General features: G+C 37.5%; 3 protein-coding genes and 1 long non-coding RNA gene across 24 annotated transcripts; 1 reads left to right on the forward strand and 3 right to left on the reverse strand.

Annotated features, from left to right (window-relative positions):
• Positions 1-5,404: 5,404 nt before the first annotated feature.
• AKTIP (AKT interacting protein) lies at positions 5,405-29,321 on the forward strand. Of its 6 annotated transcripts, none has more exons than XR_007506801.1 (13): positions 5,452-5,495; positions 9,651-9,806; positions 10,214-10,329; positions 11,673-11,878; positions 13,924-13,988; positions 14,073-14,173; positions 15,509-15,597; positions 15,671-15,769; positions 15,991-16,098; positions 16,809-16,869; positions 22,872-26,821; positions 27,160-27,203; positions 29,278-29,321. XR_007506801.1 is itself a non-coding variant. In XM_049806752.1 (10 exons), exons 2-10 carry the CDS (start codon positions 10,288-10,290, stop codon positions 19,815-19,817), a joined length of 879 nt encoding a protein of 292 aa, XP_049662709.1. In that variant the 5' UTR covers positions 9,367-9,806; positions 10,214-10,287; the 3' UTR covers positions 19,818-22,856. The 6 variants fall into 6 exon arrangements, 2 of the variants coding, with proteins under 2 accessions (XP_049662709.1, XP_049662708.1); XR_007506802.1 differs by lacking the exon at positions 5,452-5,495 and having other exon boundaries at positions 9,362-9,806; positions 22,872-25,450; positions 25,784-26,821; XR_007506803.1 differs by lacking the exon at positions 5,452-5,495 and having other exon boundaries at positions 9,362-9,806; positions 22,872-23,590; positions 25,784-26,821.
• On the reverse strand, positions 27,048-53,189 carry RBL2 (RB transcriptional corepressor like 2). 3 transcript variants are annotated; one of them, XM_049806742.1, is made up of 23 exons: positions 52,961-52,997; positions 51,904-52,057; positions 51,134-51,264; positions 49,705-49,905; positions 47,009-47,073; positions 42,666-42,794; positions 41,590-41,750; positions 41,420-41,484; positions 40,498-40,684; positions 38,403-38,569; positions 37,630-37,739; positions 36,654-36,757; positions 36,158-36,295; positions 35,492-35,656; positions 34,901-35,012; positions 33,965-34,237; positions 33,187-33,461; positions 32,442-32,618; positions 32,211-32,282; positions 31,687-31,804; positions 30,371-30,573; positions 29,767-29,931; positions 27,048-29,008 (listed from the first exon to the last, which is right to left on the reverse strand). In XM_049806742.1, the coding sequence occupies exons 4-23, from the start codon at positions 49,881-49,883 to the stop codon at positions 28,838-28,840; spliced, it is 3,036 nt and encodes a 1,011-aa protein (XP_049662699.1). In that variant the 5' UTR covers positions 49,884-49,905; positions 51,134-51,264; positions 51,904-52,057; positions 52,961-52,997; the 3' UTR covers positions 27,048-28,837. The 3 variants fall into 3 exon arrangements, with proteins under 3 accessions (XP_049662699.1, XP_049662698.1, XP_049662700.1); XM_049806741.1 differs by lacking the exon at positions 51,904-52,057 and having other exon boundaries at positions 52,961-53,189; XM_049806743.1 differs by lacking the exons at positions 51,134-51,264; positions 51,904-52,057 and having other exon boundaries at positions 52,961-53,038.
• Positions 53,190-53,781: 592 nt separating this feature from the next.
• LOC126040308 (uncharacterized) lies at positions 53,782-57,308 on the reverse strand. The gene is made up of 3 exons (XR_007506619.1): positions 57,265-57,308; positions 56,518-56,667; positions 53,782-56,135 (listed from the first exon to the last, which is right to left on the reverse strand). It is a non-coding gene; the product is annotated as an uncharacterized LOC126040308 (long non-coding RNA).
• Positions 57,309-58,819: 1,511 nt separating this feature from the next.
• CHD9 (chromodomain helicase DNA binding protein 9) lies at positions 58,820-160,804 on the reverse strand. Of its 14 annotated transcripts, none has more exons than XM_049804424.1 (42): positions 160,565-160,804; positions 152,354-152,429; positions 150,505-150,593; positions 142,949-143,051; positions 140,692-142,294; positions 116,581-116,918; positions 106,594-106,705; positions 103,107-103,253; positions 101,831-101,899; positions 101,687-101,742; positions 100,118-100,235; positions 99,500-99,586; positions 97,969-98,106; positions 95,642-95,763; positions 92,761-93,004; positions 91,454-91,630; positions 90,434-90,577; positions 89,671-89,926; positions 88,606-88,816; positions 86,287-86,482; positions 85,343-85,510; positions 84,583-84,762; positions 82,899-83,009; positions 82,018-82,214; positions 81,006-81,205; positions 80,347-80,506; positions 79,312-79,401; positions 78,188-78,291; positions 77,949-78,066; positions 77,210-77,267; positions 76,845-76,887; positions 76,463-76,682; positions 76,130-76,332; positions 74,974-75,882; positions 72,619-72,779; positions 70,505-70,777; positions 69,516-69,684; positions 68,282-68,421; positions 67,547-67,768; positions 66,629-66,757; positions 64,490-64,594; positions 58,820-62,398 (listed from the first exon to the last, which is right to left on the reverse strand). In XM_049804424.1, exons 5-42 carry the CDS (start codon positions 142,126-142,128, stop codon positions 61,535-61,537), a joined length of 8,676 nt encoding a protein of 2,891 aa, XP_049660381.1. In that variant the 5' UTR covers positions 142,129-142,294; positions 142,949-143,051; positions 150,505-150,593; positions 152,354-152,429; positions 160,565-160,804; the 3' UTR covers positions 58,820-61,534. The 14 variants fall into 14 exon arrangements, with proteins under 14 accessions (XP_049660381.1, XP_049660382.1, XP_049660375.1 ...); XM_049804425.1 differs by having other exon boundaries at positions 69,516-69,657; positions 72,619-72,782; XM_049804418.1 differs by having other exon boundaries at positions 72,619-72,782.
• Between the last annotated feature and the right edge of the window lie 127,554 nt (positions 160,805-288,358).

The raw sequence follows: 288,358 nt of genomic DNA on the forward strand, positions 1-288,358 counted from the left end.
AGAATCAAAATTCATCTTAGAACTGTAATTCTCACCATTCAAATAAGAGCTACTAGGTAAGCAAATAAAAAAGGAATAAAAGAAGTACTGTAAGTCAGTTCTAGAAGTTTCATGGTCCTGAATTCTGCACAGTTGGACTCAAAATAACTAAACCTTCTAGCTCATAAATTAAGGAATCTGAAATACATTCAGATTTAAATGTTTAATGTAGTTTTTCTACAGCATGAGACATATTGAAGAAAGCAGAGTTGGAAGGCTATGACATGATCTTTAATTAGTCACTGATAGCTTCTGCTATTCAGGAACCATTAATACAGCCAGTCTCTCATGTTGTTAAATACATTGACAGCTATGCAAATATAAAAGTGTCTGAATATTACGTATGTATTCCTTTTTATATGAAGTGAGTCTAGATAGATAGGACGTTTGCTATGGGGAATAAATAAATCTAGTCTTTCTGCCCCTCTGTTATAATAGTGAGTTTGCTGCTGACTGAGCAGATACCAACAGTAGATCCTGCAATTCTACCCTAAGAACTAAATAACAAGTTTTGATGATGCAGTTGGCGCTGTTTCGTCTTAACTCTTCCCCAGGGAAAGTAAATATGCAGTCAAAAGGATTTTTATGTTGGTGCATCTATAGCTACATCCATTCTAGCAATTTCATTGTAATAAAAACATTAGGAAAAATAAGTACAACATCTTTAACTGACAGTACTATGAGAAAAAGTTTCCAGCTTATGCTTAGTTTTAAGAAACTAGAGAAATATCACTCTGTTAAGTGTAAGCTAGAAGAGGGTTTTGTATTTGATCTGCTGTTTGTTTCCAATCTCGTTCCTAAAAAACCTGAACTTCTAATTAATCTTTACTAATTTTGATTCTTTTCTTTCTTATACTTTGTTAACAGGCTTGTCTTGTGCTAAGGTAAATCTGGGTGAAACTGAGAAAAACAGTACTTACTTTCAAATCCAAATGGAGTGGTGTGCCAAAGCAGCTCAAGAGACCCATACCGCAGCATGCACTACGGGAACCATGGATCTGGACAGCATTTTATGTCAAGCTATGAAGGCCTGTATGGAAACTAGCAGTTCGGGTACTAAGTTTCAGGGAGGCCTTCCGAAATCAAATACCTTTCTGGCATATACATGGCATTACTTAGCAAGAAGGGCTGAAGACATTCAATAGCTCTAGCCTTACCAAAAAATACCCATTTCAAACAGTTTACTCAGCTGTTGCTTGTACTACTGTCCTTCAGGCTGATGAGAGGACTGTGACATGATGTATTCCTCCTTATGGACAACTTTTGTTGTTGTGCACTGTGAAATAACCTTGTTCCGTTCACTGATTCCTAGATGTATGTAAAATGAAAACCCCCATTTTAAAATATTCTTGTATGCTTATCAACATATTTTAGGGAGCCGGTAATTTATCTCTCTTGGTTTACTGAAAGGATGTGCTGTTATCAGCAATTCCACATTCACCATTCAGTAACTATGCAAATAGAGACCAGCATGGAGAAATTTAAAATAATCCCTGCATCAGAGAGTACACCATTTTCACAAAGGTAAAAAAAAAAAAAAAAGAAAATCGAAATTGACTACTTGACTACTTTTATTTTTACTTAGATTGTTCTATAAAGTGTTGATAGTATGTTCTTCTAGTCTACAAATCACAAAGGAATTGCACTTGAAAGTACAAAAAAGATGTTCAGGGGTTCAGGTTTTTAACCATGTTTGTAATTCTGCTTTTTAGCTTTGAAAAGGAGAAACTACTATCTTTCGCTTTTGCATTTTTAGAGAGAAAAAGTCATGTTACTATCGGTAGTTATCAAGTAAGGGAATGTTTTTTGCAGTTACATAGGTTATTTTTCAAAATTTTTTTATTAGTCTCCCTATAGAACTACCGGGGACTTCAGTGGGAGATAAGCATACATGCTTGTTTGCAGCTAGGAGCACTAGGCCTGATCATTTCTTTTTGTCATACAGCACATGAAGTGTTTTTGTCATTTCTCTGCTTATAGGTTCCGACAGGCAAGGCGAACAGCTGCCGCACACCACCTAGTGGTGCCCAGCATTCCCTCCCACTCATTAAACACAGGGTTTAACTTTCCTCCCATCTCTTCAGTTCAGATTACTTCTCAAAACTGCTGCCACAACAAAGTCAAGTTCCGGCCCGGATGAAGTCAGTCAGAACTACCCAGCGTTTTTGCATGCTGAACAGTTAAACATAATATTGAATATGCCTTGAACGATACAGCCATCACACTCTTCCTTCTTCCACAGAGACACAGGTAGGTGCTTGGCAATTTTAGGTTTGGATTATGAGTATATATGGTTTTGGCATACGAACATACATATTGTAAAAAATCTTGGCCAACATTTTTTCCTATGCTAACCTAAAAACGTTGTTTTACATTAAATTCCTTACTGTATTTATACTTCGGGGTGAAACAGATACAAAGTATCTAAAGGTAGGGGGGAAAAAAAAAAAAAGTATATAAAGCTTGTTTAGACTTGTATGAATCCCATAATACTTTCTACAGGTACCAAGCCATAGGGAAAGAAACCTGTCATAAGGTAAGCAATATACAAAGGGCATTCTAGGCTAGATTATTCTCTTATATCGGTCAAAATACAAAAGCTTTTGTTAAGGAGAATTCATTCTAGACCAGGCATTACTAAGAAGGGAATTTAGTCTACCATGTAATTTTTTTGAGCTTCTGTATTTTAGTTCAGCTTGCAGGTCAACTTCTGCATTCCTCTACAAAGTCATTAAGTTTAGCTATTCTGGTGTTACTATTTACCAGCGGGTCAATTACGTATTCATTTAACTTTCCTGATGTGTAAAGCCCACCTGAGGACATCTATTTAGATGGGCTTTGGTTTTCAGAAGCAAAAGAGGAAATAAATTTTATAACATTGCAGTGGTACAATCAGTACTGCTAACTGAGGTTTATGCATACACTGCAAGATTTACTATTGCGTTTTATCAAAAGCTGTGTTTTCAGATTTCCTCACTTGATCATACACAGGACAAAACAATGCAACAAATCCAGGGACCTAAACAAGAGTGCTTTGATGTTTTAGGAAAACGTTTAGCATCATTTGAGCACAGAGACACTATTTTAAGTGACGACCTTGCATCCAGATTGCAAACAGGTCCTGTTGCTGGATTCCCACAAATGATGGTGGTGTAGGTCTGTACATTAATTACAGGTGGTTCTAGTAAAAAATGACAGAAAAGGTGTTTTTCTTATCAGTGGTCCAGAAAAAAGCATTTATGACAATGTATTAGACAAAAACTAGTTTCTTTCTTGTCAAAGTTTTATTTCTGTAGTTGGCAAAATAGGAAGCTTTGGACGGTCGTGATTAACAGTGATGTGTTCAATGGCTTGGTAAAGTATTCCTCTCAATCCCTGGTATTAAAGTTGAAATATTATTCACATTACGATTGTGATATAGTTTTGCAACATCCTGAACACGTACACCCAATTAACACTAAAATGTTGTTCAAGCCACAGAATTTTGCAATATAAGACCTACGACATCTGCATAACGTTTAATGATCATCTTGCATTCCTTAGCAAGATCAGGACCCAATACAGGCAAGACACTTTGAGGAATGGTTAGGTCTGAAAAGCCCACTGGTGAAGGTAACCATGTAAAAAAGATTTCTGGAAACGCAACCTTTAAAGGAGAGATGGTGGGACAAGATTTAGAGCAGAAAAAAGAAGATATACGTAGCAGGAAAGAGATTGAGAAAGAAAATGAGGCTACAGGTGACTGCTACTGCATGTAGCAGTGGAAGCTACATAATTTAGGATATGAACCTAAATGGAAGTTGTGCAGCACTTCAGAGGTGTGGGCAAAGAGCTTGCATTTGAAACACTGAAGAAAAGGAAACTGCAAAGGGTTTTAGAGACTGAGACAGTGGTTTGGCCAGAATAACAGCGTTGTTATCTGACTATTATTGTTATCTGACTATTTGAGGACAGGAAGATAGGAGAAGCTTACAATAACTGAGACAAAGTGATATTTTTGCTCATAGCTTAGGAACAAGAAAAATCCACCCTGTATTCACTGGTTTTTAATTTTCTCTGTAATTTTTATACTCGAGACAGCATGGATTGTGTTGTCATCTTCCAAACCTTGACAAGTTACTTTGGTTTTGGTATAGCATTTTTGCAATTGTTCTACAGGGCTCAGAAAAAGCCCAATTACGAAAAAAGGCGAACTCCTGACTTTTGTTCTTATTTTGCTCCTTCAGCAGCTTTTTGGAGCTAATTTTTGTACGTATACACACGTATACGTAACTGTGACTTGACACCGCGTGCGCCTGCATGTGCGTGTAGGTTTCCGACAGCGGAAGCTGGTATGCATTCTTAGCTCAAAAAAGGAAAAAAATCTGGCTCCAGCGTGTTCTGTAGAGTGCCAGTTTTCCGAAGCCTGCTCCCAGCAGTGGCGAAGTCCGTGACCCATGAAGTCTTCACCAGGCGGCGGCCGGAGCTCTGGGCCTGTGCTCGGCCCGCCGCGTCGGGGAGGAAGGGGCGGCAGCCGGACGCCCCGCGTGGGTGGGCAGGCCGCCGTGCGTGGAACGCCTGGCGGCCACGGCTCGGGTCTCCTCGTCCGGCGGGGCGGGCGCGGGCTCTCTCCTGTACCGTAGGCCGCCTCCGGAGGGCTCCTTCGGCCCCTGTCAATTGCACCTTTCGCCCTGCTCTGCCTTTTTTCAACTCGCTTTTGGACCGCGTGGCGGCAGGCCGCCGGGCTCGCCTCTCCCTCCGCGCCATGCCGCCGCGGCCCAGCCGACGCCGGCGCCAGTTTCACTCGGACGGACAGAGGCGGCCGCGGCCCGCGCCCTGAGGGTGACGGCCGAGCCCGCGAGGCTCGGGCGCCGTCGTGCAGCAGCAGCGCCGCCCCCGCCCGGGCCCCGCCTCCAAGCGGCCGTTCGGGCCCCGCCGGGCCCCTGCCGGCCGCGGCCGCTAACGGCCGCCCCCGTCGCCTCCTGGCGGCCCCGGCCCGCCCGCCAATGGCGCGCCCCCTCGCTCCCCACCGCCGGCCAATGAGGGAGATTCTTTTCTCTAAGCTCCCGCCCCAGCCCTTTCTTCCTCTCGAGAGAGCGACAGGTGCGACCCCACCGCCCCGTTGGTCCGCCCGCCGCGAGACGGACAGGCAGGCGGACCACTCCCCGTCCCGGGGGCGGAACCCTCAGGGCCGCCCGCCCTGCGCCGTGACAGGCGAGGAGTCGGCCCGACTGCCTCACGGAGAGGGCGGTGGCGGTGGTTGGCTGGCTTCGTCCCCGCCGCCCCGAGTCGCAGAGCCGTCCCGGAAGAACAGGACGGCGATTGGTCGAGAGGAAGGCCGGGTCCGGATGTGCGATGCTGAGGGGCGGGCTTTAAATGGGGCAGTGGAGGGGGTAGGGGGGGAGCGGCGGCGGCGGCGGCTGGCGGGGCCTGGGCCGCGCGTGCAGCGGAGCGGGGCGGCGGGAGCCTTGGCGCGGGTGAGCGAGCGCGGCGGTGCGGCAGCGCCCGGCCCGGCTCGGCTCCGCCTTCCCGGGCGCGGCGCCAGCGGGGAGCTAGTCCCCGCCGGCACGGGAGGGCGCTGGGCAGCTCCGGTCGCGCCGAGGGGCGGCCGCTGCGGCGGGTCGTCTGCCTGCGCCCCGCGGGGCCGTCACCTGTCGCCGGGAGGGGTCGGGCCGGCGCGGGCGGCGCTCGCCCGTTCGCCCCGTGAGGAGCGTCTGCCGGCCCGGACAGCCCTGTCCCTCGCGGGGGGAGCCGGCCCGGCCCAGCGCCGCCCGCCGCGCGAGGCCCCCCGCGGCCCCCTTCGTCCAGGGACCCCGCGGCGGGGGCGAGCAGCGGGGCTCGGGGCGGCCGCTGGGGGCCCTGGGGCGGCTGCCGGCGGGGCTGGGGCCGGGGCCGGGGCCGGGGCCCGGGCCCGGCCGGCCTCTCCGCGCCTTTTGAAACGGCGTCGCCGGGCGCGGCCGCGGCCCCGCTGTGGAGTGCTGGCGGGGGCTGCCGGGGGAGGCTGCGCCCCGCTCGGGTCTCGGGACTTCGCCCAACTTAGGAGGGTTTGGGGGTGGGTTTTCTCGGTTGTTTTCTTTCCCTCCTGCGACCCACCCGTCCTCCAGCTGACAGCCCCCTCGGGAAACCCCGCTGTCCTGTGGAAGTCGGCAGGGTCGTCCCCTTGTGCCTTTTAAACTGTGACCTGCTCGCTGTAAAAGGGCTGGTTTCGCTGGCGGAGGTTATGACTCGCTTGAGAAGCGCGTTAGGGGCTGGAAGTCGCGGCAGCAGGTGTCGGTAGGGGAGGTGTGATCCGCCCGTGGAGGAAGAGTTGGCAAACAGGCTTGACTGGTCAGCGTTCCTGTTCGCTGCCAGCCTTTCCTTCGGCGACTCCCTTGTCCAGTAGGTTAAGGTGTGGGCTGGCGAAATCCTTGGAGAAACTCCTTGACGATCAGGAGTAGGTGTGCTGGGAAGTAAGTTCGGGTGTAAACGGACAGCTGCAGTTGCTGGACAAACGTGTAGTAGCGTCGTGATGATCATGTGCTGTTCTCTAGTGCCCTGCCTAATCACCTCTGTTCATCCTCAAGTGTAGGAGTGGCTCCCTTCCCTTTTAGGTAGGGAATCAAATGCATAAAAACATATATATATATATATATATCTCTCTAAGAATTCATATTATATATGTGTTCGTCTACACATTCTTTTTTTTTATTTTCTTCTTGAGGAATTGTTTATGTTTCCAAAAAATACTTGGAAAAGTGCTCTGTTCCAGGCAGATGAAGTTCTTGTCAGATTGGTTTAGTAGTGTTTTATTTAATCTAATGTCTCTACTGATGACAGGAGAGAAATATGACACGTGGTATGACAGTAGGTATAAATAATAGAAGTGATCTTTAATGAGAGTACCTAGTGTAGAGAAGGAGAATGTGCAAAAGTGAAGTACTTAAAATTTTGCTGTTCTTTAGTGATAACTTTTTGAAGTGTTTTAGAGTGATGATGAAGTACTGCATGAGTTTACACTTGCTCTGACTGCTCTCCTGTATTGCGTACCTCGGTGGTGGTGACTGTCAACATAAGGTTACGCTTGGTGGCAGGTGGCTTTCTTGGTCCAGGTGTGATAGGACATTAGCAATGCAGTGCTGTATGGAAGACAGAAGGCCTTTCCAAGAAGCAGCATTTGAAATGTTGTTTCTTAACAAATTTGTGTTGTGTCTTTTTTTAATTGCTGTTGTACTGGAAGAAAAACACTAGAGAAAAAGATATCTGTAAAAAGCCCATGGGAGGAGGTCTGCTTAGGAAGGTTGCTGTTACTTTCTATTCTTGAAGTAGGGGAAATTAGTAGAACGTATTACTGAGCGGCACGCTATTAAGTTTCTCCTTGGATCAGGCACTGTGAATCATGATAGTGGGAAGGGAGACAGGGTGATGATTTTGAACGTATTTATTACTTTTTCATAGAACAAGGAGAGTGTATTGGGTTCTTGTGGGAAGCTGATGGTTTCGCTAGATAGAGCAACATAAGGTATCATAACAGTACGTTCCTTGTAGTAGGCACTGTAGACCTGTGCAAGATTGAATGGCTAAACTACCTAGAAATTCCGCTTAATGATATTGGGACTTGGCTCTCTGTCGGCTGCAGACCTTCACTATAGTGAGAAGTAGGATAAACAGTTTAACTTAAATATGCTGTTACTTGGTTGTGTTTTTTGTTGTTTTGTTTTTTAATTATTCTTTGGGTTAATGTGGGGTAGTAAATTGTGAGGTAAAGGCGCTACAGAGCATAAGCAATTGTAAGTTCCCTATACTGATGTCATTCTCCACTGCCACATCGCACAGCTAGGAGTGAGCGTGATCAGAAGTAGACAAACTCTAGAACACCTTGAAAGGCTTTTTAAATGATCCTCCTCTGGGAAGCTGGTACTCTGAGGTTATTAGTTCTCCATCATAAATAGTGTTTTAACAGGTGAATGAGACTGGAGGCAGTTAAACAATAAGTTTAGGACAATACCATGTGTGACTTATTACTGGCAAGCAACAGGATAAAAAATGTCTGTGCAGGAGAATCTCTGGAAGTTATTCTGCAGTTTAGAGCTAAAATAATGTTGTATTTGGAGGTATAAACTGCTGTTAATAGCCTGGTAATGGGCATCTCTATAATGAAAAGCTTTTCAACAAAGCTGGAAGTGTACTGAGATGCATAGCTGCTTTCTGAAAGGTGGAGTCAGTGACTGAATTCCATGTAGCTCCACTTACCAAGCTTCCAGATCTGTTCCCTGTTTCACTGTTCATAGGTTAGGCTGTTTTTTACATACATAAGTAATTTTTTTGTCCTACTCAGCTCCTGTATCTCATATCTCTGGTTCTGGAATAATGCAATTTATATTACCTAGTATTAAAAAAACACCAGTCCAAAACAAACAAACGAAGAAAAAAAAATCCCACCCCAAACCTGTAATCACTCCAGATTCCAGCTAATTGTCTTCCAACCTGTACCTCAGCTTCCAGCACTTACTTTCATGTCCAAGCCGTAGCACTCAGGTGCTTTCTTTGTGTATCAGTTCTTCCACCCTCTGGTTACACTGAAGTTTACCGAGGAAATGTCTTGTACCTTCCTAGCCTAGTATCTTGCTGTCTTACTTTGTCTGCCTGGGTTTCATGGAAGAGAAAAGGCCCACGGCATAGCCCTCTGGCGTGTCTGTGCTTTTCAGACAGGAGATGGGGAAAAGTGAAAACATCTTCTCCCTGTTCTCACAGGGCATGCACCGGTGTGGTAGCTGTGCTTTGACTTTCTGTTTTCAGTGGCTCAGAGTGATGTGAGACTGGCTGCTGAAGAGGAAAAATATCTGGAGGAATCATGTGTACTGGAATGTTTTGAGGAGATTTTGTGGTGGAGAAATTAGTTAATTTTCATCACTTTTCTAAATGGTGCTTGCATTTTTGAATGCTTGGCTGCTGTATAGTCTAGAAGGATACCTATGATTTGATATCAATGTTTCTTTTAGAAATTTACCATTGCTAGACTTTCTTTGGATAAATTGTCTGGCGCTTTTTTTTTTTTTCTTTTAACAAAATTGGCATTTATTTTCCTTTTAGGTAGATTTTTGAACAGAATGTTACCTTTTTCTCTATAAACTAGTCAAAACAATGGCTGAACAGGTGGTGCCTTGCTTACTATAGAAAAAGTTATTGTTGACCACAATAGAAGCCTGTGCCATTTTCTCTGTTTCTCTCACATCCTATGAATTGCCTTGGTCAATCTTGTACAACTTCCTATTAAAGAAACTGAGTAAAGTGTCTCAAAACCTTAGTTAACGTAGCCTGAAATGGGGGGGCAGGAAGGGGAGTGGTGACTAGGAGAATTGGGGGGGGGAAGAGTGGAGGAAATAGGCTGTGCCAGACAAGAGTTGCTGTAGATGAGAGTTCTTGCACAAACAATAGCAAGACTTTTTTTCAAAAAACCCCCAACAAACAACAAACTAGAGAGAGGGAAAAACGAGGACATCTACAGTAGATGACACTGAAACTCTAAATACTGCTGAAGTCCTTGTTACTGAACTGCTGATCTAAAGAGCACTAAGCCTTAGTGCTCATAATGAAACCATTAAATAAGTTAGAGAAAAACTTCTGTGTTCTGTGGCTTTGTCTATTCCTGGTAGTGTTCCAATGCAGATGAAAACAAAATGACACATACATGATGCAAACTCAATGGGAGGATCACCAGGAATGGCAGAGATTTTTTCAAACTGGAGCGCTTCAGAAACATGCGAAGTCAGCAGTGCATGTGAGAGACAACACTTAACTGTGCTACGAGAGTAAGCCATTGTAGTACTCTCTGGTGCTGGACTGAAATGGTGAAGTGATAACTTTTTAATATTTGCATGTGTAGAGGATCTTTCTTGACTGTGCTGAGCCAATAGATGGGGTTTTTTTTCCAGCTGGCAAGACAAAACATGGAATGCAGAATCTAGAGTATCTTTCTAGCAGAAAGGCGGCAGGGATTCACGTGCGAAAATTACTTTATAGACAACTGTAGTATTGTCTTGGAGTCTAATATATAATAGAGTTTTGGCAATTTTAACTATTGTCAGTCTTAACTACAAGAAGTTTGCCTCTGAAGTTACAGAAATATAAACCTGGCTGCAGTATTAGACCTGAATCCTATTTATATATTGAGTGCTGTTTATCTGTTAGAATGCATATTTGTTCTATGTATTTTTAGGGTATAAACCAGAGAGGCCTGAGGACGCTCTGAAGATACTGAAAAGTTCCAGTCATTAATTTGGAATACACGTTATGAACCCTTTCTGGAGTATGTCTACAAGTTCTGTGCGCAAGGTATTTAATGAATGGGTGCCATAAAGTGTTAACGTGCCTTGAGGGGTGGTAGCAGTTCTGGAAGAGACCATCAGATGATGCACAAATACCGTTTGAGTGTGTGTTTTATTCCAAGGATTGCGATCCTCTTCAATAAAAGTGTAAGCTAGCTTTGAGCTGTATTAACTGGATGGAGTTGCCTGTGGATGGAGTCTACTCCGGAATTTGTTGACTTTTGTTATCTGAAGCATCTTTAAGTAGGAAAGATGAAACAAACTTGTTCAAACGGTTGAAACACTTGTTTCTTAGCACATTTGTTTACTGTCTTTCATAGAGCTTAGCCAGGTATTGCATGTGTGGTGAGCGTTGACAAAACTCTGCCTCCATAATACTATTACTATTTCAGATTGTAGCAATGATAAAAGCATGGTAGTTCTAGGGTTAATAACTTCTCAAGTGAGTTATATAATTTTGCTAGGACAAATTATATAACTTTGTTGATAATGCTTATGACATAGGTATTGTTACTAGTCCAAGTCTCAAGCACTTCAAAACGCTATAGCCCAAATCATGCCTGTAGTCACTGCAACTAGCCTAATCACAAATCTGTAGCCTGCAGGTTTGTCTTGGCAATCTATAGAATGATTTTGAGGTCTGTATGTAGTAAAACGTTCGCTAGCAGTGTAGCAGTGACCAGTTAAGTAGAAAAGGTTTTTTGTTTGTTTGTTTTTTCTTTTTTTAATAAAAGACAGCATAGGTTTAAAAGGGTTGCTATAGTAAAACTATTTAAAATTGAAATTACTGTCAAATGGTGATTGTCTTACAGTGGGAGTGGGCTATGTGATCAGTTCCAAGTGGGATGTTGGTGTCTGAAGCACAGGCAGGAAGTGATACGCATGAAATTTTCTGTAAAAAGTTCTTATTTCATCCCAGCTTTACTACACTACTTTTAAAGTCTCTTTGACGTCTAGAACACGAGGATGCTTGTCAGTAGAAATGATTTATTTTGATGCACTGTGTGCTAGAAATAGATTGACTACTAAGCTGATGTTATATACTATCTGGTTCCAGTTTCTAAATAAATGTAAGCCTCCTTAAGTATTTGTCCTAATCTGCAGATTTCCTATCCAGCATTGACTACTCTTGTACTTGTAGGCTAGGTTTGACTGAATAAAAGTCTATTTAAAAACAAACCCCAGAGAGACACCACCCCCAAGCAATAGAACACCAAAACCCAAGATATGTTTCATTGGCCAAAGTTGTAATTAACAAAGTTGGGTTTAAACCTGTGTTAAAATATGTTCATGTGTTAAATGTTTATGAAATACAGCCTGTAGTCTCGTGGTTCTCTTTCAATCTAACAGAGACCCGATGCTGAAGAGAAAACTTTGAGTGGAGAGCTGCGAACCAGTCCTCTACGAGCCTCTACAAAGAAACAGTTGCCTTCTATTCCAAAGAATGCTGTGCCAATAACCAAGCCTGCTTCACCTGCCATGTCATCCCAGTCGACAAATGGAACACATGCTTCTTATGGGCCTTTTTATTTGGAGTATTCCCTCCTTGCAGAGTTGTAGGTTTTCACTTTTTGTGTCTTTTTTAGGTCCCTGGGCTTATGCTTCAGTGGTAAAAAAACTATGCAGGGATCTAGTTCTTACATGGTGTCTCTCCCATAGTCCTTGAAGAAGGCAGTAAAATTAAGTTCCACAAAATTCTTTTTCTGGAGCAGCAGTCTCAATCTCTTGAGCTAGAAGGGGAGAGGAAAATGAGATGAGATTTAAAGGGATGTGTTTAGATGTGATTCTCTGAATTAATATATTTCTCAGTCTTGAAGTAAACACATTTTGGGTCTAGGCATCCTGACAAGTTATCCTAACAGCGTTTTGGTCAGAAATACCGAATTTTTCAAACAAGTATTAAAATAGAAGCAAGCAGATGTTCAGTGGGAAGATGGTTATGAATATATGGCACTGTCTAATGGAGTTAGGATGTGGGAGCTTCCTTCAGTTGTTACATGGAACACTTGAACGCTGTCTGATATGGCTTATTAAATGGATATTAGGAAGACTATATTCTTTCCTGTCTTTCAGTGATATTTAATGTGAAACTTATGAGGGAGGAGTTAGTGTAATTTAAATAACTGTCTTCAGATCAGTTGCATTTGATCCAATCTAGTGATTTGTAGACTGCTGTGTGAGCATAGAAATCTCTATTTGTCTGCAAAACTTTCTAGTTACATAAACTGTTGTGTGCTACAAAGCTGAAGGGACTTCCTCTGTAACAGACATACTGGATTCTCAAGTATGTAGTGCCTTTTGGAATGAAATCCCTGGAGTCCTTATGCAATGCTAAGTCTCAGTTCTTGCATTTAACCATTAAATTGAAAGTGAGAACTCTCAAAACAGTAATTGTTGTTTTTTTTCAGGGCACTGACCTGACTACTTAATTCAAGAAAGATGTTTTTCTTCTGCAGCATGCAAAAATATATTTGTATCATGATGTAAACTCCTCTAGTTTAACAAATTTATTATTAGGGAAATAATAATGAATTTTATAAAAATCGTAAGCAGAGGACGGTGTTAATATTCTGCTTTAAGATTATTGTTTATTTGTACAAGCATGCAGAGTTCAATTTAATGGACCTATATGCCAAGTAACTGGAAAACCTATGAAGTGAATAATTTGGTTTATCATTTATAGTGTTCAGTAGAATCTGCATACCATACAACTACAGTTGGTTAAACTTACTAGCAACTACTTGTGCTCCTTGATTTGAAAACTAGTAAAAATAGCACATTTTTCCCCCTGTAGTAATGTTGATTATCAAATGGACTTTCCTAAAAAGCAAAAGGAGATCTAGAAACTCTTTTCATAATGCACTGGTCATTGGTAACTGAAGATCGTGACTGGATTATTATCTCAAGAAGTGAAATAGCAAATAAGTGCAAGTTTGGGAAAATTACTTAGTCCATCCCATTAATGAGATGCCTGGAATCACTCGATCCAGATCTCTAATATACCCTGCTTCTTGACTGTCCTTTTTATTTTCTGTTACTTTTTGTCAGTTGCCAGTGTAATTCCTGTTTGACCTGCAGCATAGTCTCATCTAAAACTGAAAACCTACTTGTGACCAAACTTTAACTTCAATTTTAAACATTTCAGAATTTACTACAATTGACTGCAAATCTGCATGCAAAATTACTTAATTGCATTTCTTTTTTTCTTCCTTACTTTGAAACTGGGGATTCAGTACAAAAAATGGAAATTTCAGTAATGACATGCATTAAATGCATCTACTGGGGGAAGAATTTATTTCTACTTCTCTACTTACAGTTTTATCAGGAGGAATAGTTAGTAAGTCTTTCCTGTTAGTAAGTCTTCAAGTGCAGGGGTAGGAAAAACAAGAGTGAAAAAATAGGGTTTCACTAGTTTTCTGCCACCTCCTTCTGTGAGCAGTCTGACCTTGGGAATTGCGTGTAAGTTTGTGGAAGAAGTTGTAAGCTTGAGGAGGAAGTCCCCTGTTAAGCTGTTGGTAGTACGTTCTGGGTTTACTGTTGCCAGCTTGCTGTAGACTTAGTGTGGTTGTGGAGCTATCCTAAATGCTGATTCTCATTGCAGTACCTTGGTTGTAAAGCAGAAACTGCCAGGTGTCTACGTGCAGCCATCTTACCGATCAGCATTAAGTAAGTTTAAACCTAACTTTTAAAGTTTTTTTACATATATATATTTTTAAATTCTTTCACTCAAGCAAACTTTTTCACTTGCAGTGTGGTTTGGTGTAATATTCATAAGACATGGGCTCTACCAGGATGGTGTGTTTAAATTTACTGTCTATATTCCTGATAATTACCCAGATGGAGACTGCCCGGTAAGTGGTTGTATGTATCTTGGGTTTTTCTTGCTTTCTGGTGTTTTAAGTATGACTTTTTATTAAAGCTAATATACCAGTTAGCTTCTCGTTTCCATGAACTAGTTTTGTTCAGTTGGCTGGGCTCATTTGCAATGTCTTGTACATATTTCCTAACATCTGTGGAGGAATTAAGTTACTCTGATTACTAAGGCTGGTGTACAGTGAACTTTCTGAGGTTAGATGCATTAGAGTATGAAGTAATCAAGCAGTTCTTTACCTCAACTCTTGATCTGCTACTTCCTCAGCAAGGAAGTCAACACTGAAACACTTAAAGTAGTATGCAAATTCTGAGTAGTGATATAATGGAACATAAATTCCAGGCACTTGTGCTGTGCTTGCTTGTAGTACTGCAGGATTTCTTGCCTGTCTCTCTTCTAAATTACATTGAAACAAAGAACAACAAGAAGCTGAGGAGAATGTTGTTGAAAAAAAGGCAGTAGGAGATGGGTAGTACAGTGTTACTTTCCATCTCTGCTTTCTCTTTTTCTCTTTAGGGAAAACTATCCAAGTTATTACATCAATTAAAATAGAAAAATAAAATAAAAAAAATCTTGTGGCAGTCTGACTCTCCAGAGCAGAGCAGCTGGTCCTCTTGGCCAAATTTCTGTAAGAGGAAGACTCGGGGACAGGTGTATGTAACTGCTGTAGCTGAGAACAAGTTGCTATGTCAGGAAGCTGTCTTCATGGTGTCAAATTTGTGCAAAGCCATCATCTTTAAAAGGACAGAGCTAGTAGGAGACAGTTTCTTTCACAGATTAGACTTCAGTATCTCTTATAGAGCCATCATTCTATTGCTAGCGTAGGGCTTTAAAACCTTCCTTTTGAAACTAAGTTTTCTTTTGGAAGAATGCACGAATACCAGAGGAAGCTAGCTGTACAGAACTGAAGACACAGTGGTGTCACTGCACTGTTTACTTAAAAATATGTAGCATAAAAGAAGTATTGATTGTAGCTCAAGTATGTAAAAAGCTTTCAGTCACAAATAGCTAAACCAGAAAAACTCCTTTAATCTGATCTTATCTGATATTACCTGTGTTGGCACTAGTGCCTGTGTGGTTAGCTGGATTAGTTTCCTGATTTGGTGATAAGCATGTGAGAGAGGACAGGACCCTGCATGTAACACGGGTGTGTCGGGTTACAGTTTCACAGTTGGTATAAAGCACTTCAGGTTGCTTTCTTTTAATACAGTAACAATTAATTAGTATTTGGAAGCAACATCTTGAGTGACCTTCACCCAGTGGTTTTAGCATTAGTATTGAAGTTGTCATAACGAATTTCTCTTTTCTAATGCAGCGCTTGGTTTTTGATCTGCCTGTCTTCCATCCGCTAGTAGATCCTTTATCTGGTGAACTGGATGTGAAAAGAGCATTTGCAAAGTGGAGGTTAGTGGTAACGTATTGATGTATAATTTGAAAGAACTTTGTTCCTTTCTTCATTATGTTTTGTTCTTCTTAGGCGAAATCATAATCACATATGGCAAGTATTAATGTATGCTCGCAGAGTCTTCTACAAGATTGATACAACTACTCCTCTGAATCCCGAGGCTGCAGTGCTGTAAGTATCTTCCATGCGTATAGATATGGTCTCTTAAGACATTTTTGCATAGACTTGCAGAAACAAGAGGTTTGTAAAATTGTTTATCGGTTCACAGTCTCTACTGCCAGAGTTGATTGCACTAGGAACTAAAGCTCAGGCTTTGCCAAGTTTGTCCATGGTTCTAAAGCAAACCTGTGCCTCCTTGCAATTACTTAACATTACTTACTTCTCTCTTGCAGGTATGAAAAAGATATTCAGCTGTTCAAAAGTAAAGTGGTGGACAGTGTCAAACTATGCAGCAGTCATTTATTTGATCAGCCCAAAATAGAGGATCCCTATGCAATCATGTAAGTACCATGAGCAAATTCACCACGTCCTAATGTTTCAAGTACAAGTTTTGGTATAGTTGTTGATTTGAAGCCTTTCTCTGCCAAGATGACTGACTTTTTTTTTTTTTTTTTTTTTTTTTTCTTCTTAGATTTATAGCATTACTTTGTATATTCCTACCTTCATTTCCTTCTGTTTAGTATTGAGTGAATCCTAAATATAATCAGACACTTGTGTTTACTGTTTGTTCACTAAGCAACCAAGACTTAAAAAAATCTCAACAAAACCTCAAACAAACCCCAAAACAAATAAACAAAAGCTCCAAAACACTTCATGTCCCTCAAGTAGAGATACCCATGGAGTAAATACTGCTTTTGGACTTTCCTGAACATAGTTTGCATGATTACAGCTTTGGTCATACTTTTAAAATGCTTTTAAGCTTGACTGCGTAGGGAATGGAGCAGTCAGCATCATAGGGAATATGAGTATTGTTTCATGTAACACCTGCTGAATTGCCAGTTCTCATTGAAAACAGAACCCTAACTACTTTTTGTTGAAAAGATCCATGACAATGTGAATTCAGTTCTTAACTGTATGTTTTAACTACAAGTCTGAGTTTTCAATGTTTACTTGAAATTCAACAAATTAAACCAAGGAAAATTGCTGCTTTCTGCTCTAAGCTGTAGTTTGCAAAAATGTGAAGTAAGAGGTAACTATACTTTCTCCATAGTTTTTCTCCATGGAATCCAGCTATACATGATGAAGCTAGAGAGAAGATGTTGACTCAGAAGGTATGTGCAAAGTCCAGATTCTCACTGTAGTGTGGGTTTATTGCCTGATAAGGGAAGAAAGGTTCTCTGTCTCTGTGATGAATGTGTGCTAGACAAACCTTATTGCACCCCTCTCTTGGATCAGCAGTCGTGCTGAAACTGATTTCATCTCCTAACTAAGCAGTTATGTCACAGTTCTAACTTCAGTGGGTTAAGCAATTAATCATTTAGCCAGCTAGAAACCTTTGTCAGTACAACTGCTGGCACACTTGGTGGATTTTTTTGTTTAGGGATAGAAGGGAAGGAAGGAGGGGAAAGAAGAGATTTGCTGACTGCCTCTTAGCTTGTCCTGTACTTGTCATGGCTGTTACCACTTCTGCATAACCTGACAGTCCCCAACTTCTTTGTTCTCTTCTGTTGAGAGATCTTTCATTATTGAATCAAAGCTTCAGGGCTTTCTTCTCATTCCAGACTGTTTGAAGCAGCACAGGCAGAGTACCTTGCTCACATCTCTAACACTACTGAGTTCTAATAAGACAATATCAGCTAATTGAAGAGTGCATGGAGTTACTTCTGTCACAAAGCACTCTTACTGATATAGCAAGAATGTTTTGGTTCATACAGCTTTCACCTGAGCAACACATTTGGTTTTGGGGAACGGCGGGGGGGGTGTTGTTTTTTGGTTTTGGTTGGCGTTTTTTGTTGGTTTGGTTTTTTTTATTTATTATTTCTTTGCACTTGAAAAGAGCTGGCACACAGCAATTCTGAGTCTGCACTGAGTGGCATGACAAGTAAATCTGCTTGCAGTGCCTAGGGATTCTGAAATGGTGGCTGGTATTTTTGCTGGACTGTCAAGGAAAAACAGTCTGAATGTTTTAGTTACTGACTTGGGCTCCTTGCACTAGAGCTGTGGTGGTGCTTGCTGCTTTTTTTGTAATTTAAAAAATTTTTTTTTTTTGGTCAGTCCAAACTTCAGTCTTCCTTGCTGCAAGCTTTAACTCATGTTCTTCCTGTCTTCTGCCATGAATGAGATTTTTACATTGATCTTAATACAATATGCTGTCTGTAAGCTCAGTGTAGCAATGTTCCTAACAGCCAGAGTCACAGCAGGGCTTGAGGTGAGGTGGCTTTTCTCCAGCCTTAGAACACACAGGAAAATATTTTGATCAGATTCTGACTTCTTGATGTTCTTATAAAAACTTGAGAAATACTTTTGACTCTTCCCCTGCCCTTCATTCTCTACTTCCTTCTTTCTTACCCTTTAAATCAAAGACCTAAGAAAGAACAGGTTGAGGTGCTTGAAATGGAAAGGGTACGATGCTGTCTCAGAGACTTTTAGCAAACAAGGCTTTTTCTTTTGTCCTTTTTCTTTAGGGATGCATGCTAATTTCTTTTTAAGTGAAAACTGACATCTTCAGTAACTATTGCATGTGTGGTACTTTAGTCGCTTGAGTACTTTGTTGATAGCAGGTATGGCCCGACTTCTGTGCCTTAGAAGATTTGTTCCAAAATATCAGTGTAGCTGAGAACATTCTCTTCCTTCCCAGTAAAAGGAAGTTCCTTAATCCTGTATCCTGTCTTTCCCTTTTGCTGCAACCCTGGGTCCTTGTTTATTACCTGTGTAATTCCTGTGCCTTGGGAAACAACCTGGCTATTCTAGAACTGTAGCCTAGGAAAGGCTGTGATGTCCCAGTTCCCTGCTGAGCACACGGCTTTTGCTAGATGATGTCCTGTGTGTGGCATGCGATAGGCAGGTGCCAGCTACTCTGCCAGACTCAAGCTTAACTGATCCCTCGTTTGCCGTTGTCTGATGCGTTACGGCAATTCTGTCACATAGTGTCACCTTTAACACAAAACATGGGGAGGGACAGAAGAAGTGCAGGTTCTGTTTTCTTGCTGACTTAATTTACTTTGTCAGGCAGAAGGGCTTCCTGTAGTATGACAAAGTCTACTTACATAATTATTACTTTCTGGAACTTGATGCGTCATTCCAGGTTTGATGTAGTTGGCATACAGATGATCTGATGAGCCTATAGCAGTGTGGAGGCAGGGCTAGTTCCTGGTATGCAAAAAAAAAAAAACCCCTGCAAGCTATTCTGTTTCTTTGACCTGCTAGAGTAGGTATCTAATTTACTAATCATCTTAAACTACTTTAAATCTAGAGATGCTTGAAATTGCATCTTTCTCCTTCAACTCGAAGCTTTTGTTTTTATTTTTTTTTTGTCTTCTAAATTGCAATAGTCAGTCTCAAATGTTCATCGCATTGTGTTTGGTAGAAATAGTTATTGTTCAAGCATTTAACCGTGATAAATGCTCAGGGAAGGGAGGGACCATCTTTGGAAAGCATTAAGAAGCTCCGTGGTATAGCAAAGGTATCAGCTGCTACTTTGCCATGTTAATTTGCGTTCAGAAGCCTTCAGTGGGTTGGAGTACTCTTACACAGTATGCCCAGCGTTGCAAGGTAGTAGGCTACCATTACAACGTCAGGTTAATGACAACTGTTTTGACTTGGATTGACACTTCTTTCTGTAGAACCAAGAAATGTGGCGAATAGCAGTGCAGTGGTGTTGGGCCACGGCCTTCAAGCAAAAGGCACTGTTCAAAGACTATCTCTTAATCTCTGTAGTGTGATAGGGTAGCAGTACATGAACGAAGTCATTTAAACTCTCCTGTAACGTCGGGGTAGTTCTGCAGATGCCACACACATTCACAGGGGTTAAACCAATAGGCACGTTCCTCTTTGAGGAGAGGAAATGATGCTAGCCTCTTCTATGCTTGTGGTTGCCAAAGGTAAAGCGGATGGGGAGGGACTTAAGAGGGTTTGGGGTGTCTAATAATTCTGACTTTCTTCTACCTAGAAGAAGCCAGAAGATCAGCACTGCAAAAGTATGCATGTTTCTGGCCTGTCATGGGTAAAGCCTGGCTCAGTTCAGCCTTTCAGCAAAGAAGAGAAGATGATGCCTACTTAGCTCTTCTGGACGATGGTGCACGAAACACTTTCTGTGGGTGGAGGGAATGTAATGGAGGGAGAAACAGCAAAGCAGCAGTTTCCTTCTTGACTATGGATTAGTAAAAACTGAATGGTAGCAGTGACTCCAGTAAACCTGTTCAGTGGATTACTGACTCTTAATGTTTTACATATGCATTAGGTTTTAAAGGCTTGCCTGGAGTTTGGAAGTCTCTCTTGAACACTGCAGTACTTTTACCTGAAGACTGTCTAGGGTGGGTAATTCCTCAGGGCTCTGAAATGCCTGGAGGTTTTGGGTTGGTTTTTAAGCTTTTATTTTTTTCCCTCCAGGAATAGCAATTTTTTAAAAAACCTTAAATTACTGGCAGAAATGTTAGCGTTGGAGATACGATGCCAGAGATAAGCTGTGTTCATGTAAACTAATATAGCAGAGTTAAACTCTATATTTAATGGTTTTAAATACTTTTGGTTTCTATTGTAAATATATTAGGATTTGAAATTGTAAATAGATGGTTCACTGACTCCATTTAGCACTTTCCAGAGATAAAGCTGGGGATGATGTATGATGTATTATTGATTTGTAAATGGATATCGTCACTAAAGCGCACATTAGTCTGACAGGGTGAAAGCAGAGTGTCAGGCTTATTAGACTTTTATTACTTAAACACTAAAATCAAAGCTTTTAATGGTGGTCTCTTGATCTAATAAAATCTTAGAGGATTTTTAGATTCCCTAGGTGTCTAGGGGATTACGTAGGATAGCTTGACTAATGTGTGTTAATAGTGACATCTTAAAATAAAAAGAAACCATGATCTAGCTTTTGTCCCTCTGTCTGTCTATACTGTAGACATTTAGCAAAGACTGGAAGCATCTGACTACACATGTACTTGCCTGCATGCGTATTTAGGATGTTAACGGGATAACAGGATGTTACATACTAAAGAGACTGGTGAAATACAGTTTTGTTCCACATACAGAAAAACCTTTCTAAAGCATGCGTGAGCTCAGGACACAATCTTTTGCTTTTCACAAGAGTCTAGCAGAATGCCTTATTCTTGCCTAACAGGATTTTCCTATCAAAACCTGTAATGTTAACCCTTTACAGCTGGGCTGCTTTTTCTTTGGCCCCTCATACCTGTACTGATGGCATTAATGGAAAGCCTACTGTCTAGTAACAAGTAGCAGTGACTTCATATATGAACGTGATGTGGTATTTGGGGAGGGTGGGGAGTGGTGCCGGTGTGTGCTTTGGTTTTTTTGGAGGTTTTTTTGTCTTTTTGTTTTTATCTGACAAGCTAAATGCACCTGTTATATAACAACCTTTCCCTGTTCCCTTTGAGAACAACTTCTTAGCTCTTAAGGAAGTAGACAAAGACTTCACAAGTAATACGCTGTCATATACCAAATGATTAATTTAATGTACGGTTAAGGATAACTCGGGTCGTTTCTGTGCAGCACTTAACGTTGTTTAAATTGGGTACTTATTCTGGTTTAGCTAATGTTGAAATCTTACCGCATGATGTTGCTTTAGACCTTTTAAAGCTTCTGCCTTTGAGATGCAGGGTTTCCTGGGGCTGCCTGGAGTGTCTGTAGTACTGCTGGAATTCCTCTTTAGACAGAAGAATGCAGAGGATATGTGGAGAGCAAGGATCCTCTAAGGCAGAGGAGGAAGTGCATCCAAATGTGCATTTCTTGGGGCTACTCTTTCTTCTTTAATTGCCCTCATCTTATAATGTGCCTGTTACAGGACCTATGTTCTTGACTAAATGCTAAAATGTGCTTTCTAAACCTTAGTATATCCATTTATAGTCAGTGTAATAAGAGAAATACAATTGAGAGTGGCTCCTTCCTAAACAAATTTGAGGTTAAAGAAAGAAGAATTCTAAGCTTAAGTTGCTAAGCAGGCGCTTCTGAATAGCGTACTTGCAACTGAACTATTGCCTTCAGGTCTCTGAAAGCTCTTGCTAACTGTATATGTGAGGTATGGGCCTATGTAAACAGAAGGCTCTGGCAGGCCCTGGTCATGTGAATTAGTACAGCAGATTTAAACATATTTCATGGCTTTAAATGCACTGGGTTTTTCTGTGGTAAACTGTATCGATAGTGGTGGTTGAATACATATCTTCCTAAAGGACATTTTTGCCAAGATTGAGTCAGTCATGGGGTGAGATGTCTGTGACTTGGTATGACTTTGTAGGGCAGTTAGAGTAAACTCAGTTTCTACTATTTTCAACAAAAATCTTTTTCTAGCTCAGAGCTCAATCCAACTTTGTTTTGAGGCTGACAAGATGATGTGTTAAGGCAGTGGTATTGCAAAATGGATAGGGAAATCTAGAGCAAATCTGCAGTCTTTAGTGGCCCTCTGAAGGTGGCTGCTGATATGTTTTTAGACAATTGCAAAGTCATTACTAGAATAATTCTGTGTATTTCCACTTACAGTGGTATTGCCAATCTAGTGCTTTGATATATCAGTAACTAGAGTGAAGCCAACAGACTTGGTGTAGGATGTTTTGCTGTTTGAGTCTTGAAACAGTGGCTACCGAGCACTATATCTGTTTCTGCAGCGACACTAGAAACCAGCATCAACAAGATAACGTCAAATTAAATGTTGCTTTCTTGCTGGTAGCGATGGCTTGTTGGAGCAAAACATTCGACTCCAAACCTTGAAATAAACCTATGCAAATAATGGGATTTGAGATTTTGTGGTGGCTTCTCTTTTTCTCCCATTCTTACCCCATTTGGAAGGAAAGAGTGTGAGAAGGCTTAGGACTTGCAAGAACTTTGCTGTTACGTTTTTTTTGAAAAAACATGTTACATAAACTGTTATGTCCTGTCTTCAGATCAAGAAGTTTGAGGAGAGTTCAAAATTCTGAATTGGCACTTTGGTTTGTGTATTCTTTCCTGTAGTAGGAACATTCTACATCTTTATTTAAAAATGTTTTTTTCTAATTGTTTTTGCATTCTTTATCTTGCGTGCCGAAGTCAGTTATTTTGTGAGAACAGGACTTGGGTGGCAGATAGCTGTAACCCTTTTATAATTTTGTACATCTATCAGTATAGAAAAGAAGGAAAAACCTGTGGATCTTGGAAGAAAGCAAGCGATTCCCTCTGCTGTTCCTGTTGTCAGTTGTGTGATGACATGCGCAGAAAGACTTTCTGTCCTTCCCTCTCTTCTGTACCCACCATGGGAAAGCAAAAGGAAGCGCAAACCTTCTGGAGCAGTTGCTTAGTGCCACAGCTGTTTCTTGAAAAGCTAGTGAGTAACAGTGTTAGAGAGTGCGAGAGTGTGTGTGCATGTACATGCGTACATGTGGTTTTCCTCCTGTGCGAGCAAAAGGAACGAGTAACTGGGCAAATAACGCTTCTTTGCTCCAGTGCTGATTCGGTGATCTTTAGGAAACTACTGTCAGTGTAACATAGGGGGTTGAAACCTAATTTTTCAGTCTTTCAAAGCAAAGAATGTCATTCCTACTGTATATTGCCAGCCACAGAAGCTGTCTGGCCCACCCCCGTCAGTGAGAGGGAAATCCTGTGGGCCAGGGGGCTGCAAGTGCCCACTCTGGGATGCAGTGCGTTGCCTGAGATAGCATGGTTAAGTGTGTGCTGGCAGCACCTGTGGCACCTCCGGGGCCAGTGTGGCTGTGTGCAGCTCCATGAGCCCCACACAGCTCTCCAGAGAGCTCCTGGCTTCATCTCCCGGCATGGATGTGGTCGTTTCTCCCTGGGATCTTTGCGGAAGAGGTTGAAGACCATGTCCAGCCCCCATGGAAAAGGGTGAGTGATCTTGCTGCTGATCCCCTCCTTGGGGAGGGAGGGAGGGAGGGAGGGAGGGAGGAAGGTGGTAGTGGGGGAGTTGGTGTCTTGCTCAGCCTGCCTCCTCTTGTACCAGAAAGAAAGCTTGTAGCTAGTGCAGGACAGGGCTGTAACAGCGGCTACAGTGTGGAACTTCAGTTGTTTTCTGCCTCGACTACTTCTGAAATACTCGGTAGAAGCAAGGGCGGCTGAATGCCATCTTGTAGAAGCCAAGGCCTCGAGTGCTTGGGCACAAAGGCCAGGGTTGAAGGGAACTGTCCAAAGACGCTTTTGTTCTCAAGAGTGTGCTTAGGTTCTTGGGGATGTTTTGCCTTTTTTTTTTTTTTTTCATGCTTGCAGCTTCGCAGACCTGAAGGCAGTGCGTGTGGGGAATGGCCTTTCTCTGCGTAGCTTGGGCAGGAGTTCAGGTGTTTTCTCACTCTGGTTTAGACCCCTCCAATGCTTTTCGATATCTTTCTTAATATCTCTTATTTAATGCTGTGCCTTGTAATTTGTGTTGTTAGGAAGGGTATGTGCAGGAAGTAGCTCACATCCAGCTTGCACCTTCCCCAGCGCTTTTATGCCCATGGAAAAGGGGGTAGCTGTGTGGCACAACACATGGAGGAACGTTTGCAGCAGCCACAGCCAATGTCTCGTGCTTAAATCAAACTATTTCTGGGAGTGTGGGGTGGCTGACAACTGCTTGATAGCTAGCTTAATACTTGGAAGATGTTTCTTTTGTTGCTCTCTTACCTTTTTCTTGGTTCTTATGCAGCTGACTTGCTACTTAAAAAAAAAAATAAAAATCCTTTTTAGTGTTTCTGGCTGTTATTTGCATTCTAGGGAACAGATTTCTGATAATCCTAAATATGCATTTGTTCAATTTCATTCCATTCTCTATATCATGTGCCACTGGTTGTTAACCTTTCTAACGAATATATGGTTTTAGTCCAGCATGACCCTGCTGTTGAGCAGCCCTTTTCTGCTAAGGAAGTCGCTAGAATAGGGTACAGCATAGTTGAAGTGAGCTTTAACACAGTGTTGGACTTGTAAAAACTTGTGAGAAAAGCAGCCAGCTTCCTTCTAACCCGGTACAAAGGAAAAAGAGATGGCTCTGTGTCACTTACCTCAGTCAGCTTTCTCTTCTGTGTGGCATTATATGCCCCTGTTAGCCTGTGTATTTCAGGCATCTGGCAGGTTATGAGGAATTGCAAGTGCCTTGGAATTGTCAAATGCCTGTTTGAATTCATGATAGAAAACAGCAAGGGAGGACCTGAACTGAAAGCTGAGCTTGTATTGCCTGGAAAGTGGTGCCACGTTTTTTTCAAGGAAAGCATGTGGGAAAAGTTTTTGAAGGCTAGTGCTGGCCTAGTGTGCAGCTACTAAAATACTGTGAACATTAATTCTGTTGCCTCTGTTATTTCTCTCACACTTTTCTTGGGAAGGCTGAAATTGAAACGCTGCTTCAGATTTAGCATTAGAAAAGTTAAGTTAAAGGACTCTTAGTGCAACGCAGAAGATGGGCCATGCTGTACCAGCTGGGCAGGGAGGCAGAACTATGAGTGTTAAGCTGGAATGTGATAGTGCCTTTTTTTTTTTCTTTTAGATTACTCGGAAGCCTTTGTAATAAATCACTGACTTGCAAATTTCCTAAGCCACTTAGGTGAAGGACCTGCGTAGAAGTTTAATCCCTTCTAATTTGGGGATGCTCTCTCGTCTCAGCTGCAGCAGGGTAAATGCAGGACTTGATTCCTACTGCTGTACAAAGCCAAAAAGGGACCCTGTCCCCACACCTATTGATGACGCGGAGTGGGGGCAGAGTTCAATAGGGAGCAAATCCTGGTGAGTGTTACCTAATCTCAGTTCAGAGGTATGGCGGCTGCTGCTGTTGTTTTATTTGTCCGATTGTTGCTGGGGTTTAGAAAACACCACAGTTAGTAAAAACAATGACAAGGAAAAATGATAGAATGAAGTAGAAATGATGGTTATTTGAGTAAATTTTCTTTACCTTTGAGCTGTTACAGACCGCTGTAGGTGTGGTGAGTAGGGTGGATTGCTCTAAGCTAAATCCATGCTAATAGCAGTTTCCTGAAAAGAAAATACTTTTTTTTTATTTAAAGAATGTGGATTTTTGTTTAGTTTAGAATGGATAATCTGAAACTTTTTTTTTATTAGATTGAGAAAGGGGAGAAAACACGTAACTATATCTTTCTGTAATTGGATTTGCGTGTTAAAAGCAGCTGTTCCAGGAACAAGGTACGTGAATGAGTACTGAAACAATACCATTGAAATCAAATCCTTTTCTCCTGATTATAGTCATCTTTCCTAGTACAAGTATATCATTTAATGAAAAAGTAAATTTAAGTTGACTATCATCATTGCAATTCTCAACTCTGTAAAAAATATTTCTGAAAGAAAAATAGAAGTTATGCCAGCAGTCTTAAACAGTTAAGTTTGTAGTTCCTTTCCAAGCAAATTATTCTGTTCTAAGTCTTGAAATAAATATTCTGAAGCTACTTGAGAATTTTTTTTTTTTAAATAGTTTTTAGATACTAGGTTTTTTTGTTTGTTTGTTTTCTTTGGAACACCTCTGTTGAAGTAGCTTTTCTAGCACTTGTTTCAAAACATAAACTACAAATTGTACCTCTTATTATTTACAACTGAGGGTTCCTAAACAATTTGGTTTCAGAAAGGGATAGGAACAACAGAAGCTGTTGAAGCTTAGTGCCAGGGCCACTAGGTAAAAATACAGGGGAAAACCGGCACATACTTAGCTGTAAAAACACAGTAGTTGGCTGCCAGTGGCCAAAACAGTTCTTAACAACTTAACTAAGAATTCTTAGTTAGTTCCCTAACTTAGTTCAAACACGAGTACATAGCCTAGTATGTATGAAAATAATTCTGCTTTCATTGGATTAAAATGTGCAATCTTGTATTAAAGCTCCTGCAAGGCAGACAGACCAGCTTGCTTTTGTTCTAGGCTCCTCTGCTGCTGCACAGCCCTGCCAGCCTGCCGCCTCGGCGAGGAGGAGCCGCACCACGAGCCCCTGGCTGTGCTTGGAGAGACGCCCTAGCAAAGGCAGTCCTTGGCGCTGACCCTCTGCGGGCTCCGCGGTGCCACGTTCTGGCAGAGCAACAGGAGGAAACGCGTTTAGAACAAACACGATGACTAAACGGGGGCAAGAGTAAAGCCTTGCCCTTGTTGTGTGACTAGTAAGTGCGATTTTCTTTCTTTTTTTTTTTTTTTTTAAACAATTAATTGCAATGTTTGACTGCAGTTCTTGCAATCTCAAGTATATCATGTGCCTTGTGGACCTCAGCTCTGTGATCACTTTGGTACTTTCCTTTTGCACTAAGCAATCAAAGCTAGTGTTTGAGAGCCATAGACTATTCTTAGCTTTGCACATAAGATGCTTTTTTCACACAAGAACATAAAAACTGAGTTTATAAATTCTTTATTGAAAAATACACTTGCAATATTTTCATACAAAGTAACATAAATGGTACAGAGTAACAAGAATTGTCTGACAATTTCATAAATATTTTTACAGAAACATCTACACAATTTCTTGACTTCAGCCTTTTTGTTAGGCAGGTAAGAATGAAAGATGCTTTAATTTTAATTCCACTGTAAATTCAATTAAAGTAAGTCCTAAATTTTCCTATTATTCAGAGGAGCAGGAATGACTGAAAACATGAAGCTTTTAACTTCTGCTTCCTTATAAAAACCTTTACAATCTGAGTGCGCTACATTTTGCATTAACAACAACGCTGTCCCCAGTTATACAAAGGGTAAATTGGTATACTGTACCAGTTGTTAGTATGCTTAATGCTTTCCTAATAAGTCTGGTATTTTGGAACTATTTTAAATAAAAACAACTAGTAAGTCTAATATATGCACCATTTTCTTATCCTGTTAGTAGGGGAGAAATTTCTCCCAGGCAGCCTGATTTAGTCTGTTAAAAAAAACCCAAACAACAACCAACGCCCCCCCCCCCCCCCCCCCCCCCCCCCCCCCCCCCCCAAACCAAACAAAAAAGCAAAGTATATGTTTTAAGAGATGGACACCACTGTCCTTCTACTCAGTAAGCAAGGTGGCCAGTTCCTGACTCTCAGGAAAAGCAATCTGAAGAAACATGACAAGCATATAAAATTCCTTGGAAAAAAGCAAACATCCCTAGCTTCCTGCATTCATTTACTGCATATACATCAAGTTAAAATGAATTCTTAATGCCATTTGCTGAAGAGGGGAGCTACGGGATGTCAGCTTGAAAATAAATTACAAAAATCAAATTGCTTCAACACAGAAAGACATCTGAAGTTGGCCTTTGAAAAAAATATTCACATTTAGAAAGTGCCATTGCAAATATACAGCAAAACTACTCTTCCTTAAAAATGACGCTTCACAGCCCTATCAAAAGTGCCACCTTTTGAACATGAGTTCACTTTAAAACATTGCACAGCTAAAAACAATGCATAAACAAAATTATCTATCTTTGTACAACAAGGTGCCCAAACATTAAAGCAAAACAATGTGATGGTTTTCAAGGGCACAGGCAACATCCTGAATATGGAAAGAATCCATCCAGACAGCTTCCTTCAGGGCCGAAAAAGATTATTTCCAACTTCTCTTTCCAAGCAGAACTGGACTTTGCTAGAACAGTACTTGTAAGTCATTGGTTTTGTGGAGGTCATTACTGTACAAACCAAGACACTGTTGAATATGGTTATCTCAGTGCAGTGCTCCCATGTCTGATGCATGTATAACTTCCTAGTCCAAAGATGAAAATGGGGAGGCACTGATACAAACAGCATGAGTGGACAGGTTAGAGCAAACGGATTTAAATACCTGGTGCGCAGTAGAAAGCTGTGTTAGGGATGCATGCTCCAAGCAACAGAAAGCGCTTCAGCTGCTTGCCGAAGCCAAAGCCTGGAGATGGATCGCTTGCCTTATGGTTAGCTTAACTACGGGGTGAGGCTGGGTCGCAGGGTTGGCAGCGTCTCCTCGCTGCCGTGAGCGTTGTGGGAGACTCTCCTCCTGCCCCTTCCTGACAAGTACAAAGGCTCAGCGCAGTCTGGCAGGAGACAGGTCACGATCAGGGTGGCGAGGTGGGAAGAGGACAGCATGGCTGAAGACACTTGCAAAGTCTTGGTGACTCCATGTGATGGGCTAAGCAGCCTGGCCTGGCGGAGCAGCAGCGAGGGAAGATCTGTGCTGAAACACCGGACTCAGTGAGACCCTCTGTCATTTGCTACATCTTGTAGTCGTCTTAACAGAGCGGTGTGGTTCTCCTGACAGATTCGCTTAGCTGGTGCTTCAGTACCGTCTTCTAAGAGAATGCCTCTCTTCTTTGTTGGAGTTTCTCCAGTTCTAACCATGCTGTTAATTTCCTTTAGCCTCTGGAGGGGGGTGGGGGGAAAAAGTAGAATTATCTCTCATTATTGTGACTACCAAAATATAAAGTGAACTTTTGTTAATTGCATTACAATGGGGTTACGTGTGCTTTATTTGTGGAGATCTGTACTGTACCTTTTTAATCGCCATACTGGTCTTTCCATTACTAGAGTATGCTAGAGTCTTACTCAAACTCAAGCAAGCTGCTTGTTTCAATGCGTGTAGAGCTGAAAGCCCTTCCATCCATAGTTAGGACTCTTACCTTACACCATAGGTGCAACAATCCCTATCTAGAATGAAGATGCTTCTCAGGGAAGATTTCTACTTCATTCTTGGTGACCAGAGAGGACAGGATTCAGCCTGTTCACCTGGTAAGTCCTTTCATGTTAAGGCCATTTGGAGGATTTTTCCCCGCTAGGTAGAGAAGAGTTTGTGATTGTACTTAATGTTCTCTTTCAGCAGTGTCCGACCCATATAACCCATCTGTTCCCTGAAGCAAAGGGTACCATTGCCGCGCCTCCCGCGTCTGTCAGGCGTGTTGGTACAAAGAGTAACTTCTTTTAAAAGTACACAAGTAGCTTGGACACCTAATTGCTTTACAACTTCTTAGATACCTGAACAGACAGTTGGAAGAGCATTAGGTGAGAAGGTACATGTTATATGAACAGAAAGATGTGTTGCACAATCTCCTGTAATTTCACTACCAAAAAGAAAAGGTAGAATTAAGGATTTGTAAAAGCAAATTAAACCCTTTTTGACTCACCTTTGATGGGCTGCTGCTGAAATAATAGAATATTTTCTCTCGAGGAGAGAGAGTAGGCTCGTTTTTGTGTGGTGAGATGTACACTGGGTGATTCTGGGACAGCTGTATTCTGCGAGGGGAGCCAATCCTTACAAATGGGTAGGGCGAGAGGGGAGGAGAATCGGTCTGCTCAAAAGAAAATGAAAATAACCCAATAATTGGTACCTGATCTCAGGCGTTACTACAGTAAGGCTTTTGTGAGTTGGTCACCATAAACACAGTTTAGGGTTTTTTTAGTGGTACATTAGTGGTAATGTCACACTATATGTATTTAGAACAGATGCAAGTTTTGTCATGTTATTAGGCCAGATGAGTATTTTTTTATCTTACTTTTCTAAGGCTGGCAGATGACATTGCTCAGTGCTGTGTCTCTCATACTGGAGGAAACATCATACAGGCATTAAAAGTATTTAGTATTTTAGCTGCGAAGTATGTCCTTGAGGTGAAATTACTGTCATAAAAAACGTAATCCCTTGAATTTGCTTACAGTGAGGTTAGCTAAGAGTACTGCATATACAGTAAGAAAAAGATCTATTACTAATGAAGAGCACAGAATTTAACTTACTGCATTTGAAGTATACTTCAGGGCAAATTCTTTAATCTGCTCGATATACATGTTGTTGTAGAATTGTATAAGGTCCCCTCGCTCTTCCTCCTCAGTGTCACTGTTGGCACCCGTCAGTCGGGTTGGAGTAGGGGGAGCGCTGTTGGGATGTGGTACGGGCAGGGTGCTGCTGGATCGCATTACTGGACTGGAGTCTCTGCTAGCTGTAAAGACAAGAGCAATCTCTCCTTTATTCAGCCACAACCGTTTAATGCACTTCAAATACTTTAATCCCAGACGCTCAGCTGCATACAAAAACTGCGTTCCAGACTTTTAAATTGCAGTATAGTGACCATGAACCTGGTGTCAGTATCAGCGATGCTAATTTTGTTCCCTTGGCATCTTCCCTTACAAAAAAGCAGTGTGTTGTTAAAGACCAGCAAACTGCCAAGTATGTGCACAGAAACACATTTGATTTCCAACTTAATACTGGATAAACTGCAAGTGGCTTTTCTGTATAAGCTGAATTTCATCATAATGCAAGCAGAGCTTAAACTCCATTTTGCAGGCATTTGTGCTATGCTTTTAAGAGTAGCTCTTTCTTGTCGCCAGCTGGCACAATTTCAAATAAGGAACAGTAGTCTTTTTCAGCTAGTAGTAGAAATATTTGGCTTGGTAATACTTTTTGTTACATATACAAAAATTATTTTTTTTCTTCCCCTCCCTGCCACCTCTGTGACAGAAAACATTAATACCTACAGTTTATACCATCATCTATTAAATATCTTGAGAACTGGTGGTAGGAACATACAGCATCACTTATTTGCTTTCCTTTACAAAAGTTAATTCAAGGAAAATGTGTTAGTTCAAGTATCAAGAAAAGAATCTTCAGAGATGTCAGATATGCTAAGATAGATGTTGCGGGTGGCTTTCTTCCTATCTCTGAAGACAGCCAGCTACTGCAAAAGAACCTGCTGCAGCTCCATGATTGTGTTGAGAGTAGCTGTGAACACGGGCTACCACTGATTTCCTTCCATTCTGCAAAGACATGTTCTTTGGTGTACAAACTGAAGTCAAAGAGTTCAGGCTGGCCATTGTGCTAAACTCTTCAGGTAAGTGCACATGGTGATAGATTCAAAACTGTCAAAGTGGGTGTAATATTAAGCTTGAGTTATAGCAACTCTTAAATGTTAAAAATATATTTTTAATTGTGGCCAAGTTTACCAAAGAAAGAATTGTTTGTGGTGGGGTGGGTGACACAAAACCTAACTCTTCCTTTATGCACACTGTTTTGGAAATGGAACTAAACCCAAACAGCTCAAGTTGGAATCACTCACTTCTTTCTTTGTTTCTCTCTTTACTTCTGTCTGTAGGTGAGTTCTGCTGGCTACTGCTGTCACTGCTGCCAGAGCGTCGTCGTCTCCTCCTGCCTTTTATCAGGACACTGCGATATACCTGCAGGGAAAAAGAGAAGCATAACGAAGGAAGGATGATTAGACATGCAGTTACATCATCAGGAAACAATAGTCTGCATGAGGTATCTGCTTGTTAGAAAGTGCATTGTGGTATCAAACTGCTTCTTACAGGGGAAAATACAGCCTCCTAAGAGGAGTATTATCCCATAGGCACTGCCTTCTTACGTTTTAAGTAAAGATATTCTCTATTTTAGTTATAGTTTATCATAAAAAAGCTTTCAGTAGCGCAGGATTTTGGATGCGACTGCTGTCTTCTGAGGAGAAGGGCTCACAGACTCCACTCATTTAATAACTAAATGTTACTGTAAAAAGCAATCCATTCCTAAAATAGAGCTAAGGCATTTAATAAATGGAATACCACATTGTTTAATACTACCTCTACTTACATGACTCTTGGCTTGAGGTTGTGTCCGATAACAGCGCATAATATTCTGAAATGATCTATCTTCCTTAGTAACCTAAGAGGACATGAACAGAAAAGTCAAATGTGGGTTTTTTTGTTTGTTTGCGTGTTGGTTGGTTGGTTTTGTGGGGTTTTTTGAGGAATTGCAGTCTCTGGAATATTTAGTCTTAAAGAAGTGTTTTGTTTGTTTGCTTTTTCTTTATTCACACTGTACCTTAGCCATTACATAGATGGCACACATCAGCAGCTGATCCAAATGTCTATCCATCATGATTTCAGGGCAGTGCACCAAGGAATACTCAAAACATGTCCAGATCTTCTTCCGCAGTTCATCAGATATATCGAGTTTGACACAGAGATCTCTCAGACGAACACTAGCTAAATGATACACCTGTTGAAATGGAGACTGTGCTTAGGGCCACAGCAATACTGCTTGCCCACCCTGTAGAACTTGTGCAAATGATAAGCCAAAAGAAGAATAACTAAATTTAACTTTTTTCTTACAAGACAAAGAGATTCTCAGTACTGGTATTGTTGCTAAGACGACAGTTTTTTGAAGCTTAAATTCTGAGTTGTCCTGACCACAGGAAGGGTACTGCATAGCCTGACAAGAAACCACTGGATTGAATAAACCAGAATGTCTGAAAGGTGATTTCTTCCTTTTAAAGAAAGAGCCTTAAAGAAAATGGACACCTTTAAGTACCTGCTGGCCAAGTACATAATCTGCTTCACAACTTGTGATGTGATAGCTGTGGTGATAGTCTACTCCTTTGCTAGTGAAAAGTTGCCTGCGTAAGAAAACTACTCTTCAAGTATGTGTATGAACAGAGAAAGGATAGAGATTAACTTTGAAATTGAATATTTGCTTAGTAGTGGTAGTAATAAGTACCTATTTTAAAAATAACTGAAGACTTACCAAAATACAAACTAAGCAAAGCACAAATTAGACTGAAAAGTACCTTTCTAAAGAAGAGTGAAAGTGAGCCCATCTTCCGAGGCCTGATGGACATGGCAGTGGTAAATTGCTGGGCTTGTCTTTGCTCTCCAGGAGAGATCTGCTGAACAGTTAACTGGCCTGGTAACTGCAACGTTGCCCCAGTCATCTGAGTGTTCAGGGTACCAGCAAGAGTCTGGGCACTGAGAGGCTGAATGGGACCAGAGACAGCTTGAGGCTGGGTACCTACATTTACTTGGACTGGGAAGAAAGTTATTCCTCCATTTTCATTGGCAATACCTGTAATTTAAGAGAAAGACTCTGAAATAAGAGCAGCATGATGGAGGGGAGGTTGTGTTTTGGTTCTTTTTTTTTTAAAGAATTCAGTAATCATGTTAGTAGTCGCTTATAACTGTAACTATGTGTTTAGTATATATGATATTGTTTTATCAAAATACTTTTGGACTTTTCATCATATGGAGAGAAGAAGATAATGAAATTGAACTAAGTTTTTCATACTAATGCAACTTTCATCCCATGCCAGTTCAGGAAGGAAGGCTTACTGAAATAACTAAATTTTATAAAATAGATGTTGGCAGTCGGAACATCCTTGTGCTGTACATGTTCAGTTTCTAAATTCTGCTCATCTGTTCAAACATTTTTTCCCAGTTATGAATCCTTAAACATACTTTTTCTCCACCAGTGTACTGTTCCCCGCCCCCCCCCCCCCCCCGGCCCCTTACTGTGTACTAATACTCTGACAGGAACAAGCCTCAATAATTCTTTAGTGGCTTTTCTCTCACCTTGTACTGGTATTGTCACAGTTTGCCCGTTGTTGGCTGTTACGGTGGCAGTTGCCACTGTAACCAGTGTCTGGCCAGGCACTGGAGTTACTGACATTGCTTCAGGATTCATGTTCTGCACAGGCACTGTATTTACCACGGGCTGCTGGGAAACTCTTACTGGAGTTCCACTGTCAGAGGTATTATCGTTATCAACAAACAGTCTTCTCCTTGTAGGATTGGCTGTAGGAGAACTGTATCTGTCATACAGGGTAGTTGGAGAGGATGAAAGGCCTGTGAATTAAAAACACACACACACACATATATATATTTAACTCTTTTCTTTAATCCCTTGTAACATAAATATGTGACAGAAGTCTAATGAGAACCAAACAATGTCATGCAAAGCTCTTTGGGAAGCATTTTTAAAAATTCCTTATGTCTACATTTGTGGCTTACAGATTGTTTTTAGAGGTGACGGTCTCAAATAATGCTATGTTTAGCTTAGAAAAATATTAAGGTATTATGTTTTATTTTTCCAGAGAAAAGGTTGAGACTTGACTTAACTAAATATATAGTGGAGCTTCTATTCTGGTATAACAATAAAGCAAACTATTCAAGTGCTACCTATTAGAACATAAGTACTGCACATGTATAGATATTATTTAACATATACATATGTACACATACATCTATGCTGTTCATATACATAACTTCCTGAAAACACCCTATCAAAATAGTATTTTGTTCACACTGAAATGATGAATGCATCCTTCCCATACATCTGACTTAACTATGTGAGTTGCAATAGAAATACCATTTACAAATGTGTGTGTTTGCAGTTAACTAACTATACATTGACATTAAAGCAGCTTCCTTGTTGTACACCACTTAGATTTAAAAATTAAAGCCATGGTCTAAGAAGTGTAAGTATGTTATGCTTAAAAAAAGTCTCACCTTTTCCTAATCCTCCAGTTTCAGCGCGAACCTCATTTATTCGTCTTGGTGTCAATGGTGAACCTACAACACTGTTCCCAGCAGATCTCTCAAAATACTGAGGTGGCATTACCTAAAATATTTATACTTTTATTAGAGCGTCTGTATCGCAGATTAACTACATAATGAATTTTTAAAAGCCTAACTAAAGCTTTGTAGTGATTGTACTACTCTAGAACACACAGTACTGGAATAATCTTTCTATGACTACAATTAAAAGTCTGTACTTTCCGTACCTCTTGACTAGAAATCTTTTCAAGTGTGACTGCTCCAAACCTTCCCTGCTTGTCCATTTTGCTCATTGTTCTGCTACACTGTGCAAATACTAGGGGAGAATCATCTCGGCTGCATGTCTCCATTTTGGATGTCTCTCTAGAGCTGTCCATGAACAGAGCAGAGCACACCACATCTACTGTTTTCTCTGCCCTGAGTAGCTTATAGGGTGAAACTGAAATTTGGACACGCACAGCCTCTCCTTCAGGGTATAACATCCACTCTCTACCATCCTGTCTGTGTAGGAAACCTATGTAAAACATACCAACAAGTGCTCACCTCTTCGCAACTAGGAACTTTGTTTTCATTATCTCTGATTCTGTCCCACAATATGGATTCCTGTTTCCATGCCATACTTTCCAAGATCTGTTCTTCAATATGATTAAGGTGTTTTACTACTTCCCGACAAAGGCCGTCCTCTGCTCTAATGAAAACCTCAATTACCTGCAAGGCAGATAGTTATGATCAACATAATGTACTTGTTTCATATATTTATTTCTTCTCACAGAAACATACAATTAGAATTTCTGATTTTCAAGGAAGATGAGACTATTAGAAGTATTAATGCTGCATTACAATGAGTCAATCATATGTTGTCTTGCAGTTTTAACAGAAGACAAGATATTTGTATCTTTCTAAACAAACATGTCAAACACTGTTGCTGAATAGCTACAACAATAGGTCATGATAAAACGATAATCCATTAGTTACTGTATAGATACTTGGATACTGCTCCTGTGTTAAACTGCTAACAGTATTTTGATTTTTAAATGCCCAAGACACCCCAGAATGACAGGTACCTGGGTAATATTTTTTCAATACAAAAAGGGGCAAAGCCGAGAATGAAGGTTAATGTGTAAGTTAACATCTGGGTAAGGAGATTAAATTATAAGTCAACAGAGTACTCATGAACTGATAAGCACTTCTAGCTATCAAACACTTTACCTTATAAAAATGATAAACTGGAATGTCAAATATTTCAGTGATGAAGGGGAAGTTTCCAGGTGGCTTATATGTAAAGGTAATTATCTCAAGGCAACACGCCAGCAGAGATCTATGAAACACATCTTGTTCCAGTATTGCCTGCAAGAGAGTTGCAAATTTTAATGCTCATTTACAGTGTAACTATAGAACAATAAAATGCTTTCTATTCTGCCTCAACAGCGAGATTATCAAGCTTATAAAAAGAGATGTTATTTTGTAAGAGACAGAACAGAATCCAAAATGAGCCATCTTTACTCATTAAAGATTTCATATAGCCTTGTGTTTGCAAATGCAAATGATTTCTTGTACACTTTTTCTTCCATTCACGTGTATTTTCACGCTACTTTTTAGAGATTTAGCCTCATTTTAAATAGGTGTCTGTTCTGCTCTACAACTGGTTTCCTTTGTTGTAGGCCCAACTTTAAAAAAGAGGTATAATTTGATTAGTTTTCCTTACAGATAAGTCAGTGTCTCCCAGTCTCCTCCTCTCTTGCTCAATGACTGACTCCAAGACCTTGTAGTATAGCACCTCAGCACGACGAAAATGCTTACTAGCAACATCTGCAGGAATTTTAAATAGAAACAATATGGTGAAATGCGATAAAAGAATTATATTCTTAAGCTATGATTTAGTAGCTTGTGTGGATTTTAGTGCTGCTATGGCTACAATACTTTCAGGACTAAGCCAGTTAGTTATGTTAAAGTTAACTGAGGAAACCCTCTCCTGTGCTGCGCTGACTTGTGAATGCAAAGCAGGATAACTTATTACTGAACCCAGATTTTGATGAAAACACCATATATTAAGAACAATTCTTAACATTGCTATAATACAATATACATATTTCAAGTTCAGAAAATACATTGAAAAGTACACCTATATGGATCCAACCTGCACTGGGCAACAGAAAACACTGATGCAACTATGCTGACAATAACAGAGGAAGGCCTTGTTAAGAAACAGCATCTTCTGTTTTCAGTGTGTCTTCATGCATTTCACAATTCATGACAACTTTGTAAATAATAATTTATACTGGCAGTATTTTAGTATCTGTATTAACGTATCATTGTTTGTAAGCCAAAATTGCCAAAGTTTAAAGACTACAATTAGTCAGATTTTTCATTACTATCACAAAAATCTATGCCATTGCTATTACTCTTATATCTGAGAGAAAAAGTGGTACCCTTAACAGTGCTTTTCGTTTCACTTCTGTAGAACAGAAAGTATCATCAAATTCCAGTGATTTAAGCTAAGGCTGATTATAAAATTGTATGCAAGGTTGAAATTTGCCATGTCTTAAGAATACAGGAAAAGGCAAAAGTAACGTAAGAGACACTTGTGCTAAAGCGTAACATGCAAGTAAAACTAAGTTACAAGAGATTAATATTTTTACAGGCATTTTCATTCTTCTCTGTGTAAGCAAAATGTTTCCCACCTTTGGAAAAATTACTGAATTCTCCTTCAGACTGCATGCTCTGGCAGTATACTTCATACATTTCTCTCACCCTGTTTGCAATAGATTGAGAAGGATCTCGGGAACATGCCCTGAAAATAAAAACTAAACATTTTCAACATACTATTCCTACTAAGACAAAAAAAGAAAAAAATCTACAACTATTTTTTAATATGATAAAAGCATGAAACTGTAAATATATTGCATAGCAATACAAACACGCCCATACGTGCCTAACTATATATGTACTGTAAAATGTCCAAAGCATATTACTATTATTGTTATTCTATACACTGTAGTAAATATGCGCATCTTTTCATGATCAGGGATAAATATTGAAACAGCATTTTCCACGTGATATAAAAATTGTTTTAAAATACATTGTGCCTAAAGCAACAGTTTATCTACATGGAGATTAAATTTTTTTTTGCATCTCCTACAGTATGGAATGATTTGCTAAGTAGGAAGAAGAAAAGCCTTGAAAATTTTGTATTAGCAGTTTACTGTTAGAGAAGTTCAGAACTGTTGGATTTTAAACGTTGCATGTTCTTACAGCCACCAGTCTCTTAATGACAAATGTATCTACATAAAGAGAACAAAGTCTTTTGAAATTTAAGTGTCTTTCTGGGTCCTATTTTACTCCAGAACCTTTCAAGACTGACTCACATTTTAAAGTACACTGTTCAGCATTAACATGTCCTATTAAAACTATTTTAAAAAATAGAATTATTTGGTTAGCTAAACATCAAACTTACCTGAGTATTTGCTCCAGATTTTCACTGGGGGCATTTTTCAGTCCTGCCAGCATCGTATGAAGGCGGCTCAAACTGTATGTTGCTATGGAAACAGGTGTTACATATGGGTTGCTCTCTTTAATATACTTGCGGCCAGTAAGTGGGGTTGTAATCCTAAGTGATTTGGACTAAAAAGACCAAAAAAAAGAGCATATAACTGTACACTGTTATAAAACTTAGATACATGTCATAACCTAGAAGTGTCAATCTGTAGAATTCTTACCCTGTGTTACGATATATGCCTGGAAAAAATGGCTAGGAATCAAAGAGCCCAAACTAGTTCACGTCTTAGATAATAGGCAGCAATAAAAGCTTTATCTGTGTCACTTGGATGTTTGAATCAAACAGTACAGTATAAACATATAAACAGAGAGGATGTGACCTCACACTGAAATGCAGATACTGGGAGTGAAGTGTGAAACAACTAGGCCAATCTAGAAAAAAACCCCAAAACCCTAGCAGTGCCTTCCTATCCCTTGAGTACTAAAGGTAGCTGTAGCTTATAGGAAAAGCATACTGAGCCAGGGTTTCGTTTCAGCAGGTTTAATTCTTAACATGAAAAGTCCTGAATCTAACGATTAGCATTTTAATTCATTTGCATTAGATCAAGCCATCATCACATCAAAACAACATCAAGAATGTTCCTTCAATTAATATACAGCAAAAACAATGCATCTTCTAATTATCTAACCACGCAACAACCAAGAAATATTTCCCTATTTTAATGAATACACTACATTCTGCAGTCTTCTCACCATGAAGTCTACCTCCCAATACTCCTCCCATTTTCCCCACACACTCTTAAGTGTGTTTTATTTCTGTTTCCATACCCTACCAGGAAAGATGGTTCCCCCAGCCCTGCCTTGGACTCCCCAAGAGCATGCAACAGCACAAGCATTGCAGCTGCAAGCTGCTGTCATACAGGCTACACTGTTTCATCACTACAGAAACCTACAAGAGTTACACACCCAGAAATATGCCAGCAAAACTAAGTGGTTGATTATTTCTTTAAACAGATCAGAAGCGAAGAATTAACTATTTGCACTGATTTTGCAGATAAGGTTATTTTGATCTTTTCTCTCCAGAACGTTGAAAGCCATTAACCAACTCTCACTCTGGAAAAGATCACAGAACTATTTCAGTGATCTAGACTGTTTTACCCTTTTGATCTCTGTAATCTAATTGTGCTAATAGAGCTTATATCCTTCTTTATTTGCCTGTCTTGTATCCTTCCTCCTTTAAGATATCTTTTCCATCTTCAGGAACATTTTGATATTCTGTAATCATAGGTATACTTGTCTGCATTCAAAGTCAGTGCCTGTTTTTCAAATGCTACTCTAGTCACACAAAGGCCCTGATAATTTTTATAGGTCTCCACTTTATTGTTCTGAAACATGTGGTGTTCTTTATCCTCTCAAAGACCATATTCTATGCTATTTCATTAGTCATATATAGACATATGTATGTATCATGCTTTTAGGCAAGCAAGGTGAAAACCATTCCCTAGTGATTTAACTAAAATTGTAAAAAGATGTAATATTAACACCTGAAGCACATCTGTTAAAAGGAAACAAAAAGAATGCATAGGGCAAAGCGCAGAACAGCTTTGCATACGTTAAACAAAAAACTCTACATATGAGACAGAGATGTGAGGGAAGGGGAAGTTGGACAGACAAGTCCAGAGGGCCCGAACAGTTGCAGGGCAATTCAGCACCTGCCAAACAACCATGGGGAATTGCCCCTTCTTTTGTGCTTGAAAATCTTCACCTAAAGATTTACCTAAACACACCTTTTTGGATAATTACCTAAATATTCTCTATACTGGATTTAACCAAAGAAAACTCAAATGCATGGAGAAATTCTGTCCCCAAAAACCCCCAAGTAAACAATATATCTAATCATTTACAAAAACTAACTCGGCTATGCTGTGCACACTCCCAGATCACCTTGAACAATAAAGATAGTAATTTCTTGTAGCTGCTTCTCTTCATCAGACATAGACTAACTCAACTTATTCTCCATATAAAAACAGCAACACAGACCATGTCGCACTCACCCTGTCAAAGTGCTGCTGCAAATTATGCTTCACTTGTACTCTTTCAGCTGTTTCCATTCCTGAAGTTGTATTTAAGCACCTTGTAAGAGTTCCAATTTCTTCATCTGCATCCTCCCCAAGAAATATTCGCTCATCAAGATTTCCTACTGACAAAACATACTCCTCGTAGGCCTTGTTGATAGCTTTACTACAGCAAAAAGGAAAAGACATACAAAACCCCCTTTATTTAGACAGTGCTTTGTTCACCTGCTTACTGAATGAACACAGTTCTGGTCTCTTGGAAGTCTACTTCAGAACTTCTTTTAACCCTGACTGAAGCATTGGAGCTCGTTTAAAATCTACAATATCTGAAACACGACAGAGGCAAGGACATTATTTTTCTATTACATCTGATAGCTTGCCACTTAGTATATCTGCAGGAGGAACATAATAAAATACTGAGAACTCATATTTGGCTGCAAGCTACTCAAAACTTACACAGCATCACATAATCATAAACTACACTTAACTGTTTTCATACCATTTAAAAGAAAATAAGTCCTACTCATAAGCATCTCTAGGTTTATAAAGAAAAAAATACCACCAAATCCAACTTTTCCCTCCCACTTCCCACTCATTCAATGTGCTCCCACATCTTTTTCATACTAATACTCTGAGTTATATACAAAAAAATCAAAACATAGAAACATAAGAATAAAAGCAGACATCAAGTAACACTATCCTGAAGAATCATTCATCTTTCAAATATGCCTCAAGACTGTACCACCTCAAAGAAAGGAACTGAAATGCAATGTCATGTATAAACGTTAATAAATACACAAGTCAAATACCTAGTATGAGTTAAGACACAGATAATAGAGCAAGTGCAATTGTATTACAGAGGGATACTAACACAAACCAAACCATGAATACAGTGACTCACAAGCTATCTCCAAAGTTCCCAGGATCTAGAAATCCAGTCAGATTTTCATCTTTTCCTTTTAAAAGCTGCAAGACAGTTAAGAACAAAGGATGAACGTTTCAGTTCTTAAAAAGGTTTCATAGATAATGAGTAAGGAGAAATTTTTCTACATTACAAATTTATTGACCAACCTTTTTGTCAAAAAGTTTCCGAATATATGGCTTCCAAAAATGTTCCTTTATGCCTTTTGCTTCTAAAACTAATCCATAATGTAATGAACACAGTTTTTCAATGATGCAGGGAGGATCAGATGATACTTTATAATCCTTACTATGAAAGTCATCAGGTAGACCTACAATTAAGAATACTGTATTATTTAATTTGGCAAATCCATACCTTGTTTTCTTATTAAACTTAAATTCTATGCTGTGTAGTCTAGGTAGTGTGAAATTAAAATGGTAAACTAATTAGATCCCTTGAAAGAATTATTAATTATATAATGCTTACTCAATTTGATGTTATCAAAAGTCAATTTTGAGTCAGATATTTAAAAAATTAGACATTGTGCGATAAATATTAAAAATATCAGTTCTAATAGAAAAATCAATCAAACACTTGTGAACTATAATATTTATTCAAATAAATTTGAGATAATGGTCCCAGTTCACATCTGAACCACTACAAAGTAAATGTGAATACTGTACAGCATTGAAAATGAAATATAAGTCTGGAAAGAATTACATCAGAAATTCAATGGAAACTTCTCACCATTCATTTGTATTTGTGGTTATCAGGTCAACCTACATTTCCATTCTCTTCTGAAAGAGAACAGTAGCAATCCAGAAATGAGAAAGAAACAATCAAGTTGCCACTCTCATATTTGAGAATTGGATCTTTCCAAACTGCTGCCTCATGGGAACTCTCCAGTCCGATTGTGTCCAATGACAACTGTGTCATTGTGCACTCTTTCACTGACATTAAAATGTCATTAATAGACATTTTTACTTTGGAACTTCCTTGAATGGTATTTCCATAGTAAATTAAATTCTTGACTTACTATATTATTGACAAAATTCAGTAGTCTGTTATTACATACAACATTAATAGATATCTAACTGCGTAGCCAGATATAGAAAATATTAATTCCCACGTATTTCAAATCACTATTATTCAACTTATTCTCTGCAACATAGATTCATACTCATTTCAGTAGCCTTAGAAGTTCATGCAGACTTTGGATAAAGATAGATAGCTTTCTTCAACATACCTTTAAAATTAGGATTCAGAAGTTCTTTACGATTAGGACACTGGAGAGCATTTCCATACACTAGATCCAAAGCACATAACAAGAGATGGTAGGAATTGACCAAGTCATCACTGATCATAGGAAAATTACCTTCAATATTAGAAAGACATAAGACATTAATTAAAATCAGCATAGATTTTAAATTATTTTAATCAAGAAACTGTTGATATTTGTATTACAATAAAAAATGGAGTCTTGGAAACACAGACTTTGGTGATTAAATATCTGGATAGAAATGCAGGTAGTAAAACAGACACACACCTAATAAAATATAGCAAATACAATAGTAAAATATGCTTTCAGAAACAGCAGCAACTGTGTAGGAACTCAAATATATTATACTGTTTTGAAAACAAACCTTACCAAAATGTTGATAAACGTGATATTGCAGACTCAGTCATTCACAGTAATCTGATTAATCAGTGCATAAATAACTTGAAGCAGCACGAACTGTATAATGCAAACTACCTCAAGGAAGAAAAAATTTGTTACCATAACTCTACCGTAACTACCATAACTATAACGGCAATTCAGGCCCCACTGTCTGGCAGAGTTACGTCCTTCAACAGATTCTTACTCCATCTGCCTGAAGCAGAATCTTGTTCTGCTTATAACAGGTGGGTGTATAAGGGGGAAGAATGGGTTCCCACTGAGACTTTCCTTTTCCCCAATTTTGCATTGCTGAAAAGTGTTGCAAAGAACTTTAACTTTTTCTAGGCTAGACCCAAGTGTTCAGATGTCCTAGAAAAAGCAAGCACCACCCCCTCTTTCAATTCCCCCCCATTCTCCAGAATGAATCTGTTTTGCTGGGGGCATGCTCATTATAAACAGTAATAAATTTAACTTTATTTCTCTTGTGCTTTACAAAAGAGTTAAAATATGTCTCTCTGCTCTGGTTTACAATGTAGCTTTATTTCATATACCTCTAAAGTATTTTTTATTTATCATCTTCCTGTAGAAAAAAATCCTTGTAACCTCTTCACTCTTTTATCACCTTTCACAAAGATTATATTCAGATTCATTACTCTTTACTGAACTCGTTTAGGTTTATGATACTCCTTTAAAGGAATGGCCATAGCTAAAAACACTCTTGTAAAATAAACTATACCATTAATTAATACCATAAATCACAATTCCATGAATTTATATGCACAGCATGATTTTTCTGTCACTCTTTCAATACTAATAACTCCTTTAGTCCTTTTTTTTCATTTTCCCAGGTAAGCTCCAAACAACTTAGCTGAGCGCACTATGAAGAACAGGTTTAAATACTTGAAGAAATCTATCACATAGTAATAAACTCACTCAGAACACATCAAACTGTATGTGTGAATATTTCTAAATTATGCTCTTACTTTTCTACCAGTAATGTATCAGTTTGTTCAAATTTATATTTAATTTTCTGATTCCACATTTGTTAAAAGAAAAATAATTTTAATGCAAATAATTGGAACTATTTAAAATAATGAAGCCTACAGGAAATTTGAATTAAGTGTACACATTTATCGGTTATTTCCAAATAACCAAATAAGGTTCACAGCAAAGCAATGAAAGTTCTAAGTACAACAGCAAAATGTTAATCAATAAAAATCTTAAAGAAGTAACTCTCATAACGTAGGTCCACTTTCATAACCATGAAGTCTAGCACGACAATTGTTACTGTCAGCACAGTCAAAAATAAATCTAATTTTAAATTACCAGTAGTTTCATACAAATGATTACTGAATGACATTTCAAACAATAGCTTACTACTCCCTTTCACAACGTAGTACCAAATAATAATAATAATAATAATAATAATAATAATAAAAAATAGTTAGTGCTGCAGAGGTATTTTTTTCCCATTTCCATTTTAAAGAAAAAGGTCAAGATAGAGAGTTTAAAGATAAATTCTTAAAAATAGTATGCAAGAATTGCAGTATCACTAAACAAAGTCACTATCTTACTTTGCAGCATATACCAGAAGTATGAACAAGACCTGTACTTTCTCCATTTGTGAAACTGAACGCAATGATCTTCAGGCTTGCAGAAATATCACAGAGACAAGCCTGAACTTGCCACTGATGTGCGGTTGCCATGATAAGGATTACTGCCAACCCTCAAAACACAGTGAACAAAACTTAACATGAATATTTAATGCCTGAAATGGGCAACATTTAGTTTCCATTTCTGTGCTGCCACACTTTAATAAATTTACCACTAGACACTTACTAATTTTGGAGTTTATAATTACTGTAAATTTTCCTTTTCCTTGTAAAATATAATTGACTATGTTCTCAACATGGTATTCTCTACAAAGTTAATTTGTATGTCTGAAGCTGCTCGCTAATTAACAAGTAGTTAATTGATGATGTAGTTACTCAAACATATTAACCAATAATTTAGTAATAGGAAGACTCATTAAGTCCCTCTGTACCTTGTCAACTGTCTAATCTACCTATAGAAATAGGGATTTTATAAAAGGGAAAAGAAAAATCTGTGATTTTTCAGACCGACCGACTTACTCCCTCAGCTGCCTAACTGTGCTAAAGTCCTGAGTGACTGGTACAGTACTAACTCTCCTCTGGATTCAGTGGAATATTAATAGGTATTTCATACGACTTGAGAGAGCTATTCTGGAATGAAAAAAACATTTAAAAAGATGAAAATCATACTGTTGCAAGGGTTGCAAGCAACATACTTGTTTAGGAAAGATTTCTCTTTCCCAATAAAGTAGAATTTGCAACCTATTGGAAAAAGGCATCTTCTGCATAAGATAGTGTTCAGTACAGCACTTGTGCAATACCACAACCTTCTTGATCTTTGTACAAAGATGTGATGGTGAGGGTCCAGCAATATCGCCAGTAACTTCTCCAAAAGGGAGCTGCTGGCAGCCCTCCACAACATGGTACAGTGTAGAAAGAAAGGCTAATCTGTATTTAACAAAGTTAGTGCCAGATAATTCAATATTGTGACAGCCTACTCTGTCCTATCCTCAAAAGCTGCCAATTAAGGAAATCATGGCACACTGCAGGAATCTCAACACTGATTCACTTTTAAACTGGGAAAAAACCACCCCACCACACACCCCCAAACCAAAACAAAATTCCTTTTATCACTTTCCTTGTAGAAATTAAACTATTAGTTTTCTTCTACTAGAAGTTTTCTTATGAAAAAATATAAAAAGTCTCTGGAAATTATTAACGGGCCTGAATCTACAAAGACTTTCTTTCAATGAGAAATATAAATTTTGTCTTTATTTTCCTCAAAACACTATCTTACTTATACAGAATTCCCAGTAAACACACATCCAAGCAGTACTTGAATAAAGCTCTAGGTATGCAGAAACTCTTTAAGACACAGGTTTGATGAGGAAAGACTTTACACTATATGTGATATGACTGAACAACTTAAGCCTAAAATAAGGATTTAATCCTGTTCCCCCCTGTGACTTTCTCTCCCATCAGTCATTATCAAGAAAAACTGCTGAAATCCTCTGCTGTTCTTATTAGTTTTAAGGCTACTCTTACAATAAAGGTTATACATACATTGCAATATATTGTCTGTTCATTGCATTATTTCTGCAGAAGCATATTAACAGAGGATCCCCTTATGTGTTCCAAAGGTATCTGAGTCTTCAAGACAGTCAGCCATTTATATATACACTGCTATGTCCAAAGTGCAAGAGAAAAATCACCCTCGCAAGACAGGCATATGCAGACATATTTAGTAATGCATATGGTTATTTGATACAGTTGCTGTATGCTCATTTTTTAAAAAGGTAGGGTGGCAAAAAGGCTATCAAAAGAATTAGAATGCTATCTGTGACACTAGTGTGAAAGTATTCACACCTGCAATTTTATGATAAATTTTTACTAGGTTGTAGAAAAAAAAAATCATTAAATACTTTCAGTGTTGCTGAAAACTTAGGAGGAATTTAAATATTCTTTGTTCCTAGTAAACATACATATGCACCTTAAGTTAATTACAACAACATCTAAATATGAATTCACTAAAATTCTAAGCTACTTTTTTCCCTTTGAATTACAGCATAAGTCTCCACAATACTGGAAACTTCATAAAAATATTCCACATAAAAGCTACCAAACTATTTGCACATACAGCTCACCTTAAAAACGTGGTAAAACATACAGTGGGTAGATTAAGACAGAATACTTTCCTTCAGGCTGTTCTGAGAAGGCCCTTTCTGCAAAGGCATTTCTGAATTCAGAAATGCCTGCACCTGTTCAGTGTTTAAGGATTAATATAAGGTAACAACTAACAAAGCCAGGTTTGCTGTATTTAATCCCTTTCAAATCACTTACCTTTTGCATGAACAAATAGCACCCAACAAAACTGGAAAACTTCAGTCACAGTACATGGTTGTCGTCTTTTGGGGAAAAAATACAGGAAGAAGACACCCAATAAGCTCAATGAATTAAGACTGATAAAACATCATACAACATTCAAATATTCTAAAAGAAAATTAGGCATTACTATCATGTGGCCAAAATCTTAAACCCTTCCCACAAAAACCTGACTGAAGGTAATACAGAAAGCTGCACCCTGGTTTAGTGGACACAAGTGGAACCACAGTCTCAGTCTGCATGTAATGATTCAAATGTCACTACAGCAGACCAACCCAGCAAATTCCATTAAGGATAGGCCAAGACTTGAACAGAAAATCACTGTAAACTTAATGATAAACATGGCTGGCCTAAATGTTTTCTTTTAAGGTAAAATTGTGACCTTAGTTCTAAAGAACAGGTAAATAGCTGAGTTTAAAATATACAGAAAATGTTATTTCTGCTTTTCTATACAACAAATGGTACATATTGTCAGTTGAAATAATTTGAGAGCCAGAGCTGTAATTCCTTCTTCATAAGCATTCTGAGCAATATAAGCATGTATAGATGTTGTTGGAAGAACACGTTACACCGTGTGTTGATATTAATATACTCAGTACAGGCAAGACTTTCAGACCTGTGTGTTCACAAGAGTGTCATCTATGTACTAATATAAACCATTTCATATAGTATCTTATACAATTTACAGAATCTTAAAATATATTAAATGTTTAGCAGAACCAAGTTCCTCTGCTGGTCTTTGTTTAAAATGCTTTCAGATAAAATATAACTCATTCACGAGACCCCTTCTTACATCAAAAGCTTTGCAGCTACTGAGGATTTGTTATTTCTCAATACTGCCACGTATAGTATACTGGATGGTTTTCCTAAATATCTTGCCTACTTTCACAGTTCTGGCTACTAAGTTTGGGTTGTGTTCTTGGTAACATGAAAATCTTGACAAAATAATCAACTTATTGAAATGTTTTTACTCCCCCTCCCCAATCAGAAACTATGCTCAAGTATTTACTGTGTGGATTAAAAAAACAAAATAAACCAAAACAAACCCAAAACCAAAACCCCCAAAACAAAAAAAACCCTTCCCTAGCACCAATTTTTATAACTCTACAGCATCATTCCTTGTTTCCATATAACATATCATTGGAAGTACTATATAATATACTGCAGCTCATCCCCAAGACAGGAGAACATTAGAGCAGCAAAAAAGATGGCATAGAGGTATGTTTTGTCCAATATTATCACATTCCTTCCAGGTTTTTTAAAGTGTAGTTGTCTAATATGGATTGTAAAACAGGCATGTGAGCCTCAAAAACAAGCAGTACTTGCACAATGTAAATAGTCTTTATCAGGTTTTCTCTGTTTCTAGAGCGCATAGCTTGCTCTGTAAAACTGTATTTAATATTATTTATTTCATTCAGTATTATATAGTTAAGTTGGAAATTCTTCCATTCAGGCCAAATTAATTCATTGCGAGGCCATGTTCTTTTCCATTTCTCCAGTAGTTTGTTCAGCTTTAATCTTTTACTTTCTTATTTAGTTACTCCATCAGGTTACGTAAAGATTACATATGTTTCACACAAAAATTATTAAGTATCATCTTCCAACTTAATCTTCAAAATTACTTTACATTTTACCATTCAAGCTAACCAACTAGCAGGGCTTACTCTTCTAATAATGGAATTATATATGCAGTATATTTTCATTTCAACATCAAATATTCATCTCAATACATAACTCTATTCCATCTATAGTCCAATTCTAATTTACTCACCCTTTGCATTCTCCAACAAAATCCTGTCTTTTATTATAGACTCAGATACATTTGGTTACAAATACCACTAAGTGATGTCCACAAAAACATCAAGGGAATAAAAAAAAAAAAAAAAAAAAAAAAAAAGCCAAAAAACCCAACTAAGAAATAGCCTGTAAATATTAGAAAAAATGAAAAGAAAATAAAAAAACCAAACAACAAAACCAAACCCCAAACCCCCATAAAAGCAACCAAACAATAGCACTTCACAGTAGTAAAGATGAAAGAAATAATGAATGGGAATAAATCAATCTCTACTAACTACCAGGAGAAATCACAAGCCATGCTAAGTGCTGACACAAACAGATGAAATCTTGTTAAGATCAGAATAACAAGAAAAGAAGGCTAGCACTTAATTTTCACAGCACTCCTAATACAAAAAAGTAACAAAGAAACAAAGCTTCTACTACAAAGTAAAATATCCAGAAGATCTGCATCTATGAAGAAAACTAGGAGACTTACTAGGCAGTGAAACAGGGTGAGTTGTTCTATGTGCTACTGAGGCCATACAGATCGTACAATGATCAAATTCTTCCAGCCTTTCCAATCTTAGAAATACTAATATTTCTCTTGTCTACAGGCTGACTTTAATCTCTCCCCTTTCCCCTGCCTCCCAAATCATAAAAACTTAGCAGCTTTGGGATTTTCTGCATGCTGTCAGATCTGACAAACTGAAAAAAAGATTCAAAAATTACTGCGAGCAAGGACAGACAGACCAACTCCAATATTATAAAGAACTACTATGAAAATACAGTCAAAACCACACCTAAAACAACCAAGCAACTTCATTATATTTTTGTAAAAGTAATGCTCCAAAATCAGTCTGGAAATAACAGAAACGTACCTCTGTTTTCTTCCTCTCTGTTGACGAGGTTGATCTTCTTGAGGATATCTGAAAATGTCCTGAAAAATGGGCTCATACTTCTTAAAAATTACTGCAGAAACTGTAAAGTTTCTCTCTAATCTCTCAGTTCGTTCTCTGAATTGGGAGGGTAGATTTGCCATGTCTTCCCACTTTTTCATCTTGTTAAAAAACTCGATCAAGCTGAAAATACCGAACAGGTTAGATATGAAAGGGTGAGGGTTTTTTCAGAAATACACAATACATTTTCAAGAAAAGTGCAATTTCAACTTCCCAAATACTGACAAAATGTCAGTCCTGCAAACATGACAATGTACTCAGAGCCAGTCCTTTGCCCATAAACAAGGATAAGCTCAGACAGCTTGCAAAATATTTTTATATCCTCGGTTGAGGACCATGTTAAATATACATTCACAGTTCTGGCTTTTCCTCACAAAGACACAATCAGCTCCAACAGTCAGATTACTCTGTAATCAGATTTCCCTCATCTTTCTGAATAATTTATTAACAAACTCTTGAGTTCTGCAATACTAAGAAAATTCTACAAAGTGTGAAAGAACCCTAAGTTTCAATAAATTTCACTTCATAAATTTGGCTTTTGTTTATTTTTCATTCCTTTATCTACATCTACTTTTTCAGTGTTATTTGTCTTTGATAGCCCAGATAACAGAAAGAATGTATCCACATTCAATTCCCTAAATTTGTGCTTTGGAAGAAAAAAAAACCAAACCAAAAAACCCAACGTTTTTAAAAGAACACTTTTGTATTGTTTAAACCAATAGCAATGCTCCAACAGTAAAGGAAATGGGAAGAAAAAGTGCATAAGAACGGGTTTTTTTGGTTTTGCCGATTTACTAAATTGTTACAAAACAATCAGATTGCTAATAAAGAAAGTCGATTATTTCAGGAAGTTTTTCTTCGTTGCTTTGTGGACATAAACATTTCAAACAAATTTATCAGATTCTGACATCACTTTAGTTTCATAAAGCAGGAAATGTGAAAAGTGAAGTCTTCTTACCAAAAAAAAGGTTAAATTGCGTGAATATTTTCACAGCCAAGTAAAAATGGTTTCTCATGTGAGAAGGTCATACTTTGCACACTCTTCAAAAATAGACTGTTCTCCAGGGACTGGTTTGTTTCTCCTTTGAGAGAAGGAAGTCAATCTCTGATTTTGAAAACCAGTGTTTTTACAGCATAGTAATAACAAATAGAACTGTCCTACTTCTGTGGCCATGAGCTATAACACAAAGATTCCAGTGATATGAATTCTATCTTTAATATAAATTCTATCTTTAAAAGCGGAAAACAAGACAGACGTTTAGCTTTTGTTCTCAATTTCTAAATTTCACAAGCTGATAAGCAGTCTTTGAGATTTTGTAAGTGTTGAAAAATTAGCAAAAAGAAAAGTTACCTTTGTTCTGAACAGCGCAAAATTCTGGTTAAAGATACATAATTTCCCTCAGCTGTCCCTCTGCTCACAGTTGGAATTGCTTTCCTACAAGCCACATACAAGGCACACGCTAGCCAATGCAGATCGTTCCCCTGTGAATTAAAACATCAGGTGTCTAAAAGACTTCATTGAAAAGAAAACTGTACTCTTCAGCTACACGCCCATAGAACTGTTTCCCACATGAATGCAGTTCAACCAGTGAGAAAGTTGATTCGTTGTTTCAAAGTTCTGTTGAGCTATTTTGTGTTTTTAACTACAAGAAGAAACCGGTGCTAAACAGATACTTAACATCGAACTGTGTCAAAACTAGAATTACATAGTTACTAGGTAACCTTATAAATTTCACGCCTGAACGTAAGTTTAACTGTATTTTTAGCGTTGCTCTTCTGCCCTAATGACATGCCGTACTGCCTCGGTGTTAAAAAAAAAGTTAAAATATAAAAGCTACAGTTCCCTGCTATCAAAACATTCTTCTGCCCTGAACAGACAGTGGGAACAGAAAAAGATCGTTTCATTTTTCTCCGTATTACACAACAGAACGATTAGTCAATCTGGTACCTAAAGACAGAAATTAATTCAAACGAAAACCTTTCAAATTCTATTCTCTCTCCTGGATTAAAAATTAATGTTTTGATAGCAAAAGGACAGTAAAAATTGGTGCACAGAAGTCTGAATTCGATGCTGTGGGTTTCTTGGGCTACATAGTATCACGGGGCCAGATGAGCACACACCTTCGGGGAAAACTCAGGTTTTCTTTCGGAGCTTCCCAGCCCCGTTTCCGATGGTTACGAGCAGCGTGTGACAGGGGTGCTGCCAGACCAAAACACTTCCTTCCTCCGGCAGACGCACGCAGCTCCAGGCACGGCAGGACTAACCGCCTTCCACCTGCGCGAAACTGCCTTTAGCTCTGCGTTGAGAGCCACCTGGTTACGGAAAGGGAAGCCCTAAAGAATTCCGATTAACTCTAGACAGACGTGCTGTTATCGTAAGCGCCACCTTTATTTTTAAAAAGCCACCCGGTAAAAGGCATCTGCCGGGAGATGCCATCTCCCAAACGAAGCGGGTGCGCCGCTTTATGACACCGTCTTAAAGAACGATCTTAGGAAACCTGCACGCCTTCACCCATCCACGAAGTTTTGCGCCACGTTCACGCAAAACCCCGTTTATTGTAATTGCGCCGAGAGCATCTAGACGGGCAACTGAGCGGCTACCGCTAAACGTCCCCCGAGGTGACCGCGTTACGTTTGTCCGACAGTAAAAAGACTACAAGGGTACGATGGCTTTTACTTTTAACGCTTTTTCACCGCCGAGACACGGGAATATCATTTTTTCCCCCGATTTCGGAGCTGGAAAGCACCGCAGCGCGGCCGCCCTCTGTGCGGACGGCGGGCCGGGCCCCGCCCGGCTCCCCCGTGGTGGGGGGGGAGGTCGCGACGGCCGCGGTCGCGGCCCGTCCCTCGGCGGCGCCCCCCGCGGCTGAGGCGCGACCGACCCCCGAGCGGGTCGAGGGCCGACGGGCCGAGGCCGCGCCGCGCGCGTGGAACGTGCCCTCGGCCGGCTGCCAGCTAACGCCCGGGCGGCGCCTCCGCGCCGGGCGGTGTGAGGGAGAGGCCGTCGCGCCTCAAGGGCCGTCCCCTTCCCCTTCCCCTTCCCCCCCGCTTAACCCTCTCCCTCCCGCCGGGCTGTCCGCCCAGGGCCGGTCGCCTCGGCGCGGCCGGTCGCTTCGGCGCGGCCGCTTCCCCGCCCGCGCCGCCTCAGCGCGGCCCCCCGCGCCCCGTCGCCCCTCACCTCCAAGGTGTAGTTGCGCTTCATGCTCTGGTAGCTGAGCCAGGCCTCGGAGCGGGCGCGCTCGTCCATGTTGAGGCTGCTGCACAGCTCCTCGTAGCGCTGCCGGGTGTCCCCCTCCTCGGCCGGCGGCGAGGGGGAGGGGGCGGCGGCGCCCCCCCCGGCCCCCGACTCGGCCTCGTCCTCCTCCTCGCCCGGCATCCCGCACCCCGGCGCTAGGGGGCAGCGCCGCCCCGCCGCCCACTGCGCTTGCGCCGCCGCCCCTGGGCGGCGCGACGCGCGTTCGAATCCAAACACCCCGCCGCCGGGCCCCGCCCCCGCCCTCCGCCGCGCCCCCTCATTGGGCGGCGGGCGAAGGCCGGCCCCGTCCGCGCCCTCGCCCTGCGCAGGCGCAACGCGGCCTTGGCAACGCTACGGCCCCCCCCCCCCCCCCCAGCAGGCACTGCGGCCGCGCTCCTGCCCCTGCTCCCAGAATGCAGCGGGAAGGAGCAGAGCTCGCTGTCGTCAGCCCGTACACGTCACGGGCAACAGCGGCGGGGTTTTGGCGGGGCGGTGGCCCAGCCGCCCCGTTCAACGGCAGGAACCCGCGCGACAGGTTGATGTGGCGGAGGAGCGGCAGGAGGGAGGAGGGGGACTGTGCCACTGCCCCTTCTGTCACCTGCCTTGCTTCTGTGGGGATGAGGAGCAGGAGGGCCGGCGGGCCTCACGCGTAACAGATGAGCGCCAAGACCGAGGTTAGGGCAAAGTTATGGCACAAAGTGGTCACTCACAGAGGGTAAGGGTGTGAGATCTTCATGAGCAAAGCGAAAACACTGCTGGCTACATATCGTCAGGGACCGTTAAATAAAACCAAAGAGGATAAATGCGAGTTCTGTTAAAGGCAGCAGTGCAGAGCATTTATACAACGAAGTAGAAACAAAGACATTCAGTTCTTCAAATCCCTCTGAAGAGTTTTAGACCGTTATAAAGAAAAACACAATTTCAAAACAAGGCCACAAAATAACAAAGATTCACTTTTGATTTGAACCACTTTTGGTGGAGTCAAAATTTTTGAATGGCTGTCCCAATAACTGGAAGTGAATCGGGTGATTTCAAAGGGTGAACAGCAACATGGTGGAAGGGTAACGGCAAGAGCTGCTATTGTCAAGGCCCTACCAGGCGGAGAGGAGACTCCCACAGGAGTGGGAGAGCCTTAAGGAGAAATCAGTCCTAGAGCAGCTACATGTGAATTAAGAGATGAGTACTACAAACTGTACCTTTACTGACTGTGGCTGGCTGCTTTTGTACTACTAACATTTCAAAGCTAACAACAGTAAAAGCTTCAGGGGAAAAAAGAAATGTCAAGAAAAGATGACTAGGCTAACCTGAGATGTTTTCCAGGACATGAGTATGCATTTCTACCCAGCAGTGAGAGCACCAGATGGCGGCAGAAAGCCCGAGCTGGCACTGGGCAATGGCAACGGCAGGAGGGTCCTGCTGTGCCTGCAGCCCCCCAGCCTGCCAGGACAATGTGGGCATCATGCCCACTTCACTGTAACATTGAAAACTAATGGTTAGGCTGTACCTAAGGTCTGAAGTCTTTTTTTTTTAAACACAGAGGAGCTGTGAACTTTGCAGTGAGGCAGCAGCTGCTTTGAGGTATACAGGGCATTGATGGGATGCTCTCTAGGCACCCAGAAGTCTGCATATAATACTGTAGAGCTTCTCTGTTAAGCTAGAGTTACAGTATTTGTTAAAGCAGAAAGCAGCAATAACTTACTAGATGACAAACATTAATCTACTCTTTCAAAACCATTTGGATTAAAAAAGTAACAAACCCCCACAGTATTAAAAAATAAACAAAGCCGAAGTTAAAGGTTATGCTGTGATTACACCTGCATACTTCCCTAAGTTTTTGTGCATCCAGTCTTTGTAAATAAATGGTTTAACCTGACTGCTCTTGTGTAGAAGACTTAAAAAAAGGTAATTTTTTTATTTAATGGTCCACTGAAAACTTAGGCAAGAAACATTTAGGCACAACAGACACTGGAATTTTTTTCACTCCTGAGGACTTGAACTTCACTTGTTCCTCCACTTGTCACCTCTCTCCTCTTTTTTCCCCTTAGAAAGAGCCAGGCATTTTATTCAAGATAATAGCAATGTTCAACATGAACACTGCAAGAGGAAGAGAGCCTCATTTGGCATGTTAATGACTTGAATAATTTCCACTACTGGATTCTGTATTATATCTACCAATATTCCAAGAATAAATTACAGCCACTAGTGTCACCACCAATGCAAACCTTTAATGGGGATACCACACACATCCTTCTCAGTCTGGGCCCTTGACAGCTGCTAGGATATCCTACAATAAAGTATGTTTTTTACTGTTTTGAAATTTCAGAAACTTTGCTTATGAACATGCTATGAAACGGACTTCTGTATGAACTACAAATGGTACTTTGAGCATCAAAGGGCTTCAGGCATACATATTCCTTTGTTTTGTGCCTCCTGCCCCTGCTAACGTCACACTGGGGAATGCAGCTGTGGCAAGCTGACCTCTTCAGACAGGTAGCACTCCAGAGACACAGGTGGTGTTTGCAGCTCACAGAACCAGTGAACCTTCAAAACAGGGCTGCACAAAAATAAGGCAAATGGCCTCTAATTCTATCCTGGTGGCTTTGATAGTAAACTGTACTTTGCTTATAAAATACAAGGAACAGGTAGCAAATCTTGAAGCCAACCAAATACTGCAGAGTCATAGCACAGGCCCTGAATGCACTGGCCCCAGGTAGTGAAGACTGTGACAAGAAATTTTTGAAATGGTGGTTAGTGTTGTCTACCTGCAGGGAAATAAAGTGACCTCCCAGATAAGGCTAGATATATACCAGGGAAAGTCTCATCTCCTAGTAAGGAAAAGACCAAGATGACCAAATCTTGGAAGTATGTGTAGAAAAGAAACACACCCCAGAAAACTTTCTTTCAGTATTCTCTCTGGGACCTTCCCAACTCAGCCTGTTTCCTGATAATTGTAAAGCTGTTTTGTCAGCGTGCATGACTTCATCAGGAATCTTCCAACATTTGGTATTTTACCTTAAGCCTCAGTTGATGAAAACCAGTGTTTTCTTGAAGATTTCACCTGTCTTTTCAAAAGGAGAATGTTTCTTCATCTCATGACTCTTGAGAAACATTTGTAACGCTAAAAAGAAAAAAAAAAATCAGTTTATTTAGGTTAGAATTGCTGCTGCATTAAAAAAATGAAGCAGTGTGCGCTTATCTTATCTAGGGACTAGGAGTTAGAAACTCGGACTTAGAGGAGCAAAAAGCCAAGCTCCTGCCACCTGCTTTAAGCAGCTGAACAGAGATCAAACAGCGTGAAGCAGAGGAGCTGACACAGTAGTTCCCAAATCAAAAGCTGTTCTCTTCTCAGAAAACAGCTTAAGGACCTGCTATCAGTTTTGGTGAGCACTAGTGAAAGAGAGATGATACCATATCTGACATTAGTATCCCAAGAATTTCCCACACCAGCCTCCCTTATATGCAGAAGAGACCGTAGAATGGTTACACACAAGACGCCTTACCTGGAACACTCAATGAGAATTTTGCAGTCTTAGGTCTCATTCACAGTTGAAGTAGACAAAAGGCAGGGGAAAAAAGTCCTCATTTTGCAGAATAACTTTAGGGCAGGGTCTTAAAAATGGCACTTTCCTTCCTTCATTGGGTGAGAGAGCCTGAAAGGAAGCAGTGTTAAAAAAAAAAATCGTAGCCTTAATTGTCTAATATGACAATGTCCCTGGCTTCTTTTAAGTAGAGAAATGCTAGAGTTTGATTAATGCCAAGTAGTTTGGGATTTTTAAAAAGAAATCTGAACGTTAGCTAGCTAGAATATAAAATATTCTAAATTGAAGCTAAAATTTAAATTATGTAAGTCAAAGTGTTTCAGGGTTGTTGCTATTCTGAGTGGAGGTACTTACGTGTGTGTACTTCTCCATTTCAAGACTTCAGCCCACCCTTTTTTGTGGAAATTTTTCCTCAATTCTTTGTATTTATTTCTCAGCGAACAGTGTTGCTAAAATGCTGGGTTAAAAACTGAAATGTAAGAATCAAAATATTGTTTATCACTTCTGGCAGGCTGGAACTTTTGGCAGTAATGAACTACGTAATTTACTGACAGCACTAGAGTTACAACGCATTTCAACATTCTTCCTCTGTGCATATTGTCAATATTTTCAAAGACTTATCTCACATGTACTTGAATTACTGAAAGCTAGAAAATATTTTCTACTAAGAGAGTAGTCTTCCGCAGGGAAAAGTTAAATGAAACTTACCTTTGTCATCAGAGACACTTATCAATCAGAAGTCCTTGCTGCATCTTTTAACAGAAAAATTTCATGTTACAAATCATTAGGTAGAAACAAAGTGATCAAGATTTTCTTACTGTTTATTTATGGACAACTATTATCTTTATTTCCTTGTCCTCTAAATGTGACAAGTAAGTGACACGGCCTGTCTGTATAATGTTAGGGCTATTTAGATAAGCCAGGAGAGTTATTTTGTAAACTCCCGTAGCAACACTAGTATATTTAGTCTCCTCTGTAGACACCAGCATAAACCTGATGTCCCAACAATGTACAGATGTAAAATTTGAAGTGTTGGTTAACTACAGCAGTGTCAATCCCGCATTACACTGATACAGCTTGCTTATGTTGAGGATAATTATAGGTGTAATAGAACTAGATCAGACACTGTTTATACAACTAAATGATAATAACTTTCACATCACAATACCTTTATATAATGCTACACTGCAGATCCCTTTATAATAACCACGTACAGCAGGCACACTTCATCTCACTACAACTTAAATGCAGGCACTTAAGAAGTAAACATTCATTTTGATGGTGTATCAGTACTGTTGTACTGAGCAATAAATGAAAACTGTATTACTAAATAACGTAGCAGAAATTTTTCTCAGAGGCAAGATACAATAAATAGGACAGGAATTTGCCTGGGACACCTTATTAATAGTCTCATCTAATCATCATATCGATATGGTTTCAAAAAAGTTCCAAGGAGTGCAAGTAATTAAATGCCAATACTGTACCTATATCATCTGTTCCTTGGAAATAAGTTTCATTGAAAAAGAGATCTAGTTATATTTTAATTTACCAAGTACGAAGATTGGATTGTAAAATTACAAGACGGGATTTTTCTGCCCCCCCGTTAAAAATAAATTTAAAAAATACTATTAGGGATTCTTCAGGACTTCCAAGGAAAAAAGAAACACAAACACAAGAACATGAGAACAGAGCTCATACGCATATGTGCATTTTTACCACCTACGTACAGATTTGAGAAAGGAGAAGCTCAAAAAGGGTGATCATGATCTGAAGACAAAATTCCGACTGGAATAAATAAGGATACCACTGAATCATTCTAGTGCAATGACAGGTTAAAACAAGAAGGTACCTGACAACCAGGAGACAACTTGTGTTCAGGAGAAATGTCCGTGCCCTGTATGAAATATATGAAAAATAGCAACATTAAGTGTTGTGTAAATAATTAAAAGATTTAGTAAACATGTAGATAGTAATGCAGAGTTTTTTTTTTAAAAAAAAAAAAGATTCAAAGCTACTCCACTGCCAACATGCATACCCTGGAACATGAGACGCACTGTTAGTTCAAATTAAGTCAACTTTTGGACCAGAACCTAGACTGTATACTCCTTTCTAACCGTAACTACTGAAGGGCTGGAACAATAGCTTATTTTGTTTGTAAGAGAACAGAATTACAGGAAATTGATTCCCAGAAAAATTATACAACAGTAAAGCATGGTCTTGGGCAGGGGATGCAGCAAGGGACTTGGCTTTAATTTTATTTTTTTTTAATTTTTTTTAAGGTCTTCAGAATAATTTTGGTTTAAAGCTTAACACTTTTGCTGCTGAAAGATACATTTTTAATCCTTACACAGCATTATTTTCACATATTGAGACCGACATCATGGGTAGTCAAAGAATATGTTTAATAAAAAATAATTAAACTTCCATTTGCTCTATAGAACATCATAGAAAGTAATTCAATAAATTACAAATGACTTTTTAAGACGCTTGTTCAACTACAGAAAGCAAATTCAGACTACACAGAACACAACTGGCAAATATTGCAAATGTCCAAAAAAAAACCTGGACTAGGACTTGGATCATGAAGCCTGAAACAAGGGATAGAAATACAAGGCAATAACAGCTAAAGTTCTTTTAGTAACTACCAACACACACTTTATCATCACCTTGGATATCCTTTTAATTTTAACTTCAGTATTAGTGTAATTCTACTGAGGTTTCCTTATAACCCTTAACTTTATACAACCGTATTTGCATATAGTTTAGCTGATAGTGGGACATTTTTTCCCCTTCTGGTTCAAACTGATTAAAAATAAACCCAATATATTATGTTCAAGTCTACATCAACCTTCATTACTTGGAACTGTAATTGCCTTATTACATAAAGAATCACTAGAATGGTAACCAAACTCACTTGACCATAATTAGGAAAATACTTTATTTCATAAATCTGATATAAATTAGGTTTTAGCCACAAGATTTAGGATTTGTTTTGTGGGGTAAGGGTGGGAAGTGATGGTATTGTTGACATACTCCATCAGCAAACTAAGTTACTAACTGTTTGTAAAACTTTGGCTATTTCATAAATGCATCCTAGTTAAATAAAAGTGCTATATTACAAAGGGCAAAATATTAAATATGAAATACTTCTCTTTTTTTTTTTTTCATGATGAAGAATTGCTACCCCCTTCTCTTGGCAGTTTTTAATTTTCACTATTGCTAAGACACTGCATGAAGGGCCAAATATCAGAATACTATTTGGGAAAATACGTAACCAGCACAATCCAAATGGTACTTGTATAATTGTGTAATTACATGTAACACTGCTTCTAATCATGGGGCTAGTTATTTTGCACATAGAAACTTATATTTCATTGGTAAAGTTCTTGATAAAAAACAACACAGTTGTTTTACTGTACAAGCAAGCAACAGAACTATATCAAAATATACAGTTTTTGTTTTTTATTTTTAAATTTATCCCTTTGTAAAGCTTTTTCAATGACTTCTACTAGTACCTGTATCTTCTCTTAACACTTGCCTATTCTTGGACCGCAAACGATGTAACCAAGGTCAACTGAATTATCAGTCAGTTCAGAACTTCTGTAAATGTGAATCTGGGCCTCAACTGTGTCAGAGTAATAGCAGCTTAAGAAGAAGGAGGAATCATATCACACATCAAATATTAGACAGATTTTATATAGCAAAGGGTTCTAAGGATTTGGACTTAAACAGATGCCTTACGCCCTGTTACTGTGGTTTCTGGGAATAATTTGTCTTCCTTACTATTCAAAGTGCTTTTTCTTTAGTGGGTAACTCAGCATAATATATGAAGTGATATCCCAATAATGATTTTGGGTAATATTTAATATTTAGTCAGATTTAAATCTGCAGAGAAGTTTAAACTCAAAAGGAGTTCAAAACTATCTATACTTTATTTGCCATTATTAACTGGTAACTCCAGGAGGTTTTATGACATAAAACACAAATAGAAATCTACACAAACAAAGCAAACAAACAATTTTTACATGAAGTATGCAGTGTTGAAAGGTCTTTTCAGTGGCACTTTATGACAGTTTGCCTCTTCTGAGTCTTGGGGAAACTACTCCTCATTTTGGGACTTTTAATTCTGCAGAGGGAGCCCAAAACCTTGCAAGGTGTAAACTAAATAGATCTACATGGTGCCAAGTAGCATGAGATAAGACAGTTTTTGCTTTAATTTCCCCTTATTGCTGTCAAACAGAACAGTTGTAATAAGGGCAAAAAAAACGACCAACGGTCATATCTCAAATAACTCAGATGTTAACATGATATACAGGATGTCTTTAGAAAACAAAACAAAACCTGAAAACAAGTAATAGAAACCAATGTAAACTTCCTAAACTAACTCAGCTGAGGTAACAGGTAGCCAGTTTAATTGGCTGATTGGGAAAAATTTATCTTCTTTTCAACACACTTGTACCTGAATTGGAAACAGCAGTGCATCACAACACTAGAGCATTTTCATGTAATTAAAGCAATGGATGGTGATGTAGATTCTACAGCTTTCATGACATTCATTAGCTGCCCAAATTATTGCTGAGTTTTGATCTGTAAATTATAAGTGTCAAGGAGGCTGTAAAACTATATTCAAATTAAATCAATAATATGCATAAAGTATTCTGTGTTCACTGCAAATATATTAAATATACAGCTCTTACTTGAGCATTATTTTCATAAAATTAACCCCCCAACAAAATTATAATGCCTTTTGTTGTAATTTTACACCATTGTGTATTTGATAGTACATACAAGTTCAGAAACTTATGAACTTCAAGAAATATTACATGCAAAACGTCTCTGAAAGCAGTTTGCACTTCTAAACAAATACTGAAATGTTCGGTCAGTAAATCATTGATGCACTCAACACTGGGTTATTTACAATGAAATAATTAAAGAATAAATTCAAAATCAGTTTATAATTTAAGTGCAGAGTCTGGGGTCAGTCTTCATCGCTAGAATCTGAATCCTCAGATGAAGACGATGTACTATCAGATCCAGATGAAGCATCTGCTTTCTCTGAACCCTCATCTGTGCTGTTTTCATTGTGAGAGCTTGGCTCTGTTCCCCCTTTGTCTTCCTGATCTCTAACCCTAGAATTTTCCTCTTTTTCTTCTGTGGGCTTGGCTGAGCCTGTGTCATTGCTTTCACTGTTCTGTACATCAAAAATATTAGACTGAGACAAAGCTGGGATATGAAGATTAAGGCCTGGAGTGAGAAGCATCCCTGGGTAAAGTATGTTGGACAAAAGTAATGGGTTAAGAGAGAGAGGATTGGCAGCTGCAGCAGCAGAGGATGTTGAAGGAGAACTTGAAACAGAGTTTTCACCACCAGTATCCGTATTTTGGTCTTCTGTCCTTTCTTTCTTTTTATCTGCCTCCTTTAAATCGCTTCCCTTTTTTTCCTCTGAAATAGATTCTGTAGACTTTGTTAGAAGTCCTCCCATGCCCAGCAAGTTTGGTAATCCAGCCATCCCTGACAGCAGCATGGGGAACATGGCAGCCATGTTCTTTGCTTCTCCTCCAGTAGTTAAGCCAGCTGGCATTCCCATTAATCCTGCTGTTACTTGCAGCGACTGCAGGTTTTGCAGGTTTTGTTGTAAGGCCTGAAGACTAGGCAGATCCACTCCTGGAAGCAATCCATTAGCTAGCAGAGGGTTAACTGATACACTTGCAGCCGTGGCAGCTGCTGCAGCTGCTGTTGCCTTAGCAATCTCACTTTTGGGGCGCCTTCCCCTCCGGCTTACTTCTTCCCGCACAACAGGTCCAGTGAGAATACGGTCAAACATACCTTCTGGAAGAAATCCCTGCAAGAGACACATTGGGTATTTTTAGTATTTTGAGAGCTTAAGGATGGAAAAGTACAAGCAAACAGAAGCCCCAAGCATACAATAACAGTGTCAAAGATTATTCTGGCATGTTAGCACAGCAGCTTGATCTCCAGACAACTCACTGGAATTTGTGGTGACTTTGTGCTATCACGTCTCAAATGTCTGAAGGCCCATTTCCACAGCGAGGACTACACAGGTATCTTCTCAGACCTTCCGCTAACTCATCCCTAGGGGTTTGTTTGCAAATCAAGCCAAACATAGCTAATTATAAGAGCAATCTCAATTTAAGATCTAAACCAGCACTGCTTTGCAATATTACCACATTCCAATCATGACAGTTTAATTAAAAAAAAATTAGTTACTCAGTTTGAAGTTAAATACAAATGTGTGATTGCACACAAACCAACAATCTCCAAGCCCTTTTTATTATTGCCAGTGTCTGTTTAATGTCCTCACAGTTCACTTCATCCTTAAACCTAAGAATAAACAGTAAAGGCTCAAGTTCAAGTAAAATGAAATTCAGAGCACTTCTTTTTGGGGCTTGCACAGTATTACTTCACCTCTGTAAGCACTCCTACCTAGTGAGGAAGAAAGAATTGCAATGGACATTAATATTCTCTTTGAAATACATTGTCTTGAAATTCCTCTTAAAAAAAAGCAATCATTAAGATCCAACTATTACTCACCTCCACGTTACAATGGTCTTTTCTTCCCCAGCAAATATCTTTAATTTAAACTACTCTAATACAACTAGAGGCATTCAGAACTCATGCTCTGTTGTTCTGTCCTGTGGATAGCCACTACATTCTGAAAGTAATTCTGCTATTATTTATACCTTTACTCACTGCAGTCTAACCCTGTTCCTAGTTATCTATTTTCTATCAGAATGTCCCACAAGGGTACTGCAGAAACTGGCACTTAGAACTTCACAGAAAGATTACAAGTTCTGTTGACAATGAACTAGAAAAAAAAATTAAATTTGTAATTTCTTTGCCAGAGGCTGAAGATGTAGTATAAATAAAATACGCTTCTGACAAGTTATAGTAGGTGAGAAAATAGACTTCGCAAGAATATTGACAAAGCCATCCTCACTTCTGTAGACACAGGGAATGGAAGAGTAACTGGGTTACTCAGAGACCATTCTTTATTATACAACACAACTTTCTGAAGTTCAAAATGTGTCCTTATCTTCAAGGCAAACAGGGAATGAACTCAGGACCACACACCATACTTGAACCAATGACACTTAAAAGGAAAGAGATACCAGCTATATAGTAGTTCCTGTAATGAAAATGTATGCCTGGTGTCTTGTTGGAACTGTGGACAAATTGTTCTTTTAAATTTAGTGAAGTACAAACCTCAAACACACTGAATACATCTTGCTGCCAAGTAAGAAGCTGGCTCAGGACTACCAGGGAAATCTTATCACTAATTTTGTTGGTAATCCATACAGAAGGAATACATGAGGAACACTGAAGTCGTGCAGACCTACTCCAAAAAATACATTACTATATTTACCTTGTTCCCTCACTGGAATCTCAACGCTAGTTTTTAGCTAAAAACAAAACCTCTAAGAAATAAAAAATAGAAATTCTAAGTAGTAGAAAATAGCTATATTAATACTTGATTAAAAGTGTGATTGAGGATAGTATTTCTTAAAGGTACACACTGATGGTAAATTAATTAAAAAGTAAAAGAAATGTTTAAAATCATATTTCTCTTCCTAACTATAACTTAAAGAATAAGAAAGTATTCTGTGGGCTAAAACCTTTCAAAAAAACTTCAAGGCTACATTTATGAGAGAAAGAAGTCATAGTACTATATCACACCTTCAACCAAATCTCTAATTGGGGATTGCCAGCCACTGTCCCTCCCTTCCTCCTACTCACAGGTGTGCCAGCAAACCAAGTTACAGAACTGAGCTGGCAGAAGAAAAGCTAAAATTGACCCACAGTCCACATTTAATATAATACCAGAAATGAAAAGCATGCCTTTTTTCTCCTGTTTGCCTTGTTTGTTTTTATGATACATTTGATGTCATAGTTATCTTATTCTGCAAATACTCACAGACTGTTTTACAACTTCTCCCCATTCAGGAGCCACTCCATATTCTGGATTTTCTTTCAAGAACCTGCACAAATCCTTCAGAGGGGGAGCAAACGCACCCCCCACCTGAGAAGCAGAAGATAGAAGTCAGGAAATACTTCTCATTTGGTAAGAAAAAGGCAACATTCATACCTGACACTTTCATTTTTGCCTTTTATATAAAACAATACAAATAAAATCTCACTTTAAATTATCAAGGAGTATGACAGAGCTTTTGATTGATTCCTTGTGGCATATGTGAGATACTCTTGATTTGTTCTAAATCTACTGAACTCCAACTCATCTATTAAACTCATACTTTGCAACTTCAATATTTGACATTGCTACTGATGTTTAATATCAGAGTTTATTTAGACACACAATGAATGGAAGAGCAACCACATGAATAGAGAATAGCGGTCCACGCATTACCAAGAAGGTTGTAACTGCAATCTTGTTAAACTCTTCCTTTATCCACCAAATCAGTTTTATTCTATCACCTCAGTCAACTTCTAAAAATACTTCCATTAAGAGACTCTACTTCTCCTGTGAAATTTATTTCTTGTATTTTTTTCATGCAAAAAAGTACAAGATTGCTAGACAGCACGTCCTAATAAAATCATATAAGCAGGAAAGTAAGCTTTCAAATTAATCAGAAGTATTACTCAGATCCAGAAACAAAGACAAAAATGATATAAAGTAGAAAGAAAAAAAGAATTCCAGTTTCTGCTCAACTTTCTCTATAAACTGCAATTTAAACTCACATTTTCTAGGCTACTTTTGATCCCCTCACCCCCTGCTACTAAATGGATAACTGAACTGAAAAAGAAAATGAGACAAAATGAGTTTGGTGATGCAGAGAAGTCAGGGACAGGTTATAAATGGGAAAACTGAAGTTAATACAAGTCTCAACTATGGTGTGGAAATTTATTACAGAAAAAAAGCCATCATGAAAACACAGGCTTTTACAGCAAGCACAGATCAAATCTCTCACTCCTTGATCATCAACTTTGAAAAAATTCCTCAGGGCACAGTTTGCTATAGAGCAGCCAAGGGTCTGTTTTTCAAGAGACTAGCAACCATACAGGTTCCTCTTTAGAGCTGCTGTCTCAATGCACTGAAGAGATGAAAGACTCTCAGATTCTGCCTCACTCTTCTCTACAGATGCACAAAGCTTCTGACCTTAATATAGTAGCATAAAAAAATTTCCTGCTTTCCTTGCAACTGGTCTCTAACAAAAAGAAAAGCTAGCAGTATCACAAGAGAAAATGCTCCATACATTAACATAATACCTCAAAGACTCCCACTGGACTGCTGCTCTGGTACTACACTGACATTTAAAGACACCATCCCACATATCTGTCCAAATTTGTTCAATAAACGACAGTAATGTTCTGCATGCTTTTCTTGAATATTGCCTTTAGCCTTCCCCAAAGCTTATTCAAATGCATTATGCATTTCCCAAACTTTGATCACCTGTCCAAAAACTTGAATTCAACACCTGGTCTCCCATCTTCCAGTGCTGGGATTTTATAGAAGAATTCCCCTTCTACTTTTGTTCCCCTGTTACGCTACTGTTTAATCTAGCAATGTGATTTACAAGGGATATATACTGGTGAACCATAAAGGTCAACTGCCAGAGATAACTGAAAAAAAGAAAAAAAAGGCAAAATAATCCAGTACACAGGATGTAAGCAAATCCAATGGACAAGTTTCTATGCAGGATGCACTACCAATATAATTTTAATCATGTCAGAAGTAGTAATGAGATGTACACAAAATTTAGAACTTCTGAAATGTTGCTGCTTTGATCAGAACAACATGTATTTCAGTGGCCATGCCTCTGTATTAGTCAACAGCACAAATACTGAAACATATTGAGTGTTCAATTCTATATAAACATAAACCACAGGGCAAGTTTCTAGCCATATCTTACATATTTTCATAATTGCAAAACGGTTACTAGAAGATTGTCATTGACTTTCTTGCTCTGTGCCAAAATCTTAAAACAAAAATCTTTCATTCACACGCAGTATTTTAGCAAGTGTAGTGTATAGAGTTCTTCATTTCAGGTAACTATTAATTTGGGTAACATCAGAATGGGAACAGTATTATGAATACCTTTCTCGCATTTCTTCTATTTATGAGCTGAACACGTTCTTCGCCCGTCAAACTATTAACGTCCAGTTTATTAGGGTTTCGACAACGGTGTCTTTTTTGTTTGGGCCTCCCATCATGCAACTGCATCCTCTGTTATAAAGTAATTAAAAAGGCATTTAACTTTCCAATATAACTGTTTAAAAAATTGTAAGATATTTGTGCATTCTCTTGAGTCAGGCATTCATTTGAAGTCATCTTCAATTTCACAAGTATTTTAGTAACAATCCTAATTTACTAATCACAGTTATACAATAAGCAGACCAATAAACAGCACTAAATCCTCTTTCTGATGCCTCTACACAGTGCTTTAACTATCAGGAATGTTGCTACTGTTTTGTATTATAACATCTTTATGAAGAAATAAGGTTGTTATTCCAGATGTCATACATATGATTTTCTTACATCATGTTCAACATTAACAACTCTCAAAATCAGAGGTAACATAATGAGAACATCATACCCACAAACAAACATCGCTACCATAGCACTGTAATGTAGGTATGAGATGCATCTCACAGTAAAGTCTTTAATCCTCTCGCACATCACTAAATACACTGTTACACATTTTCAGCTCACATCATCAGTATCATGGTAATAAGAGTTTTCTTTTCTTAGATTTTTTTTTAATCTTAGGTGAAATTAGACAAAGAACAAATGTCTGTGCTTAGTATTGCTTTTCTTAGCAATTACGTTTGTGAGGGAAAAGGAAGGCTTGCGGAGTTAAAATTATGTAAACAGAAACAGACATTTTCCTTTTTCCTAAACAAAACATAAGAACAAAGAAGGAATAATTCCCTGTAAAATAGAATACAATTCCAAATATATTTCATAAGAAATGTTCTACTATTTAGCTTAAGCACAGCTGAAAGGAATACTCACAGGAATACAAGCTCCTGAATCTTCAACATATCCAGGATGTTCTTTAAGCCACCTTTCTAAATCTTTTCTTTTGGGGGCATCATCACCTGCAAGCCTTGTTCCATCTTTTAGGTTAATAACAGGAACTGGACTCTCTGCATCAAGCATGCCTTGGGACTGCGTGTAAGTGAGTGCTGGGTTTATTCCTGCAGCAACTTGACAGGAGTTAATACCTGGATTAACCTGGAGAAATTCAAAACATTTGATTAAGTTCTCCATAGAAAACAAACCATCACAATTATTTCATATATAATACAATGAAGGCCACAGTCCTGCAGATCCTTATGCACACACTCAAGGACTCAGTAAGACTACTCATGCCATAGATAACTCCCTTTAAGTCACTGTACCATCAGATCCTGTAACAGATGTTACAGTAAAAGGATGTCAGAAAGCACTGCCAGGTCAACTATCAAGTTTTTAATAATATGTTGTTAATTACAGTTCATCAAAACTAAAATTAAATTTATTTTTAATAATAGTTATCAATATTATATATATATCTAATATTTAGTAAAACTATAACAGTTCTCATTTGTGTAGTCATAAACTGTCAGTGAAATTTTTCACCAAAAACCCCCAAACCCAACAGTTTTGGGTAATGAAGTGTTGTATCTCAACAGACAGTTATGCTCAGTTAAGGGACTAACAGTAATTTGGGACCTTTTTTTGGATACAAAAATCAAGTTTACTTACATGATTAGGCTGTTTATTTCTATTTATGAAGAGGACATCAACTCCCTCCACATTCTTCCTCCTTCCTCTTCTCTTTTTGACTACAGGCTGACTGTCTATTATGACTCCATTGGCACTGGCTGTTAAGTGACTGGAAGTACCTAATTAATGATGCAATAAAATTAGTGTCAGATGCTTGAGCTGTTTATAACAAGAAACATGTCTGAATAAAAAAGGAAATAAAATTACTTGAAATAGTGCAAGTGCATGTAATTTCTACATGTAATATCTAACAGAAATTGCCTATTGTTTTATGACTGTTTAAAACACTATTAGTATCGGGCTCTGAAAAGCCACTCTACTATGAAAGCTTCCTATTACTGCCCCTTACCCCCTCCAAATAAATCTGTACAGGGAGGAGAGCTGTTAAGAACTGCTGACATCACACACACACACACACACACACACACACAGAGGCAGACATCCCTAAATAAACATTTATAACAAGACCATAATGGTGTGTTGCAAAGGAACAAGAAAGTACAAAATGCAAGTGAAGGCTAGTATTTTTTTTTTAAAGGGAATGTTCTCATCCACGTATGTATGCAATCTCAATGAATTGCAGTCATTTAATCAGATGCTGGTGAAGTCGAGCACCTAATTATAATAATCGCAAATATTTTAATCCAAATTTTAACTGCTTAATTTGGGCTTGTTTTTACTTGTCAGTGTACACCTACTGTGTTTTTTTTTATGAAAATAACTTTAATTTTTTGGCTGTAAGTCAAAAATTGGTTCTAGATTATTATCCTCCACTGTTTCTTTACATTAGACACAGGAAAGAATATGAAGCGTGCAAACTGACAGAGACAGAAATCTAGAACTCTTCATCTTTACTTAGAAACTAGCCACAAAAAGTTCTGAGTTAAACTGATTACTGTCAGTGAACAGTGATGGACACTGCAATTATTAAAATCTTCCTGTGGGGATGTTTCTAATACGAAATGGCATTCTTCTAATAAATGAATGTTACAGTAACTGATGTTTGAGAGAGTATTCATGTGGTCCAACCTCGTGCCTTAACTTTGGTGCCTGGTTTCCTTAACACACTGGAGAGAATTCCCCCAAGACTGCAGTTCAGAACAAGTAACACTGCAAAAATCTCTCTCCACTGCCTATACATGGAGACCAACAGAAGAACCCAGAAGGTAAGATTTAATACTAATCCCTTATGCCCTCTTAACATTTTATGTACCTGATTTGGGAAGTGATTTTGGGAAGTTGACAAGGCTGGTTTCTGAAGCATTCTGGAGTTCACGTAGCCGAGCCAGGTATTGCTGCTGTCCCAGTGCACCTTCCTCGCTTTCAAATGGCCTTTTCTGAGACAGTCCCTGCTTCTGAAAAGTCAATTTCAAACCACCTTCCTGTTAAATAAATGCTAGGGTTAGAAGAGCTCTTCTGAAGCAGAAACGACTACTTCATAATCAGGATTCTCAAATACAGTTACTCGAGAAGAATTGAGGAAGAATGAAAACATTGTGTTAGACCTTAAAACAAGTCTTGCTTCTTGTCCATGTAAAGAACAAATCTCAACAGAAATGTCATGGAATTGCTTATATGTATATAAATTTTGAATTATCTACTATCTTAACTGAAAAAATCCAGACACTGAACAGCTGTCTACCTTCCTAAAGGAACGTGAAACCCAATTACAAGAGGAATTTTTCATACATTTTTGTGTGCTACAAACATGTCTCCAACTACAGATAAGAAAAATGTTTGAAGCTTCTAGCCTGCATTCAAACTGGGAAATTTACCTATAACCTCTAAAAGGCCATGAATTAATAAAGTGCTTGCTGGATAGGACATGCTGAAACGTTTAAAACACCGAACAACAGAAATACCTTTTCTTACTAACCAGATTTCTTAGAAACAGCATAAAACAGGCTCTCTGAAGAAGCACCAGAATGGTAAAATTTAATTTCAGAGAGAGAAATAATGATTCCTTCCAGTGGCTTATGCAAATTAAAAAAGAAAAAACTAACCCACCCCCCACCCACCCCCACCCCCCCAAAAAACCCCAAACCCCAAACCCAAACACTCAATGCCCAGAAGCAGCAGACCCAAATACCCACAAACAAGTGTGTGAAGGAAGTGAGAGTGAGAGCAGGCAGCCACTTGCAGGTAAAGCATGCCTCACACCGCAATCGCAATCAGGTCCTAGGGCAATAAAAATAAACATACGTCATTGATTTTCACTGTAAACTCCTTTTCTCGTACATGCTTCTTCACCTTTGACATCTGTGGTGATTGATCATATTCTTCTTTAACACCTGCAAGAGGGGGTGTTGGTGCACTGGGCTCACTGTAATCTGCAGCTGCACCGGGGCTATCCAGAAGCTTGGTTGTATAGAAAGATGCCACCATATTGCTGTCATAGCTCCTTCTTGCTGAAGGCCATTTACCTTTCAACACTGTTTGACAAATACTGTCAAGTCGATTAATCATAACTCGATCCTAAAAAACAAGAGAAAATATTTTTCTAAGAGTAATGCTTACCAACACTGTACACATTACATTTATATATTGTCTTCTAATTCTAAAAGGAAGAGAAATGACAACTTTTTAATCACTGGACTTGGACTTAAAAGATTTCTAAGTTCCTGGACTTGCACCGATTCCCTGTAAAACTATGTGAAAGCCACCTCTGTACTTAATTGCAGCACCATAACATACCCATCAAACAGCATTTATAGAAGGAAATCTACAGACTTTTATTCACATCTCATTTTAGCTTTTGAAACCACATTATTACTCATTCACACTCTTTAGACGCCACACACAAATCCAACTTCACGCACCTGCATAATACATAAATCTCAAGTCCCAATACAATCAGCTAAGTACATGTAGACTCCAGAAACTACCAGGTTTTCTGATAATTTCAGAGAGCAGTTATTTGTCAAATAAAAAATGTAAATGCTAAAATTAACTGTTCTGGAAGCAAACATCTTTTTACCAAGTTTGAGACCGTCCCCTATTTTTAAAAAAAGTCTGATTTTGTACACTCCGAATATCTTATTTCACAACCTGCCAAGCACCTGTGATATGAAAGTTATACTCCCCTTCTCAAAATGAACATTCAAAAAATCTGAAAAGTAGTATTTATATTTAAAAACATCTTCTAGGAGCAAATGTAACAACAACTAAAAGCTCCTGAAGTTCAGATTCTACATCTCTTTTCCCCATTTCATCAACCTTTTTGTCTCCTGCATTGCTCTCCTTTTCAGACTTCCCCCAACTGCTTAACCTTGAAGCTTTTACTTCATTACAACCTTGTGATCTGGCTCCGAATTTTCAAGCTGATTTCCAACTTTGAAATTGTTTTTTTATTGGAACGCCAGTGTACTTGTTTTATATAGAGCATATGCCTAGCAACACACTAAATATGCTAAAACATGCTAAAATTTCTTTAGAACTATTGAAAAATATAAGCATCAAAAGAAGTCACAAAAGTTAACATATGGGGTTTTCTACACTTAAAAAAAAAAAAAGTCACGCACGAAAATCTCCAAGTGTAACACTGACTATAAAAGCAAGTAGATTTTTCAGACCCAGAAAATGTCCAAATCAGTCTCATTTTCCTTATACATCAGGACAGAAATCTATTCAAAAGTATGTCCCAGTCAAAGTTTATGTAGTGAGCTGGCATTCCAGCAATTCACAATTTTTGCTTCATCTTCTTAGTTAAGCTAGTAATTGAAAGCGTCAGAAACCGCTCTGTGGTCTTCCAAGCTGTGTCAGCCATAGAAATTCAGATATGACTAAAGAGCTTAAAAATATTCAGTATTTATTTCAAACAAGATGAATTTCCAGTCACTTGGTGTTAATATCTTTCCAAAGTATAGCTCAGAATATCATTAATTCACATATAGAATCATGTAGTTAAATTTTAACATAAAAGTTGTATTACCTCAGTGCTTCAGCCAGCCTATGCTTTAGCGCGACTTAGGATTTTGCAATGTAGCTGAAGGAGTCCTACTACCATTAAGAAATTGGTTGTAATACTTAGCTTGACCAATTTCTTGCTCTGTTTCATTTTTTACATTCTTTTGGACTACTCTAAACAATTCCTCTCATAGACTTAAGATGATCCAAATACCTGACAAATTATCTCATCTTGATCTTAAATATGCTTCCTTTAAAGTTGTTTCCCATGTGAACATTCTCTGATTCTGTTTTTTTCCAAGATCTCCCCACAACTCAGTGGTATGGTTTTAACATACTTAATTGAATACTATTGTCACAGCCCACCTTCCCCTACAACCCTGTTTTTCAAAGTGGTATTGAAAACTTGCCTTTGGCCAGTAGGAAGCAGCCAACATGTATCCACCTTGTAGGAGATAACTGGAATTTGGTGTCCCATTGTTCATCTGGAAACTGTCTTGCGTCTCATCTTGTGTTGTACTCAGAGAGGCTACACTCTCTTCATCATATGCTTTTATATGTGCGGTTCCTTCTGCTAAAGAAAACCACTAATATAATTTGATATCGTGAAGAAGTTAAACACTCATTGTAAGAAGTTCAGGTGAACAAAACACACAGAACAATGTTCAGAGAAAGTCCAAACAAAATTAAACTGAAGAATTAATCTGTTAGATTTTTCAGGATGACTGCTGATTCTTTTCTAGGCATGTAAATTCCACACATATTCCTGTTAATATTTCAAGAGCTTAACACGTTGAACATTTAACTATTTGAAAACAGACATGCTTCAGAGTATTCTGACAGACAGTCCTTACTTATTTTAACATATTTCCTTTGTAAGCCAACAATGCACTAAAATACAGAATTAAATTGCAATGAAAAGTGTCTATCACCAGAACGTGGCCAATCTGGGATACTACTTAAAAAAACCACCCCTTTTCATTTACTGGACGGAACGCTGGATGTTTCATGAATGTGTTCTTGCTTGAACACGTACGTCTGCATCATTTAATTTTTTTAAATTTTAATCACAGACTATTTTTTCCTAGTATCTTTCCACTGTGTCGTCTAACTTTCTTATACTTCTATCCTCATTATTATTTTACTTTTTCGTCCATCCAGACAACAAAGTAAGCTTCACTATGACATGGGGAAACAGTCTGAAACTTTAAAAAAAAAAAAAAAAAAAGAAAAAAAAAGAAAAGGTGCTGCCTGAAAAGGTAACAGCAGCACAAGAGCATTGAGGGACAATTCTACAGAACTCAAATTTGTCCTCAACAATAGCTATGTATCAAGTCATCTGATACAATTTAGCTCTCCCATAAAAGATGTTTCAAATGTGAAAAGTATGCCAAAGATCCGTGATCATTGTACAACGTATGAAATAAAACCTGAGCTTCATTTTAAAACACAGATGAAGTTAAGAAAACTTTCCAGCATTTAGCAGTCTCTTCAACACCAACTTGCAGCAAAACAGCCACAAAAAGAAAGGCTGACTGATTTATGAGATTTTGCAATCTGAGGATGGCACAATACTTGCCTGAACAGACTGAGCTGACAGAAATCAAGCCTAATATGTGGACTGTAGCACATGTTATAGTATCCACCATCTAGATATAAATATTTATGTCATATAAGCATTCCTTTTCTCTCACTGTTTTAATGTTTGCGTATAACTGTTTCCTCTGAAAATGTCCTTCCACTGCTATAGGCAGCAGCATCTTAATAATTTGGTTTAAGTGGCATTTTACTTGCCCAGTAATCATTTTCCCAGTAAATTAACCCTATGGTTTCCATCTATCATTTCCATAGACAAGACGATCCACCTGATTAACACAATGCTTTTTTCCTCGAGGTACTGGGAAAAAAAATAGCTCATTTACTTATGCTGTACTCCCACTGCCTAACTTCATCCTCTTCCTTTTTCTATTAGCATTTGTTATGACACAGTGGAGGAATCTTTTCACATTCTGAGTTTCAATAGAGCAAAAGTAGAGGACACTTCATAGTATCACAATAAGGAATGTATTAAATAAAGATTGGTTGGTTTATTAAAAAAAATTACATCACTTTACTGATCAGAGGTTTTTGCTTCTACTTTGAAGCTTTCAGAAGTGTGTCTGTTATTTGGGCCCATGCTCTATAATTGCCTCAGTCTTTTCTAAACAGGTACCCATTTTTAATTGTTTGAAAATTTTCAGCGCAAGTACACTGCTTGACCACCTCCAGTTTCTAAGTAAAAGCAGCTTATATTACTCTACAGCTTAGACAGAAGGAAGCTTGCAGATTTCATGAAAGCACAATGAGGAAGCCACAAAGACAGGTGAGCAAGGGTGGAAAAAACAAACAGGGAAACCAAAAGAACCTATATATTTAGGAAGAAAAAGAAAAAAGAAGAAGAAGTAGTAGGGAATACACATACACAGTATATTTCCAAAAAACATTAGCCTTTCCACTCTTCTCCCACACATGAACCACATGCACAGTAAGCTTGCTTAGGGAATCATTCCGTCAGCAAATCCTAAGTACCTCATCCCAGGCACCGATAGGAAGCGAAGAAAATGCTGCATCCCTGAAACTCTTCCAACTTACTTGATGAATCAAGCAAATATGTTTATTTAAGTTTACTTTTGTGGAATTTAATATCCCTTTTTAGACATTTTTCCATTAAGAATAAACTTGTTCCATTTAAGAATTATACTGGAGAAATAAGACTACACACATACCACGTTTTTGTGCTTCCTCTTCATCACTATCACTCTCTTCAGACGATGATGACGACGACGACGATGATGAAGAAGATGATGAGGATGAGGATGAAGATGCTGAAGAACAAGATGAAGACGATGAAGAGCTAGAGCCTGATCGAGAGTGTGAACAAGATGAGGAAGACGAAGAGGATGAAGATGATGACCTGGAAGAACAGGATGATCTATCTGAGTCAGAGTCTGAGTCAGAGCTAGAGTCAGATCCCCTTTTGCTGACTCTCTGTTTTTTGGAAGCTGGGTTTGGAGTTAGCGGCTCTGTCCTTGCTGCCACCATGCGCCTGTCTGTTTCAGTCTTGATGCTAGGTTTGTGGTCTGTACTTTGTATTGGTGTGCCATTTTTTGGACTCAAAGGTTCAGATTTCATTATTGTCTGTGTCTCCTCTGTAGACATAGATTCCTCTTCAGAAGACTGAGGATCCTCTTTCAGATTTTCATTTTTAGCTTTTGCATCCTCAAAAGCATTCACTTTAGCATCTGACAATCTTGACTGAGGTGTAAGAGGAGAAGCAGATAATGCCATCTGGTACTGATGCAAGAGTGGAGTAGAAGTCCTTGAGAGCGCCACTTTATTTTGATTATAGTTCCTCTGGGCAGACATAAATGAGAGTTCAGGATCACGAAGAATATGATAATCTGTCCTGCTAACTCCGTGTTTAGCAGCTCCGATAAGTAAATCCCTGTCATGAGTCCCACACTCCCACCAGACAGGTAAGTCTGGGTTTGGCTGGCATAGTTTTAGTCGTTCAAACAGCTGTGGGTGTCTAAGAGCCTGTTCTCGCACTTTCCTTAGGAGTTCAATGCGATACAAAGTCCGAGAAGCACGCTCCTCTGTAATTGGTTGGATAAAAATGCTTGGGTCTACAAGTTCTGTATTAAAACAAAAGAAAGATGAGAATCTGGCAAAAAAACCCCCACTGCAAATCAATACTAGAAGGAGATGGCTTTAATCAGTTAATACGTCTCCCCATTATAAGCTTTCAATTTTGCACTTCACATGTTTCCTTATTTCCTTCTGCCCCATTTTTGTTTTGGAACACATGAGAAAAAAACTCTTCAAGATAAGCACTGGCAACAGAAGTTAATGATAAAACAAAGTAAAAATATTTACACCCACCTTCTTTTGAGGGGAGACGACAGACTCTCCGGCACATTGACATAAAGGCATACAAGTACTTCTCTAAGCTATCATCAGTTTTCTTATGTAGCCTAGCCATTGCTCTAAATTTGGTCCAATCAAATCGTCCCCTTTCAGGATCAAACACCACTCCAAATGTGGACACAACTCTGTAAAAGTCAGCTTCTTCTCTTCTCGTCCATCTTCATCAGCAAGACAAAAAAAAGGAAATTCTGTCATTTTCCACTATTTCATGCAGCTAGCAATTATTATTTCTTCAATATTTTTAAAATAAGGATGCACTAAAAATGTGTATTTGCATGCTGCACGTACCTTTGCTGTCTTTCAATCTTAGCAGCCATCTTTGGATTTAGAGCAGCTTCTTCATATGGAGGCTGCATCATACTAGTTTGTATTGGGAATGCTGGCTGGATCTGCTGGGCCTGCCTGTTTTTACTTGTTCGTTGATAAGCTGTTATTAGGCGTCGAAGACGTGTTGTTAAGGCAGACTGAGTGGGCCAATAGATTTTGTCTCCTTCCATCATTTGTCCATCTATATTAAAACAAAGTCAAAGGAAAAATAAAGAAGTTAATCATTGCTGGTGCCTATGGTTCTACACTAGGCAATCTACATACATTTTATCTAAGAATTAGGGAGAATTAAACAATTCAAAAGAGATTGAATTGGCTCAGATTTTAAGTTTTATGTATTTACCTCCATCTGCTATTACTAGATCACCTGGGGATGAAACATCATCCTGTAGAAAAACAGAAGTGAAGCAAAATTTAAAATGTAGCCCTCTTCCGAGATTTAGGTTAAACTTATATCTTGCAGACAATTTGTGAACATGACAAAGAATAAAAGTAACATATATTTTGGACAAATGGCTAACAAGGCATACAACAGAATTATACAACAATTCCCTCCCATTTCCTCCCCCCCCAACTGCAGTAACACACGGCGTAAGTTCTATCAATTTAGAGAAATACAGAAAAAATGTAATAATCTGCTCAACAAAAAGATGGAAGTATTACATTATAAGTGTGTTAAAAGGAGCTATTAACAGGTGCCTACTATACCTCTATGTCATCTTTAAACATTGCTGGTGCTGGTTTATATTCTGGATCTTCTACATCCCTGTTAAAATTTTGACACAAAAGAACACATCTTAGTAACTTTTCAGAAGTCCTTACATTCTTTTCAATTAAGCAAAATTCATTTAAATTTAGTTAGATATACTGTATTTAGCTTTCTATTTGAAATGTGGAAAATATTTCATGGCAGCTTTGGCTTGAATCCTGCCCCCCACAATTCACTATCTCATTCAAAAATGTTCTTTGTGACCACAGCTGCTAACCTCACCAATGAAACAATGAATGAAAGCAGTTCTCCCTGTCAGCAGTTATCAGTGATACTCAGATTGATCTACTGGGGTCACTGGTTAGCTACACAAGACTAATACACCAAGCTGACTGACCTGAAATCAAGTTAAATAGGTCTGTAGTACTCCGCCTCTGAAGGCTGTTGCACTTCAGTGTCTAAGTAGTATTTCTGAAATAGCAACACAAGGTAGAGTCCTTGCTAACAAGTTGCTGCATTTTTCCCTTAACTGTGAAATCCCAAACTTCAGTGGTTCTGTTACCCTGCTCCTAACTCATTTCCACTCTGTGGGAGTAAAATCAAAGTAGTATTCTTCACAAAGATGACAGCAAACTAGTATAAAACCAGTTAAAAGGAGAATGAAGTACAGCACAAAAATTCAGTCTTGTTTTACTTTAAGGCCCCAAAACATTCATGCCCACTTTTAGGTGCTCATACCCATCAATATAATCATTTGCTCTCTGTTCAGCAGCAACTGCTTTTTCATCTGGCTTGCCAACCCTTTCTAAGAAGCACAGCGCTGGGTCTGCTCTGATAGTGTTGTATTTTTCATAACCTATAAGGGACAAAAAAAGTGGCACAAATTCAACTTTCAGAGTAAGCTATAAAAACATTTAGTGTAGGGTGTTTATATTGAGACATAGGGAAGTACGCATGTAGTCATCCGTATTACTCACCATGTTTAAAAACTCCAATTAGAAGGGATTTATCTGCTTCTGCATCCCACCACTCGGCAGGAACTTCAGAGTGATCTGGCTCAGGGACCCAAACATCAATTTCACTAAGGAGAATCACCAACAGCACACCAACATTAATAATATTCAGAGGAAGAAATAAATTTTTATTTTCTCTTTGTAAATTTCTACTTAATGTGGGATTTTTAAACTCCTCTCTTCAAGCACACACGTATAATATTTCATGTTCAGCAAACTAATACAAAGACTACTTTGAAAGTTGTAAAGAGTCCTAAGACTGAAATGTTGAATTTTTTAATGCACTTTGTTATTTAATAGCAAGTAACAGTTAAAAAGTGGATGGTTACACTACTAAGTTACACATCCCACACAATACAATATTAATTTATCATTACAAATATTTCTGATAACCTAAAGCAACTGAGGCATACAATTTTTCATCTCTGCATTTAATAGGACTCTAAAACCAGCAATACAGAACACCCAGACAACTTGGTATTTCGTACTTGACAGAGACCAGTAACAGGGAAAGAATATGAAAGCAGAACCAACATACAATATTCTTCCTCTCTCAGGAAACTCCATCAACTCCTAGCAGTTTGTGCTTGCAAAACTTAGCAAACCGAGGATTATCTGCTTTTGTGTTTAATAGCACGAAATGGACTGTTCTTCCACAAATGTTTTTAACAGCATTCTGAATCAAATTAAAACTTTTATCAGTGAGTTCAAGAATTTCCAAATGGCAATACTTTCATTAAAAATATAAATTAATTAATTAATGGAATGTGCAGCACATAACCAAAAGTGTGCATAAAGAGGCAGGAAAACCCCACCAATTAGAATGTAAAGTATATAATTCTATCTTTCACTCACTTTTTCAGTAAATAGTTTTACTGTATATAGCTAGACTCATAAATAGGAATCAGAACTTCCTCATGTCAAGTCCATAACAAAGTGTTTAGTAAACAGAAACATTTTTCTCACAGCCTAAGAATACAAATATTTGGTTTTAACTTCTCTTATTTACATCTAGGAAGACTTCTGAATTTTCATTTGATAGTTTACATTTAAAATAAACAAGAAAAAAACCCCTCTCTATAGTTCACCTGGCATCAATTCCATCAAACACCTTTTGGCATTCATTACCAATGACTTCTTGTTTTAAGTAATACAGCATTCTTACTCGAAGCAAGACCCTAAACAAAGAAAAAAAGAAATACAAATATTAGCACTCTAAAAGCTTTCTACAGTTGTGGGTCGTTCTTGTTTTGTCTTTTATAATATCACAAAGCTTTCAAGTCTTTTTCCTAAAATACACTTCCTTCAGTTCTAAGAGGAGATAACCCCCAATTCAGGTCATCTAACACTTTTTATTGCAATCACTTTTACAAATCATTTCATTACAACAATTCTTTCAAAACCTAGACAAAGACCAGGGCTAGCAGAACACACCTCACTTGCTTCATAAAACACTGCTAAGAAGAAACTGCTATTTTCCTTTTCCTACTTAGAAGATTCCTTTAGAATGAATCAAGCAGGCTGACAACGAACATCTTTCACATCACTTTCTCATTCCTTCTCACTTAGATTTTGGTGCATGACCCCAATGGCTTCTCCATGCTTTATCTCCAGTCTTGACTACAGCTGTGTGTAGTTTTCAAGCAGAGTATGACAAGTTTGCTACAGAAAAATGGTTTATCTAAAACAACTCATTCATGATTATGAATGAGCTTTCAACAAGCCAGTAGCTCAGATTCTCAGAAACCTAGAAAACGTGCCAGGTAAATAGCATATAAGATTGAGGAGCAACAGCTTTAGTGCTTTCAGTTTCTCTGCTAAGCACTCCCAAACTCTTTAGTCCTTCGGCTGCTGTAGGGCTCCCCCAAAATGCTAGATATCTCTCCCTTTCTCTCTGTACAGACATGAACACAAAGTTTCTATAAAAACTGTAACTATTATTTTGAATGTGAAATACTCAGTTCAGCTTCGAATACACTGCAACCTATTTATTCTAATCAAGCTAACACCATTAGAACTTCTTTCTTGACAGTGCCACAAGTATTTTAAAGTCTTCTAAGAAATGAGGAACTAGAAGAAAACAGAATCCTTACATAAACATTCACACTTCAGCTACTGCTTACTTGTTGCAATGGTGTTTTATGTGCTTTTTGTATCCTTCATCTTGCAATAGATGTTCTGGATTGTATTTTCGAAGCCATTCTGCTTTGTGTATATCAAAAGTGCTAGCCTGGGTCTTCACTTTTTTTCCTTTTCTTCCTCTAGGCACAGGGGCTGATAAGCCTATATAATTTAAAATATAATACAGTAACAGCAACATGTAGACACAGATCCCCATTACACTTACAGTTCCTGTATCCTATACCAGTATTGTGACCTGTGGTGCAGAAAAAGATACTAGCATCACAGACTTTGGATATGATTTTTTTTTCCTCTTTAGTCTCTTAGAGTATCTCTGGAGCACATTTCACCAGCTAAGCACAACGCAGGAGATGGGGAAAGAAAGGAGTGTGTTGTCACTTACTATGAAACAGAATAGGTTCTTATAAAATGAAATTAAAAGAAAGCTTACAGAGAGTATACCAATCCATTTGGGTAAGCCATCAAATACAAAGCAAAGCAGAAATGACACTTTTCCCATCAAGTGAATTGTGTATCTGGAATAAATTCCATTTATTTCAAGTAGGACACATTCAGAAAGAATTTTTAGCTGGTTTTATCCCAGTACCACTGGCATAAATATACGAAGCTACTGAACTGCAGAAACACGTTAAGTCCTTACCAAGGTGATTCTGTAACTCTCGTGTTTGCCCATCCTCTGTTGGGGTAATGAGATCCCATATAAAACTTTTTATTTTCTCATCCCCTCTGTAGTGAACAAGGCAATAAGCTAATAAAGCTCGGCAAATTATCTCCACATCCTGTTCATTCAGTTGTCTCTTGAAGCGACCATGTGACAAAATTTCTCTCCATCGACCCCACCTAGTCCAAAGTAAAACACAAATCAGCCCTTAGAAGCAAAACCCTTGGGTAGCCTGTAGATTTCTATTACAAAAGGGAATTTCTCTGTAAAATATTTAGCCTTCCACTTTCTTCCTTCAGCTTAAGTTACTGAGTGGAAAAATGAAAGTAACATTAACATTTGCAACAAAACTCCATCTGTTTAAAACAGACTTTTAAAAAACCAAACTTGCCTGTTTACAAAAAAAAATATGGATGAACATTTTAAGCTTCTATGACACAAAACTAATGGGAACTCATGCTGATAAACAAACCCAGTCATTTATTTCATAAGGTGGGTGAGAGAAGACCTGAGATTTTATTTCCAAATCAACATATATGATTTAAGTATACTTAAAATAACCGGGTAGATTTCCAGTTCCTATTTGCACCTGATGGAAGCGCAAGATGTTCTGCAATTAAGAACATCAAGTCATCTACCAAGACTTTATTTCAGATATTTATTCTTTTACAGAGTTTTGAGCCTGCCTACAGCGCTTACTGTAATGATTTTTTAGAGAGACTACTGTGGTGCCCATATTAAATGTCATAACCTCTTTTGAAGAAAGGTTTTCACCTCTCGTCTTTAATGTTTCTTCAACTACAAATGCTCAGAAAGATTTATACAGGGTGCATGATAAATTCACTTAAATTCATATTCTAAATAAATTCTCTACATACATACCAAGTTATTGCCAATATAGCTAAAAGTTATTCCATAAATACAATTTAGTATGTGGAAAAAGAGTATTTTTAAAAAAACTTCCTACAATGAAGAAAGATGTATACAGTACCCATAGACCAGCAAGTTTTTTTCCACCCGAAAGCACTCTGTTCTTCCGTATCCATTGGACCGGTCACAAGGCCTGCGGAGCTTTGGTTTATCATCACCCTCACTCTCCACTTCAGACAACTCGGCCAGCTCATCTTTTGTAGCGCTGAAGGGCCGTGTTTGTTTCCTAATTCTTGGGGTATCAATAACCAGGCTGTTCTGCAAAATTTCAAACAAACCTTATCAGAGAAACAGTTGGTAAGTTTTTCTTAAGTAGATGGTTTCAGTTCAGAAACAGCAGTTTCTAATGTCAATAATAGGTATTTTGTAAAGACATGACAGTAAACACCCATAAAGCAAGTAAAACATTTTGTATATTTAAGGCAACAAAAAAATGGGTTTCATATCACAATGCCAGTTCATTAGTTATAAACAATACCGAGTACCTCATCTGAGCTGAATACTTACACAGACTACACTGCAGTCTCTGAGTAAAAAGGCGCACTGAAACCTTTTTAGAACTGATAGCATGGGAATGCCTTCAAGTATAGGACACAACTTCCAGTATTCTAAAATTTATACAACTCTTAAGTCAGCTATTTTGCAGATTCCAGCCCAGGATTTACAGAGAAACAGGGCAAGCAGAACAATTACACAATTTTGAGCATTTCCAGATCTTCAACAAAAATCAAAGACCTCCAAACTCTTTTGGGACAGCAGTGAGCTAGGGAATACTAAAGCTATCACCATGTTGATTACCTATACACAAACTAACCAGCACAAAAAGTCAGATTTGTTGAAATATTAATTAAAAAGGCACCAGAAATCCTGCATGTCCTATTTCAGAATTCAACAGCAAGCACATAATTGAAAAAACATGCATTAAAAAAGAGAAGTACTTACTCTACCACTGATAGCATCTATATCTATTTCTGCTTTTTTGGCCCATTTCTGCCAGAAGTTGGGATCATCCAGTGAAATATCAGTCCTGTTTCCAGATGCAACAAAACTAGCCTGTAATAAATAAAACTAAATCTTACCAACGTCATACATCAAAAGTTTGTAGCATTTGAATGCATCAGTGCAGTGAAGACTACATAACCTTATTTCATCGAAAAATCTCCCAAGCAGCTGTTACGAGTTTAAAACTTGCTTACAGTGCAAAGCAACTCAAAAGTTCTCCTCCCCCTTAATTTTTTAAAACCAGATCCATAATCTATCAGAAAAACCTAATGAACTTTTATGCACCATCAGGAGAGAAGAACATTAAGCAGCAAGATTCTTCTGCTTCCAAGTCTGAATCTAAATTACTTGAATGGAAGAAAATAGAATCTTTTAAAGAGGCTTATCAGCATTTGGGGATTTCATCGCATGCACAAGTACTCGCTTGAGGGAAATTTCGAAGGAGTGTTTAAACTACCAACAATCAAAGCTTGAGAGCATGGAATAAGCTTAATTTCAGAAGGCATTTAAAAAACCCTGATACCCTACTTACAGGAAAAGAGTAAATACATACAAAAAACTTCTAACTCTTCTGACAAAAAGACAGTGTGATGACCTTTAGAAGTCTATTTCTTGTTTAAGCCACAAACAACAAGAGGTAAGAGAGCCTAAATAAATGTATAAGTAATATTTATAAATATTATTTTAAATATAGTAAATATACATTTATATTAAGCTTTCCTGTTTGTTGTTTTTTTTTTTATTGTCACAACTGCATTCATGAAGGACCCACGTTCCAAGCTCAGTTACAGTACCCGTGTTGTTTTTTTAAAAAAATATTTATTCATGTATTTTTAAATTTATCTGAACTTGTATTTGTTCTAATTGATATTTGCACATGTTTTGGAAATTAAGGAGTCCAAATTTACTTTTTGTTCTGTTCATCCAATTTTCCAGCATAGCTTTTTGGATGCTATGGTTATTACTGTTTTTCTCTTACCCACCAAAATTTAGAGTGCTTTGGTCTCATTTTATCCTAGACTACTACTGCTAAGACTTTACATTCTCAGCCCCCAATGTACATATATATACTTTCCACCCCCTGCTATTTTAGGAGCTTTCTTATTTTGCTTTTCAAACTCTTACAAAGAAACCAAAAACCAAAAAAACCACTGAAAAGGTCAAGGTTCAAATTATATCCTATGTGTAGGCATTTTTAGAATAAGCCTGACAATTTTTAATCTTATTAATTATTGCCTTATATATATTTTTTCTTACTCTTAATATATCTGAATACAAACAGATCTATAAACAAAACTGTTTTACTATTCTTGGTTAATGCAGTCCATTCTATCTCACACAAATCCTAGCCTTTTCAAAAGCAGCACACTCCTATTAGTCATCTTTGCTCAAGCATGCTCTTTGCATCTGGCATTTACCCAATCTGTATGCACAAATTTGATTTTGCTATGTGCACGTGTTAATATAAACACATAGATGCAAGAACCCCAAAAATGTACCTAACATACACACACATTAAACAAAAGTAAACGTAACTTTAAAAAGAAAAAAAAAGCACAAGTTTACAACATTCAATTACATTTACAGCTCTATACTGTTAAAGAACAACTTGCTGCTTCTGCACCTTGGCAAACGTGGAGCCCCTTCCTTCTGATTCAATTGTGATAGTTTTAGTACGACGCTGCAAAATTTGGTCAATGTCTTCCTCACAGAATTTAGAGCCTTCATCTTCTTCATCCATAATGGCACCATATGCACCTCTTCGAAGCAAGTCTTCTATTTCTTTTTTGGAGAGCTGTTGGATCTGAGCAAATAAAATAGGTTTTATGCAATCAAGAAAAAACACGCAACAGTCTTTCCTATTTCTCTTTCCCTTTCCAATGTTTCTGCAACCTAACTGTGCCTTATGATGTATAAACTTAAAATGTAGATTATTAAAAGCTAAGAGAAAAGTCCAGTTGACGAATTAATTTGTTATGTGGTTACAGCACACATTTTCACAAGAACATGTCTTTTTTGTTTTGGCTATTCTCAACACTGTGAGGAATGCAAGTTAAAAAAATCTCCTGTTAATATTAGATGTAAATCTCGTATTAAAGTAACACATTATATTAATATGAGAAGATACAAGGAAACAAAGGGAAACTTTTCTCCTTGTTTTAATTTGACGTTATTTATCTTGGACCTTAAGAGGCAAGAAATAGTGAAAGATTTATCAGAGTAACTGACTACATTTAAAATTATGTCAACTATATGGTTAGTCCACATCAGAAAACAGAACAGATTCAAACAACAGAAAAATGGTAGCTTCTATAATTTAAAATAGTTCCTACATGATTACAAAAGCAAAAGGAAAAGTTATTTCAAGAAATAAGTCTACATACACCACCAACACTGTTTTCTCTTCCACTCATACTCTGTAAGACAGCCTTATCGAGTCCCAGTTTCAGACTTGCTCTGTCAAACATTTCTCTTTCATAGGAGTTACGCGTTATCAGTCTGTAGACCTTCACTGCTTTGTTCTGACCAATCCTGTGACAACGGGCTTGAGCCTTTTGAAGGGAGAACAGCAATAAGATTTTAGACTTATCTAGGAATATCTAGGATTCTTCTAAGTATTTTTTCTGCTGTAGCACAAACTGAAAAGTGACAGTATGAACTCAAAAGGAGATCAATTCACATTCAATTAAGTAGAAGCTATCAGACATTTTCCACATTGTGAACAGTTTTCTAAAACCAGTGTAGTAAGTAAAATGTAGATGAATGATCTGTGCTGAATGGTACTGAACGGTATTTCTCTTGCAGTAACATTAGATGAAAAGACATGCTATCTCTTAAGTTATCTGATCTCCAGATACAAATGAGAAAGGAGTTGCAACTTGAGAATGGATTCAATTTCAGCATCCAATTCCTAGAGTTGATTAATTCACTGTTTCTTTATACATATTAATCCTTTTCTATATGTTATGTTTCAACAGTTCTATTTCCATAAACTGTATTAGTCAGTATATGCCAATGTAACCCCTGGCTTCACAGAGTCATCAAAATCTTAAGGGTTTTATCAACTCACTGACTTAGTTGACCTCTGTTGCGCTTTTAAAGAGTAATCAATTTGAAAGAAAAAGTTAGAACCCAGCCAAACCCAGATGATGTCTCCTATCCAAGTAGAAAGTATTCATTGAAAAACATTAAATACATGCCTTAAAAAAAACCCCTGAACATTTTAAAATGATGCATATTTAAAACAGAGACAATATTCAAAGTGACCAAATTTCTATCAACCAGGTTTGACTTTTTAGGCCTCACTGTTATGCTCAGAGGAATTTACCTGCAGATCATTTTGAGGATTCCAGTCAGAATCAAAAATTATACATGTATCTGCTGCTGTCAAATTAATGCCCAAACCACCAGCTCTGGTGCACAGAAGGAAGACAAAGCGATCGGAATCTGGTTTGCTGAACCGGTCAATTGCAGCTTGCCTGAGATTCCCTCGTACTCGCCCATCAATTCGTTCATATAAGTATCTGGAAATTGCCACAGACACACACACACACACACACACAAATAATTACAGAGCTTTTCATGATTTAAAGGGGGATTAGAACAGATCTCCTGCTTATCTATTTATTCTTTACAGGAAATAAAAGTGACAGAAACTAACTTTGATTATCAGTGGGTAACGTAACCAGGAATCACAACAGAAATCACATATCTGTAGTACTAATACACATCAGCAAGTCCAAACACTTATTTTAAGACAAGTTCTTCTGAACTTTGTCCATTAAAGCAAGTACATGATCATACATACCAGGAAACATGTATTACCATGGCACTTAGCTGCATTAAAACATACCATAACCTGAAGTCCCATGTGGACTTCCAGCTTTTTCACATGCTGTTATGCTTGGATCCCCACCCAAGGTCACAGAAGCAGGACAGTGTACTTCTGTATTATATAACAAACTGTCTGAACGTGTTAGGGGTAACCAAGTAATCAGCAGAAAGCAGTGCTCGGTGAGCTGTCATTGAACAAACTACATATTGATTCTGTCAAGATTAAGAGAAATGGAACAAAAAAGACACGACAGCACCTCTAACAGTCTTTATCAAGGCATCAGTGAATCTGGGGCTTCCTAAACTAAAACCAGCAAATTTAAAAGCCTGAAGTAACACTGTAATTTCTGTTACCTTTCATAATTACAAGGACTCCTATGAAACTTCTGAAATCAAGTTAAATGCTTAAAAAGGGAGCAAGTACTTCTGTACATTGTAAATGGAGTAAGACGCTGAATGTGTATCTACTAGCCAAAAAGCCTCACAACCGTCTTTCTTCTGATCGACTATAAAATGTCACAGCAGATAATCCACAGGACCACAGGCATTTTGGCAGGCAGCTATTTCCTACAGTCACAAATTCTGTTAAGTATTGAGTGAAATCATGTGTGTGCTCCAACATTTCTAATCAAATAGTAACACTGAGCAAGTTTCAGCTTCTGTGGATTTCAGAATATTCTACCTGTAGATACGATGCAGTAATCTAGATGTTACACTGTCACAGAAAAAGGAGTATTTTCCATACTGGATTTTAAGTGCTACTGTGAAGTTAAAATTAGTCTATTAAAATAAAACATACAAACTGTTGAGCTCTCATTTCAAATAGATAGCTTTATGAAACAAAAAATATAGAAACATAGCAGGTAAATAAAATTACCCAAAAAAGAAGTATTAATATAATTTACTAATGATTTTCAATATACATTCCAGTACCCATTGCAGGAAGGCTTGACATGTTTACTAGTTTTTGTTTTTTCATGTTAACTCTGTATTACCATGTAGTTCACTGACAGACACACTTCAAAGCAGTATGCACATTCCAACAAATGGACTATTAAAACAACCAAAACTATGCCTTTTTATAGTTCTTCAGGTTGATATAGCAACTACTGATTGTCACCAAGTTCAAAGTTATACTTTATGTGCTAAGGCTTCATGCATAGTACTTAGTCATGTGCTTAAATAAGCTCTCAGTTTCTGTGGAGTCAACAGTGTAATCAAAGGCTACTATTATACGCGACAGCAAAAGCAGATCTCAGGAGCTGCTTTATGCTGGCAGTTCAGTTCTGCTGCAAATTTCAAAGCAGTAATACTTTAGGAAAAATATGAAGCATGTTTTTATTTTTACATTAATAAAAGCCAAAACTCCAGTTGTTTACCATTTTGTACTTCTGTTCTGTTGGGAGTAAGGAGCTGCATTACCCCTGTCTGGTCCAAGTTCAACACAATATAAATAAAGAGCACGTTCTATGCTTCCTGGGGTTTGGATGAACAGTGCTGAGCTTGAACTTACTTGGTTTCTAACAGGCAATGTATAAACAGTACATACATACAAGAATGTTTAATAGAAAAAGCAACAAACTGAAGGCACATGGTTTACTCAACAACCTCTCTTTAGTTGCTCTCTGAAGTTTTTCATTTGTTGGTGAATAAATGATAAGCCATCACAGAACACAGCAAGTTACACAGTGATTAGCAAAAAGAAAAAAAAAAAATCCTATCTTTGGTATGCTGTAATCATTAATCCTGCACTAACATTCAAAGATATGCCCACCGAGAACAATAATAGGAGAGAGAATATGCAGTATCTTACCTTTTATGTATAAGGTAATCCTCCAAAATATCAAGGCAGCGCACCATTTGAGAGAAGATAAGGACCTTGTGGCCTCCTGCTTTCATTTTTGGAAGAAGTTTATCAATAAGAACCAATTTACCAGCTGACTGAATCATTGCTTGCAGATGGAAGTCAGGAGCACTTGGGCTATACGTTTCTTTAAACTCTCCAAGGATTTTCTCTTCAGCACCTATCAAAGAATACATTTTTGCATCTACAGGTGTATCTACACAAGTATCTCTGTATACATACAAGACCAAGTTACAAAAATCAGTGCTTGTACTCTAAATATCCCCCATTAGCCACTGCTGGAGACAGAACAAATTTCTGGATGGATCTGAAGTCTAGCAAGAAGATCTATTTCTATGCTCTTTGAAAACAAGTCTCAAGTTTTTTAAGCAGAACACCACAGGAAAAAAAACAAACAACTAGAATGAGGTGAACCCCTCCTCCAAATTGCCAAAACAAAAATACAACTTGTTCTCAAGTGTTGTGTAAAAGACCAACTAAAAAACCACAAGTCCTTTTGTCTCTGATATTTTAAATGGGACATAGAGTCTTAACCCCAGTATTTTGAATAACCTTTTCTCAAGTCCCTCTATGATTGAAATCCTAGCAAAACCTTGAAGCGCTTAAAGTGTATTTTCTTGCAAGCAAGAAAAACAAAGTTAGTTATAACTGTGAGAAAAAGCAATGAAGGCTGACACAGCCCATATCACTTGCAAGAAGCATTAATTTTAAAAGTTAGCTCTAGAAGTTCTTCTTCATACTGCTTTTAAAGAGATGTAACATTTCCATGAGATAATTGCTTTTAAATGTTCTGTGAAGTCCCACAAAACAACAAGTTCACATTTCAGCCCTCAAATAAGCAACTGCCTCACAACTTTGCCTTACATCTATCAAAAAAATGCTTCCACCTAATCCAATCCTTGGCAAGTCTGATGAAAAGATCAAGGAACACACCAAAAGTTCTTGGGTATTTTAAATAAGAGTACAAAAGTAGTTAAAACCCCCCCAAAGAATCAGTCTTTAGCATGTATTTACCTTTGATGAGATAAGGGTGATTACAACACTTTCTGAGTTCCATCATAGTGTTAACCAGATTGGGTACATTTGCTTGCCCTGCTCCTTTGGATAAGAAAGCAAAATTTTTCTCCAAAATTGCTCGATAGTATTTCTTCTGAATATTAGTTAGTTCTACTTCAATTATAGTTTCCTCCTTAGGAGCCAGCTTTTTTTCTACATCTTCCTTTAATCGTCTGAGCATCATGGGTTTCAGGATAGCTTGCAGTTTCTGAACCTGAATGAAACACAACAGTTTGTTAGAACATGGAAAAGTAGTTAAATAGCTTAATTAAAATTTTTTTAATTCCATGTCACTAATGTTTTCCCCGACTTATATAAAAGATTTGAGATGTGATATAGGCCTTTTTTTTAACCTCAAATTACTAAAGAATTTTTTTAAATGTACTCCAAAACCAAAACGAGTATCTTTTTAGCACTTGTCTGCAAAGACTAACTACAAAACCAGAAAACTTCAATTTTTATTATTTTATTTACTTGCCAAATTTACAAAACCAATCCAAAAAAGCAAAAATAACTCTTCAACATAAAATGCCATACTTGACTGATTTCTACTGCACAGTTTAGAGAAACTGCATGACAGAAGAACTCATAGGTGCTATGTGGGGAGAGAAGAGGAGGGTGGGAAGCAATAACGGTTACTATCCAAAACAAAAGTTTTTCCTTTCAAGGAAGTCACTCTTACACAATGAAGCTCAAAATGAACTTATTCAACATGCAATACCTGTTCCTCAGTTTTAAGGTCTCCAAATTCTTGCATGAATGTAGATTCAGCAGGAAAACGCAATGGTTCAAGAAAATGAAGGAGACTAAATAATTCTTCCACTGTGTTCTGCAGTGGGGTACCTGTTAACAGCACTTTATGCTCCTATAAAAGGAAACAAAGCACATGACCTTATATGCACACATTTGAAAAATTTTTTGCATTAAGTCTGAATATCATAACCTGAAAATACCAGTTCTGCATGTCACTAAGTACAGCAGTAATACAGATAAACAGATTTATAAAATAACAACGGTAAGTATCTTCTACTAGCTTTTCTTTAAATTGTCTTCCTACATTTGTAATGAAGAAATGACTGAACACTTCAACGTCTCCTGTAATATTCACACATGTATAATTCTCTCTATAGTGTGGAAAATATACACTAAGCATGTATCAGAAAGATGACTTCTGAGAACATGTACCAACAAGTCTATCGAAGTAATAATGAAGTCAAAAAAACAATGCAAAACTATTCATGGTGCATCTTGTAGTAATGCACCAAAAGCCTCAAGGTTCATGGTAGTATCTGCTTTATAAAATCTTGCGCTATTTCCAATAAAACCTTAACTACAGGACTACATAATAATTCTGTTAAATTCTACTACCTGCTTGCTTTTATCATTAAACAACTTGTTTAAAGTACTTTATAGGTTTTTAAACATGGATTACTGCACAAAAACTATTATTAGAAAGCAAATTTTAAATGAAATCTTCATCATAATCAAAACAAACTATGGAATAGTATCATCAGAAATAGATTCTGCTTACAGGTACAACTTGCCACATTTTATTTAGTCAAAAACATGCCAGCATCAGCTATCAAAAACCCCAAATATTTTAAGAGAATATCAGGAACAGGTATGTCCTGAGAAAGACTGCTTCGAAGGTCGTCTTTGGCAGATAAAGGAGATTTGTCATTTATCATCGTACTGTACTTAACTAGAATCAAACCCAAAAAGTGAAATAATAGTTACTCACGAGGTTCATTAATTTTAGTCCTTCCAAGAGTTTGCAGTTTTTGTTCTTCAGTCTGTGAGCTTCATCAATAATAACGCACCGCCATTCAATTGCATTTAACTCTGGACACCCACCAAGAATCATTTCAAAAGTTGTGATAATGGCTTGGAATCTGTAGGTACCTCGAACGATACGTCCCTAGAGATTCATCAACACACATAATTTGTTACATTACCTCGAATCTACTCAATTTAAAGATTTTGTTGCTGAAATTTTATCAAGAGCCAGACACCAGATTTTACATTATAAATTGTTTTGTCATCCCATACACAGTGTTTATATCTCTACAACTCTGTAATTAATACTAATGAGTAATTATCCACAGCCACAAATCCAATATTGTCTAACCAACAGTAAAATTTTAACCACTTTTCAATTACAGATATAACCATCTAATAAAACTGTTTCAAATGGTGCATGTAGGTAATATCACATTTTTAACCCTAGGAAAATTGGAAAGACTGACTGGCAAGAAAAACCCTCCCACCAATCAATCAAAATATATGACGGTAATACATTTATCACTCATAGAGTAAGTAATAAAAATATCACCTGAGAACTAAATGAACACTTTTTATCCAGCTTACTCTACTCCATTGGCCTGACAACGAGAATATGTAAGGCCTCCAATAAGGCAGTATACGATAACTCACTAAAGAAACCAGATGTCAGTTTAGTATTTAGCACTACTTTTAAGTTTTCAGCCTTATCAATTTTGTAGAAATACCATGATAGTTTAAAAAAATTGTTTATTTATGCAGAATATATAGAAAAGGCAAAAAAAACCCTTGAAAAATACTCAGATTTCAAAGTTTTTTCATGTCATTTAATTTGAAGTATTTCAGACAGAAAAGCAAATTGTAAACAAAGCTTGTTTATACTAGGAAAAGGAAATCAACAGCTACATGAAAGTAATATAGAGCTTAATTGGCTGTATTTCTGTTCTTACTGCTCTTCAAATTCAGGACCCAACTGCAACCATCTGTGCACACTTTAATCCCCACATGAGTATCAGCATCACTGCTATTCAACTGCAAAATTACTCAGCATACTGGAACAACATGCATCTTGCTGCAACCATTTTCACAAAATTTACTCAGTAAGCATATGTTAAAGATTGCAATATGTAAAAAGCTTGAGAACACATCATGGGATGGAAAATGACTTTCATTAAGACATACGTACAGATAATGGAAAGTATACTTTTCATCGCTACTACCCGAAACAGGTTTGGGGTAAGTTATTGCGTGCAAGTAACATTACAATACCTGGGAGTCCCTGAAGTACATTTCATACTGCTGAATCATCTGCCTGCTGATCATGCTTCCATGATACACCACAACATTAAGGTCAGTCCACGTGCGAAATTCTCTTTCCCAGTTTGTTATAGTGGAAAGCGGAGCAATGATCAGAAAAGGCCCTCTTATACCAGCCAGGAGGATTTCATAGAGGAATGTAATAGACTGTATGGTTTTGCCAAGACCCATTTCATCTGCTAAAATGCAATTTCGCCTGAAAGTAAAATGTATTTATTTGTTATTAACATCAAAGACAGTACAAACACTAAAGCTGTTACTCAAATGGACAATTTATAAAAACAAAGCTCATATTTACCAGTTTAAAGCAAGAATCAAAATTGAGGTACTCTAAAAGATGCTTGCAAACATTCCCTGGTTATGGTGAAAGAATGAACTCAGTACACAAAACCACAAGCTTTCAGTCATGTTTAGCACAGGCAAAACCTGAGAATGGAATGTTCTATGCAGTTCTACAAAAAATTCCAGAAGTATTCTTTTGGGACTACATCTGCCCTAATTAAAGGCATTCAAATTAATCAGATTTCCTACATGTACACTCACCTTGACAAAACTGCTAGAAAGTAATGAAGATTCCCTAAAAGTCACAGATGGAAAGCACCCCAGATACACTCACATAAAAGGAGTGCATTACAGCATCACTGACAAAATTCCCCTCGTTTCTAAAACTGAGACAAATGCATATTAACGGATTACTACATGAAATACCACTAGGTGCTTACCCTCAGCCATACATTCCAACCCTTCACTGTTTGCACAGACGCTCACACAGCTATGTAGTGCCTGACTGAGAATTAAAACAAAATTTTCTTTTGCAGATCATGAAACTGTACGGTAGAAATGGTATGCTCGCTGACGTACTTTCCATTTACAAGAAGGGTCGGAGGGAGGATCCAGGGAACTTTGGGTCTGTCAGCCTGACCTCGGTACCGGAGAAGATTATGGAATGGTTTGTCTTGAGAGCAGTCTCATGGCAAGTCCAGGACAAGCAGGGGATTGGGGCCGGTCAGCATGGGTTTACGAAAGGCAAGTCCTGCTTGACCAACCTGATCTCCTTCTGTGACCAGGTGACCCACCTAGTGGATGAGGGAAAGGCTGTGGATGTTATCTACCTTGACTTCAGCAAGGCCTTTGACACTGTCTCTCATGGCATACTCCTTGAGAAACTGGTGTCTCATGGCTTGGACAAGTGTACTCTTCACTGGGTGAAAAACTGGCTGGATGGACGAGCCGACAGGGTTGTGGTGAACGGGGTTAAATCCAGTTGGCGGTGGGTCACAAGTGATGTTCCCCAGGGCTCAGTGCTGGGCCCGGTTCCGTTTAATATCTTTATCAATGATTTGGATGAGGGGATTGAGTGCATCCTTAGCAAGTTTACAGATGACACCAAGTTGGGAGGCAGGGTCGATCTGCTTGAGGGTAGGGAGGCTCTACAGAGAGCTCTGGACAGGCTGGGTCAGTGGGCCGAGGCCAATTGTATGAAGTTCACAAGGCCAAGTGCTGGGTCCTGCACTTTGGTCACAGCAACCCCCCGTGCAGCGCTACAGGCTTGGGGAAGAGTGGCTGGAAAGCTGCCCGGCAGAGAAAGACCTGGGGGTGCTGGTTGACAGCTACCTGAATATGAGCCAGCAGTGTGGCCAGGAAGGCCAACGGCATCCTGGCCTGTATCAGAAATAGTGTGGCCAGCAGGAGCAGGGAGGTGATTGTTCCCCTGTACTCGCCACTGGTGAGGCCGCACCTCGAGTACTGTGCTCAGTTTTGGGCCCCTCACTACAGGAAAGACATTGAGGTGCTGGAGCGTGTCCAGAGAAGGGCAACCAAGCTGGTGAGGGGCCTGGAGCACAAGTCTTATGAGGAGCAGCTGAGGGAACTGGGGCTGTTGAGTCTGGAGAAGAGGAGGCTGAGGGGAGACCTTATCGCTCTCTACAACTACCTGAAGGGAGGCTGTAGGGAGGTGGGTGTTGGTCTCTTCTGTCAGGTGGCTGGAGATAGGATGAGAGGAAATGGCCTCAAGTTGAGGCAGGGGAGGTTTAGGTTGGATATTAGGAAAAATTTCTTTACTGAGAGGGCTGTCAGACACTGGAATAGGCTGCCCAGGAAAGTGGTTGAGTCACTATCCCTGGAGGTATTCAAAAAGCGTGTAGACAAGGTACTCCAGAATATGGTTCAGTGGGCATGGATGATGGTTGGACTTTATAATCTTGCAGGTCTTTTCCAACCCAAATGATTCTATGATTCTATAATCGCTATAAAGGACAAACAACTGATATATTGGAAATAAAGCGAGCAAGAAGACTCATGAATAGAAGTCCAACTTAAGATACAGAGAAAATACATCATTCTGGAAAAAATCTTGAAAGTGATTATATTCTCATTAATACAACACAGCATTAATGCTCAAAAGTTAATTTTAGCTTACAATATAGAAAACAATTATTTACTAGCCTTATTTTTGAAGAGAGGTAACTTTATCTGAAATACTTATTACTTCTAGCAATCATGTTAACAGATGCAACCGTTTCCCAGCTGTTCCAAAAATCCTGAAAGCTTGTTCTTTGGTGGGAGCTGCTTTTTGTTTGAGTTTACTCATAGGCGTTGAAAATCTATTTTCAGTTAGGTTAGTTTTATTCTTTTGAGATTTGCTTTCTGCTATACTTGTTGATGAAAACATACTTGTACACCCAAAGATAGATTTTTTTCCTCCAGTTACACCCTTTTAGCTATAAGCACAGAAGTTAAGATGAACTTAGTTAAAACAGTATTTATCCCCAGTAAGAGTGATTCACTCCACATGGTTTAAAATTTACATTAAAAAAACATTCCATGCATATACCTATTGTACCAGTTGAATAGGAGCCAGTTAAGTCCTTCCAGTTGATATTCCCTGAGCTGATTGCCATTTTTATATTCCCTGGACTGTTCTATCTTCTTCCAGGAGTTTGGAGGCGGTCGGTCCTTTGAGGGAAATATTAATACATGTGCAAGTTGGTACATGCTTTATTTTTCCAAAACATTTTAACCTATATCCCGAGTTTAACAATTCAGAATCAGAATGTAATTATTCAACCTTAAAACTGGGAAGGTGTCATGGTTAACATTACTTACTAATTACTAGTCTGCAGAAACCTGAAATTTGTAGTTGTTTGTCTATATAAATGAATACTTTTAAAATTAATTAAAAACTATATTATAATAATATCAAGTAACTGATTTCCAAAACTAAGCATACAAATAGCTTGGCACTGGTAATTTGAAGCAGTAATAAATTCATATGACAAATTTCAAGAACATACGAAGTTTCACTTTGGAAGCTCTAAGAACAGCTGTCCTACAACCAGAGCCAACTGAGTATTTGGGTCTACCAAAATCCCCAAAGTCTAAGTAACTCTGGATGCTGATGCTATCCTCCTGAAGCAGTCTGGGCAATCTGCATTGAGTTACTGTCATCTTGTCCATTCCTTTCAGCACTTCCCCTTGTCACTGCTCATCACTCGATCTCACAGTTACCCAATTCAGGAAGCCAACACCAGGAATAGAGAAAAAGTAGATTTTTGAGTGGTTAAGCTCCCCGAATCAATTCTTCCAAGGGATCAGACAAAAGACAATATCAGCATATGCAGGATCATGATTCAAAGGACATGACAAAACAGATGATAAGAGTATCAAGGTATACTGTCTTAATGTCCCTAGCAAGCTAAAGGAAAGCTGACAGGCTACATATAAATATATATACACACACACACACTAGTTCCCAAGCCTGTAGACTCAACAGGCTGGCCATTAGCTTAGCAGGCAACTTAGTAGAGAAAACATGAAGTTTTTTATATTAGGTAGGATTCCAGCAGAAAGCACTCTCTTCAGATAGCTTCTGCATCCCAAAATGAACAAAGTCACACAATCAAGCAAAATATTTTTAGCAAAAGCTTTTCTGATCAGTTGTACCGTGCGCCCCCCCCCCCCCCCCACTTTTCTCAGTATTTACAAAAGCTTGCATTCACTCTAGACTCATGTGGCCTTATCTGGCAGTTCTGAATTTTAAATTTGAATTTCATATCTCTTTATTGCCAATGTCAGCATCACCTGACACCAGGTCTCTGAGCAGCAGTAGCTGTCCTTCCCCAGCCGCTGTGCCCTCCTCCCCTCACTCACAAGCAACCATCTGTCCACTCCCCCACACCAGAAGCAGCCATGCTCCTGCTCCCAGGGCTGCAAGTCAGCACATACTTTCTTGTAGTTGCTGGAGTCTGGAACAAAAACCACTTGTTGCTGATGCTAAGATGACTGTCAGTTGTACAGTTGTGCTTTAATCACCATCTTCTCACACAGCCAAATACCGTAACAGAGGTATAAAAGCCCTTCTTCCCTCATGCCAAAATGGCAGGATTTTAAATAAATGCTAGAAAAATGACTAAATATAATATGAAGACGCTAATCGTGACTGTCATTATCCGTAGATGGAAAAACCACTAAAATAAAATCCAAAGCCTACAAATTCAAACACTATGCATATTCAGTTATGTAAAATACGTAAGTTAGAACAAGTGTTGTACTACACCACGCAGGACACATGCCTTACTCTGACAATGACATACAGGACTTTAAATAGAACTATTTTGTTTTCTCCTGCTCTATGAGACAGAAGATAGATAATTCAAAGATAAAACACATTTCCTTATTACACATGTTTTTCTTCCTTTCAGCAAGCCCTTTATGACAAGAAGAAAAATAAAAGCAGGAAGTAATTACAGAATCCGTTTGACAGATCTCGTTTGCCAATTTCCTTCAGTGTTGAAGCACAAGACTTAACTCTGTTCTCTACAGAAGGATGTTTATACTTTATTCTGCTTTCTCCTCATCTTAATGTTGTTTAGATTCTGTGATAGCCAGTTTCAATGTGTTGCTCCTCGCTCAGAAGCTCAGAAAGTTATACCGCTTCATATTTTTTCCTTAACAACTTTTTTTTTTTTTTAAACAGAGTAACAAATTAGAACAGAATATTTATCTATGCCTACCTGAAAATATTATTATTCCTAGGTAACAAGGCACACAGATCCTTTACACAGAATGTCAACAAGCCTTATGTTTTAACACAAAAATTTGGAGTTGGGAAAATCAAATCCAATTTGCCAAGACAGACAAGTAAATCAAGTATAATTTTACCAATCTCCTTGAGTCAGGCCTGGAAGCTTGCAATTGTTCAAATTCTTCTATTTTTGCTTGATCTACATCTTCTTTCAGCTCCCACGTACTGTCTTCATATGGCAACGAACACCACTTTACTAAATAGTAAATAACAGGCTGCAGAAGAAAATTCTGAATGTTACCAGCTTTTAATTTAGCATACAGACTGTTAATATGCCTTACTATTTGAGTGGCTAGCTTACATGACAGCTGGAAACAAAAGCACATTTCTGATACTTTTAAAAATGTTCGGTGCAGATTCTTGTTATCTACCTACTTATCCTTGGCTTCTCATACTCTGTCACTTGTTACAGAATTTTGGAGTACTTTTCAGTCCACTTACCCACAAGTAAATCTTAAATCTTAGGAAAGATAAATTACTACATTTGTGATGTTTGTGGAAATGGGGGCCAGGAGGAGTGGGGGAAGCAGAACTAACTACAGAGGTGCTACTGAGAACATCTCCTCCATTCTCCAAGACACACTACCTAAGCCTAAAACAAAGAGCTTGAGAAAGTTCCTCGAACAGAGGTCTTCTCAAGAAAATAGAAAGCTCTACAGGTCTGCTGGGTGACATACATAAAAATTTAGGAAAAGTCTCAAAAGATGGAACCAAAGCAGATTATTTTATTTAGACTTAGTAAATAAGTATTTAAAAACCAAATAAAAAGTCATCTTTCAAGAAGTTGGAGAAAAGTCTTATGACAACACATTCTTTCTACAAGTATAATAATGACAAATCTGCTGCACACATTGAAAAGTAATTTTAACCCTCAACCCTGCTTTAGGAAGATCAATGCAGAAATCACTGCATAGAAGTCTGCTCATTTTGCTATCGAGAAGAACAGAACAAGTATCATAGCTATTCCAGTAGCCTTAATCAACAACTTTATCAGTCTTTGCTCTCTGCTTGCCTCAGGCTCTTCCTGAATTTTGGCAATTTATTTGCTTGATTTGCTTTTCTGTTTTCTTTTTTTATTTTCTTATCTCATGTTTTATTCTGTAATAGCTTTCAAGAAGAGATACTTCAGTTAAAAAAAGTTTTGATAAATACAGATGGTCAGGTGCGCTGGTGGCTATCAAAACACCTCTCAATCACTGGTTGCCTGAAGCCTAGAGACAGTTAGAAAGGAAGAGGCAACCATCACTGTCCTGCCTTCTCAAGCTTTTTTCAGCAGTGACTCCCTGTCACTATCAGAGACAGGACAGTACATGGGATCAGCCTTCTGTTGGAACTCACAAGGAATTATCTATCAAACCTCACATTTATTATCAGTAACTACCTAAGATTTGTCTACTATGACCTATTAATACTAATAAAAGCCACTGAACTCTGATTTCTATTTCAAAATACATGGCTAGCATAGGAAATGACAAAATTGTCATGTCTCATTAAAAACATTATTGAAGCTTAAAATCATCAACGCGTTGCTCTGAAATCTGCTAAAATTATGATTATCAAACACTACTTGGAGGTGTATCTTCTTGACTTGCTTTAAGATATATTTACCTCACCAGTGTCCTTATCTTCACAAAGAGATACTTCTAATACCCGGTCTACTTCAACATAGTCAGGATTAAAAGGTTCTTCTTCCATCTGCAATGCAAGATTAATAAAATCAATAGAAAGGCAAAAAAAGTTGGTATACGCTAAGACCTGGTCTCATTGTACACCAAATGAATTTGGCAGTTGGAAACTACTGAGGCTTTTGCACACACCTTGAAATCCACCCCCACCCACCCCCTTTTTTTTTTTTTCTAACTAGCACTGAAGAAGGATCTGACATTAGAATAGAAAATACAGTTATTCAGGGATGAAGTGCTGTCTTGTGAAAGTCATATAGTAGAGAAACTATCCATACTAACATAATCTTTCCCTCGTCACCACTTTTAAGTAGGTACCCAAACAATCCCAATTTTAAACCATGCAGGTCAGGTTAATTCGGTGACTCTAGAAGACTTGCTCTTAAAATTACTTTAAACAAACAACCCCCTGCTGCAACCAAAAACCCAACCCTGATGGCTAGTTTTTACTTCTCAACATTCAGCTGCTCTATTTAAAAGCTAACTACTAATCACAAGTTTACAAGGAAAAAAAAGCTTATTTAATTGTATATTTCATACTCACATCTGCAAAAAAGTGAGCTCTTTGTGCTTGCCTTAGTTTGAATCGTTTTATTTTCTGCTGGATTCTTTTATCCTTTAAAAGCTGTTGTTCTGTGGCCCACTCACAGTGGAGATAAGAGCTAAAATTACGGAGATTAACATTAACATATTAGTGAAAGCAAAATCTTACTATCTATTTTTTATATGCAGTTAAAATAATGTATTTTATAAACCAGAATTTCACTCGAAAATGAACATTTTATCATTTAAGACATAATTCACTGTAAAGAACAAAGATACATTCCTCCAAATGATCATCTTACAGCATCTAGTTAAGGCAGTGTTTTTGGGCTAGGATCCATAGAACTCTATGGATTCATAAATTTCTTTCATGTGTCCCAAGAAGAGAAGGAAGCATACTTGAAGTGAGCTTAAATAAGTTTAAAAACTGACACCTCTATCAAAAAGTACCCAGAGATATAAAGGACTTAATATATTGGATGTAGCTTTCTCATGTACTTCGTGTGAACATCTCTTCACAGGTACTGCTGAGCTATATATCAGTGAGGAGCATCAGAGCCCATGGCAAAAAGGAACATCATCAGATTGGGCTGGGACAGAAGCAAGAAGCAATGGAGTCAAAGGAAGGAGGAAGCATCAACACCAGTACCTACACCATCTAACTGCAGTCCAAGTGAGCCATTCTGAAGTTAGATTGGTTTGACAGAAGTACATTTAATTCTTCCTCACACCCCCTTTTTAATATATTTTAATCACTTTTTAAGCTTTCTAAAGATTTGCTAGAAAAAAAGAGCTGTTGCTGGGTATTACTCATTCTGAGATGAAAAGACAGACTTTACCCTTTCAAAAACAAGAGCTAAATGGTCTCCAGAAACATATGAATCCAGAGTCTCAGAAAAATCACACTTATTAGCAAGAATCTAATGAAATTACTTACATATGTAAAATTAAAAATGTGCTTGCATTTTTAACATCAAGAACTGAGTAGTGACAGGAAGACAGGTATGAAATTTAAAATAAGAAAATATGGAAAAAGTTCTTTTTCTTCTTAATTCTTTTTTTATTTCCTCCTTCTGACGTAAAATCATTTCTATCGGTAGAAGTTTTTTGTTGGTTTTTTTTGTTTTGTTTTTTTGTTTTTTTTTTTTTTTTTTAAAAACAGTAAGGCTGACTCCTACATCAACCTGTCCTAAATGTATGACACTGTAAATCTAATCCAGGTTCACAAAACACCTCTGATTTCAATTCATGAAATTAAAATCAGCCTCAGGCATGTAGTCCCTACTGAATTTAATAAATATATCTTCTCTAAAAATTCTGTTCTTTTGGCAATAATGGCTGTCAGCTTATTGGTCAGTGCTGGTTTCACAATACTGATAATTTTAAATTTAATACTAACAACATAATGCAGATTCTTAGCAATTGTAAAATTAAATTTGTGAAGAAAAGTATCAAAAGATGACAAAATCTGGTTATAAATAATCTTCAAACAATACCAGACTTTAGTACATGAATATGGTACTTGTCATTTCAGTCAACACCTACAATGAAACGACTTTTTAATACTTACTAGTTCTTGTATTTTACAAAAAACTCTTCTGTTTCTACTGTCATCCCAGCAGATATCTAAGAAAGGAAATTCAGGAGAAATGTAAAACAATAGACACAAACCCCTTTTTCAAATAAGCAACTTTATCCCATGACAATCACTTACTTCTTTCTTTATTACCCTGGAAGATAAGATTTTGTCTACAATTGCTGCATCTTCTTCACTTGGATTTTCCTATAAATGCAGGAAAACAATGACATGAATTGCAGTAAATGCCCTCTCTTCAAACTGATCAGGCTTAAAACCTTCAAACAAGTGGCTTGTTATGAGACCAACAATAAAGGCAAATTTGACCTCTACTAGTAGCATTCTCTTTAACAGTCTGGGAGTAAAATTTAAAATCCAGAGGAAACACATGCAGAAGTACAGTAAGTCTGGCACTTCCAAAAGAGCATCAGATGCAATGCTCACCTGCCAAACACACTTATAGTGCAAGCAATGGTGATTCTGATGCTTTCCAGACACAGACTCACTATGAATGCCCTGTTGAGTTGATCTGATGCAGTGGACACACCCAGAATTCCATTACACAGATATGGAGAAATAAGAACTCTGGCAGACAGGTTAAAAAGAATATTAATAAAACAAAACCAGCATGTGTCAAACTCAATTTAATAGGTTTACTCTGAACATGGGTAACAAACATGCTGTGGAATCAGGCAGACAAGGTCATGCCTGAGAATTCCAGCAGGGCTTAGGTGTGACACAGATACAGGATTACTTAGCCCTGCCAAGACTGAAGCTGTGGTTCCAGAGATAAAGAGCCAGTCTTTAAAGGTTGCTTCCAATAAATAGTCACCTTCCCTCTTGTCTGATTTGTTCCCAATCATACTATCTTTCTCCTTCCATTACCACTTTGGCACTCCTTCAAACGTCTCATGAACACTTTTTTCCCTGTTTCTTTCCTGCCACTTCATTTACCTAGAAAGGCTCAACAGTTAAGTTTGAGTATCAGAAGTGGCAGAACTTAAACAGTGAACTGTAAAACTGAAAGGGGGGGGGGGGGGGGGGGGGGAAGGGAAGAGTATCTTTTTTAAAAATATTGGTAAGCAGAGATCCCCACAGGCTCAATTAGTTTTATACTTCTGAAAGTCATGTTACCACATATCTTTTTCATATGCCTACACAGCATAACACATTGAGATATACTATCCTTAGTTTTATCCTTAACTTCAGTTCAGTCAATGAATGTTTATAACGGAAACAAAAAAATAGTAATAAGCTACTTCTTCCAGTTGTCAAAATCTTAGCAAGATGTCACACGAAATAAACTACGGCTTAGTAATAATCATGTATTCCTTCCAAGTTATGAGCTTTATTTGCTGAACTACTTGAGACAAATGGAAAGTTCCCACTACAGACCAAGCCAATTTTTACCTACCACAAATAATTGTAAAGGCTGTTCAGCAGGTAAAGGGGCAGAATTCTTTTTGATTTTTACAGCAACTTTAGCTTCTTCTTCTGATTGTTTTCCTTCTCCTTCTTCAGCATATTTTTTCCTTTTAACTTGACGATTTGATCTTCTCTTCTGCATGCAGGAGAATAAAAATAGAGATTTTACCAAAAACCTCCTCTAACATCAATTGAAAGTTTTGAGACACTCTAAGCAGTACTTTAGCTGTATCTAAAACCAAAGGCCAACATTTCAGAGAAAACATCAAGCATGTGAATCACAGAGGGACAGAAGCAGCCATATACTATTTTCTATAAATCAATTTTTTTTTCTGTTTCATATAAACATTTGATACTTTTACCTTTAGAGTTCAAAAGCAAACATGGAACAGTATTTTCAGCCTATGAGAACAAAGCTGATATTTAACAGATCTCTCATCGTCAACATCATCATCATTATTTCAACAGCAATTTCATAATGCAGTGTAACAGCAGTATGTTACCGTGTGATTCAAGAATCTAAGTGAAAGACACAAAATACACTGAAGTGTCTTTACTAAACAACTTCTATACAAAAAATTATGATTTTCATTAGATCGTATTGGTCAGATCGCTGATGTAGTCTGATTTGATGGCTAATAAAGTTGTTGCTTTGTTAATATATTTGTTTTCTCCTCCACCTTAATCAAGCTTGTTTAATGTCAGTGTTTGTCTTGCTTTGCGGTTTATCTCTGTAATCTTCCACACTTGTTTCTGCAAGAGTCTGAGGACAAGTTCCATTTGGAGAAATAATGTTCAGTCTAAGAAAATAATTCCTTCTCACTCACTGTTTAAGTTTCAAAAACTTAATTATTAGGAGATTGCATATCCTTTTCATCCCTCAGTACCAATATACAACACACTGCATTATTCAATTTGTAAAATTAATTTTTAAATCCATTGGATAAATAATGATAGCATACTCAAAGTACACAGCAAAGCATATTTTTCTTTAGGAAAAGCCACCGCTGGTTGCAATACACTGTAGTAATCAGCTGGGAGAAGAACAAGTTATGAACAGAACAAAAACCAAAATCCTGTGGTCATACTGGCTTCTGCAGAGCAGATATTAAGTAACAGTAAGATTGCAGCACAGGAACTTTCTTCCTGTTAAATTCAGCCCTTGGTCTTGCTGTTATCTGGTAAAAGATCTAGCTATATTTTAACAACTACATTATTTTTAGTAGAGTAGTAACACTACGTATGCAATAGAAGTCAAAGCATGGGCATCACCATTCCTCTGGAGAAGCTGGGACAGTTCATATATGAAACTACTGAGTCAGCTTTCCACAACAGTGTAGCCAGATTAGCTATTCTTCAATAAAAAGTGAGTGTGTGCAGGTGGGGTTTTAGCACAAAAAGAAACTTCAGATTTAAACAAACACACTGAAGTGACATAAAATGTCACATTATAGTTAAATCGACAATAGTTTGCTGACAGAAATAGAATTTTTTTTAAAATGTCAGCTAATAGAAGCAATGCAAAATCACATATGAACTAGGAAAAGAAGGATTAAGAACCAGGTTCCAGTTTTACTCATTAAGTACATGTTGAATTTTTCAAACCCTAAGGAGGCATTAACTAGCATTTTCAAGCCTTCTCACTGTGTCTTTTCTTAAAGTATGAAGTGATTAACAACACATCAACATACATACGCTGTCCAACATATTAATATATAACCTGAGTTGTTTGAAAAAACCTTTTTATTTCCCTGAGCTGAGAAGCATGGTCATAAACAAATGCTCAAAGGCACAAAGTAAAGTAGTACCACACATTTTTCCAAGAAATAAATCAATGTATTTACGGAAGATGCTTACTGTGAAACTAGGCATACAAAATTAATTACGGGGAAAAAAAACCCTAACCAAAAAACCCTAAACTTTTCCCCTTTCTTTCCTTCTTAGAAATAGAGAGTTATTTGCAACAGTAAAAGAAAATTATCAAAATGTTGGAAACTAAAGAAAGAATGAATTAATGAAGTAAAGCACCTTAAGTCTTTCCTGTTATGCTTCTCCCAAACTCCTTTGAAGAAGATAGACGGGGCAGTGCTGTGAAATTCAGCAGTGTAATTATTTTCTATCCCACGCCACCCCTTATTATCTCCACCCTCTGTTCCCTTCACACCATGCAAACTGATGATACTCCCTGTCTATCAACACTAGAATTGAAGATGACCCTTGTTGCACTAGGAATCAAAAATCCAAAAATCAGGAGCAATGAGAAAATAGAAGTTATCATCAGTCTTTTTTATTATATTTGTTGGCCTACAAATTTATACCTATCTGATTACAGAACACTGTTAATAAGCTTTGGAACCACCAAACCTGCTTTCACCTCCTTCAGTGTACTAAATGGACTTTCTATACCAAGACCAATTCCCTGAGAATTAAATAATTTCATATTCCTTTCCAGGTAACCTTTACCTAAGACAAGTTCTCTCTTAAGTTAACAACAACAAAAAACCCAAAAAAACCCAAAAAACCCATTCTGGGAATGGCTTCTGATCCTTTGTTTGTCCCCCAGCATTATCATCTGTGAAATACTAAAGGTCAACTCAGTATCTCATAATTGTTTTCTGACATTGTCATCGAATAATCCAATTAATTTTTACTCAACACCACTTTTGAATATTGATTTCATCTCTGTGGATGAAGTTGCCATGGGATAAGAACCTGTGCATTTCCAGCATATAACCTTACTTTTAATGGAGCTTACCCTAAAGCAAGAAAGTTAGAATTCTGTTACTAACATAGGCATAAATAGGATATAATCTCTTACAAGCAGTTCATACTTCTTTGTGCCTAAGTTTCGTAAACAAGTAGGTATGCTACTATTACACCAGGACAATCTATGAAAAAAATTGCAGAAAGAAGGGAGATATTCCTAGAGGGAATGACTCCACAACTTCAACTCTTGATCTGGCACTTCCTTCAGAAGTATTCCACAACCATCTAGAGCCTATCGGCATATTGGCGAGTGCTCCCTTCAGATCCAACGCTAAAAGAAACCAATCCTTCAGTTTCTACAGAAGCAGAGCTCAGAAAAGACAGTAAAGTTTGAAACAAGGCTTTTATATGTTCTCAAAAAGCCAGTTTCACTGATAAATGTCCCTTCTATTAGGCAATCTGCATTCTCCCGACAAAGTCAGCCAAAGTAAGGATCAGGTCTAACTGCCAGCTCAATGGATGAGCACTTACAGTCTCAAATCTATGGACAGATACAAAGGCATTTATGTCCCATTTTAGAAAGGGGACTCTAACCTGTAGGATTTTCTGACTTTCAACTGTGAAAAGTAGCTGATAGTGTAAGGTTCCACCTATGAAAGTGAAAGAAGCAACTGTCACTGTGTCCAAAAACTTTTTGGAGAAAGGGGAAAAAATACCTGTAGAAATAACAACACATACAAATTTGAAAGGGAAAAATTCTGACTACTTACCTGTGAGTCTCCATCTTTCAGTGGCCGCTGTGGAGTCTGCTTAGCATCAGACAATTCATCTGAAGATTCATTTTTTCTTTTCTGCTTCTTACCCAGTGTGATGATCAGCTTTCTGTTAAAAAAAAAAACCACCCAACATCTAAGTGAATGCCATATACTAGTCTACTTAACTTCAAGACTAAAAATAACACCACACCCGCTAGCAATTCCCATATTTTTTAATATAAAACTCAGAAAGGACCACTGTCTGAAAAAATGAAAAATATGTCTCAAAATAAAAAGCTACAACTTTACAGTAGACAGTGTTTTCTACTACTGTTTCCAAGTTTCTCTACAGCCAAGCAGTTACCTTACTATCACAAACTCCTCTGTATCATACATATTTTAAATCTATGAGTAAGAGACATGCAAAATCCAACACTTTAACTGACAGTGGTAAACTATACAAATCAGCATAAATACCATCTGAAGATGACAACAGTAAATGATTTACCATAAACAATTTATCACTGCAAAATATATACTCTCTTATTTTTATTCAAAAAAATTAGCTATGGACAACAATCTAAAATCATTCAAGGCTGTCTGACATGCAAAACTTGTATGCTTAAGTAAGTCATTCAATGGTAAAAAGGGGGGAATTGCATTAATCCTTTTTGCCCTTTAAAAAAAAAAAAGTAAAAAAAAGAAACTGTATTCAAAACCCAGTAGTTTTATCTGTAAGGAATCTTAGAACCCCTCAGAATATGTTAAGAACCAACACTGTGCTGAATATGTTAGTTAAACTCTAATGAAAAAGCACCAATATTATTTCTTTGTTCAGATTTAAATGTTACACTGTAAATGATGATACCAATTCATCTGATTTGTTTTTAACTAAAAAGCGTCAAAATATTTATTTTTTCATATTTGAAATGTGCCAAATACTCCTCTTAAAATATGTTTTCAGTGGCATAATTGCAGAGTGGTGACAAACTACCCAATAAAATCACAGATCAAGAGCTGTCCTAAAATATACATTTTATATCGTATCTAATAATCAGATCTGTGTAACAGAAAATGAAGTAACTTTTCCAGCATACAAGCCTCTTCTGCCATTTTATGGAACAAATGAAAGCCAAGACTTTAGTCTTTATACAGACGAAACAAGTTATTTCATACCAAAGTGGCATCAAATATATTGGCCACCTGAAAAACCACTGATGTGAAGGTAGTGGTTCAAACATTTGTATCTCATTTGCTTCTCTTTGCAAGTGTACAAATAAGAGAAGCACGTATTTACTACACCCAAGCTAACAGTCCACAGAGAAAATGAAAATCTTAAATTACCAAAACATTATGAATAGTTGAAGCAACATGACCTACAAAAGATTAGAGGCATATTTTAAGAAGCAATGAACATTTTAATTGGTTTTCAATATTTAATCACTAGGTATGTTCAGTGGAAAGGTTAAAAAAAAAAAAAAGGCATTTTCCACTCCCGTATTTTTTACTTCTAGTATGAACTAAATGGCACTGGCAAATGAATGCTGAAATTAAGCTGCAGTAAGCATAATCACGTAACTGCTTGTTCACAGAGCTGCTTGTTCAACAGTAAATTCTGGTCCTCAAGTCCTTGCTTTTCGTTAGGTGTTCTCAGTTTAATTATTACTTAGAAAATATGTATCATAATTGCAGGAAATAATTTCAACAACTAACACACTGATTTTCCTACTGTCTTCAAGAGTAGTTTGGGGGTTTCTTTCCCCTCACTTTTCCATCTTTGATTAGGATTCTTTTTCTGTATTTGTCCAGTACAACTCTTTCTGGTGACGGACTTGGATAAACCACTTTTTCCATTTTTATCTCACTTTGTTTTATAGAATTTATGTGCTACATTAGGACTTGTCAGCTAATATGTTAAGTTACCCAATATATTCCAATGTGATGCAAACAAGGGACACTCTGATTGAACTTCTGAGCTTGTTGTTAAATGAAATTGTGGATGCTAAAATTTAACATGGGTTTAAAAGGAAATCTGATAAACTTATGAGTGAGAATTTCTTGGAAGACCAATAAATTAATGAAACAGTACGTATCCCACGAAATTCCTGGTTTGCATCTTTGGAGTTTGGGAAAATATTAAGAAGTATCATGTATGTTTTTCCCTGCTCTTAAATTCTTCCCATTGCATCTGCTTCTGGTCATTGCCAGAGAGAGGATACTAGGCTAGATGTAACTCTGGTCTCAACTGGGTTGGCACTCTTCTAAACTTTGACCATACATCATTAAGTGCAACAAGCTGTGCTGATCTGTACCTGTCCCTTGCTTATCTTTTCATTGAAATAACTGGACATAGTGCATATTCAATCCAGTGAAATCACATGATGTAATTTGTAAATTATTTTTTTGACCAGTAAATAAGATCCAAAGTCTTCTCTTTGATTTGGAGCAAAAGCATTAAAGGCCTGATGCATATATGGCACGTAGAAATGACTGTGAATGTAAAAAACGTTTTGATTTTTAAATGAACAACAAGACTACTAACAACAAAGAGAAATGATAACTAAATGTTCTTCCATCAAATAAGTGTTGACAGGTAAGTCAAGCTGGAAGGGGTCTCTGGAGAACATATGGTCCCAACTCGAAGCCAACTTCAGAGCTCTTTTATTTCGCTCAGTCCAGTCCAGTTCAGTTCTGCTTATCTCCAAGGCTGACATCTCTCTGGGCAACATCTTCCAAATTTTGATCCTCTTTTGTGAAAAGGTAGATTAAAATGCTTCATAAATGTATGCTGCTACATTAAGCATTTGTATGCATGCAAACATATAGTTCATTCTCATTTCATGCACTACTGCCTAGTATTTTAGGCTCGGGTTCCTTCTGGATTCAAGAAGCATGATACTAAGAAAGGCCATGACTATTTTACTATGGGTTGCAGCGGTATCCATTGAATAGCAGGGAATTTTAAGGACCATCTGGTTTAGAACATGGCTTGTTTTGTGATTAGACTGCTCTAGCTACATCCTTCCTTCCACAGTTTCCTCTCCTCTGTAATTGTAATCCCCCCTCGTGTTCACCTCTTGCTCTGCCTCTGCAGTCTCACACAATGTTGTGTTTCTCATTCAGCTTTTGTGTCTTATCTTGTACTCCCTACCCCCAGCACTTTTCTTCACAAGCATTTCCCTGGAATTTTCTCAACATCTCTCCATGTTGCAGATCAGAATGTTTCCTTCTCTATACGGATACGGTGCCAATGCAAGGAATAAATGCACAGCTTCACTGCTTTCTGATCCAGTGCCCAGAAGCACAATGGTCCTTGCTATCAAATGTTGCTGAACGACAGTATGGTGCTAAAGTCATGCATTTCTATTCGTAAAAATGCAATCTGGTCCTATTTTGGCCAAAAACTTCTAAAAAATCTGCTATGTGAAAACAATGATTTTCCGAAGCTTGTAAACTGGATCAATTCTGTGAAAATTTTTCATTTGAGAGCACAAATTCTCTTGCCAGTTTATAAAATTTCTGCATGAAAGCATAAAGATCCTTGGCTAAAATCCCTTTTCCCACCCAGATACAAACTGTTCTGAACAGAAACGATCTATTCCATTTCTCTGAAAATGAAACAGCACACTGTAGACACAGAATAAATAATATCACCAGACTCCATTCCCATTTCATTTTCCCTTGCCTTTTTATATTTAAAGTGTATCTTATTACATAACATCTAGAAATGCTTTAAGACATGTATTTCCTTCTTAACTACAAACTAACGATGTTGAGAAACTTAAACGAATGGAAAAGTTTAAATAAAAAGAAGCCATCTCACGAGCCATTATTACTTCTGATCCTCAGCACAAGACTCCTAACATGGTTTAGATCCACACAACTAAAAGACAAAGTATCAGCAGGACCACCAGGAATCACTCTATTTGAGAGGCATTGCACCTTTATTCTTATAAATTAAGAACCAGTAAGTATCTGCTCCATTCCCCTTCTGTTTGATAGCAGAGAATGTGATGGAAGAGTTGTCAGCACTTCGAACAGCTTTAAAATTACAAAGAACAGTTTTCAAAGCCTTCCAAATAGTGAACATGAGAAACTATTAAAGAGGAAAGAAAACAGCAAATATGCATTATGAATGTAAGAAATAGTAAGTATTGCTGGCCTTCAATAAATGCCTTTAATACATCGCTTTACTTCAATTTTCCCAAAACAGAGAAGCACTGAGTAACTAATAATTAGTGTCCAAAGCCACCCCCCAAAATATTTTAATTTGTAGTCAAAGTACTTTGTTGTATTACTAGCAATAAAACTCCTGTTTTCAACAGTATTAGTATTTATCAATACAAACTTCGCTAAAAATCTTATCTATTAGCAAAATACAAAGCAGGTATTTCCTTGACAAGATGCATATCCTCTCAGAATGAGGGTTAAATTGGTGATATAAAAACAGTTGCTCTTACCCTTTTAGCATGTTTAATATATAATACTAACACACTAATATTAGCTATTGTCTCCCTCTCCAGTCATATTTCAAATTAATAACTTTTGGATTGTGCACAGATTTTTAAGAGACTCCTATAGTATTGGAACCAACAGCTATTTCAAGCTCGTACAACATTGGAATAATAATGCAAGAGAACAAAAGTTTAGTTATTTATTTAATAAGACCACACTATTTTGTATTTATGTATTTTGCATTCAAAACTTAAGATTATGTCACTTAGACCCAACTTATGCATCAAAATAAGAATCTGGGAGCAGAGAAAACTTCACCAAGGAGCCACAGCTCAGTGCATCTCAGAACAATGATCAAATTTGGAATTTGTGTGCCATTTCTAATCATGACAGAAGCAGCTTATGATCTAACAGATAGAATGGAACAAAAAGATTAAGTGAGCATCTCTCCCCTTTGAGAATAGATCTATTAGCTAACATTTGCCTGACTTAAAACACAAAAGACAACTCACAATGTCTGCCTTCTAGGAAATTCACTTCAGGTTCTATGCATTTAAACTTAAATGATACAGGATCAATGTAACAAGTGAATGGCTTCCTCTCCAACCCCCTCCCCAAAGGTTTCAAACCATCTTAACAGTATCATATCAATAAGCAATCATATAAAAATTTTCTGTCAGGGTCTTGAGTCCTAAAAATGCTCTGTCTTGTAAACAGTAGATGTGAAACCTACTTCAAGGCAACAAGGACATTTACTCATTTGAGTCATGAACAGGATCATACAGGACTTGTTGGATTCATTATGACATAATTTAAGGGTGAATAAAAAAAATAATCCACCATTGTTCTTTTAGCATATGAAACAATACAGCCATTTCTGATAACAGGAAACAGTTTTGAACTTGAGGACTACCACCCTGAATAGAACTTCTGTAAATAGAATTCTTCAGATTTGGGGATTTATTTATTGAAACTATACAGTGATAAAAAAAAATTCCTAAATGTAGTCTACTGATATTGTCCTTTACACCACCAATGCAGAGCTGCTGCTTTTCATCAGGGTCATAATATTTAATTTTATGTTTGAGTAGGTGGGAATACACTGAGATCTATAAAACCTGAATGTCAACCTAATTTTTTTGAATAACAGAATGTTCACAAATTCATAATTCCTCTATCCTTCATATGAAGTGGTAAGTAGTAGACTTTTTAGTTTAAACATGCATCACTTGAAATGGAAGTAGAATTGTAATGAGTTAGAAAAAGCTTATAAGTGGAAACAAGTTCTATGCAAAAATACTAAGGGTTTAAATAGATTCCTAAACATCAGTGCACCTTGGCAAATAGACAGGATATGAAAAGGGGTTCTACAGTCCTCAGAAAAATTGTATAATAAGTTAATTTTAAAGAATTAACTTGATCAATAATCAATGCATAAAGCAAACTGGTTACTTAATTTGGTAACACTAAATATATTATACATGCATTCTTCTACTTCCAATAATTTCTTACAATGTTCTTGGTAATAAAAGAATTCAGTTATTTATCTTCACCAATGCTTATGGCATAGAAACTTTACTAATTACTGAATCCAGTTCTAAACATTTGACTGAAATTAACAAGCATTATTTCTTTGACTTCAACAGGTCAGAGGATCAAAAACCTTAATCCCCACCTTTAGAAAGGAACTGCAGCCTACCTAGAAAGTAACTACTAGTAATTTATAACTAGCAATGATAAATTGGTGAGAATCATTCTATATTTCTTTTCTGTACATGTAAATCACAGAGGAATCACTAAGGAAAATGTAAACAGTTAACATGAAGCCCCCAAACACATACCAATTATGTTTAACGAGCAAGGAAGAGGGGAAAGAAAAAAAAAAAAAAAAGACTGCTTAAAAATGATCCTGTCCCCTAAATCTCCTAAATTAAGACCCAGTAGTTAAAACTCATCTTGATCCTAGAAGAGGGCTATTCATTTCAGTAAAAGCTGTATTGCGTTACATTCAAAAGCATGCCTGGGTTTTTGGTGGGGTTTTTCTTGGTTTTTTTGTTTGGTTGGTTGGCTTTTTAAACTGATGGCTACCAGGCAATTTTATCAAGGTCTGCTCTACAACTTGTGTTCCAGCTCCAGCTCTACCAGATCAGCAACACAGAGTATATAATTTTCACAGATGGACAATTGTGTAACTCTGCAAATCCTCCTCAAGAGCAGTACAGGACATGCTACACAGGATATACTACACAGACAGGACCCCTGTAAGATTCCAGCAAAGTCTGTGATCACAACCTAAGGAAGAGTTTGCTGTTTGAGTGATGGACTATAGAAGGTACAATTGCGCTTATATTGGATAGGCTATGTTTGATGCTAGCAGAGATGTGGAAAATAAAACTAAAACCATTCTCCAAACACTTCTCAAAAAATAAAAAAAATCAATATATTTGTTCGTAGTTTTTGCTTTCACCTCTATACTAGCCTGCAAATCAAACAGGAGCCACCTGAAATGTGCATCTGACTTTGGATCCTCTCCAACACATATAACTCCACACCACCTCCAGGACTGGTCTGGCTCTCAAAATCCAAACTGAATCAACATATTTAACAGATACTGCAATTTAAATGTGTCTGCAATAGAAAACACTGAGTGGAAAGATACTCATCTCGGATGGACATATAGTCAAACTCCTCCTAAAAAGGAAAGACAGATGCACCCAAACAAATTCTGCGCTACTGTTAAAAATATATACTTAGCTTATTCTTTTTTACTGTGGACCTTTATTGGCTGTGAGGTTTCACTCATGATTTCATTGCTTGTAGCAGAACTACAGTTGATAATACTTTGTAACAGTTGGAAATTGTTTATCTTTTTAATCATGAGGGACTTTTTACTGTCTTTGGGTTTTCTTTCCTGCTTAAATGCAAGCAAACTATTTTTTTTTAAGTTTTTCTCCTTATTGAGTAAAAAAGAAAACAAAATAGTAACTTTTCTTTTTCTTCCAATTTTAAACAGATCTCAAAAATCCTTATTTCCAAGAGAAAACCAGAAGTTTTCATAGAATTGAGGTCCTCCCTTCCCCTTCTTGCCCAATAAATCCCTTGTCTTCTAAAGGTATTATTTTTAGCATGGTAAAATTTTCTCCCAAGATTCAGTCAGAGTTTGTTTTATTTTAAGATAAATGAGAAAACCAATGTAGCAACCGACACATTTCAAACCCCAATTCTACTTTGATGTAAGAATGATTTCCAGGATGTGCTTAGATTTGTTAAGAAATATTTTCTTAAGAATATAAGATAGGAATAAACCTTTAGAAGAGTTGTTTAGCCTTCTAAAACTCTTACTAGTTATTGGTTTTAATTTTGTTCTTCTCTGAATAAAACAAATTCTATTAATCACACAATTTTTTTTAACCACATTTGAAAAAGACTAGTATAGCCATTCTACAGTAAATATTCTTCTTATGTAAGATCAATAGCTACATTTGCATAGAAAACAGAGTCTGGTAAGATTACTTTGTAAAAAAAATCTTCTTGCAATTACTGCTCTTCAAAACCACTGTAGTATATTCTTTGCTAGCAGTTAATATTTTATGTATTTATATAAATAATATGAAGTAGTGCTAACACAACGTAACACATGAGGCTGGATTAAAAAAAAATTAAGTATGTGGATGCCTCAAAGCATTTGATTTACTGCTGTCCACCAAAATACATAGAAATTCTGTAAAATGCGTAATATGTGGCTCTAGAAGACTCTCTTCACTTCTCTTTAGCAGGATGTGACTGCTAAGTCTTTAGGTATGTGTCTCACGTAGTTAAAGCAATACCTGGCAGCATCATTAAGTTAACAGAGTGCTACTGGGCCATTAGCTGATTGAACTAGTAAATAAAGGGGAAGTGAACCTTCACAGCTCAATGCAAAATTATGAAAAGGTGACCACACTTAATTAAATGGGAGTCTACCAGCTTCAGTGTACTTTGGGTCAAGCACAAATATCATGGTTAAAACCACAGTCTGAGAAATGTCCGTTTCTCAACTGATGCTGTCTCATGAAACCTTTAAAACTGACCCTAACTAATGTGCACAGCTAAGCGTTTCATGAAGACCAAAATCTGAATGCAGAGGTATAAATCAAAGGTAACAGTTTATTTCACTTTTCTGGTTAAAAACAGTAAAAATATTATGGGAACTATGTAGTATATCATAAGGATGATATTTCAGCAGGTTTTGTAATTATCCGAAAGAACGAATAAAAAACACACTAAAGGGCATTCACATAAAGCTTCAGGTAACTGACACTAGTTAAACAACAGTGTGTAAGTTTTCTCATTAGACAAACCCACAAAATGTCTGTTATAGAACATAAGTAAATTCAGAAACATGAAAGTGAAATCAGCTTTGGAAGTACACATCCAAAATCCCACTATAAACAAGATAGAGAAAAGAAGAAAAGGAAGCGCTGTACAGTGCACTAAGGAATATTATGAGCAGTATTCACAAGCCAACCCATAATCAGAAGAGAAAGAAATTAAAGACCGTGAAAGTTCGTGTTAAGAATCAAGTTGAGTTTAGAGCAGTAACCTTTATACTATAGGATAGCTTCTCAAGGAAGATATTTACTCTGAACATCTCTAGAAAAAAAAAAGAAAATGCAAACAAACGGGCTGATTAAAAGAACATTCACTTCTGCTCCATGTAAACGAGAATATACATATGCATATGAGACATTTTAATTTGGAGAGATATGCCAGTTAATATTTCTGTTACCGCAAAAAGAGCATGGATTTAAAAAATACAAGTCAGACTGTAGCTAAGTCCCGACTGACATACTTACCATTGGAAATTACACACTTTCCTTTAAAAATATACAGAACTAGGTTAGCTCTAGAGTCAGAAGATGTGCCACCTACTGAATCCCCTGGAGAGTTCTAACATCTAATGTCTTTTGAAAACTCCTTACCCCAAGGTATCCACCCAGCTAGACCCAGCTGAGTCTGCAAAATTTTTAAGAGAGCAGATTGAATCGGTATGACTGAAGACTACAAAGTGCTTAGAATACAAATTTTCCAAATATGCACTTCACTTTTGATACATATGGTATCTGTAACAATATTCACTTGCTAACAAGTTCATTAAGCTTTCAGTTTCTCGCTATACAGTTTATCATGCACACTGTATTAAAGATACATGCCAAAATTGATAAAGACAGCATTTATAGTATCAGATAAACTTAATTTGGAGTCGGAACTGATTACAACACTAGATGAAAGATATTTTGGTCTTGTCTAAGCTTCAAAGTAAATATAGAATTTTTTAGGATATGAATTTAAGATAATTCCTTTCAAAAGGACAGTCCTAAAATGATTTTGTCTAAAGAGAAAACAGAGCATTCTTTTTCCTGAATGAGAGAGTCCACACATGGACTTCATCAGGAAGAATTTCGTGCAGGCAATGGAGGAAAACATTTTATTATCAGTAAGCAGTATTCGTTTTAATCAAGGATTTACAGTCCAAAAAGAAGTAAGATGGCATTTTAATCTACTTACCCAATTTTTGCTTTCTCTTTAATTTTGGATGAGGAACCAGTTTTCGGTTTTTTGCTCTCCTTGTCCTTTGGTTTGGATTTAACTTTTCTACCTTTCTTTTCCTCTTTTCCTTCAGCTGAAACACTGGGGAAGTTTTCAGGACTCATAACTCGTGGAATGTTTCTCTCTCCTCTCTCTTTTGCTTTTGCAATCGCTTCAGATATTATGCGATTTGCCTTCTCTTGTTTACTTTCCGAGTCTGCTTTTTTCTTCTGCTTCTTCTCAGACATTGCCCTCACCTGGGTATTCTGCAACTTAGTATATGATCCTGAACCATCAGTCTTCTTCGAGGAAGGAGGCTGTAGCAAGAAACAAAAAGTAAATAAAATCACCTTACTTTAAGAATAAAAACGTTTTGGGAAAGAAGAAGTGCAAATGTTTTTATCTGGATATGCATTTTAAAAAAAACATTAAGCTGTCAGGGGCTCATACAGACACACACACACAAAAAAAGAAGGAATTCTGTTTATACCACAGAATGGCGTGGGTTTCAGAACAACTACATCAATTGTGGGTTTTAAACAACCAATCCACATACTGCAAATCAGTAAAAAAATGTCTTGCTAAAATTCTCTCAGCCTTCTTTCCACCTCTGTAGTTAAGAGAGACCAATCCTTAACCCTTCTAGCATTTCCATGCATTTGACGCACACCCCAAACGAATGTTCTTCTCATAAAATCTGAAAAAGCACAGAACTCCCGAAAGTAACAGCATCAGTATTTCGCCTTTGGTAAGATACCAGGACCACAGTTACCTTAAAGCAGACGAAAGATCTACAAGGCTAACTCCGTGCTAAACAGAACAGATGCTCGAACAAAATCAAGATTAAAAAACAAACAAAGGATAAACCCCAGACTAAAATTAAACAGCTTTATATTCATAAAAAGATCAGACAGCAGTATTTATCGAGATCAACAGAAGGTCAGTGCCTGAGTTAGAAAACGTAACTTGCTTTTATTTTCAGGTTTTTAATCACCATTTCGTCGACGCAGAACTGTTTACGCTACGAATGCAATATTCCGGTTATCAGCCTCTCCTTAAACAGGCCAGAAGACATGTTGTTGCTTTCCTCCCCTCCCCCCTTCCCCTTTGAGGAATGGAAAGAATTTCCTATTCAAACAGACAAAAAACCCAGCAGATAACAGTTACGTTACGTTCTCACCCGTAAATGCGCCTCTGCCTACAGCATGAAGAAAAGCCACCAGGAATTTCCGAACACATTTTCTGGCCAAATCCAGTGCACTTCACTGGATACGTTTTCAATACGTGCCTCAGCCAAGGCTGAACAGCAGCGCTGCAGCACCGGGAAGGAGGCAGGGTTCGGGATCGCTCGCCAAAATGCCACCTTAAGGCCTACAGGCTATAACAAATAACCAAGACCCGAGAAAACAGCAACAAGCTCAAGATGGCGATGCAGCACGGCTCCCGCAGCAGCAGCCAGTAATAAGGAAGGTTATTCAATCCCATTAGCCTTTTAGCCCAAAGAACCCCTCCTCCTCCCACTCATTCAGGCTTTCACTTACCCTTCCTCTTGGCCTCTTCACTGAAGACATTTTTGGCGTCAGACAAAGGCTTGCCCTCCGCTTTTTCAGCACCCCAGGCAGTGCTCAAGAGAAAAGCATTGAAAGAAGATTGCTAAATGGCCTATTTAGCGAGCCGCAGCCAAGATATGCACAACCCTCCACAAACACACGTTGTGATTTATCACCATATTCCCCCCTCGGCGAGTACCCATCCGCTGGTCCTGGGGCTCAGGTACGGCGGGGGCTGCCTGCCTCCCCTCCAGAGCGGGCTTTCGACAACAGCTGGAAGCAGGCAGCCAGATTCCAACAAAGCACAGAAAGAAATGAATGCACAAAGCATCAAAATGCATCAGCATGAATATTAGAGATGTCGTTAAAAATACTGACTCCTTCTGCGGAAGTAGGCCAGCAGATGGTGCTACCCGTTATTATTCCATTAGGCTCTGCAGTTTAACCCCCAACGGACTGCTCTTCCCCACATGTGGTACGGGCATTAACCCTCACCGCCCCGCCCGCCCCCGCTACTGCCGCCAAGGGTCCGTCGCTTCGAGGGAAAACCGTGGGAACGAGGCGTTTTCCTCCGTCTTAGGAGCCCACCGCGACTCCGCGGTTCCACTTCTCTCGGCGAAACGGGGCCGGGGGACGGCACGGGGGGACAGGAACTGAAATCTGAGTCTGCGGCCTCAAACGTATTTTGCTCTCCGAGATACTGTTTTGGTTTGGGTTTCTCCCCCCCCCCCCCCCCCAGTTGAACTCATTGCTGTAAGGCAGCAGCTACAGACTTCCCTGCTTCCTCCAGAAAATGGAAGAAGACCTTAAAGACTCGGTTTTACCCCTCCGCCCCCTGCCCAGGCCGGGGGACGCTTTGCGGCGGCGACCTCCTCGATTACATGGGACACGGCTGTATGGTAAACTCCTCTTCGTTCCGCGGTTGGTTTAAAGTGCTATTTTAAAAGATCAGACAAGTTTTTAAACGCGTATTGCCAACATATCAAATAAAACCAAAAAGAAGATATGGTCGCGTTTTTTGAAGGGTTATTAAAAAACCCAAGCGGCTCGTGACAACATAGCTCCGTCCTAGCAGTACCCTGTGGTCTCAGAAGCCCATTAAAGAAGAATAAAGAAAGATCGAGATTTCATTTTTTCTGCTCAATATATATTTATACTTCTGGTTTGCAATACATATGGGGGTTTTTTCCATAGAAAATTTAAAATATTCCAAGGGGTTTGAGATTGTTAAGATTAGGCCTTATGCTTTATCAGAATTTCACTTCCATTTACGATTAATGAAATTCATTGTCCATTGAAAACATCAGTGGTTCCAATACATTAAATGGATTCTTTTCTTAACACCACCACTTAAATTCAAAGATAGTTCTGTAAATATGCAGCTTAATCACAAGGACAAATACTAAATTTTAAGTTTACCTTTGAGAACTCTAGCCAAGATGCTTCTACATTACAGTTGCGGCATCTATAACAAGTTGCAGTGATTTATCTTCTAAGGATTATTATTTCATAACTTCGTGAAATGCTAAATAACATCCTATTTTGCGTTTTGAGATCAGCTAAACAGAAAAACATTCCTAATGTACTCTTGGTATAATTTCAGCTCTAACACTGCTAAAGCCAGGACAGTTAGAAGGTTTTTAAAAGCAACTGGTACATTCTTGAACATTCCTGGGCCAGAGACAAACAAAGCAAAAATGCCTAATAATTAAGTGGGCAATGTAGAAACGGTGGCTTCTTCATAATTCTTTTGCAATCATCTTCCTAGATATTTTATTCCTTTAAAGTGAAGTTTCTTACGTTACATTTCCTCAGAGCTCAAAGCTGCCTCCCAAAGTTATTCCTCAACAGCTTTCACTACTTCTTTACTGTAGAATTCTGAGTATGCTGGACGAGGCTACTGTGTGTTTTGATTCCTCAGGCTGACGCTCTGCTGCTTACTCTACACTATTGCTTCTGTCTCCTGCACTGCACAAACAGTAAGCTACTTGTTAGAAAACCGAGAACATATTTTTTTAATTTTGCTATGACATTTCTAACCATATGGAAATGACATTCATGAAGATGCAGGAAGGCACCAGCCAGCCATTCTAAGCTAAATAAAGCTGTAATGAAACCTTCATCAAGGAAGTCACCATTGTCACAAAAAAAAACAAAACTGGGAAGCAACACAAGTGTTTTGAGATGAGAAGAACCAGAAACACGCTTGCACTAGATAGGACAGTATCTGCATGTACTTCGCAACCAAAGCAACAAAAATCATCTAATTCAGCAGAGGTCTTTTCTTCTGATAGTATAGGCTATAAAATAATTAAACAGTTATAAATCATCATGCAGACTGAAAACAATTTCTAAAGCTACACAACACCTACAACAAAAAGGACAAAGCCTTTTGCCAAGCCAGAAATACCACCACCACTCCCCACTAAGCAGGGATGCAGATCAAGCGTCCTAAAGGAGCATATCCTTTCACCAACAGCTTACAAACCTATTCCATCTATCAGCATTAAGAAAGAAACCCCTAAACGACAAACGTATAGCAGAAGGTGGAAAGGAGAACCCTGAGGCAGCCACGTAGTTAAAACCTGAAGATTTTATTTGGAAAGCTATGTTTTTACTTTACATGGTTACAAAGATAATCATCCAAATATAACTGAATGTAAACCAATGCAATGTTGTCTTGAGTCTGCTCAGAGAGAGCTCCGGGGTATCTGCTGCTGCTAATAGCTTTGCCAAGCAGCAGCGGAGTGCAATGAACAAGCCTCCTGTCAGTTCCCTGCTGCTCCCAGCAATCCTGTGGGCAGCAGGGAAATTGGCAGGAATCATGTCAAATTCATGCTACTGCTGCTGCCTGCAAAAGCCATTAACAGCAGCAGGTATAGGCCACGCTGCTGTTCACACAGAAGAGCTAGCCCTAAAAAATACTAAAGGTGGAACAGATAAGACAACAGCTATAGACTTCCCCACATATGCCCAGATTCACAGAAGCCAGGGGAGCATCTTCTCAGCAGTATTCAAAAGAATTTGACATGCTGTCTTGCAGGAGGAGAAGGCACACTACGCACGTCTGAATGGTATCTTAAACAAAGTAATGTAAAAGCAAGTAAGTTACCTGACAATATCGAGATACAGAGTCATGACAGCAGTCTTCCCAATAGCTACTTACTACAGCAGTACTCTGCTCAGTAGGCTTTTCATAGACATTTCTCCAGTGTTTTGTTGTGGGTTGCGTAGGACATGCATTTGAAGACCTTCACTGTTGTAACAGTACTTACCACAGGAAAGACATATCACTGCCCTCAACACTTACAGACATTACAGACACTTTTTTTTTTTTCCCCTTGAAGGCTTAACCCCATTTTAATTTGCTCCACAACAAATTGTCTTCACATCCTCTGCATGTCACTACAAAGGAAGCCCCAAGAGGAAGGTAAGTTTAATACAGAAAAAACTTCTGTCTCCTAGGAAAAAACTCCCAAATCCTCCCTTATCTGTTCCGTAAGTAAAACATTGCTTCTACTGTAAGAACACCTTTCTTAGAGTAGGTATGACCATTCATGATAGAGGAGCATTACTTTCAATTCTGTGTGTGCACAGAATCTTTAAGATTAACTCTCTCTCCTGGGTTCCATCCATTCTTAATATATTCTAAGGACTGGTAACGCCTTGCCCTGCAATTTTAATGAGTCACACATTCATGATTTAATTATAAAAAGCACTTTTTTAAAATAATGATTTTCACTTGTGGATCTACTCACCCAAACTCTAGCTACTACTAAGAACTAAATTATGACCCTAACTAGTCTAACAATAGAAAGCTAAGGCTTACATTTGCAATGCCTTGAACAATTCTTTTACTTCTACTGGTAGTAGCACACACCTGCAAGAAGATGCATGCTAAGTACCGTATGCCTTGAAAGCATAACAGGTTCTTGCTAGTCTACCAGGTCCTTAGGAAAATCAAGATGACCTTGACATCAACTGCACTGAAAGCAGCTAAAATTAGCCACCTGGAAACCTGATCTTCATGCATTACCACGCCATCTTTGTCCAAGTTTATTACTAAATAAGGAGTCCCTTTGTTCATGTCAAGTCACCAAAACAGTATCAAAATCACAACCGTAATACCAATAAATTAATCACATAACTAATGATAATCAATAGTTTGCTTTTTTGCCCAAATTAGCTTCTCACTTTTTCACATTATAATCACATCAAAATTTGAAAACTACAATTGCTTTTAAGCTGCTACAGTGAAAAATCTTAAAGGAATATCCATTCATCATTTGAGTTATAAAACTGTATTTAGGAATGCAAATTTGAAAAAAAAAAGAAAAAAAAAAGCATGAGCTCAACGCAGTGACTTCTGAATTCCATTCTAGCACTCTGAACTTTTTTCCTCCAGAACAGTCTGCATGAATAACTCTTGAAGTGATTTTTTTTTTAATGGTGGTTTTATAATCAAAAAGTATATCTATTAAAACAAAAAAAAAAAAATGAGCTCACACCCTTGACAAAGTCAATCTGTAGAAGATACCTTACAATATGTGTGTCACCCACGTGCATGGAGAAAGCAATCTCCTTTGCTGAATAGCAATCCCAACAAAAGAAGCGGTTTTCGTTAGATCATAAAGATTTCCGTGGTTAATTGAGCTACTTCTGCACAACTGATGGGAATATCACCTAAACATGCAACAGGGTTCCTTTTCTCCAGAAAAGTGCCCTTTTCCCCCGCTTCAGAGTTCCTTCAGAAGTGCTTCTTGTTCAACAGTTGCTCCACACAATCTGCTGGGATTGCTCTACAAAGCCAAGAGCACTGGCAAATAAATGAAGATCCAGGGGGTTCTATCATTTTTTCCATTCTCTTTGGTGCATATATGGAACTAAGACAGTCAATGAAGCATTCCAAATTGTGGTTCTTTCTAGTAATACTCTTCCTTCTTTTTCTTGCTTATTATCACTAATGAATGTCTCGGTGTTTACGGGATACAGAATCTCAAGACATACATTTGTGAAACCTAACCCAAATTAAAATAGATGTGTTACAGATAGATTTAAAAAAAAGGAAAAAGATATGGGGCAGGAGGGGAGTTTTACCTTTTCCATCTTCCATATTTGTTACCGGTAGTTTTGATAAATGAATGGCTAGTAACTACAGCTATGTGGCCAGGCAATGGTTTTTATCTGCACAAGCCACTTCAGAACAATAATACCTCAACAAGGCATTTAACACCAAGATTATGACCAAAGTTTAAATTTAAGCAAAAATGAAAACATTAATGTAAAGGTCAGCAACCTTAAACTAGTCATGTTTCCAAGACGAAACATGCACCTTGCTTTGCATGTCACAATCTCTATGTAGGGTATCATTCCTCATCTAAATAGTACAGAACCCAGTAATATCACTGATCATGTCTCACCACTTCTATAGCTAAGATACCATAGTTGTGATTAGTAGCAGCTTCTTAACCAGTAAGCCTCTGACTGACCATATCATTTGTTGGGAGAAAAAGCAAGCCACTGTCCAATGTAACCAGATGCTGCTAACTTGGGCATGCTGCAAAGGCAACATTGGATATTACAGAATGAGTCTACAGCACACATAAGCTTCCATTTGGAAGATTTTGTTTGAAGAGTTTTTTTGGCCTCAGTGCCAAACACAGTTAGATTGTTTTTCTGAATATTTAGTAGGGGTATAAAAACTGTGTGCAACTTTCACTGTAATTCTTAAAGGAGGTACTATGTAATGCAGCATATTAAATTGCCAGGAAATGAAAGAAATTGAAAACTTCATCCTGCTTGTCTGCCAAGCTACTGCATTGGATACGTGTCAGTTTTCAGTGGCTCAGTGTTCTGTGCCCTTCATGTACCCACTTCTCTTTGGTTTGAGTCGGTAATGGTGAACACAGGTATTTGGAAAATGGCATACAGTACCAACAAAACCCACTGCCTCAGCAAAATTTCTCAGGTGCTGTTTTTCACATGCTGAACTAGTAACGCTGAGTACTTGGACTGATCTAAGCCTGACGCAGTGCCTATCTTTTGTTCCACCCATGGGGTGAGTCTCCACTACAAGTACCACTACATTTAACATGAGAAAACTGTGGGTTCTGATATATGAAAAAAAAGCAATTATCATATTCATGTCAACTGGCATTGTGGATGCACAACAGAGTTGAATTACTAGGCTCAGACCAACTTCAGAGTCATGCCATACCTCTACAGATTTTCTAAAGCCTTTAATACCCATCCTAAGGGTCAAAATGTTTTAGTAAAAAAGTTCCAGTACTGTTTCCTTCTTGCACTCTTGACCGATCTTACGTTACAATTTTCACAATTATTTGACTCCTTAAAAACCAGAACTGACTTAACTCAATGGTCTATAAAAGGAAAGTCAGGTTTCAGTTCACTGTTAGAAACAATTCCTGTGCGAGCATCTGGAAATAAATCTGTAAGATACTTTGCCAAACACTTATGGGCAAGAAAATCACACAGATCTTTCTGATTTAAGGACTAGTCATTAGAGTTCAAAACCCCCAGATAAAACCCTACAAATATATTGATCCACTGAAATCTCACGTCATCAAAGACATTCTTAGAAGATACAGTTAAGAGTTAGCTGCTTCTGGAACACACCCCTGTTTTTACACTAAGAAAACTTTCATTTAACAGGTAAAGCCATATAGCTTCTATATCCGTAGGAAGTGGAATGCTGCAAAGGAGCAAAACAGAACAGCTCTCCCCAACTTTTTTTAATGACCTTTTATACTCCAGAAAAAAAACAGTGCAGTTTCGGTTAATTTCTAATCTTTCATGACTGAACAAATGTCAGTTAAACTAATCTCTCACACCGGTAAGTGGTGCTTCAAGAACCTGCTGAGTAACAGTGCTGGAAAAAATCAGAATAAGCTGTTAACTTTGTTCTTTTCTGTAGGAAACCTTGCATTCCCTCACAAGATTAAATTCAGTTTATTTTTGCATTATATTTGAAACCCAAAGTAGGGGGACTCCCTGAACAGATATTAAATGTAAGTATAAAGTGCAGTGAGAGATGCTTAAAATACTTTTTACTATAAAGATCTGAACTTTTCTTTAGATCAAACTACTGAAACACATCTTTTTTTTGAATGCCTCTCTGATTTCAAAAAGGAAGAAAACTTTTATTAAACTCCTGTTCTCTCTTCAAAAAACCCAATACAGTAAAAAGATACTTTATTTCCTAACTTAAAGATTGATAGAGGGGTAAAAAAACCCACATCACAAAAATGGAAGCAAACAGGAAATCGCTAAATGACTTTTGGCTGGAGTAAGTTTGAGGTTTGTTCTCCCTCTCCCCAAGGTAAGGCACCTTTTCAGACATTTCCCTTTGGTTATTTTTTGAGGCTTTGGAAAAAAGAGAAACAATATCCAAATATTTATTATAAAACTGCAAGAACAAGCACCACCAAAAAATTCATATACACCTAGAAATTTAATTATTCTTTAACAGAATGATTCAGTATTCAATCTTTCTAGTTTGCAAACATCAGGTATCTTGAAAATATAACACACAGCAACAAAATGTGCCAAGTATAAGCTTACTGCGGGCAAAATTTTCTAGTCCTCCTGCTACTATCTGCTGAATTTTTAAAAAGCAGATGTAGCAGCAATATGAATAAAGAAGGCAGACAAATGCCAGCATCAGTATTGTGAACCCCATCATTGCTCTTCAGCTGTCTACAGACCTCTGAATGGTAAAGTAGCAAAAAGAGTTCCACAAACAGCAGTGGACTTTTTCCTAATGCTCCTCAATCTAAACCATCCCTATGTCAACTAAAACCCATGCCAGTCTACAAAATGCCACACATTTTGAAATTTAAAATAGCAGTGCAAAGTAGTAGCCCATTTTCCCCCCCAATTACATGCTACATCATTGGACAGATAAGACATCTTCATGTAGTTATCATATTCAAGATTAACCTACTTAAGAATAACATGACATGGATCTAAATTTGTTCACTACAACTTCAAACCTCACTGGCTGTTCCAAGGAAACACATTGTTAATACCTTCACCTGACTGGCCTCTTTCCCAAGTAGCTTAATCAAAAACAAACCAGTAAGATACACTAAATGCCCCATCCCCCCATCCCCCAAGTGACAGAACAGTTGTCCCTCATAAAGCAAAGAACGCTTCTGCCCCTTATTATGCAGACAGTCTTTGATAATCATAATTCTTTGACTAAAGACTTACATGAAAGATTTAACTTTAAAACATTCAGCTAGGTTGTTTTTCAGCTCTCAGGTTACAGTTATACATGCACATTAAACTACAAGTGACAGCTGTTCAATTTTTATGCAGCTTGCTTTAAAAAAAACAAAACAAAACAAAACCCCCCAAAAAACAAAAAACCCACCCCACCCCCCAAACCAAAACAAGGCTATACAACCATGCCATACAAGTTGGTGCATTTATGCTCTCAAGCTCCTAGTAGTTTTGAACCCATTGATCAAATTTAGTCAAATTAGAAGAACAGAAATCTCAGAGATGTCCCTACAACTTACATGAAGCAGACAGATGGGTAAAGAAGAGGTATCTTATTGAGCGAAACGAAACATTAGCTCAATCCTTCTTGGACCTCTGAGAATCCACATAAAACATTACAATTATAGTAACCACAAGCTGCAAAATCCAACCCATTGACACCGCATCATCTACTCATTCTTTCTTTTCTCCCTACTTCCGTATAGATTCTCACCTGACAAAAGAAAACCTGAACAAAAGTCCTACTAAAGCAATGCTAAACCGGCCTTCCTGTTACCTACCTGCTCTTCCCCCTTCCCCAAAGACATTCAAATGCATCAAAACCAAAGAACTGTGGAAATGGTATAGGGACCCATATTTCTTCAGAAGACATTTTGACTAAGTTGACAAAAGATCAGTCTTTTACACCTCCTGATTTGTTATTCTTGTTTTAAATTCATGCTTAGTAGCATCTAACATCACCTTCTAACATCTTCCAACCTCCCCTCCCCTCCCCCTTCCTACCCATGCATCTGAGCCTCTTAAATGTGCACCTGCTGACAGGAGTCTCATGGCAAATTATTACATTATATAGATTATGAAATGGCTGAATAAATACTTTTTAAAAGGCAAATAATAAATACTTTTTAAAAGGCAAATGCTGTGGAGTGTACTTGTCCATTTATGACAATATTTAAACTGTTACTCCTCTGTTGAAATATTAATTTGTCTATGCATAATATCATTCTCTAGGGTTAAATTATGATTGAAAAGGAACTTTTCCATGTATAAATTAAAATGTATTTATTTTGAAGTGTTGAGGAAATTGTGTATTCCCACAAATGCAGAGTTTATCACTCTTCCCTCTTCCAAAAAGCTTAATATAGGAAATTTAAAATTCAGGGTAATATATCCTGAAAAGATTCCACTTACTGTATTTCCATTCTGACTACTCAAGCCTGTTTCAATTCTCTATGCATAATAAAAACCAAACAAAAAAGATATAAGACTGTTGTAATAGTTTCTATTTCTAACCATCAATTTCAGAAACTACTGGTTACTTTGTATTACTTTTTTTCTTTTGCTATTCTAAAGCTACCATCCTGAAAGACAGACAAATTCACAAGTTTGGTTGTCTGAAGTCAGTAAGACAATTCACACACTCAGGTTTAAATGCAGAAACAGATCTTGCAGTATGATGGTCGAAGTAAACGTCTGAAATGTAGTCTCTTTTACTAACACAAAGGAAGTTAGTCTCTAATGGGAAAGATTCTTTCAGAAACTGCCTGTCTGGAAAGGAACAAGATCTATAATAATACAGCAGCATACTTTAAGGCCTTATGAGTCACAAAAGGAAGTTAAGCATTAGCACTTTTCCAAAACTGCAAACATGATCAAAAAGCAAAACAAGGGGCCAAATAAAATCCAAGCTTACATTGGAAATACAGAACATTGGAATTCTGTAATCAGAGTGCTAAGAATTATAAATTCAAATCTGTAACAAAAAAGGTGAAAAAATACCTGTAATGACATCTACTCCGTCCACAAAATAAGGCAAAAGAAAGAAGTGTTGCACAGAGAATATATTGAACTTTTCACTGCAAATTTTATTGCTGTTTTCTTAAAATATGTATTTTTTTATAACAGCTCAAATAAACTCACACTAATCCACTGGAACTCTGTTGCTAACTTCAGGTTAGTACACAAATATTATCAAGTGAAACCATATCAAGCAGATGCAGACTAGGAGTTCAATAATCTAACTTTAAGCATACCAGTTATGAAAGCAGCATACCCAACCTGTATATACAACAGAATGCCAATACTGACCCGAAGCCTCCAAGTGCTATTGTCATCCAGATAGCAAAATAATATCTATCTCAATGACCCGATACAAAAATAAATACAAACTGCAACGCACGCTGTGAAACAAATACTGTGAAAACTAAAGACACAATTGTGTTTAACCATTACAGCTATATGCAGTTGAAAACATACCATACCTATCATTTGCACATATAAAATTACCTCACATTAAAAATTGCAAAGGGGGTAGAAAGAGACCAACTCAATCTAAATAATTAAAATTTTAAAAGCTACATTTTTTTCTACATTACTAGAAAGTCTTTCACACTCGGGGAAACCTAAAACTACTAGAAGCAAGCATGCAGCTTTTTCACCTGCTACTGTAAACTCAGGTTTGAGCTTACTGGGAGAGATCAAGATCTTTTCAACACAGTAGATACAGAGAGAAGATTCTAAATAAAGGTTTTATTTTAGAAGCTCCATAAAGCTTTAAATCGTAAATAGCAGCTGAAATTTTGACTTTTTTTTTTTTTTTTTTTTAGGAAAAAGGAACATTTGGGTAACCTATACATGCCATACAAACTTTATGGCATGAAGTTTAATGTGTTAGGTAGCTTTTATCCAACCTCTTCACTACACACCCAGCAATTTAAAATAACATAGGCACTATTCAGACTTACAGCCTTCAGTAAATTTCCATATTACTTCAAAAGCATTCAGGTATTAGCTACTGTTTTCTTTTCAAGTAGTCTGAAATCAAATAATTTTTGTTTACCTTTAGACAGAATTTATGATTTATGCAAGATGACAAAATCCTTAAAAAAGCTGATTTTTATGTAAAACAACAAAGAATTGGCTGCAAAAGTGTGCATAACAGAAAACAAAATTACAACCCCCCCCCTCCAAATTCAACTGAAATAAGAGCTTTCCATTTTCCCAAGTTGCTACCTGCCCATCCATGTTCTAAACAGCCACCATTTTTGTGTGCCATCAAGAGACTAATTTTCTCATGTTTTTTATTACCAACCAGAGAGGAAGACCAGGAGACAAAACCACACCCAAACTACCTCCAAAAAGAACACCACACAAGGAGCTTTTTATTCACCTTAATCCAAAACACCCAACATCAGGTTCAGCATGCCTATCCCAAGCACACTAAGAAACCAGCAAGGCATACATCGCTTACTTAGCAAGAAAAAGCAACAGGACCTGAACCATAGCTGGTTCTTGTCAAAACTTAATTTCAGTTAAAGTGTTCCTTTTACATGGGAGGAGGAACACTTCTCATGGGAGTGGCCTTGTAAGAAAATATCTTTATAATTAAAAACAAAACCCCTCTCATCCTTACGAAGTTCTACTACTGTCACTGTTTCCTTACGCTCTCCCCCCTTGAAACCTCTCCATTTGTTTTTTGTCCCAGAGTCAGAAGACATTACAGTTGTGAAGGGTTGTAAACTGCAGAACCGTCCATGGTCTATTTTTTGTACTCTTCTACTACTTAAAGGAGTCACTTAACCTACTGAAGTGATGAAAGCAAAGGGCAAGTAGACAAGAACTATGCAGAACTAGCACGAACCTGCCCACCTTTTGTCTCAATGCCTCACTTTTGCAATTACCTACAGAAAGGAAAGCTAGGCTAGGCCAGAGAAACAACCACAGATTAAACAAAACAGAGACAGATTCTCTTCAACAACATGTTTTAACAGCATAGTTTACCAAATTCTACTCAAATTTTGCAGAACATTGAGTGCAATGTTAAAATACAATTCACTTAGAAGGTAAGTCAACCAGCTTATTCAGAGTATGAAGGCTCTTGGAACAACACGCTGCAACTGATCATTGTCTTGGTCAGTACCAAGAAATGATTCTGTGATAATACTGGCAGCCTCCTTTTTATTTTGTTCTGTTTTTTAAAAACATATGCATTTTCACTGCTTGTTCATGGCAGAACAATGAAGTATTGTGAAAGATGACAGATGTGGGAAAAAAAGGTATGATTTGATTTCATATTAATAGGGAAATACTCATCATGAACAATCTTTAAATCAAAACATTGCATATTCAGAAAGGCTAGCATGTAAGATCTCTATTTACAATAATTTCATTCACTAGAAGCAGTTAAGTTTAAAAGTTTACTCAATCTTTGAACATGGCTTTTTTTGTAGTATTCCTCAATACCTAACAGAGTAACCAAAATGGTTTCAATGTTTGTAATTTCAGTGAGACAAAAAAATCAGCACTTAACATACATTAAAATATCCTGACAGAAATTGGGAAAAGTCATTTATCTTCAACATCAACAGCTAGGAAGTCACTAATATCATTAAACCCAGTACTGACTGCACAGCTTATTTCAATTTAAATCAAAGGGGGGCATACTTCTTCCACTTCAATTCAAACCAACTTACATATTTTTTGTTTCAGCTTCAATGAACTACTTTAACAGTTTTCTATGCCACAATCTCCAATACAAAAGTCCTTTAGCATATATGCAAACCTAATGAAACGACTTCTGTTGAATCTAGTTTTCTCAGTTAAATATTCCTCAACAAAATCCTCCCCCCTAAATGAGGAGGAAAACTAGATGTCTACAGAAAAGGAATTTATCAAAAAGAGGCAATGATTTGAAAATAGAGGTCACAAGTCAAAGGATACTACTGGGGACCAACACAATTCAATTTCAGGCAAAGGAAAAAACCCAAAAGCATAAAACCCAAACCGTTTTTTCCCAGAAGTCTCCTAAAAAATTTCTAGAGAAAGAACATAGCATCCAAGAGCTTCACAGGAATTACCATAAAAAACCCAAACCAAAACAGCAGAGAGCATGAAATTTTAGTAGGTATGAAACTGAAAAAGTTGCAAGAGAGGTCTCTAGAAACATAAGATTAACAGTAATTTTTTATCTCAACTGAGTCTGGCTATTGGCAGAAGAGGCAGGACTTGACTCAGTGTAAAGCTCAAGACAAGAGAAATTCTAATCATCTTTAACGGAGTTATAGTCAACAGAAACTGCTATCAACATACAGCAGAATGACAGCCTGGTTAGAGGCCACAGTGTACTGCCAAGGACAGCCTTAAGCACAGCCAGGAGTATGAGCACCTTCATACCTCTGTCCCCAACAATCAAGGCTGGGTCGTCATTTCTGAAAATCTCCTGAAATCAGTCAAAGCCCATACACATTTGCAATTAAACGATATTAAGCCAAAAAGCACACTGGGCTAGCACCATTAAACATGCCTCTTGTGTAGTATCTGGAGTTGATCGGATTTCATAATGCCACACGATTGCAGGTCAAAGAATCCTCCACAGGATGATACAAATAGGAGCTACGACACAGGCACATCAAAGCCAATTCACCTGATCTTTTTAAATTTGTTCTTAATAAACTTAAAGACAGTAAGATACGTGTCTCTGTCATTCATATGTTTCTTAAATTAATTTACCTGCTGTCCCTGTGACAACTTGTGTTCTGTAACAGCTGGTTGCTGCTTAAGACTTGCAAGAACCAAAGTTCCTGCTACAACAAAATTTACACATCAAGCTGAGCCATACCTGTGCCTCATGAGCAGCTGCTACAAAGATTTAGCAAAGAAAAACAACCCAGATGTACTGCATCTTCTAGCACTATTTCTTATCCTTCTGAAGTATAAAAACAAGTACTGTAAGCCATAGCATGTTGCAAGTCACAAAAAGCAAAACAGCTATGTTTTTCTAGTAATTTTGCTTAAAATACTATTAAAGAACTCTCCTTTGATATGTGTGGTACTCAATGAAAAAGATGGTACAGTGAAACAATTGTTTTTAAGATTACTCCAGATCATTTTAAAAACCTATTGGTCAGAACTCTCTGAAACAATGTTTCAAACTATAAGAAAAAACCCAAAATGCTCAGAACCAAAATATTTGCAATGTGTTTTTTAACACTAAAGCCAACTTCTCTTTTCTTTCCAACATATATACTAAAACTAAATTGTGAAGTCGTGAGTATCTCTAAAAAAAGGCCTTCCTATCAATCTGTGAAGCTAGTTCTGGTTTGCAACTCAATACGCTATCGAACAGCATTATGTGTACATATACAATATTCTTACTACCATTGAAATTACTTTCAAACACAGATTAACTCCTGAAAAGGCGGTATGTGAAAGATGGGAACAATTTCATAAGACATAAATTAAAATACTAGCCTTCACAGTAATACATTGAGGGAGCAAAAAACCCAACTAAGTGCAAACACAGGCCAAATAACACCCCCAAAAGAAAACCTGCCACGTTTACGAAAGAAAAATCAATCTCTACTATAAATTACATAGCCTTCAAAAATGTAAGACTTGTCAACTGCTTCTAGCCTAAAGCTACATTCCCAGATTCATTTATCAAACTTATTCAAATCATTGTAAGAATTCTCAGTCTCATCACCCTAGAAATCCACTCACTTGTATTTATTAGCCTTAAAAGTTCCTAAATTGAATCCACTCAACACCTGAAGACAGACGCTATCTTGGAAATCCATGTAACCAGAAACTTGTGCAAATTTTTTTAACCTGATAATGAACAAAAAACCCAATACCTCTCCAGATGTAGGAGGCTGTTAGGTGGACAAAGTGCTGGAAATTATTAGTTGATCTCTATTTAGAATTAACATAACAGCTAAAAGAAACCGTAAAACCCGAGTGCACAAAGGACATGGACATCTGCACAAAACCCACATGAATTCCAAATGTACTTCAGATTCTTTGGCTTCAAAAACATACTACTGGTTAACATCTTCAGAAGTTCTGCTTCTCTTTCAGTAATAATACTTCACTAACACTTTTATAAAGTGTTGATTTTCTACAAAGCGTCTCAAGATGAAGCACTATTCTGGAATTTTTTGAAGAAATGGTATGTTTGAAGCAGTTAAAAAATTCAGACTTTAGATAATAGTGCTAGACAAAGCAGATCAGTGGTTACCAGTGCCCGTGGGTAGTCCCACGACAAGCCCATTTGCACTCTCTGCATTTGAGGCTGCAGTTCCATATACAATTATTTTGCCTCTGCTGCAGACAATTATGCTTTCCACTCCTTCCTCTCTCCCCACCACTGTTTCTATGGTACACAGTTCTGTGCAACTAAGAGGAGAACTGAATCAGGAACTTGTATTCCTGAAAAACACCCTTGACAAAACTAAGACATTTCTCTGCACCTGAATGAGTTTCCCAGTTTGGTTCATAGCACAAATGGTTGCATTAACACAATACAAAGTGGAAGAATAGGAGCTTTTTTCCAGAAACTTTTTTTCTTCTTAAACTAATTATAGTTTAGGCATATATTGGACTACAGCTTTAACAGTCTATAGTATGGGTTGGTGTCTTTAGAAGACAATTTAAGATGGGGTTCGTTTTCTGTTTTCTCTGTAATTAGGTACCACTTCTTCCAGACACTAAGCTTCCACAATTTTATCAGTATTTTCACATTACTGAATTGCTTTATAGTTCTTCAGTGTTAACAAGATATCTGCTTGCAAATAATTATTTAGATTATTCAATCACAGTTATTCTGCAATTTCGTTTAAAAAATAAGATCTATTTTACTTATTTTTGTCAACCTGTGTCACCTTGTTATCTGTAGGATTACTCCTGTAAGTTGACCTAGTCAGAAGCTTCCTTCCTATGCTTGCCATCTGTTAAGTGCTTTTTACAAAAACACTTCTCTTTTGGCACATTTTAAAGACAATTACTGCAGTCATTTAATGAGTGTGCAATTATCTCAGGAAAAATTATATTCTTAAATTATAATAATCATTACGAAGCAAGTACTTCGTTTTAAAGAGGAAACACACACAAAGAATTGGACAGCCTAATTATTTGACAAGTGACAAAGGTTGAGAGAGACTTAAGCAAAGCATTAGTGAAAACAAAAAGAAGAATGATGAAACAATTTAATTCTACCCAACAGAAATGGTAAATACTAACAAACTCATAAAGCCTTTAAAACAGTAAAGCAGATACACTGGCGCATGTTCGCTGTTCTTAAAAGTCCAGCAATTTTTGTCTTTCCTTTACTATACAGCTGTATTTTGAAAGGAAAAACAAGGCAAATGAAAACAGGAGAAATAAAAAAATTATAATAAATACTCATCAGTAAATGTGTTACAAACTAATCTCTCAGACATGTACTTCCTTTCCCCAACCTATGCAATTTGTCATTTTAAAAAAGAAATAAAATGCATATATAAAACTTAGATCAAATACATGCAAAAGGAAATGTTTCATATAAACTATAAATAAAGCTATCAAAATATTGCTATATTCAATGATGAACACATCGTTAGCAAAAAGCCATAGATTAGTAATGAAAACATATTATATACAGCTATAGTTTAAAAAAAAGACTTAGATCATTCCAGGAACTGTACTACTCAAGCTCAGAGACGCTGCCCTACTCCTCTCATTAACATTGTGCATTTGACACAGCTTCGCCACTTTCACTCCCCCCTACTTCTGCAGGCCTTTCTGAAAATAATATAAAGAAAGCAAAAAAAGCTGCAAAATACAGTGCAAAGAAGGGCAGTGGAGGGACTACTTTCATTACTTGTACATATATGATAAACCTGTTAGGTGCTGGGAGATGACAACTGAATTCTGCTGCCTCACTGTGGTAAAGAATTTATTAAGCTCCTACAAGGAAGGTGAAAATTGTTCTTTAAGCACAGAGAACTAAATCCAGAGCATACAACTCCTAGAAATGGTTAAAAGGAAAGTTCAGACAAAGATTTACATTTGTTAATATGATGATGTCACCCATAAAATTAACCATAATTAAAAGAACAAGAAGAATATAAACACAATGGATATGCCTAATGGGAGCTATACTAGCACTATTAAGCATTTTAGGAAAAAGAACAAGGTTTTAGGTTTCTCTTGGTTTTGGGTGGGGTTTTTTAGGGGTGGTGGTGGTGGTTTTTACATTTCAAGATTGCAATATATGATTTTTAATGCCCCCCCCAAACACAAATGCTTACTGGAACAGATGTCTAGATTTCAGTTTTCAGATGATGCAAAGTAGGGGAAACTTTGAGGTGTCTATTTTATTATGCTCAGTCCCACTGAAAACTGTCATCCACTGCCTCACAACTTATATATATCTAACAGCATTGTAATTTTACAATCTTGTATGGTAACAACACTTAGGAGCCATAATCTATAAACTTACTATGCAAAATAGCCAGTCTCTTCTACAAAAAATTTATATATGGTGTGATCAGTTCATTACTTGAAAATATTTCTCATTGCAGGCTCACTTAAACTATACAGAATGTAAGAAATACACTCTAACAAATACTATATCCTTGACTTTTATACATTTTCCATAACTGTATAATATATCAAGTAATTGGCTTGTACCTCCCATAACTTGCCGAGAAAACACATCACTGCTTACTATGTATTTCTCTCATAAAAACTTTACAGTGCAAGATCTCATACAGAAGTAGAACAGCAACCAAGGGCAGAGTAAGAAGTTTACGAGTGGAATAATCCAAGGGATACTTGTCTACAAGGAATTTAGAGTTGATATAGAAGGGAGGCATCTGCTAACGCAGTCAGAGGTGAAAGGCCCATGACTATTCAGGGCTTGCACCTCAGCAGCACATGAGCCTGGACTATGATCAGGTGAAACTTAGTTCCACCTCTGATGATATGCTCATATATGAGGTTATGCCATTCTGATATATACAGATGTCCCAGGGTACAACACCAACCAAGCACTCATCTACAATGTTCAGACTTGCTTTGATAAACTTTCAACAAGGGCAAGACAAATTCTCTCAAAAAAATACAGTGTCATCTGTTGCTATAAAACAAGTGGTCGGAAAGGTGCTTACAAGCATAAAAGCACTTTCATGTTTCAAGTCAGTTTCTACAAAAAAAAGTCAGATGTGAGACACTGGAATTCATGAATATACTGAATTATCAAGATAGGTGCCGAACTTCAAGTCACAAAAGGGAGAAAAAGATTCACCTGATTTAAGAACTAAGACTACTACCTTGTCCTATAGCACTTTTGATTATTAATGGAATATTATTTTCCAGTTTAATCTCAATTATTCTGCTTTCATGTATGTAGCCAGAAGAGATTAAAATGCTTATTACAAAATAACATAAAACTTCTCAGGACAGTTTACACTTCCAGATTATCTTTCTGACCTCCTTTTCTTCTAAACATGCAGAACTGAGTGCTGAAGCCTGTATTATTGTTATCTTTTTTCAACTTATTAAAAGCAAATATTTAGCTTTAGGAAACTCAAAACAGTTTTAAGTAGAGTTAAAAAGATCAGAAGTGTTATATTAGTCAAAGCTGAGGCTACATGAATCTTCAGTGCACTTCTCCACTTTACTGTGCGTTCTCAAACTGATGAAAAATGCATGGTGTAAGATTAAGAGGCACAATTTGTTTACAATTATAATCTAATTACAGCAGGCATAGAAAGTATAATAGCAGCATAAGACATTCTATCTTATTTTTAATTCTGCAGCATTATTACCCTGAACAGATTGTATTATTTTAAAAATTAATTTCTATCAAAAGAATAGCTGTACAAGTAAAAATGTGATGAGTATGCTTGCTTTCAAATAATGAAACAAGTATTTAATGTTCTTTCTTAATTTTAAATAATGTCAGCATAACTATAGTTAAAGATCTTCGGTTGCCCAATGTTGGGTCCATTCCAGTAGCTACAGTTCATTAACTACTTCATAAAATAAAAAGTTTTCCTTTCTGGAAAATACTCAATCATTATCAACCTAAAACTGATGAAAATTAAATCCACTAGTAATTGTTTCCTCAATGTGTACAAAAGCCAGTATGAAACATTGTCTTGTTAAACAATAAACATTTCACCTTAACTATTATACATGAAAATTATCAAAATTTTCCCTTCCCACCTAACTCCTAGCCTAAAGACAACCAGTTTCAGAAAGACCAATATTCCCTCCCCATCCCTTACCCCACTCTTTCTTCTCTCTGGTTAAACTACACACAATTGTAAAAAGCTCAAACAGAAAAAACTCATCTTGAACTTCAAATTATACAAAGTGATCAAAGAATAAAGGTCGGAATTAGAACTAAACCCCCTCTCCGAATTGTAATAAGACAAAAGACAGTCCCAAAACACCTCTTAACTTTAGTAATTCCCATCCTTTTCTATTAATATTCATGTTAAACACACTGCTGATCTGAAGAGGCTTCTACATTATTTGCTTCTGTCACTCCCCCATCAATATATTCCTCACAATAGTTTGACAGCTATCACTTCACAACCAGTTTCTGAAGCAAACATTAAACATCTGTCCAATTAGATAAACTCAAGGTCAGAATCTAATTTATACTATTTATTGCATACTCCAAAATAATAAAAAACAAACCAAGCAGTTTTATAACTAACTGTTTTCTGTCTGTTTCATTTCAGAGTTCCAGGGAAAAAATGTAAAAAGAAAAAAGTTTAAATATCATAAAGTTGCTTTGTTTTCACACCATGACAAAAACCCAAACCAAACCCCCCCAAACGTTAAACACTCTCCACAGGTCTCAGAACTTTCCCTCTATTCCTAGTTACAAAACAAAGCGCTAAAACTGCGAGATTGAAGTAAACCTTAAAATGTTCTGACGTATACTACAGAAAAGTCACAGCACCAGAAAGTTTTATTAGACCTACTTTCCACCGCCTAGCTTATATCCCACATGTTCCTCACAAACGATACTAACCCCTGGATTTCTCGCCACCCCCAGTTTTCCTGGAATCCACTTCCTCTTCACCCTTCACCCCAAGTAGACTCATGGGAGACCAGTAGCCTCAACGCTACTGTTCACAACTCTGGGCTCTGCTGCTCTGCTTGCTGGCAGGGAACTTGGGCGCTGCTCCCTCTGCAGTACCGCACACAGTAATAAGCAGGATCACGTTTTGCTAGTAGCTACTATACCATGTGTCTTTAGGCTACAGATAACTGACAAGAGCAGCTACTTGGGCTATGCCCTCTTCTTCCACCTCCCTGACCTAGAAAATAATAAACATTTATCAAAACCAGATTGTATCTACTGCATCATTCAGTTAATCAAGCTAATCTCAAATACACAGCTGTATATGTGTTCTATTAACATCACACCACAATTTTACAGAAAAAGTTTCAGTAGTAGGAATTGACAATTACACACTTGATAAACATAAGCAGAAATTGTAATGGAGAAGCAATCTACTGAACCAAGACCAAAGATTAAATGTGTTAAGCCCTTATCTCTACACTAATGAAATAAAATTTAAGGGGAGCAAGGGGGAAAGTGTTACATTGCCTCTTTTATAGGCTTGTGTCCTTCTGCAAACTATGCAGAAGCAAGAGTCAGTAATTAAGTTCCTTTCCTTCCCAATAATTTATTTTTCCAGTAAGATACCATTCTATATTCTCAGGTAAAAAGAATATTGGTAGCAAGAATTTAGAGAAGGAATACAGTTACTACAACCTTTTCAGAGCTGCCTGCATGTGTGTATTTGATGTCAGAGTTGCCTCTATTTCAAAATGCACAGATTGAAAATTAGAAAACATTTATATTCCCTCTCCTTTCCCAAATACAACCTAAATTCCTACTGGAATTTAAAATAAAAATACCTACTTTCACTCTTCACATGTACATGGATTTCAACAGACAGTCTCACAATTTTGGAAACCCTAGGTAACCAGCAATGGCAGCTGAGTGTGTGCATTTATCACACAGAAGCTACAGTTCCTTCTGCCAAACTGTCTAATTGAAGAAATTTCAGTCATTCCTGTCAAATCAAATTTGGGCTGGAAGCTACCAAGCAGAGCCAAGCTATGATAATATTAAGGTATTAACTTACACATAATGCAGTCACTGGTACCACTCTTCAAGCATTAACAAGGAAAACTACTAAACTAGTCTCCTAAACCATGGCAATACCTTTAAAGACTGATAAATTTTAAAAGCTGAAAGAATAATTATTTGTGCTTTTGGTTATTAAGTCTCATCTATATTCAAAACATATTTTCTTTTGATTCAGGAACTTTTTTTGAGCTGAAAGGTCTGCAAGAATCTCACATATGCTCAGGTTTCTAGTAGCTGTAATAAAAACATGATTTTGCTGGTTACAGTGTTGTGAAAAATACTTTACTTGCCCTATTTTTTTTGATTTTTAAAGCTTAGCTACTCTCATAAAAGACAAAAGCAATCCAGAAGCACCAGTCTATATTTCAATTTATTGACACTTACATACTTCTTATAAAAGACAAGATGATGATAATGGTCAGCATTAAAAAAAAAAGTGGACTTAGTATCTCAATTAAAGTGAACTTAATATCTCAATTAAAACTATTTGAAAATTCACTACATTACATGTTATGAGCAAGCCCTCATAAGAAACAGGCTGAAGGATTGAAGGACTGTCTTTATGAACTCTTCAATGCTCACACAATTTTTATTTCTCTCAGGTAATCTGAAAATTGCTGTCTGAGAAGTTTGTTTCTCTTGTATACCATTTAAAAAAGTACAATATAATTTTTATACTATCTTGTCATCCATGTGGAGGGCTTTAATACTTGCAGTAGATGTACACATCACTCTAAAACAACTGCAGAGTTTTTTGGTTTAGCCAAAAGTAACAAAATCAAACATAGGCATAGCCTTTTATGTTTCCTATTATTACTAATCACATCAAAAACAAAACCAAAGTTTTTAGTCAATGAGCATGAGCACAGACACCAAGCAAAGGACCGAGTAACAACAAAACCAGTGCAGTTCTCGCAGAGAATCAGCCACACCAGCCTTATTAAACCTCTTAAAAATATGTTATTATAAGTACTTTAAAAGACAATAAGCCATTATATTTGCACCAAAACCATAAACCAACCAATTTTCTCTGCTGTACTTAGGAAATACAAGCAGCAGAAGAACCAGCGTCATGTTCTCTGAATAAATATTTCAGGTCATTTAAATCTTGTTTTCTGCAATGGTAAGAAAACAACAGGAGAAAGCAAGGTCTGCATCAACAGGTTGGGTTTGTTGGTGTTCCCTCCTCCCCCCCCCCCCCCCCAACTAGCTGTTACTCAGACTTCTTCAGGGTCAAATAATAACAGTTTAGAAACTTCAGTTATCATGCTTTGGCACAAGCACCAGTCACTATTATTCATTTCACCAGATCAACCAAATCAAACAGCTCAAACTTCTGCTCCCCAAATCCCTACATACCTGTCCTTGTAAAGTCATACGACTTCTGTCTTGCAGATGCTGATTAGAAACTGAAGAATGCCAAGGATGGATCTGACTTTGAGACTGTGCCCGAACAAGATCAGATGACTGTGTTACTTGCTGTGGGGTTATATGGTGTTCTAGGTCATGCTCTAAAACATGGCTTGTGCTATCCTGAACAAATGCAGAATCATCAAACTGTGGCAGAAGGTCTTCCTGAAGGAGGTCATCCGGGTCAAGTCCTGTAAATGGTTCATTATGAGTCTCAACTTGATGAAGTAAGTTATCATCTAAAGATGTAAAACCGTTGCTTTCAATAGGGTCAGTGAAATGGCTTATCTGAGAAGCAGAACCAGTAGAAGTTGGAAAATTAATATTCACAGGAGAGAGTTTTGAAGTACTAAAGTTGCCCTGAGGATGTGCAGAATGCAACATTTGAAAACTATTTGAATTCAAAGGTGTATTAGGATTCAACATGTGCTCAGTTGTTTCTTGCTTGGTCCCTGTTTGAGATGTAAAGGCATCGCTTCCAGTGAAGTCAGAGATAGAGTGTGTCTGCTGGCTTGTAGAAAGAGCTGTTGTAGACTGAAGAAGGCTGGTAGGAGAAATGTGGTTATTGGAGTAAGAATACGGAGATGAAAATTGTTGGCTATTATTGACAGAACATGGAGTAATAGTTGGGGACTGTCCATCAAAATTTCCTTCTTGATTCCCACAAAAATGTATTGAAGCACTTGCAGTTTGAGAAAACTGTTGAACAGACAGAGGCTGCTGTGAAGTTGATGGATTAGAAACTGGAGGTGGGTGGTTAACACTGACTCTGAGAGAAGTAGATACATTAACTTCCATGAAGTCTTTTGGCTGACTCAGAGCATCTTGCCCTGTGTTGTTTCTGCTTTGTTGCGACCGTAGCGAGGCACACTGATGCTGCGGTTCATTAGCCTGAAATAAGGCAAAGTCATGGTGTGCTACAAAGCTTTTGTTTTGCTGCATAGACTGAGAATGTCCTTGGTGAAAGGGGGACCCATTTTGATTCGAAACAGTTGTGGCAGTTTGATGACCCCACATAGGACTACCATCAGCCACATCTGGAAACATCCCATTAGACTGGTTTTGCGGATGAACTGGTGAACAATTGAATTGAGAGTGTGGTGATAAGACACTGTCAGCTGAGCTATTAAAAGACTGATTTACTGAGTGAAGTTTCAGTGAATCATACTGATTCAGCTGATCAAACTCACTCATCTTTTGTTGATTTTGAGCATCTTGCACATGGTTCAATGAGTCTATGTGCAAAGGTTCAAATTCTGCACCCAAATTCAATTCATCAACAAGTGAAACAGGTCCAGGTTGAACAAAGGCATCATCTGACAAACCTTCTAAGGTCTCACTAAAAAGATTGGCATCATCAAAAAAATCCATCATAGGATCAGTCATCTTGATAGGTCTGTACTGCTTTTTCTCTCAACTCCAAATGGAGTCAATTTTGGCTCTCTGCAGTGAACAGAAACAAATGAGATCCAGCGGTCACCACTTTATCCAAGGCATGCCAACATCCATTAGTGCTTCTGATGAAACATTCGTGTTAAAGTGTTAAAGCACCCTGGGGGCGGGGGAGGGAGAAAAAAAAGAGAAAAATTACTTTCATGACTCTCCTCATAGCTCCTTCCCCTCCCCAATACTTTTATGGATTTTTGATATTTTGTTTGTAATGTTACAGTTTAGTTAAACCACAACTCAAGTTATTTTTGCTTATACTCAATACCCTGTGCAGCATATATCATTTTTGTGCCTTTTGTAATCAACATAATATTTGATGTTTTAAATGTAATGGTTTCATTTTTTTCATTCAGTTTTTTCTATTTTCAATTCCCCTTTGCCATTTTCATTAAAACTACCAAATTGTAACAGAATTGGTTTTTTTTAGTAGTCCGGAATTAAAATTTCTTTCTAGAAGGAAATCATACAATACATAAAACGTGCACAATAATTCTGTATCTATAACCAAGAAACTTGAGAGGTTATAAACCACATTTAAAACCAAAGCTACCTTGACTTCAGTAGGAAAAGCTGAGATACTCTGTTTCTTCTATTCAAGTTGCATTAAGTAAGATTCTGAAAAACTGTATTTTATCTCACTTAAAGACATAAAACTCTTATTTAAAGGAAAGACAAGAGGATTAATACAATGATACAGTCAAAGATAAACACAGGAAAAGAACCACGTTTGGTTCCACAACAGAGTTTACACACTTACCTAGTTTTGAAATACAAGTTGGTTTTCTTTTTTATTTATTCATAGTATCACTGAGTGATCACCAATGAATTAGTTTGCAGTTGGGGGTTTCAGGCAAGAGGAGCTGAAAAGGATGGTTAGTTTAACTTTAGCCTAAAAACTTGCACATTCGTAGCGTAATCAAACAGAATGGGAAATGAATGAAAACGTGTCGAAAATATGTCTCTCTGGTAATTTACCTCCCCAGATAACTACTAAGCCTCTAGAATAGAGGAGCAATCACTTTCAATTACCATCTTCATGGAATAATCATTCCTTCACCCTGTCAACACATATACCCAACTATATAGAAAAAAAGGAAACAGTCACAGCTTTTAATTCCTGACCATACTACTAAAGCTCATCTTCATGCTCTCCTCCTCCATTTCAACTGCAATTCTTCATTAATGAATTCTCCCAAGAATAAAATGAGTATAGAATCCTTCCAGAAATGGACACACTGAAAATCTGAAATATTCTATGATGAACAACGTCCACATTAAACCTATTAAGTACAAAGTAGTCTTTGGCAAAAGACTGATTAAAACCTGTTCTGCTTATTCTCCTAATCTACTGAAAGTGTTGTGACCATAGTCAGAATAAAGCCTAAACTAAATTAATAAACCGTGTTGAGGGTTTGGGTATATAAAACTTCTGGTCTACACAGGAAAAGGGCAGATGGATCTTGTATCACACTGAAAGACACCAAGTGGTGACATCTATCAAGCATGGATTGTTATGAGTGTTAATTACTATGAGTATAGAGAACAAGCATGCTATAAAAAGGGCACAGAGGCTTAGGAAGGTGACAGCTTAGCATAACAAAGTAACCATGGATTCCAGATGATACATGTGGAACTTATTGCTTGAAGTTAGGACTCCCTAAAGTCTCAAGTTAAAGGAAGCACTAACATAAATTAGACCCCATTATCTTCCAACACTTACTAAGTTGTCTGCTTATAATTAAAAGCAACAGAATGATGACTTTCTCAGTATCAAACACCTTCCAAGAGATGATAAGCCAACATCAGGATCCAGGCAGATGACGTGTCACAGTTTTAGGTTTTTGTACCATTTCTAATATAATCATCTCTCATCTTAACAGTATTTCAACTCAAAAGATAAGTCAGGGAAGAGCTATTTTAGCTAAGAGGAGACAAGCAAGTCAGATTAAATACAAGGAAAGAACACAGAACAAATGATCTAATTACAGAAACCCCCATCTGAGGAACGATAGATGGAGATTATGGTAGCCATGTGTAAAACGTCATGTTCCAAGCTAACAAGGACTCTACTGTTAAAACTCAAATTTGAAGCCTGTATCGATAAAAGTTTACATATTGAGACTCAGTATAAATAGCTCAGCAGACTGCATACAGCTCGTTGGTTATGCCCAGAGATAAACTATATTTTACTGTAAGGAAGGCTATTCAGTTTGTGGTAACTTGAAAAAACAGACAAAAAGAGAGATTTCTTCCATCTTTAGCAATATAGATACAATAGGAAGTACATTTTTTAATATTTTTTTTAAAACATACAGTAAGTGACATATGAGCCAGCTACTCTATGGTAATTAACTATAATTAACTACTATACATGCTCTTAACTACATAGTAGCCTAGAACTATTTAACAGGACTAAAACAACCCCATATTGAAAAAACACATACCAGACTATCTCTTCCAGTTTTATTGACTGTGTACCTTTAGAGTAAAAAATGGGAAAAAAGCATGCATAACAGCTAGCATCACTGCAGTTGTGACACTGTAACTCTGAGCTTGCCTCAGATACTTGCTTCTTTGCTCAAAACCCAAGAAACACTTTTCATCTTAGGTTTTCCTACTTTCTTTCAGCATAAGGAAAAAGGAGGAAATAACGAGGAAATAATACTCTCTTATTAAAATGAAAGGCTTTATGAAACAGTAAGTCTTAGTAGGTATAAAAAGGAAACATAACCTGAAGATGTCAACTTCACTTCAAGGATCCAAATAAGATGGATAGCACAAACGAACTTCCAAACTGAGAAATCTGAAGGCTAGATACATGAGAAACCTCTACAGGCTAATTAGACCAACATAAATTTATTATGAAGAAAGCTTCTCTGTAAAGAGGAGATCACAAAGTGAAAAAACAAAACCCAACCCAAGCCTTTTTTGGAAAGGATACTACTGTAGATAGCCTGAACACAACTCTGTTGCAAAGACACCTTGGGTTTTGACCAGAGAAGTACTTTTACCCTTAGCCTTTTTCTTCAGCGTCTACAAAATCCATCACATTTTTTTCAGCCCAAAGAAAACCATAACTTGGAAATTCAAGGGTATTTGATTTGGAGAAACTAGCCTTTCACACAGTCATCTCCAAATTTATTGAACAATTGTCCTTTTTGTTTCTCTCTGCTATACTTGAATGTGGAAATATTAGATGCTCAGCTTGAAAACCGTGAAGGCATACGAAAGCAAATTGTGATGCATTTCTGAAATCAGTTGGCCCACAAGTACTATTTTTCTGTCCTTTCCTTAAAAAAAAAACCTACCTCCTCACATCCAACTTAATGAAACAAAATAAGTTCTGACACAAAAACTTTTTACATGCTTTCTGTAAGTGATTCTCTTCTCCTCTCCATGTCCTTACTCCCTCTCACATAGAAAACAATGGCAGGTTCAATTACGGTTTAACACACTTTTATCCAGCCTCCTCCTTCCCCAAACAGATACGTGGTACCAATTCGAACTTTGGACATGCTTTTACCTTGAGTTGGCAGAAGAGCAGTCAAGGAAATAAACGTTTTGAAGACGTTCATCTATTGGACTTGACAACTACAATGTTAACAATGCAACGACAGCCAGTGTTTTATAGTACCAGTTCCAAAATACTTCTCATGGAAGATAAGCTCTTATTGGGGCTGCATTTGAATCAGAATGGGGAAACTAGTTTTGAATCCCTGCTCAATAAAACAAACTACAGTAAAAAGTTAGATTTCTCTTAGTAAGTACAATTTGACATCTTTGTGCCCTCTTACATTGAGAATTTGTGATGAAGTTGCACTTTTTGTAAAAACTAAATTAATTCTGATACTTTGCATGTCTAAATTGTCTACCATTATTGCATACTGATTTAATGTTAATCTTTACGCAGCTTAAAGTTAGCAAGAACCTTCTACAACATCAATGTCTGAGAACTGCTTGGACCAATTCTAGACAATAAAATGAGCACCAAAACAGAGGTACAACCTGACGAAGCAATTGGAAGACTACAGTTGTTGTATTTGAATTTAAGAAGTTACTGCCCCCTATCAGCTAGAATTGCTTCAGCAGTATTTACTAACCATAGGACACTTGGTAAATTTAGAATTTTCTGCAGTGGGTTTTGTTTTCTTTTTTTAAACATAATGGAACCCAAAGGCATTCAGCAATGCTTCTTACTAGTATTTAGTTTCTCCCTTTGTATTTCACACTCTCAACTTCGTACTAATCAAGCTGGTATTATGTAGAAAACTAAGCAACAGGAACTACTACTACTACAGTGTAACTACTATCTAACAGCCATGTAACAACATCATACATTAGACCTGCTATTCTTAAAAAAAAAAGTTGTGGGTTTTTTTGTTTGGGTGGTTTTGGGTTTTTTTTGTTTTGTTTTGTGTTTTTTTTTTGGGGGGGGGGGGGGGGGGCGGTTTAAGTAATATGAAGTTTTCTAAAATTAATTACCAGGAAACATCAACAGTATCCCCCAAGTTAAACTGAAATACATTTCAGGGTTTGCCATCTTCAGATATGCTAAAGCATCTGGAATTTAAACAGTGAATTTTTTTATTATCATTTGATGCCTCGCACAAAACATAGCATTTTCTCCAAGTAGTATGAAGTTATTCTGCAAACATACATGAATCAGAAGAGTAACATCTCCCAGCTCTTGGGTTTTTTTTGTCTGGTCACTACTCGTTAAACTGAACACCTGTACTTTCTTTAATCTACTAGTTCTTAACATCAAGAGATCTATTTTAAATTATAGATTGAAACCAAAGTATTTGAACAGGAGAAATGGTATTAAAATAGAACTTACGAGTCCAAGTGAATGAAAAAATACTAATTTCTATATAACACATGTTTTTCATTTAAAAAACAAACCATGTTGTATTCTGTATGGTCTAAAACCATCTTTTCAGTTACAAACAGAATATGCATCAACGCAATATTGTTGGTCGTCTTAACCTGCAAAAGCAGCTCTCGTACTACTACTGTAATTTTAACTTTTTTTAAACTTTAGGGTCTTTCTCAATTTTTACTTATTATATTCAAAATCACTTAGAAATGAAACTGGCTATGCTCAGCCTGGTTTGATTCCTTTCCTTAAGTGTATATGCAACAAGATTGAATCAATACCAGAGCTAGGTTAGGAAACTGAGGTTTCAAGTTAACGCGGTTAATGCAACTCCTTGTAAAGGGTTGGGTGTGGGGGGAAATTTTATCCATTTTGGTTGTCCATAACAGTTTAATAACAACCCTTTATTCTTGTCAGAAAGAAAGACCACGAGGAAATAGACAGCCTGGAATTCTCAGAGAGATGATCCCCTTATATAATATGTTAGCGTGTGGCAGATCTGAGTTGTAAAAAGACAAGCTGTAGTTAACAGACACAAGCAAGACCAGAAATTAAGAGAATGGTACAAGATTTAAAGACCGGAAGAAAAGGAAAGAAAGATTTATTTTACAGAATACATCAAAAAAGAATGAACACATAAGAAAACAGAATGGAACAAAGACATCAAATTTTGCTTGCAAGAAAATGAAGAAGGAGTAGCAGTAAAATGCAAGATAATAAAAACTACTGATGTGGTTTATTTCATTAATTGCATTGTTGATTACTTTTGATGACATGACAACAGAAAACAAGCTGCTCTAGTTATAAGCAAGTAAATCAGGTAAAGATACAGTACATTACCATGATATTCACACTTTCATAGTTTGATAGATTAAGTATCACTGCTTCACATGACTAACGTGTGGCAGTATCATAGATAAGAGGAAGCCACTGACTTTGATGGTCATTTTTCACAAAAGAAGTTGAAACAATGGCTATCCAGACAAATAATAGAAGCTATCTCAGAAAGAAGCTAGGGACAAGTCAGTAGACAGAAGGAATTAAAACTGAAGTCATAAAAACATGACATAACAGAAATCCAGACTACAGTTAAAGGACACAGAAGGAGTAAACACAGAGAGTCATAACTAGAGAAGAGTTTTACATTATACGCAAAGTGTTTTGGTTTTTTTCTTTTCTTTTTAGGAAAGCAACGCAACCAGGCATAACAGACTTGCTTCCAAACAAGACATCTGCCAAAGAGACTGAAAAAATCATTATATTTGCTAAATTCTATGTAGCATACAACAGCATGACATGTTTGTGGCTTTTTATGATTTGTCCATCTATTAGCAGATGGAATACCGTGTCAAAAGAGGTAGACAATACCACATGTTAAAAACCAGATACTCAAAAAACTGATCACTTCTGCCTAATATGCAGAAATAATAAAGACATTCCCCCCCCTATATTAAAAATAAAAGACAATTACACTACGATTATTTGTCAGATTTAATTATAACTAAAGCTTTGGCCGAATTAAAAAAGCTGCAGTAAACTAAATAATACAGAAGGTACTTCCCACTGATGCGCCAATATAAATGATATTCAATTATAGATTTAAAGATCAATGTACATGTTAAATTTAAAATGCACAGAGGGATAGCACAATCTCCTCAAAATCCCAGGAATGTAGAAGAACATTTAGACATTCAGTAGCGATGAACTCTCTTATTCCCCAACAGAATGGAATAAGTAAGTCTTTGTACAAGAGTACCATGGTATCTGTAACTAAATATGGATTGAAAAGATGCATTTTCTCTTACTGATATCACTAAAATGAGGAGAAAACTTGTTATGGTAGCCTGTTTCATTAAATAAAAAATTACATATCCAATTCTATATACATAAATATGCATTATTTTATTTTAAAATTGCTTTTCATTGGTATGCATTTATAATTATTTTCAAGTAATGAGCCATCCCTTCAGTAAAATCATACCCTCAACACACTGTTTCATTTAGAATTCTATTGTGCTACATAGTTCACAGGCATCATGCTAAATACTCAAAAGATAACTCAAGTACCTTGTATGTTGATTTGAAGATTAGGAAGATTTGAAACTGATGGTCTTAAATCTGAGGACTAGGTTCCAGTCCACAGCTACAGTTCCAACTAAGTAAGAGCATAAAACCGGAGCAAACGAGCTTGTGTGTGATTGTCATAGTAATTCAGAGTAGTCTGTTCTCATACCTACACTGGGTTTGCTTGCACCAAGCCCCTCATGTAACTGTTTCCCCCTTCTACTCCCCAGACATGCACAACTCCCTTCTACCACCTCTCCTCCCCTCACAGATAGCCTCTGGGAAATAAATATTAAAGGTTTATATAAGAAAAAAAATATTCAGTAAGTGTCAATTGTTATGGTCATTCATAAAAGTTCAAGTCAACCAACATGACAAGTGACATTTCACTTAGAAAGAAACTCCATCTTCCAAATGCACCTAAAGACAAATTTAAATTTCTACCCTTCTCAAAGATGTTTGCCTTCACTATGAATGGGACAGCTTCTTTATTGAGAAGAGCTCTGTGTAAGCTGAACAGAGCAAAACTACACCAAAGAGAAAGTATATTACAGAACTCTCTGTATAAACCAGCGTGATATCAGAAAGTCCTACTGCATATGTTAGGGCCACATACTCTGCTTCTTTAAGAGATCCATTTTAACATTAATTTTTAACTCAAGGTAAATTTGTGAAGTCTCAAAATGATATTATAGCAAGCAGTGCTTAATACATGGAGATAACATATTATATAAATTCTGTAATGTATGAAGTAATCTCAGCTGTTTTATTTAGAAACCTACAAAAATTTAAAAGTATTTAGAAAAAATTGTTTTTTCTAGTGCAATTTTTGTGGTTGTTTTGTTTCTACTGTTTTGAAGTGTGGGTGCGTAATACCACAAAGTTTCTTCAGATAAAATACGGTTTACATTATCGAAAAAAAGTGTTGCTGTTTTTTTAATTGCACAAAATTCAGATCCTTCCCTTTTGTTGCTTTCCAGGATGGAGTTTCTGTCTTCCCAAAACTCCAAATTCAGAAGACGTATGGTGAGATGCACAATTAAAGCCTGTAGAACTATTATATATATCAGAAGAGGAATCTCAAATCACAAACCAATTTTTTAATTATTTACCGATATACCACCATGCTGTTTCTCTACCTGTAATACTGAGTTACAGTGATTTAGTTAGAGCATTGGTACTTAGAACTCCAAAGTTTAATAACTGGCTGGAGTCTAAATTAAGAGCTAGCACAGGCAACTAAAGAATGCTATATTATAAAAGTGTCTGATTGACCTATAAGACATAAAAATAAGTTGCTGAAATCTAATTAAAAAATATATCACAGAATACTAAGGAGAAGGGCCCAAGTTAAGATAAAAAAATGTCCTTACCCATGAATCTAGAACACATCTCTTCTATGAAGAATTAAGAAGCTCAGAGATGTGCTTTAAATCCAGATGGATACTTCATCATTAGAGACCTGAAAATGAAACATGGTAAATGAGTCACACAATAACCAACTTCAGGAGTATACATTCAAATGCAATACTTTAAACTCAAAAACATAACAGATACCATAAAAACAAGAACGCCAGATTTAATACAGAATCACTAGTAGCCATGATTTTATAACTGTCTGATAAATAGGCAAGTAAAGTGCTCATTTTGTAGGACCACTGCAAAACAACCCAACACTACAAACCTCTAAGTTTAAAGGGTAGAGTCTGTGCCAGAATACTAAAAGTTTTAGGGCAACTAAGACACAATATAAAGACAAAAAAAAAAAAAAGTTTGTGAGGTTAGGTTTTAAACCTGTCAATGCAAAAAGCCCTGTACATTCTATTACATACTGACAGATGTACTTGCCAACAGGAATTGACACTGCCTTTCTAGGGGAGCATACTTGCAGAACAGTTTTATGCTACTCCTTGCCTTGACAGTAGGCAGAGGAGCTCAAATTCAAGAGGTTCTTTTTTAAGCTGAAAAAGGTTTCAAAACATTACACAGTTTAAGGGAAAATGCACAATGAGTGAAAGTAAAGGCTTCTAGGGCCCGTGTGTAAAAGCCTGATAGCAAACAAAACCACCCTCTAACATTAACAGACAAGACATAAGTTAGTATATAAACTTACATTCTATACCAGTGTGTTTTTCCATAAACAGTGCTACCCTTTCAAAAACATGATCATTCTCTCCAAGGCACAGAGCATCCTCCAATTCCAATAAATACAGATTTCCCTCTCCCTAAATATAGTTTCTTGGTGACAAACTCTTAAACACCTTTGCAAGACTAATTAATACAGTTCAACATTTAATCTTTACTAAAAGACAAGATAGTATGTATCAGTGCATTAAGAAGCAGATTTAACACAAAGACTATTTCTTTGCCCCACATCTTTGAGACACCGTTGTAATGTATGTCAAAGATATTAATTGGTTATAACAGCTATCAAAACCTGCAATGTTCCAGTAAAAAATTTTATTCGGTACTAATTTGGTACATAAATTATTACATTTATCCCCCTTTTATTATTCAGTAACTTCAAGACTTATGCCAAGGTTGCTAAACTAAAATGTCTCAGCTCTACATTAATACAGACACTTAAATAATGTGCAGAGATTTTTTTCTAGAATTCATAAACAATAAGCATGTACCCAAACACATACTTAGGTGAAGGTTGCTAAAATACTTCTTCTTTGCCATCTATGTGAAGCGAGACGAACTTTGTATGAGAACAGACAGAAAACTTCCTCTAGTTGTTGTCATTTTCTATACTGGAACTCCCACCATGCAAACAGAGCTCCCATCATGCAAAGTCCTCTTCACATCCAGAAATTAGAATCAAGTTTGAAAGTATTTAACTGTGAGCTTTTATGCAGCCTTTCAATATATATTTTTATTTCCTTAACTTCTGTTTATTTTAAAGTTCTTTGTTGACGAAGCAAAGTTGTAGCATGAAGGTTTTACAATATAAAAATTAACTGGAGGTATTCAAGAATTTATTTTTATTTGATAAAAAAAAAAAAGAAAAATTGAAAACCTGCAATCAAGTAACTTATCCTAGCTGTAAGAATTCAACAGTAAAAAAAGAAACCTAATTCACCTGTAACTACCATATAATACAAACACTATCTTTAAGTTCTTGGCTATCCAAAACAGCTATGTTTTGGATCCTTCCTCAACTGGATTCTTTGTGAATCTTCAAAATAAAGAAAAAAAAACACAAAAAACGTTTCTTACTCTAGGACAGCGTCCACTTGCTTGAACAGCTTCCAATATGGAGACAATTGTAGAGTACTTAGAACTTTGAAAAATCCTGTGTTGAAAAGAAGAAATAACCCATATATAACTAAATATATGTTCACCAAAACTACAATACATTATTCTAAACGTAAAATACAAGAAATACTTCAGACAGCAGAAGAATCATTGAAGATTATACTAAGTGCCAAAGAGAAATCCACACAAAAGGAACTTAAAGCTTTCTTAAGAAGCAAAATGAGATCTATCTCCACAGATTCTCAAATAAGCTATATTGCATGTTAACTTTGAATTACATACATATAAATATGTATGTGTATATATATCTGTTAAATGTGATACAGTAAAAAAAATGTTCTGCAAAGTCTCCTTCTTTAGAAGAGAGTCTTAATGCTTGCTTTTAAATCTTGAATTGGTAAAATTCACTGATATACAACAAAACTTATACGTTATTAAGTAGAACCAGAACTAAATTTGTTACAAGCATGCCTAGATACATATTAAACTATGTTAGAAAGTTTTTTAAAAATTATCTTCTACAGCCTAACTAACATAATATCTTCGTAAAATACTGAAAGACACATGTCCCTAAGTGCACATGGATTTCTTATGTTCTTGATGGAATCCTAAAGTATTACTATTCCTAATCAAAAAATTTGAACAATAGTAATCTTCCTCATTTTGGACACTAAAATGCAGACTTTTGTACATGTTAGTTTAACAGGAAATAAACTATTCACTTCAATTAGTTTAGAATAACCACTTTACCCCAATTTCTATTTTTTAAAAATCATGTAAATTTAATAAAAGAAATGAGTTTTGTACAAAATCCTTGTGTACTTTTATGTCTTCAGTCTTTGCAAATACCTTTAGGAAATTTAACAGCACCAGTTTAAGAAGTTATTATTTTCAACTACCTTCTTCACCTCTCTGCCAAAGGTTATTGCCCTCAAAGCACAGCCTGTAGAGCAAAATATGTACATGTGCATCAGCTGCTTCAGTGTATAGTCCCCCAATTTAGTTTTAGCCCTTCCTCTTGTCAGTTTAAACAAACGCATTAGACTTTGCATTAAATGGCTGAGGTGTATACATACATTCTATTTAGTCCTTTTTATTTTGTGGGCATTAATTGCAATAAAGGGACAATAATAATAATACAGAGAATGACAATATCTTAATTTGCTACAGTTGACTGTGAGCTATAAAGATACCAAAAGTTTGGATAACCTTCTTGAAAAGAAGAAAGTCTACCCCCGAGTCAGTTTATTTTAGTGAAGAAAACTGTTAAGAAGTTCAGGGGTTTGGCCACAAGACTACTGAAGGAAGCTATACTAGTAAATAGTTCTGTTCTTTAAACATTATTGCCATTTTGCTTCTCCAAAGTGTAACTGTGAAAACTCAAATTTCAGGAGTCCAGTGAGTTCCTGCTTATTTTTCTAATACAGATAACAAAATTTCCCAATGTTCTTTTCCTCAGGTTTGAATACCACAACCTTCTTAAGAGATCTGCCTACAAATCTTAGTGTATCTCTACAGAATAGGAACGCCCCTTTTTATCCTCTTTAGTTGACAAAAAACTTAGAATAACATACTCAGTGTAACATATTTGTAATTTACAGTTTACTTCAGGTCACTAGAAAGACAGTTACAAAAGCTTCCTTATAAGTTTAAAAAGAAAATCCTCTTGGTGCTGTTGAGATTTCTGATGTAAGCATTATAGGGTTTCTACAGTTTTGTCATTAATTTCAGCATTACACCTTAAATTAGACCTACAACATATGTTTCTGAATTCCAGTGTATTTCCTGAGGAACTACATTGCCATTTTAAGATGTAGAGAAACATTTGCATTGAAAACCAGAAAAAAGTCTTCTCATTTTCACATGTGGCCTAAACCAAGATTTCATTACAAAACATCACAGACAAAAGACTTCACAGCATAGCCCTCTTTCAATTCACAATCTGATAATACACTAACTTCCAATAATTCTCATGTTCTAGCTTGATAAGCATCTTTGTGAACTACTGCAAGTTTATAATCCGGAAGTACGAACTAGAACAATGCAAAGAATCATGCCTGTTTTACAGATGCCTATGGATCATGATCTACGAGTACAGACCAACAGTTGTGAAGACTTGACCCTGACAGAGAAAAGTCTTCTCTACGAAAAAAGGAGCACAATTTCAAGTCTTGACAAAACCAGTTTAAGATACCATGATAGTACTCTACTGAACAGAACAGGTTCAGACTTCCCATGCCATATGACATTAGCGGGCATAAGGAGTTTCATCTATAACAGAAGTCTATACCTTTCAGAGAGAGGCTGCATACAATTCTTCTATTTTTTTTTTTAAAAAAAAACCTATTTCTAAGGAGATTTGATATGAAAGTTTCTCAGAAAAGTTCCTCCCAAGCACATGTTAAGCCAGACACTCTGAGTTCGCGACTTGTTCAATATACTCTTCTAAAATTAAGAAATCAATTACACCTGATAACAACTCAAGCAAAACAACATTTTTCGTCTTGTTTCACAGTTTCCAGAACACTCAGGACACATTCCTGAAATCAACTCCAATAGATAGAGGGAGACTTCAGACAACTTCTACTATAACATCAATACTCTGCCACAAGAGTCTGACAAAGTAGACTTTTAAAAAACTTCCCCAGTTAAATGGGACAATACTCATCTGTCCCTCAAGGGTATCTATGAATTATTCTTAAAAACTTACCTAAAAATCTGGCTCTGAAGCTAAATTTTAGTTTAGCTTCTGAAAACCAGGAAAAAATATTTTCAAAAACTGCATGCTGAAACAAGCAACATCATATTATATGGAATTAGGCCCACTGTCTGTCTTAACACTGTTTTTAATGTTGGTGGAAGCCACTAACTACAATGGCTTTACAACAGGCTAACTGAAAACAAAAACATATCCTATTCTAGTGCTCAGATTTCTTCTAACATATGGAATATCAGATGGGTAGATTTTCATGCCATTATACAGATGAAATCTTTCTGAAGGTTAACCGTTTCTTCATCAGGTTGTTAAGTATCAAATGTAATAAAATCATTTACTCTTCAAAAGCCATTTGCAGAATAATTTTGGAGGAATTCCTGAGTTTTAGTGACTGACATAAAAAAGCGAACCAATCTTTTAATACTGATCATGCAACACAGGGAATAGTGCCCAAGAATGCACTGCAGAAGGAAATAATTTGGTAACCAGAGTTACTACATTTTCTAATATGACTCAGATAAAGAACAAAGTCAATATTACTATTTGTCTTCAGAAAAACGATGGGAACATTTTTCCATCTTCCTGCAAATTTTAACTGTTGATTTAAGATTAAACCAAAAACTTTTATCTTAAAAAAAGAAAGATGCATATACACTGGTGGCCTAAAGAGATTAATATTTGGTATCTCTTCAGTAATATGTATGAAGTTGAGGATCTCAACATATTTGCTCACTGACAGACGCCATATCATACCAACACATTTCTGCTAAATTCTAAGTTTACAAAAAAACGCTTCCTCCCTTGTAACATGCTTCTTGCAGCTCAGTAAGCGAGCATAGTGTAAAGGCAGCACTGAAAGGGGAACTCAGTTCCAAGGTGCTGCCAAAAGTAACCTTTTACTTGATCACTAAAGCTTGTTCTAATATATAACTTCGTATCCATCCAAATACTACAGACACATTTTGGAAGTACTACTAAGATGCTAATGTTTCTGAAGCCAAGCTATAGCTTCACTAACCACACTGTTAAAAAGTGTTGGATTTAGAGTTGGTCTTCTGCAAGTTTTCAACACTGCAGTTACTCAAAACCATGGTCACTGTAAACCACATTATACTTTTTTGATGTAATACTTTGAAAAAAATACTGCTTAAAAAAAGATCTCTCTTCCCTGCACTATTCTAAATAAGAAAGTCATATGTTCAGCCTGCTTGACTTCTGGTCAGCTCACTCTCACATTTATCAATTGGCCAGATAGATAAAATATGAGAATCCTGCTATTCTTTCAGCCAAAGCAAGAGCTGCAAACTCTTTCCAGTGACTGTAGTATCAGCAAAAGAATTACTACTTAGTTTCTTTTGCTGAAGGGGAAAGAGAATACTTCAACGATATCCTAAAATATTTCCAATAACGCTATCAATTCTTGAATGTTTGACTAAATAATCAGATGGTTTCTCCAACACCCATTTATGTGTACACAGATACCTGACATTCCTGAAGCACCATTTCTAACTACAGTAAGAGCACTAGAAAATAGAATGAGAGTACACTATGTGAGCCCAAGTAAGTGTGAGATTTCTAAGTGTTCATTAAGCTCGTGGCTCCATAGTTTAATAGAACAGAGACCATTAAAAGGACAAATATGGATAGGTCAGTGGAAGACTATAAAGTATCCACAAAACTAGTTTGGTTAGAAAAGAAACTGAGTGCTAACTGGATTTCAGTTAAACCCCCCACAAATATTTCAACTGGATGAATTATGAACATAAGTACCAAACATTACTGAGAATTTAGTTCATATATAGTGGTGGAAAGAAGTAGAAGACTGCAATCCAGTCATGAATAGGATCACACTACTCCACTCCATCAGATCCAACTTACTCTAAATTGCATGGAAAGTATCAAAGACAGACAACGATGCAGTGTTTGGACACTTCTTTCTACAGGACTAATATAAAAGGAAAATAATGCACTGTAAGGAATCCAGACCCATAAAATATATAATTGTCCAGCTTACCTGTACTTTTGAAGTGTTTGAAGGATACAAATACTCTAATCATTGGGAAAATCTACATGGTAAAATTTTAACATGCAGCAAAGAAAAATAATCTTACAACTAGCCCTATAAAGCAAGTAAGAACAAAAGTGCATCTATTTACTTTACGGGTTGCACAAACAAGGCAGCGTGTCAATCTTCTTGTTTTAATCCACCTTGTCTCTCTCTCAAAAGGACACAAATGAACAATGCCTGTTTTAGGGCCTCTATGGTCTCTTAGGAGAGGTTCATGTCATACATCTTTCAGATAACATCACTAAAAATACTTTCTAAAAACCACACTGTGCTTTCATCAACGTTTCTCCATGACTGAATTCTTGGACTAATCTTCAGGAGCATTTAGCACCAGCAGCTCATGTGAAATGAGTAGGTGCTGAGATTCCTCAAAATTCTTGAAAAATTGTAAGACTTAAAACTCTTTTTACAGTAAAAATGACAGCTTTACTCAGAGCGATATAAGTTAATACATCTTCATCACGAAGAGCAGCATAAATTCTTATAAATAGAACTACTTGGTTAAATGCAAACAAGTAAGTTAGCACAAAGTAAACCAGTGCAGACACATTGTAACTACTTATGTGCCTACCCTTATCATCTTGTAAGTGCAAAGTAAATTGATGTAGCTTACCCACCAATGATGAAAAAAAAGAGAAAGCTACTTCAGGTTTACTTTTAGGTTAGAGAGTTCACAATGGGCAGTAAACACAGAGTTGTTGATATCTGAAGTTCACATCCTACCACTTTACTTCCCACTAACTTCTTTGTGTGCCCTTGACTTATACATAGGGCCTGGCACACAGATCCCTGAACTGGTTAACTTTCAAAAACATGTATATTAATTTTTGTTCTTTGGTTTACAAAAACTAGGCATTGAAGTCCATGGTGCTTTGGAAGCCCCATCTGCCAGATGCAGGAACAATGAAAAAAAGTCATTATTAGTTGGGGGTGTGAGTGGTTGGGGGTGTAGAGAAACTTTGTAAGTAGGTAAAACCAAAAGATACTAATTGCTACTCTTTCTGTAAGAGTTAACAGAATATAGGATAAGGAATAATTATGAATTTTAAAATATTTACCTTGTGAAAGAAACTAGCAAAAAGTTGATCTATGCACCACCAAATTAAAACTCAGAGCCAGGCTAAAAATCCAGATATTGCTCAAAGATGACTGAATGTTAATATTCTGCCTGGAATGCTAGACATATTTTTATTTGCATACAAATGCTTACACATAAAACAAGGTGAAATAATTATTTTACCTCACACCTGCCAGATGGGAACTTGATGGTATCAAATGACAGAGGTTTAAAAACAGATGCAGAGAGTTCTTAGGAGATGGGCCTCGTTTTCCTTAGAGAAGAGGATTACTTTTTACAGCTACTTCTTACAAAGTCTCAAAAAAAGACACAAGAGGAGAATAAGAAACCTTATCCCTTTACACAGATTGTTACTTTGTCCCCCATGAGCATGCATTGTAACACTGAAGGGTTTGGATCTCTTCTACTTAAGGGAGTGAGACTGAGCTGTATTTTCTCACACCGATGAAGTTAAACAACTTTCATGTACCGAAGGAAGTTTTTAGTCGCTAAAGGTTCAAGGCACTTATGATACAAAGACAGTGAGGAGTGCAAACCATTTCTTACGAACTGAAAGTGTATGCATCAACCTCAATGTCAAAGCTATACAGCCAAATGAAAGAATTCTGGACTCTTCACAGTTTTTATCCCCGTTCACAAAAATTTGTGCATGAAGAGGGAATAATGAGGTTTTAACATTTCACTGCTTTAAGGCTCAGCAGGAAATAGCGTAATTTCTCCGCTTCACCTTATTCATCTTCAGAATAAAGATGCATGCCACCTATCCACCCAGAACATATAGGATCGAGCTAGCCTCAACATCCTCTCCTTGTCACCACCGAAGGAAGTCAGGCTGCGGCCCCTACCTGGAAAATGTCAGTCCATAAATCCCAACCTTGCACTTTCACAGCCAAGTCCCTTTCTAAGCCTCACCCATGCAGTGGGAACCTGCGGCCATGTGCCACCAGTTCTCCTCGCCCCAGAAATCTTCCAGCCCAGACGGACAGCAGACTGCATGCCCATCTCCATCTCTCCCAGACACACCTCGCCCAATGTCAACCCTCCCCTTCCATATTCCTTTCCCCAGCTCCCACGTCTTCTGCTGTCATGGATCCAAGCCAGTGGGCTGCCAAACCCAGCTCCTCTTTTTCCTACGGCTTTGCTTGCCCTGGGAAATTATTCTAACTCCTCTCTCTGCCCCCCTCTATTACCTCACGTAGCGAGAAACCAGGTCTAACATTCCCACTTCTCTGCCTGGGAGGGTGCCACCTCCCTTCCCTGCCACGCAACCCCCCTCCCAAAGAGCATAAGGTGGCTGCGGGTATTCTCGCCCTACCTTCCTCCACCCAACCCTTTTCTCCCACTACCACCTTCTCGCTGGGGGAGAGAGGGACATCCGACCTCTTCCTCGCACTTCCCTCAGGAGGAGACCAGCCCTGTTCCCCTCGCCCTGCCATCTTCTCACCTGAAAGAGGCCAGGGGCAGGACATCCAGCCTCGCCCCCGCCCCGCTACCGAGGCAAGGCCCCATTCCTCCCCTCCAAACTTTGCCCCCACCCGCCGGCCGCCCCTCCGCCCGCGGGCCCCGCGCCGCCCCCTCAGCCCCTCTGCGGGGCAGGGAGGACGGGGGGCGGCGGGGACCGCATCCCTGGGCGCCCCCGCCCGCCCAGCCGCCTCCATCCTGCCCCGCGCCACCCCCGCCGCCCCCAGCAAAAACTCGCCCCGCCGCCGCCGCCGCCGCCCCCCTTCCTCCTCCTCCTCCTCCTCCCACCTCCGCCGGAGAGGTGCGAGGGACCGGCGAGGAGCCCCGCGCCCGCCGGCTCCGCCGCCGGTGTCGCGAGGGGCGGAAGCAGGTCGAGGCGCGGCGGCGGGGAGAGCCCGGGCGACGAGCAGGCCGCGCCGCGCGCCGTCCCCCGGCGGGAGGAGGGGCGGGAGGGGCTGACGGGGCGCCGGGGCCAGCCGGTGTCTCCGGCACCTGGAGCGCGGCCTGCTCCGGAGGTGGCGGGGAGCAGCCCGTCCCTTCGCACGTACTCACCGCCGGGTTCGCCATTACGCGGCGGCGGCGGCGGCGGCAGCGCCTGGAGCCGCCGCCGCTGCCCGGCAGGAGGCACACGCGCGGGGAGGAGGAGGAGGAGGAGGAGGAGAAGGAGGAGGAGGAGGAGATGCCCCGCGCCTGACAGCTCCCCGCCGGGGCGGCCTCGGGCAGACGCGGCGGCTCAGAGGCGGCGGCAGGAGCGGCGGCGGCTTCGGCTTCCCCTCCCCCTCCGGGGATTCCCCCCGCCCCCCCCCCCCCCGGGCGCCCAGGGAGCCGCTGGCCGAGGGCGGCACTTACCGGGTGGCAGGGTGGCTGGCGCAGGCCGGGAGAGGCGGGCGGCGGCGGAGCGGGCGAGGGCGGCGCGGCGTGACTGGCTCTCCTCCCCCCGCCGCCCACTGCGCAGGCAGGGCGGGAGGGGCGGCCGGGCTGTGGGCGAAGTTTCACTCGCTCCGCGCCGCGACCCCACCGGCCCCAGCGAACCCGCGGGGACGGGCTGGGGGGCGCATTTGCATATTTGTCACCCCCGCGCTGATTGGCCGCCCGCGCGGGGGCCGCCGCCGCGCGCTGACACGGCGCCTCGGGAAGGGAGGGAGGGAGGGAGCGGGGCGTGAGCGGCAGCGGGGCGGCTGTGCGGGGCCGACGGGGGCCCGCGAGCGGGGGGAGGAAGAGGAGGGCGGAGCGAGGACGCGAGCAGGGGAAGGGGCGTGCGCAGGGAGGAGTGTGCGCGGGAGGCGGGGAGGGGAACGGGAGCGTGCGAATTTCCTTCCCGAGGCACCTTCGCCTCACGCCGCAGCCCCCGCGGGAGGGGGCAGCCCTGAGCGGGGAGGGGGGCGGGGGGAAGCCGCCGCGGAGCCGCTAAAATGGTGCGTGTGAGCGGCGGGGCGAGCTGATCCAATATGGCCCCCTTCGCTGGCAGAAGCCAATCCCGGGCGCGTTTACTCTGGAGGCTCCGGCAGAGGCCGGGCCCGGGATGCGGGGCAGGCCCCGCTGCTGGCGGCCGCCCCCCGCTGAGGAGAAGGCCGCCGCGGCGCTGGCTGGAACGGCGCCCGCCCAGAGTGCCAGCCCCCGGGCGGCGGGGGGAGCGGGGATTTTCCCTGGGAAAGGGAAACTTGGAGCTCCGGCACGTTTCCGAGAGGCGCTTACGCAGTCGCTGTCGGCGGTTTCCTCATGACGAGCGCGGCGGGCGGCCCAGCGCCTCAGGGCAGGGCAGGGCAGAGCCGAGCCCGCCTCGCCGCCGGGGCCGGGATTCCTGCCGCGGCGTTACCTCACGGGAGGAGGGCTCCGGCGGCGGCCGGCGTGCATACACGTTCGTTCGCTTTATTAGAATAGCGGGGGTGCGTTCCACACCTCCGCTCGCGGTACATAGCTAAGACTCTCTCTCCTCCTCTCTAGGGAGAGCCTGTGTGACCAGGAATTCGGTTAATTTGACCTCCTGGTGGCATCACCGGGTTTTGCATTGAAGCCCAAGTACTAGCAGGGAGAGCAAGGAGAAGTGCCGCCTTTCAGGGGTAAATAAAGGTGGACATCAGGCAGGGCGAGCATAACCTCAGGCACACCGGATCAAGCCACTTTCGAATGGATGGCTTGAAGGGGCTAACAGGGCACGCGTTCCCACGAAATTAACTGTAAGCCTTTCCCTTTACACAAGTTGTTTCAATCATGTAAAGCAAACTGCATCAAAAGCCAAGTATTGATTTCAAGATCAAAATTCAGAAGCAGCAGTTGACAAAACACTTAACTTTCGCATTATCTGAAGTAACTTTTGAAGAGTCTTGAGCTACAAAGTAGCTACAAAGCTTAAATGACCCGTTTCCCTGTACCAGGAGACGGGAGCAAAAAGCTGGAGGAGCAAGTTTCTAGCGTGGTTGAAAGAATCACTGAAGGGGCTTGCTTGCAGTTTTAGCCGTAGTGGCAGATGAACGGAAAAAGCTCTTCGGGTGACCAGTTACAGAACTCTTGCTGAGTTGACCTAAGGACTAAATTGAGAATTCTAGCAATACAAGAGACTTCCCAATCAGAGTTATCGACACTTGGATATCAGGCCTGGGAGGACCGTATGCACAGAGGTAATGAGAAACCTCATCCTAAGGCTTCCTTCTGTAGTTTGCCAGCAGGGAACTGGGGATATACTTCTAATTCTCTCCAACCTGTTGCTTCTATATTTAGGACATCATTTAAGAGAGAAGTTTGTCATTTTACCCAGTATCAAACTTCTTGTATATCTTATATGCTTAATTATATATTGTAATACATTAACTGATTCAGGGTTTCAAAATCATCAGAGCTTCTGGAGATGCAAGCATAAGGTAGGTTCTTATTCAGCATTAGTTCAGAAGACAAGCCTTTACACAAGCTACTTTAATGTTTTAGCTTTACAGCACCTTTGTCTTTCTCCCTCTCTCTTAATTCCTTCATGGCTAAAACTTTAATCTTGTTCTCAAGCAGTTCGGAAAGACTACTGTTAGTAGTTAAGCTAAAGTTTCTGTACTCACTTTCTTCTTTTAGTCAGCCCTATAGATTTTTCTTCTTTCTAATTTCCTTCTCACCAACAATTTAGAGCAACTTCAAAAAAATGAACATACCTCACAGGTGGTTGGTTTTTATACGAGCGGTTTCTGAAAGAAAACACATATGTCTTTGCTCCTCTAACCTCTACAGAGAAAGAAGCAAACATTTTTATGGAAAGAAGGCAGCCTTTACCCTTTTATTAGAATTAGCCAGCTAATTGTAGTACTTCCTTAATAAAGCTATCAACACTATTTTAACATTGTTAAGGGCCCTCAGCTGTAGATAATGTGAATGGTAATGTCATAAGTTGAGAGCACAGGCTTAGAATGGTAAATCACATGAATGACTGAAAATGGGACCATGTGACTGGTTATTCTGTTGCTCAAAAGGACATTGAATCTCATAAACACTTAATGTCTGGATGGATCCTCTTAGAATTTATAGAAAAAAAACAGGTTGCTTAAAAGTACAGAGTTAAATGTTGATTTTTGGTTTGGGCTTCATTTTTCTCAAACATGTCAGTATCTCATCAGTTTTGAAGATTGCTTTTGTGCAGTGTTGAAGTTTCGTTCTATCAAAACTTCTGCCACTTTGTATCACCACCCCAAAATCCTACTATTGTTTCAAACAGTTGTAATTTTAGTATGTTTTATGTTTTGAGATCTCGGTTTTCTCAGCACTACTTTACAATGTAATTATATTGCCTTGATCTTTCATAGCATACAGATGACTCTTCTAAAATACTGGGTTTGGTAGGAGTGGAAGAATACTTTATCCTTTCCCTCCTTTACTTTCCATAAATATTTTTCTTCAGATGTTGCATGTACAACAGAGTTAGAACACATGTGGGTTTTATGTTCTTGACTCCCACAGAACTACAGCAATTTATTCTGCCTTAGGATTTACCATGTGTGTGCCTCGTAACACTTTGTAGCCTATAAAGGGAGAAGTCTGCGTACTCAAAACAAGGGCACTCATCCTTTATCCTTCCGTGAGCGTGGAATAGAATTTTCCAAGACAAAACAGCAGAGGAAATCAGTTGTTGCACTTGCCTGGGTTCCTGTACATTGATTATCCATGGAAGTTGCTGCAGGTGTATTCAGGTCAGGGCTGGAATGAAGTTCACATGCAACTGAATCAGCTGCTGAGATTCCACTGTTGCCAGAGTGACTGCTTTGATCTCTCTCAGTAGCCACTCTGTGTGACTTGGGAAAGCAAAGAGGAGCTGTCTGCACAGATTGCTGCTATTAGAGAAACTCCTCATACGTCTTTGTAGGCACAGTCTAAAAGCCTGGTAGGAATCTGTGATGCAGGTAAAGACTTACAATGCCATGCAAACCAAGCCCTTGCTGAGGTGTTTTGCCTGCTTGGTGCATCGCCTCTGCAACCTGCAGCATGAATAGGAAACAAAACACTTTCTCCAGATGACTTTTGGAGCCATTAACAACTCTACAAGGTGAGGGTAAGCTCATGTCATTTTACCTCTGAATACATTCCAAGTCTTAAGTTCCCAGGCAGTTCAAGTTGGGGAGCTCTTGCTTGTTTTGTTGTGCTGTTGGCTGGCAGTTTGTACATTTGTTTGATCTGGAATATACAGTGGAACTCCTGCAAGGAGCAGCTATGCTGTACACCTGCACTTATGAAACACTGCAGATGCAAAGTAAGTATATGGAAGCAGATGGTTTCTCTTGTGGCCTTGCAGAGGCAGATGTTAACCAGGGTATGGTTGTAAGTCTTTTTAGATTAGGACAAAATTTAATTATTTTGACTCTGTGTGTGGGAACAATTGTGTCGAAGGGTATGGATCAGAAAGAGAAGCTGGAATTCTGAATATGAACTTTTCATATTGTGATAAACAACTACAAATTAAAATCTGTTTGCTAATTAAATGCGCAAATAATCTACTTTGTAAGATGGAAATCTCTTGGCAACTAGAATGTTTTACTCACAGGATGGTACATCCTAAAATTTTACCTGACCGCTGGATACTACTGATGTGAATTGATTGAACCTGCAGTTAGGGTATCAAAATGCTGATTTCTAAAACTGCTTCCGTTGCTGTTTCCTCAAACACCTACATCTCTAGTTCGATTATCTGGTTGCCACAATGACAGCCAGTGACAAATACACTGTTAATTAATAAAACCATAGTGATAGTACTATAATGAGGTCTGTCATGAAATAGGCAGTGTGAAAGAACATTTTAAATCTGATCTTACTGAAAAAGTATTTTTTTACTAAATTGTGTTTTCATTAAGAAATCTAAAAAGCGTATTTTGGGGGGGATTGCTGGCAGTAACCAATTTTAGGTTTTGTCAAAGGTTTGCTGCATTGTCTTTTGAGAGCAGAGAAGTTCGTATCTTGATAGGCTGAGGCCAGTTTGTGAATCTGGGTGTTGAGAGTTAGGAGATTTGTGAATTGGAGTTGAAAGTGTGGTCTGTGAAGATCACCTTCAAAGAAGAGAGGTGATACAGGACCTCTTCTAGGCACTTGTGTTAGGAAGAAAGTAGCTCTTTAAGGCCAGAGTTGGAGGTTTTGATGACCAGGTGGAGCACAGGACTGAAGGTCACCTGACTATCTTTGGGCTGCATAAGACAACACTGAAGCCTTGCTATAGTTTTCTGTGGAGTGGTTGAATGCAGAGAAGTTTCAAAGAAAGAAGGAAAACAGTAATAGCGGTAGAAATAGCAGGTAAGAGGTTTTATTAAAGCAGAAGCATGCTGCAGATACTCTGTTGTTTTTAAAGGCTAGAGGAAGCCTGGAAGTGGCTTAAGTGATCTGGTAATAGGGTGAGTATTTTGAATTGTGCTAGTAAGTAAGATGATGAAGCGAATGCAGTAGTTAGAGCCTTTTAAAAATGCTGTTTCCTGGTTTTATCTGCATTTCTCTTGTTTGTTTCTATTTATAGAAACTGAATGGGTATGCCATTACCTGATTTTTGAATGTAGAGCTTAGAGTGAGTGTAGTATTCTCTGTGAAGTTTTATGCTGTTAAATATTTTTTACTAAGATTTATTTATTGTAGGACTAACTATGTTTTTATTATCCCTGGCTTGGCTTTAAAGGTGGCTGGAGTTGTGAACTGCTGCTTGACTTTGGGAAAACTTCTAGGATATTCTTAATTAAGGACTAAGTAGCTCTTATGAGGAGGAGAAAGGAGAGGCAGAGCGTATGAGGGATTTGAAGTAGAGGTGTACTTTTTGTTTTTTAGTAAAAAAAAAAAACTGTCCTGGAGGTGTCTGGCTCCTGACTGTGAGATGGTAACGGGTCTTCTGCTGGAACTGAATTCTTTTCTCTGCTGTTGTTTTCCTTTGCTTTTTTCTTTGTCCGTAGAACGTGCAAAGAGCTGTTTTTAGGTGGTGTGAGATAAGACTGTCTAGTGGAAGGGATATTTAGGTAGTTACAGCCACAGGGTTTTCTTTGTAAAGATGGATAGAGGATTAGTGGTAACAACTTCTCCCTGTTGCAGGTTTTTGGTGTTCTTACTTGTGAAAGTGATAAGCACAAACTATGGGAAACTCAGATACATGTTAAAGATATAAAGCTGTGATGAAAGTTTGGTAAGGACTGGGAAGAAAGGGCACTTTATGTGGAGCTTTATCTAATTCCAAATACTACATAGGGAAACTCTTCAGTTTAAAGGAGGCTTAGAAACTCTTCAGGTAGTTTGAGTGTACAAAACAAAATGTAACTAGTTTGTCAACTGTTGTATTCTGGGACTGTAGTAGGGAATGAACTGTCCTGAAGGAAAAACAAAATTATAGTTAAGGACAGTTGCACTATAAATAGGGTTCCTAATCATAATTAATAGGTTTGTGGGACTTGCCTGTGTAGCTCTTGAGGTTCCTGCTTCAGGACTGTTTTGCAGTCCAAAATTAGCTGTGAAATCAGATAGTATTGTGGCCCCTTAAAATTGTCAGAAAACATAGTAACTTGTGAGTACTGGTATGACCTATATGCTGGGGTCTCTCAGGCAGCTCTGAAAATTCAGCTGGAAATACTGTTTTATGTAACGTGGACATCCATATTAGTATGCATAGTGTTATCAGTTGTGAGCAGCATACGAAGTATGTCCCTAAAATGTTAAGTTTTAATGTAGTAGTACTTTGGTGTAAAATGCTGTTTGTTTCCTTACTTTGTGAGTTATATTGCCACAAAACAGGCAACAAACTGTGAATATTAATTATATTATGCTTTACTCTTAATTCCCTTTTACTCTTTATGTGATACTAAGCCAGTGAAATAAACCCAGGAAATTGACTTGTTTCCAATAGTGCATCATGCATGTATTGTGTCATGAGAGTCCTATCATCACAGATAGGTGTTTGAAGAGTTTGGGTTTGATATCTCAGTTTTGTGTGAGGCATTCATTTATCTGATGTGACATGATAAAGCAGAGCATGACTGAGAGGTATGAATGGGTGCTCAAAACCAACCATACAAGACTAAACTTTTTGTTAATAAGTGTAGAAAGCTTCTTCTGCCCTCTTGTGGTCTTTGTATAGATGTATTTTTGCTCTGAAGCTGTTAGAACATTAATTTTCCTTTAAAGCTGAAGTTTTAGCTTTAAAGTTAAAGATGTCCTAATTCTGGTAGGCCAGAGCTAATGTTACAGGATATGGAGTATTTTTCTATGATAAAATTACTAGCTTTATGGATGACAGGAGAGCAGTGGATGTCACTTAACTTTTGCAAAGCTTTTCACACTGTCCCCTGCAGTATTCATGTCCAAGTTAGGACTTTATGCTCTGAGTGGGTAGATATTCAAATGAGTGGAAAAGTGGATGATCAGGCGTGGAGAGTGTGTAATACTCTATACAAATGCTGGTAACAGAATACCACGGGGATCCATAGTGAGAGTAGTTCTGTTTAATATCTTTATCAATTGCTTTGAGGAGTTTGCAGGTGATGTGAAAATGGGGGGGACACCAGTTGATGTGCTCAATGGCAAGACTGCCATTCAGAGAGCTAGACAGGCTAGAGGGCTGGCAGGGACTTGATTTCCTGAAGCTTGTTTTCTAATACCAGATCCCTAGAATGTCTTCAGAAATCTGTGTTGTCTTGAACATGTTCAGAAACTTGTTTTGTAAATCTAAATAATGTAACATGCCAAACCAACTAGTCAAATTTTTGTTTGAGAAATGTGGATTATCATTGGTTGCTTTACAAAACTTGCAGTGAAGCTATAAAGCAGTGATTCAATCTCTCGTCAGTGTTGGCTTCAATAAGTAAACCTCCAGTTTGCACTGAGGTGATAGCCAAGTAATCATGAACCTGGAAACGAGGATGTGTTCTTCATAGTTCTGTATTGTTAACTTAGACTAAAACTCATCTGCTCTCTGACAAATTTAAAAGAAAAAAAGTTGGGTTTTTTTGTCAGTCATGGATTGCATTTTTAAAGTGAACCATTTTCCATTTGCTTTTAATTTGATACATGTGGAAGCAAGAGCTGCAGTTTGAGATCTCTGTAAAATAAATTTGGTACTATGTAAACTTCATCAGTACCATATAGCTTGTGCAAATTGTTGTCTTGTGAACTCCTAAGGTATCATGGAGTAACTGCTAATATTACCAAATTCTGTAAACTGTGTAGTTGACTACTTAAAATATATGCACTGCAGTAATTTACTTGGATCACCTGCTCTAGACCAGAAATCTTGTTGATCTCTATAATACATCTCCAGAGTGGCTCTGTGTGACTGCTATGCCTGCCATACAATTTTCAGTAGGGTACTGATTGTGAAACTTCTAAACCAAAGAAGTTTTACATCCATGTGCCCCGAAGTATCTTCTCCTGAGGACTGATACGAGGTAAACTGTGTGGGATTCAGCAGTCATTTGGCGAAAGTGATTTAGGCAAGTCCTAGTAAAGCCCGAGTACTGCAAGAGCCATGCAAGCAGGCTGCAGCCGTCCTGCTCATCTGCAGTACTGAAACTGTCCAAGAGGGAGCTGAAGGCAGAACAGAGATGTGGCTGACTGCCAGTGGTTTTAGGAAGTCACAGGAGAGAGGTTTTGTTTCATTGGGTTTTTGCAGCAATTTGGACCCATGTGCCTGAATTCAGTTGAAATAATTCTTTGGATCTGGTCCTAACCAAATGAAGTTCCTTTGGACCTTGACTCTCTGGGCTGAAGTCAAATATTTAACATCTGCTTACAAGTGGTTAGTTAATGTAGTAAGATGAACTTTTAAAGATTTGTGAATGTTCTGGCTTGGATTTCTTGTGTTAAGCTTCATTTCTGTGAAACTTATTTAACGGTCATGAAGTGCAAGGATAGGGTGAAATTAAACTTAAAGGCCTTTTTAAATGTTACGTGTGCAAACCTTACTGAAACAGTTACGTGCAGCTTAGCCTACTGGTGATTGTCTTTCTTCAGTGGTTGACTATTACTGTATACAGTAAACCAGATCTATGCAAGGGAAATAATAAATTTGAGGGTTTTAGCAAAATATTTATTGGCATATAACACGATGTCACTGTTCAGAAAGTTAATTCTGACGTGTACTTCCTAGGCAACGAAATCAATTGTAGGGTACTGTTTCTGGTCCTTCTGTGTCACTTGTCTAGTTTTGTAGTGGTGCCCTAAAACTTTAGTAAATTTTCAGATATTTGTAACTGACCTTGTATTTTGTAATGCTGTGGAATACAAAAATTGACCTTGGGATGACTGAGAGTCAAACTGCTGACTTTTAGTGAACTTCTAACTGTAGTTTACTAAAAACAAAATCTTAAATATTTGTTCTATCCAACTAGCTATGGATATGCATTGCCTATACAGACTTTTATCACTATTTTCTAATTGTTCCCTATAGACATCTAGGAATTAGGATTGCATTTTTGCTATACTGTGTTTGACTGTTTGATTGCTTTTACTCTCCCTACTACAAACCCTTTTCCTTCCCTTTTTTTTTTTTTTTTTTTTTTAACTTCTACCAATAGTTACCTTTCCTTCCAGTCCTTGTGATAATGGCTCCAAGAAACTGGTTTTTGGTTTCGCCTATTTTGAAATTAGGAATAAATAAATTGTTCTATTTAACTTTTTACTACGTTCAGTGGAATTTAAATTTACTTTTTTTTAATATGAGCTTCTTTATCTGTTTCAGAACTGTTAGATGGAGGAGGTGTGTGCATGTATATATAAATAATCTTTTTAATAAGTGCTGCGCTTCTACTTGAGAAAAGGCAGTTTGTAGCACAAATGCTGCCCCACCCTCACAATACCAAAGCTAAAACTACTTCTGCAAAATTGAGATTTCATTGCTCACAAGAGGGCACTGCAGCTTTACTTTTGTGCATGTTATTGTGAGCAATGAGACCTAGCAACAGAAAGGCAAATAATACTGTCACTCTCCAGCAGTATTAATTTTTAAACCAAGCTTTTATCAATAAAGATTGCCAGCTCTTTTTTTAAAAAAAGAAATTAAGTTATTGAAAGTAATGCAGAAATTGGAGTTGAGAGCTTTGAAATGGAACTTACTTTTGTCAGCTTCAGGGTCAAAGTATTGTAGCTGGTGATGACTGACTAAGGCAAGCTACGTAAAGAAATCTGTGATCTCATTTAAAAGAAAAAAAGGAAAGACTGTCTGACTGTAATGAGCTAATTTATTTACTTATCAAAGCCTTAAGTGTCATTAGACAGCTCAGTAGGCAAGTCATCCTAAGAAGAGTGTTCACTTAGTAAAGATTAATTATAGCCTCCAGCATATCAAGTTTATTATGTCCAATAAGTATGGCAAACAGCTGGAGGAACATGTTTGTCTTTACACTTGATAGCATTCTCTTGCCTTAAGGTCTGACTCCTGAAAGAATTATTAGTTGTTGTGGGTGAATTGTTCCTAATTCTGCAAACTGGTTTTTGGTGTGTATTTAATTCTGTGCTTTAAGGAAAACAAAATGAAGGTATTGGGTGTGATACTGAAGTTGTCAATACCTAACTTCTTAAATAGTGTCTGAACTCTGAAGTGGAGTGCTTTTTTTTGGTATTGGTTACCTTTAATCCACGCATTCATTGGATTTAAACTTCTGGTCTAGAATGGTGTTTCTCAGTGAAATATGAAAGACTGGCAACCCACAAATGGCTGGACTTTTAGGGTCTACCTGCTGAAGAAATTAATTTTAACAAGCTAGTTTTACAATTTTCCATAATGGCTCTTTCGCTTCTGAAAATACTTTCCGTTGAATGACATAGAAACTCATGAACTCTAGGTTACAAAAAAGCATATATCACTGAACAGACAAGGCAGGTTTGGAACCAAATTCTGTGAATAGCTAAAGGTGTCATAAAAATCTACTGAGAAAAATGTACTTTATATATAATGTCTTATATGCTTTTGACAAGTATATATACTACGGAATTATAACGGGGGGGAGCTGGTAAAAGCGAATAGAGACATTCAAATATACAATGAGAAGAAAGATTACTGAAGAAGTGATTAAGAAGTGGTGTAAAGTGCTTCAGTAGAGTAAGGGAAGCTTCTGATAGCAAAATGAGTTTAAGATCTCAAGAACAGGATTTAGCTGAAGAATTAATTTTTTTTTATGCAGTGCTGCGAAAGTAGTGTCAAAGGAAGATAATTTTTGGTTTAAACAATAAGAACTTCATATTGGTGAGCGGTAGGGAAAATTATTTTGAGTTTTGGAAGTTAAGCAGACTGAGCTGTCAGGATGGACTTGTTATGGTGCAGTTTTGAAATGGGGAGAGCAGTTTTAAATAAGAATGTGTAGATAATTAATGCATCAAGAACAGATAATGGTCAATGGGTGACTAGTTGAGTCTTTTTTTAATGTTGTATGATTGCTGTCTATGGCACATGAGTGTGACTTACTAAATTTGATGTGATCCTATGTGGGAAGCAATAAATCACAGTAGTGTACTGCAGTACACTTGCAAATCTAGGCACTGATATTGCTATGATCTAACTTGAAAGTACTAACCAGCCTGAATAACTCCCTCCCTCCTGATGAAGAGCTACTAAGTCATGATTAAGTCTGTTGGGTGAGGACTGGAATCTTGATTCCAGCTAATGAGCGTAGTTGGGTAACAGGCTCATGCTCTAGATTTGGAAGTTCTGCTTCAGCACCTTGTCCAATGGTACTGTTAGACTTGGACTCTGTTGCTGTTCAGACCTGTGTTGAAGTGGACTGTTTCAAGGTAGTGCTTGAAAAAACTTTAATTAAACAACAAATTAATTCAGAAGCTGTGGTTTTGGCTGTTAAACCCTTCTACTTGCAGCAAGAATCTCTGAACCCTATTAGGTAAAGCATTTATTTCTGAACTGGAGCTGATAGGCAACCTTTTTCATCACTTATGAAGAGTGGTCTTTAAAGCTGAAATAGCAAAACTGAGCATTTCGTGTACCCAACATTCTTGCTAATGATAACATTAGGAAGATATTACTGGAACACAAGAAAGAAATAAAAAAAAAACTTCCCCTATGAGACAGTCTGCCCCAAAAGAGAACACAACTACAGGAAGTATTTAATAAAATACTAGAATGTCTTACTTTGCATTAATAGAAGAACCTCAGGGGAAAAAAACCAACCAAACAAAAAACAACAAACCATTAAACCTATTGTCAGTATGTTTTTTCCGTAATTCAGTTTGTCTTTAGGACTAAAACATCTATTCAAAGGTCTGCGTTGACAATATATTGCTGAGGTTTGTGGTTTTCTATTTCAAGCCATAAATGACCCTACAGGGCTCAGGTATTTGACAAGCTTGGTAGAAAAATAGTCCAGTTGTCTGAACTTATTCACATACGTTTAAATATTCCTGTATTCATTTGATTAATTTAACTCCAAGTTGAAGGACTAATACACATTTCATGTCCCCATACATTCCACATGCCTCTCTTTGGCTGTCACTAGTCCAGTCCTCTCATTTTGTGTACTGCTTCTTATTCTGTCTCTACAGATAATCTTGTATGGACTTTTTCTGCTGAGAAATGATCACTCAAGGTGCATCTCTGTTACTGTATGGAACAGTGCAGTGTTTAAGAGGGAGGCCCTAAAGGATGGAGGGGGCTCTGCTTATTTGGGATACAGACTGACTCATTTTGTAATCCTAAGGCATGGGTTGTGTTGTGTTTCAGTGCAAATTAGTTCTCAGGAATCCTTGATCTCCTAGTGTGTGATTACTTTCTCTGACACCTATTCCCTTGAGACTTCCCCTTTACCTGGCTCAGCAGCTACTCTTAGCAGCTTACCCATTTTCTCCATTTTCAGTAGCTTTGCCTGTTTTCCCTTTTATTTATTCACCTCTGTTTTGGGAGCACCTCCCTACCTCTTAAAAATGATTCAAAATGAATTGTGAAGTGCGTTCTACTTGGCTCAAAGAGCAAATGGCCTTGAACAGACTGTCTGCTGAAATCGGGTTCCAGTGCCTTTTGGGAAGAGCATTTTGGCCATGGCATATTTTCTTAGCATGTGTAGTGCAGTTTCTACAGAAGTATCGGGGTAGCTTTCCTCATGTGTTAGGTGGCTTATTTGCTCTGTAGTAGCTGCTGAGTAAACTCTAGAGAAAAAGATCAAGGACTTCACCAGAAGGTGTTTCATTAAGTGAGCTGTGTATTGGGACTCAAGTCTTCTGGTTTCTATTGACAGAACTGAGTAATTGGACTCCATCTCATCAAGAAATAGGTGAATGTGAGTGCAACTGATGGAGTTGACTTTGAATCTAGGTTTTTCTGCAAAGTTAGGGTCTGGTTCTGCAGAGCTGAAAGGATTGATTCACTTCATCAGCAGTCCTCTATAAAGTCTGTTGGTCACATGTGAAAACTTGCCAAAAGATGCAAAATAATAAAGAAACTAATTCTTAATTGCCTAGGTCCTCTCTGGTTAAAGGAAAACTGCCTATAACTTTCTGGTAGTACTATGAAATCACTACTTCTGAAGCTTATAGGTCAACAAGAGCTTTCTGCCCCCAAATTGTTTCTGATCAAAGTACTATAATCTCTGAAGTAATTATCACTGTGGTGATAGAGTTTTCATGTATTGTTGAAAAGTAAGTGTGGCCATATTGGTTTTGAACTTGTGGTTGAAAAGCCTAGCTTGATTTATTTTTAAGGGTTACTGATGCTTCATAGTAACTGAAGACCTTTCCATCCTGTAATACTCTGTTTATCACAGTCATGACCTGTCACACTGATGGAGGGCTCGGCAGGGGCAGCACACTATTTTTCTGTGTATTTATCTGACACCTGGAGCATGTCGCTAAAGCACTGATTTCTCCCCTAACTTGTCATGGTCTCTGACTGAAAGCACTTGTGTGACCTTTGCCATCCAAATTGCAGACATCTTTCAGTATCTTTATCTGCAGAATTTTGTTATCTGTTGTCTATGGCTAAAATATGTCCATGTCATAAATCTCCCAGTAGAAAAAAAAAGATAGAATGAGAGGACAGTTTTTCTTTTAAACTTAGTGCTGTGGTTTAACCCCAGCCAGCAACTAAGCACCACACAGCCACTTGCTCGCTCCCCTGCTCACCCAGTGGGATGGGGCAGAGAATCGGGGGGGGGGAAGTAAAACTTGTGGCTTGCAATAAAGATAGTTTTATAGGACAGAAAGGAAGAAAATAATGATGGTAGGAACAACAATAATAAAATGACAATAATAATAGTAAAGGAATTGGAATATACAAAACAAGTGATGCACAATGCAATTGCTCACCACTTGCTGACTGATGCCCAGTTAGTTCCTGAGCAGTGATCTGCCCCTGCCCCAGGCAATTCCCCCCAATTTCTATACTACGCTTAACATCGCATGGTGTGGAATACCCCTTTGGCCAGTTTGGGTCAGCTGTCGTCACTGTGTCCCATCCCAGCTTCTTGTGCCCCTCCAGCCTTCTTGCTGGCTGCGCATGAGAAGCTGAAAAATCCTTGACTTGGTATAAACATTACTTAGCAACAACTGAAAACATCAGTGTGTTACCAACAACATTCTCATACTAAATCAAAAACATAACACTGCACCACATACTAGAAAGAAAACTAACTCTATCCCAGCTGAAACCAGGAAACTTAGTGATATGATTAGATAGTGTTATAAAAATAAAACTTGAGTGCAGTAAACCTGCACTGGTTTGTGATCTGGCTTTCTAATTTTTTTGTTATGCTGTTTCTGACTCCAGAGGTACTGTTCAGGCTGTTGTTGTCTGTCATATCTTGCAGGCAGATGCTTGCTGGCATGTATAGAACTTCTAATCTCTCATGTCAGAATGGGATTCTTCCAAGATTTAGAACATGTATTCAGCAGAGTTTTCGTGTTTAATCTTCCAGAGAATGATTTAATAAATACAAACTGGCCAAGTGTGTGTGTATATACAGCAACCAATAACACCAATTAGGTAATACCAAACAGTGATTATTTTAGTTGCACAAAGTTGAACACACTGTCAAATATGAAGAACGGCACATAAGTACTTTGTGCTGCTTTTTGTTGGTCATTTAAGTTACCTTCCAATATGTTCAATTTTGCAGTAGTTTAAGTACATAAACTTGTTTTGTAGCTACTCTAAATCTTTGCACCATCAACTCATATAGAATCTGATTTGTATAACAGCGCTATATATCTAATTGTTTTGTAAGGATTTGTGATCAATAGGTGTAACTCATGGGCAGTTGACGCTTTTGAGCATGAAAGAACAAGAGGTAGAACATGGTTGTTACGAAAATAGCTACATTGGACAAAGCACAGTGGAATGCTCTGTGAGGAAAAAAATAGTGGACAGAGGATATGATTGGACAGATTAAATGGATGTTCAGTCTCTCCTTTCTGTTGTTTAGGAAGGGATAAAAGAAAATAACCCTCTGTTCAGAAGGGTATTGTTTACTACATTGACTTCAATTTATTTTTTTTTAACCTGCAGCTCTTTCATGAGTGTGCTGAACTAACAGCACTTTTCTAAAAACCATAACCTACATGCATTTTTTTTTTTTTTTTTTACCAGTCTCATTGTCAGGTTTGAACCTGCTTGTTTATTTCCAGCTACAGGAGTTGACCCCTTTAATTCAAGGGTTATTCTTAGATTAAATTGGATTGAATACCACTCTGTTCTAGCTTTCCTATGAAAACAAAAACTTGAAAACATGGGAATGTTAAGGTATTGGTCTTGGAATTAATTTCTGAATATTTATCATCTTGATATTCATTTTAATGTGCCTCATCGTGAGAAGAGGACAAGGCTACTAATTATATTTTTCCATCTGCTTCCAGCTCCTTAAATGTGCTCAAATTTAACTTTGTTTTGTTTTTGATGTGTAGTTAAATCATGGCCCCAGTGAGTTCGTGGCAAGTCTGCTGATCTCAGCAAAATTAGTCAGAATTTCAACCACTGTGTAGAAACCTTAGTTAAGTGAATGAATACATGGTTCTGGATCTCAGCTAAGACTCATAATACAGATGATGCCCTTGGTATGAAGAGTTCATGGATGGCATTTGGATTTGGGTAACAGATTGCAGTGGCTTAAAATAACTAACTCCAAAAGAGCTGATGAAAATATTGAGAATCCTGATAGCTGATGAGATGTAATGTCATGAGTGGCTGACGTAGAATAGCTTCTGATTCTGAGTTGATCGGGAAGAATTATTTAACTTAAATACCCTTTGTAATTTGAAGATCTGGAACAGTAAAGCTTTCAAAATACTACTTAAAACCTTGATTCACAGTTTTGCAGTAGGTGTAACATCTTGGCTGGTGTCAAATTTGGTGGCCTCAAGTTGTGATAGTGTTGTTACCTTTTTTTATTACTACTTAAGGTTTTTCATCTGGTGACAGGCATCTGTTTAGGAATGCTGCTTCCCAACCATAAATAGTATGTTTGATATAGCTGCTTATATTAATCTCTAAAGGTCAATAATCTCTGTAATAACTTCAAATAATGGAGCAACTGGAGCCACAAATAAGCTTAGCTAGAAAAGGTACTATGAAAAATATATTGAGATAAAATTTTAAAAGCTCTGAATACACCAAACTTGTGGAATTGATCAGTTGTTTGTCCTAATGCTTAGCAAGTTATTACGCAGATACTGCAGATTGTTAACCATATAGACCTACCAGATATTGCTCAGTAGCACTTTGTCCACAAAGACAGTTTGTTAACAATAAGACACTATTTCTTGATATATTTAAGGTAACTAAAGCAAAACTTACAAATGAAGAAAAACTGGGAAGTCAGTTGAGACAATTGTGTGCCTTTATTGGAATGTAGAATGGGAATTTCTGGGCTATGAATCTGTGCTCTAAGATCCCACTATGAGCTTTTTGGGACTTAAAATAGTTGGCTTTTTATGTTGGTGCTTTCCACCCTGAATTGGTAAAGTTTCCAACTGTTTCATAAGCCACAGGAAGATGCACTTGCCCCTCATTATCAGCCTGTGCTTTAGTTTGACTTTTCTTCTCTGAGCTCAGCCTTTTTTCCCTATCCTTTTTCTTTTTTCCTTTTTCCTCATTGTGCCCCAAACATGAGAGAACCTGTCTCTATGCAGGTTCTATCACAGGTAAAACTGCAATTTTTACATTGAAATCATGGTCTTTGTTCCAAGCTATCAGTTTGCTTTCTGCTTCATTGTTAGAGGAAGGTATACTATTTAGTTAACTATTAAAACAGTCTGAAGTGGAAGTGATCTTAATTTAAAAGTGTGCATCTCAACATCTCTAACAGATACAACTATTCTCTTCTAAATGTTTGTTCTTATGTCCTTTCCCATGCACTGCTTTTATGTTTATCTTTTATTTGATGCTTTATTGTAGGCATTGAGTTTTAAAGCCATACTTGAACATCCAGTTTTTTAGACTATTCTACAATGCTGAACTGTGTAATAGACTATTGATGCTCTGCTCGAATGCATATTTTGGAATTAGGACATGTATGTTCTAGGTTTCAGGACTTTTGAAAAACTATGTTTGCAAAGCAAAGCATGTAGAATGCAGAGAGGAAACTGGAAAATAGAAAGACTCCTTTTCAATTTAGTTTTGTACTCTCTTTTTGGTTTGTGTGATAATGGAATATTGTGAGTAATTGGGCAGGAGGGGTGCGGAAGAAAAGCAGGTAAAGTAGCTTGATGTGTCCTGTTATAATAAAAAGAATAGTGTTGTTCTGTGTGTCTTGTTATTTTGTGGTTTTTTTCCCACCCTCTGTCTACAGGACCTTGTTAGGTGGTAAGCTTTCTAATAGTTAGCAGTCATTGCTAAGAGGATACTGTGATTTCTTTTTGTGTGACAAACCACATAAGTTAAGGCCTAATGCTGTCCCTGATATTCAAGGACACAAAAGAACCCTTGTTTTGGTAAATCTGGAAGGAAGCTCTGTGTCATCTGGCTGATAGAGAATACTTGTCAGATCATTAATGGAAATTATATTCAGTTTGCAGTTCAGGCTAGGTAGCAAGACTTCCAACAAAACAGAAAACAAGTTATGGTGGATGATAATTTAATGTGGGAAATTTCTAGTGTGTGCTTTTTTGTGCAGAGGTAACCTTGTATTCTGGCAAAATAGACAAAAGCTTAGAATCTCAGGGTCCTTAACTCTATCATGTCATATTGTAGGCATGCTGTTTCTCTATGTCTTTCTCCCTCACCTGGAAGTTGGCAGAAATTTGGCATTTAACAATTTAGGGAGATACATTTCCTGCTGATGTTAAAAAAGCACGCTCAAAGCTTAGAGAGTGATGTAGCTCACTTAAGAATTTTAAAAGCTCAGTTCTTAAACTTAGTTCAGTGAAATTGTCAAGTACTATAACATATTTACTAGTTTGGCAGACTTTTTTTCAGCCAGCCAAACACAGCTTGTGTTTCTAAAGAGAGAACAGATTGTCGTGGTTCCTTCTCCTTAGTGTACAGAAACACAGGCGTATTTGACAGCAACAGAACAGCACGTTAAGATTGAGACACAAAGATAGGCATATATGGATGAGTCTTCTGTTGAGCTATTTACCATCTTACTCTTTTAGGTAAATAAATAGCAAATAGGCATTCCTTTGAGAGTATACTGCTAAATTAATCCCAGATATCTACTAATTAAAAATAATTAGGAAATAGTCTCTTTTCATATTGCTATTTGGAGCTTAAACAAGGCTGACTTGACATGAATTTCATAGCAAAATTTATTAAGGTTACGTATCTGAGGTAGGCAGACCACTTCTCAAAGAACCATAATTAATGTAAGTACAGAATGTTACCAGTCTAGTTTAGCCATTCAAATAATAAAAAAAAAAAACCCAAAGCCAAACAACCAAACCTCTGATAAATGAAAAGGGATGACACTATGTACTCTATGTGCCACTGAATGTTTTAATGCTTCTTTGTATTTTCACTGGAAATGCAGAACACGTGGGGGAGGAAGTAATATATTATAGCATCCACAAAATCTAAATATCTTGATTATGTACCTGTGAAGTAACTGCAGTTCATTTTTCTTGCTTGGAAGTGCTTGACTGGGTGGATCTGGCTGCTGGTGGTCAAAAACTGCTAGTCAATAGGATGAAAATCATAAAAGTACTAGCTAAACACATGACAGAAGGCAATTCTCCTGAAAATGTCGATAAGCCTTGTCATCAGTGTGCAGTGCTGAGTGTACATTATCACTGGAGCAGTGTACAGGTATATTTCATATTATGGACACATTTTTCAGGCAAGCTAAGGAAACAGTGTGCTGAGCCTGCTTGCTGTGGGAAGATGCAGCTGTTTCTGATGTAGAATTTGTGCACACAGGGATTCAAATTGTTTGAAGATTGCTGCCTTTTCTCCAGGAAGTTGAGTCTTCCTGCCCAAAACCAGTTGTAGGTTTAATATCTTATTGTGTACGGTAGTTGTAGTATGAAATAAAGCCATAATGTATTTCTGCACAATCCATTTAACTAGCCTGAAATATTTAAACACCGGATTTTGCTTTCCAGTAGACCTATTTTTTAGGGCTCACATCTGCAAAAACTTCTAATTCATTACTGGTAGTAATGAGCAAGAACTCTTTCAGTTTAGCTGTTTGATTAGGTGGTGTACAGGCTTGCCTTGTATATTAGATAAACCATACTTGTTCAAAACTGAATTATCTCTTCAGTTACTGTAACTGCCAAAGCAAGTCAATGTTTGAGCTAGGTACAACACTAAGTACTAGGCTGAGGACCCTGTATTATATGTGAGCAAATTCACCACTTTTTTTTTTTATAAAGACATTGGGGGATGTTCCTATGCTACTCAGATAAATGTGTACCTATTAAATGAAGAAACATGAAGAAATCTAGAAGTCTTAAAGCTTGTGTTTTCTTTTTTTTTTTCATTAGAGACTTGTAAAAACTAATATGATCTATTAGAACAAATTCCACTGAGAAAAGTTGGAATGAAGATGAAAGCAATCCTTATTCTCCAGAGGAAGCATGACCAGGGTCATATAGGTCACTGTAGGGTCTTAAAAAAAGAAGGGGGGGGGGGGGGTGGAATTTAGCTAAAGCTGTTAAGAGTTGCAAAAGGTATGTGCTAGGTGAATGGGGATGCCACATTCATGTGTGTTATGTGACTTCTTAAGCTGGTGTCTCTTGCTTGTTTTAAGTTCTCTCAGTCTGTCCTAGGTAAATTGGGACCCAAAAGTCTGTTTCTTAAGTTCCCTTTTGTCTTCATAATAAAATACTTCAGCTACATTTAAGGCATTGATTGTATGATTATTACTTTATGATTTAAATTATCATTTATTCAAACGTTAAATGCTTTGCAAAGGTTGTGCCAGAAAGCATTCTCAATCTGCCCCTCAAGAGCTTGGAATGTTTCTTCCATTACTGGATTGTATATCTGTAGTTCATGTAGCTGACTCTTTTCATAGTTAACTGGGCCACTATTCCTAGACTTCTTAAAATATTAGAATTTTAACACAGGAGTTCATAAACTACATTTTGAGATACGTGCTCTTTCGTCAGTTTGTGACTTCTTATTTTAAGTGGTTTAAAGCTTTCACTTCCCAGTCAGCTGCTTCCTACTTTTTCCTCAACCAGATTAATCTGCCCTCCTTGTGGCCTACATTGCTTATAAGTGCATGTTGACTGTCACCTTTAGACTTGTCATGGTACTTCCTACAAAGGCTTTAAGAGGAGGTTTTCTTCTGGTTTTAGGGGAGACAGATGGAACCTGTTCAACTCAAATCTTGGGAGAAGCACAATAAAACTGAGACTGCTTTGTAAATGAGGTCTACTAGGCAGCCTTTAAACTTTGGAGATGATGGGCTAGTTATGAGATGAATCAGGTGATCTCCCTTACTGTCATGGGAAATAGAGTATAAATATACTCAATTAAGACAACACAACATGCTCAGTAATATGTTTCAGTGTAGAGTTTTCTCTGCTTTCGGGGAACTTCCATAAAAGCAGTTGGTCTGTCAAATAAGTAGACAAAAGAAAGAACTTGTCTTGCAGTACATTTATAGAAAGTGTCTTAGTTAATTTATTCAAAAATAGTGAAGTGGTCTACTGTATGGTTAAGTTTAGAATACTTGCTCATTTGTCTGGCTGTTATGTACTTCCAGTTTTGAAAAGGAAATACAGGATGGAAAAACTAGTGTTATTGCTACGGGAACAATAATGTGCTGCAATTAAAGAGAAGCTAGTTGTTGCTGTTTTAAGTTTGTAGCACATCAGTACATCAACTGTTGCCCAGATACTACAACAACGTGCAGTTAGACTATAGTAGAGGGAGGCCGGAAACTTTGAGAATGGAATATAAGTATAATCAGTGACACCTTAAGCTGTTTTCAAATACTTTTATATAAAAGTGCTTCTGCATATATTGTCCAGTTCTAATATATGATGCTTGCTGTCTGAAATGCATTGAGTCTTAGGCTACTACTACAAGCAGGGCATTAGTACTTTAGTTGAATGATCTCTCATTTTGAAGAAGCCGGTTTTGGAATTTTTCAGTATTTTCAGGGATATAATGAAAAGTTTTACAAAAAAAACCCCATTCCCTTTCAACAGAGGAAGGAATAAAAGTGTTAAATCAAGAGGTGTTCCAAAGAAATACCTGACTCTGAAAGCTGGCAAACCTGTGTTTGCCCACTATGGCAAACAAAACTGAACTAGAAGTGGAATGCAATGAGAGCAAAGTAGTCTTAAGTATCAGGACAGTGTAATTATCTAGGTACCTCTTATCCATAAAAAGTTAAGACAGTGTCATCTCTGAGCATGTCTTATTTTTATTAAAAGATACTGTGATAAGTCTTGTAAAATTGTAATCATTAGGTGCAGCTCTTGTGACTACTGTAGACTGTGTAATATTGCACAATCAACATAGTTTTCAGCTACCATCTAGTGGGGAACTTGAGATAGTGTTCTGAAAATGCAGACTAGTAAACACTCCAAAATCATTAGTACTTTTACAGGTATTATACTTTGGGGAACCGCTGAGATTTTTGACTGATTGTAGTCCTTACAAGTAAGACCATTCTGACTCTTAAGGCCTACCTGAATTAAAAGTAGGAACTATAGTAAGTGGATGAAGCATACAAATGGTGAAATGCAGAAGCATAGAATTGTATTCCTGGGTTTTCGTTACAAAACCAAAACTGACCCACGTCCCTTTAGAGTTTGAATGCTTCCATCTTCCTCTCTTACATTTTTTGGAACAGGCATGCTGGATTAAGTGAGTCTGGCAGATAGAAATTCCAAAGTTGCTTTGTCATCTAGCATATACATACAATTAAATGGAAGAGTAAAGCACTATGAATTAAATTTCCAAAATGGGTACTTAAACCTGCATGTACCTCAGGTATTTTTTTAATGAAGTATGTTTTTTCTGCTCTGTTTACTTCCCAGTGTTTGTAGAGGTAAGTGGTTGACCAGGTGTCCCTAATGTTAGTTGAATAAAATGGAGGGTAGTAGTGACGTAAACAAAAAAATAACTCTTGCTTAATGGCAGTTACTAAAAGAGAACAAACAACGTGAGCCTCGAAGCAGAGAGTGATGTTGCCTCTGGTGGTAACTGGTCAGAGGCAGTAATCCAAGAAGCATATGGAGTCAAACTCGGTGTGGTGCTGTTCTGACTTGCTTCAGATGTGCCAATCGGTGATCCTCCCTAATTTGGGGCAAAAAGAGTGCTTCCTTCACAGAATCTTAAACATCGTGTAGCAAATTCAATAGCCTCTGCCTCAAAAGGACTTAAAATGAGTTTCCCTATTTATTTCCATTGAACATCTTTGAGGCACATGTTAACCTTGTTCTTACATATTAACATCGATCTTCCTTTCACACTAAGAGAGCACACTTTTAGCATCTAGTGATGAAGCTTACTGATGCAGCTTTCACTCTATCTAGAAGATATGGGCCTACTTAATCCCATACAGCCAACCCGTGCTTGTCACTTACATTAAACGAGTAGCTAATCATTAAAGGAGTAGTGCATGTGTATGGCTTCATTTGTGGTAGACCTCAGCCTGACAAACTACGTGTAGCGACTTCATTTGTGGTGGACCTCAGTCTGACAAACCACATGTAACTTGTAAGCCAAGCTAACTCCCAAAACCTACTTACGCTGGATGTTCCAGTATTGCCAGTAATAGTAAAGATGACTGAACAGGGGTGAAACTCATCCTGGTTTAGAGGGTTTGGCTGAAATGCGCTGGTTTTGTACTGGAAAGAGAAAATGGGGTCCTGGACTGTGTTTAAAAACAGTGAGGGAGTAACTGCAAAATGTTCCAACACAGCTATAGCTCTGCTCTGCTTTTTCCCCATACTTCCATTCAGATTTTTTTTTTCTTGTTTTGAGCTGCTGGATGCTGCATGCCCTTTGATCAGCTGAGGTTAAACTAGCTTTAGCCTTGGAATGGAAATGATTCTCGAACTTCCCTCCTAAATTCTTTCATTTCTGACTTGGTGGATGGGTCCTCTACAATTATTAAAGTTCTTCAGAGGTTGTTCTCTATTGATCCCTGAGTATATTATGGAGAATTGCTGCTCACCTTCAATGCATTGCTGATTGAGTGCTGTGTAGGAGGGAGGAACTTCCTGTAGTCAAATATATATTTGTGGAAGCCCCTAGGATACACGTAGAGCTATAAGTTGTAGTACCGTTGAATGCTTCTGTACTACATAGTTCTGTAAAATAGTGGCATATTTTGTTTAGCTAAATACATGTCTGCAGTTAACTGTTTAAAAAAATTGAGAAGGCAGGTTTTTTTTCATGGGGAAACAAATGAAGTCTGTATGTACATGAGGGTACTAAAGGCTTGTAGTTAGGTTGTAGTAGATGATAGTATGAGCCAGTCACTGTGAACTCATAATATACCACTTATTAGAAAATTTTGTCTGCTGGGTTAGAATGTAAGTTGGTTTGTTGGTTTAGAATCTGGTAGAGATGTGCTATTTGACATGATTGAGTTTTGAGTGTATGCATTCAGTCTTGCTTTTCAACTGAAAACTTCAAGATACTCCAGCATTGAGTGATTTTTGGGGGTATTTTGTTTTTGTTTTGTAATTCTTAAATCTGAGATTCAAGCTGATATTTTAAGAGAGTTTGGGCATACGGACTTCTCACTTCTGAGAGACTAGCATCTCAGGCAAGGTGTCTCCCAACTCTGGGGGCTTTTTCTTGTGACTGGTAGTAAGAAAAACATTTTATGAGTAAGCTTGAGAAGGTCAGAAGTTGTTGCATGGTGCTAAAATAAGCTCTATAAAATCACCTACTTAATAATGGCTTTAGTAATTACTCTGCTACTGTTACTTCACAGCTGTGTTGAAATGGAAGCCTAATTTGTCAACAGGAAAGACATGCCATTAGTCCAATTTTTTGTTACAAAAGTTATGTTTAACATGATAATTTCATGACTGAAATGAGGAAACTGGATTATATAAGTGAATTGAGTGAATTATTTATCCCTCAAGAATGGATCAAGGAGTTCTATTAAAACTAGCATTGGAACTTGAAAGTTGCAGACTTGAAGCCATTTAAGCAACAGGAACAAAACTGTGGCAGTATTACTGTTTATTTAAAATACCTGGTAGATATATAGTAGTATAGATTATGATCCTGAAGATGTTTACATGATTGTACAGACTTGTACTTTGACAACATAAACTTTTCCCTCTAGCCAGACCCTGTTTCCTAGTACTGAGCTTTAGGATGTTTAAAAGTTAAAATAAAGTGGACTTCCTTGGGCAAGGCAATTGTGTTACTCTGTTAAGAAAAAATATTAATGAAGAACAGTTTCCTAGTCTGAAAACTTGCTCTTTATTAGCCAGTGCTTGATTGACAGGATCAGTGGGTTGTCAGAGAAACCAAACATACTTGCTTTTAACAATACAATAGGGAAGGCTATTTAGCTTGGGTTCCTTTCCTTGTTCTTCATTCCTGCAATGCAGGGAGCCTTCTATAGACATCCTAAGAAAAATCCTTTCATTGACTGTTTAAGACCAAAATGGGCTGCAATACCAGTAGGAGCACGACAGTATCGGAATCTGTTCAGAAGCCTGGAGGACAGCCTGAGGAAGAAGAAGAAAATGAAGATCCTGGCACAGAAACAACTGCTGATGCTATCCAGAATTTAGTTACAAAGAACAGTGCATGCGACAGAGCAAGCTGAAATTGGATATTGATGTGCTCCAAATACAGACTGTAACTATGAAGCAAGCAACTTGTTTATTGGCATTTTGTGCTTGAAGGGATTGATCTTTGTGTTACTGACACTGTGGAGTTAAAGGCAAGTTTCATATTAGATATCAAGGAAATCTGCGTTTACAGACAATGGTGTGAGATTGCCATCTAAGCTGATGAATTCCCTGCAATGAATACTCGGGGAAAACTGTATGTTGCATGAGAAGCCTTGCCCTCAACACAGCCTCCTGGAAACTTGGGCTGAATCCAAAGTAATCTCACAGAAATCAATGAAGCCCTAAATCTCAGGCATTAACTGATTTTAAAACAAAACCCAAAACATATGTGTATGTATCTCTTTTAATTCTCTAACTCTGAAACAGTTTCTATTGCAATAACTTTTAAGTATAAATAGTAATAACTTTCAGATTATTCAACAAATGTAATCTAAGAAACATCTCACATAAATCTGGTTTAGTATTTAAGAACTGAAGTACATGTTAAGTTCTGTCTATGCTCAACTGTACAAGTGGATCCATTCACCTATCTTCATATTACTATATAACTCTAATGTATCTGATCATAATGAACTCTACTGTAGCAGTTTAAAAATCGTGATTATAATCCATTTTGATTCTTCTTGATGCAAAGACTTGCAACAATTTCTTTACAGTTCTGTGCTTAAAGACATAACCAAAGTAAATTACTGTTCTAACAAGGCCTATACCATTTGTATTTTAGGTTGATGGGAATCTGGCTAAAATTTACCTGTTAGATATTTGGTTCCTTCCATTATTATTGTCTGCACTAGAAGATGTACATATGCCAAGATACACATTGGTGGTGTAGATTTCTTTGTGGACTAGCCTATACTTCTAATTGTTTCTTCTAATAAAAAGTCTGACAGTTCTTAAAGCTCTTTCATTATTTAAGTGCTTGTGAATAATGCTTATGCATATTTGTTTTGAGAAGATGTAATCTGAATTGTATGTCCATTAAAAATGTTGAATGGTGTGTATTTCTTTAATGAAGGTATAAAACTTGAACATATAAACAGAGCTTGTAACTCTAGATAACTGGTGTATTTGCAGAGCTGAATGGTTGCTCTATAATAGCAGTGAACTTCTGGTGGTTTTGATAGCTATACATAACAACTGAAGAACAATAAAATCTGTTCAGGAGCCCTGTTTTTATAAATATGGCAGCTTTTAAAGTTATTTGGGTAGCCTATTAATAATCTGAGCCAGGTATCCGGTAGCTATGCCAGAAGAAGGTAAAAATATCTTAATTGCTTTGAACTAATATAGGGAGCCTGCAAATGAATTGATTTAAAAAAAAGTATAGTGAGCTGGAAAGGAGCTTCTAGCTTTTTCTAAATTCTGAACAAGCTCTAGTTTAGTCATGGGACATGACTTTGACATGGCTTTGATTCCCAAACAGGCATATACACAAAATGCTTGGCTGTCTGCTTAAATATCTGAGGATGAGCTGTTTCTGAGGGATGGTGTTATATTGACTCAAACTGAGTGGAGGACAAAGTTTGTTTATTAATACAGGTTACTTTGGATCGTGGGGAGGTTACTAAAGACTAGAGTTTATCAACTGTTGAGTTGTTTGGGTTTTTTATGGGGGTCCCCCTCTCTTGTTCTGTCCTTGAATGATGTATCAATCTGGAGGCAAAAATGATTCATTAGGTTAGGTCAACTAACAAGTAAAATCCTGTAGGTGAAAATACTGTTTTTCTTAAATCAAATACTTGGAAATACTTGAGCCATACGTCACTCATTTGCGTTTAGAAAAAGTAGTATTTCTCTCGTATTCATGTATCCAAACCTCATGCAATTAACTGTCATGTTATGTTATACCTGTAAACGACAAAATTAACCTTTGGGTAGAGGAGGAAGAGTAGATGCATTTCTCCAAAGGGTCTGTTTCTTGCTATGTTGGATATCGTACTAACGTGGAGTTTTCAGTCCAGTAAGCAGTCTTTCAGTAAATGGCACTTTATTTCTACACCTGTTGGACTTACCTCAATTTGCATTGCAGAAGGGATGAGTAGGAAAGAGATACGAGGTCTGTTACTACTTGCTGTGATTTTTTTCGTTATACCCTCAAGAGCCTGTGAAGAAATCAGAAGTTAAAGGTGGCTGGCACTTGCAAATAAATGTTCAACACTTGTCAGAATTAAGCTGTAATAAGAAGATTTAGAGCCTCTCTTTAGCTAAATACATGTTGGTTCGTGATTTTGTATGTCTGCATTAGCATCTCTTGTTTTAAATGCTGGCGACGTTCACTTGTGAGTATGAAATACAGCTGCTATCTCTGTGTAAACTGAGAGTTTAACTGGGGCAACCTAGGCATAATTCTACTGCCAGTGAGTATGCTAACGGATAGGATAGCCATGTGTGTACTTCTATATACTTAACAACCTGAAGCTCATGGGACTTGAATCCAGAAATTTATAACAGGAGTTACTCTATCACTGAATAGTTGTGTAACTGTTAGGTTTGGGGGGGTGGCTGGTATCTTATTTTAGATTAATATTGGACAATTAGTTTCAGATGTTAAACAAGTGGTGCAGGTGTTCCTTATCCAAGTCACTGGTATCACCCCAACTGTTTCAAAATTGTAGGCAGCCTGGCTGAGAACTGGAAGTGGCCACTGTTAACGGAGGTGCCTGTTGCTACCGATCGTATACGTGGTATGTATACATTTTGTCTTTCTCTTATGAACTGGATCCTAACGTTTTAGTGGTAGTTTGCAACCTAAGGTATCCATATTTGGTGTGCTTCTCTTTCTCTGAAGACCCAGTGCAGGATTTCCTAGGTCTGGTCTCTTATGGGAGGAGAAAACTGCAGTTCCAGGAAAAATTGTACTACTTGCAGTTTTGACTACCAGTTTAGGTCTTGCAGCTAGCAGTTCTAACATGAATTTTTAAAATGGTACTTGATCCTCAAGTAGTTAGCTTAAGGCATTGACTGGATAGTTCAGCACTTCTTGGTACACAATTGAAGTAGCAGAGCTTGCCAGTAGTTTGTAGTGTATTGGTAGCTTTTGCTATCAATTTACTATCAATACAATCAATACTATCAATAAAAAAAAATTATATTGTTCTAAGCAAATTATTTTTTCTGGTACTTTGATGTTTTCATATTCTGGAAATTAAGCAGACGATGGTTCAAGATTTTAAGCTAGCGGTACAGAATGTCTGTAGCTTCTTTCAGACATTGCACGCAAGTCCCTTGTTGCTTGTGTTTTCACTAAGATAATCCTATGAACTGCTTTTTGGCTTCCTGTAACTCAAAGACTTCTGCCATCTGCAACACACTTTTCCTTTCCTCACAAAAAAAAGGGTCATCTAGTATTCCATCCTACTGCATTCTTCATGACTTCTTCCTCTTGTGGCACAGCTTATCTGTGCACGTCAGAGGTACTGGTCTTCAGAGCCAGGGGTTTGGGGTCCAGGCCGTTGCAACAGATAAAATGTAATAGGATACTGCTACAGAGGGAGATGGAGATGCAGATCAGTTTGTATCTAAAACAATTTTTTAAAGATGACTGTAATGGATTCACATGTAGCAGTAGTGTTGTGGAGCCCTGGACAGGGCTAGTGATCTGTGCCTTGCTAGCTAGTAATGTGTAGAGCTAGCTCAGAAGGCTGTGCATTGTACCATAATTCACAAACACTGCAGGGATGGAAAATGATGTGGTAGGCACACACTGTCTCTTGGGTCTTAGAGCCTGGTGCAAGAGTATTTGGCCTCCAAACATCAGGGCTTTTATTGGGGGGTGTGTTTGTTTGTTTTTTTCCTTGCACTCTTCCCTTCCCGGTGCCCCTGTTCTGTAATCTTATCTTTGTATCCTGGGAGCTGTTATATGCAGTTATCTTCAGCTTTCTTCTTTTCTTGTTACCTCTGTGTGTTTCCTTGGGAGGAAAAACAGTTGGTATATTATGTTTTCTTCAAAGACAGAGGAAAACTGTTGCCTGTGCAAGAGTTGCTACGTAACTATTAACTTAAATATTGCAGTCACTGTAGTGCCCACCTCCTCCGTTATTTTTAAAAAAACAAACAAGCAACACCTCTTGAAACTCTTGGTTTTTTTCTCATCTACTATCCAGTCATCCTTAATGGAATGCCCCAGGGGCCTGGAAAGGATTATGCTGCTGACTGAACTACTGGAGGGTACTGGTTTTGTGACTTTGTCAAATGTAGTGAGACTGATGTTTGGGTGTGTGTTTGGTGCTCCCCCACCCCAAAACTGCTTTTGATCACCACTAGCATTTCTCAAGAAATTACCTCTATCTTGAACACTTAAAGAGAGGGTGTGTGTCCGTATGTATAAAATTATACAGAGAAAAAAATTACTTCTTAATATAAAAGTGCTCTATTCCATAGAAAAAGTAAGTGTAACTTCTTAGATAAGTTGCTAACAACATTTCATATATGTGCTATGTGTCTTATTCTCCACTTCAACAAAAATACGGAGTGACAGAGAGGTAAATCAGTAGTCTGAACTGGAATTTGTGGTGGAATCTGTGCACTAGGCTTTTTTGGAATTAACAGTCCTTCCCATCTGCAATTAAAAACACTTTTTATAATTAACTGAAATGCCAGGAAGGCTGGGTTAGATGAAGTGAGACCTTATCTGCATATCCTTCTCCTCCTTTCCCAGCTGTAGAACACTTACTGCATACAAAAATACTTGGTGAGACCTATTTAATTTTCTTCAGAACTACTAAATCACTGAAGCAAAGGAATTACTGTTCAAGAAAAAATCTGCAGGAAATACCCACTAGAGGGCAATGTTGTAAAAGGAATTAGAAGACTAAAAGCTGTATTGGGGAATGTGGGTATGCAATCTTTGCTGATGACCAGTAGGAAGAATGCAACATACTAAAATTGCATAGCTCTCTTAAATTTACCAGTCAGGCTGCATGTTTTTAACAAGGCTTTGATCTAAATTTTTGCCGTTGTTATGAATTGAATGCTTAAAATGTTTTATCTAGTGCTTGTGTTCTAAAGTATTTTCTGTTGCCATTATTGGTGTTGTGTGACCAGTGCCTATTGGCCACATTTGAGCATCTGTAGCACTAAGAAGAACGTTTTTAGTGGCAGACTATTTTTTTTTGTGTGTGCCTCCACTCTGTCGAGCTCTTGGGTAAAACATTAAAACTCTTTTTGCTGTTGTCAAATATGACTCCAAAATAAGGTCAGGCTCGATGGAGGATCCTATTGGGAGACCTTTGAGAAAATACATGTTGCCTCTAAACCATGGTTACTTTGAAACTTACTTTTTTTTTTTTTGTTTTTTGTTTTTTGTTCTTCAGTGGCTGAAAAATCATACTTTTGCTTTGCTTTACAGAAATGTGATGATAGCACTCTAGGGAGAGTTCAGAATAATGCTGGAGATGTAAGATTTTTATTACAGTAAATGTCTTGAACTGCTGTGTACTCTTCTTCAAATGTGAGAAGAAAATATTCTTGAAGTACAGTTAAAAATCATTATGAGTTTATGCTTGCTGTCTTTAGATGATGATTCGTAACAAATTGGAAAAAACAACTTTATGTCTACCATTGAAAATAGTATATTTAAAATCTGTTTTAATTTAAATGTGTTTTACTCTCTTACATTAATTACTTTCCAATGTACAGAGGTGTGGTATGGCTAGGTGATACCATTAAGAAGCTAAATTCTTCAGATGAAATACCCTATATCAGAGGAAAATTAATTATGTTTTATTCATGAGTTTATACATGTAGCTCTAGAAAATTCCAAAAGTAATGAATCCTTGAAAGCAGACTTTCTGACTGAAAGCTATTTCCTGTATTTGTCATGCAGTTCTGCAGTAAGTAGAAGTCATCTCAAATTAAAAAGAATATTTGTTTCAGTCATCTACAAACTATATGAAAGAGAGTAGTTAAAAGCTGTCATAGTAAATGCTACTTTTTTACATTCCTGATTCTTGGATCCATTTAACATCTGTAGCTTCTGACTAGCCAAAATTGCTGCTTTGTGGTGAATTTATTCTAGATTTTCTACCAAAAAATGTCTTAGACAAACAGCAAGTATTTATACTATTTATCTGGTTAAATTACTAGGCTTTGCTATGATGGGAAATTATTATTCTAAACAGATCTTTTAAGGGAAACCTATATAAGACTGTGAGTACAGCTGCACACTAGCTTTTCACTAAGACTGTGCTTTAGGATCTTAACTCCTGAGTCCTGGCATCATTTTTGCCTCTGTAGCTATCTACTCCTGGTTCCTGGAGTCAGCTTCCTACCCTGGTCCATTTTATTTGAACTTTCTAGAGCTTATGTTGAGTCTCCCTCCTTATCTGTCAGACTCCGTCTTACTATATGTATATCAGAACAATGCAATCTCTTGGCTAGTATGTTTTTCACTTTGGCTCATTCTGGGATGGTTTCTGAATAGGCTTAAATCCTCTGGTAAAATAAATGTTGTAAATGAGCATTGTTCGGTTGTTTAATTTTAGTGTTTTTACTCAATATGGTCACGTGTTATGAAGTATGTGTTTTGATAAGAGATATTCCTTTTGGGGTGACAGTCACTTGTAGATCCATAGTTAATATCTAGCACTCTTCTGGTGTCTAAAATGTAAGGATACTGGGTGATTCTTTAAGTACAGTCTTTACTGCTCTGAAAAGTTTTGTAAGATTGCAGTGGAGTTTATGGTCACTTCTAGTGTCAAAAGTAGTTAGTTATGTGGTGAGTAGTCACTGAGAATGCTGAAGATTGATGTCCTCTGTTTCGGCTTCTCATTTGGCGAAGAAAACATAGCTGCTCTTCTGCCTATTTCAGATCACTCTTATAATACACAACACTGTTCTACAGATAGTAAAATATGAAAACATTATTTTAATTTTTTTCATCAAGTACCAATGTTTTTTGCACATATCATGGGTGCCAGCTTAGTTAAGCACCTGTGCTCAGTAAGGTGCCAGAACTCTGGAGCTCATGGGAGTCGGGGCCAAGCTTCTGTCCTTAGTTTCTCCAAGTGTATAGCAATATTTATACCTGTATTTATAAGTGTTTTACTCCATATCCCATATTTTCATTCTTCTTGTCGTCTCTTGGTACTGAAGCAAACAAGCTGTACCCAATTTTACTGGTCCCTACACTGAGCCTGGCATTTGAACACATGATCAGAATATAGCATTCTTTTCATTGTTCCTTAATTATTATCACTTGGAAGACACTAATTTTGAAGTGAAATCTAATTGCTCTGTTAGTTCAAGCATTTGTAGAAGATTTTAATAGATGATGGTACTTTGAATTGCTGCAAGCTGGATTTGTTACTGATGGCTGGCAAAAGTCTTTAAGTAGCATTGGAGCTACATTGACTAACAGTAATAGTAAACAGTTTGTACAAATGGAGAAGTCCAAGAGAAATACTAGCTTAAAAATTATTCTGATACTTTTGTGTCTTTAAAAAGGTTCATTCTGTTGACTAGAAATTTTAAAGTTTAATAAAAGTTAGAAATTCTTTGGAGGGTTTTCTTATTCTGCAAAGCCATATTAAAGCTAATCATCAATTGGAGCCAAAATAATATTGGAAAATCATTCCTATACAAACGGAAACTATTATAATTTAAAAAGGTGCAAATGAAACTGTACTTTTTCAGAAGGAGATCAATGAAAAGCACTTTATTAGAAAACATAAATCACTTTTTAATTTTAGATGCAGTAAGGAAAAATACTTCTTCAGTTTCATTGAAATTGATTGGTACACCTGCAGAGAAAAGCAGCTTTATCATCTCATTATCAGTCAATTAATATTCAGGTCTAAATGTGAATACTGTTGCAGTTAACTGTAAATGAATGATTTTATTGAAGTCTTAATAGACGAGGAAAAGTATGCTTCTGCTGTGCTAAATGAGGTCAGGTGGGGAAAAAAAATGAAAATGAGTAATTGTTAGGGATTTAAATCTTCTTGGTGTTGCCAGAGCTTTAAATGGACACTTTTTTGAAGAAAACTTCAGTTTTGATCATATAGAAATTTACTTATAAGGGGTGTTACTGCTTGTATTGGTAAGCATCTGCTTGTAGGCTTTCTACTATTTCAAAGTGTAGAAAGACTGTAAGAAAAGTTGGAAGAATAGGTTTGCATGCAAAAATGAGAGCACTATCTAATGTTTATCAGACTGCAGTACTTGAACCAGGACATTATTTAACACATGCCTTGTTAGTGTTTTTCTGGAATAGTTGGGAGAGACTTTTGAAAAGGGAGGAAGAATGGGAATGATAAATTTTTCTCTTACAGCAGGAGTAAACTTTCTGCTAAATTATTAACAGAGAAGGCCACAGCTTGCTTCAGTTACTCCTTGAAAGTTGTTAGGGCATAAAAAGACAGACTAAGTCAGCTCATCACAGCTAAGGTTTGTGTATTTACCTATAATCTTCTTGGGTTTGGACATGAATCGGGCATTAAGTTAGTGCTCTGAATGGATCTGAAGTGTGATAAGATCCCTCTTTCTTTTCCCCCACAAAAAAATGGGGTAAAGAACAGATAAAGTAAGGCTTTAAAATGGAATTACTTGCATAGAAAAAAGCTATTAGAAACTGGTTGAGGTTGAATCCAAATCTTGGATTGGATTTTCTTGTATAAGCTAGTATAGTGCTTCTAGGATACTAAATACCGTGTATATGTAGGACAAAAAGTATTACCCTATAGGAGTATTGGAGTTGCTTTGAATTTCAGTAACTTTTGCTGTACTTGCAAGTTAACTATACTAGACATGTAGCCAAGAAAGAAAAAATTCTGCTTCAGATGGAAAACTGCAGTAACACTCAGCTTTCTTAGAGTTGTAGTGTTCTCTGTTCATTTAAACTTCTCAAAAAAAAAAAAAAAAAAAAAAAAAAAAAAAAAAAAGGAAAGAAATTGGCAATAAGTATTTGAATCAAAACAGCTGCTCTGGAGGTTCAGAAACCACACCTGTGCTCATAGTTCAATACTGCATAGATGATGACATTATGGTTTGGCTAACTTTGCTCAATAAAAGCTTGTGTAACCAAAAAGTAACTTACTAAAGTGTAAGAGTAAGTAGTAAGCTCCCTCATGCACTGGAAAGCTCTTCCGTTAGGTGTCAAGGGGAAGAAAATAGTGATCTACTTGGTACCACACTTGATGCCAGGGAGAAATCCTCAGACACAAATAACTGGAATTGGTATAAAAATGGGGTTGGGGGGGGGGTGGGGGGGTGGAGTCTGCCTCATCTGGATAATTTTGTGGGATGAGTGGGTACCTGCTTTTGAGTTGTGTGTTGGGTTTTTGGTTTTGTTTTTAGGTTGTTTGTTTGGTTTTTTTTAAATAATAACAACGAACAAATAAAATGGCTTCCAAACGAAACTCAGTATGAACAGTAAAATTTCTACAATTTTATAATAATCAAAGGAAAAGCACTGGCATGAACAGATGTCTCACATGATAATAGTAAGTTAACTTGCAATGGTTTTAAACAAAAAGCTGTTCTGAAGCACCAAATAGAAAATGTAGAATAATTTTAATTTTTTTTAAATTTCAGAAGTAATGTTACAAACTTTTTCTGAAACAAAAAAGGTTTATTGGAGGATTGCTAATTATCTCCATGTTTTATAGAGTTGTTTTTTTCTTCATTTCCCCTCTGATTTAAAGTTTTTATGGTCAACCTATACTGTTCCCCTTGTCCTGCCTCCAAAACCCAAAAGAACCCCCCAACCCAAGCTGCTAACAGGATTATTTTAGCTGTAAGTGTTTCTATTGTCACTGTTGTAATGTATAGTCAGGAGGAACCTAATCTGAAGATACTTGAATAGTAACTTCCTGTACCTTTTCTAGTTCATTACTTTCTGGAAAGCCTGCACAGTTGTTATGAAGTTGTCGCCCAACTTCATACATTCTGCCCAGAGAACAAAACATCCTGACCATATGTTCAAAACCTATGGTCCTAAATTTTATGTATAGAAGAAACTCATCCACTGTTTCAGTTAACAAAAAGAATTTACAAGAAAAGACTTCTGTGACCCTACAAACAACTTACTGTCTTAAGGGGAATATGTTTTTGTGTATGATGCTCTTGAGCCATTACAATTTATAAGCATGTGTGTCAGTATGACTACCTGTTTGTTTCTCTGGAGTGCTCTTATATTTGAGAAATATATATCCGTCTGCTCAAACATCAGTTTTATTGTCTATTATTTGAGCAGATACCTGATATCTGCCAAGCAGTGTATGCTGGCATTAGTTACATTTCTTATATATGAAAAATGTTAAAAGTGAAGAGAAGGCAAATTGCTCGTTGATATATGATGATTCACAAACATAAAACTGCAGATGTAAATCAGATAGAACTGAAATGTATGGAAGGGGAATAAATAGAAAGCTGGTTCAATGTTTGCTTTAATCATTAGCAAGCTTTTCCCCATGATCCTTAATTATCTCATTTATCTAATCTAGTGAGGCATAAGACACTAACTGCTGCAAAAGGACCAAACAATCATTAGTAGCCTACCCCTATGGATAGGATAGGTGGCGTAAGAGTGTAAACTCATTACAGTCCTTTCTAGAGACAACCTCTGCAGGCATCTGCTTAAGGAGACTATTACTGCTGATACTTTCCCCAGCTGCTTTATTTTTAAATTAGTATAGCAAATCCAGTTATTGATCTGAAGTTCCTTACACTCTGTAGCTCTACTGAATGTTCATCAGAGGGAACTAAATCTTCTGCAAAAGATTTGTCACCCTCTTTTTTTCATTCAAAGCTAAGGCTTCATTGTCATTATACTGCATTTGATCTGACTTTCAATACCTGAATTTTTTGCATGAGACTGAAAGCGGCATCCTGTAGCTGATTCTGATGCATGCATAGAATGTTCTTGCCTTTCTTCTGATTTCCTTTTCCCACCACTTTTCTTGGTCACTTGATCTAACCATATACGATTATCTCAGTCTTGTAATAGCTGAATACTGAAAATTACAGTTAAATATTCCAAATTACTCCACAATTGTGAAAGTAAGCTTAGTAGGATATTCTGCACAAGGGTATTTTTCTTTTATGTGAGAATGAAATTTTATTGAAATACTAATATTAAATGTGTCAGTATCTGATCATATTTAGTTTTGAATGTTTGGGTCGATAGATCTGTTTTTCTGTTCTATGCTATCCATCCTTTCTGTCAAAAAATCAGTTCTGAATTCCTTTTCCTTAAGTATATTAATATGAGTTTATCAGTGTAATTCTGTGGAATCTGACACAACAAAAACAAGAGGTGGAGGGAAGACAAAAGTATAATTATTATTTGTGTACTATTTAAAAGTTTCTTTAATGAGGCAGCAGTGAACGAGATTTTTGTACTTGTTTGATTCCAGAGTTCTTAAGTTTGTTTACATTTTCACTTAAACACAAAGGGAATGTCCTTGTCACTGTATTGCTGAGCATGTATTTGTAATTCATGTATGGTGATGTTCCAATATTTTCACAACTGTTACCTGCAGAACTAAGTAAATAGTCAAGAGTTTTTCTTGACAGCAGGAACTTGGGGACCTAACAGCACATTTCTCTTGCCCTCAGCCAATTAAATGCCTTGACCAAGTAATTTAGGCAAAGCCAACTTTTCTCTTTTTGAGCATTTTCAGTATCTTGCAATTGTAAGGTGGGGGAGGGAAACCCCAAAACACAAAAACGCTTTGAAGATGAACCTAATACTGCAGAAACTGCAGTAGTTTCTCTATTTTTCCTTCTCCAGAAGCGTTCTAGATTATTTTTTTTTTTTGTGGTGGGGGAGGCAGAATTACTGCCATTATTACTCATTTTCACATGTTGAGCAACTTTCCTGTGTGCACACCCTGAACATGTAATACAGGCAGCCAAGCTGGATCACTGGATCGTTGAATAGATCAGTACAACATCCCTCTAGTTCAGTATTTACCTGTGCCTTCTGTTCAGCCCCTTCTGTAGTAGGCTAAAGGGTAGGCAGCTGCCTGGTACCATTGTTTAATCAGTATTGTCAGAAAACCCTTTGATCTAATGAGTAATGTATGGATTAAAGTTGTGAATATGAAGCTTTATTAGCCCTTCTTCAAGTATTCTGAAATACCTTATTGCCTTCTGTCCTGTTCCATGCTGCCCCTGCCCCTTTCAAGTTCTTGCTCTTGTCTTGAGTCAGAGTCTTTCAGACCACTTTACAAAAGTATCTTTTTAGATGTACTGGTTGACAGTTTTGTATTGTGACATATCATACCAGGGTCCATAAACTACATCATGCAATGTTGTATAATGGTAGATTTGTCAAAATCAACATGGTGTGTTAAAGGAAAAACTTCAGGTGCAACATTATGAAAGTTAATCAGAAAAGAGATTTCTATGGTACGGAATATCTTCTTTCCTGTTTCTAACCAGTTTTGTAAGCAAATCCTAGAAAAAGCCAGCGTGCATGTTCTTCTATTTAGCTTTGTATTAAATGGTCTACATGTACAGTGTTTTCAGAATTGGATTGGGTACAAAAACTACTGCAGAATCAAGCTGTAGTGAATATTGCAGTAGCCACTGACCCACTGCAACTCTGTAAAGATTTTCGTAGCTTTGACAAATTAGCTAACATGTCCATGGATTTTTAACTGATACCAAAATTCTCTTGCAGCTGACAAATCAGCATGTACAATGTTTGTCACTATTCCTGGTCATGTCTTCCTAAGTATAAAACTAGTGGCAGGGATGAATTGAAGTCTGAATTTTGTGAACCAGCACATGAAAGTAAGTTGAGCCTACTTAAATAAAAAAGTGTAAAAGTTCATTTTTAAAGTCCTGCTTCTATATATAAAATGTTTTATGTATAATATATGGAATATATACTGTACACACTTAAAAATGTGTGTGTATATATGTAAGATCCCCTCTCTATTGATACTTTAAAAATAGGAAGAAGGAGGAGGATGAAAAGAATACCAGAAGCAGCGTCTCTTCTCTTGTTCAACTTTCTACCAACCCACTCTTTCCTCAAAGTGCCATGGGCAGGAATTTCTTTTTCAATTCACCTCAATTAAAATAAATGTCTGATATAGGGTAGATACTAGGTATGGGATAGTGATGACAAGTGTGCCTGGGTTAGGTAAATCTTGATTTGTATTTAATTGTGCTAGTACATGTTAACAGATCTCTGGGACCTGTGAATGATCCTCGTAAAGGGAAATGAGATATAAATTCAATTCCCTACCAGTGCTTGAGCGTTGTGTGTTGTGTTGATGCTTCAGGTGGCCTGTAACAACTATTGAATTAAATAGACTTCAGGACAAGACAGACAGCAACTACTACTCAATATATGAAAGCTGAAAGACAATTTTGGTGAAAAGCTTGAAGAAGTTGTCTCTTCAAGTAGTGATAATCAACTTTGACTTAGCATAATCTCAGGATCTAAGTTTTATTTACCTATTTGGTCTAGGCATTTCCTTTGTATGGCTAACTTGCTTTATTTTCTGCCTCCTTTGCTCCTATCTCCTCAGCTTCAGCTATTTGTTTCTGTTCTCAGCTTACACAAAATTGTGTTCTGATCATCCACATCATTGCATTGGGCTCTTAAGCTGCTGTAAATGCACTAAAGTAATTGCTACTTGCATTATGGAAGAAAGAAAGTGTTAGGGAGCTACTCTGGAGGGTGGAAGTGTCACAACTCTGAACTTCCAACTCTCTGTTTCCCAATATTTATTATCTATAAATCTAGTCTGTTTTTTCCCTTCTGCCTATAAAATACTTCGTGGGTTTTTTTGGTTTGGTTTTTTTTGGTTTGTTTTTTGGGGTTATTTTTGTCTTTTTTTTTTTTTTTTTTCTTTCATGAGGTAACTTAAACTCTGGTTTTACCCCATTCTCCCCCCCCCCTCCCCCCCCTTTCCTAGTGAAATAAATGGACTATGTTCTTCTGAGCTGTAATAGGCTGCAGAAAATTGGTTTCGTAATGACAACTAGGATTCTCAATTCCCTTTTTCCTTTTCAGTGATGTTGCAGATGATGCATGCCTATCCTATACGTAAGACTAGATTACTAAGGAAATAGATATCATGATGAATTTACCTTTTTTTGTGGTGGTTGTTCACTAAGGCTCTGCTTTTAAATAGCTGAAAACTTGCAGTTTACTCTCCCAATAGCTCCATGTAGGTGTCTGACAAGATCAGGCACCAGAATTGAGGTTTTTAATGTGACTACATCAGAAACTAGTTTAGCTAAAAATATAAGGGTGATGCTCTCTTCGTTGATGACAACTCATTGCAGGTTTTCCCCTTTAAAATGCTTTTGATTTGTTGCTTTTAAGAATGTATCTGTGTAGGAACTAAATAAGCAGTGCTCTAGCTCAATGAATGTAAGGAATGAGTATGAAGTATAATATAGGAAACCTTTATTGTTACTTTCTCATTTGAAGTGAACTGTAGTAGAAAAATGTGAAGGTTATCTGGCTTACCCTTTATGTATAGTTTAACTGAATGTTTTGGTTCAACAATATTGCTGTTGTGTTACTACAGAATGTAAACAAATGTAACTAACCCAGTGTTCTGGTATGTGCATATACATTTGCATGCATATGTGTATTTGTGCTGAAATATAAACCAAATAGAATATTTATTTCCTGCTTGAAAAGAACAGCTGGTAAATCTTGGCAACTGCCAAAGAATAAACTGATGAAATAGGTAGTAACTTTCATACTCTGATTATATGGCAATATTGGTATCTACAACAAAAAGCAACCAATCAGCTGTCTGTAGTTACATCTGACACTAGGATATGACAGGGAGCCTAAACAAGGTTTGTTGTTTTGTTAATTTTGCAGTTCTTTGTTATGTTCAAATATGTTGCTAATGTAAGGAATGTGATACTGTTCCTTTTTGTCCAGTGAAATCTAGTAGGACTCATAGTTTTCAAGGAATAGGCCTATGTTGTTAAACTGTATAGAAGCCCAGATGATAATACAGGAACACCAGTTATATAAAAGCAGTTACTGGGACAGCTATGCCACTGCTATTTCCGCAGACCTTTTTCATTTTAAGAAAAAAGTAAAATTAGTATGTCTTTCTATTTTTTCCTGCTTTTTAAGCAGAAATTTAGGGTGAAACAAAAAGACGGGATACAGCTGATGTGAAAATGATCACTTGGTCATAAGAAAGGATGATTTGTCAAACATCTAAGAAAGAAGCAAAATATTTAAGAGTACAGAATGTTCCCAAGCATTAGCACAATAGTATTAGAGGAGCATGCAGAATACACTTTTGGACTTCTTGAGAAGTACCCTGATGTATAGAAAGAGAAGTTTGGCAGTTGCATCAACATTAAGAGACAGCTAACCGTCTAAGTGTGGTTCTGTGTGGGGGATGTTTCGGATTTGTTCATGTGGGTTTTTTTGGTTGGGGTTTCCCCCCTGAACTTGTGATCATATAACCACCTATGTTTTGTTTGGCATTTAGTGTATGTGAGGATAGCTGCTGCAGGTGTTCTCAGTGCTTTATGGATAAGGTGGTCTTGTGGAGGAACTTGATTTAGAAAGAGGACTAGTAGAATGAATATTTGGTATAAGGTGCTGCCACAGAGCAGGTAACTGTAAAGAATAATATTCTGGTCAGACATGTTCTCTAGTTCTGATAGTAAAGTTGATCTTTTGGGGTTTTGTTTTTCTGAGAAAGAAAATACCTTTTTTTGTCACTGGATTAGTTTGTGCAAAATTGTTGTCTAATGTAGGTACTGTAAATCAATTTACTTGGAACTGTACCTATACCGAACTCTGACCAAGGGAAATATGGGTTAGGTACGTATTTGGAATTGGATCTAGTGAGAGTGAAGAAAAACAAAAATGGAGATTATGACCTTCTTATATCTGGTCTTGTCTCTAAGAGAAACCATCTTTAGGGAAATTATTGCTAATGGTAAAGTTAATCTGGCAACATGAGCATGACTCTAGCATTTCAAGAGTTTTGGTCATGTTGCCTGAATGTAGATTATAGCACTGTTAAACTTCATTGTCCTTCTAGGTTATGTTTGTTCTATTAAGCAGCTGGCACAAATTTAAAACAAAACAAACCCCAAACCCAAACCAGCAAAAACTCCCAAAACAAAACCAAAACTCCCCTCCCCAACAAACAAATGACACGTTCAACACAGAACAACCCTTAAAGTAAAGAAATGGACCAAAAAGCCCCCACCAAACCAACCTCGACTTGTATTAGTAACCTCATGTTTCTGCTATTAAATTAAATTTGTGCAACCCAGTATTTTGTAAATAGGTACATTCGTACAAAACTGAACTGATGATTTTCGGCCCCAGTAGGAGAATTACATTCCTATGAATTTGATGGATGCAAAGGTTAGATCTGTAGATTTGGGGTAGCTTTTGATCTATTTCAATATAATTTCCCTCACCTTCCATGTTCTATAATACTGGCTGTATCTTCCTGATGTTTTATAAATCCTAGCTGGAAAATAAATCCTGAAGATCCCAAATGACATTGTTGTAAAATAGCAGGAATTTATTTTTCCCCGATTGTGGCAGACTTAACGTCATGTTTTAACTGTGCATTGTTAAATGCACATATAACCCGTATAAGGGTTATTTCAAACCAGAACAGATAGTATTTGAAACTGACGTGAAAACAGGAACTAAAATTACCAAATTGCTCTGTATAGATACCTGCCTCATCACAAGGTGCTGAATGTCAGATAAGGCAGCATCTTGAGGGTTTTAAAAATTTTATTTAATATTTTTGGGGGCAAGTGAGATGTAGGTAAAATAACTTGAATCCAGTTATACTTGTCTTTCCTGTGGATAAGACATCCATTTTTAAACAATTTTAGTTTTTTTCATCCCACACCTAATGCTTCAATTTACCCTTTGGGACTGATATTTCTTGATTTGAATGAAAGTTGAAGGTGTTCAGAACCTTACAGCATCAGGCTGTTGTAGAGTAAAATCATTATTGACAGTTTTCAGCTTGAGTTTTGTGACTCTGTGCATGGTTTGTTTTGGTCCAAATTGAAGTTTTGCAAGAGAAAAATCTTACTTTTTTGGTGGGGCTATGCTACTGTTCATAGGTGACTGAGAAGAAATCAGGGACAATTTGTTTTAGTAGACAAGAGATGAAGCAAGTGTGTAACAGGCAGGCTGTCTGCAGCAGTGACATTTATTTGAAATATACATATGGCAAATGTGTTTTGAATTTTTTACTCTGCTGAAGTTGATTATTTACTTGACCTGTTAATAGATCTAATATGTTTTTCACAGCAGACTTCAGATTACATCTCTTCAAGTTTTGTAAGTAGAGTTTAGGTGACAAAATGATTCTACTTCTGTCTTACTTAATTTTGATGGTTTCATAAGAATCTTTTTATTCCCTGTCTCTCTCATACAATAGATAACGTGGTGGTAGAAATTGAGTTTTTCTGTGCTAGGTGTAGATTTACGTAATACTTCGAGAAGCTCATAATTGTAATGATTACTTTTTTTTTCCTAGGAGTAAGACATCTCACTTTTTTCCTAAAATGCTTCCTTAGTTTGCATCTCCTTGGTAAATCTTATTTTAGTGTCAAGCAGAACAATAAGCTGGGGGTGAGACTTGGGAGAATGTGGTATTTTTGAGAGTTGTATGACAGATTAATAACGGTGGAAAATATAGCATGAATGTTTACAGATTTATCAACTACATAAGGCATCCCTCTATTATTTTCATGCCTGAAAACAAGATACTAACATGATGTGACTAAAGTACACTTAAACTGTAAGACAGCTCTAGCTAAATGGCATAATATTAGAGTCCATTTAAACAATGTGAAAACAATGCTATTTTATAGGACTAGTGGTGGTGGTTGTTGTATGGACATAGTTCATTGGTATTCATGCTGAGGAAGAAATCATCAATTTCAATGCTGTATGGTTTTATGTGAACTAAAGTCGTGTGAATCTTGGCACTGATCTTTAGTTTTGCTCGTAATATAAAATTAATTGTAACAGCTGAGTTAACTGGAAAGAAAAATGACATCAAGCCCAGAAATAAGCCTATGAAATCCATTAAGTAACTTAATAATTACATAATTATACTCATTTAAATTCAGGAATTGATTGCGCCAAAATTAATTTTTGCTATCTTTGTACACTTTAAACACACTTACTTATTGTTGAAGTGAGGGATCATTTTCTTTTGATTGACATTTTGCCTTTTATTGTTGTTATAAAAAGAATGTTATGTTTTGGAGTAAACTTACATGGCAATTATTAACCTTTTCAGGAAAGGTCTGTTCAGTGGGGAGATTACTGCAGTTTAATGGACTTAACAATAGTGACCTAACCAAAACTGAAAATGGAATGAGCCAAAATGTATGGATAAAAGGTCTTAAAATGCTTATATTTGAGTAATTGAGGCCAGACTTTTGGCTGACCTCCAGCTGTTCTCTTAAGTGTACAGATTTTTTTCCATATATGTAGCATCAGGCATAATCCTGTGATTCATACTTTGGTTATCTTTCAGTTTCCATTCTATAGTTTTGTCATTAGTACTATTTTTCTACTCCTTTACTGAAGTGACATGGTAAGAGTGTCTTTAAAGTTTCTTCAATTGTAGAGGTTTTGCTCTAGAACTAGATGTCAGATCTGATTAGCTTCCAGTGTAGTAATGAAGTAACAAAAGAAATCTTAAAATAGTTACAACCCATATTCTCCTATATTCAGCACATGTGGGCCCTGAACACTCCCACCCATTGCACAGGTTTAGCTGCATGTGCTGGAGGCCAGCTCTGATGTGGTGCAGCTTTCCGGCCTCAGACCAGACTGCTGTGTTATCGAGAGTCGTGTGAAGCCTCGTCAGGGCGTCTGCTTCCTTGAGCTCGGAAGCAGCACTGAAATCCAGGCCTTTGCCCTGGCTAGGTTGCAGCTATGCCTGCACCTGCCTAGCAGACATGACTCTGCCTCACTGGCTTAACCTCAGACAGCCTCATCACTATGGCTTTTCTGACACACATTGGACTGTTAGGTGACCCTGATTGCTGTCGCCAGACCTGCTCCACTATTCTTTTTTGGCTGCGGTGGACTGCACCCTTTGCTGTGCCTGCCTTGCTGACATGCTTGCCTCTTGGCTTATCTTCTCTTATGGAACAGCCTGTTCCTGCTGCTTGCTCGCTCATGGTTTCTGAAGTCTGCAGCAGGGAGGTTGCGGTAGAAAGAAATGACAGCTCAGAAATTGAGTGTTGGATAAGTGATGTCAAGGAAAAAAAAAAAAAAAACCCAAGCCTTTGGGTAATTTCTTTATTGGCTTCAATAGCAGCTAGCCTGAGTGGAAACTCCCAGAATAAAGGTAGGCAATAGAAACTACGTAATTTTCCCTGTTGCACAGGGCTTTTAAATATTCTGTCAAACCTCACCTTACCAGATGAATGAATTCTACAGACCTAGAGAGGAGTGGAGAGACTATGCCCAAGTCAACTAGCGAGTTCAGTCAGGGGAGGTTTTAGTAGATACTGGACTAGTTTGAGTGGCAGGTATTAATCAGCAGAGGTTTCTGACACTGTCCAAAGAGCACTGAAGAATTAACATAATGTAAAGTATATTCATATCAGGTATTCTTTCAGAATCTCTTCATACAGCTGCTTTTGTATCTTTTGCCAGAGTGCTGTTGATCACAGTTTTAGACAAAACAAGGTAGGGTATCTTGAAATTGCTTTAGATTTGCAGTTTGTCTGTTCCTGTCATTGATTAGGCAGCTTTATGGAGGAAGGGAATTTCCTAGCAAAGGCATAATTGAATGCTAGCGTTTTAACCTCCACGGACATCCAAGCTAGTATTGTTGCAAAATGTTGCAAACTTTGCTTTTTTTTTTTTTTTTTTTTTTTTTACACGCTATCATACTGTACTGTGGACACATATTTAGCTAACGGTCAAAAGAGCATTCCAGACGCTTTTAGAAGGCCTTGAACAGAATAAACAAGAAGACAAAAAAAGAAAGATGCCAATTAGAAGAATACAGGTGCACATTCCACGATAAAGGGAACTTGGCACAAAGAACCACGCATTCCACGATAAAGGGAACTTGGCACAAAGAACCTCAATTCAGCAGTTTATCTTGACCTTATCTTGATCTTGATCAGACTGAGAAAAGTTTTGCATGTTTTAGTTGGTATAACCAATTATGTCCTATGTTTATACGCGTGGACAGAGTTAGTATAAGCAATTATATCTTATGTTTATGCGCGTGGACAGTATCGATGTAACTAATCATATTTATGCTTGTGCGCGTGGACAGTGACTTTGCAGAATATGTGACTATAAGTATGTGTGTGTTTTAGCAATAAAGGGTCGTCTGTCGTCTGCTTTCAAGATTACAGGCATCCATCTACTTCAATCTCCTCACTGTACTTTCTCAGTATTCTGTTTAGTACAGTGCACATATTCTTAACTTGTGGTATTGTGGTATGGAAAAATGATTCCATCCCATTTTAAGGGAGACTACGCTGCAACTGTGTAATGCTATTCTGATGCAAAATTTTCATGCCAGAAGGATTTAAAGATAGAACAGACTCTAAAGTGATTCCATTACCACACCATTAGTAATTCATGTTACAATGCCAAAACAATTTCAGCTCACCTGGATGGAGTGTGGAACTTGTTGCACTGCCATTTTGATTCATTACAATTTGCATTAACAGTTCTAAAATTACTTCAATATGATCTTATGATCAATTAATTATAATGTCGTTTCAATTATTAGGTGTGATCACAGTGACAAGTAGACTTAATTCAAGTGTTAATGCCATTCTAATGCAAGTATGTGGAAAGCATGTTGTGGTAATACCACAATTTCTAATTTGGATGATGACATAATAATCATAATAGAAAAGTCGAAGTAATTTCTAATCTATTAGTGGCCCTAGGGATTTAGTTTAATATAGGAAATCAGAGTGACAAATAAGGGTAACTGTTGGTGAGATTATTTTTTTTTTATCTTAAAATTCGTTTAGGAATCTGTGCAATTTAATGGATTCCAATTTGACTGTAGGAACTGTCAGTATTTTTATTGTTCCCTTTTACTTTTTCATGTATCGTAACTTTTATTTTTTCACAGTAGATAAACCTGCATTATGAAAAAAACAGAAGAGCACTCTAGTAGGAAAAGAAGCTAACTAGTTATGAGGAATTTTTAAATTTTTTTTTCTTTTCCCCTGGGAAGACAACTAACGTGGAAGCCTTACAAGGAACTTTAAGTCATTGAGTTGGTCACTTGACAAAAGGTCAAATAGCTTCCATAGAAGGAGCTGTCTGCACTGAAGGAGAGGGGAGAGACCAAGATCAGAAATGGACATTTTCAAGGAAGATTTGTTGGTGATCAAGAAGGAAGCATGGCAAAATGTAGAGATACAAATCTAAACTAAGCAGTGAAGGCTCTGGCCTTCTGTGCATTGCACTTCAAATGACTTTGCATGAAAAATTGCCATAAATAATAAGAAGAGAAAATAAAATTATTATGTGCATTCTATGCATAGGTTTAAGATTTTTCTCTGGTCAAGAACTTGGTAGTTCTTGTATTTGTTAATTAAAATATTGACTGTTTAATGGAAGACTCTCAAAATCCTAAGACCTACCATCTTTGAAAAACAAAATCAGAACATAAAGTTAAGGTATTTCTCTGCATATGTGCATAGAGAGTATGTGGATAAAATTGCAGTCTTGAAAATGTGGTCTTGAAGTGATTTCTTTAGACACTTCAGCTTCCTGCCTTCAAGACCAGATTTAGTTCTTTCTCCAACACTACCTTAACTCTCTGACTCTATCCCTATAAGCTTTTGTTCCTGTGTTATGAGGGTATTCCTCTGCTATCAAAATGTTTCTTCTGACTGATGTTTTCTTTCCTCCCTGTGATTTCTATGACCAGCCCTCTCTTTTTCCTTAAGCAATTTTTTTCTGCTGTTGCAAACCTTTCTTACATTCTCATTGTTGTCTTTATGCAACACCATCATCTTCTGCTGTTTCTGATCTTCTAAAGTACTGCTTGTCTGACTGCTCTGTTCAAAGTTTAGGGTGGTTGAGATGAAATTTAGATGTGGTTTAGGCTGTAGAAACTGTTTCCTGTCCTGATAACAGCAGGAAAAATGAACATAATTTTTAACGTCCCTCGTCTCTTCTGGACCATCCAGCACTTATGTATGTGATATGTTTTGCTTCTTGGGCAAGTGGCAAGGTTTAGAGAAATGCTTTAAAATGGTTGGAAGATCTTTTTTGTGGAATATCTGAAAAGAACAATATAAAGCTGCATTTCGCTTGTAAAGGCCCTTGGCTACTTCTGTCTTGTTCAGTATCTGTATGGTTTTAGGAGAAAGTAGTGGTGACTTTTACAATACTTTTCTTTTAATAACTCTGTTCAGCATAGTTGTATATTAGTGCACTTTTGCTGTTTATGCTGCATAAACTTCTAATTTTTAAGTTAGCTGATAAGAATACTGTATATCAAGGCTTTAAATAATTGACACTACAGAAAACCCAAGCTACTACATATAAGTATACTAGTCTTCTGCTTCTTCAGTGCCTCCCTCTACAATATGAAGTGAAGCTACCTGCAGGTGAGAGTTTTGAGATACCCAGTGTTATCTTGAGCTCAGGGAAGAGGAATGCTTTTTCCCCCCTTACACTTCACAGAGCTGTTGAGTGAAACAGCAGTACATTGTATCTCGGCAGGAAAATGCTTTCTGCTCAGCCCGTCTGTGGAACAAAATTGTGCAGGAACTAAATAGAATTGTAAATCTTACTATCTTATTTCCAAGTGCAAGGAACAACTTGTTTCATCTTTTCACAAACACAAGTATATGTATCCGCAATGTAGTAAACAAAGACAGAAAATACCACCAAACTTTACACTGAATGTATAATTTTCTCCTTCAGTAGCTGATGAAACAAAACAAAAGTATTATTACCTCACAAAAGAATGTTTGCATCATATTTTGCTATGCATAACCATTATTTGGTGTGATGGGTTGATCCTGGCTGGACACCAGGTGCCCACTAAAGCCGTTCTATCACTCCTCCATCCTCAGCTGGACAGGGGAGAGAAAAATATAACAAAAAAGCTTGCGGGTCGACATAAGGACAGGAGAGATCATTCACTAACTACCGTCACGGGCAAAACAGACTCAGCTTGGGGAAAATTAGCTCAATGTATTACAAATCAGCCAGAGTAAGGTAATGAGAAATAAAACCAAATCTCAGAACACCTTCCCTCTACCCCTCACTTCTTCCCGGGCACAACTTCACTCCCGGATTTCTTCACCAACCCCCCCCCCGCAGCGGCACAAGGTGGACGGGGATGGGGTTTACGGTCATCACACGTTATTTTCTGCCGCTAATCCTCCTCAGGGGGAGGGCTCATCGCACTCTTCCCCTGCTCCAGCGTGGGGTCCCACCCATGGGATACAGTCCTCCATGAACTTCTCCAATGTGGGCCATTCCCACGGGCTGCAGTTCTTCACGAACTGCTCCAGCATGGGTCCTTTCCACGGTGTGCAGTCCTTCAGGAGCACACTGCTCCAGCATGGGGTTCCCATGGGGTCACAGCCTCCTTCAGGAACCCACCTGCTCTGGTGTAGGGTCCTCCACGGGCTGCAGGTGGAGATCTGCTCCACCGTGGACCTCCCTGGGCTGCAGGGGGACAGCCGGCCTCACCAGGGTCTTCACCACAGGCTGCAGGGGAATCTCTGATCCAGCGCCTGGAGCATCTCCTCCCCTCCTTCTGCACTGACCTTCACCGACTGTCCGCAGGGTTGTTTCTCTTACATGTTCTCACTCCTCTCTCCGGCGGCTGTTTCTCTGCATCCCAACTTTTTTCCCTTCTTAAAAATGTTATCACAGAGGCGTTACCACTATCACTGATTGGCTCGGCCTTGGCCGGCGGCGGGTCCGTCTTAGAGCCGGCTGGTGTGGGCTCTCTCTCTCTCTCGAACACAGGGGAAGCTTCCAGCAGCTTCTTACAGAAGCCACCCCTGTAACCCCCCCCCACCCCCCGCTACCAAAACCTTGCCACACAAAACGAATACATTTGGTCATGAAAAAATTGTTATTTAATGATGCAGCATGAGTTCATTATTCTGTACTGTGATATTAGCTGATTGCTAGCTAAACATTTGTAGTAGCGGATGTTTCACTCTAGAATTGATTCCCTGTGGATCTTCTGCATCCCAAATGTGAAAGTATTTGTTTCTCATCCAAGAAGTCAGTAGTCCTTTTTTCACAAATTCTGCTTAGACATTTTGCTTGAAATATTGGCAGAAGGTTGAGCTGAAATACTTCATATTTTGATCTAGGAAGAACTGGTTGAGGGGAAGAATTCAAGGCAAGATGCTACTTGATCTTTTTTAAAAACATCTCTTCCCTTCCTTCCTTTTACCCTTACCTTATAAGGGTAAATATTGAGGGGGGGGGGGGGGGGGGGGGGAAGAGACTATCCTTACCTTTTTAGTTCCATAAATATTTTTATTGAAGTGAAGTAAAGTAGCAGTGAAAGCAGTTTCGCCACTGTTTAAATGATATAAAAATATAACGAAGTGGAAATCTACAAAAGCAAGTAATCACTATTCTGAAATCTGCTGTAATTTGAAAAAATCAGACTCTCTTTACATTCCTAAAACAGCACTAGTAATGAGATTGTTCAGTACTGTGAAGAATTCTAAAATAAAATTTTACATGGCACTCGACATTTCTCCAGCAACAGTGGTTAAGCATATGCATAGGTAAAACTCTGTATAAAGGACAATTTCTTTGCAAAGAAGTGTTTAGAGACTCAATCGCTACCTAAAACATTGTGATATAGTGTTCATTTTTATATAATTAAAAATGGCACAAACTGAAAGTAACTCATAAAAGAATAGTAGCTCCATGTTGAGGTAAGTAGAACTTGCACATGAGTTTGTCATTTTGGAAAACTGGTCAGCTGCAAAACAACAGACTTAAGTAAACAGCCTTGCTTTATGAAAAAGAAACAAATATGGAATGTCAGCAAGTGTCCTTTTGTGTAGTTTGGAACGTTGCTAAAATTGGCCTAATGCCAGGATAAAAAAATTGCTAGAAGTTTGAGAGTGCCTGAGCTATTAAATTGGATGTACTCTGGATATTAATAGAACCTAGAGGATGTAAGTAATGAATTAAATATTGATTGAAATACAACTGTCTCGCAATCATGCCTTGGGTAACCAGTGCCTTTGAAATTAGTCTGATTTTTATCAAATTATGCATTTGAATATTTCCTTCAAATGTTTTTTCAAAGCAGTATAAATTATTGTATGTAGCTTGTATGCCTTGATCTTTAGCTTCCATGACAACAGGATACAGATAAATGTATTTTCATAACAATTGTAGACAATGTTTAGTATCACTGCTACTTTCTGTTAGTGCTGCTTGCTGCAAGAAAAAATAGCATCACTTTTTATATGACTTGAAAGGAGCTTTTGTTGTAATAATTGAAGAAAAATGTCTACAAAGATGATCATTTGAAGAAAACTGAATGAAAGTAAAAATGATACAGAGTAGGGGAAGAACGCTATTTTGTAGCGATTGAAAGTTGTTTCTGGCCAACTTTATTGGTGATGCTGTTTGATAGACTTGAAGGAAACTTTACTTAACTGACATAATACTGAGTTCAGATTAGTGTATATTAAACATCTAAAATGGATGCAAGATAACTTCCTAATAAATATCAGCCATTAGATTTTTACTTTTTAGAGCTTTAGTTATTTTCAGTGCTTTCAGATTCTTGAATGTTACATGAGCTGGTATCTGTACAGTAATGAGCTGTTCCATCTCCCATTCAAACTGAGGAAAAAATACAATGACATGTTAAAATCAGTGTTTAGGAATATTTTATGTTTTATATATCTAAGGTGACACTTGGTAAATATAATGCTGGTATAGTATTCTGAAATTTAGCATGTCTTAACAATGTATAATATTCTGAAACTGGATGGTACCTTGTAGATGACTCTATGCTAATTCAATCTGTATGAAGAATTAAAGGCCAAGCACTGAGCAGTCACTGTTTACACAGGATGAAATTTAAAATTGATACCTCTGCTTTTATGTTATTACACAAACATATTCATAAACAAAGGATCAGATGTAGAATATTATTGTTTCTCTGTTATTTTTAAGTTGAGACAGTCCTTGTTTTAGAGGTACTAGAAGCGAAGTAGAGAAGGCTGGGGATCCTGCATTCCATCCAGTCTTGATTGGCAGATGGAGTAAACTCAGGTTTTTAAATGAAAGTACTCAGCAAAGCATTGTGCTTTACAGATATAATCTGTTATTCTTGCTTTTTATTATAAGCAACCTATACTATTTATGTTCTTGAATAATCTCAGTAAAATTGCCTAGAAAAGCAGAAATTCCATAAACCATTAGGCAGTTTTGCTCTGAATAAGTGCTTACTCACATAGTTTTATTAACAAGTTTTAATGGGGCGCTAGAGTTTAAAGGATATGTTATTTAGCTTATCATAAGTCTTTTATTCTACCTTTTGTTTTCTGTTTTGAAGAGTAGATACTGATGTCAGCTTTGTGCCCAAATATTCAGCAACTTAATGATACATGATTATTGCTCTTGGGTTTCTGAAATTTGACAGGTTATTACTGCTTTGTATAAGAACTCTTCTCCAGTATTTAATTTATTTTCAGATTCCAGAATTTTTCATGATTTTATAAGAAATTTGGCCATTGGAGTGAAAGATTGGGCCATTTGAGATTTTCCAGTGTTTTCTTAGGGGAGAGATTTTCTTTTTGAAGCTGAAATAAATTAAATGTAACTAAGACTTCTAGATATCTGAAAAAAATCATAACGTTTATGTAAAGTTCAGTTTTCTCTCTTTTTCAATATACCTAGGTCTCAGTAGCCTGAAAATGAGCTGCCTTATATGTTATGGACTTCGCTAGCTTTGTTATGTCAGTTACTTATTGAATGAAAAATAACATGAACAACATTCTTGGCTTTAGAAAAGTGCTTTAACTGACACTGTCTTGGATTTAAGTTGTGTGCTCATGCTAACAGAAAAAAAATTCTTTCCTTTTTTCCTATATTTATATTTTTATATTGAGAGCAAAAAATACATTACTATGTATGAGGTAATGTTTATAAAAAGAGTAGCATCTGAGTTTTAAGTTTTTAATATCTAAGTAGTAGTCCTTACTTTCTAAAATGCAATATATTTTTGCTTTAGATCTTTTGACAATGTTATTCTTAATTTTAAGTACTAACATCCATATCTCTCAGAATCTTGCATAACATTGGTGCTTTATGCACAGAATGTTATTTCAGAAAGTAATATTAAATAGTGCATCTCTGTCGGCTCTTTTGCACATTTCCCTTTCTAGGCTCTTTTATAGTAATAACCTGGACCCTTTCTGATTAGAGTCAGATGTAGATTTGCAAGTAACTTGAAGGTCCTTACAATGTGCTGTATATTCATAAGTAGCTTGTAAACCTTCAGATCTTTAGAGTTTTTTCATGTTTTTCCTACATGCATTTTTTCCTACATTAAAAGATGAATAAAAAAAGTATCGTAGACTTGAAATATCTTCCACTCTTGCCTGCTAGACTGTTTTGATACAATGTTTCAGTCTTTATAAATATAAAAATAAATACATATTCTTGGCAATAGTTAGTAGAACTATTCAGTAGTGCCTGTCAGGTTATACTAGTGATTAGCTAAAGAAATACATTAGACCACAGCTGGAAAATTCCAATGATGGAAGCAGATGTCAGGATGTAACAAGTTGGCTGAAGAGCACTGTGTTTATCTTTTCAGGGTGGAATGAATTTAACAGTCAAATAAAAAAGCCCTTAAATGTAACTTTGGGAGTTTTAGTGATGTAAATGTGTTTGTATTTCAAATTATTTTCTTTGTGATGTAGTAGTACTTTGTGCTCTGCCCATACATGTTTTTGATGCTTCAGCAGCTTAATGGAGAATGGTATCTACAACCATGTTCATAAATATATGATAGATATGGCTTGCAGTATACAAAACCCATCTATTTTAAGTGTTGCCCTAAGTATTCCTTGTAAATATTTGAACAGTTGCTTAAAATGGGTTTTACAAGATCTCACAACAGAATGACTAGCTTCAGTATTGGCATATTTGTTCGCTCTTATGTATGTTTCTTTACTTCATGAAATAATCTATATTGCTTACTATGTGGCTTGTGCTTTACACTTTTTACACTTTTCTTCCAGATAAGTGAGCAGCCCTTTACAAAAGGGAATTAACTGCTTTGTTTTAGACGAGTGCAGCATACAAATAACAGATGTGTAAAATAAGGCTGAACTGCTTGCTCACTGTTGTATCGGGATTCTGTGGCAGAACTGGAGGGAAAACGAGGGAGTCTTGTCATTCAATTCCATCCCTATCATGTGACCATAAATACTGAATATGTGTCATATTAAATGCTAAACTGAATTATCAACAAAAAACTTAAAATTATTTTAAATATTTCAATCCCCCAGCAGCCAAGAATGAAGCAAGTATGTAATAATTCTTTTATGTAAATATAATAATATTACAGCATTGAGAATATCATATTTTTATGGAAAATACTCTTAATAACATGAAGCTCCAACACAAAGAAGTGGTCTAGAAACACAATAGTTGTACAAGGATAAAAAGCAATGTGAAAGTGTAAAGTATTAGTACAGCTTGAGGAGCAGTGCATTTATTTAATTCAGCAGTAGAAGTATTTGTGCGAGCACTTCATTGCCAGGGTTGGGGCCAGAGGTAATCTTATTTTCTGTGCAGTGTCAGATTTCCATATGGAAGATTTTTGTGTGTAATCCTTGCACATTGCTTATTAACAAACTATGGTGGAAAACTCTGCTCTCCAAAGAATCTAAACTTTCCTTGATGGAGCAGGATGGTGGACTAGATGTTATATCAGGGTCCAAAGGTGAGTTGACAACCCCACTTCCACCCCCATCTTTATTGTAGTTTGTTTCAGGCATGACATTGTAAGTACTTTGTGCCATTGTAAATACTTTGTGCCTTTTGTTTCAGTGGTACCATATATATGTAAAAAAAAAAAAAAAAGTGTAGAACTATGGAATGTGTATATACTCACATGTATGTGTGATGCAAGAAAAATATATACGGAATAAAAATTATGTACTCCACTTGTGTATTTATATTATTTGATATCTTCAGAAATTTTCCTTCTATTAAAATGGGTAAGATGACATTTTAAGGTCAAACATGCGTGATTAAATATGATGTTGCTGTTTATAATACATTTCCATTTTTGGACTCCTTTTAGTGAGTTAGGATTCAGTTTTGCAAAACGTTTTAAAAAAATTTTTTGTTGGTTGCTACAGTTGTGTAATTAAAGCTTTGAATGCCAGTTGTATATACTCTTTCTGTATAAATACATAACTAGTTTTAAAAAGGTGGTACTTATAAGCTCAATTTATTTTTTTTTCTACTTCTAATATGAACATCAATAGAATATTTTGTGTATACTATCCCTAGTACTAGAATAAATGGCTTCAACCTAGATTATTGTTAATTGTATTAATTCATTGAAACTGCCCTTCTTGTTTGTAACTTAACTGGCAAGAGCCATATGATTTAGTATGTAGATATTCAGAATTGTTTCTCAAAGCTATAAGCATTTTCTAAAATTTTGATTCTTATTAAAATTGTTTTTGAGAAATTGTTTTTTTAGTAGAATTTCAACCATACCTTGAAGGTGTATGATTACCACCCTCCAGCATAATCTCTGTCCTTAGCTTGCTAATTGAGACAGGGTGTTAAGTTCTATTTGTGTCTATTTCTCCAAATAGTTATTCCAAGCATATAATTTCCCTTAAGCACTTAAATGCTAATCATAATGTAAGGGAAGCATGCCAGTTATATATTTTAAAGACCACTTAATACTTGGATATTCTGTGCATGAGACCTGATAAATAGGTCTTTGTTTTACTTTTTAAAAAATGTATTTTATAGCAATTTCATAATAGCCTTGCATATTGACATATTGCTCTATTTCGTCTCAGTTTTACTTAGAATATATTAAAAACAAAACAAAACAAAAAAAACCCCCAAACACAAGTATCTGTCCCCAAAACTTATCCATTCTAGTAGGCAGGAAAAACTGAGTTGGTGCTAATCATGATCTGGTTATTTGGTCTTTTTCTAATTACAGTACAGCAAGTGGAAGAGAAATACTATTAAATTGCAGGGAACAAAGTAGAATGAGGTAATGATACTTTTATTTAGATCATATATAAATGTGCTATGAGGCACACTTTTAACATAGACTGTGATTATTTATCCAAGAGGAAAAAAGAATGGAGAAGGCATTCCCTTTCACTGATAGGTATTAAAGAAACTGTAGTATATTAAGTCTTTTAATATAGACTATATTGTTTCATTAACGTAACTTTGTTTCTAATGTTTTCTACAACAGTGCATGTAATTTAATTTAACAAAAAATAAAATAAAGTGGCCAGATCTATATCCTGCTAACAGGAAGGAAGAAAAAAGAGCCTTTCCTCCTTGAACAAAATGGCAATCCTGCTTCCTCACTTATAGAAGGTGGTAACAAGTGACCTCAAAACAGGAATAGGTCGTGGACAGAGATAGTTCTTTAGGGAGCAAGGTCCCAAACCTCTCCTCTACTATTGGTGCTGCTGCTAGAAGAAAAACTCCTTTGTAAAGTTGGTTGGGGTTTTTTTCCACCTCACATATTGCTAGCTGTATTGGGTCTGGCTGAGATGGAGTTAATACTCCCCATAGCAGCCCTCATAGCGCTGTGCTCTGCATCAGTAGCTAGAAAGGTGTTGATAGCACACCAGTGTTTTGGCTACTGCTGGGCAGCGCTGGCACAGCATCAAGGCTGGCTCTCCAACTTTTTTGCCCCCCTCAAGAGCAGGCTGGGGCTGGGCAAGATCTTGGGAGGGGACATAACCAGGACAGCTGACCTAAACTAACCAAACAGATATTCCATACCATACGACGTCAGCTCAGATATAAAAGCTAAGTGAAGGCAGATGGAAGGGAGGCATTTTTTTCTTCTGGAGCAACCACTACGCGTTCTGAAGCCCTGCTTCCCAGGAAGTGGCTAGACATCGTCTGCTGATGGGAAGTAGAGAATAACATCATTTGTTTTTCTTTGCTTTGACTTTATTAAACTGTCCTTATCTTGACCCACGAGCCTTTTGTTATATTTTCTCCCCCCTGTCCAGCTGAGAAGGGGGAGTGATAGAGTGGCTTTGGTGGGCGCCTGGCCAACCCACCACACTAGCTTATAGGCTACCTAATGAGATTTTTGGTGTGTGGTTCCTGTAAGGTATCTCGCTCTGCAAAGATGACGTTTGTGCATAAATACTATTGACCAAATGGCTCTTATGAAATAATAGTTTATCAACTCCTACTGTTACATTTTTTCTTTTTACGCAAATATTCATAACTTTCATACCAAGTTTGCCACTGCAATTGTTCTTCATTTTGTGAGGGGAGGAAAGGGAAATTCCAAAACAAGTAATATCTATATTTCTAGGGCATATCCTACACAATATGTGTCTTTGAAAAATATCACATTAGCTATATTCAAGATGTTCCTTAATATATTGTCCAGTCTGGAGAAAACTATTGATTATCACGCTTTCTGAACTTGAAAATACAGGTGCAGTACTACCTGTTTTGATCAATAGAATGTCCCAGAGGTCAGTTAGCACTTTGCCTTCACTGCTACACAAATTATTTTAGGCTTTTTCTGATCCACTTCATTCACAGTTAAACATGTCAGGAATATATTTGTTCTTAAGGAGAATTTTTCTGGTTTATAAGCTTTCTGCAGTGAACCTTTGAAAGTTACTGTGAACTTGAGTTTTGGTGAACATTTTCAACGAGTTCCAAAATGACAGGCAAAACCAACGTTTTAAAATACACTGCATTCCTCATATGATGGTATTCATGTACGTTATCAAACAGTTTATGTACTGTACCAAGCGAGTTCTTTAATTAGCTTCAGTCATTGCTTTTTCTGTACTACTTTGAGCTTTTAATGTTCTTTAAAAGCAGTTTCACAATATCCTGGAATTGAAAGGACACAGTGATGCTATAAAATGAGAACAGTGATGGTAAAATGAGAAAGAAGTGATAAATGTGCATACCATGGGATTAGTTATAGATTCTTGCAGTTGCCAAAGTTCTCATACTTGTAACATTTTTTTTCTCCTTTCTTAAAACTTGATGACTCAAAGTATCCTAGCATGAATGGTTCCAATGCTCCTACTGGACGTTTGTTTGTTGAGTTTAAGGTTAAGTATCTTATGTAGCGTCTGGTGCCTGGCATTTGAGTGCTTTTGGCAATAGAGTGGCTCTTCTAAGAGTGAAGATCAGTGCAGTCTAGGTTTCTTCACCCTTTGAAGGTTTCCTTATGGTCTCATGTTAAGATTGTCTTTTGGCTTTTAAACCTTTTTCATTGTTTTACCTATGACAAAAGAAGTAAAAGATAATGTAGAAAGGGGTTAGCTCATTTTCCCCTTCAGCCATGTGCTTAAATAATCAGGACTCTTGTACTTGCTTTAATGTGTAAGTTTGTGTTCTAAACAAACATCTGGTTCATAATAATGGAACTTAGGGGACAGATTCCAATTTATTTTTTATTTTTAATTCAGTCGTTGTCGGTCTACTATTAGTTTCTGTAGCTGGGCACAATGTAAAGGTAGTGAAATAGTGTTTCTTAAGAAAAGCAGTTTAATGGAAATTAGACCAGATTATAGCACTGTATGTGAATTCTCTTTCACAATTTACACCATGCAAAATGAGCTGTTTATTTTTGATGCAAAATTATTAAACACTTAAGAGGCCATATGTTTCATGTGATTGCTTTTTTTCTTCAGAAACAGACCACGATTCTCAGGAGTACTTAAGTCTCTTATTTTTCAGATATGTTCTGTAGAGCTGTTTCTGAATTTGTAATGTGTGTTGTATTACAGAATTTTAAAGAATCTTGTGCTGCAGCATGTTTTCCTTGTTTCTTGTCAAGAAGTGTTTTCATACCATTGCAATAAGACAGTATAGCAAATGGCAGGTTATAGCATGGTCCCTTTGTTTAACAACATACATTGATTATTAAGCGAAGCTCTCTGTATACTTGAAAGGAAACAATTCTGAAAAATCAAATTAGGGGAATTTACTGAGAAATAAAGACATATTTCTGTTGCACTGTCTCATTGCCTTTCAGTTCAGCTTCAGGTAGTATGTATATTTAAGTTAGTATTATGAGTTCAGACGCTGCTTGGATTCAAGAAATTGGCACCTGTGGATTTCTATTAGACTTTCATTCTGGAGCCCATATTGTTTCTATGGTGCTAATTTTGGCTGATAGATTTGTGATTTTTCATTGATTTGCACCAGTCAGAAACAGTCAGAGCATTATTTCAGGGTTTAACTCCAGTTCATGTTCTCTGTGTTAATCCTACATGCATTCAATGTGTTGGATTTCACCTATGTGACTTCTAATATGCAGCCTCCTACCATAATTTTATAAAAACTGCTTAGCTTTAAGTGTTTGTAAGTTACAGTTAGCTTGCAGACTAACACATTATGAGAGATTTTTAGATGTATGATTTCTTTTGTATGCACTTCATTTTAAAATAAGTTTGAAACAATCCTCATGTTCTATATTTGATTGGAGTCATTCCCCCTTACATTTTGAAAGGCTCTGTGCATGTGTAAATCAGAAGGGAATACGAGCAAAAAAAATAAATAAAGTAATATGAATGAGTTCAGGAAGAATGTATATTTAGCATCTGTCCTCTCTACTTTTCCAACTGATTTCTGTGTGTTCACTAATGAGAAACTTGTGGTTTCCATGGCAACTCTACCATTTTGCCCCTTCTTTTGCTAATATGGAAAACAAATTTCCACGTAGAAAAATGAAACAGAAAACCAAAATATCCTCCTACTCTTCATTTCCTCTTTCTGTTCTTCCTGCCTATGCCCTTACCTCCAAAATCCATGTAGAACAGTTTGGCTAGGAAGAGATGTCTTGAAATACTTTTTCAGCTGTCCTATGGTTAGGTTACTTATGCCTGAGGTGAAGTAGATTTTTTTTTTTTTTTTTTTTTTTGGATGCCATCAATTTTACGTGTCCTTTACCGGAATGAAGGTCATCTGCTCTGTAAGAGGCATCCTCTGAGCCTTGAAGGATGGAGCCTTGGGAACATTTTGCTTGACCAGCTGGGTAGGAGGTAAAAGGACGTCTGCTTCCTGATACCCGAAACTTTTGGATTTGCACAAAATGAGTTTCAGCTAGGGTTAATGCACCTCTAGGTAAGAACGCATATAGTCTAGTTAAATAACTCAAATTTTATCTAGTAGATACTACTGTTTAAAGATTAATGTTTTTTCAGGGCAAGTCTGTCTTTGGTCACTGAAGGGAGGAAATGTTAGAAAAAGTTATGAGTTGTTACCTTCTTGTAAAATGTTAAGTAAAAGTTAATTGAGGCACAACAACGCCCTGTTGTTTTAGTTCCTCTATTAGCAATGTGATGAGATGAATATGTATATTGCAATATATCTGGACACAGTGTATGATACTATTTTTCTAGCACCTATTATCCATGGTGACCAAATGCTTTTCCTATGTGCATGTTTTTTTAGAAAAAACCCTGAACACCAACAATTATAATAGTAATAAAAATGGCACCTTAGAATTTTGCAGATTATCTAAGCACGTACTTTGCTTTGAAGAGTGATGGCACTTTCTGTATTACTTGAAATATTTAAGCATTCTTGGATCCAAATGAGACCCAGAAAGATAGAATTATCACTTTGAAGTTGTTATGCAACTATCCTGGAATGCGAATACACAAGGTAGAAAGAATATTAGGGTCATACTGTCTTCATTACTTGCTTTAGTCTTAGTGTAGTATTGGCTGATTGTTTGGGAACTGAAATACAAGGAACATTTTTACCATGGTTTGGTTTGGGGTTTTCTTGTTGTTTTCCCCATGACAGTATCATTAGAAACAGATCCATATATTTTCTATCTAGTCATGTATTTTCACCATTGACTTAGACAAAAGCTTGTTGCTTACCCATGTAATATAAACAGTTTACACTTACATTTTGTGTATTCCGTACACTTTTGATTGTTAGAACACTTTGAAGATGTTTGTGCATTAAAATATCCTGAATAAAGTATACTGTAGCCAAACCATGAAAATGTTATTTGGATTTTGCATAAGCTTGAAGACTTGTACTGTATGAACTGATATTCTTTATTTTGTATATAAAGACTTGAGTCTCTCTGACTCTGTTGTGGTTTAACCAGCCAGAAATGAGCCCCACACAGCTGCTTGCTCACTCCCTCCTGGTGGGATGGGGAAAGAATATCGGAAAAGTGAGAAAACTCGTGAGTTGAGATAAAGACAGTTTAATAGGTAAAGCAAAGGCCACACACGCAAGCAAAGCAAAACAAGGAATTCATCCACCACTTCCCATGGGCAGGCAGGTGTTCAGCCATCATCCAGGAAAGCAGGGCTCTGTCACATGTAACAGTTAATTGGGAAGACAAACACCATAACTCTGAACATCCCCCCCCTTCCTTCTTCTTCCCTCAGCTTTATATGCTGAGCATGACGTCCTATGGTTTGGAATATCCCTTGTGTCAGTTGGGGTCAGCTGTCCCAGCTGTGTCCCCTCCGAACTTCTTGTGCCCCCCCCCCCCCCAGCCTACTCACTGGTGGGGTGGGGTGAGGAGCAGAAAAGGCCTTGGCTCTGGGTAAGTGCTGCTCAGCAGTAACTGAAACACCTCTGTATTATCAACACAGTTTTCAGCACAAATCCAAAACATAACCCTATACTAGCTTCTGTGAAGAAAATGAACTCTATCCCAGCCCAAACCAGCACATTCTCTAATGTGTGAGTGTAATTAAAGAGTTTGTGTTTAGGTATTTGGAATTTACTTCACATAGGGTATGCATGTAGTAATCTCGTCCTAAAATTTCATAGGGTCATTGATGGGCAGGGGTATTAAAAAAGAAATGAAACAAGCCCCAAACACCCTAATAAACCCAGTCTCTCTGCTCCAAACCTAAAGGTTACATTTTGTGTAACAGACAAGTTTTCAAATGAGAAGCAAATGACCAAAATGTGTAAAACCAAGTAATATCAATGTAGACTTTTTCTTTCCTATACTCTTGCCAAGGAGACTAAACGTTTTAAAAGAATCAAAGCAATTAGTGGAAGCAGATGATGTGTTCTGTGGCTGGTTCTGTATTGGGGCTGATCTAAAACTCCACATGAAATATTCTTTCTCTTTGGAAAATCTCAATTTCTGGTTGTGTAGTGTGCTTTCAGTTAAGGTTTTGATAGGAGTCAGTATTTGCTGCATATATACCTGCGGGAAACCTTTAGAAGTCCTGCTCAGTGCTTTGCGTGGGCATTCAAAATCAAAGGGGGGGATCTATCATGCATGTCATCCAGGTGAATTTAAGTCTTGAGAGCAAGAAGCTGTGGTCAGTAAGTGAACATTTATCCTCCACTTGTTGTACCTGCATTATGCTATCATCACTCGATTTTTCCAGCAGACTGGTGGTAGGTGTGTTTGACTGGTTCCAGCATCACTTCCCCTGACAGCAGAGACAATCCTCCCTAAGGAATAACAAGTTTTGACTCAGGTACTTTGTAAACCTCATTTCTACAAAGCCAGAACACCATTTTATATCTGGCCTTTGAAATACGGTGCATGTTGTGCGTGGCTGACTTATTGTGCACTAGTTTTCTTGAGTTAGCATTTTTAGTTGCAATTTGTGCGTTTTCTCCTGCTGCAGTTCCCAAAGAACTTAATGGGCCCCTACTGACTAAAATGGCTGCAGGATTTGCAAGCATTGTTGTTAAGATGATAATCTTGTAATTCTTGGAAAATGCCAGAGTCTGCAGTTTCAGACAGTGTACAAAATGTCATATAGGATTAGCAATCCAACACTACACCTTGTAAACCATATCTACTGATAGCAGGCGTGGGGGGAAGATATAAAATTAGGGAGAATCTTTCTGATTGTAGCCCGCTCACTTATTTGAATTTTGTAGAATATCTGGTTTTAAAATACAAATACTGTAGAATTAAATGTAAAATGACAATAATGTGTCTCTGTATAGTACTTTCCACCCATCAGGATCCCCGAGCATTTCATGGTGATTTACACAACATTTACAGACTGTTTCATTCTCATTGAAAAACAGCAGTTATGCATAGCTGACTTGGTTCTGAATGGGGATTAGAGTATAGTGTAACCTGATCTTATGTTCTGAATTCTGCTAAATTGCTTTGGATCAATTTACACTTGATTTCTATATTGTAGTAATAGGAACATCATTCTTAATTCAGACTATGGAGATGACCTTTTTAATGTAGTATACTTCTAACAGTCCAAGTTTTTGTGAAGAAACTTTAATCAGTATGAAAGTGTGATAAGCTAGTATATATTTCTTCATGTATTTTTTTTTTTCTTTCTATATAGGACAGATAAACACACAACTTTTTATTTTTGTTTAAATAACAGTGAACTCTAGCTTTATTTAGGCTTATACTTAATATAGTCCAAATGCAGTTAAAGTAGCATAACTTTAAAGCCTAGATAAGGAAGGACAGCATCCTTCTGTCTTGAGAGCATGGGTTATCTGCTTGAGCCCAGGTTTTCTTCAGCCTTCCTCTAGCATACCTAAATCCTGCCTGTGCTCCAAAAGGAAATGATGATGCTTAATTGAATTTGTGTTCATTTCTCTTCCCCCTTCCAACTTCCTTCTTCATATGGAAAATAAGCCTTATGAAAAACCTCTAAAGCTTGAGGTCCCACCCCTGGCATCCTAGTCTATGCACATGCAAGTAATACTCACTCTCTTTCTGTAAGTACTCTTGTGAGGTAATTTGCATCTCTCTTCCTAATAATTCACGCAAACCCCAAAAGGAACCATACAGTAGTTTAAAACAAGGGTTTTCTATGAAAGTGCTTTAAATAAATTTGCAGACGATTGGTTTTCAATATTGTCCCATCGCAAGTACTTCATCTTGGCAGATGCCCTGCCTTTTAAAGATTAGGGTCTCTGCCTTTGAAAGATCCTATCAAATACCATGGCTAGCTGTATTTCTTCTCCATAAAGCTTTTTTTGCACACTTAGGTGTATATGAACTTTTTTAACCTCAGATTTATCATCTAGGTGGAGCTACAGCTGACCTGATTGAGTAGTCCTGCTTCTGAATCCCCAAACAGTTCTTCTGTTTATATAGCAATGTACCATTACCTTCCCATACCTTAGAGGCAATTTTTTCTTTCAGTAAAAACTGTGGTACCTGGAGTTCTGCCTCTGAATGTCATAGAAGTAAGTGTTCAGAAAGGTGACTTAGGATATTTAAAATGTATTCAGGGACTTAAGGAAAGAAACAGCAGGTGACATACTAGGTTTGCAAAACAGATAAGCCTGAAGGCCTAGAACAAAGATGCTTTGGAGAAGCGGCAAGACACCTCTCAATGAACACCTCTGTAACAGCCTCTCAGATCAACCCAATTCCTAATTGATGGCTCTGTGCTTGCATTTCATAATTTTACTTTACCCTCTCAGAGGAGGGGTGTTGGAGGATGACTACAGTAGATGGTTCTTCTGTACAATGGGCTTAGTTATTGTTTTTTGGAAGCCTCAAGATTTTACTTTTGCTTCTGCCTTCAGGGCCTAACTAATTTGAAATCTCACTTTTAAAAGTTTAGCCTACCACCATTACTACTTATGATAATTTTCTGGGAGTAGTCTCTTTGCATTTGATTGTACCACAGTTATTAAACTTGTGTAGTGCACTCTCAGAGTAGCCTTGCTTCTTGCTGGCTGTGATCTTGGATGGTTCCAAGGAGGAGTATTTCCTTAATTTCCCGAAGAAAGAGTTCTCAGAAATTTGCCCCCCTGTTATATATGACTTGGTTTTTGTGCAGGTACCTTAAGTAATTTGTTACTACTCCTTTAGTAGTCTTTTTATTTCTCCTGTCACTTCTTTTTTTTTCTTCTTCTGAAAAAGCAGTCAAGCACCTCTACTAAATTCCGTGGTTATAGGGCATGGTTGCTTCAGGCAATGTGGATCCTGTTGTGTGTCCCTTTCTCTTCAAGGGCTGCACAGGTGAAGCTAACTGAGCTGTGCCCAGCAAGCTGAAGGTCAGTGTTTGTGTGAGCAGGACGAATTAGGTTATGCAGGGTCACAGGATGTCTGTAGCATGGCCTAGTCCTAAAGGTGCCTCTTCTGACAGCATTTCTGCTGGAACAAGGGCAATTGGTTATTGCCAACCAAACTTCAAAAAACATGTGATGAAAATAGAAAGATTTCTCATAGTTCTTGCTAAAATATTTTCAGACACAGAAGTGTGTGTGTGTTTAACCAAACCACTTAAATCCCAGGAATACCCAGCAGATGGCAGTTTGATCAAATATGTGTTTATTGCATTTACATGGGACTCTAAAAAGCTTTAAATATTTATCCACATTCAATAAAACTCTGCTCATCAAATCATATGCTTACAGTTCTTTCAGTAGATGAAATGGCATTAAACTTGTAGTCTAGCTTCCTATAGTGTTTGATTATATAAAAATCTGATATTTTGAGTCTTGACTTAAACCCGTAAAAATAGGCTGAACCTTTACCAGTCCTTGCAGTAAACTTAGGGAGTCTAAAATCACTTTAAAAAACTCTGAAGACTAAACAGCACGGTTTTGTCATGTCATCTTGTACTCAGTATTTGTGAACTATGTCTTTTTGTACAAAAGCCCATCTGTATCTGGGATAGCTAGGAAACTACACGTGAGAGGTTCATTCTTGCATATATAGAGATAACTGCGTGTTTGTACCTGTGAAGAAGCACAAATGATAGAGTTAAAGCAGTAAATTGTCCCATGCCTATACCTCTGTAGTATAAACTGTGAAGAGAACTCTTCTTCTATAGTTGTACTGTAGCTGAACAGAGGTGAGAGTGGTATGCACACCTAAAATTAAAAATACAAAAAATTTCAACTGCAGTATATGATTAAATATTGTACCAGAACTCTGCACATATAGGTTGTTATGGCTCTGTTCTTCATTCTTGTTCTTAATTACCATTTTTTCTGCCCATCATTTTCTACTTATTAAAAAAAGAAACAGTAATATTGCTTGCTTCTGTGCTTCTTGTCAGAGTACGTGTATGTGTCTGAGCGTGTACATGTAAAACTCACATAATGGTACTTACTCTATGGTCGTCTCATAGGCAGAGTTCTCCAGTACTATTTGTGATCCTAGTAGTAGTTACTGAGGACATGTAGAGGAAAATTATGTGAAAACTTAACGAGCTAGGGAAGCTGTATAACTTCACTGAAATTTAATGCATAGTAATTATTGCAAAAGCAATACAGGGTAATCGCTGTGTTAGGCAAAGACCACGAAAAGAAACTGTTTTTTTCTGAATGCTTCCTTACTTATCTATAGTTTTAGAATAAATCAAAGTAGTTAATGTGCTCACCTACATAATTGGATTTTATTTTGGTCAAACTGCTTCTCATTCTTAGCAACATCTGTTTTCATGTGGGAACATTTACATTTCTGAAAGTTTCTTGTTCCTCTGTAAATGTCTATGAAGCTTAATTTACTAAGGCCTTTCAGATGTGGCATTGTTTAGTCTTGTTTTCTTGGGTTCTGTGTTTGTTTTAAATAAACACTTTAAATAATTGTAAGTAAAATATTTAAATATATTTTTAAAAAACTTTAGTTACTTAAATGAAAGAGGCATGGGGACCTCTGAAACAGAAACACAGGTTGCATCTCTGCTTCATCTGAAGAGGAAATGTCACACACTGTAATGGCTGTGGTCTTCACTGACAGTCCTACCTCTGCCTAGACTGGAAACATTCAAATACTGGTTTGACAAACAAGTAGTTCAATAGTTATCACCAAAGAGAACAGTAGCATAGATTGATTGGATGGGGGCGGTTTATTCTCGGTTTTTGTTTACATGCTATTACCCAAGTATGATTACTGTCCCAGCCAGAAATTACTCTTTGCATTTCTGCTGGGTTTTCTAGGACCTGACCAGGAAAACCCAGCCACACCTTCTAGCCTTCAGTTATATGGGTCACTTCCTGCTTGATGCTAGGCCACTAGAATAAAACATGCAGAAAACCATGCAGATTTTTTCGTTACCTAATTTAATACTTCCTGGTTAAATGCAAAGACGACTGAAAGGGGATAGTCCAATGCTTTTATTTTCTGGTTGGATTTCCCCTATCATAGGAACACTTCCAAATGCTGCTGTTTGATGGTAGTTCTTCAGTTTGTATGGAGAGACTCAAAATCACCTTAAAGTGAAAAGGAGTACCTTACTTGTATGAACAAGTTCCTAGACTGAATCAATATTGTTTGCTCTGTTAGTTTCTTTCGTTTGGCACAAGAGATGTTAATACCTCTTATGCAAGTCTTAGACTCCTGCGCAGTTTGTGCCTCCTGTTTTCTGTTGGTCCTGCATAGTGTCAGGGGGTGGAAGGGAAGGGTTTCATCTCTGAAATACACACAGCAAAGTAATATGATCAGACTCAAGCTTGACACACTGAGTAATCTGTGATATGCTAACATTTCAGTATCATGTTAGTATTGCATTAGACTAATATGACACTAATACAAAATGACAGGAAAAATGACTAATACAATAAGACTTTCATATATTACTTTAGGGCTGCCATATCTGTCCTTTTTAATTCACCTGAAGCCCTGCTTAAATGCAGAATGAGAGCTGCATCTAGAGCATAGCTGGGGAAAAAGCCCATTTTAGGAAGAAGGCCATTTCAAATATTGTGTAACAACTAAGATAGAAATACTCTTACAATACTTGTGCTTTACATAGTAAGAATGATGGCAATTCTTCCAAAACAATATAATGCAGTGGTGAACTGTTTGAACTGTTGGTGTCTGCAGTGATGATAGGACAGAATTCTCTCTCCACTTGATATTGATGACAAAGTATAATTTCGGTAGAAGGGGCCAGGATGCTATCTTGTGTCTGGAAACTCAGTTATGAAGGATTGGTTCTAACAATGAAGGTGGTTTTGTAGTTTTTTTTGGTGTTTTTTTTTTTGACCAAGCCTTTCAACTACCTAAATTCCAAGATGGAAAGGACAATGAAATAGCAATGTACTTTAAAGCATGCACAACTTCTGATTTTTGATAGTGCATACAGTTGTTATGGTGAACAAGATAATACTTTTTCCTAATCTCTATGCTCTCTGTTAACTATCCTGAAGAACTGCAGTTCTGTATGGTTTTGCATTATACAGTGGATTACTTTAAGAAGCATTTGCTGATGCATGTTACTGACTTTACTACTCTTTCCTGTGTTCTTTAGAATGTAACAGTGAGATTACTTCAGAAGCTTAAGTTGTAGGCAATTAAGTAATAGTCATGTTCAGCTAGTTGTGCATGTATGTGTATATCTGAGTAAGTAAATAATGAGCTGAAATGGAATTAGGAAAACATTTTGAAAAGGGATGTGTCAAATAAGATCTGTGGGGGTTTCAGATATGGTCTTGGGGTAACACAAGAACCTCAGTGGAGGTCATAAAAAGAGGCATACAAGTTTAAAACTGAAACACTAGGTTTATTCTCTTTTTTTGGGTGTTGCTTTTGTGCTCAGTAGAAATGTGAATGAAAAATTTCCTGAAAGATTTTCAGCATTCTTAATGCACTCCGCTCCAGTGGGGCAGTCCCTTACTGCTTGCTCAGGACCAAGCACGTAAGGCTAAGAGATGTCCCTGGGTGTCTTTTCAAATTAAACCAACCCCGAGCAAATCTGAGTGGCCAAATGGGACCACAGGACACCCCCATGTTAGTCAGTCTTCATGAAGTATATTTGAACACTCTTGGATATCCATCTTCCTTGCTTCCTGTGACTGATTTTCTATATTGTTTAGTAGCTGGGACAACTTTATCACGTACCAGGATGCTGTGAACCTTCGCTCAGAAAATTTACATAAAATCAGCATGGTGGTAGGATTTTATTGCAATGGTAAATGCAAAACAAAGTAAAATGATATTTTTCTCTCAAAGACCAAGTAATAAGACAAAAATATTTAAAAATACTTAGTCTATGTACATGTGTTAAAATAAGCAGGTTCAAGTAATACTTCTATTTTTTCTTATTTAAGTGCTGTAGCAGACTGTGATACTGGCAATAGAATAAGCCAGTATCCCGTTGTGAAAGGTGCACTGTCAGGACTAACATAAACTGCACAAAGGCTGCACTTGTGCCTAAAATATTCTGTGATTCTCTGACTGTGCCTTTTCCAGCTTCCCAGGAAAAAAGGTTTTAGTCAGTTTGTTACTGATGTCAGAAATGCCAGTGCTGGTGTGAGTAGAAAGGGAAGGAATGTGAGGGGGGCAGCAGTTCAGTCTTAGATGGTCTTAAACCATGAGTAAAACAACACATTAAGGAAATGAATGAGATTCTTGAATGTGTAAGCAAAAGTACTGAAAACAAGTATCTAACTAGTATTACCATTCTAGATGGCATTACTGAAACCAAAACAGGGATGCTGATGTCCAGTTCTGATGTTAAAACTTTAAAAAGGATGTTGATAAATTGGACAAGGTTCAGGAAGTGCTAAGAATAGCTGGAAAACGTGTCTTTTAAATGAACTTCTGTCTCTTACATGTTTCTTATCCAAAAGAAATTCTGTCATTACTTGAAAGGGTAAGAATACAAGCCAAAATTGTAGACAAGAATTTACTTTCTGCTCTCCCAAATTCCTTTTGTGTTCTTTGTGTGTGTCTAAACAATTGCTGTGGTCAGCTACAGAGCATAAAGTGGAAAACAGGTGGTCAGAAGCATATGTAAATATGAAATCTGTATATTTTTAGTTTCCCCACATTAACTTAAAATAAAGATTAGTGAATTCATCTTGTTTCTTTCTCTTACCCAATGTGTTTATTTGTTGAATATTCAGTATAATGGTCAGTTCATAACAATTATGATACTGTTGTAGGTTGAATTCAGGTTTTGTAAACTGAGTCCAAAATACTCTTCAGATCATGGAGTTAATAGACAGGTCACAGGTACTGAATTTGTAGGTACAATTTTGGAAATTAAAGAAAGTAGTGACAGATTGCTTTCTTCTGCCTAGTTTTAATCAAACCCACGGCATTATTTTAATATATTTCTCGCTTGTTAGGGATAAGAGTGAAATAAAATGTGGATTTTGATATTGTACCTGCTGTTAAGTAGCTCTTACTATAGCTTGAATAGCTTTGCACGTGTAACTTGTTGGAGAGTTCATCAGCTTGGAGAGCTTATTTGGAACCTTGCCATGCTTAGTGTACTGGACAGTTCAAAGCTCAAGATTTAGGACAGATATTTGTCTAAGCTACTGCTCAAGATTTGAAATTATAGAAACTGTGCAGTCTCCTCAGGCAATCTTTTCCAGTCTCTACTAATAGAAGGGGGTTTGTTTGCATTTAAGCTGAAGCTGTCTCATTGTAATTTAAACCCATTACTAGTCCTGTTCACGATGGGCATGGAGAACAGATTATTTTCTTCTTCTTTGTATAGCAGTAGGGGGTTATAAATGTGTCCCTTTTTGTACAGAAACTTTAGGTGAGAGTTTGAGATCCCTGCAGTCCTATTCTTGTGTACTTCCTATGTGAAACTACAGGGAAGTATCTTTATGCTGTTCTCATCAGTATGTAAACTATGATTCCCTTCTCAGTGTGAAGATACTCATGAGACAGTGGTGAAAATTAATGTGCATTATCACTGCTAGCATTTTAACATGGGCCTCCCCATAGTTATTGCTTAGCCTGACAACCCTTCTCAAGGATAAGAAGACTGGAAAATGGAGATGAAGTGTTTTTCTAGTTTTCCCAGTTAAGTAATTTTTCAGCAATGACTGACATTGCAAAAAAGTATTTTGAGCCAGATATTCTAATACCTTTGCTGAGACTTGGTTTAAACCCAGCAAAATAGATCTTTATTCACAAAAAATACATTGGATGGTGTGATAGTGTAGGCTTGCAGCTACTTTGTATAGTATGCAATAGGATAGACAAAGTTGTAAACCTTGTCAAGGAAGCTGTTTGTTTCCAAAGCAGCAATCATAAGTGTTTAACAAGATGTCAGGGTGTTCTTGAAGTTCTCTTGCAGTCACCCAGTCATTCTGCAATTATTGCCAAGCTAGAGTGTCTTCAGAGATGCAATTTTACATATATACATAATGGAAAAGGCACATTAGTTTTCTTGTGTATGTGTTCTCTAGAGTTTCCACATGGCAGGCATATTCTGTACCCTGTGTTACTCTTAAGACCAAACTGGGGCAATTTCCAGGAAAGCCAACTATAGAGTTGGGGTCAGAAATTAATTTGATCAAATAGGGAGTAACAATCCAGAGATGGTGATCATTAAGCAAGAAATTGGTGTGTGACTTACGACTGGGGAAAGGGGAAAAGATCTGGTGCATTACTGAAGAAGAATGTGCAAGTTTTGGTGTTTTAATGCTGATTGTGTAGGATGTGACCTAAATGATATTAACTCATTATTAGACCCACATCATGTGGGGCAATTGCTCTTCACTGGCTTCGCGTTATTAAGCTACCTTTGCTGAAGTCAGAGGAAGAATTTTTGTTAAGAGTAGTATACAGAAAAAAGAGTCCAAAATTTCTTTCCAGAGGGGTCCACCTCTGATGCAGAGATGGATCTTTCCCAAAGAAAGACATCTTTGTGGGGAATATAGCCACATCTAAATTTTAATCCAATTCTCCATTATACAACTCCAATGATTTTTTTTTTAATTTTTTAGTATCTTTTACATATCATTTTCCAGGTGATACTTCTTTCTTCTTGCATACTTCCTGTCCTTTTCAGCTTTCAGTTTCACAAACAGCAAACAACAGAACACGAATAAGCTCCAGAGATCACAAGTTCTAAAAATTAAGCAGTATTTGAAGGAATAAAGCTTCCAGTCTGTATATTCTGTTAAAGTGTGTGTACTACTAGTATCATGTAGCAGATAGCTGTTGACTAGAACAGTATGGTTTAGAAGTTCCTCCATTGTAAGTGTAAATATTAGCTTATCTGTAGTTAAAATTCAGAGTGGATTCTATTATGAAATGTGAGAACCAAAAGGTAATAAAGGTGAACAGATCAGGGTTTGGATTGGATTTTTAATATCTATCTGTATCCTCAAGTAACTAGACTTGAACTGCTTATTGGAAAAAAGACAAACAGTATCTGATTCTAATGTAGTATGTTCACCATTAAAAATCACAGAAACATGGAACCAAAGTGAAGTTAGTATCACTGAAATTAAACTAATAAAATATTCAAGTCAAAGTAAATTCATATTGTATTGATTTAAACAATCAAATTGATGAAATCACCAGGATGACAAAGCAACAGTCATGGAACTTATGAAGTATGAGAATGGATCTACAGTGGTGTGTGTTCTTTTAGTAAGTTACAAAATAATTGTGCAGAGAATAGCAAAATTATGTAGTTTATTAATTTGCCTAGTGTTTTAATAAAAAACTAAAAAAAAAAAAAATCATGTCAGAACAATGAACCCTTTTAGAAGGAATACTTAGAACCTCCTCCTCAGATCTAGTCTTCTGAATAGTGATTGTCTCCTGTCAGTATTCTACTTCCAACTTTAATTGTAGTAAACAAAAATATAACAAAGCCTGGTGTATTGGGTCTGGCTGAGATGGAGTTAGTACTCCCTATAGCAGCCCTCATAGCACTGTGCTCTGCAGCTCTGTAGCTAGAAAGGTGTTGATAACACACCAGTGTTTTGGCTACTGCTGAGCAGTGCTGGCACAGCATCAAGGCTGGCTCTCCAACATTTTTGCCCTCCCCTCAATGGCAGGCTGGGGTAGGGCAAGATCTTGGGACGGGACATAACCAGGACAGCTGACCTAAACTAACCAAACAGATATTCCATACCATATGACGTCAGCTCAGATATAAAAGCTAAGTGAAGGGAGACGGAGGTGGGGACATTTTTGTCTTCCGGAGCAAGCACTACGCGTACTGGAGCCCTGCTTCCCAGGAAGTGGCCAGACATCGCCTGCTGATGGGAAGTAGAGAGTAACATCATTTGTTTTTTTTTTCTTTGCTTTCGCACGCAACCTTTGCTATCGTTTTATTAAACTGCCCTTATCTTGACCCACGAGCCTTTCGTTATATTTTTCTCTCCCCCGTCCAGCTGAGGAGGGGGAGTGATAGAGCGGCTTTGGTGGGCACCTGGTATCCAGCCAGGGTCAACCCACCACACCTGGGTACTTTAATTGTATATGATAATTTCAAATATTTGAGTTTTGATCTGGATTTAAAATGTATGGCAATATGGGACCTTTTCTTTCATGTACTTTTGTAGTACAGGCTTTTATAGTACATGCACAATTGCACTTTTTCTCACCTGTTAAACTGCCTACATATACTGAGTCCTCTCCCAGCCAAGTGCTTTTTAGAAATATATAAGACAACAAGAGAATAAAAACTTTCCATCTTGTACAGTCTTTTCATCCTTCTAGACTGGGGCTGCAAATGCTGGATTGTGTCAGAAAGTCTTAAGATAGTTGATTGTTTCCCAGCAATCCCAGTTGCTAATCTTCTGTCCATCAATGTGGAAAAACTTATTGGACAATTTATGTTATTCTATCTTTCTGCTTTGATTCAGAGCTATAAAGTGAACATTTGTTTTCTGGGACATTCATCTTGATAGCATTATCAACTACTTTAAAGAAAAAAAATACATGTATCCTGTACACTTAGACTTTTGCTTTCCCAGTTTCTGTATTTATTCTCTGGTTTAGTGCTGGACTGGAGTTTTATTTGGCTTCAAAATAGAGAGCTTTTGAATACTACCACAGGGAAGGAGAAAAAAAGCATCTCAGAACTGGCTTCTATTACATGCTGTTAAAAATACTTGCTGTTTCAAAAGAAGTTTTCTTCCACCTGTTGTTTCTATTTGCTTCTGTATTTATATATATATTTTAAAAAAATTTCTTGCTGCTTTTCATCCAAACCTTCTAGCCTTTAATGTCTTTGAAAACTTAATGTGCATTTGATGAAAATGTATTACAATTTAAGGTATTTAAAAGTTATGGTCATCTTGTATGCCCAGAAGAAAGGAGTTAGGGGCTACTGAGTGGCTGTTGGTTCCTGGTACAAAACAGATGATGTGCTCAACTGACAGTAGGTTTCAGTAACTGCTTCCCCCTCCTACACACCCTCCCATTTTGAAATTATTACAGCAAAGTCAGTGTTGGCCGGTGACCATTATTAGTGCTTGTTGCTGTGCATGTTTTCATTTGCTATTTATGTAAAAAGTAGTATTTTATTTGCACGACAAAAAGGCTTTTAAAATTCTGATTTATACCTTTGTGAAGTTGTTTTTTTTGATATGTACATTTACATTGACTAGTGCAACATTTATATTGACAGTTAATGACTGATGTCTGTAACCTATTCATTTCCTTGCTCTTAAGTAGACAATTGTTAAAGGATGTGCTAATTTAATGTGTTGTAACTCAGCAACCTCAAATAATTTTTGAAATGTGTTTGCTTATAGAACTTTATGTCTGCATGATACATTTAAAATAAAAAGGGGAGGGGGGGAGATTTGTGATCTCATATTTTTCATAAGTAAGTAGTTTCTTTTCCCGCGAGCCAAACTGATTTTCTTGCCAGTAGGATTGGAACTGTCTTCTGGTGTGTCATTGGTGTTTGCCTGAAATGATGGCAGACTATCATGCTCAATTATGTGAATTAACTCCCGTAATTCCAACAGAAGCCTTATGACATTTCGAATTCCAGTGTGCAGGTCCTAATCAGGAAGCTTCCACTCTCTTTTTACTCATTTGTCTCTTCAGGTCCTGTGTTTCACAGAGCAGGTCATAGGCTGTATTTTCAGATGGTTCTGTATAATATTGTGTGATTGAACAGAAGAGAAATTTTTAATATGTATAGTGAATCTTGCTGTGGTGAGTTGGTGTCTTATTTTTCTAGATGTCCGTAGACTTAGAAGTACTGGAAAACCTATTTTCTGCACTTTGCAAGCCTTTTAATGTTAACCTCAGAGCTTTGTATGTGTAATAATTATTTTCAAATAACTATTATCTGCCTGCATTTTAGAAAGGCTGTTATGCTGGGTGTGTGCAGTCTGCTTGTCACTTTGCTAGTTAGCATCATTAGAGTCCATGGAATTAATCTGGTTGATTATGCTGTAGAAAAGTAATGTTTGTCTTGTTTCAGCTGTAACAGTCTATGCATAAAAATGAGGAAGGGCTTGGAAAGAGAAAGAATATTATTAATTAGGCTAACTGGTATAGGTAGAAAAAGCAAAACTGCTCTCTGCAATACAGAGATTTTCAGGGGCCTAGGGGAGGGTTGTTTCCATAACTGGTCTGCTTTTTCTAGCTGCACTAGTTTATGTAGTAATAACTATCAATTCTCATTATGAATGAGGGGAAAAAAAGAGCCTAATTAGTTTACAGTTCTATAAGTCTTTAGAGAAAATTGAGGCTACTTTCATGTTTAAAGTTAAGGAGCTGGCTATATTTTTTTCAATATTAAGTCTTAAGGCTTCATGATGCTGATGAATAACAAGGAATTTTGACATCTAAATCATTAGTGGATTTATTTTGTTTTATGATTAAAAACAGGCCAGGAAAAATATTGTATTTTGTCTGAGAAATAATAAAAACCCCATAAATTAAAAAATGTTTTCTTTGCTGAGGTACTTAGTGTTTTGTAGCCTAGAATAATAATGTAGCTGGAAGAATGAATAGCAAGTGATAAGTGCTTAAGTGGTACCATAAATCATATATTAGAAGACTGCCAATATGTTTTCCAAAATGGATTTCTATGGACAAATGGAGAAAAATGTAAAATAAAGGAAGACACTGTGAAAATGGCAGTAATAGAACAGCATCTTTACAGCAGTACCTGGTGTAACTTGATTTTGAGAGAACTGTAAAATTAAGTTCTGATAACAGCAGCTCTGTGATAGTACTGCATGTTTGGGTTTGTGGTTTGGGGGTTGTGGTTTTTTTTAATTCTAATAAAAATAAATCTTTTGGGGAGACTCACATTTTGGTGCAAATGGGCATCTGCCTCAGCAAAACAAAGCTCATAATCATAATTTGTGTCTCAGTATTTGTAAATATATAGTTGCATTCATAAAATACAGACTATTGCTGGTGCAGAGCCCTAGTATTGAAACCTCGCTGGGGGTATGTGTTATCTTCTTTAACTTCACTTTTTATATGCTTAACATATGGAAAGTAGTGTTTCATCAGGTGGTAGTCTGGACTCCCATGCTCTGCTCTTAGTATAGTCATCAGTGAGTCATGTGGTCTTTGACATATCATTGAGTTTTTTTGTCATTTGGTTTTCTCATAAGCCACGGGAAAAGGTAATGCCTAACATACAGACTTCAGGAGAGCATTACCTTCGTAATGGGTTTCTTCAGGAGAGGTATTTAAACTTTCTCAAGTACAGAATAATCAAATAGTAACTTTGGACTCCTTTGGAAGCTGCACTTTTGTAGATACGGTAACCAATAAATGTCATTACGAGATGTCCAGAACTTTACCCAGCGTGTAATGTCTTTGTGACTACTTAACTGATGAGAGATGTGCAACTCTCTTTTTTGTATTAAATTTTTTGGCATTTCATTCGTCTGACTTAAACACAATTGGTGTGTAAAGATCATCAATCTCGATGTTCTCAGAGAATGTTTTTGGCAATAGCACTTCAGGTTCAAATAAATATCCCTGGTTTAATTCTTTGAAAGTTTTTTCTGTCTTCATAAATTGAAGCTTGGGTGGAAAATTTCTGAAAGGGTGGTAGCAAGTGTCTTCATATTTACATCTGTTGCTGATGTGATTTCTTTAAAAAAAAAAAAAATCAAATACATGTTATCTGACCGAGTGGATGTTAATTGACACACTTAAAGAATTTGATTTAACCTTCTGTTTTCCTAAGAGATTCAAAAGTGTCTGCATTCCTTGCCAAGTACCAGGCTGGGTATTTGCTTGTGGGTTGGTTGGTTGGTTGGTTGTTTTAAACCTGCAGACACTTCTGTCTTCCCGTGAGTCTTTGATTGAAATGTGGTTCCAATGTGTTGAAGCTTGCTATGGATCAGTTGCACAGAACAGCATGAGTAACAAAATTGGAAGAAAATAAAGAGTTTTGCCAGAGCGGAACAGCATCTGGATTTGAGGATTTGGTGTATCTGGTTGTTGAGTTGATTGTCACTTCAGAATCAAAACTAAGTTCACTTTTTGATCCTAGGATTCTGATTCTTTAATAACATTAGTATAGCACTGACTTCATAAAGATGTCAGATTCTTTCTTCAAATAAGGTTGAACATTTCCCTAAATCCTGTCATATCTAGTGATGGGAATGGAAACAAAAAAACCTGTGCCATCAGGACAGTCAGTTCTAGAAGTATGAATTAACAAAATCCCTGTTTGATAGAGACACAAGAAACCCAGTGTTTCTTTTAAAGAGAGAATTAGCCTGCCTTTTTATTCTGCACAAGAGTTTTGAAGTTCATATGGTGAGAATTTCTTAACCATGTACAGAACTACTTGGAAGTGTTTTTAATTACATCTGATGTTTCTGAACTTTAATTGCCTATTCGTCCCAGTTTAACATCAGAAGAGCCATTGCAAGTAAACAAGCATTTTGTTTAAATGTTGCTTGTGAAAGCTAATGTATGTACATCTATACCAGACCAAAGAACATGTTTACACAGTGATACATAATCCATGTTCTATGTAGTCATTTCCTCTGTAATTGTAATGAATGCCATGGGGAGGAAATAATGAGGACTTACTACTTCTCTCATTTTGCTACCTAAGAAGTTTCCCTCTGATCAACTAAATTCTATTAAAGATGCTTGGAAGCCATCATTTAATTTTCTCTAGTATACTAGTTTTCCAAACTGTACTGATTGTTGGAATCTTGCACAAAAGGGCTATAGAAGTGGCCACATTTATTAGGAAAGGACATGGCTTCCAACACAGGGTGAAGCTCACATGAAGACATCCCTGCGGTGCTGGGCTTGTCAAGGCTGGCAGCGCAACTCTCCTTAGCAGCTCACTTAGGTGTCTTAGCTTTGACAGACGGTGTGGCACCCTCATCCATGCCCTCTAAAGACCTGTTCAAGTAGGAAGGGACTTGAGTGCAGATAGGGTCTGTAGAAGATGCTCGTGTGCTAACAGCAGCAGCTAAGGTCTGCACTTTGCAGAACTGGTTGGATATCCAGAAGGTTGAGCAGACTTCTGAATTCTCTGGGGACGATTTGTGTGTATAGCTCCACTATTATGTTTGATGATATCAGCTCTTCATGCTGTGTGCATATTCTTCTGTCCTAGTACCTTGAGAATTAGCCCTTAATATCTGACCTTACAGTCAGCGAGGCTGTCGGAAGCAGAGGACCAGAAGTTGCATATTGCAGGTTGTTACAATCATACAGCAGCTCTGGTCAAAAGTAGGTATTTTTAAGAGAAGTAAAAATAGATAATTAGACTTAAGACTATTGGGGATTTCCAAAACTGCAATACAAAAGAGTAGTGAAACGGACTATAAATAAAAATGTTACTTTCAAAGATGAAGTAATATAAATAATACAAGTATTAATGTAATGAATGCAAACAAATTTTATATATATAAATAAAAACCTAGCACTCCAAATATTAGAAATTGTTAATATTAAAGTTACCTGGTCCATCAAAACCTAGGTTTATACTTAATTCTATAAGTTTATATTAAGTATTTTATAATTAATTGTGTAAGATGCATACATTTTAACAGATACATTATTACTAAACTAGATTTACATTTTACCTGTATGAATAATGCATTATCATGTAGTGTTTGTTTATCTGATTACGTATTTCATGATGGTTTGTGCTCTAATTTATTTAGGATTTTCTTGTTTATACAAAAGCACGCAAAATGAATCCTCATCTTCATATGGGTCTTCCTTTAAAAAAAAAAAAAAATACTTCAGAGTGATGATAATATTGTAAGCCCAGGAACTTGTGATTTCTTAGTTGCTTAGGATATTATTTTCTTGTTATCTTGAATCAGTAGCTTCATTCGCCTCTCAGTTTTGCCACCTGTGAAATGAAAATAATACATAAATTGCCATTGTGGTGGAGCTTAATTATGCCGTTTTTGCATAGTACTTTAAAGTATGTCATGAACACTAACTATGTGGATTATTTTGAATGAATTTAGATGTGTAGCTAACATGCTTTACAAATTCTGCATTCCAAGGGGAACAGGGCAGTTTAGAGCTGATGAATCTTAAACTCAGTGGGCTTTGGTGTTGTTTTTTTTTTACAGAAAATCTATTACAGTGAAAGCCTGTGGACTCTGAATATAGCAGCTGGCTGGGTGAATTTTATATGTTTGAGTGAGATCCTGCAGTAGAGTAGTAACTTGTGGTTCTATATTGTTATAATAAGGCTCTCTTAAATCTATTTAATCACTTTTATTTTTCAGTTTAATGGTGCTACACTAACAAACATACGCTACTTTTTCTCTGAAGTCATTCATGCCACAACAGGAATCCTATAACAAATCATCCTGAAATTCCGCTTGTTTTAATTTTTTTTAGACTTTTGTAGTAAATTGTGTTATTTTAAGTGTGTTAACATAGGTTGGGTTTGTATTAAAATGTACTAAGATAATGAACATCAGCATAATAGGAGTGAATGCAAGTAAGTTTATGTCTGTATTGGTGTCAAGTGTAACAAAATTCCTAGAGGAGCATAAACACATGAGTAACATGATGTTCTAGTGAACAAATGATACAGGTTAGAAATCACAGAAATTATTAAAGTCTGCTTCTATCCTCAAAGTACTAATTATGATAGGTAGATGCTGTCCTGTATGAAAACACAGAATATTTTTACCAAAAACACATCCTGAGACTATTCACTAGTTTATTTCCAAGCTTTTCTCTCTTGTCCATTATAGTATTTTCAAGTTGGCTAGAAAAAATTCAGTACTGTTAGTTTATTCTGGGTTTATGTTGTTGTTGTTTTTTTTTCCAGTTATTTGAAATTAACTCAGGTTAAGAACCCTCATTATTTCATATCCTAGGTTTTTCTTCCATAGGAGAGTGATAATATGTCAAAGTCTTTTTTTGTGCTGACACCATATGCCTTAGCGCAAACTTAGAGACTGCATTGAATATAAAGAGGGTGTGCAAATTCCATTACTATCCCTCACTTTCACTACTTCAGGGTTGACTGTTTTTTGGTGCAGATTCTAATGTGGAAAAAATGGGCAAGGACTTGGGCCCTGCCTGTGATGCCCAACTAATGAACTCAGGAATATGTCAGATGCCCATATTGCCTGGTAACTGAAATCTGTTGCCCCAAAATGCACAAAAACATGCAGATATGATTGGTACAGAACATAGGCCCATGTAATAATTAAGAAATGTCTTGTTCACCCTTTTCCTGTATGAGCATTTAAGTCAAGTCTACTGAAACGAGTGACAGAGCCAGTCAATTACTCTATGGCTACAAACTGACCAAAGGCTGTTATGAGAAATGAACAAAGTTTGAGAGGTTTTATAGCAGGTGAGAATTTTGGTATCAAATTCATTTTAGTGTACATTTGCTACTCTTTGCTAATCTTGTGGGATTTAGACTTGCCCCAAGTTTTAGGAAGTGTTTCGCTGATGTTGATTATAGCTGGAGCAATTTTAGTGAATAATCTTACTAATTACTAAACATTATCAAACAATTTCTGACTTTTATCATATCACTAAGACTTATTCTTGATGGGTAAGAGAATAATAATTAATGATAAAACTGGCAGAGACAGATTCATACTTGTAGGGTTTTTTGATTGTGCAATTTGTAGAAGAATACTTCTTTCATTTAAAGAAACTATTTCTTTTTCAGCCACCCTACAAAAAAGAGAAGCCCCCATCTTGCTTCTTATTACTTGGCATTTGAATGTGCTCGCTACAGAATATTCCACAAAGTTTGCCTGTGGCTTATTTAAATGTGAAAGAACACATGTGGGTTGCTGTGAAATGCATTTTTGCAAGCTATTATCTTTCTGTCCCCAATTCAGTAATTCCAAATACAAGTATGTTTGCCTGCCCCTAGGTAGCATTGATATGTAATTGCCTTTGATGGTTAGTTGTATCTGGCATTGTCATGAAAAACAAATCTATGAATCCTGTATATTAATTATAATGTTCTTAGAATCATTTTTCAAGATCAATATAAAGAAGTTTAGCTACAGTGTCTTTGCATGCATGTAATCATCTACATCAGAATCCTCGAGGAATCACAATAACAGCGATTCATTCATAATTCACAATTTCCATTATCTTCTTTCTACATTTAGTATGTGGTAAAATTTATAGCTTCATTTACATTGTGTTCTATGAATAATAGAAGAAATACAGTGAAGACCATGGGAAACGATCTTGTTGCTGCAGATGCACTCTTAAGCAAATCTGCATTACAATACGGCATATTGCCTCCTGCACAACAGTTTCTACAGAGCCTCCAGCTGCAATGGGGACACTTCAGATGGTCTTCATTATATGTAAACTCTTTCATTTTCATCTTCAAAGCAGCATGATGATGAAACTTTGAATAAATTGCAGTAGGTAAATGATACAGTTGCAGCCTTTAGTTATCCAACTACAATATAATATCTTCATTTGAGCACACTCATAGACAACAAGTAGAAACAGAAGTACTTAAGTAAGCAACTACAGTTTGTAAGAATGTTCTTATATTCTTAACCAGTTAGCACACTGAATGTATAAAACACTTTTAGGTACCAAGGTAGAAATCCTTTCTATTGTAAACTTAGCTACTGTAGCGACACTGGCTTGGAGTATAATGTCTCATCAAAAGAAATAGTTCTAATTGAAGTGGTAGAAATATTTCAAAAAGTTTGGTAATATGGCATAATGAAATCCTTTTCCCTTTTATAACGTATCACATATAAATATTTTTTTATATTCTACTAAATTGTTGCCAGCATTCAGTAACCTTGCAGTGTATTTCTTTTTCTTAGTGAATGCATGCAGTCATCAATAGAAATTACCTTAATTGCAACTTGCTGAATCTGATACTGCATTTGTGATGGATTGTCTAAATATGTTATGTACAGTTATGATATGTTAAGATATGCTTGTTAGCTCAGTTAAAAGTTAGAATTTAATTTTGTCTGTAGTTAAATGTTCAGCCCGTTTCCACTGAGATCACACAAATAACTACACAATCCACTGAGGCAATTAATGATCTTTTGGTTCTTACCCAAGACCCCACAATAATGTATTAACATAAAAGTTATTTTGTCAAATAGTGAAGAAATCACGATACTTTTTTTCAAGATGATAAAGGTGACTAATCTATTAAAAAACCCAGAAAACCAACAAAACAACACCAAGTTGTCAAAAAATGAAAGCAATTTATAATTTTTTTTCTTCAGGGGACAAGTCAGAGAAAGCTGTACAGTACACTGTTTTGAATAAAATGCAAACTTTAATTTGGTCGATTTAATTCTTATCACCTTTTTGTGCCAGCACTCAGCTAGGCATACTTCAATGAGAAACACTCTATGAGAAGAGTATGTACTTTGCTATAAATAACTGACACATTGTCATTCAAACAAAAATAATGACAGTTAAAAGGAGTGGGATACGTTTTCATTTCTGAGAATTCAGTGTTTTCTATGCTAAAGAGCATTTCATGGGTTAGTTCTCTGAAATACTATCCAGAGCAGTATTCAGATATCTAAGATGATGACAGTACTTTTTTTTTTTTTTCTCCAGTAGCTGGTTTCCTACCTAAACTTATCTTGTCAGTGTGGAGTAAAAGCCACTTTTTCTCTCTTTTGCAAGTCTGACGTAAGGATTCACAAAGCTGTTTCTTAGGCACTTCAGTATTTTAATTTTTTTTTAATTACTCTTTCCCTGAAAGTGTTGATACTCAAATTATGCTCTTATCTCTGTGATATCATAGAATCATTTAGGTTGGAAAAGATTTTTAAGATCAAGTCCAACAGTAAATCTAGCACTGCCAGCTCCACCACTAAACCATGTCCCTAAGTGCCTCATCTATGTGTTTTTTTAATGCCTCCAGGGATGGTGACTCAATCACTTCCCTGGGCAGCCTGTTCCAGTGCTTGACAACTCTTTCAGTGAAGAATATTTTCCTGATATCCAATCTAAACCTGGTGCAACTTGAGGCTCTTTCTTCTTGTCCTATCACTTGTTATTTGGGAAAAGACTGACGCCCACCTCCCTACAGCCTCCCTTCAGGTAGTTGTAGAGAGCGATAATGTCTCCCCTCAGCCTCCTCTTCTCCAGACTAAGCAACCCCAGTTCCCTCAGCCGTTCCTCATATGACTTGTTCTCCAGACCCTTCACCAGTTTTGATGCCCTTCTCTGGACATGCTCCACCACCTCAATGTCTTTCCTGTAGTGGGGGGCCCAAAACTGAACACAGTATTTGACATGCAGCCTCCAATTAGTTATTACTGCTCAATTCTGTTGGTTTGCGTTCCTACAACACTAGGCTTTATCTGGCCTTGCAGACGTGTCAGATACATCCACGTTCATCTTCAGTGTGCCTGTAGCCAGGCTACTTTAATTGTTTTTGATAATGCTTTCAGTGAAGCTCTTCAAGACAAGTGGGACCTAATGCACTATTGGACTCATTGGGTAAAATCTATGCTCTGCATAGGTCAATAGGAGCTTTTCTACTGATGTCAGTGAAGCTAAGATATTGACTACTTATTTCAACATAAAGGAGTAGCGGATTCAGTCTCAGAGCTGTTTTTTCCTACTTTGGCCTTTTGGAGATCACCATTACTATTTAATGAGTTTTAATGTGTAGATAGAAATGTACGTGAGACTTTATTGTACATTTCATTTCTTGTATTTTTTAAAATTATGATTCTTCCTGTTCAACGTGATTTCATTTCTATTGGCCAGACAGGACACACAACTTCTTTTTTCAGAACTGTCTCTCTCTCCTGAAGCTTTACAGGGAGGATGTGACTGGATGTGCAGATGTGGATGGTGTGTGTGTGATCCAATAGATTGGCTTGAGTCATCCTGGGAGGACTTGTCTAAGCAGCATAGAGAAATTGCAGCTGCACCTCCTGATTCCTGTTTCCTTTTCTCCATCTTCATCCAGCCTCAAGGTGATTTGGTCAGATGAATCAGACTTAATAACACACACGACACATGCTTTGTCTATCTTTATCGTGTACGGTTCCCAGGACATTGATTACACAGCTCCTGGAAGAAGTCCCACTTCAAGCTCATGGTCTTTTACACCACAGCAAAACATGTTACTGATGATAGCAAGCCCCACTCCGAAGTTTTGCTCCCTTGTGCGTAGTCCCCTAGCAGCTATATGAATATAAAAAATACCTTTCTTCCCTTGGCCAGAAAATAGGAATATAGCACATGACCAAAGCAGGACATTTAAGTGTTAAAATGATAATTGCTATTCTAAACCCTGTTTTATAGCAGTTTGAACAGCTCATTGATCAGAGACTACTCTTCAACTTAGTCTTTCATTAATCCCCTCCCCTCCCTTATTGTAAATGCCTTTACATTCAGATGTATGTATTTTGCAGATACATGGTTTTCTTTAGCTAGAGTATTTCATACTCTTAGCTTTGCAAAGAACTGTTTTATGAACAATACTTTTCATTATTTTGTAAAGGTTGGCAGTAACAATTTGGGACAAATCATTAAAAGCAATATACAGTAGAGCTGTAAATTATCATTCTTTCCTTCTTTATTATGATAAATAATCAGCAAAAAATTATGTGCTCCATATTTATTAGAATGTTTCCGAAAACCTACATCTGCCTGCCTATCTAGTTACCAAGGGATAACAGTCACTGTGTTGTGAACATGTAAATGTCGTATACCATAGGAAAATCTTTGCTATTCAAGAAAATACTGGGGGGGGGGGAGATTGATATAGCAGTAAACTCAGCTACCCTGTAGAAATCTGTATGTGATGCTAAACATGTTGCCGATCCGGCAGAGAGGCATGCATAGAACATGGGGTGAAACATTGTGTCATTTGACAGAGAATGCCTTATGAGACCAGTATTCGAGATTTCACAAAGTGTGAAAATAAGCTTTTTTGGAACAAAATCATTCTAACAGCATTATTAATATTTGGTTGGGAAATACAGTTGGTCATGCTATTTTTATAGCTAGATGTTTGAAAAGTTATTCTGCTGGCTAGCTTGTTTCCTGCTCTGTCAGAGATGAGTTTCCGTTTTAGAACTGAAAATGAAATTAGGATCCTCACATTAGTGTTCTGTCTCTACCTGATGTCTTGCATAAGTCAGTTTTTCAGTTGTATGGTAATTGAGAAAAAAAAATATTATTTGTTCCAGTCACTTTCTATTAAAAGACTATAAAGTTGATAAAGATATTTCTGGGTATTGTGGATTTACCATCTGTGTAAGAATTCTAAAAGAAGATTGGCTGAGTCACTGGTCAGAGAACTATTAAATAATCTGTTGCAACACTAATCTAGTATGGCATAATCTAACTATTACTTATTTCATTAAAATGTGCCTCTCTTGCAAATTTTGCAGAGTGCTTATGTTGTATCTAATTCTGGCATCTATTTGCATGCTGGTTTATTAGCACCAATGTTTTGAACTATAAAAAGCTTAGATCTGCCCTTAAATCCACATACATAACTTTCATTTATTTTAATTTAAAAACTACATGTATCTAAGTGCAGAGTTCTAGTAATATGTTTGTTTTCCTTAAAAGTTGCTGAGACAACTTTGACATCACTGGAGTATAATTAAATTTCAATCAGTATCCGAAAACTGAAATTCCCTTTTTACTCTTTTTCTCACTCATTTTTACTTTAACTGTTTTACTTAACTTTTAAAACTCTTTAACTATATTTATTTCTTATTTCAGACCACAACTAGTGCTGTTTAATGTTTGGCCCTCCCTCTGTACTCCAGTTATTTCTAGGACTCCAGTAGGAGGGAATAGTTTGTGGCAGTCTCTGTTCTGTTAGCATGGCTCCTTATCTCTTGAAAAGAAACATTAAACTGTTAAAACACATTGTAATGCTGTAGCAACCTCGTCATCTCCACAGTGATTCCAGAATGAATTCACTAGTATACAAGCACATAATTCCATCTTAAATACAAAGTTTTCATTCTCTGGAGGAGTGGGAGAGACTATGGAAACTATAGCCACCATAACCTGTGGCTTTACTACTACATAATAAAAGAAGTTCTAGCTCTGCTGTTAGTCCTGCCTGTTAAGACTGGATACTGAGATTAAAAGAGAAGGCTAAAGAGAGAAACCTGTAATCAGAACCACAAAGAAAAAGATGCAGTGCAAGAATGGTGGAAGTAAGGAGCCTGAAGCAGAAAGGAAGAGAAAACCATGAAACAGGGAACTGAAACAGGCTTAGGAAGGCTGAGGACTTGTATGACAAATCCAATGATGATCAGAATTGGGATGTAGATATGGATAAGCAATAGAACGGATACCAGGAAGGATTGAATGAGATGCAGATCATACCAGAACTAGGAGATAATTAAGAGTTCGGGGATGGTTAGTAGTAGAAAAAAGGTGAAAGTAAAAAATCTGTGAAAGCCTCTGAAGGGCGTTCTAACTTTCTGCTGCGATGGTTTGCTGTTGCTGCTATTTGGCTTCTCTGTCAGGCTACAGTCAGAATTCCAACCTTGGTAACATCCCTGGTGAATGTTGGTATGATGCTGCAGCATGGACTACTCTAATTACACAATCCCATGCTTTTTTTTCTGTTGAGACCTGTGCCTCATTCACAGTACATCTCCTTTGGTGATGAATTGGGGCTGGGTAGTGAAAAAGGCTTTTGTCTTCGAAATCTTACCTGAAAAGTTATAATGAATGGGATGAGAAGTCAAAGAATAGTCTCGTGTTAAATACCAAACCCTCACCTCATGGGAAAATTACGAGAATTCAATACTAACCCACACTTGTAAAATTGTAGGACAGAATACTGATGAATGCTAAAGAAAAATTAAGTGAAAAAATTAACTACTGCCAGAATACTGTTTTAAATAGTGTGCAGTAAATAAAGTAGGACTAATTTTGGTTCAATGTCAATGAACCAAAATAGTGAAGAGCTGCTCATTAAGCAAACTGCCATTCTCCGCACCAAATGCGGCAGGATATTCATTAACTCAGTTGTTTCCCAATTTAAAGGCTTGAGTTTGCAACCTCTCACATTTTGCATTTTCGTCTGTATTGTTTGTGTTTCAGCTATTCTAAATGTTAGAATGTTCTGTCTCAAACTTCCGTTCAGTTTGAAACTAATCCTGAAGAAGGGAAACTTCTTTGCTTAAATTTGATATAAGTCCTAGCTACTTGGAAAAACTCAGTGGGAGACTAACCACCTATAAGTACAAAGCTTAATTTTTTCTTATTCATGAAACAACTGATTTAAATTCCAAAACCTCATGAAATCCAAAAGTATTTTTTTGTCATTGTTTGGTTTCAATGTGTTGTTTCTTTTTGGCTTTTTTTGTGTGGTGGTTTTTTTACCATCAGAATATCTCAGTAGTGATTTACTGCTATTACAGATCATAAGAACATGACCAAAGAAAGACTGTATTTCATGTAACATACCAGCATGCTACTATTTGGATGACATTGTTCAGAGTTATGATACAAGTTTGAAGGAAGCATGGGAGGATCATGACTTTTGGTACTTATCTTTATGTTTTCAAAAGAATAAACAAACATAAACGGTTTTGCTTCATGACAGGTTGTGTAAAGACTATTTTAAGTTGCATATTTCCAGAATAGGCTGAGTAGCTTTGCTGGAATCATGCAGCTAGAACTGCAAGAGCAAATCTGAGGTACAGTCTTATTCTTGGACTTAATATTTTGCACTATTTACTATAATCTATCCTTCTGACACTGTTTGCCCCTGTATTTTAGTGATATCTTCTGAATATGCTGACTGATGTGGAAATCTGTGGGATTAATTCAGTTTTAAAGAAAACAACTAACAAAACACAAACAAATAAGAAAAGCTGCATATAATTCTGTAATGTTGATGGCATTTTGCTTGCTCAATTCAAGGCTATATTTACTTACATATCTTTGATAGAAAGGCATTGTAACCCAGCCATGTACTTTGGGCTGCAATACCGTTATCCACACAAGCATTTAGATGTTCCATCTACTTAGGTGGAATACCTTAAAGTAAATTCTCCTCACACTTGGTAATGATATTGTCATAAGGTTCCTTGCTCTTTTCTTCAAATTAGCCATAAATTTGTACTGTATGAAAAGCCTTGTGGATAATCCTTAGAATCATTAGAGAGCATGTAATTTTGTGTAAGATGAAAGGTATTAGCACCTATCATATCTGGAGTATTTCCAGCTCTGCAATTAAGTTCCATAATTATCTACAGCAATTTGAAATGAATAACAGTAATTTTTAATGTCCTGTCATAAAAACTGATGTGTGCTGTATTCCAATCCAGAAGTGGCTCCATTTTACTGATGTGTAGAATTATATCCTATCTACCTCTTTTGAGGTTCTGAAAGTGTATTTTGAATTTGTGATGTATAAAATGTTGAGATGTCATAACATATGAAACATCGATTTCATGCTGGTTTTTTTCTGATGATACCTTTACTTTTCTACTAAATCATACATGGATGTGATAAAACCACATAAACTTTATTTACCAGTTTATCATCCTTCCCCTCTTTTTTCACTCAAGATATTCAATTACTTGAGCAAGAAATATTTACTGTCATTTACAATTTTGACTGGCTTAACCCTTTTGACTTGCCATTTAAAGCTGTACCCTTGTCAGTGGGAGAGAAGAAAAATGAAAAGATTCATGTTTAAAAAAAAGAAGTTGAGCATAAGAGTACTAAAATTATTTGATGAATTAAGACTAGAACATAATCTTACCTAATTCAGGTTACTGGTATGTTTTAGAACCTGAGAAGGCATTCAGAAATAGTCATCTGGGTTTTTTTCTGCCTGTTGTGGTTTAACCCCAGACAGCAGCTAAGCACCACGCAGCCGCTCACTCACTCCTCCCCACCCAGTGGGAGAGAGAATAAGGGGGCAAAAAATCAGTAAAACTCATGGGTTGAGATAAGAACAGTTTAATAGAACAGAAAGGAAGAAAATAATAATGATAAAAATGATAAAATGACAATAATAATAATAATAATAAAAAAAGGATTGGAATATACAAAACAAGTGATGCACAATGCAGTTGCTCACTACTCGCCAACCGATGCCCAGTTAGTTCCCAAGCAGCGAGTTCCCCCCCACCAGGCCAACTCCCTCCAGTTTATATACTGGGTGCGATGTCCCATGGTGTGGAATACTCCTTCGGCCAGTTGGGGTCAGCTGTCCTGGCTGTGTCCCCTCCCAACTTCTTGTGCCCCTCCAGCCTTCTTGCTGGCTGGACATGAGAAGGTGAAGAATCTTTGACTTGGTATAAACACTGCTTAGCAACAACTGAAAACATCAGTGTGTTATCAACATTATTCTCATACTGAACCCAGAACATAACACTATACCAGCTACTGGAAAGAAAATTAACTCTATCCTAGCCAAAATGAGGACACTGTGTTATACAGCCTTTTTGCTCTTGGAATGAGGCTGTTACTTCCCTCTGAACTCTTCTGCTTCAGCTGTTCAGATCTATTTTCACCAGGTGCCATTAGTTGCTTTATAGTTTGAAAAAATGTATTGGTTTATTCACCTGTTAGAACTATAATAATATTGCCTTTGGAGCCCACCTTGGTAATAAATCTGACCACTCTGTTCCCCAGAATAGAATAATTAAAATAAAAATTGAATGTGCCAGAAAGTCTGTACTACAAACAGAATAGAATTGTGGGCTATAATTCTGAACATTTGAGTTGGCACAATGTTCTATATCTTGAGAACAAGAAGGATTTCATAATAAGGCTGTATTTCACAAAGAACTTTAAATACAATTTTCAAAAAGCTTTTTTTTCCTCCCCAAATAAAGGTGTACCTAGTCCTATTGATAGACTTAGAGTATAATTAAATTATTTTATTATTCTAATTTTAAGAGGTGAGCTACCTATGTAAACTCTGTCTGTGGAACTAAGAACATACATTTGAATGAGGTTTGGGAAAACTACACCTCCTGCTGCCGTCCAGCCAGCATATTTGCATTTTGCATTTTCACAATAGTAGTTGTGAGTATTTTTGAACTAAGATGCTGTATTTAAACTCTATATATTGGATCTTAAAAAGCAAGCATACTCCCCCCCCACCCCCCAACACAACAAAATACTAGCACGTCCTTATGTTCTATTTTTTACTTTATACTTCTTTTTTTAATGGTAATCTGATGCACGTGTTGTACGTCTCTGATGAAGGATGGGTATAAAAATCTAGAAAAGCTGTTAATAGAAAAAACAATGCTTTAACTTTTGTGTGCTTAAATGGTTTTATACTGTTTTCCATTAGTTGATATTATTGGTAAATGCAAATTTACAGGGTAAAAGGTTACTGAAAACAGTTTCCTCTTCAGAGAATACTATGGAAAACATATGATTCTTATCAAATTGAATAGGATATTCTCTCTGACTCCCTTGGGATGCTACATGTAATTTATAGTGAGCTGAAGTTGTAGAGGTTGTTTTTCACAATTTACTAGTTTATTCTGTGTTGATGAACCAGTAGCACCTTTGGCAGATGCTTCCTTTCATTCTTAGACTTATCCCCTTTTCTGTTACCTTTTTGAGCTATAATTTACTTTCAGGTAATAAAATATGAATCTATATATTCATAACTAAAGATACAGCTTATAAAAGGCAATTCAGTTCATTGTGTTTCTTGTACTATGTTCTAGAATTGCATTGAAATCTGTTCTTCATGTGGGGGTGGACAGTGCATAGTTATGTTTCCAGACTTGTGAATTACACAGGAGTCTCCCTCATCTTTTCATTCTTGAAAGAGTAAAAAATATGTGCCCAATAGGTGATGCAATGTATTAATCTCTTCAGCTTTTAACAATTACAGGGAGGGGAAAGTTTGTCTACTAGACTTTGCATAAATGGATGTTGTTTCATGGGTTTCCACTGCTCTTGAAAGACGTTCATAAATCTTTACAGAGGTGGCATCATAGTTATTGTTTAAGCTGTAGAAGAAGCTAAATCTATTCCAGTATTCATGATACTTGGTAATTTCTCTGTTTCTTCTTCTGTGAAGAGAATGAATGTTTGTTTCTGTTAAATCTGTACCTATTTTCAATAACCTGGCAGCACTGGAAACAAGTCTGCTTTTCATAAGCAATCCACAGGCTATGCAGGTGTCTTCAGTGGGCTATGTGGTCCATCTGTTGGAAGAAAATTTCATATCACATAATCATGATCATGCAGGCATATAATTAATGTTATATTAAAAAAGGCACAGCTTGGAGAATAGAGACAAAAACATATTCTGGAGTGGCATAATTGCAGGCTTTTCTAATAACTCTGTCTCTACCTTTCCCTTAGCACTCTCTGTTGTTCCCAATGGAAAGAGGGCAAAAAAACCTCTCAAATGCTGCAATATAGTCTTTGTCAAGACCTACACTTGTAACAATGATAAAAAAAGCTATGTTAAAGGAATAGTATTTAAATTCACAAACAGTTCCCGATTTAAAGTAATTCCTTTATTAAACAGAAAACAATAGCTGGCTTAATGTGAACTTTGACTAGAATTTCAATAGAGCTGATCCTTGTGTGATGTTTTTTATAATGTGTGTATCTAGCACTGCTAAATATGCATTTAAAATCTTGGTCCTGCTTTTTTCCTCACATTCTTCCAACAGTCAGGATGTGCACAAGTTAGCATCACTTGAAACTCTGGGACAGTATAACAATACACAAAATGCATTGTGTGTACTTTGCACAAATTCAGGCTAAGTTAAAAACCTTTACTGGTACCCAGGAAGATAACCCACAGAGAGTAAAGCTGCTTCTCCAAGTGGGGGTTAAATGACTTTACGAAGGCCACATGATAATACTGGCAGAGCTAGTATTACAGTTGTCGTGTTCTGTATTTTTGTTCCAGCCTCTGTCTCATCTTTAAATCTTTTAATGCTTGTTTCATATGCTTTTTCCAATCATCTTCTAAGAACCTCATTCCACCTTAGATTATACACTGTAAAATTTTGCTTCCATAGCTCCTGCAATTTTTTTTCATTTACCAAAAACAAGGCAAATTTTTTTAAGGTCTTCAATTGAGAAATTTGTGGATTTCTAAGCCTTCCCCGGTTTAGGTTTCAGTACCTTTCCAAAGTCTCTTCAGGCTGTGTTAACATTATTTCCTATCACAGAATTATACATACCACAGAGCAAGAAAGTACATCGCTTCCTAATGTAGGCCTGTATGTGCTTGCTAGCCTGAGAGGAGTAGTGTAGTGTTTGCATAGTCACTGACACTCCATCCCCTGAGTTTAATGTCATTTTGAAAACATAACACCTGGAAGATAGGACAGCATGATGGTTAAGCACCTGAAAAGTTAATTATCAGATACTGCAAAATTATTCCAAGAAAGATTGGTTTTCAGATGGGCTAGGTCAAAATAGCTCAGAGTACATGGTGCATGGTCATCAAAGAGGGGCTGTAGGTGAGTATACTGAAGAGCTGTGAGTATAGTGAAGTGGTTTTTTTTTTCCTGCCTTCCTATATTTAATGTCCCTATGGTTCTGCTAGGGAGTGAGGCTTGGGTCTTTCAAAGCCTTATAACTGATCAAATGAGAGACTTATTGAACTAAACAGCTCATTCAGTCAGTGAAGTGGCAACTGCTAGCCTTCAGAAGCATGTACAATAATATCACAGAGCAGTAAACGCAGGATGAACATCACAGCCACAAACCATATTTCTTACTATCCTGGGAACGGGAATAATGTCTAATTTAAATACACAGATATAGAATGTTTAAATAGCCCATAGAGTAAATCAGTTTTCAATAGGATAAAGCCAAAAGACATTTCCTATTGATCTCTTTTATGCTTTGAAATCATACTGGATTGGCTTCTGCTAAAAAGGAGACAGAACTTTCTCTTTAACAAATTGCATAGGTCTGGGTATTCATTTCTAAACTTCAGAGAGGAGCGAGTGTTCCAAAGGTATTGTTTCTGCAAACTGTACTAGATCTCTGTGACAAGTTAAAGTGGATTTGCAGTGTCGGAGGCAGAAGAACCCTATTTTGCAGCAGTTGTCAGTGTCACATCTGCACCAGGTGTTACGGCTGTGGGTTAACTACAAAGAGTTGGGGATGCTACCTTTATCAGCCAGTCTGCAACATGTGAAATCTACAAATCAATGTAGAGATGATAGATGAGGGAGAAATCAATTCAGCACAGGATTATTTTCTGAAGTATTACTGAATTTCACTTCTTAGTTGACTGATTTTGGTGTAGGGAATGTGCATGATGAGCTGTTTACGCAAAAGAAGAAATCTTATTTATGGACCTAAATTGGACAGTGTTTCTTTTAACTCAAGTTAAAATATTATTTTTCTTGCTTGCTATCACTCATACTTGATTCATACTTGATTTATTTTTTTTTTTAAACAGGAGCGTGGTACCATGAACAATCCTGGATATCACCACTGGAAACTGCTGCTTGCTTTACTAGTAAAGTTTTCAACTCTGATATTAAGTATCTCCAAGATCCTGAGGTCTGTGTAGAAGTTTTCCTTAAGATGTAATAATTTACAGTAGGGACACAATTGCTAAGAGCTCAGATCTTTTAAAATTTATTGATAAATAATGCCATGAGAGCTGGTTTTGAATGCTTAGCATTTGAGAATCTGTTTTTTTACTTGTAAGTTTATTGTCGTATCTGTAAAATTATGTCCCATCCATTCTTAAATCTTGCTCGTGGAGCATTGAGATAAGTAGGTTAAAATGAAATCTCTTCACTTCTGTGAATTGAACTGACACATTTTTTTCCAGCTCAATTTGCTATTGAAATATCTCTCTGAGATGCCCTTTGCCTTATAAGAATTGTAGATTATGCACTTCATGCTTCTGCTGTATTCTAAAAAAGGCAAGGCACATTTCAAATGAAATACCTGTCGAAAAATATAGGCACATACAGCATCTAAAATACAATTTTCATGAAGCAAATAAGCGGGAAAATATTTGAAGCTGAATTGATAAAAAGGTACATATTTTTGTTTCACTGTAATTTGAAATTGCAGTATCTTGTATAATTGCTATGAGTAATTGTGGCACTTTCTTATGACATTAAATGATTTTAAAGCAAATATTGTGCATGTATTTCTAGTCAGAGGTATATATTTTAGCTATTAGATCAATAGCACTTTCTTTGCATCGGTTTTGTATGAAAGATACAGTTGAAATTACAGTTATTTCAACAGTGATATTATATGTGAAAGCCATTTTCAGCCTTTGTAGCCAAGAGTTCTGTTAAATGCTTTTCCCTAAACCCCCTCAAATGTTCCTGATTTTCAAGTACTCCCCTGATTGTTCATTCAAAATTATTTCTGTCCCCTTTTCAACTGTGGTGTCTCATTAAAAACTGGAACTTGAGCAGGATATAAAAGTTTCAAACATGTTTAAAAGTACTTAAATATACCACTTTCTGAGTCTTTATTCTTTCATTTCAAAAGGTATACCTAATTGTGGCCTTTTTTTCTATGATTTTTTTTTCACCTTTTTCATTACAGTTATTCCCTCTACACACTAAACCCCTGAGCAGTGCCCTCATATTGCTATTGCAGGTTCTCTCATGCTGGTATTATGTATGATCCCATGCTGCAATATGATATGTATAATGATCAATCATGAAATGATTTTTGTTATTAAAATAACCTTTTGCTAGTTACCTTTGTCCTTCTTTCACACGTGAGATTAGTATTGAAGGCAAGCTGGACCTAAAATAATTGCTGCCAATTCTTGTATGGGACTATAAAAGGTGCACTTTTAAATTTTGTTTTTTAATATGAGTTCAAATAAGTGTAAAATCATAATAAATATGCTTTAGAGATGCATTATTCAGGTTCCAAGCTGAAATCAGGCACTTGTGAGCAAGCACTGGGAACCCCTTAAAACAAGCGAAGCTGAAAAGATGACAGTCTTAAATATGGGGATGACAGGATGGGTTGCAGGTCTGGGTAGTGAAGATGTTCTAATCTTATAGCTAGTGTTCTTTCTGAGGATAAATGTATTCAAATGGAATCTAAATTGAGTTTTTACCATTTCAAGAACATTTCTGTCAAGGAATCGGTATGTCTATATACTCGCAAAATTTTGGACGAGCTTAGAGGGAGATGCCATTTGGTTCTATAAAAAAAGCAAAGCTTTCCAAAGAAGGTATGATAGGGTATAGTTATGATTTTTTATTTTTTATTTTTCCTAGCTGTATGAGCTTTCTGAGAGTTGGTGCCTCCGGAGGTTCTGTTGGGAAAAAGAGAGCCCGTATTATCACCACCACAGGGCAATGCCATCTTAAAGGTAGAATTCAGCTTAGGTAAATAAACACAAGCTATTCATCACTACTATGCTTGTTATTCGGCCCCTTAGGAAGTTACCCTCAAAAACATTTTAGTTGTGTAATTTTCCAATTAATTTAACTTTCCGATTAATGTTAACTTTCTCTACATTGAAGTTCAGTGGCATAGTACATATTCGGTATATAAAACCTGATGTTAGCTCCAATCTATTGAGCAATAGCACACAATAATACTGAGCATATGTAAAGCTACTCATATTTATTTGCTCAACTCCTCTTCTGTTCATTCCTTTGATGTAGAGAACCATTTCTTTGTCCTACCTGGGCTTACTGCAATGTATCGCTGTATTGTGGGTTCTAAAATATTGCCTGTGAGATGATTGAACGCAGTAACCACTCTGTGTTTAGATTTAAGCAATAGGCAACAGGTAATACCAACTGCTTACTATTAATTGTATTCCAGTTTTGTTGATATACTCAGTAGGCAAGGTTTTATCCTCATTTTGCTAACTTTCAGTGTATCTTACATCACTATAGATACTATAGTTAAAAAACCCTCCAACTTTCAGAAACACAAATATTGTGAGGTACTCATATGTGAATTTGAACCTATATGAACTGATGCATGCTGATAGACACAAAAAATATATTGTAGAGTGCAATTGTAGGAACACTGCATGTCTCAACGTGTAGAGTAATAGTAAAATACTACCTCCACCCTCCCAATTATACAGAAACTCACTTAAGATGGTTACTTGTGATATTTTACATAACTATTTGTGGTGGGTTGACCCTGGCTGAGTGCCAGATGCCCACCAAAGCTGCTCTATCACTCCCCCTTCTCACCTGGACAGGGGGGAGAAAATATAACAAAAGGCTCATGGGTCAAGATAAGGACAGTTTAATAAAGTCAAAACAAAAAACCACAAATGATGCTATTCTCTACTTCCCATCAGCAGGCGATGTCTAGCCACTTCCTGGGAAGTAGGGCTTCAGAACGCGTAGTGGTTGCTCCAGAAGAAAAAAATGCCTCTCTTCCATCTGCCTTTACTTAGCTTTTATATCTGAGCTGACGTCATATGGTATGGAATATCTGTTTGGTTAGTTTAGGTCAGCTGTCCTGGTTATGTCCCCTCCCAAGATCTTGCCCAGCCCCAGCCTGCTCTTGAGGGGGGCAAAAATGTTGGAGAGCCAGCCTTGATGCTGTGCCAGCGCTGCTCAGCAGTAGCCAAAACACTGGTGTGCTATCAACACCTTTCTAGCTACTGATGCAGAGCACAGCGCTATGAGGGCTGCTATGGGGAGTATTAACTCCATCTCAGCCAGACCCAATACACTATTAAAAAATATAAGAAGGGTACACGTTCAGAAATCGAACCGGTACAAATGAGTATCTGTGATTAGATTTGCTTAGGAAGTAATGGTGAACAAGAAATTATTGTATTACACACAAATTGTCTTTAAACAGAAGAACTTAAGGAGAGGGTGGGGAGAAAAGCAACATGTAAACTGTTTCCTGAATGAAAAATAAATCTATATGCCTGTGGTGTTTTTATAGGGCTCCAGAAGGGTGCTTTTTGGAAGACCTAAGTACGCTTTTGAAATGCTACTATTTCATTTTGGTATTGTTGCATTACAAAAGAAAAATGTCCATAGAACGTAAACTTGAGCCTTACAGTTATGTATAGAGAAAAGTTTAGCTGCTGGTTGTGGAGAGTGTTAAGTGGCACTTAGTGTAGGCTTGTTATTAGTGCGGTGAGACTGGGTGGTAGCAGGTGGTAGCACCAATGTTGTGTTCAGATGACTGGGGGCTTCTGAGGGCAAGCTGCTCTTTCCCCAGTTCCCGAAGAGAAAGTGCGGGTTTATGAAGGCTGAGACTTTGAAGGGATAGTTTCAATTTAAGAGGAAACATGGAGGAAAAAGCTGCCCTCCTAAGGTGAACATGTTGTAGGGGATGGGAAGGAAGGTGGTTGTGACAGAAGCATAGTGTGTGGATGTGTGTTGTTCTGTTTATATATCTCTCTCTCTACACACACAAAAAGTATATATATATATATATATATATATATACACAGTGTGTATATGTATATTAAAAAAAACAGGAAAGCAGAAAGAGACTGAGGCAGGCCTGATGGCAAGATGTGTGTGTCTGACTAGGCAGAAGCTGACAGATGCTGTTACGTTGTTTGTGGGGAGGGTGAGCTTGCAAGTATGTGGTACCTGGCTTGAAGAACCACTGTTTCGAAATCGTCTGACGCTTGCTGTTGTCAGAACTACCTCTGTCTTTCAGTTATGCTGGGACTCCATTCAAAGTTGCATATTTGCTAATGTGGTGGGTTTATATGTTGGCTGAGTAAAACTGTTTGAAGAACTGAGGGGTTGTAGATGTGCTAGTTTCTTCACTGTCCCCACAGTCCCACATTTTCATGCCTTGTTTTCAAACATGCCGGATCCTTAATGTGGAAAGCATGCTCCTGAGTGATGTCTGTGTGTATGCACAGTCTGCAAGATCCCTGTTAAAAAGAGTGAGATGACTTGTCTGTGTCTGCAAGCTAGGACAACTTTACTGTTTCTGAATGCAACTGGATTCATACCTGCCTAACTTGTATATACCTTTGTACTTGTTCCTAGGGCAGCTCTGAGCTCATCATGTGTATGTGAAATTAAATACTCAGAGCAGCTGAATGGCCTGTGTTTGTGCTCTGGTTGCTGTTCTGGTTTAGGATTAAGACAGCCTTTCAGCGACCATACAATTTATCCAGGAGGGGAGGACCTGCGGTGGTTTCTCTGTTGGTAAGTCCTTAAACACTGGATACGCTGAGGTCTCTGCAAGGCTCTCTTTTTCAAAATTAATTGAGTGGGAATAAGGGCCTTTAATCTGTAAACTCTCTAATCCTCTATTAGGAGTTAGAATTTAGAAATTGCCTGAAAGCAGTTAATCCAAAACTTGTCAATGCTTAGAAATCAGCAATTCTGAAGCGAACACTGTTCATGGGCTTTTCTTATTGTCCATTTGTGTAAAGTGCAGAAGACCTATAGTCACTATCTTAAATCTTTAGCTCTACTACCTACAATTGGTAGTGACTTTCCTGGCAGTTTCTCATCTCGCCTCTATCTGTCTCAGTGTTGTGGAGAAGAAGAAGGCTTAGTTGTTGATATTTTCCTTGAGGGGAGGAATAAGAAGAATGTCTTGATGCTGCTGAACATCAGAAAGACAGAGTTAAATAACAACCCTAGACTGTGTCCAAGTTCAAAAGTAATAGAAATAGTCATCTAACAAAAACGATTGAGCAGGAGAAAAAATACATGCCAGGAGTGCTTTACATAAATGCTTGTTGTGTTGTTACAGGAAAACTAGAGATATACACATCTCCTGGGGAAATCCATAATAAGCAGTTAAACTGAATCAATAGACAATTAATGTAAACAAAAGCAAGAGAAAATCTCAGTAACTACCTTAAGTAAGTGAGGGCCTAGTAAGCCTCCAAAGGCAAAGAAAATAGTCAACAGGTGACAAAAAGTTATTCTTCAAGAATGTTATTGTGGCATCATCAATAAAAGACTAATTTCAGAGTAAAGAAATGCAGTTCTCACCTCATGGGACTGGAGGAAAGGAATTTATGACTCAACAGTCCAAGATGGACTTAAATAGGGTAACATCCTATTGCTTTTCTTCCCATCTGCAGCAGCTACTTTTCAGTATCCCTTTGAAGAAGCTCCCTTCTCATGAAGGCTAGTGTTTGCTACTACATCTAATAAAGTGAAATTTACAGTAACAGACTTGTTCCAACTTTAGAGTAGCAGAAGATTCAAATTCTTAGGAACATTCCCCCCTGCCACCTGTCTTTTAAAAAAAAAAAAAAAAAAAAGTAACCTGTTGAGATTTTCCTGTTTCAGCCTTGGATGCATGTAGAATTTTTCACATTCAAGTTTTGGGCTCTGGAGAATGAATGTTGCAGAGAAATGCGTGCAAGGACTGGCTCCCAGTCAGAACTGCCAAAAAAATGTGTGGAAACCACTTGCCTGTTTATTGAAGTTCCTGTTTCTTTGTACTTGTAATGAGAACATGTTTCTCAGTACTGGTTTTTACACCGGTTGCTTACCTTTACTTATGATACCTACAAGGCCTAATGCTTGCAGCAGTTTTACAATTTGCATAAAGTGAAACTTTGTCAGGAAAAGTCTCTAGTGAAAGTACTGTAACCACTATGTATAGGCACTGATTTCCTGATCCATTGAACATCTCTGATATTTGGGGGCATAAGCTTTCTGCATGATGAATCACATTTTTTCATTGTTGCTATTGCAAGTTGCATTTAGGTTGTGGATAGTGTCAGATTTCTTTATTTCTAGGAAATGGAGCAATTGCTGGTCATGTAATAATTTAAGTGGAGTTTTTAATCATCAATCTAAAGGCAAACAATGTCTGTTTCTTGAGAATAAGTAATGTGGCCAAGCATCTTGCCACTTATTTCTGCAGTGTGCATGTAGAGTTGTGAAGTTTATATTTTGGTTTTCTCTTTGTGTCTTTTCCTTGTTGTGGTGTTTGCACAGGTGATTTGTGTACAGCATTGTCATTTTTGTGACTTGTGAGTTATTTACATGTTCATTAAAGGATTCATCTTTCACAGGAAACTTCATAACAAAGGCCAGCTCCTGTTACATCATTGCTGTTAGCCTAAGTTAATGAAAGAGATTGATTTGTAGATTTTATTAGTGGGGAAGGAGCACTGAGTATGCTAAAAATTTTAATCAACTTAGCAACGTGTTGCAAGCTTGTTTCTGTGTTATACATGGTAACCATGGCAGTATGCATGCTTGAGCCTTGAGATGGAGGAACTCTTGTATACGTTGTGCTTATTCCATAGTACTGCTACATTAATGCATACCTTGAATCTTTTAATTATGCCTGGCAGTTTTGTTCTTTAGTTTAGTAAGTAATACTTAGCAAGATCTGAATATAAGAAGCTAAGAGGAGTTAAATTCAGACCAGAAATATATATTCTGGGCTGTACTGGTTCTGGCTGGGATAGAGTTAATTTCCTTTCTAGTAGCTGGTATAGTGTTATGTTTTGGGTTCAGTGTGAGAATAGTGTTGGTAACACACCGATGTTTTCAGTTGTTGCTAAGCAGTGTTTAGACTAAGCCAAGGATTCTTCACCTTCTCATACCCAGTCAGCAAGAAGGCTGGAGGGGCACAAGAAGTTGGGAGGGGACACAGCCAGGGCAGCTGACCCAAACTGGCCAAAGGGGTATTCCATACCACGTGATGTCATGCCCAGTATATAAACTGGGGAGAGTTGGCTAGGCTGGGGCCGATTGTTGCTCTGGAACTAGCTGGGCATCGACTGGCGAGTGGTGAGCAACTGCACTGTGCATCACTTGTTTTGTATATTCTAATTCTATTGTTATTATTATCATTATTATTTTCTTCCTTTCTGTTCTGTTAAACTGTCTTTATCTCAACCCGTGAGTTTTACTTTTTTTCCCCAATTCTCTCACCCATCCTACTGGGTGGGGGGGGAAGTGAGTGAACAGCTGCGTGGTGCCTAGTTGCTGGCTGGGGTTAAACCACGACATGGGCAATAAAGGCTATGACTCCTTCGTCAAAGGATTCTGTCATCTTTGAAAATGTTGATTTACATTAGGTTGCTCAGTCATATCTGTTATGAAGATTTATAGACAGCTTTAATCACTCTGCCTTCCAGAGGGTCAAGAGTTTGTGCTTGATCCTCTTTGTGCAGAATCAGTCTGAAAAATCTTCCTTCACTTAGTTATAAGGGAGTGAGGTGACAGGTAGCTACACAGGGGTAACTGCTGTATGGGCACTCCAGGGCATTCCGTCATTGCAGCAAACATTGTAAAGGCATGCACTTCATCAACTTCTTGTGCACACTGCACAAAAATTCCTCTGCACTGAATGCTTCTCCCACTAGTCACAACTAAGCAATGGAGGATGTGAATAGATATGTAGTGCCATCCTGTTCTTGGGTTCTCCTGAAGTATCTGCTCAAACAGCATAAATGCTGAGATGGGTTTTATGGAGGTAGAGGAATGGCTTTAATCTGTATACATGTGTATTATAAAAACATGTTGATGCAGGTATAACCCTTGTGTAAGGTGTCTGTATTGTAAAAGGTAAGCAGAAATGCAGTAAACTTCTGTACAGTCTTAAAGTAAAACAAGTTTTGTAAAAGGACCAAATAGAAGATGAATATTTACAGAATAACCTGTGTCAGGGAGAAAAGTCACTTGATCAACTTTCATGTACTACTTATTCAACTATTATTAACTGTGCTAGATAAACATTTTTAAACATAAGTATTTCTTTTCTTTACTTTGCTGAAGAGTTTACCATAACAATCTTCTCTTCTCCACTCCCCTTATCACCCCTCCACCCCCCTCCCCGCCTTTTCTGGGCCCTGGTTACTCTGCACAAGGAATAACTTGAAGCTGTGACGAATAAATGTCATGAAGTGATCAGGGACTGACAGGAGGTAGTAAACTGAGCAGCAGCAATTGTGCCTATCAGAAAGTCCTAGCTCTGTAATTTAGAGATTAATTGAAGATGTGGTGATTAATATAAGATGAAAACTAACAATAATACGATGAAAACCTTACCATTTTCTCGCATGAGAGTGCTCCAGTGCCCAGACTAAATAAAACCAGCTTGTTCTGGACATTTATTAATCTGAAAACACTTCTAGATTACCTGGATATAGGATGAGAAAATCCTTATAAGCAAAAAGCTGAGTGCATTGCAAGTGATATGATCAACTTTGGACAGTGAGCAACTGTGTACAAAATTATAGGCTCCAGAGGTTCATGGAGAAATTCTGCATAAGGAAAAATAGGCAACAAATCTGTTGAAAGTAACTTCTCCAGCTTCTCTAGCTTTCAACTGTGGCTTGTAGGCTCCTGGGCATCTGGACTGCTTCTAAAGAGTACACAAAGGGTAAAGGGGACCAAGCTAATTCACTCTACAAGTATACGTACCTTGCATCTGGAATACTGTTTTAATCTTTTTCAGCAAATGCACCTTGTTTCTGTATGCTGGATAAATGCTGTGGCTGTCCTCCTCACACCCTAAAGTTACAAGGCTCTAGAGTTGTTACCTTGCTCCCTATTACATTTGTGAATCTGTTTCAAATGAATGGATTTCCAAAGGCAAAGTTAAAGTTGAATTATACACCAGCGCTCCATTGATAAGGAGCCACAACCTTTCCAGGAAGCTACCTGTTTTCATTGCTTCTTATTACACCATATAACAAGTATCAAGCATGGAATATGCTATAGTGATTACTTAAAATCAGTTATCATGCTAATGATAGTTTAAATGAATTGAGTCCCCTCTTGTTTCATTGCTATTTCTTTCTGTAAAATTTTATACTTGACCAAAACCTCTGTTTCTTTCTAATTACACGCTACTACTTGGATCTGTGTTGGTCAGATAGGTATATAGTTGTTGGTAGAATTCAAACTATTTGTTTTTCATTGACTTTGAAGGTGATCTAGACTTCTGATAGGGCTGAGAAGAGCATCCTATCAGGAATAAACTGTCTCAGATAAGCTAGCTACAGGACGCAATGAAGGATGCTTATGTCTATTTTGTCTTTGTTCAAGTTGTGAACTGGACTGGTACATGCAAATGCAGGACCCCTATACCATGGCCCTCGTGAATAGGATGTGTGTGATATAAAGCTTCAGGTTTTTAAAATTAAATTCATCAGAGCTCTGGCTTGTGTCTATATCATGGAAGCAGAGTGAAATACCCTGGTGAAATTTAGGTACATAAAGAATTTTTTACAGTTGTCAGTCACGTTTCTGAGACTGAGGGGAAATATCTATGCTAGATAGTACAATCAGAGAGGAGTTGCACAGGACTGAGAACCAGCTTGATAATAAATTTGAGTCATTTCTTTGCTTAGTTGCATTCCAGAAATGAAAAGCAAATCTGAATTTCTTAGTCTAAGCTCCAAGACTGTAAAGCATGTTTGTTTACCATCTGTACCATCCTTTCAGTCCCTGAAGGCATATGAAGTGATGGCTATAACAATGGAGTACTGACTTGCTGAAAGCAGCCTCAGCAGAGCTCTAAAGACAAAGCAGCAACTTTCTGAACAACAAATGAAGTGGGAGAAGCAGCTTGTCTTTCTCCCATAGGTTTGAACAATTGGCACATGTTTACATGATTGAAAATGGATGGAAACATTTCTCCCGAGGACATATTCATGGCTATATTACAGCAACAAAGATGGTGATTTCTCTGTGTCCTGAGGAGTTTCTTAATTCTTTCAAAGCTTTTATAGTCCAGATCAGAAATAAAGTGAGCTTAAATTCTAGCCTCTTGACAGAATTTAAGATGCAACTTTCATGGGTCTTTTTTGATGTATGCTAAAACTGAATTCTAATCCATATCATCAATCCTTGAGCCAGCAGAAAATACTTTTACATAGATCTATTAGGACCTTGAAAGGCAAGTGTCCTGTTTTCCAGTGTTTTCCTTTGTATTCAGTGAGTCTGCGTTCATTATAGTAACCCGCTGAAATGCGATACTCAAGAATGCAAATTTATTTTCTATGTGACACTTGAATTGCTAATGCTGAGCCAGCATGCAAGCACAACCTGCTATCAAGGCTACTTTAGATTGATACTCTGTATGCATAGTTCTTTGCTTCATCAAGTTTCAATTATGTTACATTAAGGCTTCAAATACTGTTCTGAGAAAAAAGTAAAAATTCTCAAGTACAGTTAGTATAATGGATATCATGACTGTCTGAAAAGCACGATTGTAGTACCTGTGAGTTTTCTTGTCAAAGAAACCACTTTCTTGTAGAAGAAACCATCTTCATAGGTTGGAGTGTATGTGTGTGGATTGCTAATCTGGGATTCTTGACCTAAATTTATCTATTGAATATATGTTATAGAGTAAATCTGATGTTATGGCTTTGCTTCACAACCAGCAGGAGCATTAGGTTGTTACAAGGGCTGATGAAGAAAACAAGCTGTCACGAGCAGCTGATAGGGTCCTAGCTTGCATGTCCAACCCAACTTCATTCTGGCCGCAAGAAACCTACAGGGTAAATGTCCTCTTACGCTAATACATTTGACATCAAGTTGTCTGTAGCTCTCTAGCACATGCGGTGTGTATTTTGGTGGCATATGAGGGCTTCATTAGCTGCCTGCAAGATGCAGAGAGGTGTTTAGGGCAAATTCAGTTCATCTTCATATGACTGTATGGCCACAGAAAGTTTTGCCTTGTTAAAATAACATACTAGGTGAATTTAATGGTCTAGATGAAGTTCTTGGTACTAGTTTACTGGGAGGCAGTGGTCCCAAGCAATGTCCTTTATTGATGCTGACACCATTATCTCTTCAAGAATTATATACTCTTTGTCATTTAGAGAACCCAGAATTGATAATTTATGAAAAAGATCATGGAGTGCTCATGTGTGCTGATAGTTCTGTATCTACTTAAATAGATTTCCTTAGTATTTGAAGAAATTCTTGAATATGCAGTTCTTTATTGTCTAATTCCCATTATATCTGTATAACTATAAAATGATAACATTTTCCATGAATATTCTAATAGTGAACTCAGTTTATGATAATTGTAATGTCAGTCATCTAGAGAGTCATTAGACTGCTTATTAAGGATATAAGCTGAGTCAGGAAAATCAGATTTATTTTTAAATACCTACTTGGTCTTGTATTTTTGGCTTTATAGAGTTTATTACATTAAGTTTTCTTGTGAAGAGTTTTATCCCCCAAAGAGGAGAAGAGACAAATTGTGCAGCTGAAACACTATCTGTATACACTCTATGGTTTCCTTGGTCAAATGAAAGAAGAATCTTAACAGTGCTGGGTTGGTCATTGCCTTGATTTTGAAGTAGAGTGAAGAGGAACTGAGGATCTAGCATATTAATATCAATAAAAAGCGTGCCATAAAATCAAGAAAAAAAGTCTTAAATGTAATTTGTCCTCTGAAAGATCATGCTCAGTTTCCAAGTGAGCACCTTATTCCTTGCATTATTTTGGTTCCACATCTGTCAGCCAGATAAAGTAGGTTGGAAATGCTCTTTTTTTCCTCGTGCTTGTTGGTTATAGTTGGGAAAGGGTCATGATTTAAAATATTTAAACCACATTTTCTGTTCTGTAAGAGTAACTTAAAATGACAGGCATTGAGCCACTTAAATCATTGACTGTTGGCATTGAGGGTATGTGGCTGGAAATGGTAGAGTTCAGAAAAAATGCCTGAGGCTGTGATTTGCCTATGTGAAAGTGAGGTGATTCAGAACCGTCCCCTTCTAGTCTGTGGCAGTCATACTGGAATGTTTCAGAATGCAGAAACTAGACTTTAACATCAGTAGGACAATATGAAAATTTAATTTGTTTGTAACAAGATGCTGTTCAAGTTAATGGTGCTGAATATTTTCTTTTCTACTGAATAATGTCTGGGAATGTGGGAAGCTGAAGTGACAAAAATGTGTTGTTTTTCTAATCTTTTTACCTAATAGAAAAGTAATTTCTGACAATTATTGGCTAGGCAAAGTCATACACTAAAATTGAAACAAGGTTTTCTAAAAGGTTCAGCAAGTGCAGCAGCACTTCCAAACTTTAAAAAAGGAAAAAGAAAGAAAGGGATGGAGGAGGGAAGGATGATACTTTAATAATTCCATGCAGTGTTATTCACTTTGGGGGGTGGGGGGGAGGAAGGTGCTTTGATAAGGCGGGAAACACTAATATCATTGATATTAAAAAAAAATAAAAAATAACAGGGATTTCATTACCCTGATCATTGATGATAGATGGTATTAACAGCTAGTAGTGGCCTCTGTGTGTGTTTAGGTCTTTGAATGCTGAAGTGTAAGGCATAACTGAAAATACCTTGAAAGTCATGTGTTATACTGTACCACGGTTTCGTGGCTGATCCAGGATTGGCTCTAGAAACCCCCCACATGCCAGCCCATTTTGGGAACAGAGTCTCTGGTGCCTTTTTTAGCTCTTCCTAGAGGATAAGCAGGCCAATCAACATTGCTCCAACTATAGTCTCTTCTGTCCTGTACTAGTGCAGAAAGTTTGCTAGCCCTCTGACTTTCTGGGTTTGTGAAATACTTGAAGAGGTAGCAGAGGATTTGTTTTGGTTTTGGTATGTTAAGGTTTGTGTGTCCATACACACAAGAGTCATCTTCTCCCTCCCATTTTTGAAGGTGCTGCTGCTTAAGCTTCTAGAAAAACAACCTGTTAAGTCTATTGGGAGGTAGGTTTAGAGAGCAAAACATGTTTAAATGGTCAGATGTGTATAATACCTTTGAGCATGGCAGGATATGGAGGGACAGGAAGAAGAAATCTGTGCAGCTGTGAATACACATGCATCCAGCATGACTGTGCTCAATTCTTCTGTATGTAATATGTCCCTTCTTTCAACCACAAAGAACTTTTCCAGCTACCATATGACATTTGTTGTTCAAAATTCAAATATGTCTTTGTAGTTGGATTGATATTGGAGGCAGCTGGGTACACATTCCAGCAGGTTCACCACTTGCATAAAAATATACATAATACTTCTAACTTCAGCTAGTAGCTTAACTTAAAAATATGGTTAAACTTATCATGTTTAGTTTTAAGCATGTGAAATACTACCATCATCTTGCGGATGATGTTCATGAACGTAATGTGTGTACATATGTACACAAAATGTGTGTATTGCTGGGTTGGGGTTTTGATTACTAGAAAATTCTTGAAAATGCTTTTTTTAAAATGTATTTATTTATTTATCCAGTTGTGACTGCTATGTTCTTTTCAGGAAACATGTAAGATAGTCGGCATCTCCTGCAGTTTCCAATGAATAATCAAAGTATCAAGTTAAATTAAAGTGAATAGCATCTACCCATAACAGCAGGTGCAAAATTGTCACTAATTATGAATTTGCTGGGTTCTGTAGTGACTATGCATGAATTATGTTGCATTCATTAAAAGAAACATTCAGAGCCCAAACGATGACAAGAGGAAAAAAATATCATTAGACTGTTTCTCCAGAATGAATTAATATTACTGAGATTTGCAAATGAAGATAACTGCAGAAAGATGAAGTATTACTCTGCCTATGTGCCTGCCAAATGTTTCTGCTAGAAAAACACTTGTTTTTCTACTAGTTTAGAAAACATTAACAAATTCCAGCACAAATATTCTATCATTCTTCCTAAAGAGGATTTACGTGTAGGTGTTGTCTTAAATATGTGAGAAATTTCTATACGTATGCTCCCAGTAAAAATAGAAAAATCTTGTTTCTAATACTCTTTTACTTTTTTCCTGGTTACCCCATAACAAAAAGGGAGGAGTGAATACTTTATACTATATACCTTTTAAATTATTTTTATCTGACTTTTATTCATCAAATGGGACTATAAAATGTAAAGCTAGGATGTGAAGTAATCATTGTGTATTAATTGCGTTTTGGATTACCAGGACTTAAAAATGAACACTGTGAGCTCTGTATTACCAAAATGATAGTTTTCTGGACCTGAAGAATTATCTCAGATGATCTGGGAGGAAGTCCAGTGAAGGATTACAGTCATTCTGTAATCTAACTATAACCAAGTAACTGTTGAAAATCTTGGACGTTATTCCCTCCCCCACCTTAAATGAAGCTTTCCTTTATAACAGAAATGTTGATGTCCTAAACATCAAGGTTGAAATAGAGAAGTAGTGTGTCCATGAAGAACCTGTTCATCTCCTATTCATCCTCCCTGCTGCTGTGTAGTCTTCTCCCTTCTGCTCTCTTCAGCTCCTTCCCGTTGGAGGTCAGCGATTTGTCCAAGCCTCTGTGCACCTGAAATCTGGTCAGCTGCATCCTCTCAGGGGAGTTTCATTTGGGTAGATGTTTCTAGCATGCTGGGAGCGGTTGCTGTGGTTGGGAATCGTGTTCTGGTGGATGTCACCACCATCATTGTGACAGCTCAAGTGGCAGCTCTAGGCCTGAAGTCCTCCATTCCATGCTGTCACCTTTAAGCAGGTGCTCAACTTGAAAGCTCATGAATGTTTCCATAGTCTTCTATGCAACTATTTATGTGCATAATGTTAAACATATGTGAAATGTCTTGTATGCTTGGGGGTGGGGGATGTGGTGATCAGCACTCTAGAGAATTGCATGCTTAAAAAGCAGAGAAAAATCAAATAGAATAAACACTAATAGTGCTCCTAATATTTTCCATTTGGCGTCTGCGTTCAGTATGAAGCAAAAATCTCATTATTTTGATTTATTACTGATTACTTTTCAGTGATCCATAATTTGAAAGTAAAATCGATTTCAAGACAGCAGTGGGCTTATGTTTCTGCTGGTGAGAACTGAACCAGTGACCACTTGCACCAGTAATGTTTTTCGTATTTATTACAACAGTAACTCCTTGCTGTCTGTCAAAGCAGCTGTCCTCCATCTAAGATTACTAGAGTGACTTTTTTGGTATGTTTAGCCATTTGCTAAACAGTCTCAAAGCCTTCCAAACTATTATTTCATTTTTTTGAATATAAGAGTTATTTTGTAGGTGGTGTTAACCCTACTAGAGTAAGTTTACTGTCTTTCTACAGGGAAGATGAAACAGTAAAATGGGCCTATTTTCTCCCACTGGTCTATTATTCCCTCATGTTCGGTAAGTGTCTTGAATGAATTTATGTTCTCAACTAATTGCTTGCTTTTGCTTCAGATAAGAGCTAGTAAAATAGCTGCATGTAATTATGATATCTTCTTAATAAGCCTTCCATTTGTTTAAACTTTAAAAAGGCAGCTGAAAATATACTGTACATTATCATATGAAAGAACTGCAGAAAGCGCTTCTCTTTTCCAAATACAGTGGACTTGTGTCAGAGTGATTTCAACTGAAGTGGAGGTTAAAAAAAAAAAAAGCCTTTTTGACCATGGGCACATTTAAAGATGATATTGATTAATACAAAAAGATTTCATCATTTGTACTTAGAAACATTTTAAATTACCTTGCAAACACAACCAATGTACTTTATTAGTTTTGATTCACTTTCATTAACTCAGTACTTACAACAGTATGGATTCATTTAGTTTAAATTGTTTGCCTTTTCGTTTTTAGCTGGTGGCACAGAGAAGACTTTTCACAGGAAGCTTACAGGCACTTACTGCAGCCCTAGTTCAGTGTTTCTACTTTCCAAGCCCTCCATCTGCCTGTAATTATACATCATGGGTATAAATCAGGCTTTCTTGTACTTCAAAATTAAATAATGAAAGGTGACAATGCTAACTGGGGGGAATGATAAGAAATGCTGTCAAAACTGAAAGTGTGTGCCTCAGTTTCATCCATGAAAAATGGCCTGCTTCACAAAACAAAAGGCTTGGACAAAAGACCGTACATTCTGTTCATTTTACATGAAAAATAATGGCCAGAAATTTTTCTACGATATGGAAAATGCAGGCAGACTTGAAAAATATGTGGAGAAAACATTTTGTGAATTTTAATTGAAATGCAAGAAAGAACAAAGCGCTTGTGAATGTAACAGCATTGAAAACAAGATACTTGCTACAGAGCACTGTAACTGGAATACTTTAACAGTGCTCAGCCTGCAATCTCATTAGTTCTCATACTTGTACATTTTCCATGCTTATGCAAAACGCTTCAAACTTTTCATTTAGAAACATTAATTTAAAAACCTTTTTCACCATGAATTGGTGCTGCTTCTAGGAGAACTGAACTCTGGTGCCACTTGATACTGGTTCTCAGTGGAAGTCGAAAGATTCATGTTCCAGAATTTACTTAGCCGATTGGGAAAATGGATATGTATTTTAATCTTAAATGCAGCACAGATACCTACTTTGCCTTCTGTTTATTCACAGAATAGCCATTAAGATGGTTCAAGTGTAAATAGTTACGAATATTTTTGTGTAGAATTTGCCTGAAAACACTGATGGGAAAACAAATGCTAATCTCTACAAAACTACAAAATAAATGTGTGTAAAGCTACACAGTCCAGGAAAGGTACACACAGAGCTGGGTTTTAAATCAAAGGCACTCAAGTGTAGGCATCCCTGATGTTACTTCATATGTGAAATCATCAAGAGCTTAATCCAAGCTTAAGTAAGTCAATGGAGATTCTTTTGCAGATTTCAACAGATTGGTGGCTCCAAAATGGCTCAAAACTGGGAAGGAGAGACACTTCTTAGAAATGTCTAGGTGCCAACAGACCAAAATTGACATACTTTTAAAATATCTTTAGCATAGTTAAGAAAGTAAATATTTTTGGAAATTATAATTTAAGGTGCAATAAAATATCTTGGGGAAACAGTCAGGGGAAAACATAATTTTTAGTATTTTCCGCTTCTTTTTTTTTTTAATTATTTTTTTCCTGTGCTATGTTTTATCCTGTTTTTTCGTTTCTGAAGCATCATGGGTTTAATCTCAGGGTGGTGAATCTGACTGGGATTTCCTAAAGCACCTGAGGGCATCTTTTCCCCTGTGTTTTAGATATCAGGGAAGTCATCTATATCCTTAAGGACCTAAAGAACTCTTGACAATCTGAATTCAGGAAGAGGAACGCATTGACTTTCAACTGAAGAAGTGTTTGGAAGTTAGAGTGCTTTTAAAAATGTTGTTACAGAGGTGCCACATGAGCTGTTTTCTTTGGGTTTAGTCTGAAATCTGTTTTCACGAGTTTGTATGACAGCCTCATAGGCCTTGCTTGTAATAATAATTAAAACACAAATACATTGCTCTACCAGCGAGTTTTTCTTTCCCTGTCGCTTTTGCATTTATACAAACAAAATGATTCATTGCTTTGATGTGTGCATAGAACCAAGTCCCTTATTACTGGGAATCAGTTTAAAGAGTATGAAAATGGTGCTTCTGTAAGCAATATTCAGAAAGAGAAGCTAATACACATATTTACATTAAAACATCTATTTTGTGCCAGAGAAACACCCAGCTATTAAACACCGAATCCTACAATTCGTACTGGAAGGGGGGGAATTAAGTAGGCAATGGAATGCTACTCTGAAGTGCGGCGTTGCAAGTTTACATTACAGTGGCAGTATCCAATCAGTATTTTTAATTCTTTTAATTACTGAAATCTCTAGAGTACATAATGGTGTGGAATATACACATGTATCTGTAATAAACAACATGTATCTTGAAGAAATGGATTTAGTTTTGGCAACAACGTGATAGGGAGATCAAAGAGTTAGCTGGTATTAAAATGATTTAGATACATTTGTCATAGGCAGCTGTTATGCTAATCTCATTTATGCAGTTGTCAGCTGATAGGTTCTGATGAGCCAGCTTAGTGGGAAAATCATTAGTAGATCCCTATTGTGATAAATGTTATTTATTACTGTCAAATGGTATTAATGTTTGATTCAAAGATGGGAAATGGGCATCATCTACATGAAGTTCATCCATTCATGGTCAACGATGACAAAGGGAGCTGTTGAATTCCAGCCAAAGGAACTTCATTTCTGTAAGAAAAAAGAATAATGGATTTAATTTGCATATGTTTTAAAAGGGTAATGAAGTAATATGATGTTTATCTTGGTTGAAGAGTGGTAATTTTTGCTGGCATGGCTCCAGCAACGTTTGAGTCATTGTGCAGCATTTGCTGTTCAGTTGTTGGTTGTGGAAAGGGCTTTTCAAAGCAGCAGGTGCATAAGGGGGAGGAAAGTAAAATGATTTATTCATTAGGCCAAAAAATGAGCAATCTCCATGTCTTTCCCCTTACCCTCCAGAAATATATTTGCAACCATCTTGCTTCATTTTTCTTCTGCTACATCAATATCTCTTTTTCTTTTCCTGTCTGTGGCATTGCCTCTTGAATTACGAATAGAACCACACAGATTTCCACTACATCTTTGTTGTGATTTGACTTTTTTTGACTTCATCTAAATAGATAAATGCACAGAGACAGTAGCATCCCATTCTAAACTATCAGGCAGATAGAAGTTGGGAGATGGTCACATATGGCTGCAAAATGGAGTAATTTTTATTTATTTATTTTAAAGAAAAAAACCAATATTTTGGCAGATTAACTGTGCAGCTGGTTTTTAAGTTGTTTAAAAATGTTCCCTCTGCTTGTGAATTTGTATGGAGACATTCCTCTTTCTTCTCTCTATTCCAATACAGCTGCAGTGCTGTAATCTATTTCTATTTTTTTTTAAGTAAAAAAAAAGAAAAAGACAAAACAAAAACAAAAAAACAACAACCCCCCCAAACAAAAACCCATCAAACACCCCTCCCCCCCAAAAAAACCCAGCCAGAGCCTAATTATGGTGTAACCAATTGTACAGTGGCTAATTTTAACTACTGATTACCAAACAGGCATCCGAACATTTAAAGAGTATTGCAGTCTATATTCTGCCACTAGTATATTTATTATTTATACACATACAAATTAATTCTGAGTACTCTGGAAATTTTAAATAATTTTGTAGAGTAAATAAATAATAAAGTGACAATGGTAATCTAAGGAAGAACTGACCAAAAAATACTGTAGTTAACACTAAGAAAAACAATATTTCATAACTTTCTGCTGGTTCTGTCCTGAGCCACTCATTAATAGCCTTCATATTTGAGTAATAAGAAATTCCTGATATTCAAGACAATCTTGGTCTTTTTAAAGGTAGGTAGACGCTAAATTCTCATTGATTTTTAGCAAGAAATGAGTGCATGATCCTTTTATCTAGACATGCTCAAATTCCTATGGAAAACAATCAGAATATTTTCAGTTGCCAGTAGTGGTATTGAAGCATGGGTGGAGATAGGTACTATATGCAATTCTGTAAAACTAGTAATTTATATCTTGCAAATGCAGTTAATGCTCTGTAAAACATGCAAACAAAATACTACAGGGTGTTACGCGTGTGTTGACTTCAAGGGATTTGGGTCACGTTTTAGTGATGCATGTGCTCTGTATCAACAAAGTTTCTGGGAATTTTTCAAGGTTAGCTCTAAAAAGGCATCTACATTATTAATTTTTGAGGTTATTAAAAAATGTGTTGCTATTCAGAGATCTGCAAAGAAAGCTTGCGCTGCAGTACTGCAAATAAACAGAAAGTCATCCTGCAGTTGCTGGTGCTTAAAGGTTTTCTGACCGGTCTCGGCCCCATTTCTAAACCATCTCATGAGGCTGCTGTCAGTATCACGCCCACCTGTCTAAGGCAGAAATCTTTTATGATGGCAACTGGAGTCTGGCATCCAGAATATGAGATTGTGTATACCCAATGGGTTACTGTGCTACCAGACAGGATTGAACAGGCTGGGTTTGTGCGTTCTCTGGGTGGATATAGAAGCTGATGTTTGCTCCATTTACAATCTCTCAAAAAGCTGATCTTTCTAAGTGGTGTAGACATAGCTGCTGACTATTTGCCGAAGTGTTGCTAAGTCTTTCAGACCTTGTAAGCAAGACTTGCCAAAGATCCACAAGTTACCAAAACATGAATCTTGACTTGCTGTGCATTACCACATCACTACTGCCTCATGGTCCATATTGCTATCCTATTCTTAGTACGGTGTGAGAATCTGCTCTATCTTCACTGGGATTTTTAAACCAAAAAAATGTTTCGATAAATATGTATAAGCTGTTTCTTCAAACAGCTGCATTTTTTGGAGGCTTGTTGCAGCTAGCTCTCCAAGTTTTCTGAGTTTGGATTTGAGTCCATTTCCATTGCTACCTTCCCCCATGTATACATTTAGGTAGGTGGTTTCCTTGGTTACTTCTGGCAGAAATTACAGTTGACCATAACACGCTATTAGGATGCCATTTAGTACAATATGTGGAATGTAAGACCTCGCATTTTATCTATTTCCTAATTAGTTCCTGGCACTACTCAGGCTCCCTGCCCCCCCCAGCTGTGAACATACTAGTTTGAGTTAAGATAGATTTAAAAATCTTGCTGTGGGAGAGCACATATATCTTTAGCTTACTTTGATAGTCCTCTGAGGCTGTTCCTTAAAGTAGATAGATTTGTCTCAATCTGTCTTTATGTTGAGATGTGCTGGGCTTGCTCCATTTGTTGTGATAAGAGTAGCTTTGTAGGTCATAGGAGATAAACGTAGATCTTGTTGAGAGATTTGCTTGTCAAACTGTGTGATATATTCCATGACTACTAACTTCTGGAGAGTGTGGGATTGTTATGACATGTATAATATACTGCAGGATTCATTCTGAAACCACTGAAATTCATCACTCACACACTGGCATATTGAATCACTAGTTTATCAAGGATACTGAAAGTAGCTAAAATTGCTTCCAGCTTACTAATAGCTAGTTGACTAGTTAACTCTGACATCAGGATTATCTCTGGAAATGGTGCAAAATAGCCAGTAAATGAACATGTTTTGGTGGCTTTTTTCTTGTCTCCTCTTGTTCATCTGCTTGATGCTGCTAGCTTCTCTGTGGTGTCACTTTTAGCATTGGGGTCAATGCTATCTTTTTGGGGGGGTAAATTTATTAGTCCTGCAGTACTGTGGACCATATTTGTAAGGCAAGTCACTTTCCAGTTGGCAGATTTTTCATGTAATATTTAGTGAATTTTGGGTAAAACTTGAATTTCTGTGAAGAGGTGACAGTCTCGTAACTGTAAGATGGAAGAGATTGGTGCTAGTTCTCTCTGCTGTAGAGGATTAAATGGTATCTCGTAAAGTCATCCTTAGGCTAACAAAACATATTTTTTGCTCCCTAAAGAGAAAAGAAAAATACTTGCTTTAGCTAAGAATTTTCATATGTGAGGTGATGAAACTTTTCTTGCTTATGTGCAGTTTGTTACAAGGACATGTGACATAAGAGTTATTTGTAGAAGAACTTGTGGATGATTTAAGGAGGGAAAGGAAAGAGCTGTGCCATCAGAGGTTTGCTGGTTTGACATTCAGAGAGAAGTCTCTTAAAGAAATTGGAGGAAAACAAGCTGTAGGATTAGCCAGCAACAATAAGAGGACAGGGAAGAAGGAGGTGCTACTGTGGTTTCTGTAGAAACCAATAAGGCAGTGGAGCAATGAACTTCTCTCTCCAGTGCAGATCCAGTCTTGTGGTCCAAGGCTGGTGAAGTGGGATAAAGGAAAATGTATCTCTCAGCAGCCTGATGCTGCACCTAAAGAGGGCAGCTCCTTTTGCAATCTTTCACTACACCCCCTCCTCTCCCCCATCTGGCATGGTACAGGGAAAAGGTGAGTGAGTTACTGAAAAGTGATTATCGCTTATGGAGAGGAAAAACAAGAGAGCAGGAGCAGCAGTTCAAGGAAGGAACTTAAAGACAGATATTAGGGTGGTTTCTTTAAAGACTTAAGACAAATGTGAAGGTAACTTTGTCCATTTAGAAATTAATCAGATAATGAATACTTTGAATTTGATATCAGTGATGATAGGCATTTAAAATATGCAGTGACATGTACAGGCAGAGGGCTGGGGAAATGGCTTACTCATTTAAGGATCTGTTGCAATAGAATGAAGAGGTTTTTGCTGTCTTTCAGGAACTGTAAGGAAGTCTGAAAATACTAAAATAACATCTGTGTTAAAACCGCGAAGGTTTTCAAGGCATGTGCTGTATTTTTTTGAAACATTGCTGCTGTACTTTATTTGGCATCTCATGATGCATTTCAGAACAGCTTGTATAAAGTCATCAGTTGTCATCTACTTTCTGATCAAAACCTGGTAAATTAGTTTTTGACAAGTCTGGTCTGTATCACTATTCTCCACTCTAGTCTCTTAGGCTTGCTTGTAAGCAAACATCTGTATAAAATTATTTGCAATCAATAGTGATGCCTTCTCCCTGCAGACACAGTAGGCAGCATTTTTTGTAAGTTTACATGTGGACAAATCCCAGTATACTTAAATGCTGAATCTCCAGACCTTTGCACCTTATGAGGTAATTTCTGTCAATACAAAGCAAGTGGAAGTCACTCTAGACCGTAAGAAAGCTTTCTTTTAATTCCTGGTTTAGGTAGATGTATAATACAGTAATGGCCATGCTAAAGAGCATAAATGCATGGGAGATGCATTCTTTAGAAGGACCTCATCCATTCCACTAACTAGAGCCCTGATACTATCCTCTACTGATTTACACTATTTTCTTACAAAGCTAGTGGTAATGATACAAGGTATTATCACATGATTCTGTTTATCAGATACATAATATTTGTAAGTCTCACTTGGAAATCCAAACTTGATATAGAAAAGAAGGCACCTCAGTAACTTCTTAAATAACTGTAGTTATGCAAGATACATAACAGAACTGCAATGTAAATGAGAATCAATGATAGCAAAATATTTCTTGTTTCTTCTGAGTACAACGAAGTAGCTTATTTAGGGAATATAATTATCCTCTGAAGTGGGCAATACCATTTAGCAAGTTCAGCTTACCACTGCAGTACAATTTTTACATAGCAAGTATTTCTAGGCCTTATACAAGGCATTGGCTTGGTTTTCTTCTATTTTGTTTGGGGTTTGGAAATTATTAAAAATGTTACTATCCTGTTCCAGTAGGAGTTGTTCTCTCTCTCTAAGCAGGTCCCGTACATAGGTACTGTGAATACCTTTTCACTTTCTCAGTAATTGTGATTGGTCAGTTGATTCTGGTTTTGAAAAGCTTCTGCATCTGTTCCGACATACTGATAATCACACACGTGTGCATGTGCACACACACTCTCAAAAAATCCAAATGCATATGCTTCTCTCTCACCTAACATCTTGATTTACGAGGATGTGAAATACAGGCTTATATCCTAAACTTTTCATGATTTGACTAGGAAATACAACAAATGATAAAAGTTAATGAAAAGAAATGGTCCAAATAATTTCCTTACTTGCTAGGTGATAAAAATGGAGTACTGCCAGCTCTGATTAAGTTTGCTGGCTCCTCTCCTGGTTTTGAGCTTCATTCAGTGACCTGTTCCTGGCAGAGGAGATAGATGAAATGCAGGAAAGCCTTCATAACAAGGGGTTCCCTGCAAAAACATGTTTTCTACAATTATTCTTCTTGGCCAATAAGGTCAGGAAGGTCTTTAAGGGAAGAGTGGCAACCTCTGAACTTCGAACACCACTTCTTGTAGCACAATACTTTCCCAGTAAGGGGTTAAAAAAGGTAAAATTTGACAATATATCTAAGTAATAACTCTCACTTTTATTTTTATTCTTTCCCTCTCTCCTTCAACCTAAGGCATTGCTGCTGAATTCCTTTGAGACTGTATTAGAGCTAATGGGAGCCAGTCATGTTTGGATAATGAATGCAGATGACAGGAACACAACCTGCGTATTTGCAGGTGGTTATCAAATCAAGTGAACTCATTTCACCCAATTCACTTTATCTGGCTGGTTGGTAGCTAGTGTGGTATTTAAATTTCTTCACTGCATTTTTTTGGTTGGAATTCTGATCTGTAGTAGTTAATAGTCACTTTAAGGAGACAATTTGTGATTTTAATTTTGGTGAAAATGTATTTAAAATTATCTCTTGCCAGATTCTCAAATTAAACATAACGGAAGTTGATAATATTCTAATATTAAGCTGATTTTGGTAGTTAGTAAGGCTGGTATGAGAGACTATTCAGGCTAAGAAAATAGTAGATTTAAAAGCAGCATTGCAACAAAAATCATATAATGTTTTATAAATCTGGTCACTTAACACAGTCACTCCATGTCGTAATTTTGAAGATATTGCATATGTATTGAGAATATGTGTAAGCAGTTGAGGGTCAATCTGTTTTCTTCTGAAGCTGGTAAGAATCTTTGATTTCCAAGAAGTGTTTGATCAGACCTAGATAAAAGAAGCAAGGCTATTTTGGAAAGAAAGCCAGCAAGCTGAGGGAATGAGTGGTGGCCTTGGCATATTGTGTAGTGCTTGTGGACTAGTGGTTGTGGAATAATGTATGATTTAAAAGGGTGTGTTGTGACAAGGTATGTTATCTGAGTCATAAACAATTCCTTGCAATTTAAAAAACTCATTAATAGGGCCTTGTTCATGGAGTATCTCTGCCATTACTATGGGCTTGGACAAGCATGCAGTAGGAGTAGGTGAGTTATTAATTCTAATTTCTCAATTTTATTTTTTTTTTTCTTCTGGGTAACTGTGGTGCTGACCATCATCTGCCAGGTCACCCATATAGCATGATGTGAAATTACTTTTAATACAGCAGTACTGCTGCGTGACATCCAGCACTTTGGAGCATCACTTGATATAGCCATTCTGATAATGCTGGTCATCATGATACTTTGTTTTCTCTCCTCACTTTATGTAATCAGTAAACAGATTTATTGAGGCAGATAGCTTTCTTAAATTCCCCTCAACTCACTATAATTCCTTCATTCTAGGTGGATGTATTCTTTCTCTTACATTCTCAATATTCTGTATATTTTAAAAGGTTTTTAATCTCCTAGTATCTTTTTTCAAAGAATACTAGCTGCTTACTCCTTTGTGAACTAGATTTTTCGAGTTTCTGTAATGTTCTGATTGTCCTTTTAGTATCTTTACTCTTATAATATTCTTCTTGTACTAAAGGGACAAGAACTATGGCTGCATTCCAAATGTGGCTTCAAGTCCCTTATGTAGTATTAGAATGATTTATTCCAAGTCTTACTCTTGTTTACTATATCTATCCTAGAATCTTTCTTGCCTTATTAATTTAAATACTCTTAATCCTTGTGCGGATGGTTTTAAAGTTTTTTCCAGTACCAGGACCATATTCAACTCCTGTTAAATGTTTTGTGGCGTATGGCCATTGAGAGGGCACTACCTTTTATTAATTTTTTTTTTGTCATCTCATAACCTTATCTTTCTTTACAATGAATTGCAGATGCCAGTGAAACCACTAACAGTATCAGCCTGTGATCCTTGTCTATTTGTCATTCAGAATTTTATTGCCATTCTCTTTTTGTCTTTACAAGCTCTATTCTCTGGTTTTGTTTCATCAGCAAATTTCTTCACCTTCATACATATTTCATGTCCTAGGTCAGTGATATATGAAATGAACAAAAATGGGCCTAATACTGATTCTTGTGGCATTCCACTAATCCCTCTCTCCCAAACTGCTCTGTCTCATAAACAGCTTCTGTCTGTGACATTTAAGCCGGTTCCCTATCCACATATGTGGCTCACCCCAATACCATACTTAATGACTTTGGACCAAATGCTCTTTTCAATTGTGTGGTGCAGAGGGAAATAAAAGACTGAAAGAAGGGCAGAAAGGGAATGGAGGAGGAAGCGGAGACTTAGTGACCTTTCTAAAATCCATGCAACTTAAATTCCTTCTGCTGTGTCTCCTCAATTAAAATTTAGTTTTTTCAGGTGGTTCTTCCACTTCTCTTTTTACTCTTGACAGTAACCTCTCAGTTTGTTGGCTCAAGATTACAATTTACTTACTTGTTTAGACATATTATTTTGATTTCATGATTTTTGGTTACTATTTCACTTGTACTTTTTAAACCATCTATCCTGAAACATGTAAGTTAGCCCTGGTTAGTCAGGAAAGAAAAGAAGGAAGTAAGATTTTTTTGGCATTTAAGTTGAAAAAGGGACACGGTACAATAAAATTTTTTCTCATATTACAACCAGCTCTAATCTAACCAATGAAAAGTTTTACACCAAATAGTTATAAAAGTTCTTTCTATCCTTCTAGGTTAATTTGTTGTGTATGTTTTAGGTGACTTTTCTCTTTTCAGAGTTCTTCCGCTTTTTTCTGGTTGTCTCAAGACCTCTGGGCTACCTTCTCATTGTCTGGAATTCTTATGTGTCTGCCAGCTTCTTTGTGGAGCTCCTTTATGGACAATGATTAAAGAATTTGAGGGTTTTAGTAATTTATAATTATTGGTAGTAAGTTACTCTTTTTGTTCCTATGATAGATAGGTCTGTGGTATTTCCATCTCCGGTGTTGATTTCTTGGTTTTCATGGTATTTCATGGATGGTATTTTGTTCTCAGTCTTAACTATTTATACTATTGGCTTATTCCTTCTTCAGCTGTTTTCTTTTTATGCAGTTGTAATCTTTCAGCTTACTCTGTGCATGTTTTCTTGTTTTTTTTTTTTGTGTTTTTTTTTTTAGATTCATGCTGGTTTTGTATCTCGCAAGTGCTGCCTTTTCCTTTTATAGTTTGTGTTTTGTTGTTTACTCTCTCTGGATAGTTTGATTCCTAGCACATTTATTACTAGAAACTGTGAGTTTTTCTTTAAGAACTTTTTTCTCCATAATGTCTGCCCACTTTGTTCAGTACTATATTTGATTATATTTTACCCAGCCCCGTTTGCATTCTTTCAGACTCTGTTCTGAAATTTTCTTCATTAGATTTTATTTTTATCTTACTTAATCATGGTTCAATTCATACTCCTTAGGTCCTCACTATGTACAGCTCCTTTCCAAAATCCACCTATTAAGTATAGTCAATTCAAATAATTCATGGCCAAAATCTGATTGTAATTGCTCTCTAATGCCCTTCAATAGAATCCAAATATTCCCATTACCTCTGAGATCTTCATGCTTAGCTTTCTGTCTGGGATTTACTAATGTAGCTTCACTCTCTACTGACACAGCACGTTTGGATCTGGTCTCCCTTAATTTAAAGATGGACAAAGGAAAATGCAAACTCTTTATTTAGTCTGTTTACTGGTTTTAGAATGGGCTGTGACCATATGATTCCCTGTAAGTATTGGTGGCACTAACCTCATCATTCTTAATGCTTCTGATTGCTTTTGTGGAAGTTTAGAGTTCCATGTTCATTTTAATGGAGGCTAAATTACCACATATCAGATATTACAGATTGCAAATTCAGGCAGGTGTCACCTGAGAAAGCTGTATCTTGACTAGTGGAATGGTAAGTACTTAGAAGTAAACGTGAAGTATGTAGAAGCTGTTAATTCCTTGTCCTTCAGTACAGAGATGACACAGTATAGATCAGTGAGTACTGGATTTGGGAGTAAGATGGTCTCAAGGTGTAATCTTGAGTCCACCACTGATTTGCTATGGGTCTTAAGGCAAGTTGCTTTTCTTTGTCTTGCTTTTCTTGTACGTAAAATGAAGGGAGTTTGAAAAACAATTGCTTTGAAGCTTTTGAGGTATGCTGGTACTTGGTCTATGAATTATATAGGAAAGAAGACTACAAAATGAATACTTCTGTAATCACTGCAGGGTTTACATGGTGTAGAGTAAATAGCATATGGGCTTCTGCAATGAATGAGAAGAAGAAAATATTGAAATAGGTTCCTCCTTTCTCTGATTGCCGAACACACTATGAACTAAATGGGTCACTGGGATCCTTTAGGAAACTAATGTGGTGGAAACTGTTCCATTTTTACCTCGTTTCATCTCATACCATGGATTACTGCCTGTGTACTGTAGTTCTCATGAGTATGGTGAGTCAGTCTTCAGAAGAACTTGGGATGAACCTGGTCCGAGTGTTAAGTTTGAACTGAGCCGATGAGATCTGCGTATTTCAAGTTGTCACTGTGAGTGTTTTCACGTGTCTAGTAAATAACAACATACTTCATCTCTTAACTGCAGAGTTATAATGAATTACGCAGCTGCCTTAGACAGGTGTGTAATTGAGTTCATTATTCTTGAGTGTTGAAGTATTACAATGAACAGTTCAAAGGAAACTGAATTTTGAACAATAACCTTGCTGGGGACCATTCACTTCTATGCCAGTGCCAAAGCTGGTATAGGGATTAGGAAAGGAGTTAATGATCCTAGGGCAGAAAGATCTTTTTTACCATCTCTGAGGCAAGTTTGGTCTTAAGGTGAATGGGTGACCTGGGTCCTGTGTGAAACGAAAGGTGATGTATGGCTATCCATGCTAGCTATGAACCTATTAGGTGACATACTGCCTAGGAACACACCACAGGGATTAACCCCTCTTTCTTACCCTGTGTTACTTCAAAAACAATTGTAATGAATATAAACTGATTGAAGAATAGGAAGAGGTCCCAGGTGGTGTGAATCATGCTCAGAGTTTGCAGAGATTCTTACCCTTTGGGCTCCCTGGTTCATTGCAAAGCTTCGGAACAAATTATTTCTTTTTATGACTTTATAACCTACCTCATGTAGGCTATAGACATATTGTCTTTTGTAGACACTTATATTCTTTTTTTTTATCTATTGTGAGTATATGATAATCTAGTTTGATTTAATTCTAACAAAAATTAGGAAAAGATTCTCGTAGGCCTCAATGTCCAGGAGGAAGAAATGCCCTTCTCTTTTGCTTCTGTCATCAGTTCACTTTGTTTCTGGGGCTGTCATTCTGCACTTCGAGAATCTAAGACAATCTCAGGCATCTCAAAATCATAACATTAAGTAATTTGTCCCTTTAGAAGCTACCCTCAAATTGTATAAAGGGGAATAGTGGTGTCAGCACCATTTGTTTAAAATCCTCTTTGAAAGACAAACCCCGCCCTTTCCTAGATTGTGTAGAATTAACTGTAGACAGTTCAACACTAGGTGAGAAGAAAAGCTTCTTTCCTTGATATAATATTTCCATTTTTCTTGTACCTATACAGAAATGTTCTAATTCTCTCCCCCTCTCCCCCCTCCACACCCTCCCAAAGTGTAAAGCGCCTGTGCCTGGGCCTTAGAGAAATGTCGTTACTTGCCTACTTTTCCTCCTTTATTTCTAAGAGTATTAAATGAAACAGAACATTTATCTGGAATTAAAAATCCCCTCTGTAGCTGAATGAAGGTTGATTTCTTTTCTCAAGATAACAAAGTTTCACCTGCTCTTTTTGAATGTTTCTTTTATCATCTATTGGCGAGTTTGTGATTTTTAGTTCTTGCTTTTTGTCTCATTTTTCAAACTCTGAACCTCTGTATAATCAATCATTTTTCTTGTCACAGAGATGATAATAAAATTTTACCTGCTCACAGTTTTGTAGCCCTGTTCAGGGTTTATTGTAAATGTGGTAGATATTCAATACACTTATTGGCCTACAGTGATCCCGAAGCGTGGAAATTTAAACTGGACATTCATGATGTAATCCTCTTAAGTTTATTAGAATGACAATTTGGAAATTGTAGTGCATTTATTAGGGGTTTCTTAATGTGTTCTTTAAAAAAAAAAACCCCAACAAAAACCCAAACCAAAACGCAACAAAAGCAAACCCAAACAAGCAAACCTTCCCCCCCCTCCCAGTTCTTAAGAAAAGGGTCTTGCAATATGTATGGGTGGTTTTGAACTAGTTAGCTGCATACAAAGGTATAGGGCAGATGTAGTTTCAGACTTCAGCATGGACTAAAACACAGCAACCTTCTCAGAACACTTTCTGATTGTTCAGGAGTTAGCTGGTACTGACTGAAACATGTCTCTCTGATCTTGCCTGGATGTGCAGAGAGCTGCAATCAGGTTTCCTAATTTCAGGATAAGTGCACTTTTCTTGAATTGTTTAGGACAGGTGACACTAAAGTGTGCTTCCTGTGAAACCTTCACACAATGGGCCCAAGCTAAAGTCCCCCATCTGGGGAAAGCTTGCTTGCACCTTGCTGATTTTGGCTCTCACCGTATTTTAGGCCTGATGGTACCTGCTGTTAGGAGGTTGTTGGCTATTAAAAAGGGCCTTCAGAAGCTCAACTCTGCATACCCCAAGTATCATGTCTCCAACTCAGTGAATTTTAACGACATTAAATATTCATGCCAGGTTTTTTTCTTCACTGAGCAGCAACATAGCTGATTGTGATGGTTTGGGCTGGGATTGAGTTAACTTTCTTCACAGAAGCTAGTATGGGGCTATGTTTTGGATTTGTGCTGAAAACTTTGTTGATAATAACAGGGATGTTCTAGCTACTGCTGAGCAGTGCTCACACAGAGCCAAGACCTTTTCTGCTCCTCACCCCACCCCACCAGTGAGTAGGCTGGGGGGGCACAAGGCGTTGGGAGGGGACACAGCCGGGACCGCTGACCCCGACTGACCCAAGGATATTCCAGACCATAGGACGTCACGCTCAGCATATAAAGCTGGGGGAAGAAGAAGGAAGGGAGGGAGGGATGTTTGGAGTGATTGTCTTCCCAAGTAACCCTTAGGCGTGATGGAGCCCTGCTTTCCTGGGGATGGCTCAACACCTGCCTGCCCATGGGAAGTGGTGGATGAATTCTTTGTTTTGCTTTGCTTGCGTGTGTGGCTTTTGCTTTACCTGTTAAACTGTCTTTATCTCAACCCACGAGTTTACTCGCTTTTCTGATTCTCTTTCCTTATCCCGTTGGGGGGGAAGAGTGAGTGAATGCTGTGTGGGGCTTAGATGCCAGCTGGGGTTAAACCATGACACTGATGTAGAGGTTTCTTACTGGCTATATATTCAGCAGAGCCTCAAACTGCTTTCATTTTTCAAAAAGCTCCAATAAATTTCAGATTTATGGATTATTAAACAGCCATTCAGATTATTAGCTAATAATTAACAATATGGAACAATTTATGTAGATGTAGACACAACACTTAACTTTGCTGAAATGCTCTAAAATGCGATCTGTCCATTTGACATGGTGGTTAAATCCGTACCTGAGAACTGGGGAGCTGAGAGCCCAACATCTGCTGCAGGCTGAGAGGGCTGTTCTGGCAGCAAACCAGTAAGGGGTACTAAGTATTTATTTTAAGAATGTAAGTGTTCAGTCTGTGGCTTTTCAGATGTTGATCTTCTCCAAATGGGGGAGAGGGAAAGCAGTTACTGCTTCACAGAAGAAAGAAATTTCCACAGATTGATAGCGTCTTCTCACAGCATCCTGCAGTCACCATTTGCCTTCTGCGTTTGTAGTCCCTGAACAATACCATGCTTGCAGGCATAATGAGAACAGAGCACCAATGTCAACTTTTCAGTTGTTCAAAACTTGTAATTTCATCCCCAAAAGGTGTTTTCTTATGAGAAACGAAGCACACTTTTTTTCTGCAAAACGCGTCCTGTCTGCCAGAGACAGACTGAACACTTTAGCTAAAAAGGCATTCCTTGCTGGAATAATCAACTTTGTTTGTTTTAATTAAAACTGACTTAGTGCTTGTGAAAGCTGCTGGGATTATAGTACTAGAGGAAAATGAATAGTTTTGCTGAGTAATAAACTTATGTGAGAAAGTAGTCATGGTTGCTATACTTCAACTCGGTTCCAAAGAAAGAACCAAATTAAGAGCACAGTATGTGTTACTGATAATTGAGAGAGGATAGTTTATCATGAGTTTTTCAACTTAAAATAACCAGTTTGCTTTCCATCAAATATATTCTGAGGGGAATTAATAGCCACCTTTCAGTAAACTGGTTAGAAAAATGTAAGCTATGCTTGAGGAATTATTATTTCAGTTTTCTGTGGTGGCAGTTTAACTGTAAATCAGTGTGCAAAAGTGCATGGAGGCATCTGAAGACATGGCTTATTTTGTTGTATGTGGGAAAGTTATTGACTTTGTGTTCTACAGCTTGAATATATCTATCTATATGTGCAGCATAAATATTACAGCTAGAGTGGTTGAAAATTTTTGAATATAAAGTGTAGGCAAGGAATTTTTTATTGGCTTTTCACCAATTTTCTGTAAGATAGAAATATTCTGTGTCTGCCAGTTCATTTTAATGAGGTTTTGCTGCAATTGCTAGTGAAATCTCCCTCTATTGCAAAAATCTGATTTATGTATGACAGTGGAGTGTGTGAGTTGCAGGTCAAACAGTAAATATTCTACCTGCAGCTAGGATGGTATTGTGTTTACGGCATTATCTTTTTATTTATCTGTGTTCCAATATGATGCCCATGCTATGTTTTCTGATTATCTTGTTTAATTTCTGATGTTAATGTAGATTTCCAGGGTGACTTTTAGTTAAAAATCTTTCAGTTTCCCAGTTTTTAAATTTAGATAATATTTCCATATGTTAGATGGTGTCAGGACTGTGAAGTTCCTATTTGTCAGTGCTACAGGAGAAATAAGGGACAGAGAGCAAAGACCAAAGTTACTGAGAGCGAGCTTTGGAAACACTAACAGGATAAAAAGGCAACGACAGCAGTTGCTATTGTCATTTAAATTTTATTTTAACAATGAAGTTTGAAATTATAAAAGAAACTGGAATGCACAAAGAAAAAGCGTAATTTATATACGACATATGGTGGTTGGTTGATGTTTCTATGAATGCTTATAGAATTTGAATTGTCTCCTGCTACCACTGGGAAGTTCTAAATAGGAAACGGTTCACAATGGCAGTAACCATAAATAAGTTTTACTTTTGTTCATATTGTAATCAGAAAAATAACAACATATTAAAATGCCAAGGCTGAATACTGGAGTGGCAAAGTCTCCTTTAAACTTTAAAAGAAAGGTTCTAATACCATGAGATACATTTTAGTTTGTACTTTGCAGATCGTATCATGTTTCACAATTTAGTTTGCTATTGGAAGGATGTTATGCTTTAGACAGCAGCTGTACCTAAGCACATTGTTGTGCCTCCAAGTTTAAAGGAAAGTTGAGGGTTTCTTGGGGGTGGAAAAACCAACAACAAACCAAACCTCATCATAGTTACCTTTGAGACCTTTTTCCCTTAAGTTAGAATGCTCTGTATGGTTTCTCTTAAAGTGATTTGTGACACTTACTATTTTATCAGAAGCGGTCATTCTGCTGATGAAGTTATTCAGAGCTCCAGTGAAGGCAACTCTGAGATTTTCAAGTTTGCACAGTGACTAGAAACAGGTGCTCAATGCTAACAATCTCCCCAGCCACAGCCAGATTTATTACCCGTTCTTAAATGCTCTTATTCTCTCTCTTGATCCCAGAATACTGACCTAGTTAAAGTCTTGATCCTCAAGGCTTCAGTTATTCTGTATGCCTTGTCTAGTTTTTCCTGTATTGGCTGAGAAGCGTGCTTATCAGGAGCAACCCGAGTTCACAATGCCAGTGATGGGATACTGGTACTGCTCAGCAAAGCTTTATCAGCACTGGGACATACCTCTGAAAAGCTCACCCTCTTGATATCAGATTGATTCCACGGTTTAGTGAATGTTGCAGTGTCCATTTTTTTGCAAAAGCTTATCCTCAGTAACAATTCAACAAATAACATGATATATTTTGTCCACATCAGGGAAGACTTTCTGTCTATGCAAGCAGGTAGAAGATGTAGAGAAGGAAGGTATGGAAGAGACATTACAGGGACTAGGGAAGGAATCAGTTTATAAACGCTATGATTAATCCCAGTTTAAGTGACTGGAGAACAGAGTGGGTTTGCATTCTCATTAAGTTTTGCTGATTATTTCTACTGTAAGGTGACATTGGGCTTATATATTCTAAATCTGTCTTCAAAAGACAAAATATGGTCACAGTATTCTCTATATCTCCTTTTGCCTCAAGGCTGCTTATTTGAGAAACCGCATGTAGAGGAATGACAGTGGTAGTATTCCTGTCTTCCAGACTATCAAATCTTCTCGGTCACGCATAAGCCATCTCTGGTTCTCTTTAATTTACAATATTTAGAAACAATCCAAGTCTCTGTTGATGACTCAGTCTCAACCTTGAATATCCTGAAATTCCCAACAGCTGAAATGGGTGTTGTGGGGAAACTCAAGGATTTATCTTTCAGTAGCGTTCACGTACATGGCAGAGACAACTTCAGCAGAATTTGTAAGACTATAGTGTCTTATGCCTCTTCTTTTAGTGCTAAGCTTCTAAAATTAAACACACAAAAACTTCCATGGAGAATTCATACTGTATAAAGTTACAAAATAAGTTTTGCTTTGCCCAATAGTCTTGCTTTTCAAACAGTTTCTGAAAGCTAGACTTGCAAATAAGCAGACATTTAAAAAGTAGAGTTACAATACTGTATTTTTTCAACACTGTTTTCTGCACTCTCAAACCTGTAGAGCTATTGCCTATAAAAGCATGCACTAAAGCACTGTATTTTTTGTAAATAAATAAAAATAGTAATTTCCTTCATTTGAATCAGCCAAAGGTAGAACTTATTTTGATGTAACTCCAACCACACAATAAACTTGTCCATCGAAATATCAAATATTTTAAGAGAGTTTTTAGAAACAAAGAGGAAAACACTGCAGATAGTCATAGACTTAAAATTATGGTATTATGCAAAGTTTTTAGAGTGTATTAAGCACACTTGAGCATTCAAGCAAAAATTATAATGAGAAAAGAATCCTCAAGTAAGATACTTAAGCACCATTAGCAAGGCTGGGCTTACACTGTACCAGTTCTTCCTGCTGGGTTATTCTTTTCACTCTTGTGGCCCAAACTGACTATTTTTCTATTCACTGCATAGAAGAAAAATATTTTTTATGCTTTATTGTATTTTGGGGAAAAAAAGTCATTTTTTGAGACTTCAGAAGAAATAAGCAGAGGTAGCACTACTTTCCTGTAAGATTTTACCTAGTAATTTCATAGAAACTGAACTGACAAGGAATGGTGTTGAACTCTAGGAATAGGGCACAAGGGTCCCGCACCTACAAATATATTTGTAGGGTTTGCTCACATAGATTGATCTTAACTCTTGATACATAATATA

Source organism: Accipiter gentilis, chromosome 7 (assembly GCF_929443795.1).
Source record: "Accipiter gentilis chromosome 7, bAccGen1.1, whole genome shotgun sequence".
NCBI lineage: Eukaryota > Metazoa > Chordata > Aves > Accipitriformes > Accipitridae > Astur > Astur gentilis.

Bases quoted from the DNA above. Each gene is read 5' to 3' on its own strand.
- RBL2 (XM_049806741.1), bottom strand. From the start codon at position 53,158: ATGCCGGGCGAGGAGGAGGACGAGGCCGAGTCGGGGGCCGGGGGGGGC. The intron at 35,657-36,157 runs GTAAAGTGTTTG...TCTGCCTTGCAG, and splicing joins CAGTTTATCATTTTTATAAG to GTAATTGAGGTTTTCATTAG. The intron at 31,805-32,210 runs GTAAGTAGAGGT...TTTTCCCTGCAG, and splicing joins AACCTCAAGCCAAGAGTCAT to GTATATCGCAGTGTCCTGAT.
- AKTIP (XM_049806751.1), top strand. From the start codon at position 10,288: ATGAACCCTTTCTGGAGTATGTCTACAAGTTCTGTGCGCAAG. The intron at 13,989-14,072 runs GTAAGTTTAAAC...TTTCACTTGCAG, and splicing joins ATCTTACCGATCAGCATTAA to TGTGGTTTGGTGTAATATTC. The intron at 14,174-15,508 runs GTAAGTGGTTGT...TTTCTAATGCAG, and splicing joins ACCCAGATGGAGACTGCCCG to CGCTTGGTTTTTGATCTGCC.
- CHD9 (XM_049804422.1), bottom strand. From the start codon at position 142,128: ATGACTGATCCTATGATGGATTTTTTTGATGATGCCAATCTTTTTAGT. The intron at 99,587-100,117 runs GTGAGTATGAAA...CTTGCATTGCAG, and splicing joins GAGCTCACTTTTTTGCAGAT to ATGGAAGAAGAACCTTTTAA. The intron at 86,483-88,605 runs GTAAGATACTGC...GGCAATTTCCAG, and splicing joins GATTACCTTATACATAAAAG to ATACTTATATGAACGAATTG.